The sequence below is a fragment of the Cricetulus griseus genome, chromosome 4 (genome assembly GCF_003668045.3).
Source record: "Cricetulus griseus strain 17A/GY chromosome 4, alternate assembly CriGri-PICRH-1.0, whole genome shotgun sequence".
In the NCBI taxonomy this organism is placed as follows: domain Eukaryota; kingdom Metazoa; phylum Chordata; class Mammalia; order Rodentia; family Cricetidae; genus Cricetulus; species Cricetulus griseus.
The window spans coordinates 81,674,363-81,962,720 of record NC_048597.1 but is presented as its reverse complement, the minus strand read 5'-3'; the positions used below and the strand labels follow the sequence as shown (position 1 = coordinate 81,962,720).

The 288,358-nt window shown below is 42.0% G+C and overlaps 5 protein-coding genes and 1 pseudogene across 10 annotated transcripts; 4 read left to right on the top strand and 2 right to left on the bottom strand.

The window, feature by feature from the left end:
- The first annotated feature begins 72,589 nt into the window (after window positions 1–72,589).
- On the top strand, window positions 72,590–74,965 carry LOC100751191 (ral guanine nucleotide dissociation stimulator-like). Its single transcript, XM_027413405.1, has 5 exons — window positions 72,590–72,676; window positions 72,922–73,103; window positions 73,676–73,723; window positions 74,171–74,367; window positions 74,619–74,965. Exons 1-5 carry the CDS (start codon window positions 72,590–72,592, stop codon window positions 74,963–74,965), a joined length of 861 nt encoding a protein of 286 aa, XP_027269206.1.
- A 17,594-nt stretch (window positions 74,966–92,559) lies between these two features.
- Window positions 92,560–135,368, top strand: LOC100773059 (lithocholate 6-beta-hydroxylase). The gene is made up of 13 exons (XM_027413658.2): window positions 92,560–92,630; window positions 97,389–97,482; window positions 104,164–104,216; window positions 107,081–107,180; window positions 111,589–111,702; window positions 111,951–112,039; window positions 112,275–112,423; window positions 114,255–114,382; window positions 119,020–119,086; window positions 121,584–121,744; window positions 122,931–123,157; window positions 133,008–133,170; window positions 135,273–135,368. Exons 1-13 carry the CDS (start codon window positions 92,560–92,562, stop codon window positions 135,366–135,368), a joined length of 1,512 nt encoding a protein of 503 aa, XP_027269459.1.
- Window positions 135,369–141,047: 5,679 nt separating this feature from the next.
- On the bottom strand, window positions 141,048–220,703 carry LOC100773351 (cytochrome P450 3A31). 2 transcript variants are annotated; one of them, XM_027413657.2, is made up of 17 exons: window positions 220,632–220,703; window positions 220,419–220,546; window positions 197,229–197,346; window positions 196,776–196,858; window positions 162,421–162,612; window positions 161,916–162,009; window positions 159,627–159,679; window positions 156,476–156,575; window positions 153,680–153,793; window positions 153,506–153,594; window positions 153,060–153,208; window positions 150,017–150,144; window positions 149,000–149,069; window positions 146,893–147,053; window positions 145,628–145,854; window positions 144,028–144,190; window positions 141,048–141,575 (listed from the first exon to the last, which is right to left on the bottom strand). In XM_027413657.2, the coding sequence occupies exons 5-17, from the start codon at window positions 162,489–162,491 to the stop codon at window positions 141,480–141,482; spliced, it is 1,515 nt and encodes a 504-aa protein (XP_027269458.1). In that variant the 5' UTR covers window positions 162,492–162,612; window positions 196,776–196,858; window positions 197,229–197,346; window positions 220,419–220,546; window positions 220,632–220,703; the 3' UTR covers window positions 141,048–141,479. The 2 variants fall into 2 exon arrangements, 1 of the variants encoding a protein (XP_027269458.1); XR_003485022.2 differs by lacking the exons at window positions 141,048–141,575; window positions 144,028–144,190; window positions 145,628–145,854; ... (10 more) ...; window positions 196,776–196,858; window positions 197,229–197,346 and adding an exon at window positions 214,117–214,441 and having other exon boundaries at window positions 219,980–220,546.
- LOC100773642 lies at window positions 207,816–209,300 on the bottom strand (annotated as a pseudogene).
- Window positions 220,704–223,791: 3,088 nt separating the features above from the next.
- On the top strand, window positions 223,792–229,257 carry Tmem225b (transmembrane protein 225B). Its single transcript, XM_035444151.1, is given in 5 exon segments — window positions 223,792–223,949; window positions 223,951–224,021; window positions 227,818–227,956; window positions 229,049–229,118; window positions 229,120–229,257. Coding segments are annotated over 5 exon segments (576 nt in total).
- Window positions 229,258–232,325: 3,068 nt separating this feature from the next.
- Window positions 232,326–243,049, top strand: Zscan25 (zinc finger and SCAN domain containing 25). Of its 5 annotated transcripts, XM_035443168.1 has the most exons (7): window positions 232,326–232,465; window positions 232,586–232,746; window positions 234,616–235,047; window positions 237,305–237,509; window positions 238,153–238,244; window positions 239,565–239,697; window positions 241,228–243,049. In XM_035443168.1, the coding sequence occupies exons 3-7, from the start codon at window positions 234,661–234,663 to the stop codon at window positions 242,055–242,057; spliced, it is 1,647 nt and encodes a 548-aa protein (XP_035299059.1). In that variant the 5' UTR covers window positions 232,326–232,465; window positions 232,586–232,746; window positions 234,616–234,660; the 3' UTR covers window positions 242,058–243,049. The 5 variants fall into 5 exon arrangements, with proteins under 5 accessions (XP_035299059.1, XP_027269454.1, XP_027269453.1 ...); XM_027413653.2 differs by lacking the exon at window positions 232,586–232,746 and having other exon boundaries at window positions 232,333–232,465; window positions 234,643–235,047; XM_027413652.2 differs by having other exon boundaries at window positions 232,333–232,746; window positions 234,643–235,047.
- Window positions 243,050–288,358: the final 45,309 nt, after the last annotated feature.

Sequence of the window (288,358 nt, the reverse complement as noted above, 5' to 3'; positions counted from 1 at the left end):
TTTTCTCCATTGCATTAGTTATTGGCTGTTGTGTTGCTGAATACTGCCTTTTTATTTTAGGCATTTTACTTGTACCCCTGACCTTTCCAACAAATCTCATCATGAAGTTGTGTTGGGTTTTGCCAAAGGCTTTTTCTGCATCTAATGGGATGGTCATTTTTTTCCTTTCAGTTTCTTTATATGAGGGATTACACTGAAACCTTTCTTATACTGAACCATCTCTGTAACCTAGGCACTCGTGCTATGATCTTTCCTTTAAGCAGCCCTTAAAAAGATCCCATCAGTTTGGTTATGTTGTTTTTCATTCAGTAGAGAGTTGTTTTCCATGAGTGTTTCAGCTTTCTGTTGTTTCTGATGCTGTTGATATCTAGCTCTAATCCATGGTGCTCTGATAGGATGCAGGGGGTTATTTCAATATTCATGCACCTGTTGAGATGTGTTTAGTGTTTGCAGATATGGTCAATTTTGGGTCAAGTTCAGGAGGTGCAGAGAAGTAGTAGGTATATTCTTTTGTGTTTGGGTGAAATTTTCTACAAATATCTATTCGGTGTATTTGTTTTATAATGTCTGATAGCTCCAATATTCCTCCGTTTATTTTTTGTTTGGATGGCAAGTCCGTGGGTGAGAATTGGGTATTATAGTATCCCACTAACAATTTTAAGGTTTACTATGTGATTTAAGCTTCAGTAATGTTTCTTTTGTAAATGTGGGTGTCCTTTTGTTTGGGGCATAGATTATAAGAATGGAAATATCATCTTGGTGGATTTTCCTTTCATGGGTAATATCATCCTTCCTTATGTTTTTCTGTTTGTTAGATGTCAATTTTGTTAGGTATTAAAGCTTGATTCCTAGGTCTATTTGCTTGGAATAACTTTTTCCAAATCTTTGCCTTGAGGCCATGTTGATTCTTGATATGAGGTGTTTTTCTTGAATGCATCAGAAGGTTGGAACCTATTTTCACATCTATCGTGTTAGTCTGTACCTGTTTTGGAGAATGAGTCCATTGATATATTCAGAGGTATCGACCAATGATGGTTGATTTCTATTACTTGTTGGTAGTGGTCTTGGTGTGTGTGTGTGTGTGTGTGTGTGTGTGTGTGTGTGTGTGTGTGTGTGTAAATGTATGTGTGTGTTTGCTGCACTTCTTTTGATTTTGTTGGTCATAGATTACTATTTCTCTGTGATTTCATGGGTATAGAAAACATTCTTATGTTGGAGTTTTCCTCAAAATACAGAATACTAGTATATTCTGTAGGGCCGGATATATTGATAGATATTCTTTGATTTTGAATTTATCAAGGATTGTGACTTACTCCATTTATGGTGATTGTAAGTTTTGCTGGGGGCTGTCATCTGTGCTGTCTTAGCATCTGTAACATCTCTGTTCAGGTATTCTGGGTTGTAGTCTCCATTTTGAATTCAGATGTTATTGTAAAAGGTCTGCCTTCATACATTATTTGTTCTTTTCCCCTTCAGATTTTAACATTCTTTCTTTGTAGATTTACTTGGTGTTCTTTTTCTTGTACCTTTCTATGCATCTCCTTCCTTAGATTAAAATATTGTTCTGTGATTTTGTTGAAAATGTTTTCTGAGTATAAATTGTTACGCTTCTCCTTCCTCTATAACAATTTATTATTAGATTTGCCTTAATGTTTCAGATTTCCTGCATTTTTTGTTTCAGGGGTTTTTATATTTAATGCAACTTTGAGCAGTGTATCCATTTCTTCCATTGAACCTTCAATGCCTGATATTATCTCTTCCATCTCTTTCATTCTGTTACTGAAGCTTACATCTATAGTTCCTTTCTCATTTCAGTTTTTTCTTTTCTAGAATTCTCTGTGTTTTCTTTATTGCTTCTATTTCTGTTTTCATGTCTTGAACAATTTTGTTTCCTTCCACTGTTAGTGTTTTCCTGGATTATTTTAATGGGTTTATTCACTTCCTCATACTGTGTTTTTCTGGAATTTTGTTGTTGTTGTTATGGCATGTATTCATATCCTCTCACTGTATTTTTCTCATTTTCTAAAAGGTGTTAAGTTCTTCTTTAAAGATCTCTATCATCATCATACAAGTTGCTTTAAGGTTTTTTTGTGTGTGTTTGAGAGAGAGAGAGAGAGAGAGAGAGAGAGAGAGAGAGAGAGAGAGAGAGAGAGAGAGATGTGTGTTTCTGCTATATTAGCATATTCTGGTCCTGATGTTGTATGATAGTTGGGCTCCAGTGGACACATATTTCCCTGGCACATTTGATGTGTTTTCATGCTAGCATATAGGCATGAGGGACTGGGATGATTATAGATTTAGGTGCTGATTTCTCTGGGCTTGTATTTTTTGGTTGGGTGTTTTTATGTGTTTTCTGTTTCTCTTCTGTTATTAGGAGAGTGTCATGGCTGTGTGTTGCCTAGTAGGATATTTTTTCTTACCTCGTATTGTAGCCAAAGGGTTTCAGTGTAAAAATGTGTTTCTGGGTATTGTGAGTTGACATTTAGGAATGGGGATAGGCTAGGGACCTGAGAGGTTCACAGGAGTGAGAGGAACCGAGTGTTCAACCAGGATCTGCTAATTTTGTTTCTTTTTGGTTATTATTATTATTATGCTTATTTCTATATCCTTGGAATGAGAGGGGTAGACAATGAAGAGAGGTCACCCGAGAGGGTCTGCTATAGCACTGGATTAGAGGACCTAAAGAGAAAGAAGAACTACAAACAGCCTATCTGCTTCCATGTCAGGAATGACCTGTGAATTGGCAGGGTTTCCCTGCTACCAGTGGAGGTTGGGATGAAGAAACTGGTGCAGGGAAGGGAGACAGGAGGAAAGATCTGTTGAAACCACAGTAGAGGAGGGAATACTTCACTGAAAACTGTGGCAGTCATTTTTTAACAGGGCTGGAGTGACACTGACACATTGGATCACAGGGAGATATGAAGACTGATAGTTTGCCTACCTGATTCCCTGTCAGTAGTCCATTTTACAGAAGGTTCTAGAGTCTATTTCATGGATAAGGTAGAGCCTTGTAAGCTATTGATATGGATTATTTTCAAATGAAATTTAGTGAATATTCTTGGGGTTTGATCTGTCTCCGTTTGGTAGGTTGGCAGAAGTCCTTGGTTTCTGATGTTCTGATGTCTGTTCCATCTGTTCTTCATCCTCACCATTGAAGAACACACTGAGGTCTGCTGTCTAGTATGCAGCCTGGCATGTTAGAGACTTCCATCTATAGATGTGGTTCTTATTACAGATGTTAGGAATGGAGCCAGGCATGGTGGTCTCCGAATTAATCACTTGAGAGGCAGAGACAAAGGAGTGACATGAGTTCAAGGCCAGGATAGCCTCCATAGAAAACCCTGATCTCAAACACCAAACCAGATACTAAAAGGACAAAATAGTGATTGAACAGTTATAAATGTAGAATATTGAAAATAAAATGTTAAGAAGTCTGTTATAATTTGAGTACTCAAGACTGCTAGTTGGTCTATATTATGCAATAATATTGGCATTCTTGGTTCTACCCAGAGTGTCTCATTTCATTGGTTTCCTACAGAGAATTGCATACATCTCAAAAGGTTTTTTCTGACAAACCAATATCCACATTGTTTGCATAAAAAGTGAAAAATGGATTAATATGTGTATAATTAATACAAAAGCATTTATGTCAATTTGAATAGTAAGAAAATAGATGGGTGTCAAATCTAAAATTATTTTTGCATATCCCTTTTACTTTATTTTTTTATTTTACTAACCAATCCCAGTTCCCTTTCCCTCCCATCATCCCATTCTGCCTGCCAACCACCCCCATCTCACTCTATCTACTCCTCAGTGAGGTAAGGCCTTCCATGGGGAATCATCAATATCTGTCACATCATTTGCGGCAGGAACTAGGCCATCCCCCATGTATCTAGACTGAGAGAGTCTCTCTCCATAGGGAATGGGCTCCCAAAGCCCATTCCTGCATTAGGGATAAATACTGGTTCCATTGACTCATTGACTGCCCAAGCCCCAAACTAGCACCCACATTCATGGAATTATGCAGGTTCTCCAGCTGTCAGTCCAAAGTCTGTGAGCACCTACTTGCTCAGGTCATCTCTTCTTGGGGTTTACCAAGTATGGTCTTGACCCTTTAGCTCATTACTCCTCCTGTTCTCCAACTGGATGCCAGGAGTTCAGCTCCATGCTTAGCTGTGAATCTCTGCTTCTACATCCATGAGCTTCTGGGTGAAGGCTATCATGGCCTTTAAGTTAGTCATAATCATATTGCAGGGGAAGGACATTTAAGGCTACCTCTCCACTATTGCTTAAACTCTTATTTGGTGTGAATGCAAATCGAAAAAGGACATTTTATAAATCATATTAAATAATTCTACACTGTATGGAGACTCTCTCTCTCTCTCTCTACACACACACACACATACACACACACACACACACACACACACACACACACACACACACACACACAGGTACTGTATGAAACTGAAATAAAGGCTGACAAATGTTCTGCTCTCCAGTGAGAAGCTGAGCAAGCCTGGAGTCTCTTGCGGTGCTGTCGTTCCAGATGCAGGCATCTTAGTAGGGATGGATTGAACATGAGAGATGGGGCTTGAGGACATGTGTGTGTGGAATGGGAGTTGTAGGAGAGGATTCAGCAATATACACTGGGTTGTCAGCTGATCTCAAGTCTCAAGGTATTGCTCCATGTCACCATGGTGGCTACATGTCCAACATGAAGTTGTAATGTTGTGGTTGTGACTCCTGCTGAGAAGAGAGATCTTCAAGTTTAGGAGAAGAGCAAAAGTAAATAGGCATGTATGTAATGTGTGTCATTGCACAAATATTATAATATTGCACATCGACACAGGCTAGACCTCCATTAGATAATACTCAAAATTCTAAAATTAAAACCATACCATTCTCACTAACTCCTTTTCTCAATCTTAGCATTTTCATTATTCTACATCTCTCGAATATCTTGTCTCTTTTAAATTATAATTGATACCTGTTGAAAATGCATAAATTTGTGCTGAGAATGTACTGAGTCTTCTCAGTGATGTATGCACGTGTGTGCTCTCAGTGCTGACACCTAGCTATTAGATATAACTAGTAAAGACCAATTCTCCGGCTCTCAGCAGTGCTTAGTGTCCTGTGGCTCTCTGTCTAGGTGAATTCCCATTAGTATTCCCCATCGGCACTAGAGTGTCACATGGAATTGTCCTTGTCTATATCCCATTTAGGCAGCCATATTATTGTGGATTCTTGGGTGCATCTTCCACACAATTTCATGGAGACACCCATCCTATGACAATTGAGATTAATATGGAAAATAGAGTCAGGAATTACAATGGCTTATTAAACGGTCAATGATATGTTCTGCTATGAGATAATGACTGTAGTAGCCATGGGTAATTGACCAGCATTCCTGTAACAGGCAGTATTTCCATCCTGTTGAACAAGTCTCCGTTTAAGTCCTATCATATAGACCTATATTTGTCATGTGTGAGTTCCAGTGTTGCACCCTTTCAGATGACGTACTATGTTGGTCATTTTGTATTTTATAAGAGTCACTACACAATGCTTCTCTCTCTTGACAGGTTCGATAATATCTGATAGGACTATGAAGCTAGTCAATATGGAAGAAACTTTAGTGTCATATCTCGCCCTAATTATTAGGTGTCCCATGCCCCTTTCATTGGCAGTTTCATAAAAAGGTCCTTGCATTAAATATCTGGGAAGTGACCAGGGGAAACCATATAACCTTATACTGTTTTGGGAGTCCCTTGGACTCTCATGACCAGCAATCCAAGAGTGTTTCACAGGCCAGATTTTTGTGTTGAGGATTTAGTTGGGGCTCCTTGGATTCAGGATACATTTTTACCTCCTTCTGGGACTTGGTTTGTTCTAAGATTATAAACACAGCATTTGATCCCTTACTCCTGCAATTTTGAGGGTGCCCTTTGCTACTACAGGTTCATGATTTGACTGGGCTATTCCCATATCACACTTTGCCATGAGGTTCTCTCTCTTCTCATTTAGGTTTCATGGAGGCTCCTTTGATTACAGAGTTTAGCAAGGAATACTTTTTTTTTTTTTTGCTGTGAGCCCATGATTACAATACACATATTTACTGTTAGGACTTACTTGTGCACTCAACAATGGATGATCACTGATGGTGTTTATCACCATTTTTTTTATCCCCTAATTGATCCATCAATGGTGAATGGACAAGGAATGTGGTGAATGGACAAGGAACGTGATGAAATCTTGAAGAGCAACCAATCATCCTTAGGAAAGGACACGCTTTCCCTAGAAAGTCAGCTATGTTTCTAACTCACTGGTGGTTAATCACTCTTCCCTCTGATGCTGCCAATGTGCATTGTGTTCAGAGTCTGCTAGTTTCTTACAGGACAGGAAGCAGTTGGCACAGGCCTCCTTAGAATGTCACTTGAAAGTTAATGTGAGAACCAGTGAAATATAAGACCCATGTCTTTCATACTGTCAGATAGATCCCATTTCTCAGAAGGAAAAATAACTGTGCATGGAGAAAATCTTGAATCAGACCTGGAGGGGAGGGAAGAGTCCTGTGACCATGGATGTCCAACTATAAGGAAGAGACATTGATTGACAAGACCATGAAAGACACAGGATATTTTCCACATGAATCTGAAAACTCCAAGTGTCAATGGGAATAAAGACCAAGAGAAAGGGACTCAGAGGTTTATTTGGATAGATTGAACAGGACAACAAATATGCCACCTAAACTTCCCATGATCGTCATTAAGTCTATAGATGCAACTTATCAGGTTTACTTCCTCTGATTGAATGAGCACAGCACATTTGAATGTTCTTATAACATGAATCTGCACTGTGTGTAGGCACCTTGCATGGGATAACACTGGGTGTGCATTCATACTCCTGTGGAGTCTCACAGGAATACACTCTCCAGAAATCTGGTGCCCTGTGACACACAGCACCTTTGTTCCTTCTGTGTCATACAGCTGATCATTAGCAACTCTCTAGAAATTTCTGCCAAAAGAATTGGGTACCAGCCGGGCAGTGGTGGCGCACGTCTTTAATCCCAGCACTCGGGAGGCAGAGGCAGGCGGATCTCTGTGAGTTCGAGACCAGCCTGGTCTACAAGAGCTAGTTCCAGGACAGCCTCTAAAGCCATATGGAAACCCTGTCTGGAAACAAAAAAAATTGGGTAGCAGCCCCTCTTATTTAGAAATTTTAACACAGCTGTCTCCTGGGACAATTTATTTAGTTTTCCATGGGAAACTCCAGCTTAAAACAAAATAATAAAATATGGACTGCGGTGTAGTGATCTTCAGCATGATGTCTGAGATGGCAGATATGTGTCATACATGAGGTGGCAGCCGGTGAGAAAGAGATGAGCTAACTATCTAGATGTTTGTGAGTAACCATCACAGCCTATTCTTTAAATCTCCAATCTAAGGATTGCAGATTGTTGTTAGAAAATAGGGGAAGGGCTAAAAAAGCACTTCAGGGTAAACCATGGTTGCAGTTGAACATCAAATTTATTGAAAACTATATACAAAATGCTAGGTCTTGAAATGCACAGGAAGAAAATTGTAAGCCTACACGGCTTCAGAATGCAGAGATTTATAGAAATCATGGTATAAATGCAGCTCTTTTAGTTCGGCTCAGATGAGAGGTAAGAAAGTCTCAGAAACTATGTTTAGACACTCAGCATACCAATAAAAATGCCTCCAACATTCCTGACGAGGGATTTCAGGATTTCCACATTACACATTAACTTTAAAATTGTGTCTGTACTGTGGGTCATCACCTTCTTAATCTATTTGGTTACTTGCTGTTTCTAATCAGGTCAGGTTGAGGATGAAAATCAACAGGGAGTAGGAAGGGAACCTGGGATTTCAGGCTAAGAGGGTTTGGAGAGCATTCTTGGTGTTTGTTATGCTTATGTCACTTATTAGACCACTAACATAGGACTTAGTGGTTGTTCAATGTCCTGTGAAGTCGTAGTGTTGTCTAAGTCACACATGAGATCATCTTGTCCTGGTTTCTTTGTAGACAAGATGACAGCTGGACTATAATGGTTCTAGGATGCGGCCCACACACCCCTCGTGGCAATGTCTGCCATGATTGCTTTATTGGTGTGACCCAGACATCATGAATGCTATCCTCTGTAGTCTTTGTCCTCCCTTTTGAGCTTGCATCCTGGGTTTGATTAAGAGAGGAAAATTTGACCCAGGTTTCTTGGTGGTAAATTATCCTCCAGATCACAATGGTAACAATTGCTTGGCAGGATCCCATTATGTCACTTTTGTACCTTCCTATTTTATCATTTTCCAGAATATCACTCCATGGTGTTAAATTCGATCCAGGTCACACTTGAGATTACAGTGCATTCCTTCATCTGTTGTAGTCTTGATGGAAATTGGACACCAGGGATAACTGGATGCGGCCCACACACCCTCTATCCCAAAGTGTGCCTATGTTATCTAATATCCCAGTGTGACCCAGATTTAATGAAGGCTGTGAGGTAGTCTTGACTCCCTGATTTGTGCATGTTGCCTGAGTTGGAGTGAAAGTTGTGGTAGTCTATAAATCTTGGGATTAGCATGTGGAAAATCAATGATTAAACTGTCAATGTTTTTGTTAGTCCAGTGAGTCCATTCATGTTAGAAGCTTACCTTTGGGTAGCTCAGGCTTCACATCAACTTTCCTGCATTTCCTGAAGTCCTAATAGCATGTGGTAAGACATGAAATTAGGTTGTGGTCCACACATCCCTAAGTACAAGGTCTGTCCATGTTGGCTGATGATCATGTGTGGTTCAGGCAATTCAATGTTGTGGTTTGGTCCAAGATCCCCTGTATTGTTAAAGGAGTATGGGTTGGAAGAATAGAGGGTGTGGCCCAAACACACTTGAAATTTGACTTCATGTTCTTGATGGTCAAGCATGCTCTATCATACATTGATATCCTACAAAATAAACTTATATGAAGGTAATGTCTGTTGTCAGAATAGTTCAGGGTTTTTAGGTATGTCCATTTCCTCTGGTCATTAAGGTGTAATGTATTTCCATGAATGCCCAGCTCCTTTGTGTTGTCATTTTATCCTGGGTTGAATAGAGAAAGGGTGCGGCCCACACACCCTTGACGATGAAAAAGGTCCCAGGCTACATGGGGTTCAAGGAGCTTATGGGTTTACTTTTTTGTCTGTTAATGTCCTTGCACCTGGTGTAATAGTCACGTTCATTATTAAGATCTGAATCTTGGAAGATACAATGTCCATATGTCAGTTACCAAGAGAAAGACACCCTATGGTTCAGGCTTTAAAGGCTGTGGCCTGAGGTACTTTCAAGAAATACAGATTCTAAAAGAATCAGTCTAAGTCAAGATTAGGTTATATGTCACATAGATACAGGGTGCAGCATAACACCCATTTTTTGTTTTGCACGTCCACACTGATAAGTCATTTTGGTGAATCCTGGTCATAGTATGGAGAGGGAAACATCCTTGTTCATGTGTTGTGCATGTTGACTGAATTGAATGCCATGGTGTTTGAGCATCACTTACAAGATGACCAGGTGGTCCATTTGTATCACTCACCAGTCCAGGAAGTGATGTGGATGAAATCAAGGTTATTGATGTTGAATCTCACATTTGTCCAACATACAGGATTGGTGATATTATATCAACTGAAAATTAGCCATTAGAACAGAGAACCTAATAGTATATACTATTAGTATTGTTCACTTCAGATTTGGTTGGGCCCAGGTTTGTTGGGTAATGGATTAATCCAGAATGATTTCTGTTTAGTAATTATTCTGGGAATCAGGGTTTGATTTTGTTGGGCACACTCCTGTTTTTCTTGGCCTAAGCCTCTGTCTTTTCAGGTGTTGCCTGACGTCCACATATATTGCTTTGTGTCCATACTACTTTGGGGTTATATATTAGCCCAGGCCTTCACTTCTAGTTTCTTTGTTCCCAGGCCTCTCAAGGGAGAGGGTTTGGTCCAGTAATATTCATTTTGTGGTTTTACCTGGACAATTTCTTTTGTAGGGTTGTCCCAGGCCCATCTATCACCTGTTTTTGGGTTCAGGCATCTTTAGATTCAGGGACAGGCCCAGGCCCACATCCCCTATAACGTTGGGTCTGGACTTATTCAAGTTAAAGGAATTAGACCAGGCCTACATGTCTTCTTGGTTTGGGCCTGGGAATCTCAAGGAAGAGGATTTGGTCCAGGTATATTCCTTTTGTGGTTTTCCCTGACCATTTCTTTTGTGGGGTTGTCCCAGGCCCATCTATCACCTCTTTTATGGCCCAGGCATCTTTAGTTTCAGGGACTGGCCCAGGCCCACATCTCTTATTACGTTGGGCCTGGGCTTATTTAGGGTAAGGGAAGAGCCCAGGCCCACATGTCTTCTTGGTTTGGGCCTGGGAATCTCAAGGAAGAGGGTTTGGTCCAGGTATTTTCCTTTGGTGGTTTTACCTGGACCATTTCTTCTGTGGGGTTCTCCCAGGCCCAACTATCTCCTCTTTTTGGGCCCAGGCAACTTTGGTTCAGGGACTGGCACAGACCCACATGTCTTATTACATTGGGCCTGGGCTTATTCAGGTTAAGGGATTAGCCCAGGCCCACATGTCTTCTTGGTTTGGGCCTGGGAATCTCAAGGAAGAGGGTTTGGTCCAGGTATATTCCTTTTGTGGTTTTACCTGGACCATTTCTTTTGTGGGGTTCTCCCAGGCCCATATGTCACCTCTTTTGGGCCCAGGCATATTTAAGTTCAGAAACTGGCCCAGGCCCACATCTCCTATTTCTTTGTGCCTGGGCTTCTTAGCTTTAGTTATCATCCCAGACCAAATATCTGGCTTTGTGCCAGGGCATCTCAAGGGACACGGTTTGGTCCAGGCATATTCCTTTTTTGGTTTTACCTGGGTCCCTTTCATTTGTGGGATTGCCCCAGGACCATATATCAAATCTTTTTGGACCTAGACATTTATAGTTCATGGATTGACCCAGGCCCACTTTTATTCTTGCTTTGGGCCCGGGTGTCTTCTGGGATATATGTCAGCCCAGGGCTTAATGTTATTCATTTTGGCCCCGGCTCCCTCAGATTTAGGGAATGGCCCAATCATAATACTTTTGTAGATTGACATGGGCCTCTTTCATTTGTAGCATATTCCCAGGCCCATACAACATCTTTTTGGGCCCAGGTATCTTAAAGCTCAGAGATTGGCCCAGGCCCAAATTTCATTTGATTCAGGCCTGGGCTTCTTCATGGTCTGGATTTTGTTCAGGCACACAACACTTCTTATGTTGACCTGGACCTGTTTCATATCAGGAATTTGCCCAACCCCTAACTACTCCAGTTTTAGGGTCCAGGCTACTTAGTGGTCATGGTTTGATCCATGTACATGACTCTTCTTGCATTGGCCTAGGCCTTTGAGACATTTGTCCATGTCAATATGTAACCTCTCTTTAGGCCTAGTGTTATTCAGGGTCAAGGATTTGCCCAGACCCCATCTAATTTTGATTTGGTCCTGGGCTTCTTAGGGTTAACTATTGACATGCCCAATTTTTTTTTTTTTTTTTTTTTTTTTGGTGCAGGGCTCTTTCACATCAGATTTGCCCCTGGCACACTTCCCGTGTCCGTTGAGGTTTTGCAGTACAATGGTTAGATGTCTGCCATGGTCACTTAGTTTTCTAGGTTCATGCATCTTTACTTTTGTGCTTAAAGCTCAGATACTTTCAGCAAAACTTTTAGCTCAGGCTTCTTCAGGGCCCAAGCTTGGCCTTGGCCTCTCTCACTAGGCATTTTAGTGTTCAGTCTTCAGACTGAGTATATTGGCCTATGGTTGATCCTGTACCTGTTTTTCTTCAGAAGCCAGGCAGTACAGTTATCATGTGTCCAATGCTGCATTGTCATTAGACTTTGTCTGTAAATAAAAATAGACATGTTTATATGACTCAGGACAAATACTTGGAGTTCTATTTTGTCAAGTAAAATGTAGTCAGAACATCCTCTCCCTTAGGACACAGACACACATAACCCACAGTTCATATGAAATAAACTAAACATTACACAAATAGATGAAATATGAGGAGGTATTGGGAAAGTTTTTCCTCTCGCATATCTGACTATGCTATGGTGGAGATACTGGGTGTGCTCATGTGGGAAGATAGTTGCTTCCTAATAGTGACAGTAATGAGAATCCCAATCAAGGGTCACCTGTTTTGTGGTCAGATCCCACGACTGAATATTAGAGGAAGTTAAAGCAACAGAGGTTAGTCCTTCATGAGTCTAGAGCAGTGTTTCTCAACTGGTGGGTTCCAATCCATTCTGCAAATGTCTGTATCCAAGAATTTTACTTGACAATCCATAACAGTAGCAAAATTAAAATTATGTCACCAAGGTACATGGGTGAATTTTGGACTGGTACTTAGAAGTACTTGAAGGATTCCCTGAAAATATTTCCTCTTTCAAACTTACACCTAGTCTTCGTGCCTTAGCAGGGAACACCATCTCTGTGAAGAACAAGGCCAGTTTGAATGGGTCACGATCATCCCCAGTATGAAAAGTTCAAATCTCATCCTATCATTTCTCCTGTTCTTTTTTTAATGGCAAGTTTCTCACATCATGAAATTTGCAGTGTCCCATCAGTAGGACCCTGAGGACAAAGGTGATTAATATATTTGTCCTCTAACCTGTCCCTCAACCACTGTTAATCAGCTAGAAATGAGGGTTGCCCAGAAAGCAGAATATCATGAAATTCCCCTACCTGGCCCTGTCATGATTGTCAGAAGTCACTTCCTGGAGACCAGCATAACAGCATAGTTCCATCCTGTCACAGTGTGGAAACTGGAGTGCCGAGGCAGGTGTTGGCTCTTCCTCAGCTTTGGTCACATTTTCTGACAAACACAGGTGGAGGTTAGTAGAAGAAAAGAACTGACATGCCTGGACACTTTAGAGGACAGTTGTCCCTGGCCTGTGTCTCAACAACAGAGATGTATCCTGTGAGAGTATGTAGCCTGAAGTCTCTTCACATGGCACAGTCTGGGGTTGTCCTGTGATAGCATCATCTGGTGACTAGTGGCTCTAACATCCCTATGTCCTCTTTTGACTAGAACCTTGGACACTTGTGCTGATAGTCTCCATCTTTTTCTGCTGCTACAGCAAGGTCCTCATAAAGATCACTCCAAAATGATCCAGACCCTATTAACGTGGATGTCAGTGAGGGGACCTCGGAAATCTATCAGGCCTCTTTTAGTAGATCTGTAGTTAACCCTAGCATAGAAATGGACTTTGGGAGCCCATTACACATAGAGGGAACTCCTTGAGCCAAGACACACAGTGGAGAGCCTACACCCTCTCCCAAAGGATATGACAACTGTGAAGAGCCCCCATGTTTGATCTAACTCTTCCTGGGGAACAGAAATGGTATGGGATAGTTGGAGTGTTATTTGGGTGCAGAGGAGAGGGGAGAGGGAACAGGGTATGACATGTAAAATAATCTTTGTCTAATTTAAATTAAAAAAGGAGGAAGAAATGATCTCTCCAAGACCACGTTATGCTTCATACCCATATCATGCTCACCTCACAGAAGAGAACATGGAGTTTAAATTAGGCCTTCTTCCCAAGAATCCTGTTAGTGTTTCTCCAACCACTTAGTCCAAACTTCCTTCCCCTCTGCATTTTGACCTGAATCCCAGCCAACCGTAGTAGACACTGTGTTCCCTCTATGAAGTCCGTAGCCTTTACCATGGCAATGAGCTATTATGAGGTCACAGAGCCCTGAGGACACCTCTGTCCAACTTCTCCCTAGGTACCTGAGTATGACATGAGGAACCACCATGGATCCGCACCTTGTGCTGAGGGGACTGTCCCAGCAAAGTGGGGTGTTGTACAGGTCGTAATCTCATCATATTAACAGAGCCAGAGCATTAATTCACACTATCTCTTGTAAGTTGTTATTGGAAGATTGTGACATTATTCAGTATCATCTACATGAACTAACCATATGGATATGAACCCAGAGACAGGAGCATGGATGTCAGTAACACAAATCCAAGAGAAATATGTACATAAGTACAGAATTAGAGGGGAGACTGCTGCCATGGTGTTTCCTGTGACAGTGACATTAATGCTTGTTCCTACATAATGTCAACTATCTGAGTACAAATAAAAGGACTGTCAATACCATGTAAGCTTAGATATCCATTTCTCATAGGCTTTGCTCATCATCCAGGGACAAGCTAGGATGAGGTCAAATGTGGACATGCAAACAAGAACCCTTGATTCTTACCTAGACTGGTACTGGAGACTTGAGTCTTGTTCCAGATACGTCTGTGTGGCTTCATTCCAGGGCCCCTGTCCCTGTTGAGTTTAATTGTTTCTTTCCCTGGTTTCTTCAGTGGCCAATCCCACTGCTGTGAGACTTCTAACTACTGCAGTTTCTAGTTCTTAGGATGAGGTGTCCTAAGTGAGGGACATTTCAAGCACCTCACTAGGTTTTAGTCTCTATATGTAAAGTTCTAGTGAGGAAGTTCCTCACACTGAGGGAGTAACCCATGGGATAACTATCTTGTAGTGTCCATACCAAGTAACAGACCAAACCTGCTGAGACTCGTGCTCTTGCTTTGACTCTCAGCCCTCCTTGGTGGAGTCTGAGTTGTCCTCAGGTAACACCAGTGATGTTACTAGGGCAGGGTTCTATCCTGTGAGGTCACATAGGTCTCACCTCAACTCATTCTGCGAATCCCAAAGGACATCAAGGCCTCAGTTCTCTCCTAGCTTGGCCCATCCTTGTTCTCTGCTGTAGAAGCATCCTCAGAATCACTTAGCTTTGTGGAATTCTGTAGAGGCATTTCCCATAGACTTTCCCTGGAGATCATTTACATCAATTTCCTGTCAGCCTTCCATTTTCCCATAGGTTCCATCAGCCCTGAGACAAAGAACACAATTGATACAAAAGCAGCATCCTCAGCACCTGTTTCTGAACCTCACCCTCTGCCTCATTTTCTCAGATTCTCTGCAGCCCTCATGGTTCATTGCTGTCATTCAGGCTGCATTGAGCCAGCCAGTACCCCTTGTATCTGGCTCCAAATGTAACCATGTAGGCCTTGTTGTCTAACCTGACCCTTGGACACCATGTGCCTCTTGGCTTACTAGTGTTTTAGCCTATTAGGGAAACCCAGGAAAGCCTGTGGTCCTGGGTTTTAGAATGTAAAGTACAAAAGTGCCTGGATAAGTAATGAACTATTACACACTGTGTGCATGAATCTCCACAGACATAGATGCAGGCAGAACCCAGCTTGTGAGGTGCAGAATCCTTGGGAGCCCCTGTTTTTACTTGTGCCACCTCAGCCAACCTTCCACCCAAACAACTGTGTGAGTGGATTATCATGCTGTCCAGAATCTTGTCAACCCTCTGTCCCCATGTACTGGAAGGTTATGTGGTAGTGGGCTGGTATTTTACGCCTTGCTCTGACATGGAACTCTGTCAATCCATGCTTCCCCACAGCTGGAAGTGCAGTGTCTCAGTCACTAGGTTTTCAGTGTTTCTCATGAAGGAATGGTTGTTGTAAATCGAGCAACACCATACACTGTGAATTGCTGAGCACTCCTGGTCATGGAACACCATGAGTTCTCAGAATGATGCCCGATTCCACAATTAATTATGAAAAGCTTTAAACCTTTGGCTTAATTATCCTGTCTCTGATCTTGGAGGTAGAAATTGCAGATTCTTGCATGAGGATGTCTAAGGAAGTCTTTCTGTGTTTGTTTGCATTCAGATAGCCTTCCCTGTAGTATGACTCATGAGCATGAGGATGGTGTATGTGTATTTGGAGATTGTGGGAAGTCAGCGTGCAGGGTGGAAGAACAGGCTTTTTCAGAAAATGAAGAGGCTGCCACAGTTATGTCCTGAGCCTGGGCTTTTTTGTTGTCCCCTTGGGACCAGTAGGTTGTTGCAGACTGTCCACTATGGAACACATGTTCTGTGTGGCAATATTTGTGCACAGACAGACTTGTTTGTTAATTACTCTGAATGGTATTCCTCTCTAAACAAAGCATGTTCCTCTATGATGGCTGAACGGACATAGTCTGTCCAATCCTGATTAAAACCTTAGATCTGCACTGCCATCCAGTGTTACACTGGCATGTTAATTCTATGCTGAAACTCACAGTTGCATGAGGTTCAAGTTAAATCCCCCATGAATTAGATTCTCTGTGACCTAAACATTTGTACTGCTTTTCAGCCAACATAGTCACTCTCATGATTTGTAGCTTCAAGCCTCTACAATGGGAAGTATGTGATCCTACCCTCCCACTGGATCCTGGTGGGGATTCATGTCTTCTACCGACATTCCAATGTCATAAAGGACCCAAATTAGGATTTTAGAAAGTTCATTTTATGTAAAAACCTTGTTCCACTCATACCTGCAATAAGGCTGACACAGAATCAACATGATCCTCAGAACAGTGAAATAGGGCTATCACTAGGCAGTGCAATCAGCCACAGGTTATGGCTATTAATATATAGACCCTGTTGAGTAGTTGCAGAAAGCCATTACTGTTTCTAGTTTTGTAACTGAAGGTTATGATGGCTGAGCTGTTTCCCGCTGTGTGCCATTTCCATGTCTTTACTCCTTCACAGGTACATGGACACTTGGTGGTTCCCATGTTGCTATTTGGAATGTCCCTGCCATGAGTATGTGAGCCAGTCTCTGGCATGCCGGCTGTTTCCTTTAGACCATTATCCAGTAGTGTGATTTCTAGATGTCCTGGAAAGTGTCTTTGTCTCATTAAAAACATTCATGTTGCTTTCAATAATAACAAGGTATTAATTTGTAAAGTTTTTGTCATTATTTTTTAGTGATTGTTAATTAAAAACAAACAGGTATTAACCTGCTTTCCTAGGCTCTACATCCTAGGCCACAACTGGTGCACAATACTATTGCACTACCTGAGAACTCACTGGTACTAGAACTTGAGGCAAGACACTGCCAGCTAACCATCATTAAAGCCTGTTTAGTTCTCCCCAACTCCCTCCCCAAAACCACAACTCTAGCAGACATTTGCTGTTTTACTAGAAGTCACATCGATACCAAGAAGCCCGCAGACCAAGGCAGTACTTGGAACCCCACATAACACACAGGCTGTCAGAACCACAGAGGGGACACTCTAATGGTTCTAAAGACTTTCTGGTCACCACAGCCCCAGGTCATTTAGGACAGAAAATTAGAGAGGAAACAACCCCCCCGAAATACCAAAAAATTAAAAAAATATATCCAACAAAGATAAACTCAGAAACAGATACCTAAACCTATAGTAATTCAAATGCAGACCCTAGAAGCCAGGTTGAGCGCACAGGTAATGGTAGTAAGAGGATTTTACACCTCTAGAAACCAACTTTGCTTCTAGAGCAAGCCTTAGATATTCCAACACAGTAGAAACACAAGAACATGACCTTATATCCAATCGCATGAAGTTGACAGAGGCCCTAGAGGATAAATTCCTTAATGAAATCCAGGACAATCCAAGAAACAAGTGAGGGAATGAATAAAACAGTTCAAGACCTGAATCTGGAAATAGAAGCAATAAAGAAAACTCAAACAGAGGGAATCCTGGAGATGGAAAAATCTAGGTAAGCACACTGCAACTACAGATGCAGGTATCACCAAAAGAATGAAAGAGATGGAAGACAGAGATCTCATCATAGACTATATGATAGAAGAAATTGATCTATCAGTCAATGAAAATGTTAAATCTAATAAATGTTAAATCCTGACAGAGGAACTATGGGACACTCTGAAAAGACAAAACCTAAGAATAATAGGATTAGAAAAAGGAGAGAATCTCAGTTCATGGCCCAGAGAATATTTTCAACAAAATCACAGAAAACAATTTTCCTTGCCTAAACAAGGAAAGTTCTATAACCTACAAAGGAGTACAGAACACCAAATAAATTGGAGCAGAAATGAAAGCCTCCCACACAACATGATAATCAAAACAATTAAGGTCCAATAATAGAGTATTAAAAGTTACAGGGGAAAAGGACCAAATAACAAAAAGGTAGACTTATTAGAATTAGAGACTCTAAAGGCCAGAAGGTCCTAGACAGATGTCTTGTAGACTACAATTGACCACATATGCTAGCCCAGTCTATTATACACAGCCAAATATTCAATCGCCATAGATGGAGAAAATAAGATACATCATGACAAAGTCACATTTAAACAATATCCATCTACAAATACAGCACCACAGAAGGTAGTAGAAAGAAAATTCCAACCCAAGGGGGTTAAATACACCCAAGAAAATAAAGGAAATTAATAATTTTGCACTAGGAAAACCAAAAGAAGTGAAGTGTGCTCAAGTCTGTGCATGTGCAGGCAGGTGTGTGTGCTTGTGTGTGTGTGCACAGGCGGGTGCACGCACGGGCTTGCACCCACACACAATCACACATGCAGCAACAAAAACTATGAATCAATAATCCTTAGTTGTCCATATCTCTCTATATTAATGGGCTCAATTACCCATTAAAAAGGCATAGATTAGCAGAATGACTGTCTAATCAGGATCATACCCTTTCCTCCATACATGAAACACAACTCAATATGAAAGATAAATACTGTGTCTGAATAAAGGGGTGGGAAATATTTTTCAAGCAAATAGACATGAGAAGCAAGTTGGTGTAGACATTCTAAAATCTAACAACAAAGACTTTCAAGCAATATTAATCAAAAAGATCTTGGACATTTCATAATCATCAAAAGAATAATCCACCAGAATGACATCTCAATTCTGAACATCCACACCCCAAATGCAAGGCCAACCACATTGTTTAAAGAAATATTTCTAAAACTCAAATCACATAGGAAGCACAACACAATAACAGTTGGAGATTTCAAGCCCTTACTTTCACCAAGGGTCATATTATCTAGAGAAAACTAAACACAAAATTAGGGAATTAAATAGAGAAATAATGGAACAGAAATCATGACTCAAGTGGACCAAATATATACCTACAGAACATTTCCCACAAACACAAAAGGATATACCTTCTTTTCAGCACCTCAGAGAACCTTTTCTAAACCTGGCCACACACTTACAAAGCAAGCCTAAACAAATCTAGAAAAAATGCAAGAACCCCTGTATCTTATCAGACCATAACCGATTAAAGCTGGTTTTCAGCAACAAACAGAAACAAGAGATGTCTGAAAACTCAAGGAAGATAAACAACTGTCTATTGTAAAGTAAAAGTACTTCAAATGGTGTCACTCCCCACAATTTCAAGCATGGGATTGGCATAAAAACAGGTTGATCAATGCAATTGATTTAAACACCCAGATGTAAATCCACAAACTCAAGGACACCTGATTTTTGACAAAGTAGCCACAATTATTGAGTGGAAAAAGAAAGCATCTTCAGCAAATGGTGCTGGTATAGCAAGATATCAGTCTATATCAAAACACAATTTGATCCAGATCTATTACTATGGAAGTTTGAACATACTGGCATGCATCAGCTCATAGGGAGTAGCACTATTAAAGGCATGGCCTTGTTGGAGCAGATGTGACCTTGTAGGAGAAATGGGTCACTGTGGAGTGGACTTTGAGGTCTCCTTTGCTCAAGCTATGCTCAGTGTGACACTCAGTTCACTTCCTTTTGCCTGCAGATGAAGATGTTGAAATCTCAGATCCTCCAGAATCATGTCTGGCTGCAAACCTTCATGATTCCTGCCATGATGACAATGGACTGAACCTCTGAAACCCTATGTTGCCCCCAATTAAATGCTTCCTCTTAGGAGAGTTGGTGTGATCATGACTTTACTTTCCATAATTAAAAACCATAACTAAGACAATCACCCTGCACAAACTCAAGCCCAAGTATTTCAAAGACCTGAACTTAAAACAATCCTAGAGCTCAGGAGGCTGATGGATCTGTGAGTTCCAGTCTGGCCTAATCTATGAAGTGAGTTCCAGGACAGCTAGGGCTGTTACACAGAAAAACCCTGTCTCAAAAAAACAAAAATTCCAGTGTCTGTTGCTATATCCCCCTTTTCACTTCTGATTTTGTTAATAGGCATGCTCTTTCTCTCTCTGCCTTTTGGGTAGTTTGGATAGAGGTTTGTCTATCTTAGTGATCTCAAAGAACCAACTCTTTGTTTCATTGATTCTTTGTAATGTTTTCCTAGTTCTACTTTATTGATTTCAGCCCTAAGTTTGATTATTTCCTGGTGTTTACTCCTCTGTGATGAGTTTTCTCCTTTTGTTCTAAAGTTTTCAGTTGTTCTGTCAATTCTCTAGTGTGACTATTCTCTGTTTCTTCATGTGGGCACTTAGTGCTATGAACTTTCCTCTTAACACTGCTTTCAGAACGTCCTTAAGTTTGGGTATGTTGTGTCTATATTCTCATTAAATTCTAGGAACTCTTTAATTCCTTTTTTTTATTTCTTACTCCACCCAGGAATGGTGCAATTGGGTGTTATTCAATTTCCACGAGTTTGTAGGTTTTCTGCAATTTGTGTTGCTGTTGAATTCTAACTTTAAAGCCTGGTGATCTGATAAGATACAGGGGTTTATTTCATTTTTTTGTATCCATTTGCTGCAAAATTTCAAGATTCCATTTTTTCCCAGCTGTGTAGTACTCCATTGTATAAATGTACCACATTTTCATATCCATTCTTCAGTTGAGGGGCATCTAGGATGCTTCCATGTTCTGGCTATTACACATAGTGCCGCTATGAACTTAGCTGAATGGATGTCCTTGTTGTATGTATGTGCTTCTTTTGGGTATATGCCTACAGTGGAATTGCTGAACCTTGTGGTAGACTGATCTCATTGTCATGAGAAATTGCCATACAAATATCCAAAGTGGTTGTAGGAGTTGGCACTCCCACTAGCAATGGAGGAGTGTTCCCCTATCTGCACGTCATCTCCAGCATAAAATGTCATTGGTGTTTTTGATTTTGGCCATTCTGATAGGAGTAAGATGATATCTCAGAGTTGTTTTTATTTGCATTTCCTTGATGGCTAAGGATGTTGAACACTTTCTTATGTGTCTTTCAGCCGTTTTCGATTCCTCTATTGAGAATTGTCTATTTAGTTCTGTACCCCACTTTTTAATTGGGTTGTTTGGTGTTTGGGGGACTAGCTTCTTGAGTTCTTTGTTTATAATGGAGATCGGCCTTCTGTCAGATGTGGGGTTGGTGAATATCTTTTCCCAGTCTGTGGGGGCCGTTTTGTCTTGCTGACTGTCTCCTTTGCTTTACAGAAGCTTCTCAGTTTCAGGAGGTCCCATTTATCAATTTTTGACCTCAATGTCTGTGCTACTGGTGTAATGTTCAGGAAACAGTCTCCTGTACCAATTAATTCAAGGGTATTTCCCACTTTGTCTTCTAATAGGTTCAGTGTAGCTGGATTTATGTTGAGATCTTTGATCCATTTTGACTTAAGTTTTGTGCAAGGCGATAGGCTTGGGTCTAACTGCAGTCTTCTACATGTATGCAACCAGTTATGCCAGAAGCATTTGTTGAAGATGTTCTCTTTGTTCCACCATAATAAGTTGGATTGTTTGTCAAAAATCAGGTGTTCATATGTGTGTGGGTTAATATCAGGGATTTCAATTCTATTCCATTGGTCTACCAGTCTATTTTTGTGCCAATACCAAGCTGTTTTCAGGCCTATAGCACTTTAATAGAGCCTGAAGTCAGGGATGGTGATGCCTCCAGAAGTTCCTTTATTGTATTGGGTTATTTTGGTATCCTGGGTCTTTTGTTTCTCCATATAAAGTTGAGAATTGTTCTTTCAAGGTCTGTGAAGAATGTGTTGGGATTTTGATGGGGATTGCATTGAATCTGTAGATTGCTTTTGGCAAGATTGCCATTTTTACTATGTTGATCCCACCTATCCAAGAGCATGGGAGATCCTTCCATTTTCTGGTATCTTCTTTAATTTCTTTCTTTAGAGACTCAAAATTCTTATGGTACAGATCTTTCACATTTTTGCTTAGTGTTGCCCCAAGGTATTTTATGTTGTTTGTGGCAATTGTAAAGGGTGATGTTTCTCTGATTTCTTTCTCCACCAATGTGCCATCGGTATATAGTAGGGCTATGGATTTTTTTGAGGTAATCCTGTATGCTGCCACTTTGCTGAAGTTGTGTATCAGCTGTAGGAGTTCGCTGGTTGAGTTTTTCTGGTCACTAATGTAGACTATCATATTGTCTGCCAATAGTGAGAATTTGACTTCTTTTTCCAATTTGTATTCCCTTGATCTCCTTTTGTTGTCTTATAGCTCTAGCTAGGACTTCAAGGACAGTATTGAAGAGGTATGGAGAGAGTGGACAGCCTAGTCTTGTCTAATTAGAGGAATTGGATCGAGTTTCTCTCCATTTAATTTGATGTTGGCTTGCTGTATATTGCTTTTATTATGTTGAGGAATGTTCCTGTTGTCCCTGATTTCTCCAAGACCTTTATCATGAATGGGTGTAGATTTTTGTCACAGGCTTGTGACATGTGAGATGACCATGTGTTTTTTTTTCCTCAGTCTATTTATATGGTGGATTACATTGATGGATTTTCATATGTTGAACCATCAAGTAGGGTGAAGCCTACTTGATCATGGTGGATGATCTCTCTGATAGGATCTTGTATTCGATTTGCCAGGATTTTATTGAGAATTTTTGTATCAATGTCCATGAGGGATATTGGTCTGTAGTTCTCTTTCTTAGTTGTGTCTTTGTGTGGCTTGGGTATAAAGGTTATTTTAGCCTAGTAAAAAGAGTTTGGCAATGTCCCTTCTGCTTCTATTTTGTGGAACAATTTGAGGAGTATTGGTATTAGCACTGCTTTGAATTTCTGGTAGAATTCTGCAGTGAATCCATCTGGCCCGGGTTTTTCTTTTTGTAGGGAGACTTTTGATGACTGCTTCTATTTCCTTAGAGGTTATAGGTCTGTTTAAGTTGCTTATCTGTTCTTGATTCCATTTTGGTAAGTGATAACTGTCAAGAAAATTGTCCATATCCTTTAAATTTTCAAATTTTGTGGAGTACAGGTTTTCAAAGTATGACCTGAAGATTCTCTGGATTTTCTCAGTGTCCGTTGTTATGCCCCCCCTTTTCATTTCTGATTTTGTTAATTTGCATGATCTCTCTCTGCCTTTTGTTAGTTTGGATAACAGTTTGTCTATCTTGTTGATTTTCTCAAAGAACCAACTCTTTGTTATATTGATTCTTTGAATTGTTTTCTTTGTTTCGACTTTATTGATTTCTGCTCTCAGTTTGATTATTTCCTGGCATCTTCTCCTCCAGGGTGAATTTGCTTCCATTTTTTCTAGAGGTTTCATCTGTGATCTCAATTCTCTGGTGTGGCTATTCTCTAGTTTCTTCATGTGAGCACTTAGAGCTATGAACTTTCCTCTTAGCACTGCTTTCAAAGTGTCCCATAAGTTTGGTTATGCTGTGTCTACATTTTCATTGAATTCTAGGAAGACTTTAATTTCTTTCTTTATTTCGTCCTTGATCCAGGAATGTTGCAATTGCGTGTTGTTCAATTTCCATGAGTTGGTAGGTTTTTTGCACTTTGATTTGTTTTTGATTTCTAACTTTAAAGCATGGTGGTCTGATAAGACACAGGGGATTATTCCAATTTTTTTGTACCTGTTGAGGTTTGCTATGTTGCTAAGAAGGTGGTCAGTTTTTGATAGGGTTCCATGTGATGATGAAAAGAAGATATATTCTTTTGTGTTTAGATAGAAAGTTCAGTAAATGTCTTTTAATCACAATTGGGTCATAAGTTCTGTTAGTTCCTTTTTCTCTTTGTTAAGTTTCTGTCTGGTGGTCCTGTCCTGTGGTGAGAGTGGGGTGTTGAAGTCTCCCACTATAACTGTGTGAGGGCTTATTTGTGATTTGAGTTTTAATAAAGTTTCTTTTACGAATGTTGGTGTCTTTGTATTTGGGGCATAGATGTTTAGAACTGAGACTTCTTCCTGATGGATTTTTCCTGTGATGAATATGCAATAACCTTCTTCATCTCTTTTGATTGATTTTAGTTTGAAGTCTATCTTGTTAGATACTAGGATAGCTACCCCAGCTCGTTTCTTGGGTCCATTTGATTGGAGTATCTTATCCCAACTTTTTACTCTGAGGTAATGTCTGTCTTTGAATTCGAGGTGTGTTTCTTGTATGCAGCAGAAGGATGGATTCTGTCTTCGTATCCAATCTGTTAGCCTGTGTCTTTTTATAGGTGAGTTAAGACCATTAATACTGAGGGAAATTTAGGTCCATTGAGTGTTTATTCTTGTTTGTTTTTGGTTTGTTGTTGGTACTGGTATTGTATGTGGATTTACCCTGCCTTTTATTTTGTGTTTTTTTTTTTAGTTTTAGAGTGGGATTATCTATTGCCTATGTTTATGTGAGTGTAGTTAATTTCCTTAGGTTGGAGTTTTCCTTCCAGTACTTTCTGTAGGGCTGGATTAGTGGTTACATATTGTTTAAATCTTGTTTTGTCATGGACTATCTTGTTTTCTCCATTTATAGTGATTGAAAGCTTTGCTGGGTATAGTAGTCTGGGCTGGCATCCATGTTCTCTCAGAGTTGGTAGAATATCTATCCATGTCCTTCTAGCTTTCAGAGTTTCCATGGAGAAGTCTGGTTTAATTCTGACAGAATTGCCTTTATATGTTACTTGGCCTTTTTCCCTTGCTGCTCTTAATATTTTTTCTTTATTCTTTATATGTACGTTTGGTGTTTTAATTATTATGTGACGTGGGGACTTTCTATTCTATTTGGCATTCTGTAGTCTTCTTGTACTTTCATTGGCATGTCTTTCTTTAGGTTGGGAAAGTTTTATTCTATGATTTTGTTGAGTATGTTTTCTGCAGCTTTGAGTTGTGTTTCTTCACCTTCTTCTATACCTATTATCCTTAGGTTTGGTCTTTTCACGGGGTCCCATATTTCCTGGTTATTTTGTGTTAGGGATTTGTTGGACTTCAGATTTTCTTTGCTTGACGAGTTTATTTCCTCTAGTTTGTCTTTCAGCATCTGAGATTCTGTCTTCCATCTCTTGTATTCTATTGGTTATGCTTGCATCTGTGGTTCCTGATTGTTTACTCAGCTTTTCCACTTCCAGCATTCCCTCAGTTTGTGTTTTCTTTATTGTCTCTAATTCAGTTTTCAGGTCCTGAACTGTTTCCTTCAGCTGTTCAATTGTATTTTCTTGGCTTTCTTGGCTTTCCTTGATTTCTTGAATCTTTTGGGTTGTCTTTTCTTCCATTTCTCTGAAGGATTTTCTGATGTCCTCTCTTAGGTTCTCTATCATCTGCATGAAGTTGTTTTTAAGGTTGCTCTCTTCTGCTTCTGTGTTGGGACCTTCATGTCTTGCTGGTGTAGAGTCCCTAGACTCTGGTGGTATCATATTGGTTTTCCTGTTGTTAGATGTGTTCTTATATTGTCGTCTTCCCATCTCTTGTTCCAGTGGGTAGAGTTGGTGTCACTTACTTTGCTGGTGTGTATGGGTCCAGTGTTCTCTTCAGGTGTGTGCAATTGACTTAGATACTCTGATGGGTTTCAAGTTGGGTGCAGGTAGGTCTGAGGCACTTGTTCTCTAGGTGGGTGAGAGCAGCACTGGCACAGAGATGTCAGCAGACTCTGGGTTGCTTGGTCCTTAGGGGTGGAGTGTTCTGTCGAAGATCCCTGGGCAGGGTTTGCCAGGGTGGGCAGATGGAAGTTGGGTCCAAGGCAGGGGCTGAAGCAGCTCCCATCTTCACTCTCTGCACTCTGTGGGGGCTGGAATGGCCCAGCAATCTCAGCAGTGTCAGGATCCCAGGGTCCTCAGGGACCGATCCCCATTTATTAATTGTTGATCTCAGTGTCTGTGCTGCTGGTGTAATGTTCAGGAAGCAGTCTCCTGTACCAATTAATTCAAGGGTATTTCCCACTTTGTCTTCTAATAGGCTTAGTGGGCTGGGTTTATGTTGAGGTCTTTGATCCATTTTGACTTAGGTTTTGTTCAAGGCAAAAGGCTTGGGTCTATCTGTAGTCTTCTACATGTTCACATCCAGTTATGCCAGCACCATTTGTTGAAGATGTTCTCTTTGTTCCAGCATATAAATTTGGAATGTTTCTAAAAATCAGGTGTTCATAGGTATATGGTTTAGTATCAGGGATTTCAACTCTATTCCATTGTTCTACCTGTCTATTTTTGTTCCTATACCAAACAGTTTTCAGGACTATAGCTCTCTAATACAGCTTCAAGTCAGGGATGGTGATGCCTCCAGAAGTTCCTTTATTGTACAGGGTTGTTTTGGTCTTCTGGGCCTTATGTTTCTCCATATAATGTTGAGAATTATTCTTTCAAGGTCTGTGAAGAATTGTGTTTGGATTTTGATGGGGATTGCATTGAATCTGTAGTTGCTTTTGGCAAGATTGCCATTTTTACTATGTTGATCCTACCTATCCAAAAGCATGGGAGATCTTTCCATATTCTGGTACCTTCTTTAATTTCTTTCTTTAGAGAGTCAAAATGGACATGTCTTTCACTTTTTTGGCTACTGTTACCCCAAGTATTTTATGTTGTTTGTCACGATTGTAAAGGGTGATGTTTCTCTGATTTCTTTCTCCACCAATGTGTCATCAGTATATAGTGGGCTACAAATGTTTTTTAGATAATCTTGTATCCTGCCACTTTGCTGAAGATGTATATCAGCTGTAGGAGTTCCCTGGTAGAGTTTTTGGGGTGACTTATATATACTATCATATCATCTGCAAATAGAGTTTGGCTTCTTTTTTCTGATTTGTATTACCTTGATCTCCTTTTGTTGTCTTATTGTTCTAGCTAGAACTTCAAGGACAATATAGAAGAGGTATGGAAAGAGTGGACAGCCTTGTCTTGTCCCTGATTTTAGAGGAATTTCGTTGAGTTTCTCTCCATTTAATATGATGTTGGCTGTTGGCTTGCTGTATATTGCTTTCATTATGTTGAGGTATGTTCCTATTGTCCCTGATTTCTCCAACACCTTTATCATGAAGGGGTGTTGGATTTTGTCAAAGGCTTTTTTGGCATGTAGTGAGATGATCATGTGGGTTTTTTCCCCCTCAATCTGTTTATACGGTGAATTACATTGATGGATTTTTGAATGTTGAACAATCCTTGCATGCCTGGGATGAAGCCTAATTGATCATGGTGTTTTATTTCTCTGATGTGTTCTTATATTTGATTTGGGAGTATTTTATTGAGAATTTTTGCATCAATGTTCATGCGGGATATAGGTCTTTGTGTGGCTTGGGTTAGGGTTATTGAAGCCTCATAAAAAGAGTTTGGCAATGACCCTTGTGCTTCTATTGTGTGGAATACTTTGAGGAGAATTGGTATTAGCTGTACCTTGAATTTCTGGTAGAATTCTGCATTGAAGCAATCTGGCCCTGGCCTTTTTTTAGTTGGAAGAATTCTGATGACTGCTTCAATTTCATTAGGGGTTTGAGGTCTATTCAAGTTGCTTATCTGTTCTTGATTTCATTATGAGAAGTGAAATCTGTCCAGAAAATTGTCCATTTCCTTTAGATTTTCGAATTTTGAGGAATATAGGTTTTGAAGTATAACCTGATGGTTCTCTGGATTTCCTCTGTGTCTGTTGTTATGTCCCCCTTTTCATTCCTGATTTTATTAATTTGGATGTTCACTCCCTGCTGTTTGGTAAGTTTGGAGAAAGGTTTGTCTATCTTGTTGATTTTCTCAAAGAACCCAATGTTCATTATATTGATTCTTTGTATTGTTCTTATAGTTTCCATTTTATTGATTTCAGCCCTCAATTTGATTATTTCCTGGCATTTGCTTCTCTGGGGTGTATTGGCGTCTTTGTTTTCTAAAGCTTTCAGTTGTGCTGTTAATTCTCTAGTGTGATTATTCTCCGGTTTCTTCATGTGGGCACTTAGTGCTCTGAACGTTCCTCTTAGCACTGCTTTCAAAGTATCCCATAGGTTTGGGTATGTTGTGTTCATATTCTCACTGAATTCTAGGAAATCTTTAAGTAACCTCTTTCTTCTCTTTTGGTTGATTTTAGTTTACAGTCCACTTTGTTGCATATTAAGATTGCTACAACCACTTGTTTCTTGGGTCCATTTGATTGGAAAATGTTTCCCCACACTTTAATTCTTAGGTACTGTCTGTCTTTGAAGTTGAGGTATATTTCTTGTATGCAGCAGAAGAAAGATTCTATCTTCATACCCATTCTGCTAATCTGTTCATTTATAGGTAAGTTAAGACCATTAATGTTGATGGATATTACTGACCATTGATTGTTCATTCTCGTTTGTTTTTGTTTTGGTGATGGTGGCAAGATTATGTGTGGTATTCTGTCCCTTTTTCCCTTTGGCTGTTACTAAAGTGGGATTATCTATTGCCTATGTTATTCTATGTTATTGTAGTTAACTTCCTTTGGTTGCAGATTTCCTTCCAGTACTTTCTGTAGGGCTGGATTGTTGGATATGTATGTTTGAATCTGGCTTTGTCATGGAATATCTTCTTTTCTCCATCTATATTGATTGAAAGCTTTGAAATCTTGATATAGGTATGTCATTCTCTTTAAAAAAAGGACACCAATTTGGGTGGCCAAGTATAGCATCAGAGAGAGTTTGGAGAAATGGTCAAAATACACTACAACTGTGTATGAAATACTGAAGGTTTGTTGGATTTTATCTAAGGTTTTTTCAGCATCTATTGAGATGATCATGTTTTTTTTTTTCTTTCAGTGTCTTTAATGGTGGATTACATTGACAGATTTTCATATGTTGAACCATTCCTGCATATATAAAATCAAGCCCACTTGATAAATGGATAATACTCCTTTGGAAGTGTTCATCGATTCCATTTGTGAGTATTGAGTATTTTGCATCAATGTGCCCTGGGATATTGGTCTGTAATTCTTTCTTTGTTAGGTCTTTATGTGGTTTGGGTATGAAGGTAATTTTAGCATCATAAAATGAATTGGACATTGTTACTTCTGTTCTGTATAATATTGTGGAGTATTGGAATTAATTCTTACTTGAAAGTCTTAGACTTCTCTGCTAAACCTGTCTTGCTCTGGGCTATTTTGTTTGGGAAATTTCACTGATTGCTTCCATTTCACTAGGGGTTATACATACTGCTTTTCTGACCCTGATTAGCTTTGGTAAGTGATACCCATCTAAAGCATTATCCATTTATTTGATATTTGTTGGTTTTGGGGGCTATAGGTTTTTGAAATTATGACCTAATGATTCTCTGGATTTTCTTATTGTCTGTTGTTAGGTTCTCCTTGTGATTTCTGATTTTGTTAATTTGACAGTATCCCTCTGCCTTTAAATGAATTCATATAAGGCTTTCCCTGGCTTGTTAATTTTCTCAAAGAAAAACTCTTTGTTTTTGATTCTCTGTATTATTTTGTTTCTTCTTTTTATTAATTTCATTCCACAGTTTGAGTATTTCTTACTGTCTATTAGTCTTTGGTATGATTATTCATTTTCCTTCCAGAGTTTGCAGGTGTGCTGTTAAGTTGCTACTATGAGATACCTCCAGTATTTCTCTTGTTTTATGTAGGTACTTAGTGCTATGAAGTTTCCTTTTAGCAGAAGTTTCATTGTGTCCCATAAGTTTGATTATGTTGTGTATTCATTTTCTTTCTTTCTATCTGTCTCAACCCATTTTTCCTTCTGTAGAGAGTTGTTTTCTATGAGTGTTTAAGCTTTCTGTCCTTTCTAGTGCTCTTGATATTCAACTCTAATCCTTGGTGTTGTGGTAGGATGCAGGGAGATTTTCAGTTTTCTTGTGTCTGTTCACTCTTGCTTTGTGTTTGAGTCAATTTTGGAGAAAGTTCCATGAGGTGCATAGAAGTAGGTATATTCTTTTGTGATTGGGTACCAAGATCTAAAATATCAATTATAGGTCCGTTTCCATATCATATGATAGTTCCGGTATTCCTCAGTTTAGTTTCTGTGTGATTGGCCTGTCCAGTGATGAGAATTGGGTATTACAGTACCCACTCTCAGTTTGTGGGGTTCAGTATGTGATTTAAGCTTTAGTAATGTTTCTTTTGTAAATGTGGGTGCCCTTTTGTTTGGGGCATAGATTTTTAAGAATGGAAATGTCACCTTGGTGGATTTATTCCTCTCCTGAGGACATAGTTCCTTCCGTATCTTTTTTATTAGTTTTGGGTTGAAGTCTCTGCCATTAGATACTATCATGGCTGCACCAGCTTGATATTAGGTCCATTTTCTTGGAATATCTTTTTCTCTCTCTTTACCTTGAGATGTTGCTGATTCTTGATAAGGTGTTTTTCTTGAATGCAGCAGAAGCTCAGATCATATTTTCACATCCATTCTGTTAGTCTTTGTCTTTTTATTGGGGAATTAGTTCCATTGATATTGAGAGATACCAATGATCAATGACTGTTGATTCCTATTACTTGTTGGTGGGCTTGGTGATGTTACTGCTTCCCACCTTTTGATTTTGTTACTCTGAGATTAATTCCTTGTGTTTTATTGGGTGTATTGAACCTCCTCTGTTTGTAATTTTCATAGTAGAACCTTCTGTATGACTGGAACTATACGTAGATATATTGGCTTTAACATGGAATGCTATTTTCTCCATTAATGGTGATTGAAAGTTTTGCTGGGTATAATATTCTGGGCTGTACTCTGTGATTTCTTTGAGTCTGCAGCACTCATTTTCTAGGCCCTTGTGGCTGTCAGAGACTCCATTGTTAATTCAGCTGTAATTCTATTTGGTTTGCCTTTGTATATTGTTTGTTTTTTCCCCTTTCTGCATTTAATATTGTTTGTTCTTGATGACTAGTGTTTTAATTATTATGTTGAAAGGGAATTTTCCTTTCTGATCCAATCTATTTGACCTTCTCTATGTTTCTTGTATCTTTATGGGCATCTCCTTCCTTAGATTAAGAAACCTTTTGGTAGATGGCAGAAGTCCTTGACTTCTATCATACTGATGTATATATCATTTCTTCTTGATCCTCTGTGTCATTGCAGAACATACTGAGTTCTGGTATGAAGAATGTATGTCTTATGTCTTGCATGTTAGTGTGTTTCCATCTATAGATGTGGCTCTAACTGCAGATTTTAGGAATGGAGCCAAGTATGGTGGGCCCTGAATCTCATCACTCAAGAGACAGAGACAAGAGCAGTGATTTGAGTTCAAGGCCAGGAGGGCCTATGTAACAAAAACTGATCTCAAAATCAAACTAGAGGACTTGGGCCCAACTACTGCCTGAGTACTCTGGGAACTCCTACCCTGGGGACTGCAGGCAGGTCGACTGGGCCCCTGAAGACCAAGCTACCTGGACTCTGCTAAGATGGCTGTGCTATTCCCACTCCCACTCAATGCAGAGTGCAGAGTACAGAGTGCAGAGTGGAGAGTGGATGTGAGCTGCTTTGGCCCTTGACTTGGACTCAACTTCTGCCTGCCTACTCTGGGAACTCCTTCCCTGTGGTCTGCAGGTAGGTCGACTTGGCTCCTGAGTACCAAGCAACCCAGAGTCTTCTGACATCTCTGTGCTAGTCCTGCTCTTACCCACCTGTAGAGCAAGTGCCTCAGACACACCTGCACCCACATGCACCTGCAACTCATCAGAGTATCAGAGCTAATTGCACCCACTGGAAGAGAACCTTGGACCCATACACACCAGCAATGGTAGAGACACCACCTGCACCCACTGGAAGAAGAGATGGGAAGACAACAGTACTAGAACACATCCAACAACAGGAAAACCAATATGCCACCACCAGAGTCTAGGGACTCTACACCAGAAAGACCTGAACATCCCAACACAGATGAAACAGAAGAGAGCAACCTTGAAAACAACTTCATGCAGACAATGGGGACCCTATGAGAGGAAATCAGGAAATCCTTCAGATAAATTGAAGACAAACCAAAAGATGCAAGAACTTAAGGAAGGCGAAGGAAATACAATCAAACAACTGAAGGAAACAGTTCAGGACATGAAAACTGAAATAGAGACAATAAGGAAAACACATGGTCTCCTGGAGAAACTGAAAGGGATTAGATCTCATGAACAAATTGGGAGCACAGGGGGAGGGAGGGGAGTGGGAACTAGAAGAATGAGAAGGGGAGAAGGGGAGGGTTGAGGAAAACATGATGGGGCAGGGAGGTGGAGTTGAGGGAAGAACAGAAGAGAACAAGATAAGAATTAATATAATAGAGGGAAACATTATAGGTTTAAAGAGAAATCACCCACTAGGGAAATGTCTGGAGAGCTACAAAGATGACAACATGTAACAATCTAAGCAGTGGAGGAGCGGCTACCTTAAATGTCCTCTCCTGATAATGAGATTGATGACTAATTCATATGATATCTTAAAGCCTTCATCCAACAGCTGGTGGAAGTAAAAGCAAACACCCACAGCTAAACCTTGAGCTGAACTGTAATCCAGTTCCAGAGAAGGAGGGTTGATGAGCAAATGGGTTCATACCAAGCTAGTGAAACCCACAGAAACAGATGACCAGAACAAGGGAGATGTCTTGGTCCCCAGACTGATAGCTGGGAAACCATCATGGGACCGATCCAGACCCCCTGAATGGGGGTGTCAGTGAGGAGACCTTGAAAATTTATGGGACCTCTTGTAGTGGATCAGTACTTATCCCTAGCATAGTAATGGACTTTGGGAGCCCATCCTATATGGAGGGATACTCCCTGAGCCTAGACACAAGGGGATTGTCCTAGGCCCTATCCCAAAGATTAAGACAGACTTTGAAGACCCCCCCATGGAAGGCCTCGCCCTCCCTTGGAGCAGAAAGGGTATGGGATATGTAAGGTGTTAGTTGCAGGGGCAGGGGAGGAGGGGAGGGCAAGTGACCTGGGTTGACATGTAAAATAATTTTCTTTCTAATTCAAATAAAAAATTTTAAAAATCAAACTAGATATTAGATATGACAGAATAAAAGGTTTAACAATTATAAATGTCAAATATTGATAACATCTCAAGAAGTCTGCTATAATTTAAGCACTCAAAGTCCTAATTGACACATTATGTACAATGATATAGGCATTCTTGGAGCTGGGCAGTGTGTCTCATTTCATTGGTTATCCCACACTGCATTGCATGAATCCCCAAAGCTTTCTTTCTTCCACAGACAACTTGATTTGCAAACAGTGAAAAATAGTCTAATATGTGTGTAGATAATGCAAAAGCAATTAAGTGCATTTGAGTTGTGGGAAAATGTAGTTGTCCCGATCCGCAGGACAGCAACCTAGAGCTAGAAGTCCAGGAAGGGGAATGGGGACAAGAGACGTGAGAGAATGACCACAAGACATGATTCTGATCAAGTGGCGAATTTTATTTTTTTCCAGGCTAACTTATACAGTCAGTAGTATGGGGTAAAGGAGAGGGGAAGAAGAGGCCAAGGACCAGGTGTTAGTTTAAGCAGGATGTTAGAAAACTATAGAAAGAGGATGTTGACAGGGTAAAAAGTTCATGGGTGGTGGGGAGACGGAGGGTTACCTAGGTGAAAGGTGGGATCTAGGAGTTTTGCTTAGGTAAGTGGGCTTGTGTTTGGAGCAAAGGATTGACGTCTGGGTCATGTTGTTCCTTCTGGGTGCTCATGCTTCTAGAAGCCATTTATAATCAAAAGAGAGTTCTATAATCCTGTGGCTAGCCAAGTTTGGCTTAAAGGTTCCTGCCAATCTGTATGGCTCCCAAGAAGAAAATAATTGAGGATCGAATCAAAATCTATATAGGAAATTTTATAATGCATAGTTTTTACATAACTTCTGGCTGTCTGGAGTCCAATACATGCCATACAGTATAAATCATAAACAAAAGGCAAAAAGATATTCTGCTGTTGTAGGAAGAAGTTGAGTGATCTTGTAGTCATCTCTCTGTGTTACTTTCCATCCCGATGAAGGCTTCATAGTATGGACAGATTTAACATGAGAGATGGGCTTGGGGAAATGTGTGCGTAGCATGGAGTTGTAGGAGAGGACAGAGCATTATACCTTGGGATGTCAGCTGATACAAAGTCTCAAAGTATTGCTTCATGTTTCCATGGAAACTACATGTCCAACATGATGTTGTAGTGTCTGTCATTGTGACTCCTTTTTAGAAGGGAGGTCTGTCGTGCAGTCAGAAGCATTAAACTAAAATAGGCATGTATGGAATATGTGTCATTGCATAAATATTATAATATTGCACATGAAACCCAGGCTAAGACTTCCAGTAAATAATTCCGTAACCCTATTGTTTTAAAATGAAAATAAAACTGTACCATTCAAACACCTTTTTCTCTTAGCATTTTCATTTTCCCACCCCCTCTTAAATATACAGCCTCTCAAAATTAAAAATTGACACTTACCTATTGAAAAAGAATTAGTTAATGCCTACAATGTGCTGAATCTGTGTGATGTTTGCATATACATGTTTTCAGGTCACACTCATAATTGTTCTATAACCAGGAAAGGGCCTTATCTCTAGTAAATACCAATTTTCTCTCTCTCAGCAGTGCTTATCTATTATCTAGGTATGATTCCCAAGAGGTTGCTAGATTCAGGATCATCATGCTATCCAGAATCATTTCAAGCCCTCTGTCCTTGTGTTCTTGAAGGTTATATAGTGGTAGTTTAATTTCTGCAAGCCTTGCTCTTTTCTGGGACTCTGTCAATTCTATGCTTCCCCTGTGCTGGTGTTGCTGTCTCAACCACCATGTTGCCAGTGTTTCTGATGAAGGGATGATGGATTAAAACATGAGTGATACCCCACACTGGGAATTGCTGGGTACTCATGGCCATGGGCCATGAAACTTTTCTGTAGTGACTCAGAATGCATTGTCTCAGTCAATAATAGTGAGTTAGCTGAATTAGCCCCCCTCTATCCTTGGAGAAAGAAAGTGAAACTTCTGGCATTAGTATGTTTTAAGTGAATCACACAGTGTGAGTTTGCATGCATATGGCCTCCCATGTAACATAACTCATGAACATGAGGACACCATGGGTGTTATTTTGAGATTGTGGAAGTCAGATTGCCTGAAGGAAGGACAGTTTTAGCTTGAGCATGGCCATTTGCTGTTATCTCCATGGTCTCAGAAGGTTGTTACTGACTGTCCACTATGGAACACAAGTTCTATGTGGCAATATTTATGATCAGACAGATTGTGTGTTGATTACTGTGCGTGATTGTCCTCTCTACACAAAGTATGATCCTCTGTAGGGGCTGAAAGGACAGAGTCTATCAAAACATGATTAAAATTTTGGAAGTAAAATTTTAAAAGGAGTTAAATATAAAGTCATCTGTACTGATACCAAATGGTACACTAACATGTTAATTCAATGTTGAAACTTACAGTATCATATGGCTCAAATTAATTCCCCTGTGAATTTTCTTCATGGTGAGATTAATATTTGTACTGCTTTTCAGCCAACCTAATCACTCCCAGGACCTGTAGCTTCAAGTCTGTACACTGGAAAGTGTGCAGGTCTACCTGCCCATTGTATCCAGATAGGGATTCAGATCTTCCACTACCATATTCCGTGTCATAATGTACCCAAATTATGTTTTTAGAAAATTCATTTCCTGTAAGATCCATGTTTCCCCCCATACCTACATTAAAACTGACACACATAGCAGCATGGTCATTCACTCAGTGCCGTAGGGACATCATTAGAGAGTGCAATATGAGTCTCAAGTTACTGCTATGAATGTATAGATCACGTAGAGTATTTGCAGAAAACCAGAACTGTGTCTAGTTTTGTAAATGGAGGTTATAATGACTGAGTTTTTCCCCACCATATGGCTACTCCAGGTCCTTCCTCATTCTCCAGCAGATAGACAATTGGGGATCCTGACGCGCCTATCTTGACCAGCAAGAAGGACACGATCACGACTCTTCTTCAAGCAGTTTATTCAGGAACCTTGTACATCAGCTTCTCCTTCTACTTCTACCTCAGCTTCGCTCTCTGCTTCTTCTATCTGCTAGCCCCCCTGGCAAGCCCTTAAAAGCAAGCCATTACCCAGTTAACTCATGCCACCTGACAGTCCTGGATAGAAAGCTCATTACCCAATTAGCTCATGCCACCTGGCGATCCCGGATAGGTCACAGCTGGAGGAGGCACACCAGAGCCACTAAGCGCTTCCAAATAAGGCTTGTTTACAGCTAAGCTTGGTCTCCCTGGCATCCAGCCAGGTGCCATCTTGGGGCTGTGGCTCCCCACAGGATCCCACTTCTTTGCCATTTTGAATGTCCCTGCTTTGACCATGTGCACTAGTCTCTGGCATGCTGGATGTTTCCTTTAGGCCTTTATCCAGCAGTGTTACTTCTGGATCTCATGGAAAGGGTGTCTGTCTCATTAAGAACATCCATGTTGATTTTCATAATAACAGGTTATTCATTTGTGGAATTTTGTTATTATTTATTAGTTATTGTTAATTAAAAAACAAACAAGTAGGTATTATTGCCCCTCCTGCGCAACATATTCTAGCTGACAACCCTGACATGGTACTGCTGCTCTACCTGAAACCATGCTGCTACTAGAACTCTAGGTTAGACACTGCCAACTGCCAGCTAACTATCATTAAAGCCTGTCCAGTTATTCCCAACTCTAACCCCTGGGCTCCATATCCCAATTCACAATGCCAGCAGAAGACCCATGATTTACTAGAGGTCACACTGGTACCTAGAACCCCAGAGACCAAGCCAGTACTTGGAACCCCACATTACATACAGGCTGTCAGAACCACACTGGGGACACTCTACTGGTCCTAAAGATTCTCTAGTTACCAGAGCCACATGTCATTTAGGACAGAAGACCAGAGTGGAAACAAAAACCTACAGAAAATAATCCCTCCCCCATTTCCATCCAACAAAGATAAGCTCAGAATTCCACCTCTAACCCATAGTAATTCAAACTCAGTTGGCCTACTTGGCAGTTTGAGAGCATAGTCAATAGTAGTTAAGGCAATATTACACAACTAGAGCCCAGCTTTCCTTCTAGAGTAAGCCTTGGGTATTCCAACACAGTAGAAACAAAAGAAAATGTGGTTATGCCCAATCTCATGTAGATGATAGAGGCCCTGAAAGGGTAAATGGATAAATCCCTTATATAAATCCAGGAAAAAACCAATAAACAATTGAGTTAATGAATAAAACAGTTCAGGACCTGAAACTGGAAGTAGAAGCAATAAAGAAAAATCAAACAGAGGGAATCCTGGAGATGAAAAAATCTAGGTAAGTAAACAGGAACTATAGATTCAGGAATCAGCAACAGAATACAAGAGATGGAAGAGACAATCCCGGGTGTAGAATATATGAGAGAAGAAATTGATACACCAGTCTAAGAAAATGGTCAAAGAAAATGTTATATCTATAAATTTCCTGACACTGAAAATCTAGCAAATGTGGGACACTATGAAAAGAAAAAACCCAAGAACAATAGGAATAAAAAAAGAAGAAGAATCTCAGTTCAAGACCGCCATTCCGGTCTTGCCCCTCCACACTCTGGTGGAGAGGTGAGTCCCAGGGGCTTCTCTAGTACACCTCCCCCTTTTCGATTCCCCTGGCCGCCAGACCCTGAACATAACACCAGTAGCAGAGACACTGAGATTCACATTTAAAAATGGACCTTCTGAAACTGTGAGGCTTCTGTAAGGCAAAGCATACAGTCAACAAGACAAAACAGCAGCCCACAGACTAGGAAAAGATATTCACCAACCCCTCATCTGACAGAGGGCTGATCTCCAAAATAGACAAAGAACTCAAGAAACTAGTTTCCAAAACACCAAACAATCCAATTAAAAAGTGGGGTACAGAACTGTATAGAGAATTATCAATAGAAGAATCTAAAATGGCTGATAGACAATTAAGAAAGTGTTCAACATCCTTAGCCCTCAGGGAAATGCAAACCAAATAAACTCTGAGATACCAATTTACTCCAGTCAGAATGGCAAAAATCAAAAAATGTCAATGACAGTTTATGCTGGAGAGAATGTGGAGAAAGGGGAACACTCCTCCACTGCTGGTGGGAGTACAGCCACTTTGGAAATCAGTGTAGAGATTCCTCAGGAAAATGGGAATCAGTCTACCAAAAGATCCAGTAATTCCACTCTTAGGCATATACCCAAAAGATGCACATTTATACAACAAGGACATTAGTTCAACTATATTCATAGTAGCATTGTTTGTAATAGCCAGAACATGGAAGCAGCTTAGATGCCCCTCAACTGAAGAATGGATAGAGAAAATGTGGTACATTTACACAGTGGAGTACTACTTGGCAGAAAAAAAAACAATGGAATCTTGAAATTTGCAGGCAAATGGATGGCACTAGAAGAAACCATCCTGTGTGAGGTAATCCAGTTTCAAAAGGATAAACAAGCTATGTACTCACTCATATATGGATTTTAGACATGGAGCAGGGATTGCCAGCCTACAATCCCACTGCTAGTTTGTCTGGGAAACAGGGAGGTCCCTAAGGGAAACATGCATGGTCCCCTGGAGAAGGGGAAGGGGACAGGATCTCCTGAGCTGATTTGGGAGCATGCGGGGAGGGGAGAGCAAGGTGGGAGAAAGAAAGGGCAGAAGAGGAGGGGTGAGGAAGATATGGGGGAGCAGGAAGGTTGAGTCGGGGGAAGAATACAGAAGAGCAGGATGAGAGATACCATAATAGAGGGAGCCATTATATGTTTGAGGAGAGATCTGGCACTAGTGAGATTTCCAGAGATCTACAAGAATGACACCAACTGGCCATCTAAGCAATGGTGGAGATGCTACCATAAATGCCAACCTAGTGCCTTTACCCAGTGGCTGATGGATGCATTGGCAGACACTCACAAATTGAACTGAACACCTGGAACCCAGTTGCAGAGAGGGAGGCGTGATAAGCAAAGGGGTCAAGAATGGGGTGTTGAAACCCTCAGAAACAGCTGACCTGAGCAAGGGGGAGCTCATGGACCCCAGACTGATAGCTGAGACAACAGCATGGGATGGATCCAGACCCCCTGATCGTGGGTTTCAGTGAGGAGGCCTAGGCAATGTATGGGGCTTCAGGTGGTAGATCAGTATTTAACCCTGATGTACCAATGGACTTTGGGAGTGGAGCCCATGTCACATGGAGGGAGGCTGTCTCAGCCAGGACACATGGGGGGAGGGTATAGGCCCTGCCAAGCATGATATGACAGACTTTGGTGATTCCACATCAAGGGCCTCACCCTCCCTGGGGAGCTGAGGAGGATTGGATGGAGGTTGATTGGGGACCTGAAAGAGGGGAGGCAGAGTTAGCTGGGATTGAAGTGTGAAACAAGTTTGTTTCTAATTTAAATTTAAAAAAGAAAAAAGAGAAGATTTCCAGTTCAGAGGCCCATTAAATATCTTCAACAAAATCATAGAAGAAAAATTCCTTGCCTAAAGCAGGAAAATTAAGTAAAGGCACAAGAAGTTTACAGAACATTAAATAAATTGGACCAGAAATGGAAGCCTCCCCCACTACTTGGTAATAAAACATTAAATGTGTAGAACAAGGAACAAGTATTAAAAGCTAAAAGGGAAAAAGACAAAATAACATATAAATGCAGACCTATAAGAATTACATCTGACTTCTTGCTTGAGACATTCAAAACCAGAATGGCTCAGACAGATGTCTTCCAAACTCTAAGAGACCACAGATGCTAGCCCTGAATACTATACCAGCAAAATATTCAATACTCATACACAGAGAAAATAAGATACTTCATGAGAATGTCAAATTTAAACAATATGTACAAATCTCCTTCAGAAGGTAGGAGAAGGAAAACTCCAACCCAAGGAGGTTAAATACACCCAAGAAAGAAAGAAAATTATAAATTTTGCACTCTGAAAACCAAAGGTAGGTAAGTGCACACACAAACACACAGTATCATCACAAACAGCAACAACAATAAGGAGGAATTAATAACAATTAGTTGTTCATATCTCTCACCATCAATGGACTCTTCCCCATTAAAAAGGCACAGATTAACAGAGTGATTGGGAAATCAGGATCCATCCTTTCCATCCATACAAAAAACGTATGCTAGTATCAAATGTAGACATTGTATGAGAATAAAGGGTTGGAAAATATATTCCAAGAAAATGGACACAAGAGGCAAGGTTGTGGAGACATTCTAAAATATAACAGCATAGACTTTCAAGCATAATTATTTACAAGAGATCATGGATATTTCATATTATTCAAAGGAAAAATCCCCCAAATGACATCTCAATTATGAGTATCTATGCCCCAAATGCATGGACAACCACATTGGTAAAAGAAATATTTCTAAAGCTTCAATAACACATGACGTCCTACACAGCTATAGTTGGAGACTTCAACACCTTACTTTCACCAAGGGACAGGTTATCCAAAGAGAAACTAAACAGAGAAATAATGGAACTGACAGAAATTATGACTCCAATGGACCAAACATATATTGAAAGAGCATTTCACCCAAACACAAAAGAATATACCTTCCTCTCAGCACCACATAGAGCCTTCTCTATCCTGACCCCAGACTAGGTCACAAAGCAAACCTAAAGAGATACAAAAAATGGGAAAAAACTCTATCTTTTCAGTCCATAACCGATTAAAGCTGGATTACCACAACAGAAACAACAAAAGCCTACAAACTCATGGAAACTTAACAACTATTTACTGAATGATTATTGGGCCAAGGCAGAATAAGGAAATAAAGACTTCCTAGAACTCAATGAAAATAAATGCACAACAGACCACACTTTAAGGGGAAACAATGAAAGTGGTACTAAGAAGAGATTTCATAGCACACTTCATAAAGAAATGAGAGAGACCTCATTCTCTCTTCTCAACAGCCAACCTGAAGAAAAAGCAGTAAACACATCCAATAGGAATAGACAGTTGAAAATAATCAAACTGGGCCTGAAATCCGTAAAATAGAAACAAAGACAATGATACAAAACCAGTGAAACAAAGTTTTAGTTTTTTTCATTATTTATTAGTTCTAGTTAGGGAGCAAGCTTGTTTCACATGTAAGTCCCTTCTCCCTCTCCCTCCCCTCACCCCCATCCCTCCTCCCCCACCCCCAGCCTACCCCCACTACCATCCACCCACCACTCCCCAGGCAGGGTAGGGCCCTCAACAGGGGCTCTGCAAAGTCCACCAAATCTTCCTGTGCTGGTCCTGGGCCCTTCCCCATGTGTCCAGGGCCAGAGTGTAACCCTTCACGTGGGATGGGCTTTAAAAGTCCCTTCTTGCACCAGGGAGAAATACTAATCCACCACCAGAGGCTCCCTGGAGTGCAGAGGCCTCCTTATTAACATCCATGTTCAGGGGTCTGGATTAGTCTTGTACTGGCCTCCCAGACAGCATCTGGGGTCCATGTGCTCTCCCTTGTTCAGGCCAATTGTTCCTGTGCGTTTCTCCAATCTGGTACAGACCCCTTCGCTCTTCATTCCTCCTTCTCTTCAACTAAATTCCCGATTTCAGCTCAGTGTATATCTGTGGATGTCTGTCTCTGCTTCCATCAGCTACTGGGTGAGGGCTCTAGGATGGCATAAAGAGAAGTCATCAATCTCATTTTAGGGGAAGGGTTGGTTTTTAGGTTATCCACTCCACCATTGCCTGGATTGTCAGATTGTGTCACCCTTGTAGGTCTCTGGAGATCTCCCTGGTTCCAGATCTCTTCTTGAACCTATAGTGGCTCCCTCTGATATGGTACCTCTCATTCTGCTCTCTCTCCTCTATTCTTCCCCCAACTCAATATTTCTGCCCCTCCATTTCCTCTCCTCTACTCCTCTTCTCCTGCTCTTATTGTAGTGAAAGACCCGCTCGAAATGCCCCTGAGCCCCCTGCCCTGAAGCTGCCGGAGCCTCCCAAGCCTTCACCCCGGCAGGGCTCGCGCCCCCAGCCCGCCCCGCCTGGCATCGCGCCTCGGGGCTGGGGCCGAGCAACGAGCACCAGGTGGGCAGGCCCGAGAACGAGCACCGGGTGGGCCGGCCCGAGAATGAGCACCAGGTGGGCCAGCCCGAGAACGAGCACCGGGTGGGTCGGCACGAGAACAAACACCGAGTGAGCCGGCCTGGAGCCCTGCCCCTGAGCCCCCGCCCCGCCCGAAGAGAAACACTCCGTCCCAAGGTCTCCGCCCCCAAGGTCAGCCATCAGGAAGGGGGGGGGGAATTGAGTCTGCTGTACCAGACACCAGACCTTGAGAATATGCTGATCTGGAATGGCTCTGTGTCTCATTTGAACCATCCAATGGAAATGATTCTGTATTTCGCCTCATTTGAAAGACTCTGTGTTTCACCTCATTTGAATAACTCTGTACTTTGCCTCATTTGAATAACCCTGTATAGCGCCTCATATACATTGACCAATGGGAATAGCTCTGTATAATGCCTCATTAGAATTATCCAATAGAATCCCTGCTCCTAGCTTGCGCCTTTTTCCCTATATAAGGACCCCTTTCCCTTGGCTCGGCGCGCTTAGCCACACAAAGGCTAAGTCGCCCCGGGTACCCGCGTCTCCAATAAAGCCTCTTGTTTTTTGCATCCAGTTCGTGGCCTCGCTGATTCCTGGGTGTGTGGGTCTCCCTCTACGAAAGTGCCTCTTCGGGGGGTCTTTCAGTAGCAGCTCCCTCCCCCCATCCTCATGCTCCCAATTAGTTCAGGATTTCATGCCACTTCCATTCCTGGGGACCATTTATCCCTTAGAGTCCTTCATGTTTCCTAGTTTCTTTGGTGAAGAGGATTATAGGCTGGTAATCCTTTGCTCTATGTCTAAAATTCATATATCAATGAGTACATACCATGTTTGTCTTTTTGTGACTGGGTTACCTCACTTAGGATGGTTTCTTCTAGTTCCATCCATTTGCCTGTGAATTTCAAGATTCCATTGCTTTTTATGTGCTGAGTAGTACTCCATTGTATAAATGTACCACATTTTCTCAATCCCTTCTTCAGTTGAGGGGCATCTAGGTTGCTTCCAGGTTTTGCCTATTACAAACAATGCTGCTATGGACATGGTTGAACATATGTCCTTGTTGTATGAACATGCACTATTTGGGTATATATCCAAGAGAGGAATGGCTGGATCTTGAGGTAGACTGATTCCAATCTTTCTGAGCAACCGCCATACTGATTCCAGAGTGGTCTTACAAGTTCGCACTCCCACCAGCAATGGAGGAGTGTTCCTTTTTCTTCACATCCTCTCCAGCATAGATTGTCATTGGTATTTTTTATTTTAGCCATTCTGACAGGTGTGAGGTGGTATCTCAGAGGTGTTTTGAGTTGCATTTCTCTGATGGCCAATGATTTTGAGCACTTTCTTAAGTGTCTTTCAGCCATTTCAGATTCCTCTGTTGAGAATTCTCTATTTAATTCTGCACCCCACTTTTTAATTTCATTGTTTGGTGTTTTGGTGGCTAGCTTCTTGAGCTCCTTATATGTTTTGGAAATCAGTCCTCTGTCAGATGTGGTATCGGTGAACATCTTTTCCCATTCTGTGTTTTTTTTTTTTGTCCTAATGACTGTTTCCTTTGCCTTGCAGAAGCTTCCCAGTTACAGGAGGTCCCATTTATTAATTGCAGACCTCAATGTCTGTGATACTGGGGTTATGTTCAGGAAGCAGTCTTCTGTGCCAATTTGTTCAAGGGTAATTCCCACTTTCTCTTCTAGAAGATTCAGTGTGGCTGGATTTATGCTGAGATCTTTTATCCATTTGCACTTACATTTTGTGCATGGTGACAGGTATGGATCTATCTGCAATTTTCTGTATGTCCGAATCCAATGTTGCCAGCACCATTTGTTGAAGATGCTATCTTTTTTCCAATGTATAGATTTAGCACATTTGTCAAAAAATAAGGTATTTGTAGGTGCGTGGGTCAATATCAGGGTTTTCAATTCGATTCCATTAGTCTATCTGTCTATTTTTGTGCCAATACCAAGCTGTTTTCAGAACTATGGCTTTATAGTAGAGATTGAAGTCGGGGATTGTGATGCCTCCAGAAGATCCTTTATTGTATAGAGTTAATTTGGCTGTCCTGGGTTTTTTATTTTTCCATATAAAGTTGAGTATTGTTCTCTCAATGTCTGTGAAAAACTGTGTTGGGATTTTGATGGGGATTGCATTGAATCTGTAGATTGCTTTTGGCAGGATTGCCATTTTTACAATGTTAATTCTACCTATCCAAGAGCATGGGAGATCTTTCCATTTTCGGGTGTCTTCTTGAAATTCTTTCTTTAAAGTCTCAAAGTTCTTATTGTACAGGTCTTTCACTTTTTTGATTAGTGTTACCCCAAGATATTTTATGTTGCTTGTGGATATTGTGAAAGGTGATGTTTCTCTGATTTCTTTCTCTTTGGATTTATCATCTGTATATAGTAGGGCTATTGATTTTTTTTGAGTTAATTTTGTATCCTGCTACGTTGCTGAAGCCAGAGGAGTTCCCTGGTAGAGTTTTTTGGGTCACTAATGTAGACAATCATGTCATCTGCAAATAGTGAATGTTTGACTTCATCCTTTCAATTTGTATCCCTCTGATACCCCGTTCTTGTCTTATTGCTCTAGCTAGAACTTCAAGTACATTATTGAGGAGATATGGAGAGAGTGGACAGCCTTGTCTTGTTTCTGATTTTAGAGGAAACGCTTTGAGTTTCTCTCCATTTATTTTGAGGTTGGCTATTGGTTTGGTGTATATTGCATTTATCATGTTTAGTTATGTTCCTATTATTCCTGTTCTCTCCATGATCTTTATCATGAAGGGATGTTGGATTTTGTCAAAGGCTTTTTCAGCGTCTAGTGAGATGATCATGTGGTTTTTCTTTTTCAGTTTGTTTGTATGGTGGATTACATTGATGGATTTTTGTATGTTGAACCATCCTTGCATCCCTGGGATGAAGCCTACTTGATCGTGGTGGTTGATTTTTCTGATATGTTCTTGGATTCAGTTTGCCAATATTTTATTGAGTATTTTAGCATCAATGTTCATGAGGGATATCTGTCTGTAGTTCTCTTTCTTAATTTTATCTTATCCAAGTGATTGTAGCCTCGTAGAAAGAGTTTGGCATTATCCCATCTGCTTCTATTGTGTGGAACAATTGGAGGAGTACTGGAATTAGCTCTTGTTTGAATTTCTGGTAGAATTCTGCAGTGAAGCCATCTGGCCCTGGGCTTTTTTTGGTTGGGAGGCTTTTGATGACTGCTTCTATTTCACTAGGGGTTATGGGTCGATTTAAAATGTTTATCTGATCTTGGTTTAATTTTGATAAGTGATATTTATCCCAAAAACTGTCCATTTCCATTAGATTTTTGAATTTGGTGGAGTACAGGTTTTCAAAGTATGACCTGAAGATTCTCTGGATTTCCTCAGTGTCCGTTGTTATATCCCCCTTTTCATTTCTGATTTTGTTAATTAGTGTGCTCTCTCTCTGCCTTTTGGTTAGTTTGGCTAGAGGTTTGTCTATCTTGTTGATCTTCTCAAAGAACCAATTCTTTGTTTCATTGATTCTATGTAATGTTTTCCTAGTTTCTACTTTATTGATTTCAGCTCTCAGGTTGATTGTTTCCTGGTGTCTACTCCTCCTTGGTGAGTTTGCTTCCTTTTGCTCTAATGTTTTCAGTTGTTCTGTCAATTCTCTAATGTGACTTTTCTCCAGTTTCTTCATGTGGGCACTTAGTGCTATGAACTTCCCTCTTAGCACTGCTTTCAGAGTTTGTTGAGAAAATCTGCTAGACAATCAAGATAATCAACAGAACTTGAAGAATAATACTCAATGTCATATGGAAGAACAAACACCCAGGGTGGCTAAAACATACTTATAATATATGTACTATACATTATATATATTTCTAGAGATGTCAACCCTACCCCACAATTTCAAACTCTAGTACAGAACTATAGAAATGTATGGTGGCCGGGCAGTGGTGGCACATGCCTTTAATCCCAGTACCTGGGAGGTAGAGGCAGGCAGATGTCTGTGAGTTTGAGGCCAGCCTGATCTACAAGAGCTAGTTCCAGGACAGCCTCCAGCCCCCAAACCACAGAGAAACTCTGTCTTGAAAAACAAAACAAAAACTATTGCAATAAATCTTTCCACCATAAGCTGCCTGAGCTCCACTGCCACGTGTGTGCTTTAAGCAAGCCGCCTGCCCGAGTTAGGACCAAATGAATACACAGAAACTTGTATTAGGTTCAATGCTGCTTGACCAATGACTAGGATTCCTCATCTGCTAGCTCAGTCTTAATTATCGTAAATCTATATATTTTATAGGACTTATCTTATCGGATGCCTTCTTGGCATCCCTCCTGGCTGGTGGATCACATCGTGCCACTGGAGGAGGAGCGGAGGGGAAAAGAGGGCCCTTCCTGGTTCTCCTTCGCTTAAATATGAGTCTCCTTGCTATGTCACTTCCTGCCTGGATCATCACTTCTCTATTACATTTCCCAGAATCCTCTTTGACTCCTAGTCCCCGTCTATGTGGTGTCTCATTGGCCAAATAGTATTTTATTTAACAATCAATAAGATATACATACACAGTACATTCACTATCCAAAAACAAAAACAGAACGAAAGAAAAAAGCAGAATGGTTTGGGTATAAAAGCAAGTTGATTGATGGAATTTATTTAAAGACCCAGATGTAAATCCTCAAACTTGTGGACACCTGAATTTTGACAAAGAAGTCAAAATTATACAGTGGAAAAAGAAAGCATCTTCATCAAATGGTGCTGGTCTAACTGGATTTCAACCCATATAAAAACACAATTTGTCCCCTGCCTATTAGTGCTGAAGTATGAACATAATTAGCATGGATAAGCTCATAGAGAGTAGCACTATTAGAAGGCATGGCCTTGTTGGAGCAGGTGTGACCCTGTTGGAGAAAGTGAGTCACTATGGGGGTGTACTTTGAGGTCTGCTTTGCTCAAGCTATGCTCAGGGTGACACTCAGTTCACCTCATTTTGTCTGAAGATCAAGATGTATTAATCTCAGCTCCTCCAGTACCATGTCAGCCTGTATGCATTCATGCTTCCTGCCATGATGATAAAGAACTGAACCTCTGAAGCCATATGTCATCCCCAATTAAAAGATTTTTCTTATAAGAGTTGCCATGATCTTGATTTCTCTTTCCATAAGTAGAAAACATAACTAAGGCATTCAATCACCCTATACAAACTCAAGTCCAGGTATATCAAAGAGATCAATATACAACAATCTGAGCACTAGGGGTACGAGGCACATGGATCTCTGTGAGTCCGAGGCCAGCCTGGTACAATGTGAATTTTAGGACAGCCAAGGCTGTTACACAGAGAAACCCTGTCTCAAAAAATTAAAACCAAGCAACCAAAAACAAACAAACAAAGAATAGATTCACTGATCCTGAGTGAAGAGAAATTGGGGAATACCTTCAACTCATTGACACAGGAGACAACTTCCTGAACAAAAGAGAGGTGTCTCAGACACTGAGATTATGGGACCTCAGGAAACTGAAAATCTTCTGTAAGGCAAATGAAACTGTCCCTAGGAAAACAACAGCAGCCTACAGAATTGGAAAAGATCTTCACCAACCCTACATATGACATGGGGCTGATCTCCAAAATATATAAAGAACTCAAGGAACAAGACATCAAAAAAGAAAACCAACATATAATCCAATTAAAAAGTGGGATACAGACTAAACAGAGAATTTTCAACAGGGGAATCGAAATAAATATTAAGCAACATAAGACTTCTGGAAAAAGCAATTAAAAATGATTCTTGGATTCCATCTTATCCCACTTAGAATGCATAAGATAAAAACACAAGTAACAGCTTTACTGATGAAGATATTGTCTAGGGGGACACTCTTCAATTCCTCGTGTGAGTGCAAACTTGTGCAACCATTTGAGAAATCAATATGTTGGTTTCTGAGAAAACTGATAATTGATGTCCTCAAAACCCAGCTATACCACTCCAGGTCATATATCATTTTGTCTTACTGACTGTGTCCTGTGCCTTACAGAAGCTTCTCAGTTTCATGAAGTCCCATTTATTAATTGTTGATCTCAGAGTCTGTGCTACTGGTGTAATGTTCAGGAAGTGGTCTCCTGTCCAGATTAATTCAGGGGTATTTCCCACTTTATCTTCTAGTAGGTTCAGTGTGGCTGGGTTTATGTTGCAGTCTTTGATCCATTTTGACTTAATTTTTGTGCAGGGCCTCAACTTGGATCTATCAGTAGTCTTTTACATGTTTGCATCTAGTTATGCCAGCATCATTTGTTGAAGATGTTCTCTTTGTTCCAGCATATGTATTTGGATTGTTTTCAAAAATCAGGTGTTCGTAGGTGTGTGGGTTATTTTCAGGGTTTTCAACTCTATTCCATTGGTCCACCTGTCTATTTTTGTGCCAATACCAAGCTGTTTTCAGGAGGATAGCTCAGTAATAGAGCTTGAAATCAGGGATGGTGATGCCTCCAGAAGTTCCTCTATTGTACCGGGTTGTTTTGGCTATCCTGGGCCTTTTGTTTCTATATAAAGTGGAGAATTGTTCTTTCAATGTCAGTGAAGAAATGTGTTGGGATTTTGATGGGGATTGCATTGAATCTGTAGATTGCTTTTGGCAAGATTGCCATTTTTACTATGTTGATCCTGCCTATCCAAGAGCATGGAAGATCTTTCCATTTTCGGGTATCTTCTTTAATTTATTTCTTTAGAGACTCAAAATTCTTACAGTACAGGTCTTTCACTTTTTTGGTTAGTGTTACTCCAAGGTATTTTATGTTGTTTGTGGCAATTGTAAAGGGTGATGTTTCTCTGATTTCTTTCTCCCATAAGGGATCATCTGTATATAGTAGGGCTATAGATATTTTTTAGTTAATCTTGTATCCTGCCACTTTTCTGAAGGTGTTTATCAGCTGGAGGAGTTCTCTGGTTGAATTTTTCTGGTCACTTATGTAGACTATCATATCATCTGCAAATAGTGAGAGTTTAACTTCTTCCTTTCCGATTTGTATTCCCTTGATCTCCTTTTGTTGTCTTATTGTTCTACCTAGAACTTCAAGGACAATATTGAAGAGGTATAGAGAGAGTGGACAGCCTTGTCATGTACCTGATTTTAGAGGAATTGCATTGATTTTCTTTCCATTTAATTTGATGTTGGCTGTTGGCTTGCTGTATATTGCTTTTATTATGTTGAGATATGTTCCTGTTATCCCTGATTTCTCCAGGACCTTTATCATGAAGGGTTTTTTCAAAGGATTTTGTCAAAGGCTATTTCGGCATCTAGTGAGATGATCATGTGATTTTTTTTCCTCAGTTTGTTTATATGGTGGATTACACTGATGAATTTTCGTATGTTGTACCATCCTTGCATCCCTGGGATGAAGCTTACTTGATCGGGATGGATGGTTTCTCTGTTGTGTTCTTGGATTCGATTTGCCAGGATTTTATTGAGAATTTTTGCATCCATGTTCATGAGGGATATTGGTCCGAAGTTCTCTTTCTTAGTTGTGTCGTTGTGTGGCTTGGGTATCAAGGTTATTGTGGCCTCATAAAAAGAATTTGGGAATGAGCCTTCTGCTTCTATTGTGTGGAATACTTTGAGGAGAACTGGTATTAGCTGTAATTTGAATTTCTGATAGAATTCTGCACTAAAGCAGTCTGGCCCTGGGCTTTTTTTGGTTGGGAGACTTCTAATGACTGCTTCAATTTCATTAGGGGTTTGAGGTCTATTTAAGTAGCTTATCTGTTCTTGATTTAATTTTGGAAAGTGAAATCTGTCCAGAAAATTGTCCATTTCCTTTAGATTTTCAAATTTTGAGGAATATAGGTTTTCAAAGTAACACCCGATGATTCTCTGGATTTCTTCTGTGTCTGTTGTTATGACCCCCTTTTCATTCCTGATTTTATTAATTACTTACAGAGCGACCTAGTCAGCCGGCACAGCAGCAGTCTGTATGCAAGCCCCAAAAGAGAAACGCAAAGCGCAAACGCAGTCACACTACATCACTCTGACCACGCCCTCACAAGTGTGGTCAGGCACACCTGTAGCCAGCCCCTAAGTAGGCGTGGCTACAGCTTTCCTTACAATTCCCCTTTTAGTCTAAAAGAGGATTAAAACTTAACAGTTTAAAGTATCCAAATTAACAATCATAAAGGTAAAATATAAGAAGTTACAACAATCTGCTTATGTCACATCCTAACTATCTATTTTAACTAAACCATAAAGTCATCTGAAAGAGGCTGAACACCTCCTTCCAATCCCAACCATAAACAATAGGAAGCTATCCCTAACTAGGTATATACACTATCCTAAGTGACAACAATGGGGAAAGGGGGCGTAGCATTCTCCAAGTTACTTCCTGCTGAAATGGGACGATGATAGTCATGTGGGGTCCTGTAGGAAGAAAATGTTAGTATCCAGTCCATGTTAGATGGGATTCACTTGACTGAAGATCTCGATTGAAATCCTCAACTTGATTGAAGTCAGTACCCGAACCTCTGGCCGTAGTGTCCATTGAAATGGAACAAATTGGATCCAGTGCAGTGGAGGAGGTGTGGCCCATTTTCTTTCCAGGGTGTCCAGGGATTGCTGTCAGGCAGGTCTTCATTGGCTGTGTGGGATTCAAACATAAACAGTTAGCAGAGAAATGTTTGCTTGTGTATGTACACATGCTGGGGAATGCAACCATGAGAGCATAACAATTATGAAAGGGTGTACACCTTGAGAGAAAGATCCAAGAAAAGACAAAGACAGTCCCCAAATTCTTCTTTTATTCTGTATTACATCAATTGGCTTCTTGATACAACACAGAAACACTAAAGTTTAGTTAAATAATGTGCTTGGATTTTAGAGGAGGAAAGCCAAATCCACCTCTAAACCCAGCATTGGTTTAATTGAATAGGGACTAGGAAATAAAGAGAAATAGTTCCCTGAGAGACAGCTGTAAAGTTTACCATATGGCACGTTCCTTTTGTTTGATGGTTATAGCTACCTTTTCTTCCCAAGTATCTACCCATGCAGTGTCCTTTGCCTTTTGGAGATGAGTTTTCCTGTGAAGATAAAAGCAAAACACTTCCCTTTCCTTTGGGGGGGTTTCTATTTAGTTTATAAGATATACCTTAGTAGAATACCTGTCATTTGTCCTCGTCGAGAGGTTTTTCCTTTTCCCCTCGAATCTTGATCAACTTTGATGGTATCCAAAGTTTTTCTTCTCCTGTAGAATGCAAAACCCCTACCCCAACATAACAAATGTCCTGGTTTCCATACAGAGGTTAGTACATCTTTGAAGTATACCGGCTGATTGAGTTCAGCAGTATTCTCTGTAGTCCAGTGTCTTTCTGCAGCTGTTTGTCCTTTTTCATTGGCATTAAGAAAGTTTAGTGTTAATTAAACATCATGCAACCTATGTTTCGGGGGTTTAGTCTTTCAAGCTTGTTTGTTGAGCATCTCCTTAAGTGTTCTATTAGATCGCTCAACCACTGCTTGTCCTGTAGGATTGTGTGGTATACCGGTAACATGCTTTATGTTATAATATTTGAAAAATTGTTCCAATTTTGTAGAGACATATGCTGGAGCATTGTCAGTTTTTATTTGTGCAGGTATACCCATAACTGCCATCACCTCTAGAAGGTGTGTAATAACAGAATCAGCTTTTTCAGAGTTAAGAGCAGTAGCCCATTGGAACCCTGAGAATGTGTCTATAGTATGATGCACATATTTCAGATTTCCAAACTCTGCAAAGTGAAAGACATCCATCTGTCAAACCTCATTTCTCCGAATGCCCTTAGGATTACAACCTGCTGGCAATGGAGTTTGACTGTAAAAGGAACAAGTAGGACAGTTTTTCATTATCTCCTTGGCTTGTTGCCAAGTGATGGAGAAGTTCTTTTTCAAACCTTTGCTATTTACATGATGTTTCTTATGAAATTCTGAGGCTTCTAGCACACTTCCAATTAATAAACGATCAATCTCATCATTGCCTTGTGCAAGTGGGCCAGGCAAACCTGTATGGGATCTGATATGTGTAATATATATAGGATTACTTCTGTTTCTGATAGTTTCCTGTAATTGTAAAAACAGGTAAGTTAATTCTGTATTATCAGGAACAAATTCTGCAGTCTCAATGTGTAACCCAACTCTCTCTGCATATTGGGAATCAGTAAGTATATTAAGAGGTTCTGTAAAATCCTTAAGTACCATGAGAATTGCATATAATTCTGCCTTCTGTACAGATGTATATGGACTTTGAACTACTTTACTTACCTCACCTGCTTTATAACCTGCCTTACCTGATTTGTTGGCATCAGTGTAGAAGGTAAGAACTCCAGAAATGGGAGTTTGTCTTACAATACGTGGAAGAATCCAGGCTGTCTTTTTTAAGAATTTAATTCTGTCAGTTTAGGGATAGTTGTTGCTAGTTGTTCCCAAAAAGTCAGTAAGAGCTATTTGCCAATATTCATTATCCTTCCACAAGGAGGAAATTTCCTAATTAGTTAAAGGTAATATAATTTCTGCTGGATCTTTTCCAGTTAGCTGACAAAGTCTTAATTTATCCTTTAAAACCAAATCAGAAATCTTTTCTATATATGTCTTTAACTTTTTATTCTGTTTATGTAGCAGAAATATCTATTCCAATATAGTGTCTTCCCTTTGCATCAGAATTCCAGAAGGGTATTCTCTGGATGGCAAGATAACCAGAATACAGTCTAAATCAAGGTTTATCCGATCTACATGCGCATCCAATATTCTGTTTTCTACCCATTGTAACTCTTTTTCTGCCTCAGCAGATAATATTCTAGGACTGTTTAGGTCCTTATCACCTTTAAGGGCCATTTTTAAATGCTTTAAGTCATGTCCTTCTACACCAATAATCGTCTGTAATTGAGAAATTTCCCCTAATAATTTCTGAAGAGAATTAAGAGTTTGATACCGATCTCTCCTAATTTGTACCTTTTGAGGTCTGATTCTCTGTAAGTCTATCTTGTAACCTAAATAGTTAATAGAATCTCCTCTTTGTATCTTTTCTGTGGCAATCTGTAATCCCCAACGAAGCAGAACTTCCTTCACCATTTCAAACGTACGTTCCAAAGTTTCCTTATTAGAATCTGATAAAAGAATATCATCCATGTAATGATAAACAAGAGATTGTGAAAATTTCTTACGAATTATTTCCAAAGGTTGCTGTACAAAGTGTTGACACAAAGTAGGGCTATTTAGCCTTCCTTGTGGCAAAACCCTCTACTGATATCTCCTAACTGGCTGTGAATTATTAAGAGTTGGTACAGTAAATGCAAATTTTTCTCTATCATTTTCCTGTGTCGTATTGTGAAAAAACAGTCTTTTAGATCAATGACTATGATAGGCCATCCTTTAGGTATTAAGGAAGGTAATGGCATTCCAGGTTGCAGAGAGCCCACTGGTTGAATTACCTTATTTATAGTTCTCAGGTCTGTCAGCATTCTCCACTTACCTGACTTCTTTTTTATGACAAATACAGGTGAATTCCAAGGACTGGTAGATTCCTCTATATGTCCAGTGTCTAGCTGTTCCTGTACTAACTTTTCTAAAGCCTCTAGCTTCTCAAAGGTCATAGGCCATTGTCCTACCCAAACTGGTTCATCTGTAAGCCACTTCAATGGCAGGGCCTTTGGCTCCTCTGAAGGTCCATCATTTGTATCTAGTTTCTGTACAGCATGGATATTTGGTAACCGTTTTCCATAACGTCTTACCAGATCTTTTCTACTATCTAAAGATTGTGCATAATTTGTATCTGACAATGGAGGAATATTAATCTGAGTATTCCATTGCTGTAAGAGATCACGACCCCAGCGATTTATAGCTATATCTGCCCCATAGGGTTTCAGTATCCCTCTCTGTCCTTCCGGTCCAATGCAGACCACTGAGTTAACACTCTGTCGAACTCTAGATAGAGTTCCAATTCCTAAAAATTGTACATTTGCCTCTCTAAGAGACCATTTCTGAGGCCAAGACTTTTGGGTAATAATAGTTACATCCGCCCCAGTGTCCACTAAGCCAGAAATAACTTTATTATTAATTTTCACTTTCAACTGAGGCCTTTTATCATTAATAGAAGCTTGTCAAAATATGCGTTTCTCATTCTGTCCATTTACACTTGATTCTTCAACACTATTCAAACTACCATCTAGAGCAGTATCTCTTTTAACAATAGGCAATGAACTATCTATTGTTCCTGTGAGAGATTGTCTCCCACTGCTACTGGGAATGACCTGACCTTTCTCGATGTGGGGGCCTTCTTTTTTATTTTATTTTATTAGTTCTAGTTAGGGAACAAGCTTATTTCAAGTCCCTTCTCTCTCTCCCTCCCCTCACCCCCAAACTTCCTCCCCCACCCCCAGCTACCCCCCACCCCATCCACCCACCACTCCCCAGGCAGGGTAGGGCCCTCAACGGGGCTCTGCAAAGTCCACCAAGTCTTCCTATGCTGATCCTGGGCCCTTCCCCATGTGTCCAGGGCCAGAGTGTAACCCTTCATATGGGATGGGCTCTCAAAGTCCCTTCTTGCACCAGGGAAAAATACTAATCCACCACCAGAGGCTTCCTGGAGTGCAGAGGCTTCCTTATTGACATCCATGTTCAGGGGTCTGGATCAGTCTTGTACAGGCCTCCTGGACAGCATCTGGGGTCGATGTGCTCTCCCTTGTTCAGGTCACCTGTTCCTGTGGGTTTCTCCAACCTAGTACAGTCCCCTTCGTTCTTCATTACTCCCTCTCTTCAATTAAATTCCCGATTTCGGCTCATTGTATATCTGTGGATGTCTGTCTGTGTTTCCATCAGCCACTGGATGAGGGCTCTAGGATGGCATAAAGAGAAGTCATCAATCTCATTTTAGGGGAAGGGTTGGTTTTTAGATTATCCTCTCCACCATTGCCTGGATTGTCAGATCGTGTCATCCTTGTAGGTCTCTGGAGATCTTCCTGGTTCCAGATCCCTTCTCAGGCCTATAGTGGCTCCCTCTGATATCGTATCTCTCATCTTGCTCTCTTTCCTCTATTCTTCCCCCAACTCATTGTTTCTGCCCCTCCATTTCCTCTCCTCTTCTCCTCTTCTCTTGCTCTTATTGTAATTCTACTGCCCTAGTTAAGCTTTGTAAGAAGTCCTGGAACTGTTCTGTAGGTCCCTGTTCTATTCTGGTGTAAGCTTTTAGGCGTTCTCCTGGCTCACGAACCTTATCCCAGGCCTTTAATGCTGCTTTCCTGCATAGAGACAGTACATCGTCATCATATTCAGCCTGAACCTGTGGGTCAGCATAAATACCCTGACCAAGAAGCTTATCTAGAGGGGCTTCAAAACCTTCCTTTATGTCCTGATGCTCAAGGAGCTTTGCCTCTTCCCTTACTAATGCCTTCCACTTGATTTGGCATGAATTCTCAAGTACAGCTGCTACCAATCGTTCCCAATCTGTGGGTGTCACCCTGTTAAAGGTTGCCCATGAATGTAAGAGCTGTTTTACGTATGGGCTATGGAGACCATATGAGACAACTGATTCTTTAATATTCCTAAGACCCTTCAGCTGTATAGGTTGCCATTCATAAGCCATCCGTCCATGAGGGTGTTTCTTAGAAGCTGGCTTTTCTACCATGGTAGCTGGGTACACTAATGGTGTACGAGTAACAACCTTAGAAGAATAGTCACGATACCTGGGTGGAGTTGGTGCCTGGGATTGGAGTGATTCTGCTTCTGAGGCATCCCAATGATCTTTAAGCCTAGCAATGATATCCTTTTGAAAAGTTTCAATCTCCTCAATCATAAAAGATTCCAAGCACGTTCGTGAATCTGTAAATTGCTCTAACTGCTCATCTACATGTTTTTCTAGGTCTTTAATACAATCATCCTTAGGCAGCATCTGGATGGCATGGAAACTGCCTTCTAGGTATTGGAGTCTAGATTCCAGGTCATGATTTGCTGATTTTGAGTCCTCAGCAATTGACCATATGGACCTATGTAATCTGTCAGCCCTGTACTGTAAATTATCTTCCAAACATTCAAATCTAGACTCAAATTTCTGATCTGCTACCTTGGATGCTTCAATAACTGATTGAATGGCATTGTCCAATTCTTCAACCCTATGCTGGGTATTTTGCACCGTTGCATCTAGTTGCTGGGTAACATTGCCTATCTGAGTTTCTAGCTGGCTACAGATATTCTTTAGCTGGTCATGGTCTTCTGACAGCCTAGCCTCTAAGGCCTCAGACATGGAGGATCTCTCTGTGTTTATCTTATCATAAATACACTGCATCTCATCAGACAGCTCTGTCTTTAGTGTATTGGACACAGAGCCAAGCTTATCATCCAATTTCTGTTCCACTTGCTGCACAATTGTGGTCTGACCTAATCGTAAAGCTGTTATTTCCTGTAAGTAAGTGGTGGGGTTATCCTTATCCCTATTCCTGAGTCCTCTGGCTAGTAATACTATTTGTACCAGCAAGCTAACTGCCATTATGGCATATAGGCCAGTAATTGGCACATTAACATCCTCCTCAAACAGTGAATTCATGTAATAAGCAAAAATATTACCAATTTTAGCAAATGATAAATATTCCGCCATAATTTTACCTGATTTCTACTCCAGATGCAGTAAATATATTTGACCAGCAGGTAGCACAGGCGTTCAGTTATTCCGAGGCGTTTGGCAGCAGTTGGTCAGCGGTGGAGAGAGGTCACAAAAGCGACTGCGCTTATCTTAGAGAGTATACGGTCTTGCGGCTGCAACCACTGAAACAGATGCAGGTTTACAGAAGCAGTGGCCAGGGGAAGCCTCTGCTGAAAGCCGAGGCCTACCTCCTCTCTAGGCAGCTAGAAACTGTCTCCTGGCTGGGTGGATGGTTCTGAGCAGCTCAGCAGCAGCAGGTCGGCTGCTAGCCAGGAGCACCTGTGGAGAGAGGGCGCTTTCTGGGCCTAGGCCGCAGGCCCGATGGAACCCACAGCCTGTCCCAAATGGGGTGTAGGTTTCCAATATCCCGCTTCTGACAACCAGATATAGTGGGAAATTACCAATACGGAGTCAGGTAGAAATATAAGGGTATTTAATAGGGAAAAGCCTTACTTACAGAGCGACCTAGCCAGCTGGCGTGGCCGCAGTCTGTACAGCAAGTACCAAAGAGAAACCAAAACTGAAAACGCAGTCGCACTACATCACTCTGACCATGCCCTCACAAGCCTAAGAAGCCTAACCAGCCCCTAAGAAGGTGTGGCTACAGCTTCCCCTACAGACTGCATATAGATCCATATTTATCGCCATGCACAAAACTTAAGTCAAAATGGATCAAAGACCTCAACATAAACCCAGCCACACTGAACCTATTAGAAGACAAAGTGGGAAATACCCTTGAATTAATTGGTATAGGAGACAGCTTCCTGAACATTACACCAGTAGCACAGACACTGAGATCAACAATTAATAAATGGGACCTCCTGAAACTGAGAAGCTTTTCTGTAATACAAAGGACAGTCAGTAAGACAAAAGGGCAGCCCACAGACTGAGAAAAGATAGTCACCAACCCCACATCTGACAGAGGGCTGATCTCCAAAATAGAAAAAGAACTCAAGAAGCTAGTCTCCAAAACACCAAACAATCCAATTAAAAAGTCGTGTACAGAACTAAATAGGCAATTCTCAATAGAGGAATCTAAAATGGCTGAAAGACACATAAGAAAGTGTTCAACATCCTTAGCCATCAGGGAAATGCAAATCAAAACAACTATGAGATACCATCTTACTCCTGTCAGAATGGCCAAAATAAAAAACACCAATGACAGTTTATGCTGGAGAGGATGTGGAGAAAGGGGAACACTTCTCCACTGCTGATGGGAGTGCCAACTTGTACAGCCACTTTGGAAATCAGTATGGCGACTCTTCAGGAAAATGGGAATGAGTCTACCACAAGATCCAGCAATTCTACTCTTAGGCATATATTCAAAAGAAGCACATTTATACAACAAGGACTTCTGTTCAACGATGTTCATAGCAGCACTATTTGTAATAGCCAGAAACTGGAAGCAGCCTAGATGCCCCTCAACTGAAGAATGGATAGAGAAAATGTGGTACATTTACACAATGGAGTACTACTCAGTGGAAAAAAAACAATGGAATCTTGAAATTTGCAGGAAATGGATGGAACTAGAAGAAACCATTCTGAGCGAGGTAACCCAATCACAAAAAGACAAACATGGTATGTACTCACTCATATGTGGATTTTAGACATAGAGTAAAGGATTACCAGACTTCAATCCACACTGCCAGAGAAGCTAGTAAACAAGGAGGACCCTAAGAGAGGCATACATGGTAGCCTGGAGAAGGGGAAAGGGTCAAGATATCCTGAGCAAATTGGGAGCACGGGAAGAGGGGAGAGGGAGCTAGGAGAATGAGAAAGTGAGAAGAGTAGGGATGCAGAGGATATGCGGGAGTTGGGGGTGGTTTGCTATTCCTTCTCACTGTGTTTGTTCAAGGTCTCCTTGGTGTTTACTAGTTGAGAACATGAGCTATAAAGCCCAATTGTCCTAAAGTTATGTTGAGAGGGGACATCATAAGTGAAGTGTGAATTTCCCTCAAGATTTCATGTGTGTTCATCAAGGAGTTTGTGTTCCAGAACACCTAGACTTAAACTTACCTTTGGATAAAATCCAAGTGAAGATGTACTTAATCCACCATCCTTGATACATGATTAAAATTTTAGTACATTCACTAGGCAGGCTCAGTGTCTGTGCACAGTATTATCATGTAATGTAAAGGAAATCATGAAGTCTATGACTGATATATGAAGATTCACCTTCTCTGACATTTGACTACATCAATTGTAGTCTGGCTCTGATTAGCATGAATGATGTATAATTTTATCAATTTTAACAACAATGAAAAGAAGTATGGTTACTCTAGTAGTTAAATTCATATCAAATGTTCCCCATTCAATATCCTATAAAGAACATTATATGAAGAATACAAACAAATATTTCTGTTGGTACCTATTGTAAGCTCTTCAAGACCTGTGAGTGGACAGGCCCCTCCCCTGAGGCCCTCCAACCACTGGGTACCACCCACAAAATACTCTCATTGCCTTAATTGTTTGACCCATCTCCCACCATACAGAGTAAAAAGTCTAAGCTTAAGACTTGAAATCCCACCAATCCCACCCTGGAAATCTCCACCCTGGAAAACTCTGCTCCATTTCCCGAGAAACTATATGGACACTATCTTCTGCTCAGTTCTCTGCTCCATCTCACTCAAGCAGAGGCAGGTACCTTCCTGTGTTTTCCTCTCCCAGTAAATCTCTTGTGTGAGGTTTGTTGTAGAGTGTAACTTGGTGGTATTCCTAGGCTCACAATTGCCAGTATACATTTTCCTTCAGAGCTGTAACACTTACATTGGTTCCATGACTTGGATAGGCTCTCCTGGCACCTGTGTTTTGCCCTTGGTGGCCTGAGCTGCATTAGAACCACTTCCCTCAATCTCCAGTCCACTTGCATCAGACTTACCTTCTGGCTCAGTGATTACTCTGCACCACACCCACCAGCAGCAATTAGATAAGTTTTCCCTTTGGTTAGTGTAGACATTTTTCTGAGTCTGATGAAGTGACAGCATTGTGTTGGGCATCCCTCTGGTACTTTTGGATGCAGAGATACTCCTAGCCATGGTCTTTAAGGCAATGGATGGCCCTCTTGACCTGACCGTAAGCCCCAATTAGAACTTTAATCCTGTCATTTCCTTAAGCCCAGCTGGGCTATTGCACCCCTTCTCACCCTCTTTTTCCACATTCGGTTGGACCTGCCTGTAATTCACAGGCCCCAGAGGCTTTTGTGACTTCATTCTCCAACCCTTACCTGTAGATGAAATCCACCCAACTATAGCTAGGTTTTTGCCCTCTCCTTCTGTCCCCTACAATACCCCTGATAGCAGGAACTGAGTATCTCCTCTGGCTGAACCCTGTTGAGTGTGGTGATGGCTCACTGAATGACTTGGTCCTTGTTTTATTCTCATTGAGTCCTGAGGATGCCCACTATAGGCTGCATTGACATTTCCCCCACCCCATCCATGGGAATGTGTCTTCCATATCCCTGCATGGTATCGTGACCCACCATGATGATAATGGGCATTGTATCATCATGGTGGGACATGATGGCATGCAGGGAGACATGATGCTGGAGAGGCAGCTGCAAGTATTACAGCAATGGGGCTATTGCTATTTATCTCATACTCTTTTGGTTTTGGTTTAACTCTCTAGAACTTTTGCTAAGCTATAAATCTTAACTCAAGTTTTGTAAGCATATTGGGTATGATTAAAAAAACTGTAAAATCTGAGCCCCAGAAGATTTATCAGAGGCCCACTGCCTGCTAGACCCATTTAATCCTGTCCAAAACCCTCAAACTGCACCCCTCCCCATTGGCGCCATATCCTGTTCTACAACTTTAGAAAAAGACTTCAGCTTTACCAGAGGCCAGAATTCCAAAGAGAAAAGAGAAATCGAGGAACAAAACATCCATGCAACAAAGACAAATGAGGAATCAACACCTGTATCTATAATAATCCCAAATCCAGATGCCTAAATGCCAGTGTAAGAACACAGTAACAGAAAAGGCACTATGGCATCACAAGCAGACATGAACAACCCAACACAGCTGATAAACAAAAAAAAAAAACATTTAAAATGATTTTATGGAGAGAGGTTCTTAAAGAAGATGTGAAAAGTTCCCTAAAGAAATTGAGGAAGACACAAAGAATAGGAAGAAATCAATAAATCCCTAAAAGAACGCCAAGAAAAAACAAACAGATGAAGAAAACTGTTCAAGACCTGAAAATGGAAATAAAAGCAATTAAAAAATGGGTATGAAGCAAATTGAAAACATGGGTGAGTGAAAAGGACCTACAGACACAAGCACCACAAAAGCACACAAGAAAGAGATGGAAGAAAGACTCTCAGGCATTGAAGACAAAATAGACTGATCACCATAGATGGAGAAAAAAAGGTAATTCATAACAAGGTCACACTTAAGCAATATCAGACACAGCTCTACAAAATGTACTGGGAAAAACTCCAACCCCAGGAAGTAAACTACACCCACAAAACACAGGACATAATTAATTTTACACAGCAAAACACAAAGAAGGGAAACCCACAAAACACACAGAAACACATACACACAGAAACACACACACACACACACACACACACACACACACACACACACACCTATCACTAACAACAAAATAACAGTAAGTAACAATCAATGGTCATTACTATTCCTCAATAGCAATAGACACAATTCCTCAATAAAAATCACAGCTAAGGAATGTATACAAAAACAGGATCTATCCTTCTGCTGCATATAGGAAACACACGTCAACATTGAAAAAATGTATTACTCAGAGTAATGGGTTGGAAAAAGATTTTCCAATCAAATGTCCCTAAGAAACAAGCTGGTGTAGCTATTCTAATATCTAATGAAATAACCTTGCAACCAAAATTAGTCAAAAGAGATGGAGAAGGGCATTTGTTATTCATTAAAGGAAAAATCCACCAAGATGATGTCTCAAATTCTGAACATCTGTGCCCTAAATATAAGGGCACCCACATTTGTAGAAAGAAACATTACTAAAGCGTAAATCACACATAGAAACCAACATAATAATAGTGGGAGACTCAACTTGGTAATGAAACAGACTTTGTTGACTCCCCATGGGAGGCTTTACACTTTCTGAGGAGCAAAAGGAGGGGGTGGGGTGAGGGCAGTTGGAGGAGGGGAGAGAGGGGGAACTGGGATTAGTATGCAAAAAAAAGAAAAAAATACTTTTAAAAATAGTGGGAGATTTTAATACCCCACTCTCACCAATGGATAGGTCATCCAGGCAAAAACTAAACAGAGAAATAATGGAACTAATAGATCATGACCGAAATGGACCTACCAGACATCTACAGAACATGTCATACAATTACAAAAGAATATACCTTCTCAGCACTACATGGAACATTCTTCAAAACCGACCATATACTTGGCCCCTGGCTCTGCAGCGCCTGCTGCTAGTTCTGCCCCCACTGCAGCAGAGAAGAAGGACGAGAAGAAGGAAGAGTCCGAAGAGTCAGATGATGACATGGGATTGGTATGTTTGATTAAATTCCTGCTCCCCTGCAAATAAAGCCTTTTTATGTATCTTGAAAAAAAGTTGGTTCTTTGAGAAAATCAACAAAATAGATAAACCCTTATCCAAACTAACTAAATAGTAAATGGGACCTCATGAAACTGCAGGGCAAAGGACATGTCAATGGGACAAACAGCAGCTTACAGAATGAGAAAAGATATTCACCAACTCCACATCTAATAAAGGACTAATTCCAAGATACATAAAGAACTCAAGAAACTAGATATCAAGAAAACAAATAATCCAATTAAAAATAGAGTAGAGATCTAAACAAAGAATTCTCTACAGAGGAATCTAAATGGCTGTGAAACACTTAAATATTCAGCATCTTTAGCCATCAGGGAAATGCAAATCAAAATGACTCTGAGATTGCATGTTACACTTGTCAGAATGACTAAGATCAATAGCACAAGTTAAAGCCCATGCTGGTGGGGCTATGGAACAAGGAGAACACTCCTCCATTGCTGGTGGGAGCACAAACTTGTACAGCAACCATGGAAATCAATATGGTAGTTCCTCAGAAAATTGGGAACTGATCCACCTCAAGACTCAGCTATATGACTCTTGGGCATATACCCAAAGAATTCTCAACCACACCAGAAGGGCACTTGTTCTGCTATGTTCATTATGGCTTTATTCATAGTAGCCAGAAATTGCAAACAACTAGATGTGTCTCAACTGAAGATTGGATAAAGAAAATGTGGTACATTTCCACAGTGGAGTATCACTCAGCAGTTAAAATAAAAATGACATCATGAAATTTGCAGGCCAATGGATGGAATTAGAAAAAAATCATCTTGAGATAACACAGACTCAGAAAGTTAAATATGGTAACCATACACTTTTAGATGGATATTAGCCATGGAGTAATGATAACTGAGCTACATTCTGTAGACCCAGAGAGGTTAGGTAAAGAGAAGAATCTAAAGGAGGTGTATGGCTCTCCCTGGGGGAACAGAATAGATTTTACATGCAGACAAGGGGCAGGTGGGGACAGGAACAGACCAGATTGGGAGTGGAGGTTAGCTTGGGAGGGGGAGTCTGGGTAGAGAGAGTGTAGGGAGACAATGCTGCAATTCAGAAGCATGTGGGGGATGGCATGGAAACCCAGTACAGAAGAAACATCCTGGAATTTATAAAGGTGATCCAACTGAGGACTCCTACAAATGGGGGTATGGAAGCTCAGTTCTGTGATCTCTTATAGGCAGGCAAGGCTTCCAGGGAGGGACTGGATTGTATTCAATTCAGTTGTTGGCCAAGGGGTCCCGTGGAAATCCCCAAACAACCCAGGCTGTTGCCAAGACAAAGGGTTGCTCCCCACAAAATGACAGTGGTCTCCATGTCAATTGACAATTGTCAATCCACAACTCATTGAACATAGAGAAGTCAAGCTGGTGGAACCTTCCCCCACCATGTTCTAGTCTCTTTGGTGCAGAAAGGTACTCTGTATGCTACAGAAAGAATCCACACCAACCGAGACATAAAACCTCTGACCTACAATCTGTCACCCTTACAAAATATGCTAGGGCAATGGTAGCATCAGGAGGAAGTTCCCTGTGTGCAGAGCCCCAGGCCCACACCAGAAGCAGCAAGAGCCTCAGAGCACAGCCTTGCATGGAGTGAGGGGTTTGAGCACACGTGTTTGTTTCCTAAATCTTTAAGATGTGGTTTATAAGTTTAAGTATCCTAACTAACAAGTATATGTGGAACAAGTAGTTTATAGCTGATGTAATTCTGCCAGATGTTTAAAATTTGTTGTCATGTGATAGTAAATAGGAATAATTATCTGGATCCATTAATTTATCAGAGTTGCAAAATGCTACAATGTTAGCTCTGTCCTTCTAAAAATTAATTTATTGGCTGAGATAGTTCTTGTGCTTGTTAATATTGTCCATTTAAAAGGATCTAGAGTCACCTAGGAGACCAGCCTTTAGCCCCTGTGAGACATTTATCTAGATTAGATTAATTGAGATAAGGAGATCAGAGTAAATGTGGGTGACAGCATTCCATGGGTTGGCGTCCCTGGCTGCAGAAAAACAACAAAGCCAATTGAGCACCAGCTTTCATCTGAAAGAATTCATCAAGGTCATAGTGTGGCAAGTTAAGATGACCAGTGTCTACAGGCTCCCTCCCTGTGGTGTCTAATGAGAGAGGGCAGGGTAAGGGATTTAAGCGTTGTGGCAGAGTCCAACAGGCCTCCCCTTTTCTCATGATTGTTCACAAAGGGGATGAAGGCAGGATGAGGGGAAATCTCAGAGGACTCTGGAGAGGAAGGCAAAGAAGACATGAAGATATTCCAGCATAGATTTTTATTGTTGTTGTCTCATATAGTGGTAAAAGGGCACCCCTAGAATGACCTAGGCCTTAAAAAGAAAATGCCTGTCTTTTTCCATAGTTAAACTTGACCTAAACATAAACTAGGGGGTGGAACCAGGGACCTCTAATGGAGAGTGTCAGTCACAGTGTTGTATTTTTGTAGGTGAAAAGGCATTCATTCATCGGGTTTTTCAGGATGTCTACGTCCAGATGTAGACACACACTAATTGCAGGAACAGGCTTTCAGGCAGTTTGGCCCTCACCACAAGTTTAGCCAGAGAGTATCAAGTTACACATGGGTAAAGACAGATATGTTTGTTGGCTTGATCCTCTAGGATCATGGGTTCTGAAAGCCATGTGTCATGATCTTACATCCTGTAAAAGTGTCAGAGGGTTACCATTCAAAATCAAGTTTCCTCCCTGATAATATTCTGGGGATGGGGTGGTCATAACTTCCTTTTAGTTCTCATTCTCGAAACACAGCACAGTAAGCAGCTGGATTCCTTCTCTCTCGATTCTCTGATCCTCCAGAAACAGGTCTTTTCTTCAGCTTTACAGTGGTATGAATGGCATTTGTTAGTAAGTAGTCATGGGTATTTAAGCTCAGTGAAGCTGGCTCCAGGGGTGAGATTTTCCCATAGATCCAAGCAGTTATGTCTCAAACTTCCCGTATGTATCACACTGGTCTTGCTACTTTGTAGCAGCAAGGAAGAGAAACAGCAATCAGCCCCAAGCACTGTGTGCTTGTAAATAGAGGAAAAGGAAACTATTTCCTTGTTTAACCATGATATAAAATAACTATGGCATCCTGAGCTAGAATTGACCTGCATTTCTGTTACCTGTGGGTTAGCTTTCTTGGTACAAGAACATACCATACAAGCTTCCAGAGATGGGAAGCAACCAATAGTCCTTCCCAGCTATGATATCTATGAACCATATCCGCCAGCATGGCATGACAACCAGGGTGCTGTGGTGACCCATATACCTTGGACTTAATTGGACTACTTGTACTTAAGCCCTACTCAACAAGAGGGCAACCATGCCGGGTACTGGAAACCAACCTAACTACTTAGTGCAATGGGGTCATGGTTATTGGAGGAGAATTTACAACTGCTAATTTGCTAAACAAGCATTGTCCCTAACAACAATCAATCTATAAACATTTGTCCTTATACCCACAGAGAAGTATAGTCCTCACCCCTTATCAAGGAAACTTCCCTTTGCAACCTATGGAGACAGTTACAGAAAACCACAGCCAATCAATATGCATAGTAGTAGAGCTCAGTCCCAAAGGACACATGTATAAAACACCCCCACACCTAAGGCTCAGGGGAAATTGAGGGGCAGGGGTTGAAAGTTTGTAAGAGCCTTGGCATCAGGAATTTTGCTGTGAGGTTGACTCTCCTAGTAAGGTCAGAAGCTATGCCCACAAAGTCTTACCAATATGACCAATAGAATGAACAAGGATGATACCAATAGCCATGCCAGAGTGGGCAGAGACAAGCCCATAAGGCCTTAACCCAACATAAGGAACTACAGGCAACCGAGGAAAGCTGGAAACAGGAGAGGTGGTCCTTCCCGGGGATGAGCACACCACACCATGGTCCAGTTTCAAATAGTCAGCCCTGGGTTCATCCACACAAGCAACACAGACTAAAGAGGTTATATTTAAAAATATACCTGTATATATGCATATACATATATGCATGCAATAATAGTTAATGAGCAAAGAAGCCATGAGCTTGATGGAAAGGAGAGAAGGTTATGTTGGAAGGGTTTGGAGTCAGGAAAGGAAAGTAAGAACTGTTGTGAGTATTCTTTTCCTTTCCTGCTCAGGGAGGCTAAGTCCCTTCAGACTGAAAGCCGTGTGAAAACATCTACAAGGGATAACCAGGGAACTCCAGACTAGTGTGAACAAATCACTTCTCATTTTTATTCTTAAGGCAAGCAAACCATGAGGTGACTTTTAGAGGTAACTTAAGCAAATAGACGTGCACTGAGGCAATACACCTGTGGTATGTCTTATCATCTTTGGTCATGTGAAAAGAGCCAAGAATATCCCTCCTGTGTTTTTCCTTTTCCACAGAGATGATCTACACATGCCATGACATTCCTTCATGTCCTTGCTGTTAAGTGCATTCACTTATGGTTTATACGGTTCTTTCTAGAAGACCACCTTGTAGAAAGAACTTGCTACACTCCATCAACAGTTCACAACTTTTTTTTACTTAGGCTCCTCTAATTATAATCTCTAAAACAAATTACAAAAAGAAATACTAATATCTATTAAGCTCCTTTTTTGAGATAAGGTGCCACTATGTATCTCTTGACTGTCCTGGTGCTCACCATATACAGACCAGGCTTTGCCTGTAACTCCCAGATATCGGCTTGCCTCTGACTTCCACATGCTGGGATTAAAGGTATGCACCATACCCAACTAGTAAAAAAAAAATTAAAGAATTCAATGTCCTTGGCTATCAATGAATCACAGATTAAAAATTTTTCTAGATCCCATCTCACTCCAGGCCGAATGTCTATTATCATGAATACCAGTGACAAGCAGTACTGCTATGGATGAACACAAGGGGACACCATTTTTTGTTTGTTTGTTTTTCGAGACAGGGTTTCTCTGTGTATCTTTGGAGCCTGTCCTGGAACTTGCTTTGGAGACCAGGCTGGCCTGGAACTCACAGAGATTCCCCTTCCTCTGCCTCCCTAGTGCTGGGATTGAAGGCATATGCCACCACTGTTCAGCTCAGAAAGGGACACTCTCATAAACTGTTGGTTGAGGAACTAACTAGTACACCCACTATGAAATAAATCAGTCTGGAGACTTCTCAAAAAAACTATAAATAGAAGTAAGATAATGCAACCCAGCAATACTACTCATGGGGAAATAATCAAAGGACTTTAATCCTACTGAACAGATACTTGCATATCCTTGTTGATTGCTACTTGAGTCACAATTGCTAGTGCTGTGGTAGTTTGAATGAAAATGGTCCCCATAGGTTAAGGGAGTGGCACCATTAGGGGCCATGGTCTTGTTGGAGTAGACATGGCTTTGTTGCAGGAAGTGTGTCACTGGGGGTGGGCTTTGAGGTCTTAGATGCTCAAGTCTGGCCCAGTGTCTCCATCTCTTGCTGCTATGTGCCTATCCAGATGTAGAACTCTCAGCTACCTCTGCAGCACCCTGTCTACCTGCGTGTTGTCATGTTTTCTGCCATGATGACAATGGACTAAACCTATGAACTGTAAGCCAGTCTCATTGAATGTTTTCCTTTATAAGAGTTGCCATAGTCATGGTGTCTCTTCACAGCAATACAAACTGTAACTAAGACAAGTATCAAGCTGGATTTCCATCAACTGTTGAAGAGATAAAGAAAATGTAGTATATATACACAGTGGAATGTTACTTAGATGTGCAGAAAAAGTCTTGAAGTTTGTTGATAAATGGATCAAACTGAAAAATATTATATGCTAGAATAATGTTCAGAAAGATGGTATATGCATTGTTCTCTCTCATAGGCTCCTAGCTTTGAATATTTTTCATGTGTTTAACTTGAAATATATGTAGAAGTCAAGTAATTAGAAACAGGTTTTTGGGAGCACACCTATTAAGAGAAAGGAGATAAGACTATGAGACATATTAGACATATTAACTAGTTTATTATAGGCCCAACAGAGTAGGGAGACTAAAGGAGAAAAATTAGAAATAAAGAAGAAGAGAGGCGGATGAGACATAAGACTAAGAGACATATTAGACATATTAACCAGTTTATTATAGGCCTGGTAGAGTAGGGAGACTAAGAGAGAAGAGAAACAGGGTAAATGGGTGACCACCATGGCCAGTCACCATAGAGAGAGAGAGAAGAGAAGCAGAAGCAGACAGAGAAGAGGAGAAGAGTAGAGAGTGTAGAGAGAGAGAGACGTGCAGAGAGAGAGAGTAAATGGGCAGGGATCTGTCTTTTAAAGGGGTCCTCTGCACCTGCATGCAGACTTACTTCCCATGGAACCCTGGGCTGACCAGGGTACTGCCTGTTCCACCAGGTAACAGGGGCAGGCCAGCATAATGCCTGAACCTTTCAATAAATAGATATAGACCAAGGAAATGGTTCTCAACATTCTTAATGCTGTGACCCTTAATACAATGTCATAGTGACCCCAAACATGAAATTATTTTGTTGCTACTTCATAACTGTTATTTTGTTACTTTACCAATCACAATGTCTATATCTGATATGCCACCCCTGTGAAAGGGTCATTTGATCCCAAAGGAGTCATGACCTAAAGGTTGAACACCACTGGACTAGGGGTGGAAAGGATAAACATGGAGAGGAGTGGAGGATGTAGAAGTGAGGGGTTGAGAAAATATTTAACCAAAATGAAGGGTGAATGAAAAAGCTGTATGGAGACATGTGATCTTGAATCATAAGTAAAAAGTATAATTAAGGGCATAGTAGAACACAAACTAACATTGAAGAATGGGGCAAATACTTTGACGTATAGATTTCAGTGGGAATGGTATCAGAGGGATGAAGGAAAATGGGTTAGATTCTGTGGTGGTTTCAATAATAAATGACCCCCATAGGCTCACATATTTGAACAGTTGATCCCCTTTGGGTGACACTGTTTGAGGAAATTGTAAAAGGAGGAACCTTGCTGGAAGAAGTATGTACCCAAGGATGTAGTTGGAGCACTTATGGCCTTGCTTCACTTCCAGCTCACTCTCTATTTTTGCTTTTGGAGATCAAAGTGTAAGTCAACAGACAAGTGAAGAAGCTACCCCCCTTCATCTAAGACTCTTCTCTTTATAGAAAATGACAACCATCACAGAAAACCACAGCTGGGCACAATGCAGAGATAAACCAGTGGGTCGTGAGGACCCCAGCACCAATGGACACATCTACATCACAGATCCTGTGTCTATGATCAGGTACCATTATGGAAGGGAGGGTGGGAAAGCTAGAATACCAGGAAGTTTTCGCTGAAACAGTTTCTTCTAGAAATGGCTATAGAAACAAGATTGGAACAATGGCAGTATCAATGGACATGTAATGTAAAAGGCACCACCCTAGACAAATAAGTACAGGGAACTAATGACTGTAGAGAGAAGGGAATTGGCCTCTCCTAGGGTTGAATCCCCTTATCCATTGTCTAAGGCAGAGTGGTCAGTCCTGAAACCATAAACCCACAAACAAAAATGAATTCTACAAGTTATGTGTGCACATATGTTACATATTGTCTTAGGGTTCCTATTGCTGTGATGAGACACCATGAGCACAGCAACTCTTATAAAGGAAATCACTTAAGAGGGTGGCTTTACAATTCAGAGGTTCAGTCCCTTATCATCATGTTGGGACATGTCAGCATGCAGTCAGACATGGTGTTGGAGAGGTAGCTGAGAGATGTACATCTTGTGCAGGCAACAGGAAGTAGTCTGTCTCACTGGCATGGCTTGAGCATACATGAGACCCCAAAGTCCACCTCCATAGTGACATACTTCATCCAAAAAGGCCATGCCTATCACAACAAACACACCCCCAAATAATGCCACTCCCTAGGAGCTTATGGGACCCATGAGAATTCAACCATAGACCACCACAAGGGAAGTAACATGGCACCACAGGAAAACTCCAACTGTGATTCTTGCAAAACAAAGACATGGGGTACACTAAGATAATACTGAAGTGCTGTCCTGCTTCGTGGGAAGAAAGAGTTCCGTGTGTCCTTGTTACTTGTTCTTGCCTTGGGGAGTACCAGGTCCCTGAATGAGCATGGCATACATCTGGCCTCCATGTGCAGGGGACAAGGGCCTCTTTCTGGACTTAGGGTAAGGACATTCCTGTGATTCTGAGGAATGGCCAGTGAACAAAGAAGTGACTTTTGTGGCCTTTTCTATTTGGTGTTATGGTATGCCTCTTGTCTGGATGTACATCTCTCTCCCTTGTGTGTGGAAATTTTCTTCTATGATTTTACTGAACATATTTTCATATTTTGGCAAGAAGGATTCTTCACAGTTTTCTATTACCATGATTCATAGTTGGATATTTTTCATGGTTTCCCAATGAACTTATTTAGTATGTTCCCTTCATACTAAATAAATTAATTAAATTATCACAGACCTTATATTTGGATGATGAAATTTCTCTTGTCTTGTAGCCCAGTTTTCTATACAACATCCTATTTTTGAGGCTTTCCATTGTGCTTTTAGTTATACTTATATATTTTTCATTTCTAGGATTAATTCACTAGATGCTAGGATTGTTTTATTCTTATGTCTATTAAGTTCTGCTTTCATATCTTGAATTTCTTCCTTAAAATTTTTTGTTTTCTGAATGAATTCAGAAGTTACTTGTACCCAAATAAATTCATTGAATTTATCTGAACATATTCAAAATCAATCTTTGAATACTTTGTATTGAATTGTATTTGTTATTCTTACTGCATGCCACTACTGTGGGATTGGCCATTTTGGGAGGAGACATGTTGCCCTTGGTTTTTCATGGAAATTCTGTTTTTGTAAGGATTTCTCATCCTGATTTAGTTTGTTGGTTGAGTGTTTCTTATACCTTTGTGTTCAGGGAGTGTTTGGATCGGTGCTTGATGTTCCTAGTGTGGTTGTGCTTGGCTCATCTGTGTTTTGATTGAGCTCAGGTGTGGAGACACATAGAGCTGGATTGTAAATTGGATAGGATCCTGGATGATGTAGGAGTTGTATCCCTTCTGACCTTACAAACCAGGCTTCAGGAATTGTGATGGGATATGTGGTGGGGCAGGGTTCAGAATGTCCACATTCTCTGATCTCAAGAGCCAGGTTACATGTATTCCAAAGGTTGTGTGCTTATATCTACATGTTCACATATAGTCTGACCTCATAAACAACTTTGTACACAGTGAAACCATCCATGATGTAGCCACAGTTCTGCCAGCCGCCTAAACTGCTGTTCCTGCCATCACTGTTGCTGCTGACATGTCCCAGGAGTAACTATCTCAAGTCACACGATTTCACTCTTCTGTTTGTATGCTCTCATACAAATTTTTATATAAAATATAAATTATAAATTTTTATATTTCTATAAAATCTAGGAACCAAAAACTTGCTCTTTCTCTTTTTTTTTCTGTCTTGTGACTTTTCATTGAATTTCTAAATTTCCCATTTTTCCATCAACAAGCTTGAAACTTAAATATGAATGAATTTTAACTGGTCATCGAAGGATGAAAGTAGGGAAACTTTTACCACAGTATTTTTTCTTGGCTTTTGGAGACAAAGTTTCTCTGTAGATTTGGAGGTTTTCCAAAAGTGAGTTTGTATTTTCCCTGGGGTAAGGAATTCTGGGAGAGGTGTTGACACCTACAAACCAGAAGGCAGACACTAGTGCCTGGGGATGCCGAAGAGACACACTGTTGCCTGTGGAATAAACACTAGAATGCATAGAAAAGGAGAGGAGCCCAGCCTGGTCCTTAAAGGGAAAGGCACCATTAAACATGAGCGCATACAGTTTGCTTCAGTCTCTTACCCTAACACTAACCTCATCCTAAGTATCCCTAAGGCCACCTAAGCATGTTTCTTTCTGTATTGACATGTTCCAGGGCATTTGTACGTAGGTGCTCTGTGTGCCCTTGTGAGAGTGTGGGTGTGAGGACATGGGCACCTGTCTCTATTTGTGCCTTCACCTCTGGTGACAGTGGTATGGGGTTTTCCCAGGTATAGGGTATCTGTGATCATATCCACATGATGACACACTAGGAAATCAACTGTAGAATGATCTACAAGGAGCAGGTTGGGGAAGTGGGAAGACCCTAAGACAAATTCCTTTTTTCCTGGGATGCCTATGGTATAGAGGGAATAGTTTGGAAAGCTCTTCTAGTTTCTCAAAGCTGAGGGCCTGGCTGAAGTCAGACTTCACAGGTCAGTGTGTGGCATGAACATATAGATGCCATTGTGTCCCATTGTACACATGGAAAGGCAGGGGGAGAGCAGTTGGCAGCCCTCGTCAGTCCCAGAGAGAGCATATGTGGAAGAGTCTCAGGCGGAGGGCCCCAGGAAGTGACCTCACTTCCTTAACAATAGTCCAGATGGAATGTGGAATCTTGGTTACTAGGTAACTGGAGGCTGGCAGCAGCCTCATCTGACTCACTTCTCTGGAGGTGCTTGAACATTCAAGATGTTCTGCTGTTTCCAGGCTTCTGATGATGACTCTGGCCACCAAAGAGCCAAGAGGTGTGTCCTAGGCCACCTTTGGAGACGTTGGGTGCGCCCAATAACCCAATGCCTATGGCGATTTTCCCACAGGGAAACCAAGGTAACCCAAGTCAGCCTGCAGGAAACCTTTCTGGGCCCCCTGATCCACCACAGTCTCTGATGGGGTGTGTGTTCCTGTGAGAAACCTGAGGAACATTCTTCATGTCTGCTTTTCACTTCAGTGTGTGGTAATGGGTTGGTGATGTCTCTGAATTTTTATTTTAAACCCTCCTTCCTTCCTTGGTCTTTCCTCAGAGAAAAAGGAAGCTGAGTAAGTCCCCCAGGTTCAATACTAGAAGCCCCGACTACCTGGAAAACTTTATATCTTGTATTCCAACTGCAATTAAGAACCAGGACATCCTTGAGATATATGTATTTTTGGCTGTCTACCCAAAGTTTGCCACCACCTGGGAGGTGCTGGACCTGATAATGGAAATGTGAGTGCTTATATGCAAGTTCAGGCTCTCAAGCCTCCTGCTCTGGTTTTAGGGAAGCTCTACTCTTCTCTGGGACTGTATGCTCTCCTAGGACAAGGATGATTGTACCCTGGCATCATTGGTCCTGGACCTCGCCCTTCAAAGTGGCATGGCCAGATTTGGTGTGGGGGAGACAACTCTAGATTGTGTCATTTGCCCTCCCTAAGAAGTGTCAGACACTCTCCTTTCTTATGCCTCAAGCAGAGCCCTTGCGCCATTTGTATCAAAGGTTCTAGACATTATCTAGGTTTGATGGGATGAATGGAGCCAGACACAAGTCCCTGGGGGTACCTGTACCCTGTACCAACCAAGAAACCTAGCAGGGAGGAGCTTAGGTTGCATGAAGATCCTTAAAGGGCTGTGAGTTCATTCCCAGACCCTCTTCATGGAAGTCATAATAATGCAAAGAGCCCTCAGCATCCTCATCCTCTTCCTGGCATTTAACTACACCAGATTCCAGTAGTTTCCTCTAGATCTAGTGGTGGATTGGGGACACTTGGACTTAGCAGTGACACCCTCATGGATTGCCACAGGTATGGATCTTTCCAGCCTGACTGTGTGGAGGATCAAGAAACAAAGACGTGAGTGGGCTTGGGTGAGGAGGGAGGTAAGAGCCTGTCTGCACAGTGGGATGTTTGGGGTGGGTAGTGTTCAGGACTACGCCGTTGCCAGTCACCCTGCTCTTGGGATTTCCACTAGAGGGACAGTGCCTGAGACCTCACCCGAAGGGGGAGGAAAACAGAGATTCCCCAATGGTCTCCTTGGTTCTCAGGAGCACAGGGATGGATGAAGCTAAAGGGCCATAGGGGGATCCATCCCCACCACAGCCCAGCCCAGTTTGCCCAGTCTGTTCTCCAAGGGACAGAAAGTGTCTGGGGCCCTCTCTCTATAACCCCACACTCCTGACCTCTATGCCCAGCAACAATTGGGCTGGGCAGCCTTTTCCTCATGTGAGGGACCTCTGCTGTGCTGGTGAAGCAAGGCCAGGCTTCTGACTCTACTTCTTGCCAACCTTCTCTCCCATGCAGTGCCATATTCAGCTTTCTCTCCATGTGGGTCCACACACACCCCCAGGACTTCTGTGATTATCCCGACGTGGCCACAGTGAAGCGGCTGGTGGACTACATAAGGCTCAATGTGCCTTCCTCAGATGTCACTATCCAAACTGAGGAGCTCCTATCAGTGCTGGAGGAGCAGGAATTCGAAAAGGATGAGGAGGCCTCGGGTAGGTGCCTGGGAAGCTAGGAGGTGGTTTTGGTGATGGGTTGTACCAGGGAATTCTCCAGATAGATGCCCTGGCTTGGAAGCAGAGTTGGATGTCAGTCAGGTGAGATGTCCTGTGGTGGAGACAGGGAACTGGGGATTCTCTGATATGAACAGACTTTGTGTGAGCAGCAAGGCCACCTCTGGGAAGCTCATCCTATCATAGAAACTTCTAGGGTACCTCCACTAACAGCCCATCTCTTTCTGTCCTAGATTGTGGCCTCTTCAGGGAAGGAACTCCAGAAGATCCAGTGCTGGATATCTCAGGGATGGAAGAGACTCTGTCTCTGAGAGAAGCTTCGGTGGAAGGGCCACAGGGAGATCTGAAACCCCAAGATGACACTAAACTCATAGACCTGGAAGATGGGGAACCAGATGTGGCAGAAGTTGAACCAGTGCAGCTTCTGTTTTCAGACCAGCCTCTGCCCACATCAGCTGATGCAGAGAAACCTCTAGATGTGGCTGCCTATGTTCCAGCTGTCGAGCAGATATTTGTACTTGGTGTTGTGCAGTTAGGTGACCCAGAGCCCTTTTTCCCTCTGCCTGAAGTTGACATATAGTTGGGTAGTAGAGTTACCCGCTGAGTTCCATCTCAAACCAGCTTCACTTCCCCTCTTTAGAGAGAACATACCTTTAATTTCATTTAATTCTTTTTATTGTTGTTTTCATTGTTAATATCTCCTTTAATTTTGTTTAATTCTTTTTATTGTTGTTTTCATTGTTAATATCGACTTTAATTTTAATTCTTTTTATTGTTGTTTTCATTGTTAATATCGCCTTTAATTTTAATTCTTTTTATTGTTGTTTTCATTGTTAATATCTCCTTTAATTTTGTTTAATCATTTTTATTGTTTTTATCGTTACATTATTATGAGTAAAATTATTGTTTACTCATGTTAAATTATATGGTTCAGTGACTTCATGTCTATTCCCCATGTGGTACAATCTACCTGTGCATGACAGCTCTGAGCCAAACATGGGGATCATTGATGAGGACCCTTGGAGGCCATTTATGAAGTAGGGAAACCAAGCAGCTTGTGTGGCAGGAAATGGGCAAATACCAAAAGTTGCAAGAAATATATGCCTGAGAACTGGCATTCATGTTGTCAGTGGTGTACCTAACCCTTGGGGACATAGATTTTGAGCTCAGATATAGCATGGCTCAAGCACACATGTCTACATCTCCCTAGGTTCTGCTCTGTCCAACTGGACAGCAGGGCCATGCAGAGAAGGACAAGTCAGCTTAACTGTAATGGTGTCCACCATTCTCACCAACACAGCTGTGCGCCTACTCTCACTATATCCTGCGATACTTTGTTGCACCCCAGATGGTTGTCATAAAAATTTGTCAGGCTTTACCAGAATTCTAGGGGTGGTCAACAAATGACACAGAAAGTTAGTCCATGGAAAATTTTCACATTAGTCTGTGAGGAATGGATTGGATGCAGTCTTATTGTTCACTGTCTACCAGCAATCCTCCACAAGACAAAGCCAAGGTTCACCATTAAAAACAGGTCACTGCAGTCCGCATCCTGGGCTTGAAACCACATTAGTGTGGAAATAAGCAGATGTGGCCATTCAAGCATCCATTGATTCTGTTACTGCCTTGTTCCCTGATTTCCACAGTGTACCTAATGTTTTCTCCAGAAATATTGAAGGAAATGTAAGCAATGGGTAAGACTTAGAGTGGAAATTATAAAGTAGTTAAAAAAACAAGTCAACAGAAGCTGAGGCATCAGATTTGTGGGTTAAAGGATTAGACCTTTTAAAACTGGTGGCATGGGAATCAATCTGCATATTCCATGCAATTACTATGGACAGAAGTGGGACCGCTTATGTTCATGGTCCTATATGGGTTTTTTGTACACTGAAATCAAAACAGTTCTGGATTATGGGATTTCTGTCAGTATGGTGCTCACTGAGAAGGAGCAGGGACCTGAGCTTGGATCCCCAGCATTTATATTAAAATGGTCATGTGCTTCTGAAGCCCTACATGATTGTGTTTGGTCTTTTGTTTTCAACTCGATACAAGTCAGGGTCAGTTGGGAAGAGGGAACCTAAGTTGAGAAAATGCCTCCATCAGATTGGCCTGTGGGCAAGTCTGTAGAGCATGTTCAAGATTAATCTCTATTTAAGAAGGTCAAGGCCATCTGTTTGGGTAATGCCACCCCTAGACTGGTGGTTTGGAGTGGTATAAAAGATCAGGCTAAGCAAGGCATGGAGAGCAAGCAAATAAGCAGTGTCCTTCATGGAGTCTGCTTCAGCTCCTTCCTCCAGGTCCCTGCTTCCCTTCATGATGGACAGTAGCCTGTAAGATGAGATAAAAAGTCTGTTTGCTGCAGTGGTTTTGCGTTAATATTCTAACACATCAATTGAAAAGAAAACAAAACTAAGACACCATAGGAGATAGCTGGGTCCCCAGAGCTCACTGGTCAGCAATGTTCTCAATTTGTGAGCATTGGATTTAGTGAAGGACTGGCAGAAAAAAATATGAAGAGCAAAACAACAGACAACAGAATAGGGATTAAGGAAGGCACTTGATGTCAAACTCCTGCTTCCAACCACATGAACACAAACACACAAGCACATATACTCATCCACACAACACACAGGTACACATATGCACATGTACACACATACTCATGCATACATACAGACAGACAGACACACACACATGCACACACACACTCACCCCCCACAGACACCAACCAAAACACTGCCAATTTCAAATCACACCTCAAGTAGCTATTACCAGCAAAGTGACAAATTGTAGCACTAATGATGCTGTCATTAAACAGAAAGGCAAATCAGTATAATAGACAGAGGTCATAGAAATGAAGCCACACAGACACAGCCACCTTGCTCTGCAAAAGGATTTTTTGCTTTTATTTATGTCTGTGTGGGGTATATGGCTGCACATGTGACTGCCCTTGGAGGCCATGAGAGGACTTTGGATACCCTGGAGATGGAGCTACAGGTGGTTGTGAGTTGACAGATTAGTTACTGCAGATCAAGCCTGGGTCCTCGACCAGAGCATCAAGTTCTCTTAAACCACTGAGGCATCTCTCCAGATCCCAACATACCTTTGACAAGGATGCCAGAAACATACATGGGAGAAAATTTTTTAGATAAATAGATCTGGATATTCACATGTCATGAATGAAATTCTCACATTTCCTCTGACACAAAGAACATTTTAAACTGAATCAAAGACACTAAGGTCTTTGACACCACTAGAGAAGAAGCTATGCTAAACACCTCACGATATGGGCACATTCAAGAACATTTTGGGAAGAAATCCAATAAACAGAATGTAACCCAAACAATCAAAAAATAGAACTACATGAAATGAAAACCATGCTCCATTAGCAAGGAAGCCCTCAAAGTATAAGGAGACAGACTGGCAAGGGGAGAAAATATTTTCCAACTGCATATTAGTCACACAGATTGATATCTAGGGTCTATAATGAATTTAAAAAGCTAATCATCAAAAAATCTTCCAATCAGTAAATGGATAATGAATTGAACAGAGACCTCTGTAAATTACAAAAAAAAACCCTAATACACATTTGAAAAAAGTTTCAATACCACAGACCACGGGAAATCTAAATTAAAATCGTGTGTTGATTCCATAGTCAGAACTGTCATATTAAATAACAAGATCCACCAGGGAGGATGGGGGAGAGAGCTCTGATACAGTGCCAGTTAGAATGTCAACTGGCATAGCTGCCATGGAATCAATATGGATGGCCTCTAGTGGCTTTTCTCAATGCTATGACAAAATACTTGACAAGTCAACTTGAGGGAAGATGGGCTCCGGTTTCAGGGTTTAGTCCATCCTTGTGGGGAAGGCATGGGGACAATGGGGACAGGTGTCTGAAGTGGTTGGTTATATTGTCTCTTCAGTCAGAAAGCCAATGAATCCTAATGCTTAGCCTTCACTTCACTTTTTTTTTTGAGACAGGGTTTCTCTGTGTAGCTTTGTAGACCAGGGTGGCCTCAAACCCACAGATCTGCCTGCCTCTGCCTTCTGGGTGCTGGAATTAAAGGTGTGCACTACCATCACCCAGCTTCCACTTCACTTTTTTTTTCAAGACAGGGGTTCTCTGTGGCTTTGGAGGCTGTCCTGGACCTCACTCTGTAGACCAGGCTGGTCTTGAACTCACAGAGATCGGCTGCTCATTTCACTTTTTAAGCAGCCAGTATCCCCAGTCATAAGATGGTACCACCCAGACTCAGGGTGGTCTTCCCTCCCCAGTTAAACCTCTCTGGAAGCAGCCTCACAGACACACCCAGAGCTGTGTCTCCTAGGTGATTCCAGGTACAGCCAGTCTGAAGGGGAGATCACTCATCATAGGAGGTTAACAACGACAAAACACTACAGCTGTCATATCATCCACATGAGCCACTCCTAGAGATAAACAAAATGAATCTAAGTCACATTGCTACAATAAATACTTCCATACCCATGTGTGACTGCAGTCACCATAGTACCTCTCGTTGTTACTTAAATAACTGATAAAATTATAAAGAATCATACACTTAATCAGAGCAAAATGTAATTGATGGAGTTTGGTGACAGAGAAGATAAATTTCCATATTTCAGTCACAGACATATGATTTCCTTTACATTACACTGCTAAGTATGCTATGCACAGACATTGAGCCCATTCAGTGAATGTAGGAAATTCTTAACCATTCATCAAGGACAGTGAATTAGTGTGTCGTCATCTGGGTAATTTACTCAGAAGGTAATTTGCCTTCATTCAAAGGTAAATTTGAGTCTAGATGTTCTGGAACACAAACTCCTTAGTAAAATATTTATTGAGCACCTGATCAAAAAATCACACTGTCTCCATTCATTTTTGCTCTTTATTGATTTAAAATCCAAGCAAAAGGGAAGGCTTAGTGAATATTAAGGACCCAAGTACATACTGTTTTGAAAACTTTATGCAGACAAGACAAAAGCCCCCTCAGCTCATACTTGGCTCCAGATAGTTCATTTGCCTGGAGACTCAATTATTAAGCACGGAATGAGCATATTCTTTCCATTTTTATTAGTTAGAGAAAACTTAGTCGAGAAAATATGGTTCATAAGGTTCCACAGAACCTCCTACATGCTGGGATTACAGGTGTGTGCAAACTCCTAAATGCTGGGATTGCAGGTTTGTTCTATCTTCTAAAGGCTGAGATTACAGGTGTGTGCTACCTGTTACAATAAAGCGCAAGAGGAACCTTGCGTGGGGACCTTGGCAGAGGATTCCATGGCGGGCGAGGGTGACAAACATGCCAAGCAGACAGAGCTTAGTGAGAAGTTTTATTAAACAGGAGAGGGAGGGGGAAAGAAAGAGAAAAAGAGATAGAAACAGAGACAGAGGACAGAAGAGAAAAGGGAGAGAGGAAAAGTTCTGGCTGCGCCAGGGGAACATCAGGAAAGAGAGAGGGAAAGAGAAGAGCAGAAAAGACAGGAGAGCAGAAAGAAAGTGTAAGTGGGCAGGGGTCTTTCTTTTAAAGGTGTCCTTTGCACCTGGGCTGACTAGAGTACTGCCTGAGTGCATCCTGCCAGGTGACAGGGGCAGGCCAGCATGATGCCTGAATCCTTACACTACCTCCAAAATGCTGGGATTTCAGGTGTGTGCAACCTCCTAAATGCTGGGATAGCAGGCATGTGCTACCTCCAAAATGTTGTGGCTGTGGTTGTTTGCTAACACGCCTGGTTTTCCCACAGTAATAGATTGAACTAGGGCCTGCTAACCCACGAACCCAAAATGTCCATTTACTAGCTTATCCAAAGAGTAGAAAACTATCAACTTTCCTCAGTGTGATAACTGTCAAAAAGCCTGACATTAATGTCAACAAATGGCGGGTTATTGTTGTTTGACAATTATCACACTGAAGAATGTTGATGCTTTGCTGACACCCATGGGAGGCCTGCCTGTTTCTGAACTGAGACAGAGGAGGTGTGGGTGAGAGGGGGCTATAGGGGAGGCAGGGAGAGGGAAAAAGGAGAGGGGGGAGGAGAAACTGTGGCAGGATGTAAAATGAATGAAAAAATTTGATTGATGAATTAATAATAATGATGGTACTAAAAAGCCTGACATTGGTTCCAAATTCTCTCAGATCCAACAAAATAGTGATTTCTACTCGCTGGCAGTTAAAGGAAAGTTCCAGGACATCTGAAGGAAGGAGCCATCTCTCCAGGACCCCACATACTCTTCTGTCTCTTCATGTCATGTCTTTCCTTTGGTGACAGAGAAGACTTCTTGAGCACAACAGTCATGTAATTATCAGCAGTTGAAAGACCCCCCCAGGCCCCTAAGGGGCACAGGGTCCTGAGGAGCCCCCGAGACTCAGAAACCAGACCAAGAGCTGCAAAAGCAAGAGGGTTTATTGAACAAATGCACATTCGGGTGTCAGCAATATCGGGAAAGCTGCACACCCTAGCATGGGGTGCAAGTTCCTTATATAGGAAAAAACCACAGATCAGCATACAGGCAAGGGGCACAAAGTGATTGATTACAAAGTATGATCTCATGTTAGAGTGGTCACCCAGGTGTGACCTGCTTTTCTACAAAGGAAAAACCACAGAATGTACCCTGGAAAGTCCTCGATTGTCTGTTGGCCAGCCAGGTGTGACCCAAAGAGGGTTGTCTTGACGATTGCCCCCGTCTAAACCATAGGATGTACCCGGGGTTGGGGCCAACTGCCTTGTAATGGGCCAGGGCCTGTGGGAAACTTTTTCTCTCTGTGAACTAAAATCTTTTAAAATTTTTTCTCTCAGCAAACTAAAATCTTTCACAGTGATGTAGCATGAGACAGTGGGGAAGACAGTGGAGACCAAACTGAGTGTCCTTTCTGTTCAACATAGAGAGATGTATTGATGCCACATCGACATTTATTTTATTTTTTGGTTGATGCTAACACCCCACCCATAGATAGAAAATTCAGCATTAAGTTTTCTCTAAATTAAACGCCACATGGACATTTAGAACAGCAGTTCTCAACCTTCCCAATGTTGCGAACCTTTTATACAGTTCCTTATGTTGTGGTGAACCCCAGGCATAAAATTATTTTTGTTGCTGCTTTATAACTAATTTTGCTACTGTTGTGAATTGTAATGTATATATCTGTGTTTTCCGATGGTTTTAGGTTACCCCTGTCATGGCCCACAGGTTGAGAACCACTAATATAGAACAATGGAATCAAACCCTTGTTCTGAGTTTTCGTCCCTAAAACTTAAAAAAAAATCTCCTTAGAGAATCTTGTGGATGTTTATTTATTCAAAAGATGATTCCAGAAATGTAGATCTTGGGGATAATGTCTAAAGAGTTGATCTTGCAAGGAGGAAGAGGAAATAATTGCTTTCTCAACTAGAATCAAAATATGGAATTGGTTTTTTGAAACAGAGTCAATCACTGTAGAGTTCTGTCTGTCCTGGAACTCATTATGTAGAACAGGCTGACGTTGCTCAAAGAGATATGCCTGCCTTTGCCTCCTGAGTGCTTGGATAAAGACATGCACCACTAGGCTCAGTTCAAACTATGTAATTCTTAAGCAACCTTTGAACAACCAAAAGAGTTCTAAATTGGGAGAATTCTAATGTAAGAAGTCTAGAGCCTCTAGGAAGGAATGTCTGATGGGAGGGCAGCTGGCATACAGGGTTTGCCACTGACCTTCTGGATATTGGGGATGTTGGTGCAGGGGACCAACCACAGACCAAGCAATTAGACCAGATTAATCACCAGTGCTCAGCCTATATTCTGTCATGAGGCACATGCTATATTCTATTTGCTTGAATTAATTTCTGATTGTTTTTGACTCTGCTTGGCAAAACAAAACTCATTGTGTGGACAAATATCCAAAATGTGTCAACAGCCACCATTTTGTCTTATGTACTCCAATGCCCCAATAAAACTCATGCATAGGATGTTGACTTTGAAGGAAAAGAAGCAGTTGCATGTGTGGCTCAGTGGTAGAGCACTTGCCCAGCGTTTGTGGGATCCTAGACTCTGTGCTCAACACCATGAAAAGTAACCAAGCAAATGCATACATAGAAGCAACTATTAACCAAGACCCATGGCTCAAAGAAGAGACATTAGGCAGAATCGTGTAGTTCTTGCTCCTAAGATTTCACAGATAGCCAACAGTGGGATGGAGTTGTGAAATCAACCATGATAGCTTAAACAGTTATAGAGAGAATTCAAGTAGATGAACATTCTCCAATGGCAAAATTATGTTCTGATGAGTCAGAATCATTCAACAAGAACAGGGGGAGCTCATGACATCTTGTGCAAACAGGAATTTGGTGCACACAGGTTGATGATCCAGAACTGGTGAACCCCTTCCTACTATTCTCTAAATACAAAATGTGACTGTACGTTCCTGGGATCCACACCTGACAATGAAAAGGCCATTTTCTGATGCTCACAAACAGAGCTTTGTGTCCTGAATGTCAAGGTCGAATGTGTCAGAGATCTGGACATTTTGCCTGAATCAACCTGAGCTTCAAAAATGGTGACTTCAAAAATTTTGAGTGTGGGCATATATTCTACTTCTGAAAATTGAGAACCAAGATTGTGGGGATGACTCAGTGGGTAGAAACATTCAATACACAGGTAGGAGGACCTGAGTCCAAATAGCCAGAGGTCATGAAATGAAGAAAAAACTGCATGGACAACACAGAATCCATAGTCCTAGCATTGCTACAAGGGGACAGGAGGTCCAGATAGCCTGGAGTAAGTAGAAAAACAACATAGAGACCCTGCCTCAAGGTATCTGGAAGGTAAGGACTAACATCCAAGGCCTTCTGACCTCTAGACTTGTGCCAATATGTGTGCGTACCTGCAGTTAAATACACAAGAAAGCATGCATACATGTATACAAACACGTGAACATGCAGATACATTAAAATATATACAAGAAATGAATAAATTTTGGGTACCAAGTGATATCTAAAATGGGATCTGGACCAGTGGGCAAACCAACTGTTTTGAGCTTCACCATGAGGCACTGAAGACAACAGCAGGTCCAGGGACATTATTTCTAGGCATTAGAGTGGGTAGTGCCTCACCCTGGTGCAATTGTATGTTATTGTGCTGAAAACCTGCTAGAACATACAAGGAGCAAGGGAGATACATCAGTGGGTAAGAGTGTTCACTGGGAAACCCCAGTGCCCACAAATAAACCTGACATGTCTATGTTCACCTGTAGCCTCAGTATTGAGAGCGAGAGACGAACAGAACCCTGGAGCACTCTGGCTAGTCAGGCTAGTCAAAGAAGCAAGCTTAGAGTTCAATGAGAAACACTAACATGAGGAAATAAGACAAAAACAATAACACAAGACACCATGTACACATAGGGACATGCACCTGCATACACTCATTGCAACATAGGTGCTCTCTCTCTCTCTCTCTCTCTCTCTCTCTCTCTCTCTCTCTCTCTCTCTCTCACACACACACACACACACACACACACACACACAAGCAGAATATGCATGAAATACTGACTATAAGAGTGTTAGAATCCTGGGCTTTGGGAATCTCCTTTTTTAGCAGAACAGACAAATAAATACTAAAGCATGCAATAACTACTGAGAGAAAAACTGGGGTGAATGCTACGGAGGAAATGGAGCCATCACTAAAAACCCCAGCAGTGTTTAACACAGCTGCCTTCCTTCCTTCCTCGCTCCCTCCCTTTACTCCTCCCAGATGCACTCCCTTTACCCACTCCCTCCCAACACACACACACACACACACACACACACACACACACACACACACACACACACACACACACACACACACACACACTGGTCCTGTTGCTTTAACTTTGGCACTGTGACTGTGCCTTAACCTACTGCTATTTCAGCAAGTAATCCCAGCTCTGCAGTTACCAGCCTGCTTATCTAGCAGCCTAGTGGCCTGGCAGGAATTCTGCTCCCACAGGCACAGGCCCAATTGCTGCCCTAAAGGTAGCTTTAACTAAAATCTCTATCATTCTATTTATGAGTGAGACATGAGATTCAAAGGCCAGGGTGAAAACCTGTGAGCTCAGAGAGGCTGAGTAGCAACTAGCTAGCCCTCTCTCCTTGTTGACGTCCACAGAAGCCCTGTGCTCCTGCTTTGCCAAACCACAAAAAGCTGTGCCACTCCAAACCCAACCCTACTACCTCCTGTGTCTCTCTGTCTCTCCCAAATGCCCTCTGATGCTCTATGATTCCTTTTTGTCATCTAGTTGCTAATGCAGTCTCCCAACCCAAGATTATTTAATTAATGCAAATGCAAACTTGGGGTTCACAGTATGATCAAGCATGCTCCAACAGATTCCAGTGTGTGCTGGATATAATATATATATATATATATATATATAATATATATATTCATGGGGGCCATCCACTGGACTGTGAGCCCCCTGCTGGGGGCCATAACCTTAACGAAATCCACCTCTCCTTCCTCTAGAAGCCATCAATTGTCAGTGACTCCTCAGTTAGAGGTGAGGGCTACTGTACCCCCTCCCATAAGGGGCCAACTCTATATCTCTTCAGAGATATAGAGTTTGAGTTGATTTTGATTGTTTCCCTTTATATATCTGTGTATGTGTAGTGTGGGATATAGAGTATGTGACATGTTTTCCTGGGGACAAGGGTGCTCATGTGACACAGTGCAGAGTAGAGGTCAGAAGAAAATGTCTGGCGTCAGACTTCTCCTTCCATCTTGTTTGACACAGAGTCTGTTTGCTTAGACCCATGAGCTGATCCTAACTTCAATTCTCTTGTTTCTCCTCCTGTCATCTCCCACTAGGGGTGATGTGATGACCGATGATTAGGCCACTATGTCTGACTTCCTGGGTTCTGAGGATCTGAACTCAGGTCATCAGTCTTGCTCAGCAAGCACTTTTACTCACTGGGCTCATCTCCCAAGTCCTCTTTTTTTTAAAGCATTTTGCTATGAACTGTAGACCGCCCTTGATCCCTAGATCACCCACCCCTGGTGCCTCAGCCTCCCGAGTGCTGGGATTGCAGACATGCCCGTCCACAACCAGTCTTAGTTTTGAGTTTCCATCCCTGTGGGTGTGAAGTGATAACATTTGTGGGATTTTTTTTATCATGTGTTAAGAATGCAAACATGCCAGCACAGAGGAGCATGAGCATGGGGGTTGTGAACCTCCCCAAGAGGGACTCTGAAGCCGCTAGGGGCTCCAGGAACCTCACAACCATTCCTTCTGTTCTTCAGACACATGATGAAGTGGTGTTCTTAGAATGTGGCTGATGGGCAAGCCTTGGACGCCTTAAGTTTCCTTTGTCTTGACTGTCTAATGTTCAGGTAAGTGCTGATAATTATGTTTCCCTCCAGAGGGGCCACGAGCAGACCAGAGCTGTCAGTCACCAGCTGTGAGCCTGAGACCTAGACTTGTGAATCTGACTCAATCTATTACTGAAGTAAACAGGGGTCCAGGCCAGTAGCTGACCCTTTGCAGTCTGAAAATCCTGCTCCCTATGGAAAGAGTTGAGAGTGTCACAGAGCGACAGCTAGCTGCACAGTGCACTTTCATGTGTCAACAAGAGAAGCGAGTTCATGCTTTAGTTGTAAACATGGTTAGAAGGTCATGAGTTTGCTGAGAGTGGACTCTTGACTTTTGTCACTTTCACATCAACAGGTAGAGGTTTACTTTCCTTCATGTTAATCAGAACTGGCATTGTCTGCCTGACTCTGTGGCCTAGGTTCCAGTAAGGCCATCCCGTTCCCAATCCTCTTAGTGTCATGAATCCCCTGACAGTTATAACATCTCCCACTCTCCCCTCTTTCAAATCTGGGGTTAAAAAAGCTAATTTTTTCCCAAACTTGCGTGTTTTATGGGTAGGTAGATGACAAAGCCCTAAGAGGGTCAAGAAGAGATTGGCTTCCCAGTGCGGTTAGAGGAAGGTTTATGAGCACAGTAAGATCAGACACTTGTTGGCCATTGAGGTTCTGACCCATCTCCTTGTTTCATCTCCTCTCTCAGCCTCACTCTCCAGTCAAACAGGTCTCCAAACAGTCTAACCCTCTCCCCTCTCTGGGTCTTTGCAATGCATATCTGGAATGTTCTCCTGCCTGGTCATGAGACACATGCCTAACTCTTAATGACTTACTTTAAAATACCAACTTCTGGACTGACAAGATGATTCAGACGCTTGCTGCCAAGCCTGCTGACCTGTGTTGGATTCTCAGGTCTCACATGGTGGGAGAACAGACTCCTACAAGTTCTTCTATGACTTCCACACATGCTCCACACACTAGAGACAGACAGATAGAAAGACAGACAGACAGACAGACAGACAGACAGACAGACAAACAGACACACACACACACACACACACACACACACACACACACACACACACGCACCAGTTAAATAATTTATTTACAAAAAAGGGCACCAAACTGACATGTTTGGCTACTAGATTCTATTCTTCTTTTTTTTTTTTTTTTTTTTTTTTACTTTTTAGGTTTATGTTTTTACCTGTACGAATGCTTCATTTTCATGGATATGTGCATCCTGTGTGCATGTCTGGTGGCCACAGAGCTCAGAAGAGAGCTCCTGGAGTTAAGAATGGTCATGTAGGTGGTGGAAACTGAACTTAGGGCCTCTGTAAAAGCACCAAGTGCTCTTACCTGCTGAGCCATCCCTCCAGCCCCTCATTACTTTTAAAATCAGTTTTTAAAATTTATTTTTCCTACTGGCTTATAGTTATTGTACATGACACAGGGTCACACAAACACATCTTTACATAAGTGTAAACTATAAAATTCATTGGGCATATTTTCCTGCTGTTTCTTCTCTCTTCTCTTCCATCCCTCCTCCCCATGGCCCTTAGACAGTTTCTGTTCTAATTTCATGTCGTAAATATACATAAATTTTATGTATATGACTAAATCTGGGAACCTCAAATGAATGGAAATGCAATGTTTGTGGTTACAAAATTTTGTTTGCCTTCCTGTTGACTGTCTCTTTCCACACTAGAATGTGACATGCTTAAGTACGGGTGGAGGGGGTCTCAGTCTACTGACTTCCGTATCCTCCATGATGAATCACTTCCGAATCACTGTAGGTGTTAATGAGATGTGTGTTGACTAAATCAAAGCCTGGGATAAGATAAAACATCCATGACATACTGATGATGGTTCCCAAAACTATTTGCAGAATTCATTGCTTTTGCCGAGTGATCTGCAGCTCAGCCACTTCCCCCATGGGGAATTTTACCTTTCATCCCAAATGTGTTATCTATTTATATCTCTAAGAAATGGAGAAAAAGTTTAAAATGTCTGATGTGTAATGATTTCCTTTGAATTGAGGCATTCTCTCCTAGAGGAAGGAAGGAGGCTCCTGGGATTCAGGAAGTAAACACTCTTATGCTGAAACTAAAAAGGTCTGCAAGGCTCCTCTCCAAGCAAAAGAGGCAATAAACACTTGCTGAGGAGGGAGCTCTCGGACCCGCTGCTCAGCCTAGAGGAGAGACTGGACTGTCCAATGCCTGCAAGTCATGCATTGTGCCCTAGGGATGCAGTTTGGGTGACCTGTCACCTATCCCAAGGTGGGCTTTGGATGGTGCAGCTGCCTTTGAGTACTGTCTGATCCAGTAAGTCACCCCCTCACCCGTATTCCTGTAAGAGACCCCAATAATCTCAACTGCTTCACCAAGTTGCACTGTGGAGGAATGTTTCTGCCATCTGTCCTTGATTAGCCATCTGCAGTGAGCAGAGGTCCCTGTCACCTTTCCCTTATCCAACAGCATCCAAACCAGAATCGCTGCATCCACAGGTGATACCCCTCTGTTCCGTGAAAAGTCATTCCTGTAGCCTTTTCCAGGGAGCACAGCTTCAGGAATAAGTCAGCAGAACAAATAGTCCACAGGGAGAATTCACACCATGTGAAGCAACCATCTCAAATGCTTTGCTGTTTATGTCAATGAATCATAAATAGTTCCATGAATTATTATTATTATTATTATTATTTGGAATTGTCATTTATTCAGATGATAAGAGTAAATCCTAATGACATGGAGGATTAGAATGATTTAAAGTCTCCTACTGTGCCTGTAGCTTTGAATAAGATGGCTGTGTCCTGCTTCTGCAACCCCTCTTACTTCTGGCATCTACTAAGATACACCGCTCTCTTGCTTATCTTGACAAACAGAGTTATGAAACAACTAACTCTAGTTCACTCGCCTGAACATGCGGAGGCAATTTCACTCCTAATTGCTCTGTGCCCTTAGAAATACATTGTCTCGGTTACTAATAGTGTGCCATGAGTTCAAAATGCAGGCTGAGGAGACATGGCAGGGAAGAAGGTGGAGGTGAAGGTGGTGATGGTGTTGGTGGTGGAGGTAGAGGTGGTGGTGGCAGTGACGGTGGTGGTGGTTAAGACCAGCAAGTCAGAATATGTTGCAACTTGAGCAAAATCAATAGCAACTCCTACCTGATATTTCCCTGCCATGCTAACTTACTACCATAAACTTTGTTGAATATTAAACAAAAAAATCAGCCAACCTTGTGAACTTAATATAATCACCCCACTCTAGGAGCATTGAGAAAGGGAATTCAGTTCACTCCAGGAACTTATGCCTTGGAACAGCTTTAGGACTGGCCACTGAAAATCAAGATCTCTCTAATCCTTTCCCCCAGGAAATATAAATCAAAACAGAACCTTTAAAAAGTAGTTGCTTTGTGTTAGTCAACTACTCCTGGTCATGGTCCTGCCCAAGATGTGGTCAATATACATAGGGAGATCCCATTGGGAAAATCAGGTGTTTCCTTTGCCAAGGAGTATCAATTGCAGGTAGCTTCTTCTGAAACCTCTCTAGCTTCATGTCTGCCTGTATTCCACCATAAGGATAATAAACTAAACCTCTGAAAGTGTAAGTAAACCCAAATTAAATGTTTTTCTTTATAAAAGTTGCCATGGCCATAGTTCCATTCCACATCAATGGAAACCCTAACTAAGGCAGTCTGTATTTTTATTTAAGACACACACACACACACACACACACACACACACACAGAGAGAGAGAGAGAGAGAGAGAGAGAGAGAGAGAGAGAGAACATTAAAGTAAGGATCAGGCAGGGAGGAATTGGGGAAGGGGGAAACATGACCAAATATATTGTAAGAAAAAAAACTTTAATAAAAAATTTTAAGACAAAGTAGATGTTTGAATGCCAATAAACAAAATAGAACAAAAAACTCACATACTTGTTGCTTCTTATAGTGCTGACTTGCACACATAATCTTTGTTGAACGTCAAAGTATGACCTCAGCTCATACAGAAGCCTTAGCTAGTTTAGACTTTAACCAGCCTATCTCAGGCAGGTGGAGATGTTGAAATCAACTCTCCTCAAGTACAGACTAGGAACAACTCTACTGCCATAAAAGACAGTTAATGTCGTATCCATAGATTATATCTGCCAAGGAGAGACTCTCTGAGATTGTAAGAGCTGGAGGATGGGGGTGGGGAAAATACTTTGAAATGTTATCTTTTAGATATGACAAGGTTGTTACAGTCATGGACCCACAGCAGCTGTGGCTACCCGCACCTGAGCTGTATGAAAAGAAGACCCTGATGTGTGTCACAGGCTAGTTTAGAAGAACTGAAGGGCTGCAGAGATGGCTCTGCCATTAAGACCACTGGCTGCTCTTGAAAAAGATCCCAGTTCAATTCTCAGCATGGACATGGCAGATCACAACCCTCTTTAGCCAAGTTCCCATGCTCTCACCTGTCCCCTGCTTGCACTGCACACACATGGTGCTCAGGCATGCATGCAGGCAAGCACTCATACACTGTCCTGACCTGCAGTACGTCAACCTGGGGCAAGAGAGTCAAGGATAGGGAATGGGGACCAGATACTCAGAAAGAATGACCACAAGACAGGATTCTGATCAAGTGGCAAACTTTACTTTTTTCTCAGGCTAGCTTATATAGTCAGGATATGGGGAGGGGCAGAATGGGTTGTTTGTGCACCAGGTGTTGGTATAGGCAGGATATTAGGAAGCCACAAAGAGGATGTTTGTCAGGGTAAAGAGTTCTTGAGTAAGAGGTCCAGGAAGGGGTTGCCTAGGTGACTGAGCCTGTGGGTGGAGGACTGGGTCAAGTTGTTTCTTTTCTTGAGCTGAGGTTCTAAGGAGCTGCTATGTAAAGGTTAACTATGTGGCCTGCCAAGCATGGCCTAGGAGCTCATGCCCAGCCCTGAGATTTGTCTCCCAACAATACACATAATGTTAAAATAAATATTTCTTTTTAAAAGAAGGAGTCAGTAGGAGTGGCAGGGGGATAAGTGAGAATAATGGGGAGATGATAGGGTGGGTGATGGGGGGAGTGTGATCATAAAACATTTAAAATGAATGGATAAAAATACCAAACAAACTTGAAAGGAAGGAAGAGATGGAGGAAAGGAGGGATGGATGGATGGATGGAGAGAAGGAGGGAAGGAGGGAGGAAAAGAAGAAAGGAATTCTGAACCTCCTAGAGATTCAAGGTTGAGATATTTGTTTCATCATCAACAAAGACATGTCAGTGAGGCACTGTTACAGGAAAGTATTAAGTCCATGTCATTATTGGTGACTTTTCCATAACCCTCTCTAGGTTCCATTTCATTGTACGTTACCTGAAGGAAAACTGTCAAAGGCATCTTGACTTGCCAAGGCCAACACTGGAGTTGTTCCTAAGTGTGTACTTTTGTACTGAGATGAATCACTATTGTCAGAGTTTCCAACACAGAGTAAGGGCAAACTGAAATTCATGAAGTTCATGTGGTTAGACGAGGTCTTAGTTTAATATTTAGCAAGGATTGTCCCAGGCTGATGGTTCTACAAGACAAAAATCAATCCTTTTCATCATTAGTTAAGTCTTCACTCGAATTGCAACATGTTCTAGATAGCAGAAAGCTCTTTTCTCAACATGTAAGTTCTCAGTTACTGCTTCAGAACCATGGCTTGTTGCCTTGCTTCCTGTCATGATAGTCATGGATTAACCCTCTGAAAGTGTAGTCCCTAATAAACTCTTTCTTCTGTAAGTTGTCGTGGTCATAGCATCTTTTCGCAGGAATAGGAAAGTAACTACCTTCCACTGACCTCAAAGTCCACTTCATAGCCATTTTGAATAGCATCCTAGTACTTGGGAAATAAAGGCATGAAGTTCCTAGGGCAGAAGAACTCACAATTTAATAATGGCTAGTAAGATGCTTGTGTGGGTTTTGTGTTTACAAAGCCACATTGTAACCATTTTTGGCTACACGAGGAGTACTTTTAGGAGGTGTACAAGGAAATATTTACTTTGTGTGATGCTGACTCAATCAGTAGGGTACCCAGGAGCCCATTCAAAGACAAGCATACACACTATCTACAAAATTATAACTCATCAGAATTCTGTTTTCTGCCTTCATGATTCAGTCTTGGACACATCTTTTACCTCTTCCTGCCTCTGTGTCTATAAAGTGATAATGAGAATGTCACCATAACATATCCAACAGACTTGATAAGGATCGATTAAAAGAGACACAGTGACTATCTTGCTGTAATGAGATGTCTATATCAACCCTCATACCAAAGCGTCAGGGAATACTGCAGAAAAGATGGGAAGAATGTAAGAGCTGGAGAATGGGAAGGGGTGCTGTGAAATGCCATAAAGAGGAAAAATACTGTTAGAGTACAGAGAAAAGCAATTGTGTTTTGTGCCAAGGAACAAAGCAGTGCAGAGTGGGAAGTGGTTTTCAGTTGTGGGTTTCACATCTTCTAGAGCACACAGGGGCCTTAAAGGAAGGGGGCCTTACATAGGTAAAGATCAGTAGCTATAGTTTAGTTGCATGGACTTAATTTGTTTTGGTATGAGAACAGCCATGGACACAACTGCAAATTAGAAGAAAGTAGTGCCAATCAATTTGAGTTTCTGAAAGAGCAAATATACACAGAATGTAAACTCAAAGTTCAGAGTAGGGGAATTCAATGCCACATGGAGAGGCTTGCCAGTTCTCCAAGTTCGGGCAGTGTGCAAGTGGCCCTTCTATTGGCTGCATCCTTGACACCTCCTCCTTTCCCAGTGCATAAACACAGCAGTCTGGACTCATTGGATCTCTGCTTGGCACAGTTTAGAGGGAAACTTGGAGCCACTTGCTGGAGGAAAGCGGAGATGGAGCTGTTCCTCAACCTTTCCATAGAAACCTGGGTGCTCCTGGCTACCAGCCTGGTGCTCATCTACATGTGAGTAGTTGTCCAGGCTCCTCCCCTATCTGTAACTGGAGTTGGGGTGATATGCAGACCCCCCTTTCATTTTCCTGTTGGAACATCTGAAGAGAACATGGAGGAGAAGTTGAAATAAACACTTAGGTAGTGCAGGTCCTACTGATGCTATTGCTGATCCCTTGAACTCTCACACTTATGGTTCCCTCCCACTCTTATGGCTCAGAGGGTTTGGAAGAGACTTGCCTCCATAGTAATAATGCAGTTGGCTCTCAGTATGCTCCTTGACTAATCAACAATTGTGTGGTATCATTAACAGTTGGCTGCTGTGCTGGTTAGTTTCTAACTACCAACTTGACAGACAACCTAGAATTACCTAGGAAGAGAGTTTTAATTGAGAGATTGTCTAGGGCAGGTTGATCAGTAGGCAACCCTGTGAAGGATTGTTTTGATGGCTAATTGATGCAGGAAGACCCAGGTCTTTGTGGGTGACAGCAAACCCTATGCAGCTATATAAGACAAAAGAAAACTAGATGAAAGCAAAAAAGCAAAGACTTTCCAGACACAATAGACTACAACACAGAGTTGTAAGGAAAATAAGCCCTTCCCCCCAACATTGCTTCCTATGGAGTATTTTAGCACAGTGACTGAAATAAAGCTAGCACTTTAGCAGCCATGGCCAATCCAAGCTTTTGAAAATCCGACAGCCTAGTTACTTAGTTTTTTTCTCATTTTCTTTTCCTTCTCTCTTTTGACATCATTAGTGATGTATATATGACTGGTTCCCTGTGGATATGGGTGTTTATTGCTTCCAACGCAATTTCCACGAAGTCACATGGTACCTATGTTCTAATTTGCTTTCGACTCCTGTGATAACGATCATGCATGACCAAAAGCAACTTGAGGAGGAAAGTTTATTTCACTCTACAGCTTACAGTCCATCATGAAGGGAAGCCAGGGCAGGAACTCAAGGCAGGAACCCAGAAGCAGGAACTAAAGCATAAGCCATGGAGGAACACTGCTTACTGGCTTCCTCTCCATGGCTCACTTAGCCAGCTTTCTTATAAAACACTCGCATACATGAAATAATTAATTTTAATTAAAAATAAGGGATGGATGATTTATATGCATGTCTGGAACATGTACAGTTTCATATTTTGTGTCATTTACTTCATCTGTTATCAATAGAGAGTAACTTGACATACTGAAGGTCCTTTGTCTTGTAAATCAAAGAATTTCTGGTTCAGGCCAAACCTTTATACAAAATATCCATTTCTTCTATAATTTCTAAACTTCCTGTGATCAGACTCTCCTTGTGTGACTATCTTGTGAAGCTTACAATGGTCTCCAGAATCACCTTCCCTCAGTCTTGCATCTTCTCCCACATCTGGTATGTGTGAGTCCCATTGGAGTTAGGAGGTATGTAGCATCATGAACCCTTATCAGTGATGGCAGTCTTGGCCCAGAGAGCACCTGCCTTAGTAGAACTTTGCACATGCTGAGTTGACACATACAGGCCATAAGCTTTCTCCTTTACGATTAACTGTCTTAGTCACTCTTCTACTGCTTTGAAGGGACACCATGACCATGGCAAGTCCTATATAAAAAAGTGTTTAATTGGGGCTGGTTTACAGTTTCAGAGGTTTAGTCCATTATCATCATGGCAGAAAGCATGGTGGCATACAGGCAGACGTGTTGCTGGAGAAGGAGCTGAGAGTTTTATATCTTGATCTACAGGCAGCAGGAAGAAAGAGTGATACTGGGCTTGGCTGACCATCTGAAACCTCAAAGCCCACCCCTAGTGACAATAAATACACACCTACTTCAACAAAGTCACGCCTCCTAACAATGTGACTTCCTATGCTCCTATAGAGGCTATTTTCATTCAAACCCCCACGTTCCACCTCCTTCAAAAGTTCCCATAGTCTGATATCACAAGGTCGGCACAGGATAGTGTTGATATCACAGTATCAGCACTGTCTTAAAGTCTTCTCTGAGACTCATGTAATCTCTTAACTGTAATCCCCTGTAAAAATCAAAATGAAAAACAGATCACATACTTCCAATATTTGTACAACATATAGTATACATTACCATTCCAAAATGGAAGAAAGGGAACATAATGAGGAAATACTGGACCAAAGCAAGACTGAAAACCAGCTGGGAAATCTCCAAACTCTGCATCTCCACGTCTGAGGTCAAAGCATTCTTCAGATCTCCAACTCAAAGCAGCTTTATTGACTGCAACATACTTCTTTCTCTTGGGCTGGTCCCACACACCTTTTTAGCAGCTCTCCTAGGCAGGTATCTCACAACTCTGGCATCTCCAATATTTTGGAGTCTCTAAGGCAATCCAGGCTTCACACTCACAGCTTCACAATGGTGTCAAAGTCCAGCTCTGGCAGGGTTCAGGTCCCAAAGAGGAGGTGTGGAGTCAGCAAGGAGAAGGAGGGGACTGATGTGATCTGAGAGTGAATTAGGATGGCTGCCATTTTATAGATTTTCATCCTTGAAGCCTGCATGAAATTTCCCAAAGGAAAGGCATAAGGGAACTCACATAATATACCATGACAATCATTAAAAATGAAAGTAAAATGGTGCTGTAGAATTGTGATCCTCCAAGTAGAAATGCTGAAACTTTGTCCAGCAACAATGGTAGCCATGCAGTCCATGTCACAATGGCCTCTCTAGGCCTCCATGCAGGGACACCTTTGATATACACCTGACCTCAGTGGTTTTCCTTAGCTGTGAAGGGGGATTCCATAACCCATTTCTTCTATCCTTGACTCTAAAACCAGAACCACATGGCTGAAGTTGCCAAGTTCTGTTGCTTCCTGGGGCTGGAACATGGCCCTCTTGTTCAAATACATCTTCACCAGCTTTCTGTTTTAAGCATTTTCCTTTACTGCCTAACCTTTGCTGTCCTGGAACTTGCTCTATAGACAAAGCTGGCCTCAAACTCAGAGATCTACCTGCCTCTGCCCATGAATGCTGGGAGTAAAGTTGTGTGCCACCATGCTGCCATAAGCTTTTCTTTAATTACTTTTCACAAGTTGGAAGCCTGTCTTGGTGGAGTCTCGCTCTAAGGTCACCACTCCCTTTATTCTACTTTGCTTCAGGCTTTTCTTTAATCTGTTTGCACGGTTTGGTGTCTCTTTTCTCCTCAAACTGTACATTTTGTATTTTTCCTCTCTCAGCTTGCTCTTTTTCATTATAAATCTGTGTGTGGCCTCTAATAACAAAGCAATTCAGTAAATACTAGGCTGTCTGGAAGTCTCCCCTGCCAAAGTTATTAATCCATAACTCTTCAATTTAGCCACAGGTAGATATCTTGGACAAGTGCAGAAAGTAGTCACATTCTTTGCCAAAATGTAAGAACAGCTTCTAGGCCATATATTAATATTCTTCTCCTCTGAAACATTTTGAGCCAGACCTCCACAGTTCCAATTACTCCAGTGCTACTGGCTTCCATGTTCCTAGTACGGCCCATTAAGGTCCACTTAAAACATTCAGCTGCTTTTCTAATCCAAAGTCCCAAAGTCCATATGCCTCCAAATAAAAGCATGGACAGGTCTATCACAGTGATACTCCAGTCCTTGGTATTAATTTCTGTATTAATTGGGTTTCTGTTGCTGTGAAGGGACACCATGATCATGGTAAAAACATTTAATTGGGCCTGGCTTACAGTTTCAGAAGTTTGGTCCATTACCATCATGGTGGCAAGCATGGTGGCATGCAGGCAGACATGGTGCTGGAGAAGGAGCTGAGAGTTCTACATCTTGATCTACAGGCAGCAGGAAGAAAGAATGACACTGGGCCTGACTTGAGCATCTGAAACGTCAAAGCCCACCCCCAATGACATACTTCCTCCAACAAGGCCACACCTCCTAATAGTGCCACTCCCTATGGCCTATGGGGTGCCATTTTCATTCAAACCACCACACTGACCATCATGATAAATAAGAATCTCCCTGACACAGTGACCACCAGATGAGCATCACCAGTTAGAGGTCCATATTAACCTAGGAGAGGAATGGCCTGGAAATGATGCCTTAGTCATTAAGGGAACACACTGGAAAGCAGCCTTCCATATAGCACAAGCCCACCAGATTGCAAGACAGAGAATCTTGGGAATCTCTGAAATTTCTCTGAAACCAGTGGCATCCATGATCTCAATTGTCATTATATGGACATAATAATTATATGGACAGAACTTCATGATGCTTCCAGATCTTTCTAGAAAGGAACTTTTCAGAACAGTTAGAGCCTTTAACAAGTTCATAGTTTAGAGAAAAGGAGAAACATGTCTCTGGCCAATCTTGAAGAACAATACCGTAAGGTCTCCAATGCCCTATGCCGTTAAGTGCATTCAGTTATGCAAATAAAACCCCCTTAGCTAATGAGAGTCATTGCTTCATGGAATTTTCTAAATGGACAGGAGGAAATGAAACACCCTGGGAAGCCTCAAGCCTGACTCTTTCAGGGAGTCTAAAATCCAAGTCAAGGGTTTTTCATCAATTATGGTCTCTTGGACTGGAAGCATTAAAGCCTCCATTGTCCCTATCCCATCATATAAACTAGGGTGGCCTACTTAGTGGACACTGGGAGGAGGTGAACAATTGGGATTGTAGCTGTTTGGGTTTTTACTGCTATTTGTTGCCTGGATGTTACTTCTGTGGTTTGATTTTTGCAGTTCCTGAGTCAATGACTGACCTGAGTCCATCTGTGTAAAGTCACAATCACAATCCCAGCAACTTGGATTTCTCTGTTACTTTACAGATATGGGACCTATTCTCATGGGACTTTTAAGAAACTTGGAATTCCTGGACCCAAACCCCTGCCTTTATTTGGCACCATTTTTGACTATCGTGATGTGAGTAGTATTTAAGCTCTTTTATTTATTTATTTTCCTTTTTTGCTTTTTCAAGAAAGGGTTTCTCTGTGTAGCCCTGGCTGTTCTGGAACTCTCTCTGTAGACCAGGCTGGCCTCGAACTCACAGATCCACCTGCCTCTGCCTCCTGAGTACTAGAAGAAAAGGTGTTCATCACCACTACCTGGCTTCTTTCATTTCTTATAGTTATAATTTCTTTTAAAATTAGAATTACCTATTTCCTTTTAGAACTGTAAGTATTTGTCTGCACTTATGTCTGTGAACCACATGTGAGCCTGGTGCCTGCAGAGGTCCAAAGATGGTGTCAGATCTCCTATAACTGGGGTTGCAGATGGCTATAAACTCTGTGAGGGTGTTGGGAACTGAAACTGGTCCCTCTGCTAGAGCAGCCAAACCTCTCAGCTGCAGAACTGTCTCTGGGTCATTTTTTTTTGAGACAGGATCTCACTATGTAGCCAGATGAGTTTGGAACTGTATGTAGGTCAGACTGGCTTCAAACTCTCCAAGATCCTCCTGCCTCTGCCTCCCAAATGCTGGGATTAAAGCATATACCACCACACTCAGCCCACCTATGTCTTATGCATGTTTATGGATCACTTCCATAGATGCAAATGCCAGTCCTCAGAAAGCAGTTCTGGGATGTCAGGCCACCAGAAACTGTGTGTGACCAGTGAGAAGAGTGCCCAGGCTTCCTTTAGGATTTGCTGACATCCATTTGGAGCTGTGGTTAGAAAGCCATGATCATAGACACCTAGTATTCTGGACTTCACATTCCGGCTATAAGAAGCAAGAGAAGCCTGGGGTTTTTCTCAGTGGAGCCTCGTGGAAGGCACAGGTGTCCTTAACCAGCACTCCTGGGAAAGCATGGCTGCTCACAGTAGCACCACACCAGCCTGTGTGCACTAGAATAGACCTCACGCCGGGCTCGGGAATGGCACTTGTCTTCATCCTGCTGGCCAGCACTGCAGCATCTGTGGACCAGGATGCCTGTCTGTTGACTATAGGGAATCCTCTCAGGGACTCCTAAATCCCCTGCAGTTACCTCAATGGCTCTGGGATTTGACAGAATAACGGTGTTCTGCATTGGTGGGCCAGTCTGAGCAGGGCCAGGCTGTGGCTGAGAGAAGATGGTGCTTGCCCCTCACTCGCAGACATCACAGCAGATTTTGCTTTTCTAAGCAGAGGTGAACTCACTTTATGGACACACCACAGGAAGGATAATTTAATGACAATTATCAAAAACATTGGTACCATGTGCAAGGAATTGCTGATTCTTTGTGGATAGCCTGGTCTGACCTTAGCCCAAGGTTGAAGCCTGTTCAGAAAGCAATGAGATCAGCTCCTGAGGCCATGTGGGCTGCTCTCTGCTAAGATTTCATATCTCAAAGACTCCAGTTGTTAGTCAGAATCTATATCTTTTTTATGCAAACAGCACGAGACTTTATTGCAATTGTTTAACGGGCTACCCCCATGTTAACTCGGGCCTTTCATCCATCCACCATGGCAGATGGCTAGGAAAGGTGCTGCGAAGCCACTGTAGCATAAGGGGAGTGTCTAGGGGTGTGCACAGGCTCAGGATTGGTGTGCCTCCAGGCTTGCCCTGTGTTGATTGGTCAACTGGTTGTTATGGCCCATAGGCCCTCCCAGGGTAATTGCTATGCTCTGTGCGTCATTGCTGTGCACTTGTCCGTAAAGCACACCCAGAGCCGTAAAGCATAGCACCACCAGCTAACTTCTGATTGGTTCCTTGCCACGAGGCAGGCATCTGACCTCCTAATGACCAAGGCAAGGTCAGGCAAGCATGTGCTAGGCTGTTATGGCTGCCGAAATGGGAAGCTCGTCCCATCATTTCCCCATTTTCTGTTTTAGAGATTCCAATCATGCAATTGCTGTCTCTCCAGTGTCCCCATCAGGGAGTGAGAGGTATTGGCATCCCCTATATAAGGGAGTTCCTTCTGACTTAGCATTTTAACCAGGGAAAATGGGCTATGTATTCTTTCCCATGCTACTTCCTGCTGACATTGGGACGAAGTTAAGGACCCAAGAAGGCTGAAATGCTAGTCAAAAGCAAAACAGAGAATTTAGGCAATGGGAATCCATCAGGAGCTTCTGGTTGGCAGACTCTGTTGCAGAGACAGGGGGTGTCTGCATCAGCTGGACTGGTCCACATCCACAGTAAGTCCAGGGCTGGCAGTCTACTTAGGAACAGCCTGTAGTCAGCAACTGATACTCAGATGTGTCTGCCAGAAGCAGAAACCTGTTTAAGACATGTTTAAACTAGGAACAGAAGTTAAAACTTATTTACTGAAGCCCACAGTGCAGAAAAAGCAGATATCTGGATATCTATTCAAAAGGCAGGAACATATTTATAACTTCGAGTCCTAGCAAAAACTACAGATTTGGGCTAGAAGCATGTACATTTGTCTTCTGTCCAGAAAGCCAGGTATGGATTGGACAGAGGTGCCTTTGGCCTGATGAAAAGTCCTTTAAGCTTATACTTAGATGATATCCAAAATAAACCTAAAAACCTTGAGCTTGTGACTGAACAGTAGGTAGTCACTACTTTATCAGCTAACATGCTGACTATAGTCTTGTGGATCTGACTGCCTGATGTTGCCAAGCTGACAACCACTAATACTTTCAGAGATCTGAGAAGGGTAAATTTTATGCAGTTTCTGAATCTACTAAAAAATGACAGAAGCCAGTTAGAAGCCAGTCCATATATAGTTAGCCATACCCAAGACTCTCCATTAGTGTGGGAGGCAGAAATATCAAAGAACAGCAATCTTCACCAGGCCTATAAGGTGAGAGGTTTTTTCTCTATCCACAGTCTTGGCCAGATCCTGGCAGGCAGCAGGTATCACATCTGAGCATCTCGCTCACTGGTCCAGGTGCAGGAACTGGGGTACCTCATAATCTTCTTTGGAGACTTTGGGTCACTGTTAGGATCTGTCAGTCTTTCTGATATTATAAACTTTTAAAATAACATTTTAAATGCCATATTCTGCAGGTCTCTGAAGTATTAGAGGTCTGTCTGTCTGTTTTAGTTACTTGCCTTAAGCATACATTAAGCACACAGGTGGCTAGGTAAGGCCTTATTTCTGTAATTAATTAATTTTCAGTCTGACTGTAACCGGTTTTAACTTACTAAAATATTTGAAACTTAGCACAGTTGAATTTAAAACTGCATATAGTTACCTTATATTCTTTAAATAGTAGCCACATGTACACATTTTAGCTGCTTGCTTAAGCTTAACTTCTGAAAACATAAACTGTAACATCTTATAATAGATTAGCAGCTTTTATTAAAGAAACTTACATTGTCAGACTTTGCTTAAAAATGATTCTAAATTGAAGCTCTTTAAGTACAAACAATAATAAAAACACTTTTAAAAACATTAAAAAACTGGTTTAAAAAAGAAATTTAAACTCCCTTAAAGTCTTTCTGTAATATATAGAAGCATTAACATTTTAAATCTTAATTGAAAAACTTGTTTATTAGATGGTACCTCCTAATTTCCATGTGGTCACCTTTAGTCAAGATGGCGGTTCAAGTATCTTTTTTCAACTTCAGCAAAATGGCTACCAGCCAGCCATGTGACCAGCTTGCCATGTGGCTGACTACAAAATGGTGGTGACCTGCACCATTTGTTTTAGCTGTATGCTTGTAACAGAACTTAGGTTATGCCAGGAAACAGAACATTTTAAAACAAGCATACATAAATTGCTTGAGAAATAAACAGAACTTTTAAAATAGGATTACTTAATATGGTTAAAATTTTAACTTATATTACCAATTTTTAAAATTTACTATTTGTAGACATGAGAAACCATAGCAAATAGTTTACATTTTTCTCTGACTTTTAACAACCTTTCCTCTGACCTTTCATAACTTTCCTCTGACCTTCTACAACTTGCTTTAACTCTCTATAGCTATCTATATACCTTCAGTTCATTCCTCTGATTTCCTTAGACAAATCTTTCTTTCTCTTTCCCTCTTTATTATTTTAGTCTCCTACATTTTCTCTCATTTCTCAGTCAACATAAAAACTCTTACCAAAGTCCTTCTTATGGTTTTTAATAACTTTAAGGCCATTCTGTTTTGGCTTACCTGACCTGCATTGTGTGCTCAGGGCAGAGGCCTAGGGGTGGGCTGCTGGTAAGCCCAGACACTCTGCCCGTGCGGGGGCAGGAAAGAGACCCCCGCAACTTCCCTGCCTCAACATTCTACATACCACATGTGTGGAGGACGGAGAAGGCCAGTCAAATAGTGGCCTTGCAAGCCACGTGCTCAGGGCAGGGAAACTCCTGCCGCATACCAGGACCCATGGCAGGATGGCAGTTGGGGCAGAGAGAGCCCCACTTTGCATGCCTCACAGATGGGCGGGTGAGGATGGCGAGATAGACTCACCTGCACTGGCCAGGCTCAGCTGTGAGGGCTGCAGCAGTTGTTGGAGTTCAGAACAACCACTTCACCATGTGCTCTGAGACAGGAGACTCCACCGCAGCACACTCTAACCCATGGCTCATGGCAGAGGAACTCCTGTCCCACATGCCACATGCTCAGGACAGCAAGAAAAGACCCCTGACCCACACATGCCACTTGTGTGAGCGGTAAGGACAGAGAGAGATGCTTAACAAACACATAGCACAAATGTGAAACTTGAACAGACAGCACAGTAACACAGACTAGGGTCCTATTCAGAATTTCAGATGGCTAGCCCCATGGGGAACAACTTGGTCCACAACCATGTCTCCCCCTACAGATGGGTGACCTGCCTGAGTCCCCTTATAGATGGAGCAGGCAACTTGGTCCCACCAAGTCCCCCTCCTACAGATTGCTGAAGGCTATTGCCCGAATCTTCGCCTTAAACAAGGGATTGGGGCGTCCCCTAAATTCCCTCCTAATTCTTGTAGGCCTACTTTCAGATTTCACTAGCGACCCCAACATAGGACCTTTACATTTACACAATCAACAAAAAGAGCAGACCTGAAAACACAAAACTGACACAGCACTGAAAGCAGGCAGGCAGGGTGTGAATTGCAAAAGATCAGATAATACAGATAACAAACTTGCTCAACTGGCCAGTCACACAGCCTGTTCCAACCCTCCGGGCTTTATAGAAACTGCATAGACAGAGACAGAGCCGGCAGACAGTAGACAAGACAGAATAGGGTAAGGGTACCCTGCTTACCTCCAAGATCGGCCCCACTCAGGTGAGGGGTGGTCGCAAATCCAGGACGAGCCCCCAAATGAAAGACCCCCGGAAGTTCAGGTCCCCAGGATCTCGGTCCAGGACCTCGATGACCCCAATCACCGGGCAGAGTCGAAAGCTTGATGCAAACTGCACGAGGCTTTATTGTAGTTGTTTAACAAGCTAATCCCATGTTAGCTCGGGCCTTTCATCCATCCACTATGGCAGATGGCTAGGAAAGACCCAGAATCTCTATCTTATAGCTAGAAGCTACTGCAGGCCAGAGTTCTAAATGAGACCTCTGTTGTGTCATTGTTCACATAAGAATGCCATATGTATACCCTGTGGGAAGGGAATACTCATAAGTAAAAACATGAGAGGTAAAGCCAGGCCTGTGGGCACACACCTATGACTCCAGCCTTCCCAGGTGAACTCCCTATAAGAGTTCCCCCAAGAGCTAGAACACACTTCCTATTTGTGAAACTTCTTTTATTTCCTTACAGGGTCTCATGTAGCTGAGGCTTATCCTGGAACTCCCTGTGTAGGGAAGGATGGCTTGAATTTCTGATCCTTCTGCCTCCACCTCCCAAGTGCTGGGATTATGGTCAGGAGCCACTGTACCTAGTTAGTGTCGTGCACGAGATGTAAGCCAGGGCTTTGTGAGCCTATGGTGGGCACTGTGCCCATGGAGCTACATCTCAGATGCAACTCAGCTGTAGGAAGTCTGCATTTCACACCTTTAATATTGAAAACTCAGAGCTGTTGAGCTTCCTTCATGCTGCCCTCTACTTTTCTGCTGTGATTTGCATACTGTCTTCACTCACTCTCTCACATTCTGATGTTCCCTGTTGTTTCTTTTTCACTTCTTTCTAGAGTTGTTGTTACTGTATTTATTGATTGATTGATCTATTGCTATTTATTTATTATTTATTTATTTATTTATTTATTTATAGTTGTAGGTACCAGATCTCACTACAGAGCCCATGCCAACCATCAAATTGGTGATGCTCCTGCCTCCCCCTCTGGAGCATTAGAATTTGCAGGCATGTGCCACCAAGCCTGGTTCCACTCTCTTGCTTTATGTTTAGATGTGTGTGGGTGTTTGCCTGATGCATGTCTGTGCACCATGTGTGCACCGTCTGAGGAGGCCAGAAGAGGGCCTGAGATCCCTGGAGCTGGAGTTACATACAGATGGTTGTGAGCCACCATGTGGGTACTGGGAATGAAACCTAGGTCCTCTGCAAGTGCTTTTACCCACTGAGAAAGTATAAGAACAGCCTTAAACTCTTTATTCCAGACAACTGCTGTAGTCTCCTCATTCCTTCAAATATCCTAGTAGGAATTTGCCTCTGACTGCCAGTGGCACGGGGAAGCCTGATTTTGTGAGATGAGTCATTTGTGCCCTAGTTAGGAAGGAGTCAGTATGTAACAGAACGATAATCAATTTAATTTTATTTCTCTTCCCAGGGTACATGGAAATTTGATGAAGACTGCTATAAAAAGTATGGGAAAATATGGGGGTGAGTCTTCTGAAATCTTCCATTGGCATACTTAGGATAATGCACCCCCCCATATGAGGACAATGTCAGCACGCAGTTCTTAGGGGTAAAACCTTTGGAGGTTTGTCTTGATAAAGGTGGTAAATGTCACAGGCAACCAGTTGTACAGTGGGGATTCAGTTGAGGTTGTTGCTTATTGTGGAATCCTCTGGGATGTGGTGGCCTGAAAGCCCTTAGGCCTGGCTCATTGCCTCTTGCTTCTAATACATCGAGTCTATTATTGCAGAACCCTGTAGGCACATGCTCAAAAACACGCGGCAGCATTTCCTTAGGAAGATTCACTCGTCGACATCGAAAGTCCTATGCATGCAGTCATGCCAATGTCAGTTCAAATGCAGAACTGCACTGTTGCATCCAGAAACAGTTTCACTGGAGTCAGCCACTGCTTCTGGCTCTTACAATCCTTCCACTCCATCTTTCAGGATGACCCCTGAGCCTTGGAGGAGGAGGGGATACTGCCTAGTTTTATAGCAACTTGGTAGCAGCTAAAGTCATCTGAGAGGAGGGGACCTCAATTAAGAAAATGCTTCCATAGGATCCAGCTGTGGGGAATTTTCTTAATTAGTTATTGATTTTGGAGGGCCCAGCCCATGGCCCAGGGTGGGGCCATCCCTGGGCTGGTCATCCTGGGTCCTATAAGAAAGCAGGCTGAGCAAGTCAAGAGGATCAAGCAACTCCCCCCCATGGCCTCTGCATCAGCTCCTGCCTCCAGATTCCTGCCCTGCTTGAGCTCATGTCCTGACTTCCTTCTGTGATGAACTGTGATATAGAAGTATAAACCAAATAAATCCTTTCCTCCCCAGCTTGCTTTGGCCATGGTGTAGAAACCCTGACTAAGACGATATGACAGAGATGTCCCATTTAGGAATGAGCACTCCATAATGTCTTATTTTATGCATGATGACCAGTTGGGAGTTCCTATGTTAATCACCATCTCCTACTAAAAATTCAGTTCTCAACCCGTGGCTCATGACCATCAGAAAAAAAATATATTTCTGATTGCTTAGGAACCTCCAACCATAAATTTATTTTTGTTGCTATTTTATAATTTTAATTTTGCTACTGAGTGGTGTATCAGTCCTAAGATCATTGGAAATGAGTGTTTTCCAATGATGGCAACTCACAAGTTGCTGTGCTAAAAGGAGTTTCTCTGATGAGGGTTGAGACTCATGCTAATCTATGGGAGTAATAAGTCTTTGAGAGTTGGCTTATTATTATGTTCATTTAGGGCCTATGACCTGCCTAGCAACACAAGATCAAGCCAGACAAAATCCCAGCATGGAGTGGGGAGATGGTCAGGAAATTCCCACCTCCTAGCTGAGAAGTTGGCAAATCATGGCTGATAGGATGAGCTTTCTTCAGGGATGGGGCCCCTGAAATGGCTACCCATGCTTCAGTAGATGCCCTACACACATGAACATACTGGCATCAGTAAGTAGACTCTGGGTTAAAAAAGAAGAGAACACATGACGGGACTGGAGGGGAGGACATGAAAGTGGCCTTCACCAATCACCAATGGCTGGTCATCAGGGCGGGGTTTCCTGTCCACCTCCCTTCTCCATGCTGGCACTTTTTTCTGGCTTCAGCTTACAAAGGTCTTGTGCATGCTGCAACAACCACTGGGAGTTCATATGTACAACTGCCCCATTGTGTTCAGAAGACAGTTTCTTTGTCATCTTCTGCCTCGAGCTCTTCCCCCTTCCCTTTCGTCAATGATTGTTGAGCCTTGGAAGGAGGACCTACTTCTATTATTCTGCAAAATAGACATAGTATTGAATGGACTCCAGATGACTTGTGGTCATCAGCAAAACTCCGTCCTTCAGTAGATCATGGCTAACACAGAGATCCACAGCTGGTCAACACCCAGACAAGAGACTATAGATTGCTCAGCTTTAAGTGGGGCATCTGTATCACAATTTTGCTTTTTGTCCATTATTAGTTTCAAGATAAGAACTTTTGATAGAATCTGTGGGTATTCCCTGTCCACCTAACTCTGCTGACACTGAAGAAGAAATGCAGGCAATTATTAAGAAACTGTTTACTCCTACAGGGTTAAGTCTTCAGCAGTTTTGTTGAGTGGCTGAGCCTGTGGCATAGCTCTCCCCTGTCAGAGACTTGGGGGAGGTGTCACCATTGTGAGGTGAGGTACAATCAAATGGGAGGAGGCTCTGCCTCTTCATCCCATCTCACCCTTCTTCAGAAACCACAGTTTTGGTCACAGGGTCTGCTGAGGTGACACAGCCCATAAAGACCATGTGACCCAATGCCAAGCACGTGTTGTGCTGTCCTCTGGTGGCCCCAAAGCAAATTCTCCTGCAACATTATCATGAATACTGAATGGTTTGTTTCTAAGTTTCCACTGATAACATTCTGTTTTGACTTTGGAATAATTTATTCATTTTCTTGAAATTTTCTATATCTCTGGGGGTCAAACCCAGTGCCACACACTTGATAGACAAGGGCTCTACCACTGAGCCACACCTCCAACCCAGATACTGAAATATTTAAACAGGAAAGGATGGTATTGGTAGTAACCATGCACATTTGCCTAGCCTTAACCGATGTTCCCGTGTTCATTCTTACTAAGGACGTCTTCGACGGGCTGTTTCATCCAAAGTGTCTCTTTCCTGATTCAGCCACACTTTATTTCACAAGACTCCAATGGCTTCTATGGTCAGAACTTGAGATGGGTCTCATGTTACTGTGCTTTATAGAGCTGGGGGTGTGGCTGTGCAGCCTCAGGGGTGGAGTCTGGAGTCTAGGGTGTAACTCCAGGTGTAGAATCTGGCTTCTGAGGTTCAGTCCACCCTGCTTTCCCACCTCAGGTTTTATGATGGTCGACGGCCTGTGCTGGGTATTGCGGATCCAGAGGTCATCAAAACAGTGCTGGTGAAAGAATGCTACTCCATCTTCACAAACCGTCGGGTAGGCATCTTTTTAGGAAACATAAATCTTTATTATTATCTTAGTCAATGTTTTATTGCTATGAAGAGTCACCATGACCATGACAACTCTTAAGAAAGAAAACATTTATTAGTTGAGGCTGGCTTGCACTTTCAGAGGTTTAGTCCATTATCATCATGGTGGGAAGCATGGTGGCATGCAGGCGGACATATTGCTGGAGAAGGAGCTGAGAGTTCTACATCCAGATCCACAGACATCAGGAAGAAAGAAACACTGGGCTTGGATTGGGCTTCTTAGACCCCAAGGCTCACCCCTAGTGACATCTCCTAATCCCTGTCAAGCAGCACTGTTCTCTAATGATCAAGTATTCAAAGCTATGAGCCTATTGGGCCCATTCCTATTCAAACCACCACAATTATTCACTGTTGTAGAATATTAGTTTAAGATGTGCTGCATTTGTTTATGCTGTGGAACATTTGTTTAATGATGCAGAGATGCATTGCGTTATTTTATGTTGTATTTGTTTAACTGTGAAGCTGTGTTACTTTGTCTAAAACACCTGCTTGGTCTACTAAAGAGCTTAACAGTCAATATCAAAGCAGGAGAAAGGATACGTAGGGATTCCAGGCAGAGAGGATAAATAGAAGCAGAAAAGGAGATATAGGGAGTTCAAGCAACAAGAAAGGAAGAGAGAAGGATGCCGGGGAGTCAGCTACACAGCTACAGTCAGACACAGAATAAGAAAGGAAGAAAAGATATGGAGAAATGGAGAGAGGTAAAAGCCCAGAGACAAAAGATAGATGGGATAATTTAAGAAAAACTGACAAGAAACAAGCCAAGCAAAGGCCAGTCATTCATAAAACAGAATAAGATGGGCAGTGGTAACACTCGGCTTTAATCCAAGCACTCAGGTGGCAGAGGCAGGCAGATCTCTGTGAGTTTAAGGCCAGCCTGATCTACAGAGTGAGTTCCAGAACAGCCAGGGCTACACAAAGAAACCTTGTCTTAAAGGGAAAAAAGGAAAGAATAAGACTCATTGTGATTTATTTGGGAGCTGGGTGGCAGGCCCTCTGTCAGATGTGGGGTTGGTGAATATCTTTTCCCAGTCTGTGGGCTGCCATTTTGTCTTGCTGACTGTGTCCTTTGCCTTACAGAAGCTTCTTAGTTTCAGGAGGTCCCATTTATTAATTTTGGGTCTCAGTGTCTGTGCTACTGGTGTCATGTTCAGGAAGCTATCTCCTGTACCAATTCCTTCAAGGGTATTTCCTACTTTCTCTTTTAATAAGTTCAGTGTGGCCGGATTGATGTTGAGGTCTTTCATCCATTTTGAGTTAAGTTTTGTGCATGGCGATAGACATGGATCTATCTGCAGTCTTCTACATGCCAGCATCCAGTTATGCCAGCACCATTTGTTGAAAATGCTTTCTTTATTCCATTGTATAGCTTTGGCTTCTTTATCAAAAATCAGGCATTCATAGCTCTGTGTGTGTGTGTGTGTGTTAATATCAGGGTTTTCAACTCGATTCCATTGATCTACCTGTCCATTTTTGTGCCAATACCAAGCTGATTTCAGGACTATAGCTCTATAATAGAGCTTGAAATCAGGGATGGGGATGCCTCTGGAAGTTCTTTTTATTGTACGGGATTGTTTTGGCTATCCTGGGTCTTTTGCTTTTCCATATAAAGTTGAGATTGTTCTTTCAAGGTCTGTGACAAATTGTGCTGGGATTTTGATGGGGATTTCATTGAATTTGTAGATTGCTTTTGGCAAGATTACCATTTTTACTATGTTGATTCTACCTATCCAAGAACATGGGAGATCTTTCCATTTTCTGGTATCTTCTTTAATTTCTTTCTTTAAAGACTCAAATTCTTATGATACAGGTCTTTCACTCTTTTGGTTAGTGTTACCCCAAGGTATTTTATGTTGTCTGTGGCAATTGTAAAGGGTCACGTTTCTTTCTCGTCACGTTTATCATCCATATATAGCAGGGCTACTGATTTTTTTGAGTTAATCTTGTATCCTGCCACTTTGCTGTAGGTGTTTATCAGCTGTAGGAGTTCCCTGGTAGAGTTTTTTTGGGGGGGTCACTTATGCAGACTATCATAGACTTCTTCCTTTCCAATTTGTACCCCTTGATCTCCTTTTGTTGTCTTATTGCTCTAGCTAGAACTTCAAGGACAATATTGAAGAGATATGGAAAGAGTGGACAGCCTTGTCTTGTTCCTGATTTTAGAGGAATAGCTTTGAGTTTCTCTCCATTTAGTTTGATGTTGGCTGTTGGCTTACTGTATATTTTTTTATTATGTTCAGGTATGTTCCTGTTATTCCTGATCTCTCCAGGACCTTTATCATGAAGGGATGTTGGATTTTTTTCAAAGGCTTTTTCAGCATCTAGTGAGATGATCATGTGGTTTTTCTTCTTCAGTTGGTTTATATGGTGGATTACATTGATAGATTTTCGAATGTTGAACCAACCCTGCATCCCAGGGATGAACCTACTTGATCATGGTGGATGATTTTTCTGATATGTTCTTGGATTCAGTTTGCCATTATTTTATTGAGTATTTTTGCATCTATGTTCATGAGGGATATTGGTCTGCAGTTCCTTTACTTAGTTGTGTCTTTGTGTGGCTTGGGTACCACGGTAATGGTAGCCTTGTAAAAAGAGTTTTGCAATGAACCTTCTGCTTCTATTGTGTGGAACAGTTTGAGGAGTATTGGTATTAGCTCTTGTTTGAATTTCTGGTAGATTCAGTTTGCCTGCAGACCCCGGGGTGGGATTTCCCAGCTGATAGAACTATTCTTGGCCCTTAATCTTTCTAGCCAAAAATCAGAACAAGCTTGTCTGTATTGATAATGATCTCAGTTTGTTGAAAATTTGAAGTTGACATGAGAAAATAAACATATTTCTGTGTTTAATCTTCTAATCCATGACTATTGTGTGCTCTACACTTCTTAGGTTTCTTTTGATTGCCACATCGAAATTTTGTTAGTTTCAGCTGAAATACCTGTACATATTTTGTTAAGCTTATATCTTAAGTATAAATGACTTATAACATTTCCAGAGATGGTTGTTGATTATGTAATATTCTTGAGATTTTTCTAATATAATTGATTTTAAGTAAAAACACAATTGATTTTGAATTGCTGTTGTATCATAGGACAGTTGCTAAGCTTATTCATTATTATTATAAATTCTTTCTGTGTGTCATTCAATATGTTCTACACAGTCCATTATGTTGCTTGAATATAAGAATACTTTTGCTTATTACTTTGCAATCCATATTCTTTCTTGCCTTGTTATACTAGTTGGCACTTCCAGGATGGCACTGAATGACAGTGGTGACAGCAGACTTTTTTGTGTTTTTTTTTTTGAGGCAGGGTTTCTCTGTGTAGCTCTGGCTGTCGTGGAACTGGCTCTGTAGACCAGGCTGATACCTCAGACTTTTTAAAGTTGCTACAGACCAGTGGGTAAAAATTCAGACTTTCACCAGTAAGTGTGAAGTTGGTTGAAGGATTTAGTAATCCTGTTTCATGGAGTGGAGTGGAAGAAATTTGTGCCCACCTGCTGTACTGGGCTTTTGTCATAAAAGAATATTGAAAGAATCCACACTAGCACAAAATACAGTTCTGGGAGCCAGGTGTGGCAATGTATGCCTCTAATCTCAGCACTTCAGAGGCAAAGGCAGGAGGATCTCTGTGAGTTCAAGGCCAGCCTGGTCTATAGAGCAATTCCAGGACAGCCAGGGCTACATAGTAAGACCCTGTCATAAAGCAAAGCAAACAACATAAACAAAAAAACTGTATGTATGTGTTTGTGTGTGTTCCTCTGACCCAATGTTCATAGATACACATGATTGAAGAACATTCCCAATAGAGAAACAGAATTATTTTTCTTTTTCCTTGTGTCCGTGTATAGAAATTAAGACAAAACAATTTCTATACAATTTCATTATTTATTGAAATATCAAATACACATTTTATAGCATCTATAGCTTTTTTAAAAGTCAGCTTCAAAGAATCTGATTGCCTTTTACTGCTGACAGCTATAAATGAGGGACTGACCTGATCTAATATTTAGCCAAGGGCAGTTGCTTTCTATCACTAATTCATTTTCGTTTGCACAGTTTTGAAGGACACTATGCTATAGGGTTATCCCATTTGTTCTTGTTCTTTGATTCTGCAAGGGTGACTTTCATTTAAAATGAGACAATCATAGAAAGATATGAAGCTATGCCAGATGTATAGGTGTCACCTCCATGTATAGCAATTACAGATGATTTAAATAAAAGATTGTTGAGCATTTAGCAATGTTCATACACTTAATAATCAATAATATTTGTTAAGAAAATGATGCTTGTTTAATCAACTTCCTAAAATTGTGAAAATTTAATATGATACATTTTCTTTCTGTTTGAACTCTAGTCTTTTGGGCCAGTGGGATTTATGAAAAAGGCCATCACTGTATCTGAAGATGAAGAATGGAAGAGACTGCGAACACTGCTGTCTCCAACATTCACCAGTGGAAAACTCAAGGAGGTGATGATGGAGAGGGCATTTACTTATGGGATGAATCTGGAACAGGTAGACAGTGAGCCCACAGTCCTTTTTCTAGTGTTGGTCCTCTGAGTTACAATTCATTTAATATGATCTTTTGTCTTCACGCCCAGGGGATACATTTTAAAATCTACTGTAACACCCCACCATTGCTTCCTGGATGGGGATGAGCTGTCTTTCTGGGACCTGAGTTTCCACACTTAGCTACAGATGCTGTGCTTTGTTTTTAGATGTTCCCCATCATCACACAGTATGGAGATACGTTGGTGAAAAACTTGAGACGAGAAGAAGAGAAAGGGAAGCCCATCAATACAAAAGAGTAAGTGGTGGTGGAGTTGATGGGACAGTGAGTATCTTAGTGTCCCCTCAACTCTAGGAAAAGGCCATCTGCAAACCAACCACAGGTAAAGGCTCCATGTGTGAGTGTGATAGGAGCCTTGACCCCATTGATGATCCAGCAGGTGGTTCTGACTCTAGGGCTCCCTGCCTGGGTAGCTCGGAAACATAAGCTGCCTCAGATCCAGATGCTGATTTCCATGTCTCTCTATCCTCAGCATTCTTGGAGCTTACAGCATGGATGTGATCACTGGTACATCATTTGGAGTGAATGTCGATTCCCTCAACAACCCAGAGGATCCCTTTGTGCAGAAAGCCAAGAAGATCTTAAAGTTTAAATTCTTTGATCCATTTATTCTCTCTATAGGTATGTAAATTATTTCTTCTCTTTATATTCCTCCCTCATACAACCAGTCAAAATAACACCATAGTTGAGATATCATTCACATGTAAAAAATTCAATTTCTTAAAATGTGCAATACAATTTTTGTTCACCAAAGGCACATGTACCCATCACCATTGTGAACCAGGAAATGCATTTTCCAAAAAAATCTATACCTTTTCATTCTCATTTCCCATTCTTTCATAACATAAGAAATGTCCAGATAGCTGTGTGTTCTTGTAGATCTACTTATTCTTGGAATAGCATTAAAATACAATACAAATATTTTATAGACTATTTGGAATTTGACAACTAGTTTCTTTCTCATATATTCAACAGAACCCTTTGTTGCCACTCCCATGTTCCATAAACAAATCACATTCTGAACTATCTGATGACTGAACATTTATATTCATGTTTTCCTGGTAGGCAATTGGTGTGAAATTAGCAAATTATAGAGGAATTCTATGTTTGACTTGTTGGGCAACTGAAATCTTTTTTAGAATTTTTTGTTTGTTTGTTTTGCTGCCAGTAGTTTCCAAGGGCTTCATTTTCTCCACATTCTATCTGAAACTTCATTTTTTTCTTTATGATTTTTTTAGTATTACCATCTAATATTTAGGAGTATATTTAGGAGTCAAACATTATGGGGGATTATTTACATTTTTAAAGAATTTTACACATGAGTCCCATATTTGCATTATTTCCATTCCTTCTCCCCCCATCTCATCTCATGTTTGCAACTCCTCAAATCTGTGACTCTTCTCCTTTAACTATAATGTTTACACATGTATGCACACACACACACACACACACACACACACACACACACACACACACATATATATATATAATATATAATATATATATATATTCATTCACATATATATCCTACTGAGTCCATTTAGTGTTGCTCTTATATGCATGTTTCTGGCCAACTACTTGGGATTGGATGATCTATTAGGGCCCCATCCTTGGAGAAAACTTATTTTTTCTCTCAATAGCCATTAATTTACCGTGGCTCTTCATCTAGAGGTAAGAGCTTTTGGACATCCCCGTCCACATTGGCACATCAACCACTGTTATCATTACACAGATTTTATCTGGACAACCACATTGTTGAGATTTCATGGGCCAAGTGTAAGAGCCTGCTCCAATGAGTCAGCTGGGTTACCTGAGTAAGGGTGTGGGGATTGAGAAAAGGCTCACAAAAGAAACTAAGACAAAACACAGGATGGATTTGGGAGGATTGCCCAGTCCATGCCTTTCAGCAAACTAGCCTGAGTTTAATTTAAACCCTGCTTATGTAAAGACTAGAGGCAAAGCAGAAAAAAGAGCAGCATAGTCAATTAACCAGCTCCCTGTACTGTCCTTGAGTCTAGGAGCAGCCAGCTTCACTATCCTGTGAGTCATGCAAACAGCAAACAGCTTCATTCCCTATCTCTGTGTGCCTTTTGGCTGGCATCAGAAGCTTGTTAGTTAGACAATATGCTCTTTTCCATTGACTTAATCAGAACTTTCTCATGGCTCTCAAGGGGACTGAAACAAGCAAGCTTGAACAACAATGTCTTATAAGTTAGAATAGACACCAGATGGAAACTGAGTCACTGTGGGCTCCCACAGCCAAGTTCCCCTGCCATGTCTAGAAGATGCAGTCTCGCAGCAGGCCTTCCCATCTTTCTGTTTTTACAACTTTCCTACCCCCTTGTCCATGATTTTCCCTGAGCCTTAAATATAGAGATTGCGTTCTAGCATATCAGTTGATTTGGGGCAATACATAATCACTTATTCTCTGCATTTATTTTTTTCTCTGTAGTACTGTTTCCATTCCTTACTCCAATATATGAGCTGTTAAATTTCTCCATTTTCCCAAGACAATCAACAAACTTTTTCAAAAAATTTGTAACAACGATGAAGAAAAATCGCCTTGATTCAAATCAGAAGGTAAAATATGATGCTGTTTTCATGATGATCAGGGTTTGGTCACAATGCTCAGGGTTTGCTCATGTATCAGGATGTGAGTGTGTGATTTATGCACTTTTCTCTGTGTTCTCTTAAAAGTGAATAGTGAAAACTATGCTTAGAGCATGATAATGTTTGCATTTTAGGGAGAAGAAGATAGAAGATGGGTGATTCTAGATTAGAAAGAATGAGAGAAATAGTTTCACATTTGTCAAAAGGAGTGAAGGTTATTACTCCCTGAGACAGGTACCAATCAAGAAAAACACGTTGCCACCACTCTTCATTGAAAAAGTCAAAAAATAGAATTCATACATAGAAATTATATTCACTACTATTAATCTGTCCCTAAAATTTATATCACCAAAAGAATGATTTCAGTTTTAAACCTCTTGTTTTGATATATTTTCTAATAGAATTATGGTCATAACTGGTGGAGATTGGCCCCTGTTAAATTTGAATACTTCCCAGAAGGGTTATTGCCAAATTCTTTTTACCAGGCTTCAATAACCTTGATATCCAAGCCACACAAAGACACACTAAGAAAGAGAACTACAGACCAATATCCCTCATGAACATTGATGCAAAAATTCTCAATAAAATACTGACAAATCAAATCCAAGAATATATCAGAGAAATCATCCACCATGATCAAGTAGGCCTCAACCCAAGGATGCAAGGCTGGTTAAACATTTGAAAATTCATCAATGTAATCCACCATATAAACAGACTGAGGAAAAAACCCACATGATCATCTCACTAGATGCTGAAAAAGCCTGTGGCAAAATCCAACACCCCTTCATGATAAAGGTCTTGGAGGAATCACGGATAGCAGTAACATACCTCAACATAATAAAAGCAATATACAGCAAGCCAACAGCCAACATCAAATTAAATGGAGAGAAACTCAATGCAATTCCTCTAAAATCAGGGACAAGACAAGGCTGTTCACTCTCTCCATACCTCTTCAATATTGTCCTTGAAGTTCTAGCTAGAGCAATAAGACAACAAAAGGAGATCAAGGAAATACAAATAGGAAAGGAAGAAGTCAAACTCTCACTATTAGCAGATGATATGATAGTCTACATAAGTGATGTGAAAAACTCTACCAGGGAACTCCTACAGCTGATAAACACCTTCAGCAAAGTGGCAGGATACAAGATTAACTCAAAAAATCTATAGCCTTACTATATACAAATGATACATTCATTGAGAAAGAGATCAGAGAAACATCACCCTTTACAATTGCCACAAACAGGAATAAAATACCTTGGGGTAACACTAACCAAAAAAGTGAAAGACCTGTATCATAAGAATTTTGAATCTCTAAAGAAGAAATTAAAGAAGATACCAGAAAATGGAAAGATCTCCCATGGTCTTGGATAGGTAGGATCAACATAGTAAAAATGGCAATCTTGTCAAAAGCAACTTATAGATTCAATGCAATCTCCATCAAAATCCCAACACAATTCTTCACAGACTTGAAAGAAAAATTCTCAACTTTATATGGAAAAACAAAAGACCCAGAACAAAACAACCCTGTACAATAAAGGAACTTCTGGAGGTATCACCATCCCTAGATTCAAGCTCTATTACAGAGCTATAGTCCTGAAAACAGCTTGGTATTGGCACAAAAATAGACAGGTAGACCAATGGAATAGAGTTGAAAACCCAGATATTAACCCACAAACTTACAAACACTTGATTTTTGACAAAGAAGCTAAATTTATACAATGGAATAAAGGAAGCATCTTCAATAAATGGTGCTGGCATAACTGGATGCTGGAATGTAGAAGACTGCATATAGATGCATGTTTATCACCATGCACAAAACTCAAGTCAAAATGGATCAAAGATCTCAACATAAATCCAGCCACACTGAACCTATTAGAAGACAAAGTGGGAAATACCCTTGAATTAATTGGTACAGGAGACTGCTTCCTGAATATTACACCAGTAGCACAGACACTGAGATCAACAATTGATAAAGGGGACTTCCTGAAACTGAGAAGCTTCTGTAAGGCAAAGGACACAGTCAGCAAGACAAAATGGCAGCCCACAGACTGGAAAAAAGATATTCACCAATCCCACATTTGACAGAGGGCTGATCTCCAAAATAGACAAAGAACTCAAGAAGCTAGTCTCCAAAACACCGAACAATCCAATTAAAAAATGGGGTACAGAACTAAATAGACAATTCTCAATAGAGAAATCTAAAATGGTTGAAGACACATAAGAAAGTGTTCAACATCCTTAGCCATCAGAGAAATGCAAATCAAAACAACTCTGAAATACCATCTTACTCCTGTCAGAATGGCCAAAATCAAAAACACCAACGACAGTTTATGCTGGAGAGGATGTGGAGAAAGGGGAACACTCCTCCACTCCTGATGGGAGTGCCACCTTGTACAGCCACTTTGGAAATCAGTATGGTGACTCCTCAAGAAAATGGGAATCAGTCTACCACAAGATCCAGCAATTCCACTCTTAGGCATATACCCAAAAGAAGCACATTCATACAAAAAGGACATCTGTTCAATGATGTTCATATCAGTACTATTTGTAATAGCCAGAAACTGGAAGCAGCCTACATGCCCCTCAACCTTAGAATAGATAGAGAAAATGTGGTACATTTACACAATGGAGTACTACTCAGCATAAAAAAACAATGGAATCTAGAAATTTCACAGGCAAATGGATGGAACTAGAAGAAACCATGCTGAGCAAGGTAACCAAATCATAGACAAAAAAAAAACAAACAAACATGGTATGTACTCACTCATATGTGGATTTTAAACACAGAGTAAAGGATTACCAGCCTACAATCCACACTGCCAGAGAAGCTAGTAAACAAGAAGGACCCTAAGAGAGACATACATGGTCCCCTGGAGAAGGTGCATAGGTCAAGATCTCCTGAGCAAATTGGAAGCACAGTAGGTGGGGGGAGGGTGCTTAGGAGAATGAGAAGGGGAGAAGAAGAGGTGTGAGGAAGACATGAGTGAGCAGAAAGGTTAAGTCAGGGGAAGAATAGAAGATAACAAGAAAGGGGATACCATAATATAGGGAGACATCTTAGGTTTACAGAGAAATCAGGCACTAGGGAAATGTCTGGGGATCTACAAAGATGACACCAGCTAAAAATCTAAGCAACAGAGGAGAGGCTACCTTAAATGCCCTCCCCTGATAATTAGATTGATGACTGACTTATATGTAACCCGATAGCCCTCATCCAGCACCTGGTGGAAGTAAAAGCAGACACCCACAACTACTCACTGAACTGAACTGGAATCCAGTTGCAGAGAAGGACGAGTGATGAGCACAGGGGTCCAGACCAGGCTGGTGAAACCCACAGAAGCAGCTGACCTGAACATTGGGGAACTCTTGCTTCCCAAACTGATAGCTGGGATACTAGCATGGGACTGATCCAGACCATGGGAACGTGGGTTTCAGTGAGGAAACCTGGGAAATCTATGGGACCTCCTGTAGTAGTTCAGTACTTATCCCTAGCATAGGTGTGGACTTTGGGAGAGTATTCCATATAGAGGAATACTCCCTGAGCCAAGACACACGGGAGTGGGCCTAGGCACTATCCCAAAGGATACGATAGACTCTGATGACACCCTATGGAAGGCCTCACCATCCAGGGGGAGCAGAAAGGATATGTGATAGGTAGGATTTTATTTGGGGGGGGTTGTAGGGGAGGAGGGGAGGGAGAGGGAACTGGGATTGACATGTAAAACAATCTTGTTTCTAATTCGAATAAAAAATAAATTTGAACACTTCTTGTTTGTGTGTGGATATTTTCTTGGCAGTGAGGCCACAAGCTACTTACCCAATAGGTGAATATTTTCTCTAGACAACCAGTTTGCTGCTAACCTAGATCTGCTATATGCGGCATGGAGACCACAAAAAGTCTGTCTATAAATCAGGGAGAAGGGCGCCTGTGATGACACTTAGAATTTTGTAGTGTCTGGAGTGCGGAGCATCAGGAGATGCTCACATAAAACTTGGCAGTAAGTACTAGAGATGGAATTAATCAAGAAGGCTGTTGGTTAAGCATTGAGGTAAGAGAACAGAGAGAATTGGATTTCGGGGACTTTCCTGAGCAAGCATGATGAGAGAAGGAACCAGCAGCTCTTTGGCCAGGAATCTTCTCTGAAGCCAAAGCAACTTAGATCAGGGAAACAAAGGCCAGAAGCTGCATTTCTCCCAGGGAACTGTCCTGTTCCCCAAGGCTTTCTGGCAGAGACTTCAGTTTTCGTTCATTTTTAAGTGTGGGTGTTTTGCCCATCTGTATGCCTGTGCAACCACATGTGTGCAGTGCCTGCAGAGGCCTAAAGAGGGCATCACATCCACTGGAACTGGAGTTACAAGTGGTTGTGAACCACCTTGTGGGTGCTGGGAACTGAACTCCGTTCTCTGCAAGAAAGAGCATTCAGTGTTGTTAACTACTGAGCAATTTCTCCAGCCCCATAGACACTTTTATTCATTGGTGACTCAAGCTGCACTTGAGAACTCCAGGTGGCCGTATTCTCAGAAGGGAGGTGAAGTTCTGAACCTCTGGTTCAAGTCTGATCTCTCAACTAAACGTCCATTATTGACTTTTCTCTTTCTGCTTCCAGACCCGAAAGGATTTTTTTCAGCTGATGATGAACACTCAGAACTCCAAAGGCAATGAGTCCCAGAAAGGTAACCCAGGGTGCTTTACTGTGTGTTGATCAAGAAGCTCAGAGAGAAAAGAGTGTCAGGACATGTGCAGGGGGAAGTCCAGGATGGAAGCTTCTGACAAACTTCACAAAGACACATGCATGAATGATATTTATGGTTTCCATGGGAGCTTTCTAGAAGTACCCTGGTGTAAAAGAACCAGAGCCTCTAGGGAAGCTACAGAGAAGCATTTCATGCCCTGAAGTCCTCAGTGGTGCTGGGTCATCTTTCAGAGCAGAGTCTGATTCTTAGCCCCTTCCAATCCCACTGATTCTGGATCTCTGCCTGGCAATATGACTCTGGGCCTCAATCAGGAAACACACTGTCCAGCAGTGGGGATGGTTCCTGGGAGTGAGTGATGGAATTGTGTTCAACAGCTTCATCTGAATTTACTCTGCTCTGTGTAAATAGCATCTGGGATACTAAATACCCTGGTCTTCATCATTCTTTAAATCCCCTGTTTCATATCATTTCAAGGTTCCCCAGATGTAAAAGGACCAATTTTGATGCTGTTCACCTAACATTTTTCTTGGATTTCATACCTAGTACTCGTCCATGCACAGACACAGCCATTCTGTTCCTCTGGTGGCAGGCACAGCTTCTGCTCTTCCAGCATTTTCTTTCTCTGTAGTTTATGTGTGTACTGAGATCATATGCTGTGAAGACTGAAACCCCAGGTCTTCTGTCACCTGGTCCCTATCAAAGGCACAATCCCTTCAATTGAGTCTGTGAACACAAATGTCCACACATAGTGACACTTTAGACACTGCTGGCAGAGTTAGGGAGGTTTGGAATTTATGTTTCTAATAAGTGCCTAGATGCTACTGGTCCACCAACCACATTTGACTATTAGGAGTTTCCCTGTAGCCTCATGTTGTTCTTTGAGTCCTCTCAAAGGTGTTTAATGGTTCCTATTTTTTAAGATTTATTTCTATATCATGTCTATAAAAGTAAGTGTGTGTGTGTGTGTGTGTGTGTGTGTGTGTGTGTGTGTGTGCCACTTGTGTGCTGGAACCTGTGGAGGCCAAAAGAGGACATTGGATCCCCTAGAACTGGAGTTACAGGCAATATTGAACTGCCATGTGGGGAATGGGGAGCCAACTCAGGCCCTCTGCAAGAGCATCAAGTGCTCTTAACCACTTGACCATCTCTCCAGCCCCCTCAAAGGTGTTTAGTTGGAAGCTACTTGAATTTTCATTCCATGAAGCATTGATGTGATGAACACTCAAACATTTGCCACCTATACTTTAATGAAAATCATTTAAATTTTTTCCTGGGTAGCTAAGGTATTCCATATTTTGCTTGTAGCTGTGGTTTTTGGACTAGTCATTTATATTGTCACTGTGGCAAAAATAATTGACAGAAACAATTTAAGGAAGGTTTCTTTTTTCTGACTTTGAGGGTATAGTCCATCATACTGGAGAAGTCATGGCAGCAGGAGCATGAGGCACACCGCATCCATGGTCAGGAAACATGAATGCCAGGCCTTTGCTCTCTTCTTTTTATTCAGTTCAGGAAGCTAGCACCTGGAAGAGTGCCACAATCAGGATAGATATTCCAGGACTGGAGAGGTGGCTCTGCAGTCATGAACCCTTGCTGCTCTTCCAGAGGACCTGAGTTTGTTTGCTAAGACTCATGATAGGCAGTTCATAATCACTTGTAACTCCTGCTCCAGGAGATCTGACACTGTTTGATTTCAGTGCACACACACACACACACACACACACACACACACACACACACACACACAGTGAATTTTAGAAACAAGATGGGTCTTCCCATGACAATTAACATAATCAAGATAAACCCTATGCATCTATCAGGAAGCAGGTTAGTTTTGATGACATCACAACACCGTGCCTAGGAACTTATCTCCTAGGTGACTCTGGATCCTGTCAAGTTGCAAGTCACTATCAACTACTGCGGTACTTTTGTTTTCATTCTACACTAATATAACAGAGTATGTTACAGAGAATTCTGTCTCTTGAAATTGCCCAGTTGAGATGATTTTAATTTGACCTAATATTTGGCCACAAATAATATAGATCTTAGGCCATCCTGGATTAAAATAATTTGACCTTGGGACTGGAGAGAAGGCTCAGCAGTTAAGAGCGCTGGCTGCTCTTCCAGAGGACCTGGATTTGATTCACAACACCAACACGACAGCTCACAGCCATTGTAATTCCAGTTGCAAGGGATCTGATGCCTCCCCTAGCCTCCAAGGACATCAGGAATGCATGTGGTACACAGGCATACATGCAGATAAACTACCAATACACATAAAATATACTTAAAATAAAAATTCGACCTTCTTCTGGTATATCAGACAAACACCAGAGTGGAACTCAGTCCCAGTGACTCTGGACTGCCTTTCTCTGTTCTTCCCGAGACAGCTGGGGGCACCATCTGAATTTCTTCTCATCTCAACTCTGAAGTTCTACTTCGATCCTCTTTGTCTACACTGTTCTTTTCCTTTTAGCCCTCTCCGATCTGGAAATGGCAGCACAAACCATTATTTTCATTTTCGGTGGATATGAAGCCACAAGCACCTCCATTTCCTTCATGTTGTATGAACTGGCCACCCACCCTGATGTGCAGAAGAAACTCCAGGATGAGATTGACAGAGCTCTGCCCAATAAGGTGAGTAGATGGTACCCAGAGAGGGAGGGCAGAGGTAAAGGATTAGCAAGAACAAGTCTCATCACTGGCAATGAGAACGTTGATAAGGAGCCATACAAAGGTTCTTCCATCCAGCAAGAGTCTAAGAGAAACAAAGGGAGGGACATAGGAGATGAATGTGACCTGCAGAAATATACAATCTTTAGTACAGTGCTGGCTCTGGTGTATCTGGTATCTGTTATAATAGCAACACCAAGTAAGAGACACCAGGAAACCAGTGTGACACTTGAGAATAAGCACCAGTCCCTTAGGTGTCTGCACAGATATTTCTGCTGATGTCCCCAGGATGCCATCCAGGCTATCTATGTTGCGGGTACTTTAGCAGCAGTAAGTTCTCTGAGTCATGCTGAGTGACCCTGGGACCCTCTCAATTGTTATTTCATCCAGACCTAAATTAGCTCCAAAGCTTGTGAGGGCTAGGAGATTCTCTTGAAGGTAGGGCACCAGTTTCTTTCAATCAGAACACATGCTTTAACTGTTGGAGTACCCCTGACTTACCTTCATCCCCATGCTGGGGCACAGGACAGCTGGAGCCAACTTCAGCTCAGTGTCTTTCCTATGAGTTCTCATCCATATTTCCCCCCATGCTTTTCAGGTGTCCTGCCTTTTCCTTTGTGTGTTTCAGTTCTTCCTCTCTTCCTTTCTCTAGAAAAGGTATTTTTTTCCTCCTTCAAAATCTTCTTCACCAGCTCACACAGAGGCAGCTTCTAGTCTGTCATCTTACCCAGAATCCTACAGTGTACCTTTCACTGAACTAATCACATAATCAAAGGAGATACCAAGATGTGACTTTGTCAATTTCAGCCTGGTTGGGCCAGGAGTGGGGAGTTTGTTCTTTGCAATGACTAATGGTCTATGGAGATGAGACAGTGAAATTTTGTCTGAGTGCAACTGTCATAATATATTGGTCATATGAGGAGATCTGGACAGGGGAGTGTCCCAAGTGGCTCCTATGATAAAAATTATACTTCACATCTTAATGGGCCATAATCAAAACAAAGATTATCATAGCTATAGAATGATTAAGGCTAAGGTCTACTAATTGAAGTTAGCCCTTGGACCTTCTGACATGTTTGACATGACATGACAAACTGAACTGAGGAGCAAGTCCAAACCTCATCTGGAAACATCTGTTTCCTCTTCCTAGGCACCTGTGACCTACGATGCCCTGATGGACATGGAGTACCTGGACATGATCGTAAATGAAACTCTCAGAATGTACCCGATTGCTAACAGGCTAGAAAGGGTCTCCAAGAAGTCTGTGGAAATCAATGGAGTGTTCATTCCTAAAGGGACTGTAGTTATGGTACCAATCTATCCTCTTCATCGGGACCCCGAGTACTGGACAGAGCCTGAGGTTTTCCGCCCTGAAAGGTACAGACACTCTGTAAGAAGAGAGAGACTCTGGGCTTTTGAAATCTCTTTTTTTATGCCACATATTTTTTTCAGATTTTTTTATTTGAATTAGAAACAGGATTGTTTTACATGACAATCCCAGTTCCCTTCTCCCTCCCATCCTCCCCTACGCCCCCCCCAACCCTACCTATCATATATCCTTTCAGCTACCCCTGGATGGTGAGGCCTTCCATAGGGTGTCATCAGAGTCTATCGTATCCTTTGGGATAGGGCCTAGGCCCACTCCCGTGTGTCTTGGCTCAGGGAGTATTCCTCTATATGGAATGGGCTCCCAAAGTCCACACCTATGCTAGGGATAAGTACTGAACTACTACAGGAGGTCCCATAGATTTCCCAGGTTTCCTCACTGAAACCCATGTTCCTGGGGTCTGGATCAGTCCCATGCTGGTATTCCAGCTACCAGTTTGGGAAGCAAGAGTTCCCCAATGTTCAGGTCAGCTGCTTCTGTGGGTTTCACCAGCCTGGTCTGGACCCCTGTGCTCATCACTCATCCTTCTCTGCATCTGGATTCCAGTTCAGTTCAGTAAGTAGTTGTGGGTGTCTGCTTTTACTTCCACCAGGTGCTGGATGAGGGCTATCGGGTTACATATAAGTCAGTCATCAATCTAATTATCAGGGGAGGGCATTTAAGGTAGCCTCTCCTCTGTTGCTTAGATTTTTAGCTGGTGTCATCTTTGTAGATCCCCAGACATTTCCCTAGTGCCTGATTTCTCTGTAAACCTAAAATGTCTCCCTCTATTATGGTCTCTCCATTCTTGTTATCTTCTATTCTTCCCCTGACTCAACCTTTCTGCTCCCTCATGTCCTCTGCATCCCTCTTCTCCCCTTCTCATTTCCTAGCTCCCTCCCCTCTTCCAGTGCACCCAATTTACTCAGGGGATTTTGACCCTTTCCCCTTCTCCAGGGGACCATGTATGTCTCTCTTAGGGTCCTCCTTGTTTACTAGCTTCTCTGGCAGTGTGAATTGTAGGCTGCTAATCCTTTACTCTATGCCTAAAATCTGCATATGAGTGAGTACACAGCATGTTTGTCTTTTTGTGATTGGATTACCTTGCTCAGCATGGTTTCTTCTAGTTCCATCCATTTTCCTGCAAATTTCAAGATTCCATGGGAGATCTTTCAATTTTCTGGTATCTTCTTTAATTTCTTTCTTTAGAGACTCAAAATTCTTACAGTACAGGTTTTTCACTTTTTTGGTTAGTGTTACCCCAAGGTATTTTATGTTGTTTGTGCCAATTGTAAAGGGTGATGTTTCTCTGATTTCTTTCTCCACCAATGTGTCATCGGTTTATAGTAGGGCTACAGATTTTTTTGAGTTAATCTTATATCCTACCACTTTGCTGAAGGTGTTTATCAGTTCTAGGAGTTCCCTGGTAGAGTTTTTCAGGTCACTTATGTAGATTTATGTATCATGTGCAAATAGTGAGAGTTTGACTTCTTCCTTTCTGATTTGTATTTCCTTGATCTCCTTTTGTTGTCTTATTGTTCTAGCTAGAACTTCAAAGTCTTGTCCATGATTTTTAGAGGAAATGCATTGAGTTTCTCTTCATTTACTTTGATGTTGACTGTCAGCTTGCTGTATATTGCTTTTATTAAGTTAAGGTATGTTCCTGTTATCCATGATTTCTCCAAGACCTTTATCATGAAGGGATGTTGGATTTTGTCAAAGGCTTTTTCAGCATCTAGTGAGATAATCATGGTTTTTTTCCCACAGTCTCTTTATATGGTGGGTTACATTGATGTATTTTCATTTGTTGAACCATCCTTGCATCCCTGGGATGAAGCTTACTTGATCATGGTGGATAATTTCTCTGGTGTGTTCTTGGATTCTATTTGCCAGTATTTTATTGAGAATTTTTTCATCAATGTTCATGAGGGATATTGGTTGGTCTGTAGTTCTCTTTCTTAATGGTGTTGTTGTGTGGCTTAGGTATCAAGGTTATTGTAGCCTCGGAAAAAGAGTTTGGCAATGTCCCTTCTGCTTCTACTGTGTGGAACAATTTGAAGAGTATTGGTATTAGCTCTTCTTTGAATTTCTGGTAGAATTCTGCACTGAAGCCATCTGGCCCCTTTTCATTTCTGATTTTGTTAATTTGCATGTTCTCTCGATGCCTTTTGGTTAGTTTGGATAAAGGTTTGTTTATCTTGTTGATTTTCTCCAAGAACCAACTCTTTGTCAAATTGATTCTTTGAATTGTTTTCTTTGTTTCAACTTTATTGATTTCTGCCCTCAGTTTTATTATTTCCTGGCGTCTACTCCTCCAGGGTGAATTTGCTTCCATTTGTTCTAGAGCTTTCAGCTGTGATGGCAACTCTCTGGTGTGACTATTCTCTAGTTTCTTCATGTGAGCACTTAGAGCTATGAATTTTCCTCTTAGTACTGCTTTCAAAGTGTCCCATAAGTTTGGGTATGCCATGTCTTCATTTTCATTGAATTCTAGGAAGTCTTTAATTTCTTTCTTTATTTCTTCCTTGACCCAGGAATGGTGCAATTGCGTGTTGTTAAATTTTCATGAGTTGGTAGATTTTTTGCAGTTTGTGTTGTTTCTGATTTCTAACTTTAAAGCATGGTGGTCTGATAAGACATAGGGGATTATTCCAATTTTTTTGTACCTGTTGAGGTTTGCTATGTTACCAAGTATGTGGTTGACTTTTGAGAAGGTTCCATGTGATGCTGAAAAGAAGGTATATTCTTTTGTGTTTGGATGGAAAGTTCTATAGATATCTGTTAATCCCAATTGGGTCATAACTTCTGTTAGTTCCTTTGTCTCTTCGTTAAGTGTCTGTCTGGTGGTCCTGTCCAATGGTGAGAGTGGGGTGTTGAAGTCTCCCACTATAACTGTGTGAGGTCTTATTTGTGATTTGAGTTTTAATAATGTTTCTTTTACGAATGTTGGTGCCTTTGTATTTGAGGCATAGATGTTTAGAATTGAGACTTCTTCCTGATGGATTTTTTCCTGTGATGAATATGAAATGCCCTTCTTCATCTCTTTTGATTGATTTTAGTTTGAAGTCTAACTTGATAGATACCAGGATAGCTACCCCAGCTCGTTTCTTGGGTCCATTTGATTGGACTATCTTATCCCAATCCTTTACTCTGAGGTAATGTCTGATTTTGAATTTGAGGTGTGTTTCTTGTATGCAGCAGAAGGATTGGATTATGTCTTCATATCCAATCTGTTAGCCTGTGTCTTTTTATAGGCGAGTTAAGACCATTAATATTGATGGAAATTAAGATCCATTGAGTGTTTATTCTTGTTTGTTTTTGATTTGTTGTTGGTAGTGGTATTATATGTGGATTTACCCCGCTTTATCTTTTGGGTTTTCGTAAAGTGACATTATCTATTGCCTATGTTTATGTGAGTGTAGTTAATTTCCTTAGGTTGGAGTTTTCCTTCCAGTACTTTCTATAGGGCTGGATTAGTGGTTACATATTGTTTAAAACTGGTTTTGTTGTGGAATATCTTGTTTTCTCCATTTATAGTGATTGAAAACTTTGCTGGGTATAGTAGTCTGGGCTGGCATCTGTGTTCTCTCAGAGATGGTAGAATATCTATTCAGGTCCGTCTGGCTTTCAGAGTTTCCATGGAGAAGTCCGGTATAATTCTGATAGGTTTGCCTTTATATGTTACTTGGCCTTTTTCCTTTGCTGCTCTTAATATTCTTTCTTTATTCTGTATGTTTGGTGTTTTAATTATTATGTGATGAGGGGACTTTCTTTTGTGGTCCACTCTATTTGGTGTTCTGTAGGCTTTTTGTACTCTCATTGGCATGTCTTTCTTTAGGTTGGGAAAGTTTTCTTCTATGATTTTGTTGAATAGGTTTTCTGCACCTTTGATTGGGTTTCTTTAACCTTCTTCTATACCTATTATCCTTAGGTTTGGTCTTTTCATGGTGGCCCATATTTCCTGGATATTTTGTGTTAAGGATTAGTTGGACTTCAGATTCTCTTTGCTTGATGAATTTATTTCCTCTAGTTTATCTTCATCATCTGAGATTCTGTCTTCCATCTCTTGTATTCTGTTGGTTATGCTTGCATCTGTGGTTCCTGATTGTTTACTAAGCTTTTCCACTTCCAGCATACCCTCAGTTTGTGTTTTCTTTATTGTCTCTATTTTAGTTTTCAGGTCTTGAACCGTTTCTTTCAGCTGTTTAATTGTATTTTCTTGGCTTTCCTTGATTTCTTGCATCTTTTGGTTTGTCTTTTCTTCCATTTCTCTGAAGGATTTTTTGATTTCCTCTTTTAGGTTCTCTATCATCTGCATGAAGTTGTTTTTATGGTTGCTCTCTTATGCTTCTGTTTTGGGATGTTCTTGTCTTGCTGGTATAGAGTCCTTAGACTCTGGTGGTGTCATATTGGCTTTCCTGTTGTTGGATGTGTTCTTATATTGTTGTCTTCCCATCTTCTTTCAGTGGGTACAGGTGGCGTCACTTCCTTTGGTGTGTATGGGTCTAGTGTTCTCTTCAGGTGGGTGCAATTGGCTCTGATACTCTGATGGGTCTCAAGGTGGGTACAGGCAGGTCTGAGGCACTTGCTCTCCAGGTGGGCAAAAGCCGGACTGGTACATTGATGTCAGCAGACTCTGGGTTGCTTGATCATCAGGGGTCGAGTCGTCCTGCCTGCAGACCCCTTGGCAGGAGTTCCCAGAGTGGGAAGGCAGAAGTTGGGCCCAAGTTAGGGGCCAAAGCAGCTCACCTCTGCACTCTCTGCACTCTGCACTCTGCACTCTGCACTGCCTGGGGGTGGAGTAGCCCAGTGATCTCAGCAGAGTCAGGGTCCCTGGGTCCTCAGGGACCGATTCAGTTTGCCTCGGCTTTTGAAATCTCAATTCTACCCCAGTGACACTATTTCTCCAACAAAACCACACATAATAATCCTTCTAATCCTTTCAAATAGTACCATTCCCTGGTTACTAAGTATTCAAATATAGAAGCCTATGGGGTCCATTCTTATTCAACCCACCATATTCCATTCCCTGGTCCCCACAGGCTTATAGCCATATCATAATACAAAAATGCATTCAGTTCAACTTCAAAGTCCCCACTATCTATTACAGTCTCAACATTGTTTAAAAGTACAAAGTGCAAAGTCATTTCTGAGAGTTAAGGCAATCTCTTAACTGTGGCCCTCTGTAAAATTAAAATAAAGAAAACAAATCACGTAACTACCAACATTCAATGGCACAAAATATATATTACCATTCCAAAAAAGAGGAGAGGGACCATAGTGAGTAAATACTGAACCAAAGGAAGACTAAAACCTAGCAGGACAAACTCCAAATCCTGCATCTCCAAGTCTGATGTCAAAGAGCTTTTCAGATCTCCAACTCCTTTCAGATCTATTGACTGAAACACACTTCTCTCTTCTGCTGGTTCCACACCTCATATGAAGCTCTCCTTGGCAGGTATCCCATGGCTCTGACATCTCCAACATCTTGGGGCCTCCAATGAAATCCAGGCTTCCCCTTCACAGTTTAATACAGTGGCCTCTCTGGGCCTCCATGTAGGGATACCCCTGACACATGCCTGTCCTCATCATCTTTCCTTAGTCATGGAGGGAGATTCCATAACCCATCTTCTGTATCCTTGACTCTAAAAACCAGACTGCATGGTTAAAGCTGCCAAGTTCTGTTGCTTGCTGGGACTGGAACTTGTCCCCCTCATTCTATTACATCTGCATTGCCTTTCTATTTTTCATGGTTTTCTTCACTGCCCATGCTTTCCTTTACTTCTTTGTCACAAGCTGAAAGTTTAGCTGGGTAGTAGGGTCTTGTCATGAAGTCACCACCACTCCCTTTATTCTATTTGGCATCAGGCTTTTCTTTAATCAGTTTATCTCCTTGAGCATAGAACTTGGCTGCATTGAACTTCCTCAAATTCATTTTCTCCTCAAACTGTACATTTTCTATTTTTCCTTGTTGGGCCCCCTCCTTGTCATTATGGATCTGCATAAGAGTGACCACTAATCACCACATGACACAGTCGATACCAGGCTGTGTTGGAATCTCTTCTGCCAAAACCATTAATCTAAAAACCCTTCAATTTAGCCTCAGGCAGATTTTTTGGACAAGGGCAGAAAGCAGCCAATTCTTTGACAAATATCACAAGAATGATTTCTAGGCCACTTACTAATATTTTTCCCCTCTGAAAATTCTTGAACCAGCTGTCACAGTTCACATCACCCTCAGCACTATTGTCCATGTTCCTACTAAGATGGCCCACTAAGCCTCACTTAAAGCATTCAACCACTGTTTTAGTCCAAAGTCCAAAACTCTTCCATGCTCCTCTAGCCAACAGGATGGTCAGACCTATCACAGCGATTCCCCAGTTCCTGGTGCTGACTTCTGTCTTAATCACTGTTCTATTGCTGTGAAGAGATGCCTCGAGCCAGACAACTCTTATGAAAGAAAGCATCTAATTGGAGACTTAATTACAGTTTCAGAGGTTTAGTTCATTATCATCATGGTGGGAAACATGGAGGCGTGCAGGCTGGCACCAGAGCAGTAACTGAGAAATACATCTTATCCTGATCCATAGGCAGAGAGACTCTGAGATTGGCATGAGCTTTTAAACCCTCAAAGCCCACCCCCAGTGACATACTTCCTCCAACAAGGCCACACCTCCTAAGTCTTCTAATTCTTTCAAATAGTGCCACTCACTGGTGGCTAAGCATTCAAATATATGAGCCTATAAGGGCCATTCATATTCAAAAAACCACAATCACAGGAAATCACATACATGCAATTTTTACATCTCTATATCCTTTTGGAATTGTGTGTGTGTGTGTGTGTGTGTGTGTGTGTGTGTGTGTGTGTGAGAGATGTGTGCCAGTACACTCAGAAGCCAGAAGATATCATATATCCTAGAACTTGACTTATAAGAGGTTATGAGCTGCCCATTGTGGGTTCTAGGAACTGAACTCAGGACCTTTGCAAGAACAAGTTCTCTTGAACACTGAGCAATCTCCCCAACCCCTAGAATTAGAACTTTTAAAAAATTATAAAGTGATGAATTATTGTTGAAACCATAAAAATGGACCAGTAAAAATAAATCAATGACCATTCAGAGTGTTAAAATCTTAACATTAACCTCATTGGTAAGGTGACACATGCCCTTATGGGTGCATGTAAAGACTTAGAGATGAGGGCTTGTTTTTGCTTTCAATTATGTTGTGGTATTCCTCTTACCTCCCTGAATTTATCACTAGCTTTGGAAGATTTGATTACATTTGTGTCAAGAAGGTGTGTACATACCACAGCATACATGGGGAGGTCAGAGGACAACTTATGGGAGTTGCTTCTGCTCTTCCACCATGTGGGGACTGAGGATTGAACTCAGGTCATCAGGTTTAACAGCAAGCACCTTCATCCACTGAACTATCTTTCTGGCTGCATAATCAGCGTTAGGAAACAGTTCCATTATCCATTTGGTTAACCTCCTCTGGGTTTTCTAGTGTAATTTTAATGGCACAGAGGTCTGAAAGGCAGATCAAGTGCCTTTGTAAGGACAGTGGTAACCACACAAACCCCCAGTTCTGTCTTGGGCTGCCATCTTGTGCCAGCTTCTTCACAGTTTCCATGACTCTAAAGCCCAAGTCACCTGTTTCTAGATGTCTAAGATAGTCCTCCTTAGAGATGGCTTGAGCAGTCTAATTAGAGTGAAGGTCAGGGGTCAGGCATGGTTTTCAGCTTAAAAATAGATGGTGTTGCCTACTGTGTTAAAAAGCAAAATCAATAATGAAATTTAAGGTAGTGACTGGTAAGAGAATGAGTCCGACACCCAAACTCCATTTGCCCATTCACCACACACTTCCTTAGCTGGGACCTTGTCTTGTCAGCAGTGGTGGCCCTAGTGCCGTCATCACATCTTCACACTGGACATATGGAAGAAATCTATCAGAGCTGATTGATTCCTCTGTTTTCTTGACCAGAATATCCATGGGTTTCCTCCACTCTTACGACTTCTGCTTCCTGTAGTTCACAGCCTGTCACTTTATTTTTCTTTGATTCACACAGTCACCAAACAGTTAGTGCAGACTATGTGCCAGGACCAAGTCAGGCTTTGAGAAACCTAAATGTTAAAAAAGTCAGTGGAAGATTTGACCTGTGATTCAGTATAATCTAGTTCATAAGTCTATATGACTCTTTATGTGGGGATCCATGTGTGTATATGTGCTTGTGTGGGTGCACACGTGTGAATGTCCTTGTGGGAGGACACATTTGTGTTTCTCTGTGTGTATGTGTGTCAGGGGTGTATTGTATATGTGTATAGGTGTATGTGCATGTGTGTCTCAGGCCACATGGAAATGCTTCTCCTTTTCCTGCAAATTGTCAAAACAATTTTAAAACACCGATTATTGTTGCTCTTGTCACTTCCTCAGGATCTTTTTCACCTAAATAGTCAAATAATGAAAAATTAAATCTGAACACATTATGCTCTACATGTTCAGATACTTTCTAGCTTAGTGGAGATGGTAGATGTAGAAGTCATTCGGGATACCACAGTAGGCCCCAGAAAGATATTTAGCTTTGGTTATTCTATGGAGGGAGGGGAGAAAGCAAAAGCAATTCTGAAAAAAAAAAGAGAGAGGAAGAAGAAGCCCAAGAGGAAAATACAGGTGCGGAGAGCTACAAAGAAGGAAATGAAATGAGATGAGAGGGAGGTAATGGGGGAGGGGAACTGAGCATTTTCTTTTTTTTTTTTTTTAGACATGTAGCAGTTTAATGATGAAAATAATAATTAATATATATTTTTTTACCATACAACAGAAATGCGATGTCAATGAAAAGTATACAAACATCTTTAAATGAAAACCTGCAAAAGACTATCATTACAAACCATTTCAGTGGAAGACACCAGCCTTGTCAAGTGCTGTCCTAAGTTTGCAATTTCCACACACGACCCTTTGAATGTGTGTTACAATAGAACATACTTTGAGAGAAAGCTTGAACACTTGGGGGACACAAATACAATTAGCATATAATGTAGCCAGCACCAATCTAAATACACTTTTTCACTCAACATTAAATTATCAGGTATTATCTCTGTATGTGTGAGGCAGATGCGTTTGTTTCCATAGGTACTGTTCCAACGCATTAATGAATCCCAACTCGCTCATCCATTTTCTTAATGAAAGGGTATTTGTAATAACCAAAAAACACAAAGACCTCAGCATTCCATTTGCATTGTATTGATAGTCAATGATCTTCCCCAGAGATGGGAGTGGATGTCTGTATCCTCTGAAATTCTAGATGGAAAAATCCTTGCCACTTGTATTTACTGACAATATTTTGTCCCTGTCAGTGGCTTCCCGTCTTCTGCTGTGTTTACAGCAACTTTCACAGTATTCTAAGAATTTATTGTGAAGTTTATAAATGTCTTTATTTTCAGGAAATGCTTTATTATTTATTTGGAAATGAACATTTTCATAGTGCCAGAGTTTTTTTGTCTCCTCCCAAGTATGAGGCAGGAGCCTACTTTGCCTTCAGTTTGGCCAATCCAAATATGTCTTTCAGAGCAGAACACATCACCACTATGAATGGAACATTTTGTGCTTAAGGATGTGTTTTCCCTCAAAAAGCATTTGTTTTCACTTATCTCAGCAACACAGAAAATGCCTATGCTTTGGTGTGAGTGGGAAGGACCCTTTGCTCACATTTCTTTAGTCAGACACCTGTAGCAAGACTTCAATTCCAAGTCTACAAATGTACACTGCACCCTCCTGGTTGAGAGGTGTGAGAACTCCAAACTTGGTGCTCTTGGGGTCTTTATGTCCCATAGCCTTATTTTATCCCTGCCGTGTCTCCAGGTTCAGCAAGGAGAACAAGGGCAGCATTGATCCTTATGTATACCTGCCCTTTGGCAGTGGGCCCAGGAACTGCATTGGCAGGAGATTTGCCCTCATCAGCATGAAACTGGCTGTCATCAGCATCCTCCAGAACTTCACCCTCCAGACTTGTGAGCAAACAGAGGTGAGGCAGAAACTCTCTCAATAAATAATATTTCAACTTTTATTTCTAAAAAGTTTAGAGCTTTGTATACAGAAAATAAAATGCTTGTCTTGGTTACTTTTCTGCTGCTGTCATAAAACACCATAACCAAGACAACTTATTTTTAAACAGTGTTTGGTTGGGTTTATGGTTCTCGAGGATTAAGGTCCGTGATAGCACAGTGAAGGCAAGGCAGCAAGTACAGCTGAGAGTTCACAGAGGAGGAGAGGCGGGAAACAAATGGCATTAGTCTTTTGAAACCTCAAAGCCCACCCCAAGGACACACCTCCTCCAACAAGACAACATACCTCCTAATCCTTCCCATGCAGGTTTATCAACTGGGGACCAAGTATTCAAACAAAAACCTGTGGGGCCATTCACATCCAAACCACCACACCGCTCTCTGACATTTTAATGATATATGGAACAAGGAATGCATTTATAGTCTGATATGGGCTTTAAAATCCTTCCATCCTGAGCTGTGTCTAAATAAAACACAAATAAGGAATTCATCTGGAGTCAGTGAAGATTAGTGGGACATGAGTATATGAAATCTCCTTGAAATTGAATTCAAGTTAACTGGAGATGAGAAGAAACTGTGCACACAGCATGTAATAATGGCTTTATCATGGTTTGTGACTGGTGGGTGTCAGTTGGACTTAAGAGAAGTTTCCAGGTGTCAGGGGCTCCCAATCACTGGCTGTGCTTCAGAACTTCTAAAGAGCCTTAAACACTCATAATGTCTGGTCATATCAGGTACATTGAAACAATTCATCTAGAGTGTGGCTTTTAAAGATACAGGTTAGTCTCTTGCACAACTAAATTGAGAGTCACTGATATGACACAGGATATGTGTATCACTAAGTGTGCCTTTGAGGCTTTCAAAGCCTACACTAGGCCCAGTGTTGATGCTATTTCCGCTTGTGGGTCAGGATGTAGTTCTCAACTCCTTCTCCAGCACCACACCCACCATGCCTACTGCCATGCTCCTCACAGTGATGACAATGGACCAAGCCTCTGAAACTGTAAGCCAGCCCACAATGAAATGCTTTCTTTTGGAATAGTTGTCATGGTCATGGTACTGCTACACAGCAGTGGAACAGTGACTAAGACAAGGGAAATGGTATGTAAATCACTGCCTAACAGTTGAGTGTGAAATATGCAGTACTTTCCTGTTCCATGTCTTTCTTCATGGGAGGCCAGGAGAATGTCAGTGGCCTACAACTGCATTGTGGCTGTCCTGTCAACATGTGCAGGGGTTTATTTAGATGGACAGACAAACAGAACATTTAGTCTTGGAAGCAAGCAGGACTCTGAGACACCAGTCAAGCTCCAGTTACCCACAGTTTGACACCTTCCCCTCTGACAATTTTCTTTCCCTTTCCTATATTGAGATTCAAATTGTTATGTTGGAGGCTTCCTCATCCCCTCGAGACTGAAGAGAATGAGGCAAAATTATTATGAAAACATTGAATTACTTTCAAACTACCCTGGGAAGCTAAGATAACAAGGAGATAAAAAGGGTCAATGCTTCCTGGAGACCTTGCTCACCATCGAACTGAATGGGCAAAGCTGGTGTCCAGGCACTTTGGTAACTAAGTCACTCCATACAGGTGAAATGTGTGATATGTGCTCAGGATATCCTTATGCTTCAACAAGTGTAGAATTAACTTTATATTGCTTTCAAAATTCATTTTCCATATACTTAAGATATTATCTAAAATTTTAACTTGGAGGGCTGGAGAGATGGCTCAGCCATTAAAGGCTAGGCTAACAACCAAAAATTTAACTTGACCTTTGACTTAAAATTTAAATCACTAAATAACACAAACCGACATATTTTTTCTAGCTCTGTACACACAATAGGTGCTCAACTAATACTATCCTTATAAAAAGAGAGAAGTGATTTTACCATCCAGTCTCAATGAATATGTAGATATAAAGAACTCAGGATATAGGATGCTGATATAGAGTGTGTTTGTGTGCATAAAGCATTATGGTCCTCACTGTATCTGTTCTCTTTGCTTCACTCATTGCTGATGCTTCACTCATTGCTTCTCCTTGTGATGGTTCAACTACTGCAGATCCACCCGAAGTTCAGCAGGCAACCAATTCTCCAACCAGAAAACCCCATCATCCTGAAGGTTGTATCAAGAGATAAACCCATAACTGGAGCATGAATTTCCCTCAGGAACCATACTATATTCTTGAAGGGCACTGGGTCACAGAACACCAGCAAATTTAATTTACCATAGAATGAAGCCCAGATGAAATGGGCTTACTGAACTTTCCTTGATGATTTAGTATTCAGTAATTCATTGAACATATTTAGTGTCTATAGGGAGTGTCATCTATTGTGTGATCCAAATGAAATAATTAAGTCAATGATAGATATGGAGATTCATCTTCTGATTCTCTTGGAACCCTCTACTCTGATTATAATTAGTTCCATCGGTTCTGAACTCCAACTGTAGTAACTGTTTCTCTATAGTTCTAGAAATAATTTTTATGAAAATAGGAACTACTGTGTTGACTAAATTGTTTCTTTGTAAACTTTTATGATATTGAGAATATAAATAAATATCCCCTTCAAAAATATGTGATGTCATTATACACATTAATGGGAAAAACACTGAATCAATAAAACAAGATGCTAATCCTTTCCAATCACCACGGTCACCCAATTGCGTGAGCCAATTTGGGATTGGCGCTTAACCCTCAAAGTTTGTTGATACTGATCCATTTTGAATTGACACATTGTTTGAGAAATTTATTCATGGTCTAATTCTTTCATCTTTGAAGAATTTTTAATATAACTCATGGGAAATGATAATATTCTTCTTATTAAGCTTGACCTATTATCATCTTCCTCTCCTCTCATGTATCTGAAAGCCCATGTTTTCTCAGACTTCTTTGGAATCTATGGTTGTTGGTATTGTCAACTCCAGAGAATCTAGAATCACCTGGAATGAAGATGGTCCTGCAGGCATGTCTGCAGGTGGTGGGTGTTTGAGTTGGTTAAGATGTGAAGACCCACCCACTGTGAGTAGTGCCATGTGGTATCCAGGATTATATAAGTAGAGAAAGGGAGTTGAGCATCAGCAGGGACTCATCACTCTCTGCTCCCTGATTGCGGATGCAACATGATCAATCTTCTAGCTCCTGCCGCCTGACTTCCCCTCCACAATGGACTCTTCACTAGAACTGGGAGCCAGAGTAAACTCCTTCTCCCTTAACTAGATTTTTTCAGAGTGTTTATTATAGTAACAGGAAAAGAAACCAAAACAGAATCCATCTTGAGCTCCCCCGTCCTACAACAATGAACATAAAATAGAAATGGCCCGCTGGTTAATGGATTGGGCAACAAAGGCTAAAGTGTTCTCGTCTTACCCAGTATCAGAAACTTCACTGGTTTCTTCCACTTTAGTTTACAACCTTACATTCTCTTCCTGAGTCATTTAGTTTAAAACCATTGTGTGGGGCTCATGAAGGAGGTCACTGCTGATTCCAAATGAGACCCAGCACTTTGGAGAAGACGTCTGCATGGAAGGCAGACTGGTGGGTGTGAGAGTCTGAGCTAGCAATAAAGCTCCACTGAAGTGTATCCTTAGCTTGTGCTTCGGTGAGTAGAGAGCCCACTGGTGACTTCAGCACCAGAGTAATCTGATGTTTCTTCTGGTCACTGCAAGCACCTGTTCACACATGCACAGACCCACACAGAAACACTCACACAATTGGAATAAACTAAGTTTTGAAGGGATGAGCATTTGTTTACTGGGGTATAGGGGATGCTGTAGCCACGCCTGCTTACGGACTGGGTACAGGTGTGTCTGACCATGCCTGTGAGGCATGGTCAGGGTGATGTAGGGAAAGGTTAAGAGTGAGGAACGCTTACGTGGCGGCCCTGCTTTTGCTTTCATCTTCAGCTTGCTGTAGGTACTGCTGCCCCGTTGGCTGGCTAGGTTGCTCTGTAAGTAAGGCTTTCCCTATTAAATTCCCTTGTATTTTTACCTGACTCCGTACCGGTAATTTACCACATTACTGGGAGGATTTTTAAATTGAAAATATATTTTTCCTCACATAACATATCCTGCTTATGTTTTCTTTTTCCTCTACTCCTTCCAGTCCCCACCCCCCACATAACACCTCCTATCTAGATCCACTCATTTTCTGACTCTCGTTAGAAAAAAAACAGGCTGCTAAGAGTTAGTAATAAAACATAACACAATATTAAAACAAACAGAAAAAAAGAGCCTGAGAAAAGTCATAGGAGTCAGACTCATTCCCACACTCAGGGATCCCACAAAAAGACTAAACTGGAAGCCATAATACATATAGAGAGTTCTGGTGCAGAATAGTATAGGTTTTGTGCATACTGCCTCAGTAACTGTGAGTTCACACATGGATCTATCTTGTTGATTTAGAGGCATCCTCCATATGCTCTGACTCTTACGTTCTATCTGCCTCCTCTTTCACAGGGTTCTCTGAACCCTAAAAGGAGGGATTTGACAGAGAAGTCTCATTTAGGGCTGAGTGTCCCAAGGTCTCTCACTCTGCATCATTTCTGGCTGAGTCTCTGTATTTGTTCCCATCTGCTGCAGGTGGAAGCTTTTCTGATGATGGCTGAGTGAGGCAATGATCTGCTTGCCTGGACAGAGGCAAAGGAACTTTCTAAAAAAGAATTGATCATAAAAGTAGATGAAGTGTCTAGAAAAATGAGAGTGACTAAGAAGAGGAAGAAGAAAGGAGGTTATAGCAGTCATGTGACCAAAGTACATTATTTGCTTGCATAAAATATCACTAGAAAACCCAGTGCTATTTATAATGAATAAATGCCAGTAAAAGATGTCAGGTATGGTGACCCATGCCCTCCTGGGAAGCACAGGTAAATTTGAGGCCATCCTGGTTTACAAAGTGAGTTCCAGGAAAGCCAGGGCTTATTATACAGAGAAACCCTGTCTCAGAAAAACAAAAACAACAACAAATGAATTTACTAAATTACTAACAGTATCAAGAATAATGGAAGCCCAGTCCCTCAGTCTTAGTAAAAGGAGTCAGATGCAGAACAGAAGAAAGCTGAGAAGATTCCTAAGAAGTCTTGCCAAGAAATGTGCTCCAAGTCACTGAGAGACCCCATCTCAAATGGTAAAGTGGAGGTCCAACAAGATTAGGTCAGTGGGTAAAGGTGCCAGCGCCAAAACTTACAACCCACATGGTAGAAGAAGAGAGCCAAATCCTGATAGCTGTCTTATGACTTCTACACAGGCACGTGATGCAGGCACATGTGTGCACACACACTAAAATGTAACTGAAAATATTAACAATGAAGTGGAGAGCAATTGAGGAAGACACCCTCACGTCACCTTCTGGCCTACACACATATGCACACACATGTGAGCAATAGATACATACACAAGCATACAAAACACACACAAAAAAATGACTGAATGAATGGATAGAAATAGGAAAAGTCACCAAGGGTTTTAGCTCTCACCTGTACAAATAGAGCAGATCTAATCCAAACCCACACACCAGTGACTATAAATGTCAAAAGGCTTTAGTTTCTTAGTGTCTGCTGTATATTACAAGACAACTGCGCTCACATAGTCACAAAAGCTCTGGTTATCTGCACAAGACCCACACGGAACAGTCAACATTCCAGCATGATGTGGAGAGGCTCATAAGTCCTCACTATGTAGCTGAAGAGCTCATGACAGTTGATGGCTGCTAGAGGAAGGAGAGTCAGTTTTTTCTCAGGGGTGTAGTCCCAGATAGTTGCCTCTGCTCCAGTGGATGATCCCACAGTATGCACAAATGGGCAGTACTAATTTATAAAAGAAAAGAATACATGAAGTTGGGAGGAGGCTTTGGAGTGCATCCAAAGGGGTTTGAAAAAGGAGGTAAGACACATATATGAAAAAAATATATTGTATACATGTATGAAATTCTCAAAGAATAAAATTTTTAATTATAAAGTATTTTATTTCTGGTTCTTCTCCATTCAGATTTCTATCTTCTCTCTTAATATATATGAAAACATCAGGTCTCTGGGCAGAGTTCACAGTACTGTGAAATGTTAAACACAATACTGGATGAGAAAAGTAATTAACAGTCTCATCAAGCTATGAACCATGTAAGCTACAATAATGACCTACCTGAAAGTTATGACAACTGTTGCAATAGCGCACATGTCATGGGATTTGGATTAAAATCCAAATCCACTTAAAATTGGATTTCAGGCCCATTACATGAGATGGAACCCATACTGGCAGCGAGGCCGGGAACTGGAGATGAGACAATGCATGAGTCCCAGGAGAATAAGTACTACTACTAGTCTTTGAATGATTATAGCAACAATGAGGTTCCTAATGACATACTGCTATATCCACTGAATAGTGCATCACTCAACCCTCATCAGAGAAGTTTCTTCTTATGGTAGGTGGTAATCAGCAAGAAAAACTACAACTTGTCAACATGAAGAAAACCTCAGATGAGGTTGTCTATATCATACCTGTCCCCTCAAGGCTCAGGGATCTATGTGGAAAAGAAGGAAGAGAAGGGAAGACCCAGAGGTAATGGATGACTTCAAGGAAACAGCATTTTCTAGACACAGCATGGCAGATGCATATATGAACTCACAGAGACTGTGACAGAATTCACAACATCTGCACAAGCTCAAACCATGCAAATTCTTAGTGTAGAGGAGTCCAGAGTCCTACCCCTAGCCAAGGAGGTATTGTCAAGTGATAGCTCCTGAGATAAGGAAAGCCAGGTTTCATCAATGGGGTGACACTGGGTTTGTCAGCTACAAACCAGAGCAAGCCTCACCCTCAGGAATAGACATCCAACATGAACGGGACCCCATGGTTTAGTTTGGTTTGAAAGAGTTGGAGAGAATATATAATTGTGTGGGAAGGAACATGGAGGAGGATCTGGAGGAAATAAATTAGTATAATCAAAATATGAAGCTCTCAACTGTTGTAGAAAAGAAGTAAGTATTTATAGGGAAGATGCCCAGATCTCCTTGGGAAGGGGAAATAGAAGAGAATTTATGAGTGAACTGGGGGCAGATGGGGTGAGAACATGAACGATCAGGATGAGGGAGGAGGGAGTGGGGAATTACTGAAAGAGACTATTGGAAATGGGGAGGGGATATTTCAGGGTCATGTAAAATCCTGACTCAAGGGAGTCTCCCAGGAATCTACAAGGATGACCCCAGCTAAGACTCCTAGCAATAGCAGATACATAGCCTGAATGGTGATTTCCTGTGACCACTTTGGTGCCTTGCCCAATTGTTATCAAAGACTTTATCCAGCAACTGATAGAAACAGATGCAGACCTACAGCCAAGCATTAGGTGGAGTTCAGGCAATACTGCAGAACATGGGGAGAAAGGATTTTAGGAGTCAGAAGGGCCAAGGACACCAAAAGAAACCCCACAGAATCAGCTAACATGGGCTCACAGAGGCTGAACTGACAACCAGGGAGCATGCATGAGACTGACCTAGGCACTCTGCTTGTATGTTACAATTGTGTAGCTTGGTACCCTTGAAGGGCTCTTAACAGTGGGAACAGGGTTTGTCTCTGATTCTTTTGCTTATTTTTGGAGCCCTACTCCTCATTCAGCCCAGCCTTAATACATAAGAAGGAGCTTAGTCCTACTGGAACTTGATAGCCAGGTTTTGTTGACAAATGAGAGACCTGACCTTTTGTAAAGAGAAAGAGAGGTGAAGTGGATTAGGGAGTGGGGACAGAGCAGGGCAGTCTGGGAAGGAACTGGGAGGAAAGAAGGGAGAGGAAAATGTGGCCAGGTTGTAAAATAAACATCAATTTTTTTTACAAACAGATTTACATGTTCAGTGTAATGTTTATTGTAGACTATTGCAACTAAAGCATCCTGATACCAATTTTACAATAAGAGTTGTCATAATCACAATGGTTGATATTTGCATTAAAAATTATTATTGATCAATTGCAGAGGCATGGTTACTCTCAAAAGAGCTCAAAAGAAATTGATGGAACCAACCAGATGTGGATGGAGGTGGTCCAGTGATGATCAGAGAAGATGAATTTCTCATTCTGTCACCGAATTGGTCATTTCCTTTACATTAGATGATACTCTGTATTGACACTGAGAAAGCTCAATGGATGTACTCAATCTATAACCATGAACTAAGGCCCCTCTATTAAACTCCATATTTGCCTGGGTTTTATTCATGAAGTTAATTAAAAATTGCAATGTTCTTAGACATCATCTTCTTGAGGAACACAGCTGAACTCCTTGCGGGAAAGTCATGCTCCAGTAATGATTGCAGACCGTGGCACAACCTTTAGAACAATGGGTTTTTCTGGTTGAAGCATTGCTTTTCGGCTTAATTTCATTGGCATCTGCAATAGTTTAAGAAAAGTATCTTAAAGCATTGAGTGAGCCAACAGCAACCCCAGAAAAAAAGTTTTAACAATTCAGGATGATAATGACTTGTAGAAACATAAAAATTGCATTTAGCGTCATATATTTCGACTTCCTTATTCTCCAAGCTGTGTCACCTAGATCATGGAATAATACATCCAAACCATGTTTAGGGTAAAATATTGATTGTGAATCTGCTGCATACAGGGCCTGAGATGAAGTCATGTTGGTTTATATTATTTGTGTTGTGTTGATTTAGAATAAAACAGGTAAGTTTAATATGTTTCGATCTGATTATTAGTTATTATGCCATATTTAAGACCTGAAAAGCTATTTTTGGTTTGTTGAAACTTTTAAGTTAACACGGAGAAGATACATTTCAATCTGTAGACCGAACTCAGCTCCTAGATCATATGTCACCACTTCAGTTAAGCCACTACATATGTTGCCAATAAAGTTGTACAAGTCTTTAGGAGGACAGATATTTGCCTGTTTTTCTAGCATATTCTTGGGTCTCAAGGATGAGTTGAACAAAGAATTCTGAGTCTTATAGTATTCTTAGTGATGCGTTAGCCTTATGCTATTCAGTGGTGGAGGGGGGAAAGCCTCCAACAAACTAATATTGTTCCAGGAAAAGGAACAGGAGCAAAGTTGTCATAGAGATAGAGAAGTGTCAATTCTAAGATGATTGGAGCTTTGCAGAGCACATACCCACCGACAGGTGGCTCTCAAAACTTGAGCCTTCATTTGTCTGTCTTAATCCTGTATATGCTTAGTGAGAAGGTAGTAAACTAAGTGAGGTTCTGTGTAAATAAAGCTACACAACTGCCTTAAACCACAGATCACAGAATAAACACCACCCCCTCTATCCATCCAGAAGTAAAACTAATTGGTAAAGAGAAGCCAAATCCTAATACACAAGTCCTGTAAATTTTAGCTAGCCCTTCACAAGGAAGTTGTTCAGGAAAATGTAAACTTTCTCCAAACGCCCCATCCTATCTTTTAAATTTTGAGTAGTGTACCTGTGTTTTACATTAAGCTATCCAAAACAGAAGTGTATAAAATATGCAAATGGTATCTGTTCATTGTTTAATTAGCTTAAGATTTCATTAAATAATATTATAATTGTTAACCACACTTTAAAACATTTTATAAAGGCTTTCAATGCACAAACTATCCTCAAAGAACCATTTGTACTTTGTGGAAGAAATAACATTAGGTGAAATAGAAAAGAGTGGGGATATCTTTGAATACAGAGAGAACAAACAGAACCAAACTGAAGACTTTAAGGACAAAGTGTTAGCATAGGTAATGAAAACAGCCTGCAGGAGTCAAAAGTAGAGCATAAAAGGAATGAGAAAAGAAACCCAAGAATATTCATTTGGAGAGTGAACAAGAACTTGCGGTATGAGAACAGAATAAAAAGGAGAAAAAGATACATGATTAATAGAAATATGACAACTATATGTTTTCCGGATTAAGAGCTCCAGAGATATGAAGCATAACCGTCAAGACATGCCATAAGGTTGGAATTCATCATAACACGAAACTTTTAAAAGATTTATTTATTTTCATTTTATGTATAGGAGTGTTTTATCTGCACATATGCATGTATACCGTATTGTGTAGTCTCAACAGAAGCAAGAGCAGCACATCTGAGCTCTGGAAACTGGAGTCACAAATGGTTGTGAACCACCATGCGGGTGCTAGGAACTGAATTCTGGTTCTTTAGTGCTCTTAAACACTGAGCTATCTTTTGAGTCCCAGAAATTGTGTTTTATAATAATGATTCTCTACTTGGCCTCACATGGGAAGTTAGAGCTGAGCTATTAAAGCCAGACTCCAGGTAAATTAGTTTAGGATTTCAGAAGTGATCAGACATCATGAGGTTCTGTTTTTGTTTTTCATATGGATGCCATGTAGCTCATGTTGGCTTCAAATTTACAAAGTGGTCAAGGATTACTTAAACTTCTAACCCTCTTGCTTCCACTTCCTGAGTGCAGGGATTACTGGTATGCATCACTACAACTACTTCATGTAGGTATGGGGATGAGAACTATTGTTTTGTGCATGTTAGGCAAACACTTTTCCTACTGAGACATTTCTCAGACCTCATATATGAGTTGTAAAGATTCTCAGTGATTCTAATGCACAGCAAGTGTTTGACAAGACTGTCAGAGGAGAGTTTCAAACAGAATTTATATAATACTGTCAATATTCCCTGAACTAACTATTCATAGTGGTATAGTTTTATCCTATATTGACACAGAACCAAAGTCCCCTTAGCTCATGCCTGGATACAAATAACTCATTTGGCCATAAAACAAATTATTAAGCCTTGGACAATCATATTTGTTTTTATACACAGAACTTTCAGTTGGAAATAAGGCTCTCATAGAACATATGTACAAAGATAGTTTTGTCCCTCACCTGTGTTTCCTTACAAGGCTGGAAAGAGAAATTCTGGAGGACTTTAGTGAGAGCAAGTTTCATGTTCATAAGAGCAAATCTCATTCCAATGCAATTCCTGGGTCCATTCCCAAAGGGCATGAATACATAAGGATCAATGCTGCCCTTGTTCTCCTTGCTGAACCTAGAGACACACAATAATGATAAGTCAACAAAGGATAGAAACATTAGAGCTATATACATAAACTTGCTTTCAGACATCTAACTAGTAACATGCAGGTAGTTTGGGGAAGGTTCGCTGAAATTTGACTCTGAGAATTGTACACTAAAGACCTTTCTACCCATTTCCCCTATAATATTTTCCATATGGTAGATAAGACAAATGCTGTTTGAAAGAAAATGCATCCCATGAGCCCTTTAGTGTAATAGTGGTGTCATGGGGTAGAGGAAACCAACCACCATCTGATTGAATTAGAGTTCCAATTCAGAGGAAATTAATGTCCAGTATTGTAAATCTGGTCAAAATCCAATGGCTAGAAAGGTCATAGGCTCTAGGGGAGAATGTACTAGCGTTGTTTTTCTAAGTCTGTATCTTAACAAACTGCCTTCTAAATATTTATTGATATACACAAAAGTGTTGCATTTAACTTTGGTCAGAGAAGCTTCTGATTGCAGTTGGAGACAGTTAACACAGAAACCCATAACTGGTCACTGCTGAAAATGAGTGATGGTGGAGTGCTCACTGCTTAACGGGACATCTATATCACCCCCTGAAAGGCTCAGGGAACATCTCAGAAGAGGAGGGAAATGATGTAAGATCCTGGAAATGAAAGGGGTGCTGCTAAACACTATCATCTGGGCATGACACATTCATTGTAGTCATGAACTCCCAGAAACTGCTGTTGCCTACACAAGCCTAGACACGTGTTGATATTTTCTGTCATGGATGGGGGAGGAGTTCATGAGGTACCATCTCCCTAAAGAAGTATTGACAATGAATGGTTGCTGGGGTAGTGGGAAGTTTCTCTTCAATGGTGTAGTTATTGGTGAGATTTTCATTCTCCAGTAAATAACTCTTATACACATGCTTACGCAAGCAACCCTAATTAAACTCCTGAGTCACAAGGAAACCGCAGCCATAAAAGAGGCTGAAGACTTGATGGGCATAAGTAGAATTGGACATGAGTGGGAGGGAGAAGAGTCGGGGTAATGTGAAGTGAAAATGCCCAAAACTCATTATATATGTCTGCATTTGTCAATGAATAAAAAGAAAAAGCAGCAGGATACATCTCTGAACTCTAAAGTCTATTCAGGGTATTGCTGGGTTCCTTATCTGAAAAGCACCTATCAGTTAGACTGAAGGAAAAATGGGTTCTTGCCTCACACTTAAGTTCATCATTTGCTACTTGAGGGAGAAGGAGAAAGAGACTCTATTTAAATTCTCATATTATCTTCTGTCTCTCTTCCCTTATCCTAGTTTTGCCTCACTTTCTCTGTCATTCTCCTCATAGAATACAAATGGATAAAAAAATCACATGTAGATCATCTTCCCATAAGAGATACCATAGCATATAATACCAGCATAGTACAGAGTGGGCTCCCACTCCTGTGATTCTTGTACCTTTCAGGGCGGAATTCCTCAGGCTCTGGCCAGTACTGTGGGTCATAGTGAAGAGCAAAAACTGGTACCATCACTATGGACCCTTTGGGAACAAACACACCATCCATTTGAACATCTCGTTTACAGACTCTCTCGAGTCTATTACCGATTGGATATAATCTGAGGGTTTCATTCATCACCATGTCCAGGTACTCCATCTCCATCACTTTATCATAGGTGGGACGTGTCTGAGAAGAAAGAAAAATGTTTGTGCTGGAACTTCACATTAACTTTCAATAGGTCTCAGTAGTTTCAATTGTTCTCAGTAGTATTGAGTTCTTAGTAGCTACAAAGCTGCTCTCAGCATTACAATGGTCTAAGGCACTTATGAGGCATTTTAAAGGGTTTTTAAATGGTTTTATTTTATATGTGGAGGTGTTTGGCCTTCACATGAGTATGTGCACTTCATTATGGCAGTGTCCACAGAAGTCAAAAGAGGGTCTCACATCCTTGTAGCTGGCATTACAGTCAGCTGAGAGCTGTCATTGGAATGGATCTTCCAAAAGCACAGCCCCTTACAAAGTGTTTACAATAGCAAACTATCACTTGGGGATGGGAAGGTGTCTCAATTAGTGAAGTGTTACTACGCAAGCCTGAGGACCTGAGTTCAGATACACGCCATTAATAAAGCCAGACACAGTGGTACACATCTGTCAGGGCAGGAAGACAGAGAAAGGGCACTGGCCAGATAGCATAGCCAAATTGCTAAGCTCTAGGTTCATGGAGAAAGCCTGTCTAAAAACATGGTGGAGAGTGACTTATAGTAATACCTTGTGTAGGCCGATGACCTACATACACGCATACACACACACACACACACACAACACACACACACACACACACACAGAGGCACTCACCTGCTCTGTCTCTCCCTCTCCTCTCCTCTCTCTCCTCTCCCTCTCCTCTCTCTCCCTCTCCCTCTCCTTCTCCTCTCCCCTCCCCTTCCCTCCTTTCCCCTCTCTCTCTCTCTCTCTCTCTCTCTCTTCTCTCTCTCTCTCTCTCTCACACACACACACAGAGGCACTCACATGCTCTCTGTCTCTCTCTTTTTTCACTCCCCCTCTCTCCTCTCCTCTCCCTCTCCTCTCCTCCCTCCCTCCTCTCTTCTTCTCTCTCTCTCTCTCTCTCTCTCTCTCTCTCTCTCTCACACACACACACACACACCACACTGCAGGTGATGAGAAGGTGACTGCTTCTCCCTCCTACTCCAAGCACCATCCAGTCACCTTATTGGGCAGAGCGACGTCAATCTCCTCCTGCAGTTTCTTCTGTATATCAGGGTGAGTAGCCAGTAAATACAGGGCAAAGGCAAGTGTGCTGCTGGTGGTCTCGTAGCCAGCAAAAATAAAGATAATTGACTGGGCTATGATCTCCATGTCAGACAGAGCTGAAAGTAAGAAAATATTTCAGGAAATTCAGGTCACAGTGGATCATCACAGAAGAGATGAGAAGAAAATCAAATGAGGCCCCTGTTTTCCTAGAGACAAATATGGAAGCAGTTCAGTGACCATGGGACTGTTATCACTCAGACATCCATGTGACACAGCCAGAGAAGGGGAAGACAGCTTCAGCCAGGATGCCCTATGGTTTATGCCCTGATCGCCATCATCAGTGGGGAACTTCAAGACATGTAATTTACTCTGTTTCTAAGATTCATTTTTATTTTTTATTTATGAGTATTTGTGTTCATCTGATGGGTTGCCATTTCTGTGGGGGGGTGCCCATGGAGTCCAGAAGAAGGTGTGATCCCCTCTAAATGGAGTTTTAGAAGGTTGTGAGCTTTCAGAGGTAGGTGCTTGGAACTGAACTCCAGTCCTCTGCTAGAGCTTAAGATATTTAATTTTTATTTATTTATGTGCATGTATGCACATGTGTACAAATGCCCACGGAGGGAAGAAGATGACATTGGAGTCCATAAAGCTAGAGCTACAGGCATTTTAATCTTTTTGTCACGAGTACAATGACTCTGTATTTGGAAAATTCTTTCTCCCAATTACTGTAAGTTCTTGCTACTAAATTGAAACTTGAGTATAAACCCATAATCAGTGGGTATTTTAAAATGAGTACCATTTTATCTATCAAAAAGGAAATATAAGCCCAGTAAATGGAGAGCTAGCTGGGATGCATGAAGCCCTGGGTTCAATCCCCTGGACTGTATAAACTAGGCATGGTAGCATAGAAGTTTAAAGGTCATCCTCAGGCACACCATTAGTGTAAGATCAGTTGGGCTACATGAGATCCAGTCTCAAAAGGAGGGTGTAGAACCAATTTGAAGTTAGCTGATCACATGAAAGAGTTTCAAATGGACAAACTGGAGAAATTTTGAAATACAAAATACATGATAACTTCAAAAAGAAAATTTGGGGCCCTAGAGGAATATATATATATATATATCATGCAAGAATGGAAAACTTCATTTATATTAGCTACTGATGCACACAAGTAGAAAAAAGTCTGGAATTTGGATGCCATCATTTTGCAAACATGGCAATAATAATGATTTTAAATTAAAACAACTGTAGACAGGAGACTAGAGAGATGGCTCAGTGGGTAAGAGCACTTGCTGCACAAGCATGAGGACCTGAGTTTGAATCCTCAGTCCCCGTGTAAAAAGCCAAGTGTGGTAGTATTCCCCTGTAGCCCCAACTTGGTAGATTTTTGGGACTGGCTGTCTGTCAGCCTAGCTCCAGGTTGAATAGGAGACCATGCCTTGAGGAAATGAGGCAGAGAGTGATTGAGGAAGACACTTTGTGCCTTCCTCTAGCTCCACACACACATTGGGGTATATACACGTGCACACACTCATGCACACACATGCGTATACCACCTGAATAAGATAAAAATCTATATGCAATTTTTAAGTGTCTATAACAATTAAGAGAACAAGTGTGTTTGTACAAAGAGACATTTACCAGATGCCACTTATTGAACACACAAAGAAAAGCAAATGTTTACCATAGAAAACACATGTCGACCAGGGGTTCCCACAAAGCATCAACACTGAGTTGGTGCCTGTCTCCTGCCTAGATGTTTAGACTCAGACGTCTAGTTAGAGTTCCTAATCATTGTGCTAGGAAACACAGAAACAGCACTTGTGCAAACCTAGATAACATACAGAGACCACTGAAGTCTTCCATCATCACTATCCTTCATGTTTAAACAAACTTGTACCCATGTACTTCTAGAAAATTCCATGTAGATAATAGCCATGTCCTACTTTCAGGAACACAATAGAGGTATTCTTCTGCTAGAAAACCTTCCCACAGATTTTCTGAGCGACCTGACCACTCCTCAAGAGTTTCCTTGTCCCTAGGGCAAGGAGTCCTTGGTTACCTTTGTGAGACTCTTTGTCTTTAGAATTGTCGTGAGCATTCATCATCAGCTGAAGGAAATCCACTCGGTGCTGGAAGCAGGAAGAGAAGTTGCAAAAATAGAAGGTGAATGGTGAGGTCAGAGGTGGATCAGGGGTGCAGAAGCTTAACCTCCTTTCTGAGAATGTAGCTCCCTTAAATTCACAAACATGTCTAGTATTGCTTGAGTTATCAAAGGACAGAAGCACCAGTGGCTAAACCAGGAAGCAATCCAGCTACCATATCAACAACTTTTCCAATTAATTTCAATAGACAAGTTTAAACAATAACTTTGATTTTTTGAAAAAGTTTTTGAAGGAAATTAAAATAGTATTTCCCTCCATTTTAGTCATTTTTATTCTATTCTTAAAGAATTTCATACATGTTTATAATGAGACATGGTCATATCCACCCCACCATTTTCTACTTTTGAATTCTTCTATATCCCTTGTAATGTTTCTTCCTCCAAATCTCATGACCTCTTCTTTATAAATAATCCACTAATTTCAAGTGATGCTACCCATATGTGCCTGTTTGTGGGGCCATCCACTAGTGCATGAGAAACCTACTGGTGGCCAGACCTATCCTTCTGAAGCCATGAACTACCAATAGTTTCTCAGTAAGGGGTGGGGCTTGGAGAGTCTTCTCTCACCTATGCTGGAGATTTGACAGTCTTCATCTTGTGTAGGTCTTGATCCTTGCCATTTTTGTTTCAATCCTTATGTAGGGCACCCTGCTTTTCATTCATATTGCTAAGGGTTAATTCCTGGATAACTATCAATCAAATTTTCAGAACTCAATTTTCTCTTTTCCCAGGAAATATAAATAATTCTCTCTCTCTCTCTCTCTCTCTCTCTCTCTCTCTCTCTCTCTCTCTCTCTCTCTCTCATAACCTTTTCTCTCTACCTTTAGTAATAAATGAAGGGAGCACACTGTTTTCATATTCACAGCCCAACATGTTATCAAATCCTGAACATCTCATAAGACTACTACTTTTTACCTTCTGGTTATAATCCAGGCGATGTTCCTTCATTTTGTACACAAATTTTCTGAAAAATTCTATGGAATCCTTTGGGAACAGGGAGACATTTAACCTCTCATATATTGGGGTGATGAATGGAAAGAGTACTGGAAAGGATAAATTAAAAAATAAGCTTTAGTGAAAATGCAAGTTTCTTTCAGAGAAATCATGAAACAATCTAAAGAACAAGACACCAATGTCTCATCCAGAAGCTGTTTTGTCTGTGACCTTGTTCACACTGGGTCACATCATCATAATGCTCCTTCTGCACTTCGGAGTAGACAAAGGAGCAAATCTGCCTCTTGGAATTAACTCTGCTCCTGTAGTTCTTTTGGATCCAGGAAGTATAGACAGGGGCCTTTGACATGGTTCAACAGCTAAATGCTCCTGTAGACAAGCCTAACAACCAGAGTTTAGTTTAATCCCTGCATCCCACACTGTGGAAGGAGAGAACCAACTACTGTAAGTTGTCCTCTGATGCCACACAAACACCAAAGTGAGCACACACACATACACACACACACACACACACACACACACACACACACACACACACACCACATAAATAAATAATTCTATTAGCTAATAAGTAAGTAATAAAGAAATAACAGTCAAGATGGCATTTGTTTCTCAAGTGGTGTGATGAAAAACAAAAAATAGCAACAGAAAGGATCTGAGGAAAATCAGAGGTATGTGTAAATTAATCAATACAGTCTTATTAAGCAATGGGTAAAAGAAATCCAGGAGGTAATTGGAAAATTTGTTGAGATATAGTTTCATGGTACAGTGCTTGGCTAGCATGCATGAGATCTTGGGATGTCCTCTACAAAGCAAAGGAGTAGAAAATGTCTTGAGAGAGTAAGAAATGAAGATACACCAAGATTCATGCAGAGAAAAGGCAAAGAGGCTTACAGCCTTCATTTTTAAATCTCAAATAATCAAACTTTACATTAAAATACAATTTTAAACAACTAACTCCAGAGCTGGAGAGATGACTCATTGATAAAACATTTATCATATAAGCAAAAGACATGAGTTTGGGAACCAGCACCCCTTTAAAGCCAAGTTCAAAGACAGAAGACCCAAACTCAAAAAGAAAGAAAAATCACACAATCTCCCCCACTTCCAAACTCTAGCCTATAATGAATATATGATCACACATAAGTGTAGATATGGAATGATGCTTAAAAGATGACCAGGAGAGGATGATATTAGGTGTTGAGGAAGGATGGATGTAGGCAAAAGGACACATGAGTTGTAATTAGAAAAGTAATTGACAGAGAAGTTATTAAAACCCTAAACAATGCACCACTGCTAACTGTACCCAACACATACACAAAAAAATACTACAGGGGCTGGAGAGATGGTTCAGCAGTTAGCACTGACTGCTGAACAGAGGACACAGATTTGACCAGCACCCACGTGGCTGCTCTCAACCATGTGGTACTCCATCCAGTTCCAGGGGATTCCATGCACTCTTATGTCCTCAGCAGGAACAGCATGCATGTGGTGTACATACATGCAAGTAAAACACAAACACACATAACATAAAAATAAATCTTTTTTAAAATATTAAAGCAATTCAGCCATGCAAGAGAGATGATCTAAAAGCAGATATTAACACATCAACTTTGTTTTTTAATTGCATTAGGACTAAGGAAATACTAATCAAAACCATATGTCCGGTCTGCAGGGTATCCACTAAGTGGAAATGATGAAAGTCTTAGGAGAGCTGAGTGGAGTGTGGAGGACCTGGAACTCTCCAGCATTTCCAGAAGACATAGAAAATGCTGCAGCCATTGTGGAAAATGCATGCTCCATTGTGATATATTTAAAAGGGGTTACTTTGTGACTCAGGAACAATTCTGAAACCATATCTCTAAAATATAAAAACAAATACTCAAACATAACCTTATATGCAAATGCTCATAGCAGCAAAATTCAAGGAAACATGTAATACTAACTTCAGTGTCCATCAGTGCATATGGAAAATTACTCATTCATAGACACGGGAGACAGTGACACTTGCTTCATGTAATAATATTGTGCTAAATGACAAAGGCCTGCCACAGAGATGACCAAGTCTATGATCAGACTGGTGTGAAATAGCCAGAATGTGTAGATACACAGAAAATGAATTGGTGGTTGCTTAGGTCATGTCTGCTTGAAGGATGATGGTGCAAATGTACAACATGGCTAGAAAAAAGTACTCTTCAGGTGACATTGGTAACAAGCCATGTAGACTGTCATTCAATGCAGACTCCTGAGTGATCAAAGTTCTGAGAATAAGTGACTGTTGAGACCTGAGCTCTACATGGAGCATCTAAATCAACAACCCCATCATGCAAGGCTCAAGGAATATCATGTAAGAGAATGTGGGGATAAAGTAAGAACTGGGGAGGGATGATGTGAAATGCTGATCCTGGACATGGCATGGCCTACTCATGAACTGACCAGCTGCATGAGAGCACATCAATAATACTGGTCAGCATCCTAGGAGAAAGCACTGATTGGAGTCACTGAGTGACCAAAAAATGGTAAGGGACATAAATTAGGAGGAAGAAGTGTTGGGGTATCTGACCGAAGTGAGAGTTGAGTATTACTGGTGGGTATAATCAAGATAGAATGTATATGTTTATGATATTGTCAAAGGATAAATAAAAGAATTCTAAAACAAAGCCGAGAGTGGTGGCTTACACCTTTAATCCTAGCACTCAGGAGACAGAGATAGGGGGATCACTGTGAGTATAAGGCCAGTCTGGTCTACACAGCAAATTTTAGGCCAGCTATAGCAACACATTGAGATCCTGTCTAAAAGAAAAATGAAGTCCTAAAACATAATTAAGGGGATACATATCTTTGAATGCACGAAAAATATTGGACTGTTCCTTTAAGGGGGTAAATTGCATACCTACAGAGCTATTAGTTTTGGTAAGTATGAAAGACAAAGGCAGAACTGATAAACATGGCTACAGACAGGAGCAGTGCACTGGTCTAAAGGCAGAAGAACCATCAAACATACCTACTGACAGGAATAGTGGATCAAAGAAATCAAATCTTAAGAGCTTCCTGGCCTTTTCCACAAAAGGGTCCTTTGGGTTGTTGAGGGAATCGACGCTCACACCAAATGCCGTGCTTGTGATCACATCCATGCTGTAGGCCCCAAACACTCTGGGCAGAGAGAGACATGGGGATTTATCACTTGCAGCAAGAAGCCTGGAATAATTCATATTCTTGGGCAAGACAGGCACAACCACCTCAGTACTGACCAAGCAGCTTCCCCCCCTAGCCACCCTCTCCCTTTGTGACCTTAGTATATCATGTTTCTTTTTCAACAGTATATTTTGTCTTCTAGTGTCTAAAAGGGGAAGGAGGAGCAGCTGGTCCATGTGAGACACACAGAAGGGTGACCCTTCTGCCCCAGTTGCCCTTGCTCTCCCGGAACCACAGTGGATGTACGTTACTTACTCTTTTGTGATGACAGGCTTGCCTTTCTCTGCCTCTCTTCTCAAGTATTTCACCAAAATATCTCCATACTGCTCAATGATGGGGAACATCTAAGAACAAAACACAAAGGCATGCATAGCTAGGTATGGAGACTCAAGCCACACACACATTTCAAAATGAAGTCTTTTTAATCACCTCTTTGAGTTTTCCACTGGTGAAAGTGGGAGACAGCAAGGCTCGAATTCTCTTCCACTCCTCATCCTTAGATATGGAGACTGCTTTACTCATCAATCCCACTGGGCCAAAATCCTATGGTCCAAAAAAAAAAAAAAAATATTGCTCCCTGTAAGTCCAGGACTTTCCATGGTTGCAACAGTGCTATTTGCATATTGCTGTGTAACAATTAGTTCCTGACTTTTTACTATGGATCAAGCCTCATGCTAGATACAAAAATCCTCAGAATTTCCTCACAGCTTATAAGAAATCAGGTGCTCACTGGGCTGCCTGTTGAGCTTTAAAACTTTCATATTCCAGGATTCTTAAATATAAATCTCTCTGTGGTTGGAAAATTAGTTCCAAGGGTAAGGGTTGAAAATGGAAACAAGACTTAGTAGGTTCTCCAGAGCTACGCAGATGACAAATGGCTTGAATACAGACAGAAAGTTAACTTTCCATCAGACAAGTTCTGAAGTTCTGCATTTACAACATAAGTGATGTGAAAAGGGATGTTTTGACACAGTGTGCATGTGTGTGTGCGTGTGCGTGTGCGTGTGCGTGTGCGTGCGTGCGGCGTGCGTGCGTGCGTGCGTGCGTGTGTGTGTGTGTGTGTGTGTGTGTGTGTGTGTGTGTGTGTAGTTTAGAATGCTGGTATGCATGCTCATGTCTGCTCATTTAGACACCAGAGGTTTGGCATCTTCCTCTATAACCCTACTGCTTTTTGAGGCAGGGTCTCTCACTTAATCTAGAAGGCTGTTTTGGCTAGAGAACCTAGTCAGGAAGACCCTAAGATCTACCTATTTCCAAACACAGCTCTGAAGTAGCATGTGCCTGCTGCTATGCCCAGATTTTATGCAGATTCTGGGGATCCAAACTCAGGGCCTTTACCCACTAAGTGATCTCCCCATCCCTGAAACATTTTAAGATCATATGTTTGGTTTTTTTCAATTCATTTTAGTATTGCATGTATGTTTCAATTCATTTTAGTATTGTATGTATGTATGCATGTATGTATGTATGTATGTATGTATGTATGTATGTATGTGTAGATGAAAGTATGCATATGTGTGTGCAGTGTATTCAGAGACCAGGGGAGGGAGGCAGATCTCCTAAATCAGGGGTTATAGGGGAGTGTGATCTGCTGGATGTGGATGTAGGCAACAAACCTCCCATCCTCTTTCTAAGCTTCCAGCCACTAAGCCATCTCTCTAGCCCCTGGTTTGTTTGGTTCAGGGATTGTTAGTTTGTTTAGATATCTGTAGAAATTATTTTTCCTTAATATTTCACACAGTGATAAAAGGGAAAATATAATTCTATTTCCCTGGTGGTAACTTCCTTCTGTCTTCCACACTACAATTTATACTAATGTGGAGCCTTCCAACTGCCCTTATATTAAAGCAATTGGCTTCCAATTGATGAAGGGCAGCTGCAAACTAGGCCTTCAGCCAACTTTGCCAAATGACCAAAGGCTGAATGAGGACCAGAGAGATGGCTCAGTAAGGGTGCTTGCTTCCTTGCCCAAGAATCTGAGTTCAATCTCCAGGACGTGCAAGGTAGAAGAGAGAACCAATAGGTTTTCCAGATAGAACAGTGGGATAGCCATGTTTCAAAAGAGAGAGAGGAACATTGAATTAAGTATCATACATTGATCAATAATTAACATAAATGCATAGATTTAAGAGCTAATCTAAAAGGATATAATTTGTACAGAAGCAAACCCACACAGAAGGGCCAGGTAAATAGTCATCAGACTTGACACTGACTGCACAATCCACTGAGAAGGAAAATGGATACAGAAGGAGAGAAGAAGACAGGCAGTACATGGTAGCTAATGGGCTAGCGAGAGGGATTTATATGGTCAATGAGCCACTCTGTACTCTCAGAGTTTGTCACCACCCAAATCTAGACCTGTGAGAAACTGTACCACCTTGTCTAGAAAAAGAAACAGGGACGCTGGGCGTTGGTGGCGCACGCCTTTAATCCCAGCACTTGGGAGGCAGAGGCAGGCGGATCTCTGTGAGTTCGAGGCCAGCCTGGTCTCCAGAGCAAGTGCCAGGATAGGCTCCAAAGCTACACAAAGAAACCCTGTCTCGAAAAACCAAAAAGAAAAAAGGAAAAGAAACAGGGGAACTAAATACCCAGTCTTGCTAGGCAGCACCGGCACATGCCTTTAATCCTAGCACTTGGCAAGCAGAGGCAGGTAAAGGCAGGCAGATCACTGTGTTGGGGCCATCCTGGTCTACAGAGTGAGTTTCAAAAGAATTAGGACTACACAGAGAAAACCTGTCCCTAAAAATCAAAACAAATAAAAGTTTCAATGAGTAAAATAAAAAGTTTGCATTATAAAAAAGGGGGAGGCTTAGCCGGGTGTTGGTGGCGCACACCTTTATTCCCAGCACTCAGAAGGCAGAGGCAGGCGGATCTCTGTGAGTTCGAGACCAGCCTGGTCTACAAGAGCTAGTTCCAGGACAGCCTCCAAAGCCACAGAGAAACCCTGACTCGAAAAACCAAAAAAAAAAGGGGGGGCTTGGTGGGTGGTTCAATGGTTTGGGTGCTTGCTGCTGTTCTGGAGGATTCAAGTTCAGTTCCCAGCACCCATGTCAGGTCCCTCCAACTACTTAGAACACCATCTCCAGAGGATCTCACCCCCTTTTCTGGTCTCCACAGGAACCTACACACATATGACATACACTCATATAGACACACATATATACACATAAATATAAATAACAAAAATGAATCTTCAAATATTTTTAAATAAAAATAGTTACCTACCCGCCGGTTTGTGAAGACAGAATAGCATTCCTTCACTAGTACATTCTTGATCATCTCTGTGTCTGTGACAGAAAACAGCGGTGTTTGACCATCAAACAACCTGTGTGGGGGAAACAGCTGATTAACCGGGGCCAGGTTCTGAAATGGGAGCCCAAATCCAGACTTTGATTCTCATGTTAAGTGACCCTCACTCTGATTTTATAGTACATTGTCACAGGAGGTCAGTCTAGCTTAGGGGGTAGGACAACAGATACAGTGGAGTCTTTGTACAGTGACAGATAATGTCATTCAAGACTCAGTGGGTCACTTAAAGACAAAACGGTTCCAAAAGACATTATAATTAGAAATCACAAGTGATTTTAAATCTAGATGTGAATATGTGAGAGTTGCCTATACCTTTTTCTGTGATTCTTGCACATTTAAAATATCACAAGGGGCTGGAGAGATGGTGCCATGGTTAAGAGTACAAATTGTTCCTGCAGAGGACCTGAGTTTCTGATGAGTGGTTCACAACCACCTGCAACTCCAGCTCCAGGGGGACCCAATGCCTTTGGCCTCCATGATCATCTGAACTCATGCGCAGGGACATGCATACATGCACATACGCATAATTAAAAGCAACAAAAATAGATTTTCAAAAATTAAATGTTAAAGTAAAAATTCATAATTTTTACTTTGCTTAAGATAAAACATAAAGTTAAATATTTTAAAGTAAAATAAATCCTTTAACATTTAAAATTTAAATTATAAACTCAATCTTAAAAATAAAATATTTCAGTATCTGGGCTTGGGATGTAGCTTGGCAGAAGAACGACTGCCCAGAGTACACCAGGCACTGGTTTTGATACACTGAGTTGAAAAAGAAATGAACAAACAGAATTTATATGAGGCACCCACACCAACTTCTCTGAAGTTCAGAAAGAACATGAGAGCCATGAAATGGAGAGGAGAGCGGCAAAACGCTGTCTTCCATACTCTGGAACTCCCTGCAGCTAGGATTGCTTCCACAGGGCTGTGGGTGATTTGACTGTCAATGTTCCAGCAGGATGCTCAAGATCCTGAGCCTGCCTGAGAATTTACACATGGCTAGCTCCTGGGATGGGAAAGCAAAATGGCCCAATGAACACCGGTTCAATCCCTGGTATCTACAAGGTGGGATGAGAGAACTGACTGTCACACGTTGTTGCCTGACCTTTACATGTGTGCCATGGACACATGTCCCTCTCAGATACATAAACACATATAATAAAAAATCAAAAGGAAAGTAGCTGCTGGAGGAGGGCAATCAGTCTGTGTCAGTGGTGACCCACTGGCTGGTAAGTTGCTTACACTCCTGTAAATAAGCTCTCATTTGCTAATGCTTCTGTAAGTCCAATTAAATTAATTCACACACACACACACACACACACACACACACACACACACACACACACCACAAAACTAATAAAAATGTAAGCAAAATGTTTGCATAAAAATGATATTAGGGCCAGGCATAGTGGCACATGCTTTTATTCCCAGCACTTGGAAGGCAAAAGCAGTCATATCTGTGAGTTCAAGGCAAGACTTGTCTACATATCAAGTTCTGAGACAGCCAGGGACATATAAAGAGATCCTGTCCCAAATCAATCAATCAATAAACAATAAATGCATAAATAAATAAAAGACACTAGGTCAGTGAAACATTGAAAAAAAAAACACAGTGAAGTGCCGAGAAGCAATTATATTGCAAGGAGATGTGCACATGGGGCCATTGGACAGAGTGCAAAGCCTGCTGTTGGCATTGGTGACATGTTCTTATGGGCTGTGTCAACTTGGAAGTCCTATGCTCAGACCTGTGCTTCCTAAGGATGGATGAGAAGAGATGATGAGGCAGGAAGAGCCAGAGCCTCCTCCTCCTTGTTTGTGTCTCATAGCATATGAGGACAATGACTCTAAAGTCTAACCAAATCCCAGCATCAATGATAGGGAACAATTACTACTGCTGGCTCAACCACTTTACAGAACCATTAAGGACATAGATCCAAGGAAGAACACTTTGGGTTTTAAATACATTAGATCTCCAAAGTCAGTTCAATTAGACAAGACTCAATGAAAAGCACTTCTATCAAAAGTCTTCGCAGGGGATGGTGGTCGCTCACACCTTTAATTCCAGAACTCAAGAGGCTGAGGCAGGTGGATCTCTGGGAGTGCAAGACTAGTCTGGTCTACAAAACAAGTTCCAGGAAAGCCAAGGTTATTACAGAGAGAAACCCTGTCTGGAAGTAGAGAACCAATTCCCACAAGTTTCCTGGGACCTACATATGTGTATCATAGCACATGTCCCTCTTCCAGGAAGAGAAAAACCACCCCTGGCTTGAATTAAAACATAAACAACAAAATCTCTACATTTTCAAAGAAATATTTTATACTAAGCATAAATCATTTACCAAGTCCTTAGCTATGACCTCCCATGCTTTCAAAGGACATGTTAAAGTCAACATTGGGGGGGGGGGAGTATGAGCTGAAGGGCTTCTAAAGGGAAATGAGTGAATGTGGCAAGGAGATGGTATCACACATGTGTGTAACCCAGGCTGGCCTTGAACTCATGACCCTCCTGCCTCTGAATCATTCAGTAAATCCTACCAGCATGTGCTACAACAACTATCAGTATCAAGCATTTGTTAGAACAGATTAGAGGGATATGAAACAGTGCATTTCGTGTAATGAAAAGGAAGTTTCAGAAGAGAAAAAAATTAAGATGAGACCACTGGATAAAATGCAAGGCCCTGCTAGGCATGGTGGCCCATGTCTTCAGTCCCAGTACTCAGAGGCAGAGGCAAGAAGATTTCTGTGACTTTGAGGCCAGTTTGGTCTACAAAGTGACTTCCAGGACAGCCAGGACTATTACACAGAGAAACCCTATCTCAAAAACATAGTAAAATAAAAAATACTACTTGGCCCAGAGTCCATGGAACATCAAAGCCTGTTCAAAAGCCTCAGTATGCAATGTTCCCCAGATAATTAGACCTGTGAACCATGGCACTCATGACACCTGCCATGACCTTTACAACAGAGAGGTGTATTACTACAATGCTGGGCAGGCATTGTTTTTGCACAAGTGGATCTCATCCTCCTAAAAAGTCAACTCCATGGAACTCTCCAGAATACTCACCCCCATATTTTTCCATACTTTTTACGGCACTCAATATCAAATTTCCATACACCCTAGAAAGAAAAATAGCACGAAATCCATTATTGTCCTATATGTACCAACCCTTCAGTAATAAGGGAACAGAACCCTCAAATCCCATGAATTGAGGGTTACTGTTTCTGACAGAGAAAAGTTCCACAGTAACATTTAGTGGCACCAGCATGAAGGCTCAGTGGGAAAAGGCAGAGTGATAGAGGAGGACATGTGACACCTTCCTGTGGCCTTTGCATGCACAGTCATAGACTCACACACATGTGCAGAGCACCAGATACACACCCCACACACATAATGATGATGATGATGATGATGATGATGATGATGATGATGATGATAAATTGTTTTAGAGAATGTGTGAGGGAAGCATAGAAACTTTAGGAAGAAAACCTGAGTGACAACAGCCCACGCTTTGCCACTCTCCCTCTGGATGTGAGCTTGGGAATGTCTGCCATGGACTGACCTTGGCCAAGGGTCAAAGCAGGTTTGTCACAAATGATCCACCTAGACTTAAATGTGGCATATTACATACTCATTCCTGAACTTTCTAATAATTTTTGTTAAATCGTCCTTTCCCTAATAAGTTTGCCTTTGTCAAATCTTGAACAGGAACTACAAAATGCATTGTGAAGTCAAGTGTCTGAGGTGACTGACAGTTGTCATCCTGTCTCAGGTATTCACACTCGCTGCTCAGACTCATGCCCAGGATGATGCCTTTAAATGAAGAGAATCAGCTGTAGGTACATTTCAACAGTAGAGCACTTGCCTGGCATGTAGAAGACCCTGGATTACATTCTTAGCCCCACAAAAACAAAACAGAAGTGAAAATCTGTCATTAGGGCTTGAGATGTGATTCTGAAGATAAGAATACTGGCTGATCTTGCTGACGGTCCAAGTTCTGTCCCCAGCATCCACATCCAACATCTCACAACCATGTGTAACTCTGCCTTCAGGAAATCCAATGCCATCTTCTGGCCTTTGTAGGAACTACACTCATAGCAGTGTGCACAAACCCACACATATATGAATAAAATCTTTTTAAAAGAATCAATCATTAACCAAGCTCTCCATTCCAAAAGGAAGAGTAAAGCAAGATACTCTAGTTCTCAAGAATCCAGACATGCCATGAATAGTCAATGATGGGGATACAGCCAAGGAAATAACTTCAGGGGTTTAATGATCATTTAGAGAACCTAAGTAAATAAAATGTCCCCAAATGTGTAGGTAAGCCTGTGATAAGCTGATGCTTCAGAAATATTCAGCAAAAGAGAAAATTTTGCTCATGAGCCTTGATACAAGGAGGAGAATTTTAATCTAGTGCATAGAGAATGATGTTCTAGAAACCACGTCAAGAGTTTCTTCAAATAAGTACAGCAGTACCATGTCAGAGTCTGCACTAGGTAAGAAACAAAATTCTTTTTTGCTCATAAATTTTGAGCAACACATCCTCAGTATCAAGGTAAAAATGGGTTGGAGACATGGACATTTCATCTAAGGTAAACTTGAGGCTGAATAAACTGATATCAGGACCAGTGAGATGGCTCCAAATGAGATGGCACTTCCCACAAAGCCTGATAACCTGAGATTCATCCCTAGGACTCATATGGTGGAAAGAGAAAACTGACTCCCACAAGTTGTCCTTTGACCTGTATGTGTATGTTGTGACACACACACACACAGTCACCCCAAAATAAATAAATATGGGGTAAAGTTGAAGATGGAAGCTGTGAAGATGGTTCTTTGGGAAAAGCACACCCTACAAACCAGAGTTTGAATCTCCAGTATCTGTGTAAATTCCAGATAGGGGTAAAGCCCTACATAGTCCCCACTTGGAGGAGGCAGAGGCAAGGGATCCTTGGAGCAAGGTGGCCAGCTAGACAAGTCAAGTTGGAGAGCTGGGTTCAAGTGAGAGACTCTGCCTCAAAGTATAAAGTGAAGAGCAATCAAGAAGACACCCAGTATCCACCTCTGGCCTCCCCAAGCACACACATATCCATATGCATATGCGTCTGTGCACATATGGTGACTCACACAATGCAAATACATGCATACATACAATAAACACACACACATGCACATTTGATAGTTTTAAGTGGGCTTAAGATCCCCAAGGAATGACTGGACATTCTCTAGTATCATGAGAACACACTATATGAAGGCCTGAAGTCTCAGAGCTTCCTCCCAGGGAACACTTAATAGTACTAAACCATTATTGGCCATCAGGGAAGCACTATGGTTAGTTCAATTAACACTCACCTTGTAGTAACTCAGTAGAGTTCCTAAAAACGGCAGAGGTTTGGGCCCAGGAATTCCCTGTTTCTTAAAAATGTCATGTTTATGGGTCCCAAGTCTGTAAAGTAAAACAGAAGGCCTTGTTATCACATATACAGAAGACAGGAGACAAACATGATCAAAACTAAAAAATGAAGTAAACCAACATTTAATAACAACATGTAATTTTAAAATGTTTCTAAAAGAGTTCATTTAAACTTCTGCTATCACTTCCAAAGTTTTATTCTAGTGCCTGTGGATGGCATCAGATCCTCTGGAACTGTAGATACAGATGGTTGGGAGCCACATGCGGATGGTGGGATTCCAACTTGGGTCCTGTCGAAGAGCAGTCAGTGCTCTTAACCACTGAGACACCTCTCCAGCCCCTGCTTCTGATATTGCTTTTGACCTTGCAGACAATTCCAGAATATAGGTCTGAGTATAACCCAATCCAATGGCACAGTGGGGAGGGACTTTGGTGGTTCCTCACCTGTATAGGAGCACCAGACTGATGGCCAGGAGGACCCAGGTTTCCAGTGAGAGAACTGAAGTCAGGTCCATCGCCGCTTCTCTGTCAGGAATGTACCCCTGTGTGTTCTCCTCCAGCTGTGTGTGGCACCCTTTGCAGGGCTTTCCTTCTTGTCAACAGTGCTGAAGTGTGCCCAGCCTGCACATTTATAATCTGGGAAGATGGGCGGGTTCAGGGCTCCATCCATCTGGACTTTGATATTCTCTAGACTTTGGCAGATCATAAAGTTCATGCACAGCCTAATTTGACCTCCTGTGAGTTAATATTCTGTGCAGAATCAATAAAAATTGTGCCCATTTCAGAAAACCAAAGGTTCTTCCTTTTTTATCAAAACTTCAAATAAATTCATTGACATGTAATGCCCTCTCACCAAACTTGGCTCCATTCAAAAGCACATGAAATTAGGCCCAAATTAGGCCATCTGAATGCAGATATTTACAGAATGCCATTGTCCATTGCAGAAATATATTTTGTCATTTTTGACAATTCAGCTCAGCAAAACAATAGCAGTCTGTTAGATTTTGTCCTCACCTGTGTCCATAACAAATAAAGTCACTTCTCCTATGATATGACTACCACACATTCATCATCTCCCTATAGTCTGCCACTGAGGGTCTCCTGTATGTTCCCCTTATTAGACTCAGAATCTATTATGGGCAGTAGTCACCACTATGTTTGAGTTGGCTGAGTCTGTTGGGTCTAGGAGGTTGCAATAGATGAGTTGCTCTGCACAGTTCAATGAGGCCATGTTTTATAGAGGGCAGAACTGATACTCAAGGCTGCAAGTAGCCCTGACAACTCTGGGTCACAACAAAAGACTGTATAGAAAGCTAATATGAACTGTGGAGGGGCAAATAATCTGGTCAATTGTTTGTAAATGTTGGGGAAGTTTTTCTGGAGTGATGAAAATGTTCTAAAATAATCACTGACTCCATAGGTTCTGTAGAACCACATTTAAAACAATTGAAAATCACACTGTAAATGGGTAAATCAGGCAGTGTGTGAATTATGCATACCAATAGCTGTTGCATTGTTTAAAGTCTTTATTTTTATCTGAGACCACTGATGTTTATTTGATTGTACATTTGAGAGAAAAGAATCTAGGAGGAGTGATAAGAATCTGACCGTAGAGTGACAATTTACCAGTCACAAAACCCACGCTCCATCCTCAGCACCATGTAATTGGTAGTGCACCTCTGTAATCCCAGAGCTCAGGGAGCAGAGTCAGGGGGATCCGATGTTCAGAGAGAAAGTTCAAAGCTACAGAGAGTTTGAGCCCAGCCTAGGGAATATGAAACGCCAACACTGAGAAAGAGAAATAACAACAAACCAAATTCCTCTACTCCTTCCATTCACCAAAATTCAACACTTGCCACTCCATGACAATAGTCGTCATGAAAAAGAGACAAACCTTACCACTTACTGCTGAACTATGGGCACCCTAACATGTTCTCGGAGAGAAGAAGACATTGTATTCAGCTGTGTGCCCAGTGATGACTGGTGAGCCCACAATCGATAATGAAGAGTTCTAAACCCACAGTCACACAGATGGCACTGGTAAAAGCTGCAGGACACGAAACAAATCCCAAATATGGGAAAGAGATTTGCAGGGAAGATGTGAGGCTGACAAGGATGGGAGAGAAATAGGAGAGTGTTACGATAAATCTTTCTGCCAAAAGCCACTAAGCTCCACTGCCACATGAGCGCTTTACGCCAGCCTCCCGCCCGAGTTAGGCCCAAATGAATACACAGAAACTTGTATTAGGTTCAAAGTTGCTTGGCCAATGACTAGGATTCCTCATCTGTTAGCTCAGTCTTAATTATCATAAATCTATACATTTTATAAGACTTATCTTATCAGATGCCTTATTGGTGTCCCTCCTTGCCGGTGGATCACATTGTGCCACTAGAGCAGGAGTGGAGGGGAAAAAGGGCCCCTTCCTGTTTCTCCTTTGCTTAAATATGAGTCTCCTTGCTATGTCACTTCCTGCCTTGATCACCACTTCTCTACTACATTTCCCAGAATCCTCTTTGACTCCTAGTCCCATCTAACTTGCTGTCTCATTGGCCAAACAGTATTTTATTTAACAATCAATAAGATAAACATAAACAGTACATTCCCCATCAGGAGAGAATGGGGAAAATTAGCCAGAATGCATCACATACGTGTATACATTTGTCACACAACAAAATGTGTTATTTAAAATAAGTACAGTATGGTACTCTGGGTTGGGGTGTGGCCCAGTTGAGAGATACTTGCCTAGTACACACCGAGCCTGGGCTGGATCATCAACACCACATGACAGGGCCTGGTGGTGTTTCTAATCCATGCACTCCAGAGGTAGACACTGGAAGACCAGAGGTTCAAGGCCATTCTTGAATACATAGCAGTTTGAGGCTAACTTGGGCTACAGTGTGAAACCCTGTATTTAAAAAAAAAAGTACATGGCTCTTCAATAAGAAAATCAGTAGATGAGGGACTCCAGGTGTTTGGGAACATTCCTTTAGTATACAGTATTGCATCTGCAAGTTTTCTTTATATACAATTCCATTCTATGGAAGTAAACAGCACAAATACTGCCTGGGATGGAGCTCATTGGTAGAGCACATGAACAGCATACATGGTGTCCTAGATACCATCCCTTTCAGCAGGGGGAAATCCAAAATCCACCTTGCTGAGCCTGCACTGTAATACTTTGGGTGGGTGAGATGGCTCAGCTGGTAAAGGGGCTTGCTCTCAAAATCTGATGGCCTGAGTCTGACCCCATGGAATCACATGGTAGGGGAGAATCAACTCTTACAGGATGTCTTCTGGCCAACACATGCATGCCATACACAGACACAGACACAGACACACACACACACACACACACACACACACACACACACACACACACACATACTACATTTAATAGAAAAATTTAAATAGTAGTAAGTTCATGTATTCTGTTATTTCCCCTATTAAGGGGAATGTGTACATGTCCTACACATTGACCAGGTGATGGTTGTTGGCATGGATTGCAAGCACTCTGGCCATGCCCTGTTATGAGCTGAGCAGGTAGGTGACCATGAAACTTCCTGATGGATCTGTTGTTTTCATGTATTCAAAGGAAAAGAGACCGAATGGAAGGAAAGTATGAGTGACCAGCAGTCAGACCAAGAAATCAGACCATCTCAGCCAATGTGTGTCTCTAGAGGAAGATCAGAAAGAATTTTCACAGGACACTGGCTTCTAAAAAGAACCAGGAACATCGGGTTCAGACGAACATGTTAAGCTGTAGGAAGAGTAATCCCCAGAGGGTCGAGAAGGCATCAGGATCCTAGATGTCTCAAGTATGGCAGAATAGGACATATTAGGAGTAATTGTAGGCAAAGCAATTCCAACAATGTCTCATATACAAGGCCTCCACCTTCTGGATTATGTAGGAGATATGGTAAGGGCAGACACTGAACCAATGAATGTAGATCGACCACAGACATACAAGGAAACCCGTTACAATCGGGAAACTCCTTGAGAGGACTCTCAAAGGCCCCCACATTGAGAAAGGTCCTGTCATTCCCAGTCACTGTGAAGGAAAATCTCTCACAGGATGAATAGATAGTACATTGCCTATTGTAAAGAATGGTACCACTCTAGATGGTAGTTTGGCTAGTGATGAGGAATCAAACATGACTGGAGAAGACAAAAAAAAAAAAAACGCATATTTTGCAAACTTCTATAAAGGATCAGAGGCCTCAGTTGAAAGTAAGAAAAATAATAAAGTTATTACTAGTTTGGTGGACACTGGGGTGGACGTGACTATTATAACTCAAAAGTCCTGGCCCCAGAGATGGCCTTTAAAAGAGGCGAAGGAAGCCAAGGGTTTGCTCGCCGGATCCAAGATCGGCAGCAGGACCTGACACACCCAGACACTGCTGAGGCCCCAGTGGAAGTTCTGCCTCCATCCACGACAAGAGAACAGACATCAGAGTATTGGAACTGTTTGCATCTACCAGAACAGAACCTTGGTCCCATACCCACCAGAAGAAAAAGAAACTCCTGCTACACCCACCAGAAGAAAGGATGAGAAGAGGTCAAGGTAAAAACACATTCAACAACAGAAAATCCAATATGACAGCACCAGAGACTAGGTACCATACACCAGCAAGACCTGAATATCACAGTGCAAATGAAGCAGAAGAGAATGACCTTAAAAACATATTCATGAAAATGATAGAGGACCTCAAAGAGGACATGAGAAAATCCCTTAAAGAAATGGAAGAAAAAACAAACCAAAAAATACAAGATATCAACAAATCTCTCAAGGAAAAAGTTCAAGAGCTGAAAACTGAAATAGAGACAATAAAGAAAGCACAATCTGAGGGAATACTGGAAATATAAAAGCTGGGTAAACTTTCAGGAACAACAGACTTAAGCATAACCAACAGAATACAAGAAATGGAAGAGAGAATCTCAGGAGTTGAAGACACACTAGCAGAAATAGAATCATCAACCAAAGAAAATCTTAAGTCCAACAAATCCCTAACACAAAATATTCAGGAAATATGGGGTACCGTGAAAAAGCCAAACCTAAGAATAATAGGTATAGAAGAAGGTGAAGAAATACAACCCAAAGACACAGAAAACACATTCAACAAAATCACAGAAGAAAACTTTCCCAACCTAAAGTAAGACTTGCCAATAAAAACACAAGAAGGCTACAGAACACCAAATAGGCTGAACCAAAATAAAAGGTCTCCTCGCCACATAATAATCAAAACACCAAACATACAGAACAAATAGAAAATATTAAGAGCAGAAAAGGAAAAAGGTCAAGTAACTTATAAAGGCAAACCAATCAGAATTACACCTGACTTTTCCATGGAAACTCTGAAAGCCAGCAGGTCCTGGATAGATATTCTACCTACACTAAGAGACCATGGATGCCAGCCCAGACTACTATACCCAGCAAAGCTTTCAATCAATATAGATGGAGAAAACAAGATATTCCATGACAAAACCAGATTCAAACAATACATATCACCTACAGAAAGTTCTGGAAGGAAATCTGCAACCCAAGGAAGTTAACTACAAACAGAAAAATAGGCAATAGATAATCCCACTTTACCAATAGCCAAAAGGGAAAAGGGATAGAATCCCACACATAATTTTGCCACCATCACCAAATCCAAAAAAAAAAAAAACAAGAATGAACAATCAATGGTCATTAATATCCATCAACATTAATGGTCTTAACTCGCCTATAAAAAGACACAGATTAGCAGAATGGAAAAGAAGACAGAATCCATCCTTCTGCTGCATACAAGAAACACACCGAAACTTCAAAGACAGACAGTATCTAAGAATTAAAGGTTGGGGAAAGACTTTCCCAATCAAATTGACCCAAGAAACAAAGCGAGGTAGCAATCCTAATATCCAACAAACTGGATTTTAAACTAAAATCAATCAAAAGAGATGAAGAAGGTAGCTTCCTACTCATTACAGGAGAAATCCATCAGGATGAAGTCTCAATTCTGAACATTTATTCCCCAAATACAAAGGCATCCACGTTTGTAAAAGAAACATTGCTAAACCTAAAATCACACATAAAACGGCACACACTTATAGTGGGAGACTTCAACACCCCACTCTCACCACTGGACAGGACCACCAGACAGAAACATAACAAAGAAACAAAGGAACAAACAGAAGTTATGGCCCAATTGGATTTAACAGATATCTATAGAACATTCTATCCAAATACAAAAGAATTTACCTTCTTCTCAGTGCCAAATGGAACCTTCTGTAAAATCAACCACATACTCAGCAACATAGCAAACCTCAACAGGTACAAAAAAATTGAAATAACCCCATGTATCTTATCAGACCACCATGCTTTAAAGTTAGAATTCAACAACAACATGAATTACAGAAAACCTACAAACTCATGGAAGTTAAGTATCAACCAATTGCACAATTCATGGGTAGAGGAAGAAATAAAAAAGAAATTAAAGATTTCCTAGAATTCAATGAGAATGCAGACACAACAAACCCAAACCTATGGAACACTTTGAAAGCAGTACTAAGAGGAAAGTTTATAGCTCTAAGTGTCCACATGAAGAAACAGGAAAATAACCACACTACAGAATTAACAGCACAACTGAAAGCTTTAGAAAACAAAGAAGCCAATACACACCAGAGGAGCAGATGCCAGGAAATAATCAAATTGAGGGCTGAAATCAATAAAATGGAAACTAGGAGAACAATACAAAGAATCGATATAACGAAGAGTTCGTTGTTCTAGAAAATTAACAAGATAGACAAACCTTTATCCAAACTTACCAAACAGCAGAGAGTGAACTTGCAAATTAAGGAATGAAAAGGGGGACATAATAATAGACACAGAGGAAACCCAGAGAATCATCAAGTCATACTTTGCAAACCTATATTCCTCAAAATTATAAAATCTAAAGGATATGGACAGTTTTCTGGACAGATTTCACTTACCAAAAATAATCAAGAACAGATAAGCAACTTAAATAGACTTATAACCCCTAATGAAATTGAAGCAGTCATCAGAAGTCTCCCAACCAAAAAAACCTCAGGGACAGATGGCTTCACTGCAGAACTCTACCAGAAATTCATGGTACAGCTAATACCAATTCTCCTCAAAGTATTCCACACAATAGAAGCAGAAGGGTCATTGTCAAACTCTTTTTATGAGGCCTCAATAACCTTGATACCCAAGCCACACAAAGACACACAAAGAAAGAGAACTACAGACCAATATACCTCATGAACATTGATACAGAAATTCTCAATAAAATACTGGCAAATCGAATCCAAGAACACATCAGAGAAATCATCTACCATGATCAAGTAGGCTTCATCCCAGGGATGCAAGGATGTTTCAACATACGAAAATCCATCAAAGTACTCCACCATATAAACAGACTGAGGAAAAAAACCACATGATCATCTCACTAGATGCCGAAAAAGCCTTTGACAAAATCCAACACCCCTTCATGATAAAGGTCTTGGAGAAATCAGGGATAACAGGAACATACCTCAACATAATAAAAGCAATATACAGCAAGCCGGCAGCCAACATCAAATTAAATGGAGAGAAACTCAATGCAATTCCTCTAAAATCAGGGACAAAATAAGGCTGTCCACTCTCTCCATACATCTTCAATACTGCCCTTGAAGTTCTAGCTAGAGCAATAACACAACAAAAGATCAAAGGAATACAAATCAGAAAGGAAGAAGTCAAACTCTACTATTCACAGACGATATGATAGTCTACATAAGTGACCCCAAAAACTCTACCAGGGAACTCCTACAGCTGATAAACACCTTCAGCAAAGTGGGAGGATACAAGATTAATTCAAAAAATCTGTAGCCCTACTATATACCGATGACACATTGGTAGAGAAAGAAATCAGAGAAACATCACTCTTTACAATTGCCACAAACAACATAAAATACTTTGGGGTAACACTAACCAAAAAAGTGAAAGACCTGTACCTTAAGAATTTTGATTAAAGAAAGAAATTGAAGAAGATACCAGAAAACAGAAAGATCTCCCATGCTCTTGGAGAGGTAGGATCAACATAGTAAAAATGGCAATCTTGCCAAAAGCAATATACAGATTCAATGCAATCCCCATCAAAATCCCATCTCAATTCTTCACAGACCTTGAAAGAACAATTCTCAACATTATATGGAGAAACAAAAGACCCAGGATAGCCAAAACAACCCTATGCAATAAAGGAACTTCTGGAGGCATTACCATCCCTGAATTCAAGATCTATTACAGAGCTATAGTCCTGAAAACAGCTTGGTATTGGCACAAAAATAGACAGGTAGACCAATGGAATAGAGTTGAAAACACTGATATTAACCCACACACCTACAAATACCTGATTTTTGACAAACAATCCAAATTTATACGATGGAACAAAGAGAACATCTTCAACAAATGGTGCTGTCATAACTGGATGTGGACACATAGAAGACTACAGAGAGAACCAAGCCTATCGCCATGCACAACACTTAAGTCAAAATGGATCAAAGACCTCAACATCAACCCAGCCACACTAACCCTATTAGAAGACAATGTGGGAAATACCGTTGAATGAATTGGTACAGGAGACTGCTTCCTGAACATTACACCAGTAGCACAGACACTGAGAACAGCAATTGATAAATGGGACCTCCTGAAACTGAGAAGCTTCTGTAAGGCAAAGGACACAGTCAACAAGACAAAACAGCAGCCCACAGAATGGGAAAAGATATTCACCAACCCCACATCTGACAGAGGGCTGATCTCCAAAATAACAAAGAAATCAAGAAGCTAGTCTCCAAAACATAAAACAACCCAATTAAAAAGTGGGGTACAGAACTAAATAGACAATTCTCAATAGAGGAATCTAAAATGGCTGAAACACATAAGAAAGTGTTCAACATCCTTAGCCATCAGGGAATTGCAAATCAAAACAACTCTGAGATACCATCTTACTCCTGTCAGAATGGCCAAAATCAAAAACAACAATGACAGCTTATGCTGGAGAGGATGTGGAGAAAGGGGAACATTTCTCCACTGCTGGTGGGAGTGCCAAGTTGTACAACCACTTTGGAAATCAGTATGGTGACTCCTCAAGAAAATGGGAATCAATGTACCACAAAATGCACCAATTCCACTCTTAGGCATATACCCAAAAGAAGCACATTCATGCAACAAAGATATCTGTTCAACGATGTTCGTAGCAGCACTATTTGTAATAGCCAGAAATTGGAAGCAGCCTAGATGCATTCACCCAAAAAATAGACAGAAAAAAATGTGGTACATTTGCACAATGGAGTACTATTCAGCAGAAAAAAAACAATGGAATCTTGAAATTTGCAGAAAAATTGATGGAACAAGAAGAAACCATTCTGAGCGAGGTAACCCAATCACAAAAAGACAAACATGATATGTACTCCCTCATATGTGGATTTTAGACATAGAGTAAAGGATTACCAGCCTACAATCCACACTGTCAGGGAAGCTAGTAAACAAGGAGGACCCTAAGAGAGACATACATGGTCCCTTAGAGAAGGGAAAGGGTCAAGATCCCCTGAGCAAATGAGAGCATGGCAAGAGGGAGGAGGGAGCTATGAGAATGAGAAGGGAAGAAGAGGAAGAATGCAGAGGTCATGAGGGAGCAGAAAGTTTGAGTCAGGGGAAGAATAGAAGAAAGGGTATGTGATACGTAGGGTTTTAGTTGTAGGGTGTGGTAGAGGAGGACCCAAGTGAGATGGGATCTGGGGTTGTCAACAATCTTGTTTCTAATTCAAATTAAAAAATGATTTAAAAAAGAGGCAAATGTTCAATTTTTAGGGATTTGAACTCTATCTAGAGTACACCACAGTGTTAGGTGAGTTGTCTGCATTGGACCGGAAGGGCAGAGAGGAGGTTTAAAGACATTGCAATTAATCTCTGGAGTCGTGATCTTTTACAGCAATAAAATACCCAGATTAGCATTCCTCCAGTATCAGATGCAAATCATATACAACCTCTACATGTTAGACAAAATATAGCAAGGCACTATGGAAAACAGATACCAACCACAGGCTGTACATAAACAAAGTACAAATGATAAACCTACAGAGGAACCAAAAGCTCTACCCTTAAAATGGCTTACATATGAACCTGTCTGCATAGGAAAATGACCTATGACCTCTGAGAAGCTAGAGCTTTAGAGAAGTTAATGCAGGAACAGCTAGAGGATAGGCTTATAGAAGAATCTACCAGCCCTTACAATTCTGTTGTATTTGTTATAAAAAAAAGAAAAAGGAAAGAAAAGGAAAGAAAAGAAAAGAAAAGAAAAGAAAAGAAAAGAAAAGAAAAGAAAAGAAAAGAAAAGAAGTCTGGTAGATGGAGGATGCTGACAAACCTGAGAGCCAGCAATAAAGTAATACAGCCTATGGGCTCTCTGCAGCCTGGAATGCTTTTGCCTTCCGTGATTCCTAAATGGTAGCCTATTATAGTTATTGATCTAAAAGACTGTTTATTCACTATCCTGTTACAAGAAAAGGATAGGGAAAAATTTGCATTCACAGTACCAACCCTTAATAATTCACAGCCAGTTAAGAGATTTCAGTGGAAGGTTTTGTCACAGGAAATGTTAAATAGTCCTAGCTTGTGTCAGCACTTCATACAAAAACCTCTGGAGACACTCATAAGAAATTTCCACAATCCATACTTTGTCATTATATGGAAGACATTTTGTTGTCAGATTCAAAGAAAGAAAAATTAGAATGGCTGTTTGAAATAGTGAAGGAAGTTCTACCTCATTGGGGATTACAGATTGTCCAAGAAAAGGTACAAAAATGATATTCTATTAATTATTTAGGTTATAAAATAGACTTACAAAAAATCTCCCACGTCCTCCAGCCAAACCAGGATCCAAAAGATCCTGAGTATAGGATGGACCACGAAGAAAGAAGAAGGACTTCAGAGATGTCACCCACCATCCTGGCTTTGAGGTCTACAAATTACATTGTTTTCTCAACTGGAAGTTTGGAGTGTGGAGGACCACACAGCCACAGGTGCCTGTGCACATGTGCACCCTATACCAACCAAGCTGCCATCAGACAATGAATACCGTTCTAAGCACTTTGCCTACGCTGGCTGCTATCATCCAGTCCTCAACCCTGTGAGGATAGCTCTATCTCCAGGGAAAAAAACTATGCCCCAATGATAACTCATTCATCCAACTTATGTAATAAGTCCCTAACACAACCAAGATCCAAGAGATATTATAGCTCTAACACTCAAGGTCTCCATATTTTTTAAATTTTCATTTGTAATTAAAATAAAATTACATCATTCCCCTTCTCCTCCCTCCAATTCTACTCATGCCCCCACTCCATCACATCATAGCCACTTTTCAATTATTATTGTTACATATATATAAGAGCAAATACATGAAAACAACCAAATGAGTCAATTTATTGTTGCTTGTATGAATATGTTTTCAAGGCTGACCACAAGCAATTACTGGACTTGTCCCCTAGTGAAGGCTTATTCTCCCGCTCTCCTTGGTCATTATTTGCCTATAGTTCATCTGGAGATGTGGTCTTGTGAGATTTTCCTGTCCGGCTTATCATATCTATTGGTAAAGTCTTTGTTCAGATCTTGTTTAGGTGACCATAAGTTGTTCCATGAGTGTGACTTCCTTTCATTTCTAGGAGACAGGATCTCACAGGAGACTTCCTAGTCCTCTGACACTTACTATGTTACTATCCCCTCTTCCTCAGTGTTCCATGAGACTTAGGTGTGGGGGTTGTATTGTAGATGTCAAGGTCTTCATCTTCAAAGGCTCAGCCTTGTCCAATGCTGTCTAGGATTAGTGAGGGAAATGTCGCCCCATCATCTCAGGCCTTCCCAGAGGATAATACCCAGAGTTCTGTCCTCTAAGCAGAGACCAGTCAAGGAGTTCCAGCAAGCCAACACTGAGGGCTAGGGGAAAGGAAGACAGGAATTCCATGCTGCCCTTCAGGCCCTGAAATTAAGCCCAACTATTGATATTTCTATTTAAATTAGAAAAAAGCTTGTTTTACATGTCAATCCCAGTTCAGTCTCCCTCCCTCCTCCCCTGCATCCCACCAATCCCCATCCCATCCCCTCTCTGCTCCTAATGGAGGGTGAGACACTTCATGGAGAATCTTCAAAGTCTGCCATATCTTTTGGAGCAGGATTAGGCTTTCCCCTTCCCTTGTGTATCTATGCTGACAGAGTATCATTCTATGTGGAATGGGCTCCCAAATCCAATAGTATACTAGGGATAAATATTGATCCACTAGTAGAGGCCCCATACTTTGCCCAGTCCTTCTGAATGACACCAACATTCAGATACCTTGGTTCTGTCCTTTGCTGGTTTCAGAGCTGTCAGTTTTGGGTACTAGGGCTCCCCCTTGTTCAAGTCAGGTGTTTCTGTGGGTTTCTTCAGCCTGGTCTTGACCCCTTTGCTCATCACTCCTCCCTCTCTCATACTGGATTCCAGGAGTTTACCAGCTATTGATCTTATACTAAAGAAAACCACAAATGATTTGCACATGAATGGTAAATTTCCAATCCTTCCCAGTGACTCTTGAAACTAATATACACACAGCAAGTCACAGCTTGTGAGTTCCTTTACACTCTCCTGGTGGTCCTCATGATGAGTTACTGAGACAAGTAGACTATTCTAGTCCCCCTGTTGGGACTGAAGGCATGGCTCAGTGATTAAGAGCACTGGCTGTTCTTGAAGATGGACCAGGGTTCAATTCCCAGTACCCAAGTGGTGGCACACAGTGGTCTGTTACTCCATTTCAAAGGTTTTTGTCACTTTCTTGACTCCACAGGCATAAAGCATTGTGTAGTTCACAAATACACAAGCAGGTAAAAAAAAACCCATACACATAAATTTTCTTAAATATCTAATCCCCTTTGCTCAGGGGTCCAGAGCAGGCTGGTGAAACCCACAGAAACAGCTGACCTGAACAACAGGGAGCTCTTGGTCCTAAGACTGATAGCTGGGAAACCAGCAAGGGACTGATCTAGACCCCAGGAAAGTGGATTTCAGTGAGGAGACCTCGGAAATCCATGGGGCATCCTGTAGTAGATCAGTACTTATTCCTAGCATAGGTGTGGACTTTGGAAGCCCATTCCACATAGAGGGATACTCCCTGAGCCAAGACACACAGGAGTGGGCCTAGGCCCTGTCCCAAAGGATATGACAGACTCTGAAGACCCCCTATGGAAGGCATCACACTCCCTGGGGAGCAGAAGGTGTATGTGATACACAGGGTTTTAGTTGGGGGAGTAGTAGGGAAGGTGGGGAGAGAGAGGGAACTGGGATTGACATGTAAAACAATCTTATTTCTAATTCAAATAAAAAAACTGAAAAACAAATCTAATCCCCATGTTACAGAAATGGAACCCTACAGCTTGGGAATTTACCCAAGGTGATTGTTACTGAATCTGTGTTTTAGGATAAAAGCCAAGAGATTCCACAGTGCCACATCAACTCAGAGACTTCATCAAGAGGGCACCATGCCCAGAACATTCTCTAGCTTGCTGTAAATCAAACACACAAAAGAGGAAAACAAAGTGTATGTACCTTTTGTATGTATGCACATGCATAACAAATGTATGTTCCTTTCATGTAAGAGCACACACACACACACACACACACACACACACACACACACACACACACACACACTCAAAATGAGTATAAAAAATGAAAAAGGCCTTTCTTCACAGCAGTTCTATAAATAAATTAATAGTGAACAATCATTTGTGTACAAAAATTAAGCTGTTACACTTCATCAATCTAACAAAAATTTAAAGAAGACATTCTTTTTTACTTTATAAAAGAATTTTATAAGCGAGTAGTATATTTAAAACATTTCCACCCTGCTATCTCTACCCTCCAACTCCTGCCATTGGCACACCCCCTCTTAGCTTCATGACTTTTAGTGGTGCTTGTGTGTACATCATTTTAGGGATGACCAATTCCAGGTATGTGAACTCACAGCCCACAAGGCACATGCAGCCTGTGGTAATACTCAGAATTCAGCACAACACAAAACCATGAAGTTACTTAAAATATTATAAATTTAGGGGCTTGAGGGAAAATCCAATTTCTCAGTTTTTAACTCAATTTGTGGTCCTAGAACATCAACTTTGTATATGACAATTTTGTCTTACAATTCCAAAAAGTTGGACAAGCTCACCATTGGCTCATCCATTTTTTCCAGATATCTCCCACAATGAATTATTTCAAAAATGACACACCATTTTAAAATAAAGGCTCTCAATTGAGTTTTTGTTGTCAAAACTTGTCTACATTTCACAAGTCCAACTTGTGATCACAGAGTAATCAGGAGACAAAGTCTGAAAATCATGCAAGAAAATAAATATTTGTTCTATCTCCCTATTCCACTTGAACTCAACTAAATCAGGGCAGCAGGGAACAGGGGAATTGAGTGCATCCAAAAGCTCATTTACCCAGGAAGAATTGAGTTTATGAGTGAGACCTCTAGACCAGGAATTGAGACAAGGTCTCTCTTGAAAATCAGCAAACAGAAATAAAAAGCCACAGAAAGTCAGCCAATATCAATCACTTCTCATAGCGTCATTGAATTACATTTACTTGTTTTTTGGCAGGTCATGCCATGGTGTGTGTGTGTGGTGGTCAGAAGACAATGCTAAAGAGATAGTTCTTGACCTTCACCATGTGATCACCAGAGCCAGATAAAACCTTGAGTTTGACATCAGTTGTCTTTACCACTAAGCCACATTACCACTCAAACCATTTTTATATGTCAAAATTATGCTATAATATAGCAGTCCCATGTAGCTTTAAGTGTCCATTTGTCACAGCCCAGAGTCACCTGAGGAAGGAATCTCAGTAAAGGGATTGCTTAGATCACAGAGGCCTCTGGGCTCATCTTGGGAGAATTGTCCTGATTATTAATTTATGTAGAAATGTTCAACCAGTTTTGGGAAGCATCTTTCCCTAGGTTGATGGTCCTGGGCTGTATAAGAAAGCTAACTAAGCATGCTTTCTTCTGGCTGTAAAAGTTAATACATTTACAGTATGGTACAACCACCATGTCTGTCTTCTTGATGAACAGAAGATATACTAGAGATAGACAGAGATGATGGTGATTCATCTTGATTGCCAATCTAATGGGCATGGAAACAAACCTCAGCATACCTGTGAGGGAGTTTCTAGATTCTGCTAAGTGAGGTAGGAAGCCCCATCTCAACCATAGATGACATCATCCCATGGACAGGGGTCCTGATCTCTCTCTCTCTCTCTCTCTCTCTCTCTATATATATATATATATATATATATTATATATATATATATGTGAAGAGCTGCCTCATGCTCCTGACACTGTCTTCTCCACCACAATGAACTGTAATTTTGAAGTGTGAGCTAGAATGAACCCTTTTTCTTAAGTTGCTCTTCGCAGGTATTGTATCATAGTCACAAGAACACAAAGGAAGTGGGGTTGGAATTCTGGTGTAGGTGGCTCCTGGACTTCCTGTGGGCTCTGAAGACAGCTGTTATATGCTCTATGGACAGCTGGTGTTTTGAAATCCTGGAATGTGATTGACAGGAAGACCCTTGTGTGATACAAACTTCCTCATGCTTAGGGATCTAATTAGGACATGGATGCTATAATGTTTACAACTTTCCCTTCTAAAGGTGTCAAACCCAGGCCTATGGCTTGTCAAGGGCTTGGGAGCTAGATCCACGAACCTGGCCATACCACTTTTTACTAGGAAGAAGTGAACCTGCATGACACTTAACCCTAGTGGGATGAGTTCAACTAGTAATTCAGAGAGAACAAAGTTATACAGTAACATCAGATTGCCTAATAGATTTTCTTCATCAGAAAAAGAAATAGCGAATGTGAACAGATGGCTCAGCAGTTGAGAGCACTAACCCTTCTTGGAGAGGACCTGATGTAGTTCCCAGAACCCACAGTGTTTGCTCACAACCCTATGTAACTCCTGTTCCAGGGGACCCAATTCCCCTTCTGACATCTTCTAGTACTGGGCACATACATGATGCACTTACATACAGGCAAGTGAAATGATCATCCACGTTTTGTTTTCTTTTCTTTTGTTTATTTGAGACAGGGTTTCTCTCTGTAGCTCTGGCTGTCCTGGAATTCAATCAGTCGGCCAGGCTGACCTTGAACTCAGAGATCCATCTACCTCTGCCTTCAGTGTGCTTTATTTTTTAATAGAAAAGGAGTAGGTGAGGAAAAGGAGGGGAAATAAGACAACAAAAGTTCAAGGGGATGCCAATTGGAAAAAGGAAGCAAAGTATCACTATTTGCAGATGTTATGATAATATACATAAGTGACCCAAAAATTTCACCAGGATACTCCTACAGCTGATAAACACCTTCAGCTATGTGGCTGGATATGAAATCAACTCAAAAAATCAGTACCCTCCTATTTATAAATGATAAATGGGAAACAAAACCATTCACAATAGTCACAAGTAATGTAAAATATCTAGGGTAACTCTAACTAAGCAAGTGAAAAAAAAAAAAACTGTATGACAAGAATTGTAAGTCTTTGAAGGAAAAAATGGATAAGATATCAGAAGATGGAAAAATATCCCATGCTCATGGATCAGTAGGATTAACATAGTAAAATTGGACATCTTACCAAAAGCAATCTATACATTCAATGCAACCCCCATAAAAATTGCAACACAATTCCTTACAGACCTCGAGAAACAATACTCAATTTCATATGACAAAACAAAACAAAAAAACAGGATAGCTAAAATAATCCTGTAAAATAAAGGAACTTCTGGAGGTATCACCATCCCTAATTTCAAACTCTACTACAGAGCTATAGTAATAAAAAAAACAGTATAGTATTGGCATAAAAACAAACATGTGGGTTAATAGAAATGAAGAACCTGACATAATTCCACACACTCATAAACACCTATTTTTAACAAAGAATCAAAAAATTTACAATGGGAAAAAAGAAGGCATCTTCAACAAAAGGTGCTGACATAACTGGATGTCAGCATGTAGAAGAATGCAAATAGATCCATATGTATCACCCTGATACATAAAACTCAAGTCCAAGTGGATCAAAGACCTCAATATAAATCCAGTTACACTGAACCTGATAGAAGAGAAATTGGGAGGTTTTCTTGAACACATCAGCACAAGTGACAACTTCCTGCACATAACACCAGTCGCACTGACACTGAGATCAACAATGAATAAATGGGACCTTCTGAAACTGAAAAGCTTCTTTAAAGCAAAGGACAATCAATAAGACAAAATTGCAGCCTATGGAATGGGAAAGGATCTTCATCAACCCCCATCTGAAGGAGGTCTGATCCCCAAAATATATAAAGAACTCAAAAAACTAGACATCAAAAAACCAAACAATCCAATTTTTAAAATGGGGTATAGATATAAACAGAGAATTTGAGACCTCAACAAAAGATCTCAAATGGTCAAAAGACACTTAAAGAATTGTTCAATATACTTAGGCATTAGGTGAATGAAAATCAAAATGACTCTGAGATTCTATCTTACACCTGTCAGAATGGCTAAGATCAAAAACACAAGTGGGGAGGATGTGGAGTCAGGGGACTACTCCTCCATTGCTGGTGGGAGTGCAAATTTGTAAAGCCACTTTGGAAATCAATATGTCTGTTTCTCAGAAATTGGGAGTCAATCTCCCTCAAGGCCCAGCTATACAACTCTTGGGCATATATCCCAAAGGATGCTCAATCACACCACAAGGACACTTGCCCAACTATGTTCAGAGCAACATTATTAGTAATAGTCAAAATCTGGAAGCAACCTCGATGTCCCCCAACCAAAGAGTGGATAATTAAAATGTGGTATATTTACACAGTGGCGTATTACTCACCTGTTAAAGCTATGACATCAGCTGAGTAGTACTCCATTGTACATGATATGTACTCACTCATATGTGGATTTTAGACATAGAGTAAGGAATTACCATCCTACAATCCACACTGCCAGAGATACTAGTAAATAAAGAAGACCCTAAAAGAGGCAAACTTTGTCCCCTGGAGAAGGGAAAGGGTCAAGATCCCCTGAGCAAATGAGAGCATGGGAAGAGGGAGGAGGGAGCTACGAGAATGAGAAGGGAAGAAGAGGAAGGATGCAGAGGTCATGAGGGAGCAGAAAGTTTGAGTCAGGTGTAGATTAGAAGAAAAGATATATGATAGGTAGGGCTTTAGTTGTGGGGGTGGTAGAGGAGGACCCAAGTGAGAAGGGAACTGGGATTGTCATGTAAAACAAACTTGTTTCTAATTCAAATAAAAAATGATTAAAAAAATAGGCCAATGTTCTATTTTTAGGGCTTTGAACTCTATCTAGAGTACACCACAGTGTTAGGTGAGTTGTCTGCATTGGACCGGAAGGGCATAGAGGAAGTTTAAAGCCATATGTAGCAGACATTGCAATTACTCTCTGGAGTCGTGATCTTTTACAGCAATAAAATACCCAGATTAGCATTCCTCCAGTATCAGATGCAAATCATATACAACCTCTACATGTTAGACAAAATATAGTTAGTCACTATGGAAAACAGATACCAACCACAGGCTGTACATAAACAAAGTACAAATGATAAACCTACAGAGGAACCAAAAGCTCTACCCTTAAAATGGCTTACATATGAACCTGTCTGCATAGGAAAATGACCTATGACCTCTGAGAAGCTAGAGCTTTAGAGAAGTTAATGCAGGAACAGCTAGAGGATGGGCTTATAGAAGAATCTACCAGCCCTTAGAATTCTGCTGTATTTGTTATAAAAAAAAAGAAAAAGAAAAGAAAAGAAAAGAGAAGAAAAGAAAAGAAAAGAAGTCTGGTAGATAGAGGCTGCTGACAAACCTGAGAGCCATCAATAAAGTAATACAGCCTATGGGCTCTCTGCAGCCTGGAATGCTTTTGCCTTCCGTGATTCCTAAATGATAGCCTATTATAGTTGTTGATCTAAAAGACTGTTTATTCACTATCCTGTTACAAGAAAAGGATAGGGAAAAATTTGCATTCACAGTACCAACCCTTAATAATTCACAGCCAGTTAAGAGATTTCAGTGGAAGGTTTTGCCACAGGGAATGTTAAATAGTCCTAGCTTGTGCCAGCACTTCATACAAAAACCTCTGGAGACACTCATAAAAAATTTCCACAATCCATACTTTATCATTATATGGAAGACACTTTGTTGTCAGATTCAAAGAAGGAAACATTAGAATGGTTGTTTGAAACAGTGAAGGAAGTTCTGCCTCATTGGGGATTACAGATTGCCCCAGAAAAGATACAAAAAGGAGATTCTATTAATTGTTTATGTTATAAAATGGACTTACAAAAAATCAGGCCGCAAAAAGTACAAATTAGAAGAGGTCGTTATCAAATTCTTAATGGGCTGCAGGAATTGCTAGGGGAAATTTCTTAACTATAGACAATAATTGGAGTAGAAGGACATGACTTAAAGCATTTAAAAATGGTCCTTGAAGGGAACAAGGACTTAAACAGTCCACTAATATTATCCACAGAAGCAGAAAAAGAATTACAATGAGTGGAAAACAAAATACTGGATGCACAGGTGACCATGTGGACCCTAATTTAGACTGTATTCTGGTTATTTTACCATCCAGAGAATACCCTTCAGGGATTCTGATGCAGAGGGAAGATATTATATTAGAATGGATATTTCTGCCACACAAACAGAATAAAAAGCTAAAGACATACATAGAAAAGATTTCTGATTTGATTCTAAAAGGCAAATTAAGACTTCATCAACTGACTGGATAAGACCCAGCAGAAATTATAGTACCTTAAACTAATGAGAAAATTTCTTCCTTACAAAAGTACAATGAATACTGGCAGATAGCTCTTACTGACTTTTTGGGAACAATTAGCAACAAACTGAGAGAATTAAATTACTCCAAAACTGACAGAATTAAGCTCATAAAAATGAGATAATCTGGATCCTTCCTCGTATTGTAAGAAAAACACCTATTTCTGGAGTCTGTACATTCTACACTAATGTGAACAAATCAGGTAAGGCAGGATATAAATCAGGAGAGATAAGTAAATTAGTTCAAAGTCCATATAACTCTGTACAAAAGGCAGAATTATATGCAATTCTTATGGTACTTATGGATTTTACAGCCTCTCAATATAGTTACTGATTCTCAATATGCAGAGATTGTCGTTTTACACATTGAGACTACTGAATTCATTCCTGACAATACAGAATTAACTTCACTGCCTATAAAATTACAAGAAACAATCAGGAACCGGAACAATCCTATATGTATAACACATATCAGATCCCATACGGGTCTGCCAGGCCCACTAGCACAAGGCAATGATGAGATTGATCGTTTATTAATAGGAAGTGTCCAAGAAGCCTCAGAATTTCATAAGAAACAGCATGTAAATAGCAAAAGTTTAAAAATGATTTTTCCATCACTTGGCAACAAGCCAAGGAGATAGTGAGAAACTGCCCTACCTGTTCCTTCTATAATCAAGTTCCATTGCCAGCAGGCTATAATCCTAAGGGCATTCGGAGAAATGAGGTTTGGCAGATGGATGTCTTTCACTTTCCAGAATTTGGAAATTTAAAATATGTGCACCATACTATAGACACATTTTCAGGGTTTCAATGGGCTACTGCTCTTAGCTCTGAAAAGGGCCAATTCTGTTATAACACACATGTTAAAGGTGATGGCCATTATAGGTATACCTGCACAAGTAAAAACTGACAATGCTCCAGTATATGTCTCCACAAAATTGGAACAGTTTTTCAAATATTATAACATAAAGCATGTAACCCATATACCACACAATCCCACAGGACAAGCAGTGGTAGAGAGATCTAACCAAACACTGAAAGAAATGCTCCATAAACAGGCAGGGAAAGCAAAAAATCCCCAAACATAGGTTACATAATGTTTTATTAACACTAAACTTTCTTAATGCTAATGAGAAAAGACAAACAGCTTCAGAAAGACACTGGACTACAGAAAAAACTTCTGAACTAAACCGGCCAGTATACTTCAAAGATATACTGACCTCTGTATGGAAACCAGGACATGTGTTATGTTAGGGAAGGGGTTTCACCTTTGTTTCCACAGGAGAAGAAAAGCTTTGGATAACATCATAGTTGATCAAGATCCAGGCAGAAAAAGAAAAACCTCTCAATGAGGAGGAATGACAGGTCATCCACCAAGTTCCCCACAGCCAATGAAGAACTTCTTAACAGAAATCCTTGAACTCTCTGGAAAGAAAATGGGCCACACCTCATCGAGTCTACTGGATGCAACTTGAGTCATTTGAACTAACACTCCGGCCAGAACTTCAGGTAATGACTTCAATCAACACATGAACTTCAATCAAGATAAGGACTTCAACCAAGATCTTCAATTAAGCATCTCCCACCAAACAAGGACTGGATATAATCCACTCAAGACTTTCACCACTCTAACATTTTCTTCTTACAGGACCCCCACAAGGCTATCATCATCCCATTTCAGCAGGAAGTAACTTGGAGAATACTATGCCCTCTTACCCCACTGTTGTCACTAAGGATATTGTACACCTAGTTAGGGCTAGCTTCCTATTATTTAGGGTTAGGTTCGGAAGGAAGTGTTCAGGCTTGGACATCTCTTTCAGATGACTTCAGAGTTTAGTAGGAATAGATATAGTTAGGATGTGATATAAGTAGATTATTATATCTTCTTGTAATACACCTTTATGATTATTTTTTGGTTTTTAGAGACAGGGTTTCTCTGTGTAGCTTTGGAGCCTATCCTGGCACTCGCTCTGGAGACCAGGCTGGCCTCAAACTCACAGAGATCCGCCTGTCTCTGCCTCCCCAAAGCTGGGATTAAAGTGTGCACCACCAACACCCGGCCACCTTTATGATTATTAATTACAGATAATTTACACTGTTATGTTTAAATCCTCTTTAGACTAAAAGGGGAATTGTAGGGAGAAATCTGGTTTAGAGGTACTGCTGACCATACCTGCTTGGGGCTGGACACAGGTGTCGCTGACCACACCTGTTTGGGCATGATCAGAGTGACTTAACAAGGGTTTAAGAAGTTGGCAGGCATGCATGAAGGCCCTCTTTTCTCTCTTCCACTCAGCTCTGCTGGGTCACTCCTGCTCTGGTGTCAACCTGCTCACTGGCTCCATTGCGTGAGTACTTTCTTAATAAACTATCTATTATTAATCTATTTCTGACTCCACATTGCATTCAATGTTACTCTCTTGTGGGAAAAAATGAAGATATGACATGAGGAATGGAAAGTGTGAGGTCTCTGGTATTCCTAGACTTGTCTCTTCATCCATGTAAATGAGAAATTGTAGAGAATTCATCTGAGAAGTCCAAAGCTTGCTTAGCCCAATCATACCATCTTTTCAATTCTTCTTGCCTCTCTCAAACTGTCCCCACATTGGGGAGTTTATGACTCCTACTTCTCTCTCATTACTCTGGTCCTATTTATCACTTAGGATCTCCCACATACTCCAGCCAAACCAGGATTCAAAAGATCCTGAGTATAGGATGGACCACGAAGAAAGAAGAAGGACTTCAGAGATGTCACCCACCATCCTGGCTTTGAGGTCTACAAATTACATTGTTTTCTCAACTGGAAGTTTGGAGTGTGGAGGACCACACAGCCACAGGTGCCTGTGCACATGTGCACCCTATACCAACCAAGCTGCCATCAGACAATGAATACCGTTCTAAGCACTCTGCCTACTCTGGCTGCTATCATCCAGTCCTCAACCCTGTGAGGATAGCTCCAGGGAAAAAATTATGTCCCAAATGATAATTCATTCATCCAAGTTATGTAATAAGTCCATAACACAACCAAGATCCAAGAGATATTATAGCTCTAACACTCAAGGACTCCATATTTTTTAATTTTCATTTGTAATTAAAATAAAATTACATCATCCCCCTTCTCTTCCCTCCAAATCCTCTCATATCCCCACTCCATCACAACACTTTTCAGTTATTATTGGTATACACATGTAAGCACAAATATATGAAAACAACCCAATGAGTCAATTTGTTGTTGCTTGTATGAATATGTTTTCAGGGCTGACCACAAGCAATTACTGGACTTGTCCCCTAGTGAAGGCTTATTCTCCCTCTTTCAGGGGTCATTATTTCCCTAGTTCTTCATCTGGGAATGTGGTCTTGTGAGATTTTCCTGTCCGGCTTATCATGTCTATTGGTAAAGTCTTTGTTCAGATCTTGTTTAGGTGACCATAAGTTGTTGTTCCATGAGTGTGACTTCCTGTCATTTCTAGGAGACAGAATCTCACAGGAGACTTCCTAGTCCTCTGGCACTTACAATGTTACTGTCCCCTCTTCCTCAGTGTTCCATGAGACTTAGGTGTGGGGGTTGTATTGTAGATGTCAAGGTCTTCATCTTCACAGGCTCAGCCTTGCCCAGTGCTGTCTAGGATTAGTGAGGGAAATGTCACCCCATCATCTCAGGCCTTCCCAGAGGATAATACTTGGAGTTCTGTTCTCTAAGCAGAGACCAGTCAAGGAGTTCCAGCAAGCCAACACTGAGGGCTAGGGGAAAGGAAGACAGGAATTGCATGCTGCCCTTCAGGCCCTGAAAGTGAGCCCAACTATTGATATTTTTATTTAAGTTAGAAACAAGCTTGTTTTACATGTCAATCCCAGTTCAGTCTCCCTCCCCTCCTCCCCTGCATCCCACCAATCCCCTGTCCCATCCCCTTTCTGCTCCCCAGGAAGGGTGAGACCCCCGCCATGGGGAATCTTCAAAGTCTGCCATATCTTTTGGAACAGGGCTTAGGCCTCCCCTTCCCTCGTATGTCTATGCTGACAGAGTATCATTCTATGTGGAATGGGCTCCCAAATCCAATAGTATACTAGGGATAAATATTGATCCACTAGTAGAGGCCCCATAGTTTGCCCAGTCCTTCTGAAAGACACCAATATTTAGATGCCTGGTTCTGTCCTTTGCTGGTTTCAGAGCTGTCAGTTTTGGATCCTAGAGCTCCCCCTTGTTCAAGTCAGGTGTTTGTGTGGGTTTCTTCAGCCTGGTCTTGACCCCTTTGCTCATCACTCCTCCCTCTCTCATACTGGATTCCAGGAGTTTACCAGCTATTGATCTTATACTAAAGAAAACCACAGCATTCTGCCGACCGACCCAGGCATTCCGCCAACCAACCCAGGAACTAGGAACTAGGTGAGTGAGTCTCTGCCCTTACCTAACTCCTGCCCAAAACATCACTCACCCCGACCACCCCCCCACCTCCGCCTGCGCCTACCGGCTTGGAGTAGACATGCCCAGGCAGGGAGGAGCTCCCTGCTCCCTGAATCTGCTAGCACCCCACTCTTCCATTCCGCCCACCGACCCAGGAACAGGTGAGTGAGTCTCTGCCCTTACCCAACTCCCGCCCAAAACATCACTCACCCCGACCACCCCCACCACCTGCGCCTGCCGGATTGTTGTAGACACACCCAGGCAGGGAGGACCTCCCTGCTCCCTGAATATGGTAGCGCCCCACTCTTGCATCCCTTTCCGACCGACCCAGGAACAAGGTGAGTGAGCCTCTGCCCTTACCCAACTCCCACCCAAAACATCACTCACCCCGACCACCCCGGGCCTGCTCCCACCTGCTTGGGGTAGACATGCACAGACAAGGAGGAGCTCCCTGAATCTGGAAACACCCCACTCTTCCATCTCTTTCCGCCAACAACGAATGAGGAGACTACCAGGAGAGGCAAGACCATCCAGAGTTGTGGACATTGAATTCCTGGCCCCCCACGCACCACTAGGTCACAAGAGGAGATAGAGAGACCCCACCTGCACCCACTAAAAGAAGATATGGGAAGAAGACAGGATAAGATTTCACTCAACAACAGAAAGACCAATATGACACCACCAGAATCTAGGGACTCCACTCCATCAAGATCTGAAAAGCCCAACACAGAGCATGAAGATGAGATGGACCTGAAAAATTATCTCAGCAAGATGATAGAGACCTTTAAAGAGGAAACAAGAAAATCCCTTAAAGAAATAGAAAAAAAAGCAAACAAAAAATTAAATGAAATGGAGGAAAAGACAAACCAAAAAATTCAAGAAATAAACAAATCTCCTAAAGAATCTAAAGAAAGCCAAGAAAAAAATCCAAACAAGTGAAGGAAGTTCTTGAAACAGTTCAAAGCATGAAAGCTGAAATAGACACAATAAAGAAAACACAGAATGAGGCCATGCTGTGTCCCTCGCAATCGTCTCGCCAGCAAGAACGACACAGGACACTCGGATCCTTCTGCAGTAAAGCTTTAATGCATCTTGAGAGACAGATGATCAGCTTCCGATTAGGGAGACCCTGAGCCAAGAATCCCGTCCCCTTATAAAGGCTCATAAGCTCCGAGCAGTGCGTGTACAGCTGGGATAGGTGGAGGACTCATCACCCTATATGATGCCACGGAAGAGGCGAGACTAGGCAAGTGGAAAAACACTTGGCACATGCGCACCAACGTTGTTTACTTGATCCGGCAGCGGATGTCAGTGCCATCTTGTAATGGCGAATGTGAGTGCGGCTCCTCACAATGCTGGAAATGGAAAGGCTGGATAAACGATCAGGAACTAAAGATGTGAGTATAACCAATAGAATTCAAGAGATGGAAGAGAGAATCTCAGCTATTGAAGACTCGCTAGAGGATATACATTCATCAACCAAAGAAAACCTCAAGTCCAACAAATCCCTAACACAAAATATCCAGGAAATATGGGACACCGTAAAAAGACCAAACCTAAGAATAATAGGTGTAGAAGAAGGTGAAGAAACACTGCTCAAAGGTACAGAAAACATATTCAACAAAATCATAGAAGAAAACTTCCCCAACCTACAGAAGGATATGCCTATGAAAGTACAAGAAGCTTACAGGACACCAAACAGACTGGACCACAAAAAGAAGTCCCCCGACACATAATAATCAAAACACCAAATCTACAGAATAAAGAGAAAATATTAAGAGCAGCAAAGGAAAAAGGCCAAGTAACATATAAAGGCAAACCAATCAGAATCACACCCGACTTCTCAATGGAAACTCTGAAAGCCAGAAGGTCTTGGATAGATACCCTACAAGCACTAAGGGAGCATGGATGTCAAGCCAGACTACTGTACCTAGCAAAACTTTATGGAGAAAAAAATATTCCATGACAAAAACAGATTTAAACAATACATATCCACAAATCCAGCACTACAGAAGGTTCTGGAAGGAAAACTCCAACCCAACGAACATAACTACACTCACAAAAACATTGGCAATAGATAATCTAATTTTACCAAACACAAAAAGAAACAGGAGGGCGAAATCCACACGCAATGACACCGCCAACAATAAATCCAAAACAAAGAAGAACCAATGAACAATGGGCATTATTATCCCTAAATGTCAATGGTCTTAACTTACCCATAAAAAGATATAGGCTAACAGAATGGATACGAAGACAGAATCCATCCTTCTGCTGTTTAAAAGAAACACACTTCAACTTCAAAGACAGGCGATACCTCAAAGTAAAAGGATGGGAAAAAATTTTCCAATCAAATGGGATAAAGAAACAAGCCGGTGTAGCAATCCTAATATCTAACAAATTAGACTTTAAACTAAAAGCAATCAAAAGAGATGAAGAAGGGCATTTCATACTCATCACAGGAAAAGTCCATCAAGATGAAGTCTCAATCCTGAACATCTATGCCCCTAATACGAAAGCACCCACATTTGTAAAAGAAACATTACTAAAGCTCACACCACACATAAAACCACACACACTTATAGTAGGAGACTTCAACATCCCCCTTACACCACTAGACAGGACCACCAGACAGAAACTTAACAAAGAAACAAAGGCTCTGACAGAAGTTATGACCTAACTGGGTTTAACAGATATCTATAGAACATTCCATCCAAACTCAAAAGAATATACCTTCTTCTCGGCGCCACATGGAACCTTCTCAAAAATTGACCACATAGTTGGCAGCAAAGCAAACCTCCACAGTTACAAAAGAATTGAAATAACCCCCTGTATCTTGTCAGACCACCAAGCATTAAAGCTAGAATTCAACAGCAATACGAATGGCAGAAAACCTACATACTGGTGGAAAATGAATAACACCCAATTGCACCATTCCTGGGTTGAGGAAGAAATAAAAAGAAATTAAAGACTTCCTAGAATTTAATGAGAATGTAGACACAACATACCCAAACTTATGGGACACTCTGAAAGCAGTGCTAAGAGGGAAGTTCATAGCACTAAGTGCCCACATGAAGAAACTGGAGGAAAGTCACATTAGAGAATGACAGAACAACTGAAAGCTTTAGAGCAAAAAGAAGCAAACACACCAAGGAGGAGTAGACACCAGGAAATAATCAACCTGAGAGCCGAAATCAACAAAGTAGAAACTAGGAAAACAGTACAAAGAATCAATGAAACAAAGAGTTGGTTCTTTGAGAAGATCAACAAGATAGACAAACCTCTAGCCAAACTAACCAAAAGGCAGAGAGAGAGCATGCTAATTAACAAAATCAGAAACAAAAAGGGGGATATAACAACGGACACTGAGGAAATCCAGAGAATCTTCAGGTCATACTTTGAAAACCTGTACTCCACAAAATTGGAAATTCTAAAGGAAATGGACAGCTTTCTGGATAAATATCACTTACCAAAATTAAATCAAGATCAGATAAACAGTTTAAATCGATCCATAACCCCTAATGAAATAGAAGCAGTCATCAAAAGCCTCCCAACCAAAAAAAGCCCAGGGCCAGATGGCTTCACTGCAGAATTCCACCAGAAATTCAAACAAGAGCTAATTCCAGTACTCCTCAAACTGTTCCACACAATAGAAGCAGATGGAATATTGCCAAACTCTTTCTACAAGGCTACAATCACTTTGATACCCAAGCCACACAAAGATATGACTAAGAAAGAGAACTACAGACCGATATCCCTCATGAACATTGATGCTAAAATACTCAATAAAATATTGGTGAACCGAATCCAAGAACATATCAGAAAAATCATCCACCATGATCAAGTAGGCTTCATCCCAGGGATGCAAGGATGGTTCAACATACGAAAATCCATCAATGTAATCCACCATATAAACAAACTGAAAAAGAAAAAGCACATGATCATCTCAACTGAAGAATGGATAGAGAAAATGTGGTACATTTATACAATGGAGTACTACTCAGCAGAAAAAAGCAATGGAATCTTGAAATTCGCAAGCAAATGGATGGAACTAGAAGAAACCATCCTGAGTGAGGTAACCCAGTCACAAAAAGACAAACATGGTATGTACTCACTCATATATGAATTTTAGACATAGAACAAAGGATTACCAGCCTATAATCCTCTTCACCAAAGAAACGAAGAAACATGAAGGACTCTACGGGATAAATGGTCCCCAGGAATGGAAGTGGCATGAACTCCTGAACTAATTGAGAGCATGAGGGTAGGGGGGAAGGAGCTACTACAATAAGAGCAAGAGAAGAGGAGTAGAGGAGAGGAAATGGAGGAGCAGAAATATTGGGTTGGGGAAAGAATAGAGGAAAGAGAGCAGGCTGAGAGATACCATATCAGAGGGAGCCACTATAGGTCCGAGAAGAGATCTGGAACCAGGGATATCCCCAGAGACCTACAAGGATGGCATGATCTTACAATCCAGGCAATGGTGGAGTGGATGACCTAAAAGCCCTTCCCCTGAAATGAGATTGATGACTTTTCTTTATACCATCCTGGAGCCCTCACCCAATGGCTGATGGAGGCAGAGACAGACATCCACAGATATACATTGAGCGGAAATCGGGAATTTAGTTGAAGAGAGGGAGGAATGAAGAGTGAATGGGTCTGTGCCAGGCTGGAGAAACCCACAGGAACAGTTGACCTGAACAAGGGAGAGCACATCGACCCCAGATGCTGTCTGGGAGGCCAGTATGGGACTGATCCAGACCCCTGAACATGGATGTCAGTGGGGAGGCCTCTGCACTCCAGGGAGCCTCCGGTGGTGGATTGGTATTTTTCCCTGGTGCAAGAAGGGACTTTGAGAGCCCATCCCACTCGAGGGGTTGCACTCTGGCCCTGGACACATCAGAGGAGGGGCCCAGGACCTGCACGGGAGGATTTGGTGGACTTTGCGGAGCCCCCGTTGAGGGCCCTGCCCTGCCTGGGTAGTGGTGGGTGGATGGAGTGGGGGTGGACTGGGGGTGGGGGAGGAGGGATAAGGGATGGGGAAGGAAAGGGAGAGGGGACTTGCATGTGGGGTAGGCTTGTTCCCTGACTAGAACTGATGAATAGATTTTTAAAAATTTATTTATTTTCAATTTTAAAAAACCACAAATGATTTGCACATGAATGGTTAATTTCCAATCCTTCCCAGACACTCTTGTCACTAACATACACACAAGTCACAGCTTGTAAGTTCCTTTACACTCTCCTGGGTCCTCATGATGAGTTACTGAGACAAGTAGACTATTCTAGTCCCCCTGTAGGACTGAAGGCATGGCTCAGTGATTAAGAGCACTGGCTGCTCTTGAAGATGGACCTGGGTTCAATTCCCAGTACCCAAGTGGTGGCGCACAGTGGTCTCTTACTCCATTTCAATGGTTTTTGTCACTTTCTCGCCTCCACAGGCATAAAGCATTGTGTAGTTCACAAATACACAAGCAGGTAAAAAAAAAAACCCATACACATAAATTTTCTTAAATATCTAATCCCCTTTGCTCAGGGGTCCAGAGCAGGCTGGTGAAACCCACAGAAACAGCTGACCTGAACAACGGGGAGCTCTTGGTCCTAAGACTGATAGCTGGGAAACCAGCAAGGGATTGATCTAGACCCCAGGAAAGTGGATTTCAGTGAGGAGACCTTGGAAATCCATGGGGCATCCTGTAATAGATCAGTACTTATTCCCAGCATAGGTGTGGACTTTGGGAGCCCATTCCACATAGAGGGATACTCCCTGAGCCAAGACACACAGGAGTGGGCCTAGGCCCTGTCCCAAAGGATATGACAGACTCTGAAGACCCCCTATGGAAGGCATCACACTCCCTGGGGGAGCAGAAGGTGTATGTGATACACAGGGTTTTAGTTGGGGGAGTAGTAGGGAAGGTGGGGAGAGAGAGGGAACTGGGATTGACATGTAAAACAATCTTGTTTCTAATTCAAATAAAAACTGAAAAACAAATCTAATCCCCATGTTACAGAAATAGAAACGTACAGCTCGGGAATTTACCCAAGGTGATTGTTACTGAATCTGTGTTTTAGGATAAAAGCCAAGAAATTCCACAATGCCACATCAACTCAGAGACTTCATCAGGAGGGCACCATGCTCAGAACATTCTCTAGCTTGCTGTAAATCAAACACACAAAAGAGGAAAACAAAGTGTATGTACCTTTTTTATGTATGCACATACATAACAAATGTATGTTCCTTTCATGTAGGAGCACACACACACACACACACACACACACTCAAAATGAGTATAAAAAATGAAAAAGGCCTTTCTTCACAGAAGTTCTATAAATATATAATAGTGAACAATCATTTGTGTACAAAAACTAAGCTGTTACATTTCATCAATCTAACAAAAATTTTAAAAAAACATTCTTTTTTGCTTTTTAAAAACATTTTATATGCGAGTAGTTTCTTTAAAACATTTCCATCCTGCTATCTCTACCCTTCAACTCCTGCCATTGCCACACACCCTCTCAGCTTCATGACTTCATCCTGCTAAGTTCTTTTAGTGTTGTTTGTGTGTACATCACTTTAGGGTTGACCACTGCAGGTAGGTGAACTCACAGCAAACAAGGCACATGCAGCCTGGGGTAAAACTCTGAATTCAGCACAACATAACACCATGAACTTACTTAAAATATTATAAATTTATGGGCTTAGGGGAAATCCAATTTCTCAGTTTTTAACTCAATGTGTGGTCCTAGAACATCAACTTTGTATATGACAATTTTGTCTTACAATTCCAAAAAGTTGGACAAGCTCACCATTGGCTCATCCATTTTTTCCAGACATCTCCCACAATGAATTATTTCAAAAATGACACACCATTTTAAAATAAAAGCTCTCAATTGAGTTTTTGTTGTCAAAACTTGTCTTCATTTCACAAGTCCAACTTGTGATCACAAAGTAATCAGGAGGCAAAGTCTGAAAATCACGCAAGAAAATAAATATTTTTTTCTATCTCCCTATTCCACTTGAACTCAACTAAATCAGGGCAGCAGGGAACAGGGGAATTGAGTGCATCCAAAAGCTCATTTACCCAGGAAGAATTGAGTTTATGAGTGAGACCTCTAGACCAGAATTGAGACAAGGGCTCTCTTGAAAATTAGCAAACAGAAATAAAAAGCCACAGAAAGTCAGGCAACATCAATCACTTCTCATAGCTTCTTTTAATTACATTTCCTTGCGATTTGGAGGGTCATGCCATGGTGTGTGTGTGCTGTGGTCAGAAGACAAGGCTGAGGAGTTAGTTCTTGACCTTCACCATGTGATCCCCAGGGATAGATAAAACCTTGGGTTTGTCATCAGTTGTCTTTACCACTAAGCCACATTACCACTCAAACCATTTTTATATGTCAAAATTATGCTATAATATAGCAGTCCCATGTAGCTTTAAGTGTCCATTTGTCAAAGCCCAGAGTCACCTGAGGAAGGAATCTCAGTAAAGGGATTGCTTAGATCACATAGGCCTCTGGGTTCATCTTGGGAGAATTGTCCTGATTATTAATTTATGTAGAAATGTTCAACCAGTTTTGGGAAGCATCTTTCCCTAGGTTGATGGTCCTGGGATGGATAAGAAAGCTAACTAAGCATGCTTTCTTCTGGCTGCAAAAGTTAATACATTTACAGTATGGTACAACCACCATGTCTGTCTACTTGATGAACAGAAGATATGCCAGAGATAGACAGAGATGATGGTGATTCATCTTGATGGCCAATCTAATGGGCATGGAAGCAAACCTCAGCATGCCTGTGAGGGAGTTTCTAGATTCTGCTAAGTGAGGTAGGAAGCCCCATCTCAACCATAGATGACATCATCCCATGGACTGGGGTCCTGAACTCTCTCTCTCTCTCTCTCTCTCTCTCTCTCTCTCTCTCTCTCTCTCTCTCTCTCTCTCTCTCTCTCTCTCTCTGCACTGTGAAGAGCTGCCTCATGCTCCTGACACTGTCTTCTCCACCACAATGAACTGTAATTTTGAAGTGTGAGCTAGAATGAACCCTTCTTTCTTAAGTTGCTCTTCGCAGGTATTGTATCATAGTCACAAGAACACAAAGGAAGTGGGGTTGGAATTCTGGTGTAGGTGGCTCCTGGACTTCCTGTGGGCTCTGAAGACAGCTGTTATATGCTCTATGGACAGCTGGTGTTTTGAAATCCTGGAATGTGATTGACAGGAAGACCCTTGTGTGATGCAAACTTCCTCATGCTTAGGGATCTAATTAGGACATGGATGCTATAATGTTTACAACTTTCCCTTCTAAAGGTGTTAAACCCTGGCCTATGGCTTGTCAAGGGCTTGGGAGCTAGATCCACGAACCTGGCCATACCACTTTTTACTAGGAAGAAGTGAACCTGCATGACACTTAACCCTAGTGGGATGAGTTCAACTAGTAATTCAGAGAGAACAAAGTTATACAGTAACATCAGATTATCTAATAGATTTTCTTCATCAGAAAAAGAAATAACAAATATGAAGAGATGGCTCAGCAGTTAAGAGCACTAACCCTTCTTGGAGAGGACCTGAAGTAGTTCCCAGAACCCACAGTGTTTGCTCACAACCCTATGTAACTCCTGTTCCAGGGGACCCAATTCCTCTTCTGATATCTTCTAGTACTGGGCACATACATGATGCACTTACATACAGGCAAGTGAAATGGTCATCCACGTTTTGTTTTCTTTTCTTTTGTTTATTTGAGACAGGGTTTCTCTCTGTAGCTCTGGCTGTCCTGGAATTCAATCAGTCGGCCAGGCTGACCTTGAACTCAGAGATCCATCTACCTCTGCCTTCAGTGTGCTTTATTTTTCAATAGAAAAGGAGTAGGTGAGGAAAAGGAGGGGAAATAAGACAACAAAAGTTCAAGGGGATGCCAATTGGAAAACAGGAAGCAAAGTATCACTATTTGCAGATGTTATGATAATATACATAAGTGACCCAAAAATTCCACCAGGATACTCCTACAGCTGATAAACACCTTCAGCTATGTGGCTGGATATGAAATCAACTCAGAAAAATCAGTACCTTCCTATTTATAATAATAAATGGGAAACAAAACCATTCACAATAGTCACAAGTAATGTAAAATATCTAGGGTAACTCTAACTAAGCAAGTGAAAAAACTGTATGACAAGAATTTTAAGTCTTTGAAGGAAAAAAACTGGATAAGATATCAGAAGATGGAAAAATATCCCATGCTCATGGATCAGTAGGATTAACATAGTAAAATTGGACATCTTACCAAAAGCAATCTACACATTCAATGCAACCCCCATAAAAATTGCAACGCGATTCCTTACAGACCTCGAAAAAACAATACTCAATTTCATATGACAAAAACAAAACAAAAAAACAGGATAGCTAAAATAATCCTGTAAAATAAAGGAACTTCTGGAGGTATCACCATCCCTAATTTCAAACTCTACTACAGAGCTATAGTAATAAAAAAAACAGTATAGTATTGGCATAAAAACAAACATGTGGGTTAATAGAAATGAAGAACCTGACATAATTCCACACACTCATAAACACCTATTTTTAACAAAGAATCAAAAAATTTACAATGGGAAAAAAGAAGGCATCTTCAACAAAAGGTGCCGACATAACTGGATGTCAGCATGTAGAAGAATGCAAATAGATCCATATGTATCACCCTGATACATAAAACTCAAGTCCAAGTGGATCAAAGACCTCAATATAAATCCAGTTACACTGAACCTGATAGAAGAGAAATTGGGGGTTGCCTTGAACACATCAGCACAAGTGACAACTTCCTGCACATACGCACTGACACTGAGATCAACAATGAATAAATGGGACCTTCTGAAACTGAAAAGCTTCTTTAAAGCAAAGGACAATCAATAAGACAAAATTGCAGCCTATGGAATGGGAAAGGATCTTCATCAACCCCACATCTGAAGGAGGTCTGATCCCCAAAATATATAAAGAACTCAAAAAACTAGACATCAAAAAACCAAACAATCCAATTTTTAAAATGGGGTATAGATATAAACAGAGAATTTGAGACCTCAACAAAAGATCTCAAATGGTCAAAAGACACTTAAAGAATTGTTCAATATACTTAGGCATTAGGTGAATGAAAATCAAAATGACTCTGAGATTCTATCTTACACCTGTCAGAATGGCTAAGATCAAAAACACAAGTGGAGAGGATGTGGAGTCAGGGGACTACTCCTCCATTGCTGGTGGGAGTGCAAACTTGTAAAGCCACTTTGGAAATCATTATGTCTGTTTCTCAGAAATTGGGAGTCAATCTCCCTCAAGGCCCAGCTATACAACTCTTGGGCATATATCCCAAAGGATGCTCAATCACACCACAAGGACACTTGCCCAACTATGTTCAGAGCAGCATTATTAGTAATAGTCAAAATCTGGAAACAATCTAGATGTCCCCCAACCAAAGAGTGGATAATTAAAATGTGGTATATTTACTCAGTGGAGTATTACTCACCTGCTAACAATATGACATCAGAAAATTTGAAGGCAAATAGATAGAACTGGAAAAAAAATCATCCCAAGTAAGGTAACCAAGACCTAGAATGACAAAAATGGTATGTACTCACTTATAAGTGGATACTAGCTGTAAAGTAAAGGATAACCATAAAACAATCCACACACCTAGAAAGGGATTGCCCAAAGGGGAACTAATGGATTTCCCTGGAAAGGAGAACTAGAAGAGATCTCATGGGTAAATGGGGTGTGGTGGGAATGGAAAAATGAGGGATTGGATTGTGGGTAAGTTAGAAAGGGAGAGTAATGAAAAAGATGTCTTGGTGCAGGTGGGGTGGGAAATCCACATGTCATGTAGAAACCTGGTGCAAATGAGACCCCTATGAATCTACAAGGATGAACCCAGCTAAGCAAGGATGACCCTAGTAATGGTGGATAGGTAGCCTGAACTGACCATCTCCTGTAATCAGATTGGTGACTACCACAATCGTCATCAGAGAGCCTTCCTCCAGTAACTGATGGAATCAGATGCAGAGATTCACAGCGAAGTACTGGACCAAGTCCTGGGAATCCTGTCAAAGAGAGGGAGGAGGGATTGTACAAACCAGCGAGGTCAAGACTATCACTAGAAAACCCACAGAAACAACCAAGCTGGCCTCATAGGAGCTCACAGATACTGGACTAACAGCTAAGGAGCCTGCATGGGACTGATCTAAGCCCTCTACATATGTGTTACAGTTGTGTAGCTTGTTCTACTTGTGAGACTCCTAGCAGTGGGAGCCAGGCCTGTCCCTGATGCTTTGGCAGGCTTTTGGGAACCTATCCCTCATACAAAGTTGCCTAACAAAGCCTTAATGCAAGGGGAAGAACTTAATCCTACTTCAACTTGATACTCCATGCTTTGTTGACACCCATGGGAGGCCTGTCTCTTTCTGAACAGAAACAGAGGGGGACGAGATTGGGCAAAGGTGACACAGGGGATGTGGGGGGTGAGATGGGAGGAGAGGAGGGAGCGATACCTGCAGTCGGGATGTAAAATAAATGAATAAATTTAATTTTAAATATTAAAATACTATAAATACATAAAAAGAATTTCACATGGATATAGATAGGTGATAGATAGATAAAAATAAATGAATGAATGGATGGATAGATAAATTGACAGATAGACAGACAGACAGACAGACAGACAGACAGACAGACAGACAGATGTAGTACCCTAGGGATCAACTCTTAAGAAAGGGAAGAAAGCCCAGGTTTGTTTGCACATGTCTGTATTCTCAGCATTCAGGAGGCAGGGGTACACAGATCTCTGTGAATTCAGGGCCAACCTGCTCTACACAGTAAGTTCCAGGCCAGCCAAGACTACAGAATGATACCGTGTCTCAAAGAAAGAGTAAGGAGGGAGGTAGATGTGTTGATGTTTAGAATCCATTCTCTGAGCTCAGACAGCATACAGGTCCTCATTCTGGGAAAGTCTGCAAAACATACTTCCTCACCTTCATGTCTCTTAGTACCAGGTACTCTTATTGTGAAGTGAGGGGCATGGCTTTCATGTGCACTTACAGTCTTTAGAGCATTTTCTAGGAAAAAATAAATTATATATATATATATATATATATATTACATTGAAATTTTAAATGCTGTGATTTGTTTGTGCTTTGTCCTCTGAGAGTAGGTTATTGGAAGCCTTGTCCCAAATCTGATGACATTAAGAGACCTTGAATGAGGTAGAGCCTAAAGTCAAGTCACCCTAGGAAGACCCAGAGCTCTGGCCTCCTGTCTTACCCAAGGGACACCTTGAGATTGAGATTTCTGCTTCCCAGCTATTCAATCCTCAGTTACAACCATGGTTCATATTGGCTTAAGCATAGTTGATGTGAGGCATCTACACGGTGTTTGATCCTCAGACTCACAGGATGAAGAGCAGTGGAGTTGTAGGGCCTCCACCAACATTTCCAAGGGAAGCCTGGGAGGTCAGACAGATGTTTGCTGCAGAATTGGAGCCCTAAAGAGCCTGCTAGAGGTATACAAATGAAGCTGAAAGTGGTGCCCATGAGGAGGCAGAGCAACCTGTAGTGAGGTATACCCATCTAGGACAGCTGCAGTCAGTGCAGGAAGCCAACTCAAGTAGGCAACTGTAGAGCCTCTGACAAGCAATGGCACTGAGGTAGAGCTGTCCATGGCCTTGTGACCCTGTGCAATTTGATGTTTGCCTGGGTAGGTTTTCCCAGCCCTCTCAGTGTACCTTAAAGTATACAACTTGTTTTTCAGTTTTCAGACTGACTGCCAAGCTGTTTGCTCTGAGCCTCAGAGGAGACTTTGAACTTAGACTTCTGAGTGATGTTTTAATTAGACAAGACGTGGCACTGTTGTCATGAAATGAATGCATTCATGTTCTGATATCACCATGACTATGAAGGCCATGGGCAGAATGCCACAGTTGGACTATGATTTGTTCCTTCAAGAGCCTATGTGTGGGAAACCTGGCTCCTAATAGCCCAATGTTAAGAAGCAGTAGGACCATTAAGGGAAAGAACCTATTGACTCTAAGTTGGGCATCTGCATCAACCTCTAAGACTCGAGGAACATCAAAAAGGAGGAGAATAAAGATGTAAAAGCCAGAGAATGGAGGGGAACACTAAGGAACCCTGTATTCCTGACATGACATAGCTATTGCATCCATGAACTCACAGCAATTGTGGATACCTGAAGAAAGCCTTACTGGGCCCATCCACATTCCACCATGGGGAGTATGTCTCAGGAAGTCCCACAATTCCCTGAGGTTAAAGGTGGCTGAAGGTGGAAGAGATATTTCTCAGTGCTGTAGTAATGAGCCTGTTGCCCATGCTCCAGTAAATATCATTCCACCCAGACTCTGGCAAGAAACTCTAACTAAACTCAGTGAGTCACACACACAAAACAGCCATGGAAGTGGGAACTGGCCACAGAGGAAGAAGAGGATTAGCAGGAGAGGTGAAAGAGATTAATTAGACGGAGAAATGACCAAAATTCATTATATGCATGTATGAAATATCTAAGAATAACTTATAGTTGGATAATTTTTTAAAATATTTTATTTGCTTTAATATTCACATGTGCATATGTTTTTCGCTTTTTTGGTTTTTGCAAATTTTATACAAGACCGCTGTATTCACATCATTTCCACCCCATCTTTTAACCTCCAACTCTTTCTTTTCCTTGGTCAAACACCAAATCTATATTTTCATCCACACATAATAACATAACTTTAAGCTGAAATATATCATAAATAAAGCATGTCTATAGTCTGATAACTTCCATATCAACAATTAAAATAAATCAAACTGGAATGAAATAAATACATTAACAAAAATCCACCAAATGGTACCTCTACCACATGCACTGTTGCCTCAAAGGGAAGATACACAAAGTTAGTAGTATCCCAAGAGTTAATACTGATGACAAGAACACACTGTGCAGTACGAAGAGCTGTTTAAAAACAAATAAAAAAAACTGGAACTTTTATGCATGCAGAAAATGTAACTAGAGAAATCTGAAAGCCCCCCCCCAAATTTTGGCACTACACAGACATTGTTCTCTAATGGATTTGGGGATTTTTTAATACAGGCTTAATTTCCCCTCTATTTTATATAATCTCCCCCCTCAAGATTTACATCTATCATCTCTGAGAGCCTCCTGTCTGTACACTCAGTGGATTTAGGCAAAGATCAAGTCAATCATCTTACAAATGTGGTTGTCTTCAAAAATAGGCTATAAAAATTACAGAACCTAAGAAAACAGTCTAGATTCTGTACATATGGCTCAACCTGTGGACAGAATCAGGGCCTCATGTATACATTCCTGATATAAACACCCTTTCTGCAAGAGCAGACACATCTTGACCTAGCTCTCCCTTCAACACAGAAGGTAGGATCTTCTTCGAGACCTTACACAGGTCTCCCAAGGACCCCCATGTCACACAATCAAAGTACCTCCAACTCTTTCTATGTCCTCCCCAACTCCCTCTCGAGTTCATGACCTGTTCCTCTATAATCATCATACACACACACACACACACACACACACACACACACACACACACACACACACACACCTCCTATTGAGTAGTGAGTCCATTTAGAATTGCTGGTTTGTTATATATTTAGGACTCTCCACTTTGGATTGGATGAGGAAACAGAGAGCTCAACCTTGGAGAAGACTATTTCTCCCCCTGTGAGCAGCCATTGATTGCCTGCAGCTCTTCATCTAGGAGTGAGGCCTTGTTCAATTCCCCCACAATGGCTGTTAGCTGGCCTTGTCATTATTGGGGTCTTGTTCTGACAGCCTCATGGTTGGGTTTTCACGGGTGCAGCATCCCTGTCATGTCTAGAAGACACTATGTAGCATCAGTTGTCCTGGTCCTCTGGCTCTTACAGTCTTTCTGCCTCTTTTTCTGTGATGCTTCCGAAGTCTTAGGTATAGAGGTCACATTATAAATGTGATATAAATATACAATATAAAACCAGCTAGGGTTGTGTGTCCTATGGTCACTTACTCTTCATTTTGACATTTTGGATCTCTGTAACAGCATCCATCTGCTGCAGAAAAAGCTGCTTTGATGGGGGCAAGAGCTACACTGAGCGGTGGGTGTAAGCACTCTTTACCCACGAGCCTTCTCTCCAGCCCAAATTCATATCATTTAATGTAATGTGCCACGCCAGCTTTACAGCATCAACAGCATTGTGAAGTGGAAGGGTTGGGAGGACAAAAACTTCCATTTCCCTGGGCGGCTTGCTGAACTTCCTGCTATGGTTAAGCCGTGAGGCAACCATAGCTCTGAGACTCTGGCTTATCAGCTCAATGTTGCAAACACATGATTAAGACAGGGGTGTGGAGGTGCATGTGGATCAGCATAGGTCAGAAAAACAGTATGGTGACTCATGGGCCATATGAACAAAACAAGGAAGGGAGGCAGAATCTTTAAATTTTTGTTTAATGTGTGTGAGTGTTTGTGTAGCATTGGCTGTCCTGGAACTCACTCTGTAAACCAGGCTGACCTTGAACTCAGAGATCCACCTGCCTCTTTCTCCCAAGTGCTGGGATTGAAGACGTGTGCCACCACCACCCAGCCAATTTAGCAGGTTATAAATGGAAAAGAAGACGTGAAGTTGGGAGGGGGATTTTGGAGGGCATGCAAAGGAATTCAAGGGGAGAGTAGGAAATGTGTATGAATAAAATATATTGTGTATATGAATAAAATGCTCAAACAAGAAAGTTCTTAACTATATTTGACAAGTATTTAACAAAATATTTTGTTTCAGTTCCTCTTGATTCAGATTTCTATCTTCCCTCTTAATATATGTAAAAACATCAGGTCACCGAGTAGTGTTCACAGTACTGGAAGATGTTATACACAATACTGGATGAGAAATGCATTTTTTGTCCCTATCAAAGTTGTATACTCTTACTTATAAAGACTAATAGTCACCTGTGGTTACTGAGGCAGAGGCTTGGTTCATCCCTATGTAGCAAATCTGTAAAAATCACATGTATGCATTTGGGTTAGGAACCTGCTTTTGTACTTCTACCTGAATAAAGGTGTGTTCAACGTTCTTAGACTCTTGTTTTTGAACTGAGTCCAGGGCCCCAACAGGAAGATCTGGGTATGTTAGAATTCCTCACCTTCCTGCCTGAAGCAAGCTTCTCTGAGTCTCACAAGAGTGAGTCTGTCTCTACTGATGCCCAGCTTGTTTCTCACAGACCTCTGCAGCCAGTTAGGATTGAGAAGTTTTATTTATTTTTTATGAGTGTTTTGCCTGCATAGATGTGTGCATTACATGTGTGCATGGGATCCATAGAGGTCAGAAGAGGACATCAGATCCCCTGAAACTGGTGTTATAGATATTTTTGGGCCACCATGTGGGTGCTGACCATCAACATCCTGTAGGATCAAAATCCAAGTTCCTGCTTGAGAGGCAAATGTTCTTCTTAACCACAAAGCCAGCTCTCTAGCTCCCAGATTGAGTGTTGGTTCAGTTGGGATGCTTCAGGACATAAAATAAAAGCAAACAATTTGTGATTTCAGTAGAGCCCTTAGAATGTTTTGGTAGGTAAAGCAAATTTTTAAAAATTCTAAAATAGTTATTGAAGCAACTTGTCTGCTCAAGTAGATATTTAGTTGGAATAACAACAGTATGAGTTTCTATTAAGTCTTTGGTCTTAGGAGACAAGAAATCTGTTAGCTGGACACTTAATTCATTTGTTTTCATTTACTGCATTCATACACTTTTATGTACACATTCAAACTGGATTTTCACACAGTTCTGCAAAAGAACAGGGCTGTTACAGATTCATTGAGGTGCAAAGAGGCTGAAGAACTTAGGGTCTCACAGCAAGTAAATGTCTCAGGGTGTGATACAGCTGACTCCTAAGCCATGGGGTTGTCTTTGAAGCTCTTTCTATGGTGTCCCTAGTGATTCAGTATTGTTAGCTATAGCTGATCCAAAGGCTTCCAGAGCTGATCTCAGAAGACAGTATCTTGAGTAATTGTTTTAAAGAAAGTAGTTGGTAGTCTTAGGATAATTTTGACACAATGGATTATCAGGTTCTCCCCCCACCCTTTGCAATCTCCTGCTCAAACATCCCTGTTCCATCATCAGTGTTTCTTGTTCAAGTCAGGTGTTTCTGTGGGTTTCTTCAGCCTGGTTTTGACCCCTTTGCTCACCACTCCTCCCTCTCTGAAACTGGATTCCAGTTCAGTTCAGTGTTTAGCTGTGGGTTTCTGCTTCTACTTTCATCAGCTGATGGGATGAAGGCTCTAGGATGGTATATAAAGTAGTCATCAATCTCATTATCGGGGAAGAGCATTTAAGGTAGCTTCTCCACTACTGCTTAGATTGTTAGTTGGTGTCATCCTTGTAGATCTCTGGACCTTTCCCTAGTGCCTGATTTCTCTTTAAACCTATAATGGCTTCCTCTATTATGGTATCTCTTATCTTGCTCTCCTCTATTCTTTCCCGGACTCAACCTACCTGCTCCCTCCTGTCCGCCTCTCCCCTCCTCTCCTTCTCTTTCCCCTAGTTCCACCGCCCCTCCCCGATGCTCCCAATTTGCTCAGATTTTGTCCCTTTCCCCTTATCCAGGGGAAACATGTATGTCTCTCTTAGGGTCCTCCTTGTTTACTAGCTTCTCTGGCAGTATGGATTGTAGGCTGGTAATCCATTGCTCTATGTCTAAAATTCATCTATGAGTGAGTATATACCATGTTTGTCTTTTTTTGACTGGGGTTCCTCGCTCAGAATGGTTTCTTCTACTTCCATACATTTGCCTACGAATTTCAAGATTCCATTGTTTTTTTCCACTGAGTAGTACTCCATTTTGTAAGTGTACCACATTTTCTCTATCCATTCTTCAGTTGAGGGACATCTAGGTTGCTTCCAGGTTCTGGCTATTACAAATAATGCTGCTATGAACATCGGTGAACAGATGTCCTTGTTGTATGAATGTGCTTCTTTTAGGTATATGCCTAAGAGTGGAATTGCTGGATCTTGTGGTAGACTGATTCCCGTTTTCCTGAGGAATCGCCATACTGATTCCCAAAGTGGCTGTATGAGTTGGCACTCCCACCAGTACTGGAGGAGTGTTTCCCTTTCTCCACAACCTCTCCAGCATAAACTGTCATTGGTGTTTTTGATTTTAGCCATTCTGACAGGAGTAACATGGTATCCCAGAATTGTTTTGATTTGTATTTCCCTGATGGCTAAGAATGTTGAGCACTTGGTGTCTATCAGCCATTTAAAACTCCTCTATTGAGAATTCTCTTTTAGTTCTGTACCCCACTTTTTAATTGGATTATTTGGTGTTTTGGAGACTAGCTTCTTGAGTTCTTTATAAATTTTGGAGATCAGCCTTCTTGTCAGATGTAGGGTTGCTGAATATCTTTTCCCTTTCTGTGGGCTGCTGTTTTGTCTTGTTGATTGTGTCCTTTGCCTTACACAAGCTTCTCAGTTTCAGGAGGTCCCATTTATTAATTGTTGCTCTCGGTGTCTATGCTACTGGTGTTATGTTCAGGAAGCAGTCTCCTCTACCAATTCATTCATGGGTATTTCCCACTTTCCCTTCTAAGAGATTCAGTGTGGCTGGATTTATGTTGAGGTCTTTGATACATTTGGACTTAAGTTTTGTGCATGTCGATAGACATGGATATATCTGCAGTCTTCTACATGCCAGCTTCCAGTTATGCCAGCACCATTTGTTGAAGATGTTTTCTTTGTTCCATTGTATAACTTTCACTTCTTTGTCAAAAAATCAGGTGTTTGTAGGTGTGCGGGTTAATTTCAGTGTTTTCAATTTGATTCCATTGGTCTACCTGTCTATTTTTGTGCCAATACCAAGTTGTTTTCAAGACTATAGCTCTATAATAGAGCTTGGAGTCAGGGATGGTGATGCCTCCAGAAGTCCCTTTATTGTTCAGGGTTGTTTTAGCTATCCTGGGTCTTTAGTTTTTCTACATAAGGTTGAGTATTGTTCTTTCAAGGTCTATGAAGAATTGTATTTTGATGGGGGTTGCATTGAATCTGTAGATTGCTTTTGGCAAGATTACCATTTTTACTATGTTGATCCTACCTTTCCAAGAGCATGGGAGATCTTTCAATTTCCTGGTATCTTCTTTAAAGACTCAAAGTTCTTGCTATACAGGTCTTTCACTTGTTTGGTTAGTGTTACACCAAGATATTTTATGTTGCTTGTGGGTATTGTAAAGGGTGATGTTTCTCTGATTTCTTTCTCAGCCTATTTATCATCTGTATATAGTAGGGCTTCTGATTTTTTTTTGAGTTAATCTTGTATCCTGCCACTTTGCTGAAGGTTCCTGTGTAGAGTTTTTCGGGTCACTTATGTAAACTATCATATCATCTGCAAACAGTGAAAGTTTGACTTCTTCCTTTCCAATTTGTATCTCCTTGATCTCCTTTGGTTGTCTTATTGTTCTAGCTAGAACTTCAAGGACAATATTGAAAAGATATGGAAAGAGTGGACAGCCTTGTTTTGTTACTGATTTTAGAGGAGTCGCATTGATTTTCTCTCCATTTACTTTGATGTTGACTGTTGGCTTTGTGTATATTGCCTTTATCATGTTCAGGTATGTTCCTGTTATTCCTGACCTCTCTAAGACCTTTATTATGAAAAGGTATTGGATTTTATTGAAGGCCTTTTCAGTATTTAGTCAGATGATCATGTGGTTTTTCTTTTTCAGTTTGTTTATATGGTGGATTACATTGATGGATTTTTGTATGTTGAACCATCCCTGCATCTCTAGGATGAAGCCTACTTGATCATGGTGGATGATTTTCTGATGTGTTCTTGGATTCGATTTGCCAGTATTTATTGAGTATTTCTGCATCAATGTTCCTGAGGGAGATTGGTCTGTAGTTCTCTTTCTTAGTTGTGTCTTTTTATGGTTTGGGTACCAGGGTAATTGTAGCCTCATTGGAAGAATTTGGCAATGACCCATTCTGCTTCTGTTATCTGGAACAATTTGAGGAATATTGGAATTAGCTCTTCTTTGAATTTCTGGGAGAATCCTGCATGAAAACATCTGGCCCTGAGCTTTTTTTGGTTGGGAGATTTTTGATGAGTGCTCCTATTTTAGTAGGGATTATAGGTCTATTTAAATTGCTTATCTGTTCTTGATTTAATTTTGATAAGTGATGTTTATCCATAAAATTGTTCATTTCCTTTCAACTTTCCAATTTTGTGGAGTACAGATTTTCAACGTATGACCTGATGATTATCTGGATTTCCTTAGTGTCCCTTTTTTATTTTGGATTTTGTTAATTTGCATATTCTCTCTCTGCCTTTTGGCTAGTTTGGATAAAGGTTTGTCTATCTTGTTCATTTTCACAAAGAACCAACTCTTTGTTTCATTGATTCTTTGTGTTGTTTTCTTTGTTTCTACTTTATTGATTTCAGCCTTCAATTTGATTATTTCCTGGCATCTACTCTTCCTGGGTGAGTTTACTTCTTTTTGTTCTAGAGCTTTCAGGGATGCTGTTAATTCTCTAATGTGACTATTCTTCAGTTTTTTGTTGTTGTTGTTGTTGTTGTTGTTGTTGTTGTTGTTGTTTTAATGTGGGCACTTAATGCTATATGAGCTTTCCTCTTAGCACTACTTTCAAAGTATTCCATAAGTTTGGGTATGTTGTGTCTTCATTTTCATTGAATTCTAGGAGGCCTTTTTTTTGCAGATATTTTTTATTTGAGTTAGAAACAAGATTGTTTTACATGACAATCCCAGTTCCCTCTCCCTCCCCTCCTCCCCTACCACCAACCCCCAACTAAAACCCTACCCATCACAAATCCTTTCTGCTCCCCCTGGAGGTTGAGGCCTTCCATAGGGTGTCATCAGAGTCTATTGAATGAATTCTAGGTTTTTAATTTCTTTCTTTATTTCTTCCTTAACCCAGGAGTGATGCAATTGAGCATTGTTCAATTTCCATGAGTTTGTGGGGTTTCTGAAATTTGTGTTGTTTTTGAATTCTAATTTTAAGACATGGTGATCCAATATGATACAGGGGATTATTCCAATTTCTTTGTATCTGTTGAGGTTTGCTTTATTGCCCAGTATGTGGTCGATTTTAGAGAAGGTTCCATGTGGTGCTGAGATGAAGGTATATTCTTTTGTGTTTAGATGGAATTTTCTATAGATGTCTGTTAATCCCAATTTGGTCATAACTTCTGTTAGTTCCTTGGTTTCTTTGTCAAGCTTCTGTCTGGTGGTCCTGTCTAGTGGTGAGAGTGGGATGTTGAAGTCTCCCACTATAACTGTGTGAAGTCTTATGTGTGGTTTGTGTTTTAATAATGTTTCTTTTCTGAACGTGCATGCCTTTGTATTTGGGGCATAGATGTTCAGAATTGAGACTTCATCTTGTTGGATTTTTCCTGTGATGAATATGAAATGACCTTCTTCATCACTTTTGATTGATTTTAGTTTGAAGTCTAATTTGTTAGATACTAGGATAGCTACACCAGCTTGTTTTTTTTTTTTGCAAGTTTGAAATGTCTTTATTATTATTTCACTCCTTGATGTGAACTATCAGTTGGCATCACATTATACATTATCAATTTCAGAAACATCCTGAGCCTCACACACCTATTAGTAACTCAGAGCCAACTAGTCACAAACAGAGGAGGTAACACAATGGCTTTGTTAATAATGTTCTCATGTGACAAGCAGAGGCAGTCAATATTAGACCTGGTAGAGCACTCTAACTCTAGGTGACTCTGAGGGGAGATGTAGCAACAAGAAAGCAGCACCAACTGAGCATGCTCCTATTCAGGCAGAGACAGAAAGGGAGTGGATGCACTGTAGAAGCTGGTCGTTTATGTAGCTTTGGCAAAAATCACCAGTAAACTTATTTGCGTACTTTCTTGGGTTTGGACTTTCATAGGCATATTCTCAGTACATCTGGCTCTAATGAATCCAGTTTGACACTTGCACAGCTATCTCGAAGGATTTGACAGGTCTTTCACCATGAAGCACTCGGCACCATTCACACAGAAAGTTTTCTCCTTCTCTGCACACTTTACAAGATGGCTGGTCCCGGTGGTGGATGTAGGTGTGGAGAGGAAGTATTTTTGCCTTCTGTTGATACTGATATCCTAATGGGAGACTCTGAGGACACATGCTCTTTCAGTTGAGGCTGGCATGCCAGTAGTGACCTCATTTGAGTCAACAATAGTGATGTTGGCAGAGGCGCTGTCATTTCCTTATTTTTCTGATCACTCTGCACATACACTCTCCAAAATCAACCAGTGAGGCTTTGTTAATTCGAAGTTCTGACTTCTCTGGCTTTTTCTGGGTCTTGATGTTTTGTGGTTTAGGTTTTTGTTGTTGTTCAGCTCACTCCGGTTTTTAAACCATTTGAATCCGAGTTCAGGGTTTTCGGAACTGGTCTCACACCAAAGCACTAGCTTGGAGCCTGCAGCTCCTCCTGGCTTTTCATCTCTTTCAATCGGGAAAGCAAGGCTAGACTCGGGTTGCCCTCCCGAGGACCGGCTTCACGCGGGATTCCCAGCCCTTCTTCTTGCCCTTCCCCTTGCCTCTGCCTTCTTTGCCCTCAGACATCGCGCCAAAGATGAGTGCTCTACACTGAGAGTGACTGTAAGTTTGGTCCAAGGGTTTGGAGAAAGGTTGGTCCCCAGTGGGCATTGTCTGTCGCCTGCGGGCAGCGGGGTGGGCTCGGTCACCTGGAGCGTCTGCTCCTTCTGAGGTGAGTCTGGGCTGCTCTAGTTAGTGTCCGGGTCCCTGACAAACATCCCCCACCCCACCGCCATTTCCACCTGCGGTTTGGCCTCGCTCCAGTGGCCTCTGTCTGGGGCCCTTACAGGCTGAAGAAGGAAAGGTGGTCACAGTCTGGTCTGCACTTGCATCGCCTGGCTGCCAGAGCGTTTGCTGCTCCGCTCCTCACCAGCTTGTTTCTTAGATCCATTTGATTGAAAAAATCTTATCCCAACCCTTTACTCTGAGGTAATGTCTTTCTTTGAAGTTGAGGTGTGTTTCTTGTATGCAGAAGAAGAATGGATTCTGTCCTGGTATCCATTCCGTTAGCCTGTGTCTTTTTATAGGTGAGTTAAGACCATTAATATTGAGAGAAATTAAGGATTATTGAGTGCTAATTCTTGTTTGTTTTTTATTTGTTGTTGGCGGTGGTATTGTGTGAGGATTTGCCCAGCTTTATCGTTTTGCTTTTGGTAAAGTGGGATTATCTATTGCCTATGTTTTTGTGAGTGTAGTTAACTTCCTTAGGTTGAAGTTTTCCTTCCAGTACTTTCTTCTAGGGCTGGATTAGTGGATATGTATTGTTTAAATCTGGTTTTGTCATGGAATATCTTGTTTTCTCCATCTATAGTGACTGAAAACTTTGCTGGGTATAATAGTCTGGGCTATATATGGCTTAATTTGGGGGACAAGTTTCAAAATTTAAAGTACTATGTAAAAAAAATGTAAAAAAATAGTCTGGGCTGGCATCTATGATCTCTTAGTATTTGTAGAATATCTATCCAGGACCTTCTGGCTTTCAGAGTTTCCATGGAGAAGTCAGGTGTAATTCTGATAAGTTTGCCTTTATTTTTTTAAGATTTTATTTATTATGTATACAACATTCTGCTTCCATGTATATCTACACATCAGAAGAGGGCACCAGATCTCATAGGGGATGGTTGTGAGCCATCATGTGGTTGCTGGGAATTGAACTCAGGACCTCTGGAAGAGCAGTCGGTGCTCTTAACCTCTGAGCCATCTCTCCAGCCCAGGTTTGCCTTTATAAGTTACTTAGCCTTTTCCTTTGCTGCTCTTAATATTCTTTCTTTATTCCATATGTTTGGTGTTTTAATTATTATGTGACGAGGGAACTTTTTATGGTCCACTCTATTTGGTGTTCTGTAGGCTTCTTGTACTTTCATTGGCATGTCTTTCTTTAGGTTGGGAAAATTTTCTTCTATGATTTTGTTGAATATGTTTTCTGCACCTTTGCAGTGGGTTTCTTCACCTTTCTATACCTATTATTCTTAGGTTTGGCCTTTGCACGGTGTCCCATATTTCCTGGATATTTTGTGTTAGGGATTTGTTGAACTTAAGATTTTCTTTGGTTGATGAATCTATTTCTCCTAGTGTATCTTCAATGCCTGAGATTCTCTCTTCCATCTCTTGTATTCTGTTGGTTATGCTTGCATCTGTAGTTGCTGATCATTTACCCATCTTTTCTAATTCCAGCATCCCCTCAGACTCTGTGTGTGTGTGTGTGTGTGTGTGTGTGTGTGTGTGTGTGTGTGTGTTTCTATTTCAGCTTTCAAACCTTGCACTGTTTGAATTGTTTTCTTGCAATTTTTGGTTTGTCTTTTCTTCCATTTCTTTAAAGGATTTTCTCATTTCCTCTTTTAGGGTCTCTATCATCTTCATGAAGTTGTTTTTAACGTCACTGTCTTCTGCTTCATCTGTGTTGGGATGTTCTTGCTGGTGTAGACTCTGGTGGTGTCATATTGGTTTTTCTGTTGTTGAATGTGTTCTTATATTGTCGTCTTCCCATCCCTTCTTCCAGTGGGCGCAGTTGGGGTCTCTTCTTCTCCTGGTGGGTATGGGTCCAAGGTTTTCTTCTGGTGGGTGCAAGCAGGATACTCTGATGAGTCTCACAGTGGGTGCAGGCAGGTCTGAGGCACTCCCTCTCCCAGTGGGTGGGAGCAGTGATCTCAGCAGTTGCTTGGTCTGACAGGGGTGAGTCGACCTGCCTGCAGTCCCTAGGCCAGAAGTTCCTAGAGTGGGCAGGCAGAAGTCGGCCCAAGACAGGGGCCCAAGCTCACCTCTGCCCTGAGTGGGGTTGGGGGTAGCCCAGAGATCTCAGCAGACTCATGGTTGCTTGATCTGCCAGGGGCAAGTCAACCTGCCTCAAAAGGCAGAATTCTTTGTGTCTGTGATATGAGTATTTTTTGCATGATGTCTGTGCATCATGTGCATGTAATTCTTGTGGGGGCCAAAAAAGGGTGCTGAAGCCTTTGGAACTGGAATTAGAGTCAATTGTGAGCTGCTATGTGGGTTCTGGGAATTGAACTTCCTCTGTGAAAACAGCAAGCTCTCTTAGCTGCTAAGCCATCTCTCCAGTCCTTGTTCCAACTTTTAAAGTTTATTTTAAAATGTATTTTTATTTGAGAATGTCATACATGTATACAATGTTTTGACAACATGACCATTTTCTAAAGCAGCAATAAGTTCTTGGACCTATGACCTCCCCTGCTGTGACCAGATTTGCAGTAGTAAGCATGAGTTTATGTGAAGGAGCCTCAAATCCAACCAGAAAATGGCAGGAGTGTGGCATTTGAAGGTGCTGAATAAGGGTATTCTATAGAGTGAAAAAGTTCTTTGTGGTAGAATATTGTTTTAAGGTGTGTGACTTTTGTTTATGTTGCATTTGTTTAACTCTGTGAAGCTGTGTTACTGTACCTGTCTAAAACACCTGATGGTCTAATAAGGAGCTGAATGACCAGTGGCAAGGCAGGCACAAGGAAAGGCAAAGCTGGCAGGCAGAGAGTATAAACAGAAGGAGGAGCAATGAGAGAACAAAGGGAAGAGGATGTCAGGGGCAGGCACCCAGCCACCCAGTCAGCCACAGAGTAAGACGGAAAGTACGATATACAGAAGTAAGACAGATAAAGGCCCTGAGGGAAAGGGTAGATGGTGTAATTTAAAGTTTAAAACAACTGGCTAGCAACAACTTTCATAAGTAATAATAAGGTTCTATGTGGGATTTATTTGGAAGTTGGGTGGTGGTCCCCTCAAATAGCCAAAAGAGTAAAAAGCATTTCACACAAAAATCCTTACTTTAGGAAATGGATGTGTACAACTGAACACCCTGAGTCTCCATAGGGTATTGAATCCAGGCTTCATTAGGCAAATGCTATACCACTAAGCCAAGTTTTCACCTCCACATAGGTTTATGGAAGTTAAAAATGAGGCCCTAGATAGTCATTGCAGCAAAGTGTAATGACATTCCCACACTAAAAATGTAGCTCCATCCATCCATCTTATCTAGCTGCTAGGTATGTAATATTAGTGCTAGCCAGTGTGGGCAGTTAACCTAATCAAGTGAATTAATCCATGGAATAAAGAGAACTGTAGGTTAATAATGCAGTGCTTTGGAGTAGACAGACTTGGGCTTTGCTCAACTCTATTAAAAAGTGTCACTCTTGAGAGTTTATATAACGTGCTATGCAGTAAAAGCATAGTGGAAGATAAATGTAAAGGGCATCAGCCACATAGTAAGAGCTCAAGAGGTTAATGGGGCCAGTGAGATGGATCCGCTGGTAAGGATGCTTGCTGCCAAGTCCAGTGACCTCAGTTCCATCCCCAGACTCCACACGGTGGTGGTGATGCACACCTTTAATCCCAGCACTCGGGAGGCAGAGGCAGGTGGATCTCTGTGTTTGAGGCTGACCCGATCCACAGAGTGAGTTCCAGGACAGCCAAGGCTACACAGAGAATCCCTGTCTTGATAAACAAAAAACAAAAACCTAACAAAACAAAACAAAAACTCCACATTCCTGCTGTACACAGGCACACCCAAGTACAATTTTTTAAGTGATTTTTTTAAATGGAGCTTGGGAGATGGCTCAGTGTATGAAGAGCACTTGCTCCTCTTCCAGAGGATCCAGGTTTATAAAAAGGAGTTCTTAATTGGTCTCAATAATAAAAACCCAGAGTCAGATATAGAGGAAAATGCTGAGAGATCAGAGAGAAGAAGGAGCAAGCCAAAGCCAAAATTACCTCCTTTGCATGTCAGCAGACAAGAAAGTGTGTTCCTGTTTCTTCCCTCTTTTCTCTCAGCCATTTCACTTCCTGTCTGTCTGTACAGACATCCAGACCCCATGATTAGTTAGTGGCAAACTCCATCCTCTGATATTCAGACAGGTTTTATTTGTACAAGCAAGATATCACCACATATCCCTTTTTTGTCTAAAAATAAAAAAGGCTATACTAATATAAGAAAAACTATATATAGTATGCACAGTTCTGGGTCCTCCAGCACGTAGAGCTGGGGAAAGGCCAGTCCAACCAGTCTCTTCAAGGGGCTGAGCGGGGTGGTGAGTGTCCACAACTCAGAAACCCCCCAGGTATGGGGAGAAACACACACTGAGTCGGGAGACTTGTCAAAGCAGGATCTCACTTTATTCCAACAGGCAGGAACTTATATAGGGTTGAGATAGGGAATGGGAATCTTAGGATGGGGTAAGGAGACGTGAGGAGTAAGGGCCAATAATATTCCACCAAGCTGGCAGGTAGCTAGGCAGCGGGCAGTCTTACATCAGGCCTTGCTGAGTCAACCCCATGTGGAGGTTACTACAGGCCAGAGACAGGTCGCCAAACGCTAGCCAGGCTCAGGAGGTTATACTGGGCCTCACATCTGAGCCTTTTAAGGCCCAACAGTACAGGAAATAAGTACATTAACAATGTCTAGTCCATTAGCATTTGACAAATTCAGAGAAAATACTACATTATCTATTCTTTCTGAATGAGTGCAAATCTTGTACCTAATTTACTTTCTATTCTAATTTGCATTATCAAATTATCTTTTAATGTCTTTCAAACCTATTATACTTAATACATCGCTAGTGAATTTCTTTAATGAACCTGGTAAACAAGGAAAACTGTAACTATTTTATCTAGTCTTCAACTCCCTCAGAGACCCAAGAAGAAAAATAATATTAATTGAGTAAACAGGAAGTATGAGCAAGAGACTTTCAAAAATGTGAGAAATGACAGAAACAATTGGCTACTTGGACAGTCACCCAAGGTTGCTCTGTAATGTTGGGGCATCCATCTTTGGCCTATAGGCCTAGCATATCTAACAGACATTTCTGTGAACCAAAGTAGTCTGTGAGGCTGAATAACCTCAGATAGCCACCTTGAAATTGTTCCAAGCAGTGTCTGTGAGGCTGGATAATCTCAGCAAGTCATCTCGAATTGTGAGCATTTTGTAGTCCAAAGCTGATCTTTAGTTGGTGTTGTTCAGCATAATGGTGTTGTGATAATCCTGGTGAAATTGTCATTTTATGGCCCCATCCTCCTTTTGGAGACTTCAAAGGTCAATGTTAGGCATGGTCATGGTATCATTGTAGAAAACTGATAGAGACTCAAACCTGAAATCACGTTCATGAAAGTAAATGAAACCTTTTTCTAGAATTGGTTAGTACTCTATATAACCATTAATATCATGACAAAGTTATGATATTAGTACCAATACAATAGTACTAAATATTGTTTTTCTTCTGTCCCATATCAGGTAGCTCTTCTGACATGAGACACAGATTTTGAACTTTACTTTAACAAGCATGCTTGGGTTTACAGGAGAGAGCCACACTCCAACTCCAAAGGTAGTTTTAATCTTTATTTGGAATGGGAAGACAAAAAAAAGAACATTTGCATTATATGTCTGTATAGAAATAAGAAACAAGCAGGACTGTGGTGGCACACGCCTTTAGTCCCAGCACTTGGGAGGCAGAGACTGGTGGATCTCTGTGAGTTCAAGACCGGCCTGGTCTACAAGAGCTAGTTCCAGAACAGCCTCCAAAGCCACAGAGAAACCCTGTCTTGAAAAACCAGGAAAAAAAGGAATAAGAAACAAACATTTGGGAAGATTTATGAAATCTTATCCTCTTGTAAATGTGATATACCAATAGGCCAATTCACTGTTTCCTTGGGACAATTCTTCTAGATGATTTGTCCTTTTTCTTCAGATGTCTCATTTGTCTAATGGTCTCCAGATTCCTTAGCTGGATACCTTTAATCATCTGACAAGATAAAAAATAAAACCCTTCCCCAAGGCTAAATTTTGGGGAGGTTCTCCTTTGGAAAGTTATATCTAATCAAATGAAAAATATTATTAGTTTTATAGGTTGGTTCAGATTAAATGGCCATGCTGCTTGATGAACTGTCATCTCTTCTAATTAAGAGGCATCTTATTCAAGTAGGATCTTTGTCAATTTTGATGGTATTCATAGTTTTTCTGTGGAAACAAAAGCAAAACCTCTTCTCCAACATAACACAAGTCCTGGTTTCCATTTGGAGGTCAACACATCTTTGAAGTATACTGGTTGGTGTTGATTTCATAATTATTTCTATTATCCAATGTCTCTCTGCAGCTGTTGTTCCTTTCTCATTAGCATTCAGAAAATCCAAAGTTAATAAAGCACCATGCAATCTATTTTTGGAGTTCTTTATCATCCATTTCTGTTTATATAGCATATCCTTTAGAGTTCTACTTGATCTTTTTATGACTGCCTGCTCTGTAGGACTGTGTGGTAAACTTGTAATATGATTTATATTATAATAAGCAAAAAACTGCTTCATTTTCTTAGAAACATGTGCTGCACCATTGTCTGTCTTTATTTGTCCAGGTATACCTATGATGGACATAACTTCTATCAAATGTGTAATTACCAAATCAAACTTTTCTGAACTCAAAACAGTTGCCCACTAAAACCTAAATATGTATCAGTGGTGCAGTGTACATATTTTGCTTTTCCAAATTCTACAAACTGGACCACATCTATCTACCAGATTTCCTTCTTTGAGTACCCTTTGGGTTACTTCCTGAAGGTAGTAGTAGAGTTTGATTGTTTGAAGAACAAGTAGGACATTTCCTTATAATACCCTTGGCTTGTTGCCAAGTGATGGAAAAGTCTTTTTTCAAACCTTTGCTATTGGCATGGTGTTTTTAATGAAATTCTGAGGCTTTTAGCACCATTTCCTATCAATAGTTGAACAATTTCATCAATTCCTTGTGCTGGAAGGCCTGGAAGACCCATGTGGGATCAGATGTATGTTATATATAAGGGATGTCTTATAATTGAATAAATAATAAAACTAATTCTGTATCATCTAGTATAAATTCAGCAGTTTCAATATGTAAAACAACTCTTTCTGCATCTTGTGAATCAGTAACTATATTGAGAAGTTGTTTATGATCCATCAACACAATGAAAATAACATGTAATTCTGACTCTTGGACAGAAGTATAAAGACTTAGATCCACTTTACTTAAATTACTTAGAATGTAGGGGCTCCAGGTATTAGTGCTTCCTATGCAATTCGAGAAAGGATCCAGTTAGTTCTCTTTTAAGTTGGATTCTCTTGCTTTTGGGATATTTGTCATTAATCTCTCCCAAAAGATTACTGCAAGCTCTTTGCCAGGGTTCACGTTCTACCTATAATTTGTCAATTTCATCATTGCTAAAAGGTGCTACGATTTCTGTTGGCTCTATTCTTGCTAATTGATGAGGTCTCAATTTCCCTTTTAGAATCAACTCAGAAATCTTTGCCACATAAGTTTTTAAGTTTTTACTTGGTCTATGTGGTAAAAAATCCATTCTAAGATAATACCTTCCCTGTACATTAAAATTCCTGTAGGGAATGCTTAGAGGGCAATATGACTAGAATGCAGTTAACCTTCGGAGCTGCATGATCCACATTTGCAGTCTATAATTCGTCTTCCACCAATGCCAATTCTTTCTCGGCTTCAGCTGTTAATTCCCTGGACTATTTAAGTCCTTGTCACCATCTAAGGTTTTCTTTAAATGAATAAGTTGGTCAGGTTTTATCCCAATAATTTGCTATAGATGGAAAATGTCTCCTAGCAATCTCTGAAAGTCATTAAGAGTCTGCAATCAATCTCTCCTAATTTGCACCTTTTGGGGTCTAATTTTTGCAAACCTATTTTATACCCTAAATAACTAATAGGATCTCCTCTTTGTATTTTTCAGGAGCAATTTGAAATCCCCAACAGGGCAAAAATTGTATTTAATTCTTCACACATTCTTTCTAAACTATCTATATTTGAAACTGATAATATGTCATCCATGTAATGGTAAATTAAGACTGAGGAAATTGCTCCCATATTATTTCCAATGACTGCCATATAAAATATTGGCACAGGATGGAGCCATTTAACATTCCCTGTGGGATAATCTTCCATTGATATCACTTAGCAGAATTATTATTGTATGTAGGCACCATGAAGGTAAAATTTTCCATATCTTCTTGTAAAAGTATAGTGAAGAAAAAGTCTTTGAAGTCAATAACTATAATAAGCCATTCTTTAGGTAATAGGCAATGGCATTCCAGGCTGTAGAGAGCCCATTGGCTGAATTACTTTGTTAATGGTTCTCAGGTCTGTAAGCATTCTCCATTTTCCAGATTTCATCTTAATAACAAATACAAGAGAATTCCAAGGGCTGGTAGCTTCTTCAATATGCCCAGCATTTAGCTGTTCCTGAACAAGCCGTTGGAGATCCTCTAGCCTCTCTGAAGTCATAGGCTATTGACCCACCCAGACAGGTTTGTCAGTTAACTATTTTAAGAGTAGGGCTTTTGGTCCCTCTATGAGTTTGGCACTTGATTTATTATGTTTTTGTAAAGCCTAAATGATCTGTGTCTATTTTATATAGTGCTTTATAACATTTTTCCATAAACATGAGTTGGTTTATGGTTCACTTTGATACTTCAGGAATGTTAATCTGGGTATGCCATTGAAACAGATCACAACCCCATAGATTTACTGCTATATTAGCCACATATGGCCTCAGCCTTCCACTCTGTCCTTCTGATTCTATACATTCAACCCATCTCATGCTTTGTTTTACCTGAGATAGGATTTCAATATCTAAAAATTGAACATCTACCGACTGAAGAGGCCAACTTAGACACAAGATTCTGGAGTAATAATGGTGATGTCTGCACCTGTGTCCAGTTAGTTTTGGTCTTTGGTCATTTATAGAAATCTTCCAAAATATACATTTTCTGTTTCCTCCTTGAATTTTTTATTTTTCCTTTAAAACTATTCTGTCATCCAGAGCAGTATGATTTTTTTAACAATAGGCACTGGATTTCCTACTTTTTCTGGGAAGGATTGTCCTCCACAGTGACCGGGAATGACTAGATCACGTTTGACATGGGGGCCTTCCAGAGCCTCCCCCCCCCTCCAAGGAGTTTCCTGATGGGAAAGGGTTGCCTTATTTGTCTCTTGTAGATATGCATTCGTTGGTCCAATGTTGGCTTTTGCCAAATCTTCTACATAATCCAGAAGGCTAGGGCCTTCTATCTGGGTTATTCCCAGAAGAAGCATTATTTCTAGGAATGTCTTGTCTACCATTTATCTCAAAAGTACCATTCTACCACAATTAAAACATTTGGTATTTTGATGTCTCCTCATACCTTTGAAGATCACTTTTCCTATCCAAGCCTCAGTATTATAGTCAAAAGTTTCAACATTGGCTATGTGTAGAATCCATTCATCCATTGGTGCTGATCTGATCTTTAAGGGCTCAGGCACATTTTTGCATTCTAAATTAGCATATTCAAAATCCATAGATTGAATTAGTACTCATCTAGCTTCTGGATCTCATACCCCTGTTTGTACAGCTTTAGTCAATCTTTGAAAAAAGTCACTAAAGGGTGCTTATGGGCTTTGAGTAACCTTAGTATAAGACTTGATTCTTTTCCCTGGTTCTTAAATCTTAGCATTCAAGGCTGCTGTACAGCATAGGGACAAGATTGTATGTAGCTTAAGAATCTGCATCAGCATAATAGCACTCACAAAGAATTTGATCTTGGGAAGCCTCATAACTTTTGATTCTGCCTTGATGTTCAAGGGCTTTGGCCTCTTCCCTCCAATATGACTTCTACTGCAGCTGTGGACCAAGTTCTGAAACTGCAAAGTAACTGAAGCCAGTCATTTGGAGCTATTCTATTTCTTGTAGTCCATGCCTTTACTAACTGCCTCACATATGGTGAATGCATGACATAAGAAACTACTTCTTCCTTAATATATTTTGAATCTTTCATACATATAGGACCCCACTTGCATTCTGTATATCCTTCTGGGTATTCAATATTTGCTGGCTTTTGAGAAATAGTAACAAAATAGATCATAGCAGGTGACAATGATGATATGACCTTTGATAAATCATCTCTGATTCTGAAAGGTTCTGGCGATGTTAAATATTTTTTATTCTCTTTTATTGGTACTTTAACTCCTGGGTGTACAGTTTTAAGAAGGTCTTCTATGGCCTGTAATCTAGTCACCATTGTTTTTTTAAGCATTTGAACTTCCTGTATAGCAAAAATTTCCAATGATTTCATTAAATCAGTCAGTTTCTTGTTCTCATCATTTACATATGAGTCCCAGAGATTTGATATTCTTATCCTTAGAGATTATTTGGATGGCATGCAGATTGCTTTCCAAAAACCATGTTCTATCTGCAAGCTTGTCATTACCCTTAGACATGGAATTAATTTTTTTCTATTAGGAGTTTATTATCATGCTTTATTTTGTGAATTCTGTTTGTCAAATTATGGTTGTCATTTTAAAATGTATGATCCATTTTGCTAAGCTCTCATTCCAGTCTGTAAATTCTGTATCATTTCTATAAATTCCTTATTCTTAGCTTTATTATCAAACCATCTCTTTAAGGAAATTAATGGATTACCAAGCTAATATCAATTATGACCAAGAATGTATACATCCCAGGTAGGTAGGTCGTATATCTCTTTTAAAATTCCATCCATAGTAGAATCGAAAAGGGGTGGTGTTATTATCCACCATTGATGTGGCAGTAGTTAACAAATTTATTAATTAGTTTATTTACCAGCTTAAAATGCAAAACTATCCAGTAATTTACCTCAAATCCTTAGAAGATCGTCTGTGCCTCTTATGGCCTTATCTTAAATTGCAATGATGATGTTTGGCCAGCAGGTGTCATAGGTGTGCTGCCAAAGGAAGTCCAATGACACTGAAGCTCCTCTGGTCTGACTTGTCCGAATGTTGTCCAACTTTTGCATTCTAAGCAAACATCCACACAAAACCAAACCTAATAGATTTGTGTTACAGATAAAGGGAAAAAAGTGCAACCTGCTTGCACTGATCGGCCAATCGCCGATCAGAATGCGTGGGCTGGATCGGGTATGCTAGCTCCAGGAAATACTGAGGTCTGGGGCGTGTTCCTTTAGTAGAAATAAAGACTGGGTCAAAGCACCAAACACAAAGAAAAAGGTTCTAGGCATAGTGTAAGCCACTGACACCGAGTGGAGTGCAGGAGCAGGGAGTCAGGAGCAGCTTACTTGAATGAGCAAGTCCACGAGAGCTGGTGGCTTTCTCAGGGGTCCATGTGGGGCAATTTGCCCCTGTCCTGATGTTAATGTTCTGGCCTTGTTGAGCACCAAAATGTAAACAGGAGTTCCAAATTGGTCTAAATAATAAAAACCCAGAGTCAGATATAGAGGGAAATGCTGGGAGATCAGAGAGAAGAAGGAGCAAGCCAAAGCCAAAATTACCTCCTTTGCCCTGTTTCTTCCCTCTTATGTTTTCTCTTCTCCCAGCCATCTCACTTCCTGTTTCCACCCAGCCATCTCACTTCCTGTCTGTCTATACAGAACTCCAAACCTCTATGGTTAGCTAGTGGCAAGTTCCATCCTCTGATCTTCAGGCAGGCTTTATTTGTATCAGCAAGATATCACCACACAGGTTTAGTTTCTAAAACTCACACAGTGGCTCACACCTCTAACTCCAGTTCCTGGAGATCTGACACCCTCTTCTGACCTCATGGGCAATGCATACATGTGATGCACAAGTCATACATGCAGGCAAAACACCATACACATAAAAAATATTTCTTAATCTTTTCTGTTGTTTTTTCTAGACAGGGTATCACAATGCAGCCCTGGCTGTCCTGGAACTCACTATATAGACCAGGCTGGCCTCACACTCACAAAGATCCACCTGGCTCTGCTTCCTGAGTGCTGGGATAACAGGTGTGCCACCTCATAAACTAGGACCTGAATTTAAATCCCACCACTCATGTAGTTGACAACTCCAGGCTAACTCCAGCTCTGAGGGATTTAACATCTGTGGGCACATTCATGAAAGTACACACACACACACACACACACACACACACACACACACACACACACACGAATATATTTTAAAATCTCCAAAAATTGGGCCACTGGAATGGTTCAGTGTCTAGATGATTGCTGCAAAAGTGTGATGACCTAAGTTCTAACCCCAGAACCCACAGAAAAGTGGAAGGAAGAACAATCTCCACAAAGGTGTCTTCTGGCCTCAACATGTGTATTGTGGTATGTTTGCTCTCCATCACACACATAAGTAAAATATAAAATGATGGGCCCTCAAGTTAATATAAACACAGGTAGGAAACCAATTCACAGAGTTTAAAAAGCAAGTGAATAAAAATGTAGCTGTGCAAACTTGAATTGTCTAGGGATTGGAGACCCTAAATTTGTAGACCTGACTGAAGAATAGTAGGAACTGTCTCCTATGGGAGTCACCAAACGGGCATCTGTCTCAGTGCTGTGTAACCCCTTCAGAATGTGAGTCAATGATTAATCTGAGACAAAACTCCATTTTATTTATTTATTTATTTATTTATTTATTTATTTATTTTTGGTTTTTTTAAGACAGTGTAGCTTTGGAGCCTATCCTGGCACTTTTTCTGGAGACCAGGCTGGACTCGAACTCACAGAGAACTGCCTGCCTCTGCCTCCCAAGAGGAAACTCCATTTTTTAAATAGACTATTCTGGTGAAAGCTCCACCTCAAATCCCCTCTCCCATATCTCTCTCCAAGCCATGCACATGTCAGAAAGCCAGCCAAATGATGACTCTTCCTCCAGAGATGATCAAGACCCCTCCCACAGGGCATTTAAACTGCCACTCAGAAAAAAGACACATGTTTTTTCAGTCTCTCTTTCCCATTTCCTCTCTTGGGGCGTCGGGAGCTGGAAAATCATCCAGGAGCATTTTACCCATTAAACCTGGGCCTCTTTTAATTCAATTGGATTTGGTCTGGTTTCGATTGCTGGGTTAGTGGAGAGGCTTACGGGGTGCAGAAACTTTTCATGGACCAAAACAAAGCAAAACTAATGAGCACTGGAATTTAATTTGCTGACTTTTTCCTTGACTCTTACTGTGAAAAGGAGAAGCCCTTTACAAATTGTAAATTGACAACCTGAGTTGTCTTCTGCGAAGGCAGACCCACGAGAAAATCTGAGCCTGAGGCCAGCCTGGTGTCCATGATGAGAGAGATTCTGTGTCACATGACGATGATAATCAACATAAGGAAGACACCTGCATAGGTGCAGGCACTCCCTCCCACAGGGGCACACGTGGCATGTATACACCACACACAAACACCCAGATGAATAACAAACGAACACTGCTTATTCTCCCCTGAGTCTATGGTTTGAAATGTTGGCTTCTCAGGTGATCATAGCTCCTTGGTCACTGGAATGCAGCTCACATGCCACCAAGGTCATAGCTACTCTCCTTGGCCAGAGTGGAATGAATTTGTGACCCTAGCTGGGCCAATCATCATGATCCCCTTAGGAGTTTCTGAAGGATGTGGGGGTGAGGAAGAAATTCCTTTCCTTGGAGTGGCTTACTGTCAGGGCATGTGTCTGGAGGCTGATGACATTCAGGGAATGGATGCCCAAAAGTGGGTAGGTAAACCTCCTGGGCTCTGTGGGGAGAGCTATGCATAGGCCTCTGTGGCCTGGCTCCCCTCAGCCACATCAGTGGAGACCTCTACTGCCTGACCACTCCCAAACTGAGTCTGATGCACTTCTGAGTCCTGCCCTATGCTCCAGCACACACATCATCCCATCCATTATGGTCCATTCACATACCTCTTCTTATTGTGCTTTGGATATGAACTGACTTGTGGGGAGCCACCACAGTCAGCAGGGATGAATAATCTTTGATGTGTGTTTTGGGGGTCCTCTTGCTTCTTAAAGGTTCAGCAGTATCACCCCTGCGTTCTTTCTACCCATACAAGTTGCCAGGCCTGGTGGCAAAACTTTAATCACAAGTTTTGCCTAATTTTTTTTTTATGACAGCAGTCTCTCTATATATCCCTGGCTATCCTGGAACTTATTCCATAGATCAGTCTAGTCTTGAACTCGGAGAGATCTGCCTGCCTCGGCCTTCTGAGTGGGATTTACAGGTGTGGGCTACTGCGCCTGCCCTCCAAGTCTAAAAATTTCCCACGAGATTTAATACAATCATATTCACACAGCAATAAGTTAAGAAGGGAGCTGGTGATATAACTCAGTCCACACAGTCTTGTCTAGCATGTACAGGGCCTGGGTTCAATTCTCAGCACCATATACCTGGCAGAGTGTGGTGCATACCTGACATCCCAGCACTGAGGAAGTACAGGCAGGAAGACCAGAAGTTCAAGGTCATCCTCAGCTACATAATGAGTTTTATGGCCTCTAGAATATATGAGACCCTATCTCAAAGGAAAAAGCAACTCATGAATAATTTCAGTGGCCGACGTTGTGAATTTACTTTATTTTTCATAACCTTCCATGTTGGGAACAAAACAAGGGCAAAGGATTCTTGGGGGAGTGACAGGGTCAGAACACTGTTCCCAGGGCCACACTTTGGGACCAGCTGCTGGAGCCTCTGGGGTCATGTGTGCCAGGCTCCAAAGAGCTCTGCTCTATGGCAGGCAAGGGTCCTCGTCTGCATCCCTGGCCTTCCACCCTCCCTTTGCAGTTCATATAAATCTGGGTCATATCTTCCTGCTCTCTGTAGTCATCTTGGCTTTCTTCAGTACCTTCTCGTGGTGTCTTTGCATCTGAGCTCTTCCCAAAGACCATAAAGCACAAAGTGATATCAGCCATCATCAGTTTCCTCACAGGTGTGTGGAACAGCCAAGCAGTCCTCATTCTCAGCTAGGCCCTGGGAGGGGTTTGGAGGGCAGTTGGCGGTGTTAGCAGAAGCATTAGGAAGGTTGCCCGATTTGCTTTCTCTATGAAGTAACCTTTCCTCTACATACCATCTCTGAATTTATCTATTTTTTCCTTTGAGACAGGCTCTCACTATGTAATTATAGCTGATCTGGAGCTTGCTATATAGACCAGGCTGTCACTAATCTTCCAGAGGTCTGCTTGCCTCTGCCTCCTGAGTGCTGAGATTAAAGGAGTGTGCCACCATTCTTGGTGCTTAGTTTTATTGCATTTTTATTTATTAGTGTGGGTCTGTGCACTTTCATATGTAGGTGAGCATACAAATGCCACAGCACTAGAGAGGTCAGAGGCCAACTTTTGGGAGTTGTTTTTTTTTTTCCTTTCACCATATTGGTTCTGGGAACTCAGGCCATCAGGCTTGGCATCAATGTGCTTATGGCATTGGGCTATCTGCCAGGCCCCAGGATTTCTGAACTTATTTTACCTTATCTTTGGGCTTCTCTAGAGAACATTTCAGCTCCAGCCTTGTTGGCTTGGGATGATATATCCCAGGATCACCTGTCTGCCCCAGTGACATACTTGAAAAAAAACCATGTTTTTATAAAGAGTGAATGAGAGGTTACTCCTATCCTTTGAGGCCTTTTTACATTTTAAAATACTGAGCAAGGCCTTGCCCTGGGATGCTCCTGTGCCAACAGAGGAGGCAGAACTGTAGGGGAAGCTGTAGCCAGCCACTGGGGTGGCTACAGCTTCCCCTACAGTTCTGCTACTTTGTGTCAATACTTTGTACAGCAACCTTTGGAAATAATTCCTAAGAAATTTTCACAATCTCTTGTTTATCATTACATGGATGACATTCTTTTTATCAGATTCTAATAAGGAAACTTTGGAACATATGTTTGAAATGGTGAAGGAAGTTCTGCCTCGTTGGGTTACAGATTGCCCCAGAAAAGATACAAGGAGGAGATTCTATTAACTATTTAGGTTACAAGATAGACTTACAAAGAATCAGACCTCAAAAGGTACAAATTAGGAGAGATCGTTATCAAACTCTTAATTCTCTTCAGAAATTATTAGGGAAAATTTCTCAATTACAGACGTTTATTGGTATAGAAGGACATGACTCAAAGCATTTTAAAATGGCACTTAAAGGTGATAAGGACCTAAATAGTCCTAGGATATTATCTACTGAGGCAGAAAAAGAGTTGCAATGGGTAGAAAACAGAATATTGGATGCACATGTAGATCGGATAAACCTTGATTTAGACTGTATTCTGGTTATCTTGCCATCCAGAGAATACCCTTCTGGAATTGTGATGCAAAGGGAAGACACTATATTGGAATGGATATTTCTGCCACATAAACAGAATAAGAAGTTAAAGACATATATAGAAAAGATTTCTGATTTGATTTTAAAGGGTAAATTAAGACTTCGCCAGCTGACTGGAAAAGATCCAGCAGAAATTATAGTACCTTTAACTAATGACAAATTTCCTCCTTGTGGAAGAATAATGAATATTGGCAAATAACTCTTACTGACTTTTTGGGAACAATTAACAAGTATCCCAAAACTGACAGAATTAAATTCATAAAAAAAGACAGTCTGGATTCTTCCACGTATTGTAAGATAAACTCCCATTTCTGGAGTTCTTACCTTCTACACTGATGCCAACAAATCAGGTAAGGCAGGTTATAAAGCAGGTGAGGTAAGTAAAGTAGTTCAAAGTCCATATACATCTGTACAGAAGGCAGAATTATATGCAATTCTCATATAATAATGGTACTTATGGATTTTACAGAACCTCTTAACATAGTTACTGATTCCCAATATGCAGAGAGAGTTGTGTTACACATTGAGACTGCAGAATTCATTCCTGATAATACGGAATTAACTTCTCTGTTTTTACAATTACAGGAAACTATCAAAAACAGAAGTAATCCTATATACATTACACATATCAGATCCCATACGGGTCTGCCAGGGCCACTAGCACAAGGCAATGATGAGATTGATCGTTTATTAATTTCAAGTGTGCTAGAAGCCTCAGAATTTCATAAGAAACATCATGTAAATAGCAAAGGTTTGAAAAAGGACTTCTCCATCACTTGGCAACAAGCCAAGGAGATAGTGAAAAACTGTCCTACTTGTTCCTTTTATAATCAAACTCCATTGCCAGCAGGTTGTAATCCTAAAAGCATTCAGAGAAATGAGGTTTGGCAGCTGGATGTCTTTCACTTTGCAGAGTTTGGAAATTTGAAATATGTGCATCATACAGTAGACACATTCTCAGGGTTCCATTGGGCTACTGCTCTTAACTCTGAAAAAGCTGATTCTGTTATTACACACCTTCTAGAGGTGATGGCAGTTATGGGTATACCTGCACAAATAAAAACTGACAATGCTCCAGCATATGTCTCTACAAAATTGGAACAATTTTTCAAATATTATAACATAAAGCATGTTACTGGTATACCACACAATCCTACAGGACAAGCAGTGGTTGAGAGATCTAATAGAACACTTAAGGAGATGCTCAACAAACAAGCTTGGAAGACTAAACCCCCCAAACATAGGTTGCATAATGCTTTATTAACACTAAACTTTCTTAATGCCAATGAAAAAGGACAAACAGCTGCAGAAAGACACTGGACTATGGAAAAAACTGCTGAACTCAATCAGCTGGTATACTTCAAATGCACTGGATCCAACTTGCTCCATTTCAACTGACACTCCGGCCAAAGCTTCGGGTACTGACTTCAATCAAGTTGAGGATTTCAAGCGAGATCTTCTATCAAGAGAATCCCATCTAACATGGACTGGATAAAATCCATTCAAGACTTTTACTACACTAATATTTTCTTCCTACAGGACCCCACATGACTATCATTGTCCCATTTCAGCAGGAAGTAACTTGGAAGATGCTACACCCCCTTTCCCCATTGTTGTCACTTAGGATAGTGTATATACCTAGTTAGGGATAGCTTCCTATTGTTTATGGTTGGGATTGGAAGGAGGTGTTCAGGCTTGGACACCTCTTTCAGATGACTTTAGGGTTTAGTTAAAATAGATAGTTAGGATGTGACATAAGCAGATTGTTGTATCTTCTTATATTTTACCTTTATGGTTGTTAATTTTGGATACTTTACACTGTTAAGTTTTAATCCTCTTTTAGACTAAAAGGGGAATTGTAGGGGAAGCTGTAGCCACGCCTACTTAGGGGCTGGCTACAGGTGTGCCTGACCACAATTTCGAGGGTGTGGTCAGGGTGACGTAGTGTGACTGCATTTGCTTTCGGCTTCACTTTGGTACTTGCTGGACAGACTGCTGCCACGCCGGCTGGCTAGGTTGCTCTATAAGTAAGGCTTTTAAATACCCTATTAAATACCCTTATATTTCTACCTGACTCCGTATTGGTAATTTCCCACTATACAGAACCCATACAGTAGGAAAATCAGGTTGATTTTTCTCTCAAGTTCACACACAGAGGGCACACCCTGAAGTGGTACCCACACAGAGGACCCATCATGATGTTGGGACCCACATAGAGAATACTTCCACAGCAATTTCTGATGAGTCCCTGGGAGGTGAGGCACACAGCTTTTGGGTGAGTTGGAGAGAAAGAGAGAGGCATGTGGTAGGGTTATTGTTCTGGATGGGCAAGGGATAAAGAAGGAGTTAAGGAGTCACATGGGCTAAGGTAAGCCAGAAGCTGGGAGGAGAGCGGGCGCTTCCCTAGGTCCTCACAGGGATCTGTACCTTCATGAACTTGTTACTTCATTCCCCTGAAATCCAGAGTCTGAGGATAAAGTCCAGCCCCATGCAATTCTCTATGCAGTGGCCTCACTATATATGGTGCTTTGGTGTTCTGTTCCTAGTGACTGGTAAGTATCCTGGACTGTAGTCCATCTCTTTTGAATTTTTGCTGGTGTGTGTGTGTGTGTGTGTGTGTGTGTGTGTGTGTGTGTACTGTGTGCATTTACAGGTATGTGTGTGTGGAGGCCAAAGGTTGATGACAAATGTCTTCCTTGATTTCTTCCCACCTTAAATATTAAGGTAGGGTCTGTCATTTGAAGCCAGAGCTTGCTGCTTTGATGAGTCTAACTAGCCAGCTTGCTTTCAGAGATCCTGTCTCTGTCTCCTGTTTGCTGGGACTGTGGGTGTCCTGTTTGCCTCCTGTTTGCCTGTCTCACATGGGTGCTGGAGATCCAAACTGGAGATCCAATCCTCAGGCTTTGGTAACAAGTGCTTGGCATGTTGAATCATTCCTGGCCACGAAGTTTTGGTGTTTACAGTGGTCTTCTATAATACTGGAAAAGAAGTTATCATTTACCTCAACTTTAAAGATTTTTGTTATGGGATTTGAGAGATGATTCAGTGGTTAAGAGCACTAGCTGCTCTTCCAGAGTACCCAAGTTCAATTCCCAGCTCCCCACTTGGCAGCTCACAGCCATCTGCCACTCTAATTCCAGAGAATCAAGCATGAGTACCAGGCATGAAAATGAACACATTTTTAAAAAATATTTTGTATATATGTATGAGTCTCAATCAGTCTCTCTCTCTCTCTCTCTCTCTCTCTCTCTCTCTCTCTCTCTCTCTCTCCCTTCTCCCTCTCTTTTCTTCTCCCCCTCATTCCCTTTGTCAATGTACACATACATACATAGATTCTTGAAGAGTCCAGAGGATGGCACCAGATTCCCTGGGTCTGGAGTTAAAGGTGGTTGGAAGACATCATACATAGGTGATTGGAACTAAATCCATGTCCTCTGAAAGAATAGCAAGCATTCTTAACATTTGAGCCATCTCTCCAGCCTCTTACCTTAGCTTTAATATATTCTCTGCTGTAGGGGACAGCATGGAGGGTGGTTCCAAAGATTCAAGGGCTTGCACAAGAAGGAGAAGTTCCTTCTCAGGGAGGCACAGAAACCAGCACTTTCTTCCTATCTCATCTGACCCAAGATTTTGCTGTAACCTGAGTAGCATCTGCCTCTTTGAAGACACAGTCTGCTTTCATTTCCATTTCTTGACCACTCCCAAGAGTACTGAGGAGGTGCAGAGGCGTCCTCTACCTAGAGAAGCTGGACAGTCTTGGCAGAGAACTGAGCTTGGTGCAAGAGACAGTACTCAAGGAAGAAACAGTCATCCACATAGGAGACCTGAGCTCTGTCCCAGTCTATGTGAGTGCCTAAGCATACCCCACCTTAACAGTCTTTGCTGCCTTGGAGGGGCTTCAGAAAGTTGAGCTAACCCTCTACTCCTGCATTCTGGCAGTGGTTGTGCCTTAATTGCACCTGGAATAAGATCAGAGCCCTTTGAACTACTGGCTGCTCAAGGTCTTTCTTTTTATCTTTTGTTCTTTTATTATCTTTGCAGGTGTTTCAAACAAAAAACAAAAAAAGGAGAGCTACTCTATTGAACTGTTCTTCAAAATCCAAACCCGGGGGCCAGCAGGAGAGACTGTATTACATAATCAAAGGAATCAGAATTTTCAAAAAGAATGGAATCACAATAGTTGTTTGAATTAGTGTCATTAAAGAGTTATGTTCCAAGCTGGGTGGTGGTGGCACATTCCTTTGATTCCAGCACTTGGAAGGCAGAGGCAGGCAGACCTCTGAGTTCAAAGCCAGCCTTGTCTACAAATCCAGTACCAGGAGAGCCAGAGCCATGCAGAAAAACCCTGTCTCACAAAAAACAAACCAAACCAACAAACAAAACAAAACCCCAAAATTAACATTCCTGGGTGAAAGGGTGACTTGGTACCAGAAACATTTCTTATGGGTTTGGGGGAAGGGTTGAGTATGGCTACAGGGGAACCTTCTCCAAGACTGAGCTTTGATTCAGCTGTGACACTGGAAGCCTGTGCCCTGCAGTCAGTCTCTCTCTCTCTCTGTCTCTGTCTCTCTCTCTCTCTCTCTCTCTCTCTCTCTCTCTCTCTCTCTCTCTACTTATCTCTCCTCCTCTCCTCATTCTATGTAACCCAAACTGGCCTTAAACCCACTTTGTAGCCCAGGCTGGATCTGATTTCACTATATAGCTCAGGGCAGCCTGAGCTTATTGAGATTACAAGCGCACACCAACATGCTCAGGCTTCTCTCCTCCATTGATGAGTTTGGGGCACATAAAGTACATCAGCAATCTTCTAACATACCATCTCCTTCACATATTGATGCCTTTCTAAGCACTGGTCTCTTTTCATTTTATTATTTATATCTTCTTTACTTATTTACTTAATTTTTTGAGACAAGGTCTCACTATGTAGTTCTGGCTGGCCTGAAACGATGTAGACCAGGTTGGCCTTGAACTGAGATCACAGAGATCTGCCTGCCTCTGCCTCCTGATCGCAAATATTAAAGATGTGTACCACCACATCTGGTTCCAATACCCTTCTCTGTCTTTTCCTGAAAGGGAAAATCCCTTGTGTCTAATCCCAACTGAAGTGTCACTTGCTCTAAAACAGCCCTCTTATCACAAAATGTATCTCTGTTTTCCCAGAGTATACATGTCTTTTAAAGTAATTCTGTTATATTAATTCTTTTAAAACATTAAGTCACGTGGTGGTGGTGCATGCCTTAAATCCCAGCACTTGGGAGGTAGAGGCTGGTGGATCTCTATGGGTCTGAGGCCAGCCTGGTCCACAGAGTTCCAGGACAGCCAGGGCTGTTACACAGAGAAACCCTGTCTCAAAAAAAAAAAATGAAACATACAGTCATTAGCCAGACAAGGTAGTATTTAATCCCAACACAGAGAAACAGAGGCAGGCAGGTCTCTGTGAGTTTGAGGCCAGTCTGTTCTACATAGCAAGTTCCTGAACAGCCAGGGCTACAAAGAGAGACCTTGTCAAGCAAGGACAGCTTTGAGGGGATTGTATTTATTTTAGTTCACAATTCCAGGTTGCAGTATTCATTATAGGAAAGTCGAGGCAGCAGGAACTTGAAGTAGCTGCTCACATTACATGCACAGACAAGAGCAGGGAGAAATGAGTTAATGTATGCATGCTCACCACTCAGCTCCCTTTCTCATTCTTTCACAGTCCAAAACCCCAACCCAGGGAATGGTGCCACCCACAGTAGGCTGAGTCTTCCCGCAGGTCATTCCCACAGGCCAACGGGAGGAATTGTCTGACCCCTCACTGAGACTCTTCCTAGTGTAAGACCCCCAGAAGCTCAGGCCTCCAGAATCTTTTCCCAGGACTGCGGCCACCCCACTCACCATGAGGAGGCAGAAACTCGATGCAAACAGCAAGAGGCTTTAATGAAAGGTGGACGTTTGTACAAATGGACTCTCTCAGCATGCAGGCTAGAGAGCAGCCCCGTCCCCCAGGCACAGGCGTTTTTTAAAGGCAAAAACCACAAGCTTAGGGAGGGGCGTGACCAGAGTCATGGGTTCCTAGGAGGCCCTTTGTCTTGAGGAAAGGGCTGGGAATCAGATGGCCTCCTGACCCACCAGTTATAAAACCTGCAGACCTCAGGATATGCTTATCTTGCTTGACAAATGGTAGCTATCTCTTTGTTTCATAGGGACCCTTAATTGTTAATTATTGACACATTGGCCAGTGGGGCAATCTGTTTCCTCTATGAGCCCCTGGGGTGAGTGGCCATCTGGGAATTCTTGGTACCCAGTTATCTTATGGCCTTGTAAGCTGGTAAATAACAGGCCCTAAGTCATAGTAGTGGCCTTAGTTTCTGGGTTAGGCTGCCCTACATTCAGTTTGGAGAGTTTCCTTATCTGGGCTATATTTCTTTGCTAATTTTTAAGTCTTTCACTAGGTAATCCTAGATTGTCAGAGTTACAGTTAGAAATAACCATCACATTTCCTTAAGGAACATATTGTCAAATTGCCTTCTAAATATTTATGTTCGGGGCCACTGAGGTGACTCAGTGGGTCAAGGTGCTTGCCCCCAAGCCCGATAGTCTGAGTTCTATCCCTGGGACCTGCATGGTGGAAGGTGAGAACTGACTCCTCAGGCTGTCCCGACACACACTAAATAAATGCATATAGAATATTAAGATATTCATGTTTATATCCATAGACTAACGCATCTCTTAGCCTAATGCAGAGAAGCTCCTTTTTTGTAGAAATTGATTTTAAAAAAAAAAATGTTTGGAGGCGCATATAGAGGCAGGAGGGGAGGGGAGCCGGCACTGACCATGAGCCACCATAGAGATACAACTCCTTCAGAGACCTCCAGACGTCCTAGAGAGGAACCGGACACGGGCCCTTTCTATAGGGCACCTGCCTGACAGCATCCGCCACCCACTTCCGGTCCGCGCAGGCTGGGGCAGGTGCTGGGCGCGCAGTCCGTCAAGGCCGCGGGCGGGTCGGGACGGAGCAGGCTGCAGCTTGGCGGGGCAGCTGCGGCACGGAGGTCGCCTCTCCACGCACAGCCGTGGTCTCAGGTAAGATCCACGCGGGTCGCGGCCGGGCCAGGCTGGGGAGTGGCGGCTAACGCCGGGTGTCGACGACCCGCGGGAAGACCTTGACCCTGCGACTCTGAGGAGCGACACGCAGCGTTTTAGACGCAGATGCAGGACGGTCACTGGAAGAATAGCCACGCGGCACCTTCCGTCTGCAAGAGGCTTGAGAGGAGAGATCCACGAGGGCCTCTCGCCCCCAGGGCACCGGCGGAACGAGCTAGGCAATAGCTAGGACGTTCGAGAAGGCTCGATGCGGCAGAGAGGCGAGTGCTGGAGTCGGTTTAAGGGGAGGGTAGAGAAAAGCACAAGCATCCCATAGAATCTGTAGCAGAAGGTCGTGGCCTCTCGCCCGCCAGTTGCGCCAATAATCTGAGCGCCTTAGCGCTTTGGGCTTGGGGCCTGTTTCTCCAACCTGCCCGCCCGGAAGTAAACAAGATTCATTTTACGAGCTGCTTTGCAGCCTCTTTTTCCTCAGATGGAATGTACCCTTCCCACTCCTCTCTCCCTCCGCTTCTCCTCTCCCTTTCTTCCAGCCTAAGCCAGGCTCCGGGATTACAGGCAACTCCTGCCATGGCTGTTAATCTTTCTTTTTTCGAGACAGGGTCTCACTGTGTAGCTCTGACTGTCCTGGAACTCACGCTGGCTTCTTCATCCCGATGCTGAGATTAAAGATGTGTGCCGCTACACCTACTCGTTCTTTCTTTTTTTAAATATATTTTTATTTTATGTGTATGGGTGGGTTTTTCCCCCTGCATATTTGTCTGTTTACTGCATGCATGCCTGGTGTCCACAGTGTCCAGAAGACACAATAGACCTTCTAGAACCGAAGTTACAGACAGTTGTGAGCCACAGACAGTCTGTGTGCTAGGAACTGAACTTGGGTCCTCTGCAAGAGCAGTGGGCGCTCTTAATCATCTTGCTTCCTTTTAAGCCTTCCGTATTTTGGGAGGGAGACAGCTATATATGCTGCTTGCATATCCTGTCTGTGTCTCAGCTTTTATTTATTCTCTTGACATTTTTGTACATGCATATAACGTATCTTGACTATATATACCCTGTCTCCCTCCCCTGCTCCTCCCAGGGCCACCCAAACATCCCACTCCCATTTTCAGTCCCCTTTTTTGTTGGGATGCTGACTGATTTCGCTGGCTTAGTCCTGTGCAGGTCTTACACAGGTGACCATGGCTGCAGCAAGTTCACGATGGGAGTGGTCTTGTCATGTCCAGAAGACAGTATTTCACATTGCTCTTTCCCATCCGTCTTCTGGCTCTTATGTTCTTTCTGTTCCCTCTTCCACTGTGTTCCCTGAGCCCGGGCTGTGTAGGGGTATTGACACACATGTCCCATTTAGGGATGAACACTCAACAGTCACTTCTTCTCAGCCCTTTGACCATTTATAAGTCTCTGCATTAACTGTAAGCAGATAGAGGTTTCCCTGACCACTAATCTATGGGTATAAACATAAATATTTAGCAGGTGGTTTGATACCATGTCTATTTTAGCAAAACCACATTAGTAGGTGCTTCGTTGGGTCCAATACGCTCCTTGGCTATGGGTTTTGGCCAGGTTTACAGTACCAGGCATGAATTTCTTCCTGTGGAGCAAGCCACAGATCCAGTCAGAAAGCAGTTGGTTACCTTGATGTCACTATTACACCATTGGACATACCTTGTCTGGCAGGTTATTTGTTATTGTAGCATGTAAGCTTCACTGCTAGGTAATGCCAGCAGTGCCTTTTCTCCTGAAGTGGGCTGTATACCACCTTCCAGCACTATGAAAACTAGCTAATAGGAAATTCCAGCTTGACTTCTGAGTCCTACAACCAAAGTCTATTGTGTCTTCAGGAGCAGGGCCTTATGATCTAGTTACATGGGCAGTCAAGAGCAGTGGCAATGGCCTATGCAGCATTGTCTCTAGACTGAGTACACCATCACAGTCAACCCACAAGTGAATCTGTTGGTTTTGACCACAAAATTTGTCTTAGTTTTCTTTGCTTCGTTGTCTCTACCCTGACTAACCTAAGACCAGGCCAGTTGATAAGATTTTGAGGGTGTATGTCAGCTTCCTGAGAATAGTCATGGGTGTAGACACATAGCTGGTGGGCTGACCTCCTGGGTGTCCTCTGTTCTCAGAAGGGCCCTCTCTGTTGTCACCCTCAGTCTTTCTGGAGCTTGAAGATGCTGAAAGAGCGTCTGGAAATGGCAGAAGATCTTCAGCAGCATATGGGTGCTCCAGTGGTGAAGCTGGAGAAGGAGCTGCCATGGGGCCGGGCAGGGGAGGACTCAAGTCCTGAGGCATTCCGGCTGAGGTTTCGGCAGTTCCGCTACCAAGAGGCCGCTGGTCCCCAGGAAGCCCTCAGGGAGCTCCAAGAGCTCTGTCGACGGTGGCTGAGGCCTGAGCTGCACACCAAGGAGCAGATCCTGGAGCTGCTGGTGCTGGAGCAGTTCCTCACTATCCTGCCCCGAGAGTTCTACACCTGGATCCGAGAACACAGCCCAGACAGCGGCAAGGCTCTGGCAGCCATGGTGGAGGACCTGATGGAGAGCACACCGGAGGCCAAGGCGGTGGGTGAGAAGAGGGTGTCCAGGCCTTGCGCGGTTGGTGTGGGAATCAAAGAGAGATTATGGAAGTGGTGGAAGTGGATCAGACATAGATAGAACCTGCTCCATCATCCCCCCAGCCCCTAAAGAGCTTTCTGGAAATGGCTGCAGTTTTAGCAAGAAGTGTCAGGTTGAGGAGATGACTCCATGGGTTAAGCACTTGCCATGCAAGCACCAGGACCTGAGTTCGGATCTCCAAGACCTATGTGAAAGCCACATGAGGTAGTGTGCATGTGTAATCCCAGTGGTGAGATGCAAGGTAGAGAGAGGAGAAGCCCCAGCAGTTTGCAGTTCAAGTAGCCAGGCATCCTCAACAGGAGTCAGCAAGAGACCCTGACATAAGGTAGAATGTGAGAACCAACACTGGAAGTTGTCCTCTGGTCTCCGCACATGCCTGTACTCATATATATGATCACACATGCACATCATATACACAGAATGGTTTTTTTGTTTTTTTTGTTTGTTTGTTTTTGAGAGCCATCTCTAGGGAACCTCCTGGTGAGCCTCAAATCCAATGAGAGCAGTTTTGATTGTTCCGGGTCCACTGTGAGCCCTGCATGCCCTTGGGGAAGAGGCTAGGCTAATGGCAGTGCTTCTGCCAGTGGCACCTGGGATTTAGCCACAACCCCACTCTGTCACCCTGGGATTCCTTATTCACCTTTAGGAACCTCTGCTCAGGCAAAACCAGACTTGTGGCTTCACGTTGTTACAGAAAAGCAGTTTTAGGAAGAGCAGAGTGGGGTGTATTAAAAAGCATTTTTTTAGGGGTTGGGGAGGTAGTTCAGTGGATGAAGCATTTGCTACGAAAGGACAAGAGCTGGAGTTTGGTTTCACAGCTCCCCAGTAAATGCTGGGTGGGCATGATGGTCCCCCTGTAGTCCACTCAGGAGATGGAGTTGGCATCCACTGAGTGAGCTGGCTAGACAGACAGTGAAATCAGCAAGCAAGAAATCAGGTGACAGACTTTTCCTAAGTACATTTAAGTCGCAGAGTGATAAAGGAAGACACCGAGGTCACCCATTGTCCTCTACATAGGCATGCACACGCACCCTCACGCATGCACAGATGGCACACATACCCGTGTCAAAAAAAAAAAAAAAGACACTGTAAATATCTTTTAAATTTTGATTTTATGTGTGTGGGTGTTTTGCCTGCAAGAATGTCTGTGCAGCATGTGCAATGCGGTGCCTCTAGGGTCCAGATCTCCTGGAACTGGAGTTAGAGCTAGTGATGAGCTGCCATGTGGATGCTTCAGATTGAACCCAGGTACTCTGGAAGAGCAGTCAGTGCTCTTAACCATTGAGCCATCTCTTCAGCCCTTAAATAAATACTTTAAGGCTGGGAGTTAATAGAGAGAGAGGTGCTCACATTTTGGCTCACTGTTTGTTTGGAAATTATGGTGGCAAGAGAGTGAGACAATTGGCTACACTACATCTACCTTCAGGAAGCAGTGATAAATGCTGGTGCTCCCCTCACTTTCTCCCTTTTGTTTGAAAGATTCAAACATTTACTTCTTATTGTGTGTCTCTGTGTTAAAATATGCACATATATCCGGGTAGCTACAGAGACTGGAAAAGGACATTGGATTCCTTGGAGCTAGAGCTACAAGTGGTTATGAGCTGCCTGGTGGGGGCACTAGGAACCAAACTTGGGTCCTCTGCCAAAGTAGTATGTGTTCTTGGCTGCCAAGCTCTCTCTCCAGCCCTCACTCTCTTTTGATTGATTGTAGGACCTCACCTCATGGGATAGTGCCGTCTGCATTTGGGGTGTGACTTCCCACCTCAGCTAACCAAATCTAGACACATATCCTCACAGATGTACCTAGAGGTTCGTCTCATGGGTAACACTGATTAAAAACTAGGTTAAAAACTAGGAGAAAGAAGAAAAGGGAATAGGCAGGGCCTCGTATCTGTCACTGCAAAGTTCCACTTTCTGTACTCATTCTGTTTCTCATTTGCTAGTTCACTTTGGGAGAGTTTAGCATTCTTCATGTGGAAGAAGTCAGCAGCTTCTCTTTCCTCTTCCTTCTACCCTGTCTCCCTTTCACCTCCCCCCCCCCATCCCTTCCCTCCTCTCCTTTCCCTCTCTTCTTTCTGTTCTTTTGTTCTTTTTTAAACAGGGTTTACTATATAGCCCTGATTGGCCTGCAAGTCACTAATTAGACTGTCTTTAACAGCCTCCTGGCAGGTCTCATTCTAATTGGTATGGGGATTCTTCTTAGGTTCCATGCCATGTCCAGGGAGAGCCGCTGGTCACCACAGCCCTTGGCGGAGGATCTTGGCAATCAGGCATCCATTTGGGACCAGTAGAAGTCAAACCTGAGTGGGGGATACTTCAGGGGGAAGGAGTTCAAAGCCTAGGCCCAGGCACTGCAGAACAGCTGAGCCAGGGCCCTGGAGACGGGACACAGGCCTTCCAGGAGCAAGGTAAGATGAGGATGGAAGGTGTCTTTCAGAAACTCAGCACTGAGCTAAGTAGTTACCGGTAAGGTATAATTCTGAATTTTTCGGGCTACCTCCTCTACCCCAGTAGGAAGCAGATGAAATGTTTTTTACACCTTGACTGGTTTTACAGGGCAGATCTAGAATCATGTTCTCTTAACATTTCTTCTCCTGTCCCCTCATAACCCTTCTAGAACCAGTAGGAACTATGCTGGTGATGTGGGAGACTTAGTTAATAAGTGGGGAGACAAGTCACACACCATGTGGGACACGTGAGACTTCGTTATTCCTGGGCCTCAGAAAGCTATCCTCTTGAGTATCTCAGGAGTGTGACTAACTCTGAGAGGACAGGGCTAGGACAGTCTTCTCAGCCAGAACAGGGTAGAGGACACCCAGACTCCTGGCTGTGGGTCATTGTCCTGGAACTCACTTTGTAGACCAGGCTGGCCTTGAACTCAGAGATTCACCTGCCTCTGCCTCCGGAGTGCTGGGATTAAAGGTGTGTACCACCACTGCCTGTCTCTGAAGTAATTCTTTGTGGTCTGTGGTTCTGAGATCATGTGTGTTGCAGTGGGGTGCTTTTGAATTGTCAGACAACAGCCCTGTTGCTTCTCTGTGTTCTGCTCAGCGCTGCCCATTCTTCATGCGGGTCCAGGTCTTCCCTCTGTGAGCACCAGAGACCAAGAGATTGCTGCTGGGTTCCTTGCAGCAACATCCCAGGTGAGCTAACATATCTGTTTGGGAGATTTTGCTGGTTTGTTTATTTTTTGAGATGGGGTCTTATGTAGCCCAGGCTAACCTCAAACTCAGAATGTAGCTGATAGGGCCAGAGAGATGGCTCAGCAGTTGAAAATGTTTCCTGTGTCCACAGAACACAATGTAGGCTTCCGGCATTCATGTCAGGTGGATCACAGCTTCCTGTAGTTCCAGCTTGGAGGAGCTGAGGCTCTTTTCTGGCCTCCCTGAGGGATGTACATGTCTGCCTCTCTCTCACACACACACACAAAGTAAATCATAAAAAAAAGTAGCTGAGGATATCTTTAATGTGTTCCCATATCCTGAGTGCTGTGCTGGGATTATGGGCGTGCAGCAGACACATGGTTTTGTGATTCTAAGGATGGAGCCCAGGGCTTTAGACGTGCTAGGCAAGCACTCTACCAGCCCATCCTTATCCCTAAGCACCATACTCCATTGTGCTTATTTAACATGGCTTTATTCCTTTTTTAAATTAAAATGTATTATTTATCCTCATTGTATGCATGTATATAAGGTGGATATGTGGGTGTCCGTGCCATTGCATGTGTGGAGGTCAGAGGACAATGATGTGGTGGTTTCTCTGCTTCCACCTCCTTGTGGGTTGTCAGGACAGTTCTTTCGAAAAGCCTTATGGTGGGGCTTAGGGGTGAGGCAGGTGGCACGGGCTTCCAGGTTCAAGCTTGAGGAGGGAGTACAGGTGACATCTGGATGCTGAGGTGGTGGGGACAAACAGAGCCACCATGCAGGATCAGAGCATGTTGGTCACCCTGCATTAAAGCTGTTGGGAGACGGTAGTTCTCCCAGCTCCTCCAGGGTCCAGTTCCTTCTGTCTTTGCTGTGCTTGAGCCTGTTTTTGAAGCTTCCCCAGCTTTTTAAAAAATGTATTTAGTGCATTTGTGGTGGGGATGCACCACAGTGTTCATGTAGAGCAGAGGACAGCTTGCTACAGTCAGTTCTCTTCCCACCAGTGCAGTTCTAGGAACTGAACTGAGGTCATCTTGCTTGGCAGCAAGCACCTTAACCCACTGAGCTAATTTACCAGCTCTGGGGTTCTTCCTTTTTTTTCTCTTCATTTATTTTTACTTTTTAGGTGTATAAATGTTTTGCCTACGTGTATGTGTGTGTATCACGCATGTGCCTGGTACACTCAGAGGCTAGGAGATGGCATCCAGTCCCCAGGAACTGTAGTTACAGGCAGTTAGTAACTGTCATGTGGGTACTGGGAACTGAACCCCAGTCTTCTGCAGAAGCAGCTTTCTTTACAGCAGTGTCCTGTTGTTTCAGGGACTGGGGCCATTTAAAGACATGGCTCTGGCTTTTCCTGAGGAGGAATGGAGGCACGTGGCCCCAGCTCAGATTGACTGCTTCGGGGAATATGTGGAATCACAGGACTGTGGGGTCCTTCCAGGTAAGGAAGGTGAGAAGGGAGTTTTGGAAGCTGCAGTTTAAAGAGTCTTGTCCTAGCCGTGGTGCTGCTGACAGGATAGTGTGGTAGTGTGGTTGAGTCTTGCAGAAGTGTGCCCATGACTGACGGGCATCGAGGACTGGAGAGAAAGGAAAGGAGCAGAAGAGGAGCATTTGACCTGGTTCACCCAGCAGATGGCTACCGACCAGCCACTGAGGCAGGCCTGTGTGACAGCCGTGTGTGTGTGTGTGTGTGTGTGTGTGTGTGTGTGTGTGTGTGTGTGTGTGTGTGTGTGTGTGTGTGTGTGTGTGTACGTGCACTTGTGTATATGAATGCATATATCTGTGCTCATGCCCAGAAGAAAGAAGAGGGTATCATGTTTCTCCCTTTGTCACTCTGTCTTATTCCTTTGAGGCAGACTGGAGAGTGATTTTTCAGATAGTCCTAGTGATCTTCTGATCTCTGCCACCCACAATGGTGGTGTTACAGACATGAGACCACACACTGGCCTTGTTCTATGCATACTGGGATCTGAACTCAGGGCCTCTGTTTGCACAAGTGCTCTTAACCACTGAGCCATATCTGTAGCCCCACTGACTTAGATTTTGAAGGAAGTAAAAGTCTGAATTAAGAACATTAAGTGGGAAGGTATTAAAATCTGTCATGCAGGGGGGTGGTAAGGAGTAAAGAAAGAAAGGTCGGAGTCCAGGGTTCATGGGCATGAAAGGTATTGAGGTTGTTGACCAAAGGAAAAGGAAAGGAGCTATTAATGGGACATACTAGGAAGCTGAGTATGATTGTGTAGGCCTGTGATTCCCCCCTTCGTGGCATGAATTCAAGGCCAGCCTGGGTTACAGAGTGAGACCCTATCTCAGAAAGCCAGACCATCACCACCACCAAGATAAAGGGATACGTTTGGAGAAGACATGGTGCAAGAAGTTTCTTGGGTGTCACTGTTAGAATGTGAGGAAGGCAGAAAAGGATGTGAGATGAGTCTCCTTTCAGACATGCCTTTCCAGGGGGCCACAGCATCACAGTGAGAGAGCAGGCCGCAGGTCTGAGGAGGGGCAGCATTATAAAAAGCCATAGGTAACATGATGGAGCCTGAAAGCATAAGCAGCCCTGGGGGCCTGGAGAGGAGAGATAGCAGCCTGTAGATCTCTCAGTTCTTTTCAGAGCCCCACAAAGAAGTAAGTTCCTTTTTTGTAGATTTGGGGGATGGTGGTGGGAAGCCCACACCTTGTCTCCTAGCCTGACCTAGCCCACCTAGCTTGTGGCACACAGGAAACCCTAGATAAGAGTGTAAAGTTACAACAGGAGTTTGTGTCTGTCTGCCTGTGTATGGAAGGGGCTGGTCTTGCTCACATCTCAAGTGGTAGAGAGGGTAGGGCTACAAGGTCATGGCAGCTCTCTGGAGCTAGCAAAGAAACAGGGACAAGAGACAGAGAGACGGGTTGGCACCTGGTTTCTGGGCATGAAGGAGAGCAGCAGTTGGAGGGTCTATGCTGGCACATCACCGTATTCACCTCCTTTGCCACACAGGTGCTGGGAACAAGGAGAAGGAAGCCAAACCCCAACAGGAAGACCTGAAAAGAGCATTTGTTGGGTTGACTTCTGATGGGTTTGGAGAAGCAGCCATCCAGGTTCCCGGGCCAGGGGCTGCATGTGAGCAGGAACCTGGAGGATCTGGGACCAGTTTACCTGGGCTCCCTGCTCCCCAGCATGGGGTCCCCCTGCCAGATACCCTGAACACCCACAATTCTTTCTGGAAGCCTTTCCAGTGCCCTGAATGTGGAAAAGGCTTTAGTCGCAGCTCCAACCTTGTCAGGCACCAGCGAACCCATGAAGAGGAGAAGTCCTTTGGCTGCGTGGAGTGTGGGAAAGGTTTCACTCTGAGGGAGTACCTCACCAAGCATCAGAGGACCCATCTGGGCAAGAGGCCCTATGTGTGTGGTGAGTGCTGGAAGACCTTCAGCCAAAGGCATCACCTGGAGGTGCACCAGCGTAGCCACACTGGGGAGAAACCCTACAAGTGTGCAGACTGCTGGAAGGGCTTCAGCCGGAGGCAGCACCTGCTGGTGCACCGTAGGACACACACTGGGGAGAAGCCCTATACCTGCGAGTGCGGCAAGAGCTTCAGCAGGAATGCCAACCTGGCAGTGCACCGGCGTGCTCACACTGGGGAGAAGCCCTATGGCTGCCAGGTGTGCGGCAAGCGCTTCAGCAAGGGGGAGCGGCTGGTGCGGCACCAGAGGATCCACACCGGCGAGAAGCCCTACCACTGCCCTGCCTGCGGCCGCAGCTTCAACCAGAGGTCCATCCTCAACCGGCACCAGAAGACCCAGCATCGCCAGGAGCCCCCGGTGCAGTGAGCTTACCGTGGGGACAGCTCTGTCTCGGGGATGACTCGTGTTATACCAAGTGGCCTGGGCAGTGCCCAGTGAGGGACAGCAGAATGTGTTCAAGCAGGAGGAGGGCAGAGCCTGGTGTATGGAGAGCTCCCAGAGAGCCCAGTTTCTTTCCTTCACCTGTTGTAGGGAAACACAATCCTGAGCTTCGGTGTTTGGGGTTTTGGTTTTTTCCTCCCAACAGTGGGGTTTGGAACCCACCTCCTGTCAAGTTTGGAGGTAAGGGTAGAATTTTGTTGTGTATTGTCAGCTTGAAGCTCATTTTTCTTTTCTTTTTGAGATAAAGTCTCATATTATCTAAGTTGGTCTCAGATTAGCTATGTAGCTGAAGATGATCTTGAACTTCTCATCCTCCCGCCTCCATCTTCCCAGTGCTGGGACTACAGGAATGTGCCACCATGCCTGCTTTACCTGTTTTGGAGATGAGACCCAGGCTTTGTGCATGTCAGGTGGGCTACTCTGCTGACTGAGGTATGTGACCAGCCTTGAAGTTCAATTTTTGGAGAGCTCTCTCTTGCCTGCAGATGGTTAGCACAGGCCTGCCCTCCCTCCGTCTGTTTTCATTTGCAAATATTTATTAAGCACCCATGGTGCTCCTGGCTCTGAGAAATGCCATGGTGATTGGGACCAGTGAGATCTTGGAGCTTGTGAGCAAAGCTGACGCAGTAGTTTGTAAGTAGCCCAAAGCACGTGTGTTGCAAGTGCCACATCCTGTGCTAGCCTGTCCCTGTGTGGGACCTCACACACTCTCCACCTCAGGTGGGGACTTCTCTCATGCAGCCTTGTTTATTTTGCTCTCTTGGCAGCCTTATTGTTGTGGACTAGAACATCCTACCCTCATCTGTAAAGTGTCCCCATCCCATTACTCCTGCACACTGTAACCACAGCTACTAGGAAATTAATATTTTGCTACTGATCATTGAATAAACATGGAAATATTTTAAAACAATTAGTAACTTCCCTGTAAACACCTGATGAATTGATCTGAAAGACAAACTAGTATTGGACAGTATTTGATGGCATTTTGGTATATATAAGACCTCTGAGAGTGAGAGTGATGGGTGTGTGTGTGTGTGGTGCTGGGGATTGAACGTATGACCTGAAACATGCTAAGCAAGCATCTTGTCAGTGAGCTATATCCCCGGCTCTACCTCTCCTTGTTTAGAAATTAATTTTGAGGCCGGGCATTGGTGGTACACACCTTTAATCCCAGCACTCCAGAAGCAGAGGCAGACGGATCTCTGTGAGTTCAAGGCCAGCCTGGTCTACAGAGCTAGTTCCAGGACATGCTCCAAAACAATACAGAGAAACCCTGTCTCATAAAACAAAAAACAAAAAATTAATTTTGAGGCAAGGTTTGATAAATTGCTCCGGCTGGCTTTGGAATTGTTTTGTAGCCCATGCAAGCCCTGAGCCCTTGCACTGTATCCTCTGGAGTAGCTGGGACTCCCCATCTCCAGCAGGCTGGCTATTCTCTTTGTTCTCTTCTCATTCATCTTCTAAGTGTTTATTGAGGTCCTACAGTGCGGGTAGGAGCATTTCTGTAAGCTTAGGATGCATCAGTGAATCAAACTGGCCATCACTGAGCTTGGGCTAGAAAGAGATGTCCCCACAGTTAGAGAGTTGCTACTCTTGCAGAAGACCCAGGTTTGCTTCTGGCACCTTACACCAGGCTGTAACTGCAGCTCCAGGGGATCCAACACACTCTCATAGGCTAGCCCCTTCAGGCATCTTCACTGCTATACACAGACCTCCCATGAATATGAACATTATTAAAAGTAAATCTTTACAGGCTGGAGAGATTGTTCAGCTACTAAGAGGGCATGCTGCTCTTGCAGAAGACCTGAGTTGATTCCCATCACCCACATTGAATGGCTCAATACTTCTGTAACTCCAGCTCAGACAACCTCTTCTGGTCTCTGCACACAAGTACATACCCACGTAAAGACATATATACATGTAAATAACATTTTTAAGAAATCTTTGAGCTTGTAGGACTCACATCTTAGTGGATGAACTTGATCTTCAGAGTCCATGGATAGCCCATGAATCCTCTGGGTCTAATGAATTTTTGTTGGTTGTGTTTTTAAGATATGGTCTCACTAAGTAGACCAGGCTGGTCTCCAACTCAGAAATCTGACTGCCTTTGCTTCCCAAATGCTGGGGTTCAGGGTGGGGCTTAAGCCCCATCAGCTTCTTGCTCTGCGTTACATTTTCTACCTACCTTATGAATAGTCCCTCTCCTCCACCGTTTGGACTCTTGTCATCGGAGACATTTAGGGACATGAATACCAACTCTTCTATTTTCATTTCTGTTACTGTGATCAAATGACCAAAAACCATAAGGGAAAGGGGATTTATTTTGGGTTGCAGCTCCAGTTTATAGTCAGTTATTGTGGGGAAGTTGCAGTAGGAACTTGAAGCTCTTGGTCACATCACACAGTCATGATGAGAGAGGGCTGGAGAGGTGACTGTGGTAGACAACTGCTCTCAGAGGAGCAGAATTTGAGTCCCAGCTCCCATATTGAGTGACTCAAAGTCACCTCTAACTCCAGCTCCAGGGGATCCAGTGGTCTTTGTTGATCTTTTCGTACCTGACTACACACATAGAGAATTTTTTTTTTTTTTTTTTTACAAATCTTAAAAATAAAGAGCAAATAAATTTGAGGCCAGCCTGGTCTACAGAGTGAGTTCCAGAGTATCCAGTCTTGAAATCCTGTCTTGAGAAACAAAAAAAGAGAAATACACGCATGCTTGTGCCTACTGTATTCAGCCTCTTCTCATTCAACACAGGCCCAGATTCCCTGATCAGGGAACACTGTGGGCCACCGTGGCCTGCATTGTCCCATGTCAATTAAGACAGTTCCTCACAGATATTACCACAAGCCAATCTGATCTAAACTGTGGCTAATTGAAACTTCCCAGGAGACTAGACTGTCAGGTTGACAGAACTAGCACAGCAAGGGTGAGGTGAACCCCATTTTTCATGTGTGTGCCGGCTCAGCAAAGTTAGGCTGTCTGTACATTAAAAACAATTTCCTTGTGGATTCCTGGGAATTTCCCTAGCACCGGGCTTCTTCCTAACCCCATAATGGTTCCCTCTATCAAGATACCTCTTTCATTACTCTCCCTCTTCATCCCTCCCCCCAACTCAACTGTCCCATTCCCTCATGTTTTTCTCCCCTCCCTTTCTCCCCACATTCTTGATTTACTCAGAAGATCTGGTCTATCTAATTATGAGACTAACAGATTAGACTCTACTCAGGCTTGGTAGCAAGTACCTTTATCTAAAAGCCATTTCATCAGCACCATCAAACTTAGAATGTTTTAATTAATTTTATGCATATGAGTGTTTTGTCTGCATATGTGTCTGCATACGATGTGTGTACCTGGTAACCTCAGATCCCCGAGGGCTAGGGTTACAGATGGTTGTGAGCCACCATGTAGATGCTTGCTTGGAATTAAACCTGGGTCCTCTGGAAGAGTAGACCACTGAGCAACCTCTCCAGCTCCCTCCCATTATTACTATGTTTATGCGTGCTTTGAATATATGTGTGTGCACCGAATGCATGTCTTGTTGCCCATGGAGGCCAGAAGAATGCACCAGATCCCTTGGGTTCAGTGGTGCAGACTGTATGGATGCTGGGAATTGAACCCAGGTCCTCTACAAGAACATCAGTTAGCCACTGAGCAACTTCTTCAGCTCCCTTTATTGAATTTTTATTCAGCAAACCCCATCCCTATTTATTAGCTGTGTCCACAAGTCCATGTTAAGCAAGTGCAAGCTTTATCTGAGATGCCCACAGTAAGCAAAGCTGGAGTCTGTGTACAGAGTCAGTTCTTTCTGTTCCTGATCTCAGACAGGTTAGGCAATGCTGGTGGCCTCCTGCCACCCAAGCCCAGTGATGGTGGGGGCTGAACTGGACATCTGGGTGACCTTCTGTGTATTTCAAAGCCAGGCAGGGACCAGGGCTTTATATACTAAACATAACAGTTGTGTATTTCTCTGACTGAATCATAATAACAATCAAAAATAATGTGTGGACACCAGAGGACAACCTTGCCTGTTGTTCCTCTGGTGGCCATCCAACTTTTTTTAAAAAAATAAAAAATACATTTTCTTACTCTGTGTGTGTGTGTGTGTGTGTGTGTGTGTGTGTGTGTGTGTGTGTGTCTGTCCGAGGACAGCTTGAAGAAGTTGGTTCTTCCACTGTGTGAGCACTGGAGATGGAATTCAGGTTTCAAGGCTTGGAGGCAAGCACCTTTACTGCTCAAGCAGCTTGATTTCCCCATCTTGTTGAACAAAAATTTGTCTTTAAATTTATCTTCATGGGTGTGTATATGTTTTGCCTGCCTTTATATCTACGTGTATTCCTGGCACCTCTGAAGGTCAGAAGAAGATGTTGACTCCCCTGGAACTGAGGTCATGAATAATAATGAGCTACCATGTAGGTTTGAAATTGAACCTGGGTTGTCTTCTAGAACAATAAGTGTTTTTAACCACTGAGCAATCCAGCCCTCCATTTTAGGATTGTGAGACAAGGCCTTTCACCAGTCGGGAACTCACCAAATAGGCTAAGCTGGCTTGCCAGCAAGCCCCAGGAGTCTTCCTGTTTCCACCTCACCACAGCACTGTGGTTACAAATGTGTGTGTAGTTATGTTCAGCTCTTTACCTGCATGCTGGGGTTTTTAATTCAGTTCCTGATGCTTACACAGCCAGTCGTCTTACCTGCTGAGCCATCTCTCCAGCCCCTAGATTCAGTTCTTACAAGAAATGCAGGATGAGGGGCTGGAGAGATGGTTCAGCAGTTCATAGTTCTTGCTGCTTTTCCAGAGAATGAAGTTCGGTTCCCAGCACCCACTGTAACTCCAGATCTAGAGGCTCTGATGCCTCCATGGGTACCCACACATATGTGTGCCACTCACACACAATTAAAAATAAATCTTTTAAAAGAAAACTGTGGGCTGAGTGTTTGACTTCTTACCCTTACTGACCTTTTTCACAGTAATCAACTACCTATATTACTTCCTGTGTTGGCAGTCAGTTTTTGTTTAGTACTTGGCATGGAATCCATACCTTGCTTATACTTGGTGTTGCTACATTTGTAGTGCTAGGCCATAATTTATTTAAAGAATTACAGCGCATTTGTGGATTTAAACATTTAATATTAAACAGTCCACAGGGTTATAGAATTTGATGCTCAGTATATTTCATCTTTGGCTATGGAAACCTCTTTAATTTGGCTTTATAAAAAAAATTGTGTGTTCACATGTGCATGTGTGTGTAGGCCTGATATTGCCTCTCTTGGTTCCTTTCCACCTTTATCGTACTGAGGCAGGGTCCTTTGCTGAACCCAGAGTTTACAAATTTGGCTAGCCTCAGCTATACAGTTTTCCCAAGGGTCCTCCACCTCTGCCTCCTGGCCAACCAGAACTGGGCTTTTTTTTTTTTTTTTCATTAAAGTTCCCCAGATAATTTTTTTTTTTTTTTTTTTTTTTTTTTTGAGGCAAGGCTTCTTTGTGTAGCTCTGGCTGTCCTGGAACTTTCTCTGTTCCAGGCTAACTCCAAACTCAATAGATTGCTTGCTTCTGTCTCCTAAGTACTGGGATTAAAGGTGACTGTCCCCATGCCTGGCTCCCTGGATAACTTAATGTGTGCAAATTTATTATTTTTCCAGAAGCTTTCACAGAACGTCTTCTTTGGTAAATACATTTTTGGGGTAAAGTAATTCCTTGAGATCACCTAGAATTGTGTCTAGTCCTACACTCTTGGGGAGACCCCACTTCATGTCCTTAACTTTCCTCAAATAGTCTATCTGCTGAATTTTGTAAGTTTTATGTGGTTAGTTGATGACTTTGTTTACTAAGTATTATGATGTCAGAGCAATGCTGGGAAAACATCAGGTATGACATCCTTGGCATGAAAGCAACTGCCAAGTAGGCTCCTGTTTGGAGAATAGAACCTGTCAATGAGATGTCAACATTTCCTGATAGGTATGAGGACTGTTCCTAACAGTGTATTCCTAAAATCTGACAAAATGCTGTTATTTGCCTGAAGTTGTCTGAATGTAGTCTGAACTACCTAAAGTTTATGGGGTCATTTGTGGTCTTAGGTTAAATATTTACCAAGCCAGATTGTGAGGAAACAGCACGTGTCTCATCATTGTTTTGTTGTTGTCTTTTCCTTGTGAATCAGTCACCAGCCCTGCCTTCAGTTTATTCTGTATCAGCAATATTGGAAGTTTTCTGTTTGACTCACAGAATGCTAATCTGCAAGCCTAGAGTATGTACTTCTGAGTGCCAGGTCAGATCACCAAGAATGCAAATGCCTTTCCACACTCAAGTGAACAGGAGACAAGGCCTGGGGAGATGGAGCAGCCTGTAAGAGCACTCGCTTCTCTTCCAGATGCTCTCTGTGAGGAACAGCATCACACACACACACACACTCACACACACACACACACACACACACACACACACACACACACACACACAGATACACATAAATAAAAATTTAAAGTCTTAAAAATAAAAGAATGAGTGGTGGGTCTGGAGTGGGGCCAAGGGATCTGAACTGCTATTACCATTTCTTCCCAACAACCCTGTTCCCCTCTGCATTTTGAGACTATTCACTGAATGAATGTATAGTCTCACTTTACAGGTCTGTATTGGATGAAACTAATGGTGGCCCATGCCTTAACTATGTGGCATCACCTTCTTCGAACACCAATTTTGCCTGATTAGCTTTAATTGTCACCTTGAGACATACTCGAGTCATCTGGAGGGAAGCTTCAATTGAGGCATTGCCTGGATCAGACTGACCTCTGGGGAGTCTGTGGGATGTTGTCTTGCTTACTAATTGATGCAGGGGCACCCAGCTTACTTTGGATGCCACTATTCCTATCCAGGTGGTCTTGGGCTGTATAAGAGAGCTAGATAAGTATGAGCCTACAAGCAAGCAAGCCACAGAACAAGCCAGCAAGCAGTGTTCCTCCATGGTTCCTGCCCTGACTTCCCTCAGTGATGGACTGTGACCTGGAAGTCAGATAAAGCTTTCCCTCTCTAAGCTGCTTCTGGGTAGAATGTTTTATCACAGCAACAGTGAAACAAGACTAGCATCACACCTTTGCAAAGAGCTGATGAGGAAGGTCAAGTTGTACTCGAGCTGGTGTTGGAAGTTCCTGCAAGCTAGTTTCTGTTCCTTTTGACTCCCATTTGCTGTAGCTAAACAAGGCTCTCTCTTCCAACCTGGCAGCTCCATCTGCCATTGTCCTGGAGGAGTTTACTTCCAAGAATGTCCTGGAGTCCACAGAGGGTACTTTAAGCCTATGGGAGCCACTTGCAGAAAGATCCGAGGCAGGAGATGGAGAAACATGGGCAACTGGCAGGGAGTATAGTCCCTCTGAAAATGCCCACACTGACATCCACTTAGATTCGCACTTCTACAAATGTCTCAGTAGGTATAATGCATGAGGGAGGAAAAAAAGAGTTATATTGGGGGCTGGGGATATGGTTCAGATGTGGAGTTTAGCAGGCATTAGAAGGCCATTCCATCTTCAGCACTGCTCTAACTGGACTGTGGTGCTGCACAGCTGGAATCCCAGTACCCAGGAGGGAGAGACAGGAGGACCCATCCAAGGTTCAAGGTTATCCTCTACTACATGTGATTTTTAAAGCCAGCATAGGTAGGAAATCCTACAAAAAAGTCAACTTTCAGCTTCTTTGTGTTCTCTCTCTCTCTCTCTCTCTCTCTCTCTCTCTCTCTCTCTCTCTCTCTCTCTCTTGTGTGTGTGTGTGTGTGTGTGTGTGTGTGTGTGTGTGTTGACACATGAATGTGTGAATGCAGGTATTTACTGAGGCTGGAAGATTATGTCAGATCCCCTGGATCTGGGGTTACAGACAGTTGTGAGTGGCACAACATGGATGCTGGGGACTAGATTCAGGTCCTCTGGAAGAGCAGCAAATGCTCTTAGCTGCAGAGCCATCTCTCCAGCCGCAATTTTCAATTTCTTATTTATGAAATTCATTCTCTTATGAGGTTTGTGAATATATACTCCGGTCAAAACAGGCCATGGAAGGAAATGTGTCACACATCCTTTGGAGATGACACTAACATTGACAGAAGAATCTTCCATCTGAACTTTGGTGTCCTGGATTTGTATTGGGTGTGCATTATGTATGTAATGTAAGTGTGACATCTTAGTTACTTCTCTGTTGCTGTGATCAAACACCTTGACAAAGGCAACTTGAGAAGGACTTATGGTTCCAGAGATGGAGGAGTCCATCACCATCATCGAAGTGAGCATGGCAGGAGGCAGGCAGGTGTGGTCCTAGAGCAGTAGCTGGGAACTCATCTCCATCCATGGAACAGGAAGCAGAGAGAGAGAGCTTGGGATGACATACACCTTTTGAAACCTCAAAGCTTGTCCCCAGTGGCATATTTCCCCCAGCAAGGCCACACCTCCTAATCATCTCCAAACAGCCACCAACAGAGTACCAAATATTCAAGTGCCTCAGACATGTGGAGGGCATCCATTCAAACCACCTGGCTGACTTTGGTAATTCATTTGCTATGGATGTGAAGGTTTTGGACACCCCAGGCTGTGTTGACACCTACTATTCACTCCCATCTCTGTGCTGATACTCAATGCTCAGCACCATCAGGAACTGTAGTTGCTTTTTTTTTTTTTTAACACTTTGCTGTCCTGGTGGGGGAGGGAGCGCCACCTAGCTCCGAAACAATCACACATGGAGACTTATTTCTAGACAACTTTCCTTAAATTATCCCATCTACCTTTGGCCTCTGGGCTTTTCCTTTTTCCATTTCTGTATATCTTTTCTTTCCTTCTTATTCCATGTCTGGCCCCTTGCTCCTCTCCTCCTTCTCTCTTTTTTTCTCTATTTTTTTCTCTTTGCCCACCAACCCTGCCTATATCTCTCACCTGCCCAGTTATTGGCCATTCAGCTCTTTATTAGAAAACCAGTTAGTTTAGGCAGGGAGGGTAACACAGCTTCACAGAGTTAAACAAATGAAACATAAAAGAATGCAACTCATCTTTGCATCATTAAACAAATATACCACAGCATAAACAAATGTAACACACCCTCAACTAATATTCCACAACAAAGGACTCTTAAGACCAACAAAGTGGCATGTGTGCAATATGTATTGCCTACAATAGGCAAAGATAGCCTGCAGCTCACTATGTAGCACAGGCTGAAGTGAACTCACAATATGCCTGTCTCACCTTCCTGAATGTTGGGGATTTGCAGACATGTACCACTATGCCTGGACGATTCTTCTCTTGAGTATGTGTGTCTGTGTATTTGTTATGTAAATGTGCAGGTCTGCAGATGCTATGGTGTGCATGAAGAGGACACACAGCAGCCTCTAGTGTTGGTCTGCACCTTCCACCTACCTTGTTGTGAGAAGCAATATTCTTTAATTCTCCTGGTTTTAATCTAGAAAAACAGACTCCCCAGATGCTGCTCCCTACACTGTAGGCGATTCGTTGGAACACAGCCCATAGAAACAAGGGCCTACAAAATCAAAAACACCAATGACAGTTTATGCTGGAGAGGATGTGGAGAAAGGGGAACACTTCTCCACTGCTGGTGGGAGTGCCAACTTGTACAGCCACTTTGGAAATCAGTATGGCGACTCCTCAAGAAAATGGGAATCAGTCTACCACAAGATCCAGCAATTCCACTCCTAGGCATATACCCAAAAGAAGCACATTCATACAACAAGGACATCTGTTCAACGATGTTCATAGCAGCACTATTTGTAATAGCCAGAAACTGGAAGCTGCCCAGATGCCCCTCAACTGAAGAATGGATAGAGAAAATGTGGTACATTTACACAATGGGGTACTACTCAGTGGGGAAAAAAACCAATGGAATCTTGAAATTTGCAGGCAAATGCATGGAACTAGAAGAGACCATTCTGAGTGCGGTAACCCAGTCACAAAAAGACAAACATGGTATGTGAAAGACCCCCGAAGAGGTGCTTTCGTAGAAGGAGACCCGCACCCAGGAATCAGCGAGACCACGGACTTGGATGCAAAACTGCAAGAGGCTTTTTAGAGACGCGGGTACCCGGGGCGACTTAGCTTCTGTGTGGCTAAGCGCGCCGAGCCAAGGGAAAGGGGTCCTTATATAGGAAAAAGGCGCAAGCTAGAAGCAGGGATTCTATTGGATAATTTTAATGAGGCATTGTACAGAGCTATTCCCATTGGTCAATGTAAATGAGGCGCTACTCAGGGTTATTCAAATGAGGCGAAGTATAGAGTCATTCAAATGAGGTGAAACACAGAGTCTTTCAAATGAGGCGAAATACAGAATCATTTCTATTGGATGGTTTAAATGAGACACAGAGCCATTCCAGATCAGCATATTCTCAAGGTCTGGTGTCTGGTACAACAGATTCAATTCCCTCCGCGTCCGGATAGCTGACCTTGGGACGGAGGGTGGGGGTGTGGGGGCGGGGCCCCGGGCCGGCCTAACTGGTGCTCTCGCCCTCGGGCCAACGCACCTGGTGCTCGCCCTCGGGCCAACCCACCTGGTGCTCGTTGCTCGGCCCCAGCCCCGAGGCGCGGTGCCAGGCGGGGCGGGCCGGGGGCGCGAGCCCTGCCGGGGTGAAGGCTTGGGAGGCCCCGGCAGCTCCGCGGCCCCCGTGTCCTTGGCCTTGGAGGCGGCTCCCCGCTCGCAGCTCCTGGACAAGCAGCACCGCTGCTCTCCCAGCTCAAGTTCCCCTTCCAGGCGCCGCCCGCGCTGCATTCTCCAGCCCCTGGCCGAACCCTGGCCCTGCCCTGCTCAGTCCCCGCCGTGCTGCCCTCGGTCAACTGCTCCTCCCGCCTGCTCCAGAGAGAACACCCAGCACCGGCACAGGCGGGGAAGACAGAGGGGCAGGGGGCATGCAGAAGCATTCTGAGCGGGTCTTTCAGTATGTACTTACTCATATGTGGAGTTTAGATATAAAGGATTACCAGCCTACAATCCACACTGCCAGAGAAACTAGTAAACAAGGAAGACCCTAAAAGAGACAAACATTGTCCCCTGGAGAAGGGGAAAGGGTCACCATCCCCTGAGGAAATTGAGAACATGGGAAGAGGGGGGAGGGAGCTACGAGAATGAGAAGGGAAGAAGAGGAAGGAAACAGAGGTCATGAGGGAGCAGAAACGTTGAGTCAGGGGAAGAATAGAAGAAAGGATAAGTGATAGGTAGGGTTTTAGTTGGGGTGGGGGTGGTAGGGAGGAAGGGAGGGAGAAGGGAACTGGGATTGGTATGTAAAACAATCTTGTTTGTAATTCAAATTTAAAAATCTGAAAAGAAAAAACTTAAAAAAAAAAAAGAAACAAAGGCCTGGTGGCTTTGCAGAAGATGCAGTAACAAGTCTAGGCATCTTGGGGACAAGAGTGCTCACAGCCCAGGATGCCCACTCAAGCTTTATGAGAGCACTATTTTATAGGATTCAGAAATGTGAAGTCTCCAGTCAGAGTTACTGCCGGCTCCCACTTGTAGGCCTTACAAACAGGTCCTAATGAGTAATTAGTACACTCCAACCAAGAGGAGCGAACAGGCAAGGTGGATACTCCAAACCAACCTCAGCCCCACCCCAGCCCCAGAATCAGCACTGCGCATGCTCCTCAGCCAAGCTCCAGACTAGGGCAGAGCCCAGTGAGTCCAGGGTCGCCAAGGGGATTCTTTCTTACCCACCACTGCATACACCAGGCTAACTAATCCACAAGCTTCCAGAGATCCTCCTGTCTCTGCCTTCTGTCTCCCCATAGGAGCACTGGGATCGCAGACTTCCACTACCATGCCAGTCTTTACATGAGCCCTGGGGATTCACACTCAGGTTTTCATGAATGTACAGCAAGCATTTTCCCACGAAGCTGTCTCCCCAGGCCATGATTCATTTTTTTCTGACTGGATGTTATGGTTTGCATCTGAGACATCACCCTCAGGCTCATGTGTTTAAAAACTTCTCCAGCTGGTCGTGCTGTCTTGGGAGGTCGCAGAATCTTTGTCATGTAGAGCCTAGCCAATAGAAGTAGAGCACTAAACTGGCCTTGAATGCTGTAGCCAGTTCATCTTCTAGTCTAGCCCTCTGCTTCCTGACTCCCTCCATGATATGACCAGCCACTGGCTCCTTTCACTATGGACTAAGTTGTTCTGGTGGCCATGCTTTCCCACCATTATAAATGGGTGCCTTCTGGAATTGTGAGCCAAACACACCTGTCTTCCTTTAGGTAGCTTTCTATTAGGTTTTCCGTCACAGAGCTGAGAAAAGTATCTAAACTAATAAAATGTTAATTAAGGGGCTGGAGAAGATGATTCAGAGTTTAAGAGCACTGGTAGCTCTTGAAAAGGATTCAGGTTCCATTCCCAACACCCACAAGTGGTTCACAAGTATGTATAACTCCACTTCTAGGGAATCGAATGCCCTCTTCTGACCTTTGCGGGTACCAGACATGCACATGGTACACAGACATACATGTGTCAGGTCCCCAAAACAGGCCCCAAAGTGGCAGTTCTTGTGGCAATGACTCAAAAACATATGCATGTGTGAATAGTAAACAAATAAAATATTTTAAAATATTTATTAAAATTGTTCATACTGTTTTCTTTGATTATGTCAGACATGCATGTAATGAATTTTGGTCATTTCTCCCTCCAATTAACCTCTCTCACCCTCTCCTGCTAAGCCTCTTCTTCCTCTCTAGACAGTTCCCACTTTCATGGCTCTTTTGTGTGTGTGATACACTGAGTTTAGTGAGAGTTTCTTGCTGGAGTGTGGGTGGAATGCTATTTACTAGAGCATGTGCAATTGACTTATTACTACACCACTGAGAAATTACTCCTCCTCTCTCAGCCATCTTTAACCTCAGGGAATTGTGGGACTTCCTGAGACACACCCTCCATGATGGAATGTGGATGGGGCCAGTAAGGCTTTCTTCAGATATCCACAATTGCTGTGAGTTCATGGATGCAATAGCTATGTCATGTCAGGAATACAGGGTTCCTTAGTGTTCCTCTCCATTCTCTGGCTTTTACATCTTTCTTCCCCTCTTCTTTGATGTTCCTTGAGTCTTAGAGGTTGATGCAGATGCCCAACTTAGAGTCAATAGGTTCTGTCCCTTACTGGTCCTACTGCTACTTAACATTTCGATACTGGGAGCCGGTTTCCCACACATAGGCTCTTCGAGGAGCAAACCACAGTCCAACTGTGGCATTCTGCCCATGGCCTTCATAGTCATGGTGATATCAGAACATGAATGCATTCATTTCATGACAACAGTGCCAAGTCTTGTCTTATTAAAACATCACTCAGAAGTATAAGTTCAAAGTCTCCTCTGAGGCTCAAAGCAAACAGCCTGTCAGTCTGAAAACTGAAAAACAAGTTCTTGTGTACTTTAAGGTACACTGAGAGGGCCAGAAAAACCTACCCAGGCAAACATTAAATTGCACAGGATCACAGGGCCATGGACAGCTCTACCTCAGTGCCATTGCTTGTCAGAGGCTCTACAGTTGCCTACTTGATTGAGTTGGCTTCCTGCACTGACTGCAGCTGTCCTAGATGGGTATACCTCACTACAGGTTGCTCTGTCTCCTCTTGGGCACCACTTTCAGCTTCATTTGTATACCTCTAGCAGGCTCTTTAGGGCTCCAATTCTGCAGCAAACATCTGTCTGACCTCCCAGGCTTCCCTTGGAAATGTTGGTGGAGGCCCTACAACTCCACTGCTCTTCATCCTGTGAGTCTGAGGATCAAACACCGTGTAGATGCCTCACATCAACTATGCTTAAGCCAATATGAACCATGGTTGTAACTGAGGATTGAATAGCTGGGAAGCAGAAATCTCGATCTCAAGGTGTCCCTTGGGTAAGACAGGAGGCCAGAGCTCAGGGATGTCCAGACATGGCCTGTCCTGAGGCTCTACCTCTTTCAGGGTCTCACTATCTCTTAATAGCATCAGATTTGGGACCAAACTTCCAATAACCTACTTTCATGGGTCAAAGTACAACCAAATCACAGCATTTAAAATTTCAATGTATAATACATATAATTTCATTTTCCTAACAAACACTCAAAAAGCTGTAAGTGCACATGAAAAGCAAAGATTCTCACTTTACGATAAGAGTACCCGGGACTCAGGTGTGAAAGTGAGGCAGTATGTTTTACAAACTCTCAGAATGCTAGGTATGCTGATTGAGTACAGAGAATGATTTCTAAACCTCAACACATCCCTCCATCTGTCCATCCATCCATTCCTCCCTCCACTCTTTCTCTCTCTTTATATTTATTTTGAGACAGAATCTCATTGTGTAGCCCTGGCTGGCCTAGACAGTGCTATGTAGACCAGGTTGGCCTTGAAGTCTCACAGATCAGCTCTGCCTCTGCCTCCTGAATGCTGGGATTACAGACATGTGCCACCATACCTGGGCTATCTTTCCTTTCTTACAGAGTGGTCAGGAGTTTACAATATTTTATATTTATTTATTTATATAATCTGTCTCTTTCCTTATGTGGTATTTATTTATTTATTTATTTATTTATTTATTTATTTTATGTGCATTGGTATGTGTCAGATCCCCTGAAACTGGAGTTACAGACCATTGTGAGCTGTCATGTGGGTGCTGGGAGTTGAACCCAGGTCCTCTGGAAGAACAGTCAGTGCTCTAACTACTGAGCCATCACTACAGTCTTAGACAGGCACAATGTTATGAGCCATCTCAATCTTAGCATTTCCCTATGTATATGTTTGTCTTTTTCTCAGTAAAGGCTGGATGTTGGTTGATCTCGATGTTTTACTCTCTGTTTATTTAAGTTTTCAGGTGTGTGACCCTTTAGGTGGGCAGTCAAGATGAATCACCATTGTCTCTATCACTGGCAGGTCTTCATGATGCTCCATTTAGTAGACAGATATGGTGATTGTACCATACTGTAAATGTATTAATGTTTGCATCCAGCCAGGAAGAAGAGAGGCAAGCACAGAGGAGCTGCTGCTGCTGCTCAGTTCCTTTTTCTTTTTATTCAATCCAGAACAGCAACCTATGGGATGATACTGCCCATACTTTGAGTGGGTCTTCCACCTCAATAACCCAAGCTAGAACTGGGATTGGTGGCACATGCCTTTAACCCAAGCATTTGGGAGGCAGAGACAGAAAGCCTTGTCTACAGAGTGAGTTCCTGGACAGCCAGGGCTACAAAGATTCTGTGTCTCAAAAACAAAACCAAACCCAAACCAAAAAGCCATGTAGAAACTTTCTCTCAGAGATGCCTATGGGTTTGTTTCCATGGTGATCTAAGCTTCATGAAGCTGTCAATCAAGATGAACCATCACCCTCCTCCTCCCTCTGCACCTCTTCTTTACCTGCCCATTTCACTGTGAGTGTACTTTGAAATGGTTGGTTTTATCCTATGTGAATTTTTACCTCTGTACATTGGAAAAATCATCTCAGACATCTATGCTAACAAATACCAGGGATGGCACTGGAGCTGGATGGCTCTTATCTGTAACCTCTGTGCCTTGAAGGCAGGAGAATCAGGAGATCAAGCTCACACTAGCTACATAGCAAATTTGAGGGCAGGGTGGTCTACATGAGACCTTGTCTTCAAAAGCAAAAACAAACAGACAAAACTTGGTACTCTGGTACCCATAGAATCCACTGATGTGTTGAGGCCCCTACCCAGCCTTAGGCCTCCTGCGGACCATCCAGGATCAGATTTTTATCATCAGTAGTGAAAACCCATAGAGTGGAGCTGGGAAAGAGATCATTTGGTAAAATGCATGAGTTAGATAACCCAAATCTACCAGGAAAAAAATGGGCATGTTGACTGACTTAGTCGGGGTTTCTATTGCTGTAATGAAACACCATGACCAAAAAGGAAGTTCAAAGGAAAGAGTTTATCTGGCTTACACTTCTGTATTGTAGTCTATAACTGAAGGAAACCAGAGCAGGAACTCAAGCAGGACAGAAACCTGGAGGCAGGAGCTGATACAGGGATGCTGCCTACTGGCTCGCTCCCGATGGCTATCTTACCCTGCTTTCTTAAAGAACCCAGGATCACCAGCCCAGGGATGGCACAACCCACACTCCTTCCCCATCAATAACTAGTTATGAAAACACCTTACAGGCTTGCCTACAATCCAATCTTATGGAGGTATTTTCTCAGTTGAGGTTTCCTCCTTCAGATGACTTTAGCTTGTGTCAAGTTGACATAAAACTTGCCAGCACAGTGACATTTACTTGTAATCCCAGAACCAGGAGACAGAGACAGGTAGATCTCTGGGACTAACTGGCTACCGAGTCCCACCTACTCGATGAATTATAGGTCAGTGAGAGGCCATCTTTAAAAACTGTCTGATGTTGTCCTCTGAACTCCATCCACACACACTCATGTGCACATACACCTGGATATGTTTGTTACATGTGTGCACTCACACACATAAACTCACACAGACACTCTCTTTCTACACAAAAACCTGCCTTGTTGTAAGTACATTATTTTCTTATAATCCATAACTAAAATTAAAATTCAGACACTGTAGCTTGCAAACATGAAGTGACACACACACTGAATAATTAAAATTTCTGTGGTTTGTATCTTCCAAAGTCACATGTTAGAAAGCTGAACTTTCCCAGCAATGGGATGGAACCTTTGAGAGGGAATGGGCCGTCTGGGATCTGTTCTCTGGAATGAGATCTTGAAGGGAATTGAAGGGACAAAGTGGGAGATGGATATGATTAAGATGTACTATATGAAGGTTTCAAAGGATAAATATTATTTAAAAAGCAAGAAACTCCAAGAAAATACTTGACAAAGTACATGGTGTTAGAACCTTGGCAAATGAAAAACCAAACAACTCCCCACCCACCCATCCACCCATGAGGTGAATTAGAGTCAGTGGATAAAACACTTGTGTGCAAACCTGAGGTTCAAAATTCAGATCCCCAGAACTCCCCTGTAGTTGTCCCGACCCTCGGGACAGCAACCTAAAGCAAGAAGTCCAGGGAGGGGAATGGGGACAAGAGACGCAAGAGAATGACCACAAGACAGGATTCTGATCAAGTGGCCAATTTTATTTTTTCCAGACTAGTTTATATAGTCAGTAGTATGGGTAAAGGGGAGGGGGAGAAGAGGCCAAGAGCCAGGTGTTAGTTTAAGCAGGATGTCAGAAAACTATAGAAAGAGGATATTGGCAGGGTGAAAAGTTCATGGATGGTGGGGAGAGGGAGAGTTACCTAGGTGAGTGGTGGGACGCAGAAAGGTTGCTCAGGTAAATGGTGGGGTGAGGGAGGTTTGCTTAGGTAAGTGGGCTTGTGGTTGGAACAAAGGATTGACGTCTGGGTCACGTTGTTCCTTCTGAGTGTTCATGCTTCTAGAAGCCATTTATAATCAAAAGACAGTTCTATAACTATGTGGCTTGCCAAGTTTGGCTTAAAGGTTCATGCCAAGCTGTATATCTCCCAACACTCCCCTAAAAAGTGTGCAGCCATGACAGCCATTTGGTAGAGCCAGACAGTGATCCCTGGACCAAGCTTGGCCAGCAAGACTAGTGATCTCTGGGTCCATCCAGAGACCCCAGACAAAGTGGGGAGCTATGGAGAAAGGCACCTGACCGCATCTTTTGACCTTCACAGGCATGTACCCACACATATGGGACCCTATGTGAGTCTGCACCCCAACATCTACATATGCAAAAGCAAGACACCCCAACAATGAAACATAAAAATCAACAGAAAGTTTCCCCCAAAGAAACCAAGAACAAAAACAAAATGGAATGGTACCAGCTTCTGCACACATGGTGACATTTCCCTTCATGCCTGATGCTGAAACTGTCTCATAATGTTGGGGAGTTGCTTGTTTTCGCTATAATGTTTTTCTTGCCTTCGTTTCTTCCTCAATCACAAGAGGAGCAGACACCGTTTTCTCCCATGAGCCACAACATGTATGCCATTGTGTCATTATGCACAGATGTTTCCTTTCTTCTCCTTTCTCAAACCCTCTTCTCCAATGGAGTTTTCACTGTTTTCCCAATGGGTGGCAACTCAGATATCCTTGCCATTTCCCGCAGGTGTTCCTTTCCTTCTCCCTTTGCACTCTGTCTCCTCCATTTGTGTTCTACTGAGTGCCTGCCCCTATCTCATTATCACATCTTGGTGACAGTCACTAATCCTGTCTGCTGTTTATAAATAAGTCTTCAGTCTCAAATAACTTTTGACATCACCACAAAATGAACCAAGACAACAGTTGTTGTTGAACTTGTCTGTTCTCACAGCCTTGGAAGGCCTTCTCTGCTTATCTTCTGGCCTACTGTTCCACAGTAAAGCATGTGGGGGACATGTTGGTGACCCATGACACTCTAAGGCCACTTCAGATACTCTTGTCTGTGCCTTCTCTAAGCTTCTGGTTCCTCTGAAGACATCTTGCAGTGGGTCACACATCCAGTGTCTCCCACCATGCCTCCTTTTGAGACAGGGTCTCTCTATGCAGTCCTGGCTATCCTGGAACTCGCTCTGTAGATCAGGCTGTCCTCAAATACCCAGAGATCTGCCTGCCTCTGCCTCCCGAGTGCTGTGATTAAAGCGTGCACCACCACTGTCTGACCCAGGGTCTTTCTTTGAGCTGGTCTTGTTTACAATGTGTCATCTGTTTATCTATCACAGATGCACCCAAGTTCAGGGCAAGTGAAGACTCAGTTTGGACAAACAGAAGAGTCTCTTGATTCTAGAGAGAGCAACAAGATAAGACTAGAGTACCAGGGCCCAATCTAGGTTAGAAAGAACCCCTGGAAAAATTCCTGTGCATAGCAGGCACAATAGCCACTTGTTTCCTTAGGCACCCTTTACAACTGAGGTGACTGTAGTCTAAAATGCCAGCACATGAGAAGCTGAGGCAAAAGGACCACAAGTTTGAGAGCAGCCTAGACTACATAATGAGTATTATGCTATGCTGGGTTATCATTCTGGCTTCCTTTCTATTACTGTGATAAGACTATCTGAAAAAAAAGCAACTTTGGGAAGAAACAGCTTATATTTCTTCTCATAGGTTACAGCCCATCACTGAAGGAAGTCAGGACGGAGCTCAAGCAGGAACTTCAAGCAGAAATCATGGAGGAATGCTGTTTGCTGGAGAGCTCAGACTCATGCCTCATTAGCTTTCTTATACAGCCCAGGACCATCTGCCTAGGGAATGATGCTTCCCAAAACTGTCTGAACTCTCCTGCATTAATTAATAATCAAGACAATCCCCCCAAGACATACCCAGAGGCCTATGTGATCTAGACAATCTCTTTACTGAGATTCCCTCCTCCTCAGGTGACCTTAGGCTGTGCCAAATGGGCACTTAAGGCTACTGAAGTAGTTTGTGAATGGCCCCCAAAATCTCAAAAGGAATGGCGCTATTAGGAAGTGTGGTCTTGTTGGAGTAGGTGTGGTCTTGTTAGAGGAAGTCTGTCACTGTGGAGGCAGGATTGGAGGTCTCAGATATCCTCAAGCCACAACCAGTGATACAGACCATTTCCTGTTGCCTGTGGGTCAAGATGTAGGAATCTCAGGACCATCTCCATCCAGCACCATGTCTGCCTGCACACCACCATAATGCATCGTGATGAAAATAGACTAAACCTCAGAAAATGTAAGCCACCCCAATAACATGATTTTCCTAAGAGTTGCCATGGTCTTGGTATCTCTTCACAGTGATAGAAACCCTAAGACAGCTACCTAGGACAGCTCTGTTATAGCATAATTTTGTCATATTAAAAAAGGGCGGGGTGATGATGTGGCTCAGTAGACGATTGCTGCCAAAGTTAACGACTTGATCTGTCCCTGGGGATTACACAGTGAAGGTCAAGAACTAACGCCTCAACATTGTCTTCTGACGTCCACGGGCATCATGGAATGACCCTCCAATGAACAAGTAAATGCAGTTTAGAGAAAATATAGGTAGTGGAATTGATTGGTGTTCGATGACTTTCTATAGCTGATTATTTCTGTTTGCTAATTATCAAGAGAATGCTTGTCTCAGTTAATGATCTATAACTCTAACTCATTTCCCCTACCCCATGCTACCTTGACATTAGTTGGATTGAAGCAGAATAGGGAGATAGAATAAATATTTATTTTTTTCTTTTTGTGAATTTTTAAAATTTTAATTAGAAAGATTATTACTACATGTCAAAGATTATTATTACATGTCAATCCCAGGTCCCTCTCCTTCCCCTCCTCCCCTGCCCCCCCCAACTAACACCCTACCTATCCCATAACCTTTCTGCTCCCCAGGGAGGGTGAGGCCATCCATAGGGGGTCTTCAAAGTCTGTCATATCCTTTGGGATAGGGCCTAAGCCAACCCCCTTTTGTCTAGGCTCAGTGAGTATCCCTCCATGTGGGATGGGCTCCCAGAGTCCATTCCTATGCTAGGGATAAGTACTGATCCATGACAAGGCCCTATATATTTCCTAGGTCTCCTCACTGACACCCACATTCAGTCTGGATCAGTCCCATGATGGTTTCCCAGCTATCAGTCTGGGGACCAAGAACTTTCCCTTGTTCAGGTCAGCTGTTTCTGTGGGTTTCACCAGCCTGGTATGGACCCCTTTGTCCAACAGTCCTCCTTCTCTGCAACTGGATTTCAGTTCAGTTCAAGGTTTAGCTGTGGGTGTCTGCTTCTACTTCCACCAGCTGCTGGATGAAGGCTATAGGATGGCATATGAATTAGTCATCAATCTCATTATCAGGGGAGGGCATTTAAGGTAGCCTCTCCTCTGTTGCTTAGATTGTTAGTTGGTGTCATCTTTGTAGCTCTCCAGACATTTCCCTAGTGTCTGATTTCTCTTTAAACCTATAATGTCTCCCTCTATTATAGTATCTCTTATCTTGCTCTCTTCTGTTCTTCCCCCAACTCAACCTTCTGCCCCATCATGTCCTCCTCACTCCTCCTCTTCTCCCCTTCTCATTCTCCTAGCTCCCCCCTCTTCCATGCTCCCAATTTGCTCAGGAGATCTTGTCCCTTTCCCCTTCTCCAGGGGACCATGTATGCCTCTCTTAGGGTCCTCCTTGTTTACTAGCTTCTCTGGCAGTGTAGATTGTAGGCTGGTAATCCTTTACTCTATGTCTAAAATCCACATATGAGTGAGTACATACCATGTTTGTCTTTTTGTGATTGGGTTACCTCGCTCAGATGGTTTCTTCTAGTTCCATCCATTTGCCTGCGAATTTCAAGATTCCATTGGTTTTTTTTTTTTCTGCTGAGTAGTACTCCATTGTGTAAATGTACCACATTTTCTCTATCCATTCTTCAGTTGAGGAGCATCTACATTGCTTTCATAGTGCTGCTATGAACATCATTGAAAAGATGTCCTTGTTGTATGAATGTGCATCTTTGGGTTATATTCATGAGACTGGAATTGCTGGATCTTGTGGTAAACTGATTCCCATTTTCCTGAGGAATTGCCATAAAATTTCCAAAGTATGAGTTGGCACTCCTACCAGCAGTGGAGGAGGGTTCCCTTTCTCCACATCCTCTCCAGCATAAACTGTCATTGGTGTTTTTGATTTTAGCCATTCTGACAGGAGTAAGATGGTATCTCAGAGTTGTTTTGATTTGCATTTCCCTGATGGCTAAGGATGTTGAACACTTTCTTATGTGTCTTTCAGCCATTTTAGATTCCTCTATTGAGAATTGTCTATTTAGTTCTGTGCCCCACTTTTTTATTGGATTATTTGGTGTTTTGGAGACTAGCTTCTTGAGTTCTTTGTAAATTTTGGAGATCAGCCCTCTGTATGTTGTGGGGTTGGTGAATATCTTTTCCCATTCTGTGGGCTGCTGTTTTGTCTTGTTGACTGTGTCCTTTGCCTTACAGAAGCTTCTCAATTTCAGGAGGTCCCATTTATAAATTGTGAATCTCAGTGTCTGTGCTACTGGTGTAATGTTCAGGAAGTGGTCTCCTGTAACAATTCATTCAAGGGTATTTCCTACTTTCTCTTCTAATAAGTTCAGTGTGGCTGGATTTATGTTGAGATCTTTGGTCGACTTGTACTTAAGTTTTGTGCATGGTGATAGACATGGATCTATCTGCAGTCTTCTGCATGCCAGCATCCAGTTCTGCCAGCACCATTTGTTGATGATGCTTTCTTTATTCCATTGTATAGCTTTAGGTTCTTTGTCAAAAATCAGATGTTTATAGGTGTGCGGGTTAATATCAGGGTTTTCAACTCTATTCCATTGGTCTACCTGTCTATTTTTGTGCCAATACCAAGCTGTTTTCAGGACTTTGTATCCATTATGTTAACCTGTGTCTTTTCATAGGTGAGTTAAGACCATTGACATTGAGGGATTTTATTGAGTATTGATTGTTGATTCTTGTTTGTTTTGTATTCATTTTTGGTGATGGTATTGTGTGTGAGTTTTTCCCCTATTTATGGCTTTTGGTAAAGTGCAATTATCTATTGCCCATGTTCATGTGAATGTAGTTAACTTCTTTGGGTTGGAGTTTTTCTTCCAGAAGTTTCTGTATGGCTGGATTTGTAGATATGTATTGTGTAAATCTGTTTTTTTCCTGGAATATCTTGTTTTCTCCGTCTATATTGATTGGGAGGTTTGCTGGGTATAGTAGTCTGGGCTGGAATCTGTAGTCTCTTAGTGTTTGTAGAACAACTATCCAGGATCTTCTGGCTTTCAGAGTCTCCATGGAGAAGTCAGGAGTAGTTCTGATAGTTCTGCCTTTATATGTTACTTGGCCGTTTCCTTCACGGCTCTTAATATTCTTTCTTTATCCTGTGGCGAGGGGACTTTTTTTTATCAAATCTATTTGGTGTTCGGTAAGCTCCCTGTACTTGCAGAGGTGTTTCCTTCTTCAGGTTGGGAAAATTTTCTTCTGTGATTTTGTTGAATATGTTTTCTGCACTTTTGAGCTGGGCTTTTCACCTTCTTCTATACATTATTATCCTTAGGTTTGGTCTTTTCATGGCGTCCCATATTTCCTGGATATTTTGTGTTAAGGATTTGTTGCAGTTAATATGTTCTTTGGTTAATAAATCTATTTCCTCTAGTTTACCTTCAGCATCTGAATTTCTGTCTTCTATCTCTTGTATTCTGTTGGTTATGTTTGCATCTGTGATTCCTGATTGTTTACTCAGCTTTTCTATTTCCAGCTGAAGGTAAACTAGACCTTGTGTGGAGACCTCATAAAGGTAGGGGGAGTGGTTTGCTCTTGTCTTTACAGGAAGAAAGAAAACACCCAGCTTCAAGATGCCTAAAGAAGAAAGGATAGCTATCCAGAAAGAACCATCAAAGAATTTGACTTATGGGACCAATAGCTATTCTTAGTGGGATTTTTATACATTAAAATCTTTGCTTCCTAGTACTCTGGTAGTCCCAATTCATGTAAATGCAATGCTGGCTTTGGAGTTGTATTTGGCTTTCCTTCTCTAAATCCAAGTGTGTTGTTAAAATAAAATTCAGAGTTTCTGTCTCATATCAAAAAAGCCAAGCCAATTGGTGTAAGACAGGAGAAAACAAAATCTAGGGAATATTATTTATCAAAACTCTGTTATCTCTCTAAAATCCTAATTTCTCTCATACTTATTATCATCCTTATTGTTACCTTTCCCAGTATGCATACCTATAAAAATTAAATGTTCTGTGTTGATATCAATGTTTACGTTTTCCACAATGAACAGGAACATTTCCTAACAGCAATCACTGAAATGTCCAGGAAGAAGATGGAGCCCAACTTTATCGATTACACTTGATTCAACAAGATATTATTGAACTAGTAAACACCACTCTAAAGCTGGTTTAGGACTAATACTGCTCTACACCTTCTCATCACCCACAGTAGCGTGTGTGTGTGTGTGTGTGTGTGTGTGTGTGTGTGTGTGTGTGTGTGAGACCTACACTGGGTATTATTCTAAATCACTCTCCACTCTTTTTTGAGATAGGCTTTCTCACTGAAACTGTAGCCTATAAGTTTGGCCAGGCAGTCTGGCCAATGGTCACCAGGCATGCCCTGTCTGCCCCCCATCCTCCTCACTGCTGGAACTTTAGATGTGTTGTCCTCTCAGATTTTTCTCCACCTCCCTGCCTGCACCACGTTATATTCTCTCCTGCTGTTTCAAAACAAAACTAAACAAAATAAACCATGGAGTCCAGTTCATGTTGGATAACAATTCCTAAGGCGAAGGCCTGACCTGGGGTGTAGTTGACAAAACCATTGATGAAACTGGGCTTTCCTTATCTCAGGAGCTATCACTTGACAATACCTCCTCGGCTAGGGATAGGACTCTGGGCTCCTCTACACTAAGGTTTTGCATAGTTTGAGCTTGTGCAGATATTGTGGATTCTGTCACAGTCTCTGTAAGTTCATATATGCATCTGCCATGCTGTGTCTGGAAAATGCAGTTTCTCTGAAGTCATCCATTTCCTCTGGCTCTTACATTCTCTAAAGGTATGATGTAGACCACCTCGTCTGAGGTTGTCTTCATGTTGACAGCTTGTAGTTCTTCTTGCTGATTACCACCTACTACAAGAAGAAGCTTCTCTGATGAGGGGGGAGTGATGTACTATTCAGTGAATATAGCAGTATGTCATTAGGAACCTCATTGTTGCTGTAATCATTTAATAGATTAGTGTTAGTAGGTATTCTCCTGGGGCTCATGACTTCTCTAGTCTCAGGTTCCCGGCCTCATTGACAGTGTCAGGAATGGGTTCCATCCCATGGAGTGGGCCTGAAATTCAATTTTAAGCGGGGTTGTTTCCTCCCATAACTTTCGTGCCACAATTGCACCGGTTGTCATATCTTTCAGGTAGGTCATTATTATAGCTGACATGGTTCCCAGCCAGCTGTGTGAGAGTGCTAATTACTATTCTCATCCAGTATTGTGTATAACATCTTCCAGTACTGTGAACACTACCCAGTGACCTGATGATTTTACATGTGGGTGGTGTTGGGCAGTGGAGTGAGTCCCAGGGGAACAGAATCCAGTGGATTGAGTTGGTTGTGGTACAGGCAAGCACGTCTCTCATCTGCTTGCTGTCTGATGGGGACTCTACCAGAGCACTGGGATTCCACCAGTTTAGGGTCAGGGCTCAGTTTCCTTGCTGATGTTAAGATGGGAGGGGGAAGGGCAAACAATATGCCTTGGACATCTGCATATGGAGATTGGGGTGGCTCAACTGAGAGGCCAGTCACTCGTCAGTTCTTCTGTTTCCTATGGGCTGTACCTGTGCCTATGGAGTCTGCTGGAATTTTGGAGAAGGGCTGGCCATGAGAGTGTGATGGGCTGGGTGGGACTGGATGGTAAAGTAAACTGCCATGTAGGTGCTGTAAATTAAACCCAGATCCTCTGGAAGACCTTCTGGTACTCTTAACCACTAAGCCAAGTCTACAGTACTAAGTGGGTACAATCATAACAGTCTGCTCAGTCATAGTATTTCCCTCTGTCTATGTGTCCCTTTCTCAACAAAGGCTGGATATGGATTCATCTCTATGTTTAACTCTCTGTTTGTTAAAGTTTTTCAAATGTTTGACCCTACAGACAAGGTTTGTTGTTAGTAACTTTCTTCTCTAAACAGTTTGTGCATAAATAATGCTATTTCAATAATTTAAATCCCAATGTTTTATTCTTCTCCCATTCATTACATCCAGCCTGCACATATCCCTCCCTGCACTCTTGCTGGTCCCTCTTCCCAACATAACATATATGGAGAGACCTAGCTCAGACACATACACAGTCCATGTTTGACTCTTCACTTTCTGTGAGCCCTATGACCTCCCATTTAGTTGACCCTCTAGGCTGTGTTCTTTTGGTGTCCTTGACCCTCTGGTTCCTATAGACCTTCCTCCCCTCTTCTGTGGGGCATCAGCCAGGTTAGCAACTCCTAAAGCTTTGGGCTTCCAAGGCTTGGCCCTCCTGCCAGGATCTGGGCACTCTGGAGGCCTCAGCTCACCTTTGCCTTCTAGAACTGGGCTGGCCAGCGACAGGTCATATGTGGCTGCAGCTGATCAAAAATGCAAAGGCTACAATTGCAGCAACTCACAGCTCTTGGCACCTGGAGATCGTGCTGACCTAGTGCATATGCTGAACTGCATTTTCACTTCCCCATGCCCTGGAGCAGCTCTGAGACAGCTGTAGCAGTGACTTCTGTGAGGGAGAAGGATCCTTACAAATATTTCAAATTCTACAATTCCTGTATTTGTTTTCTTTGACTCCAGCTTTCCTGGCTATTAAAATATACCCAAGTAAATATACAATCATCTGACAAATAATTTTCTTTTTTATATCTCCAATTATATGCATTTTTATTCTGAAAATTAACTCATTCATTTCTTTCATCTAGCTAATATTTCACTGTTTCACATCTACAGTTATATGCATTTTTACTCTGGAGGCTAACTCGACATATTTCATATCTTTATCATCTGACCAACATTTTGAAAGACTTAAAAATTAGCAAAGAAATATAGCCCAGAAACTGATTAAGGCTACTACATGACTTAGTGCCTGGAATTTACCAGCCACCAGCAATTACTCCCTTACAAGGCCATAAGATAACTGGGTACCAAGAATTCCCAGATGGCCACCCTCCCTGAGGGGCTCATGAAGGAAACAGATTGTCCCACTGGCCAATGTGTCAATCATTAACAATGAAGGGTCCCTGTGAAACAAAGAGATAGCTGCCATTAATTAGTTAGCACATCCTGAGATCTGCAGGTTTTACAACTGGTGGGGTCAGGAGGCTATCTGATTCCAGGCCTCCCCTCAAGACAAAGGGCTTCTTAGGAACCCATGACTCTGGTCATGTATTCAATGGACAGAGAGTCAAGGCCCCTCCCTAAGCTTATGGTTTTTGCCTTTAAAAACGACTGTGCCTGGGGGACGGGGCTGCTCTCTAGCCTGCATGCTGAGAGAGCCCGTTTGTACAAACGTCTACCTTTCATTAAAGCCTCTTGCTGTTTGCATCAAGTTTCTGCCTCCTCTCTGGTGGTTGGGGTGGCCGAAGTCCTGGGAAAAGATTCTGGAGGCCTGAGCTTCTCGGGGTCTTACATTTGGGGGCTCCTCCAGGATTTGTGACCACCCCTTACCTGAGTTGAGTCGATCTTGGAGGTAAAGTAGAGCGTGCAACCTATATGTTTGATAATGTGTCATGTTATGTCTCTTGCTGTTTTGTTGGTTTGGCGCCATGACTTGGATTTGATCTGTGCCTGCGCAGGCCTTGTATTTGGTAATTTGGTCCACGGGGGAGACAGACATGTCCTGAGACCCTGGGTCATGCCCTGGATGAAAGTACAAAGGTTGTTTGATTTGGACCATAGGGAAAGCAGATGTGCCTCAGAGGCAGACGAGCCCTGAGAACCCCTTGGTCCCACCCTGGACAAAAGTCCAAGGGTTGTTTGTAATTTTGGTTTGGTGCCATGTCTGTAATTTGGTCCGCCATGCGGTTTGTCCTGTCTGTTGTATCTGTCCTGTTGTTCTTGTCATTTGTGTCAATCTCTGTTCTCCCCATGGGGCTAGCCATCTGACCCTAGTCTGTGTCACTGTGCTGTCTGTCCAAGTTTCACATTTGTGCTGTGTTTGTTCTTCTTTGTCTCAGTGCTGTGTTTGTAGTTTGTTTTTTGTCTGTTTGTCTTGTCTTGACGGACAATGACTCGGGACGGAATCTAACAGGACAGACCCCTTTCCTTTGAAAAACAGACTTTCCTGCCGCAGTGGCTCCAGGCGGCCTAGACACACTTTGCCTGAGAGCAGCCTGCACTGCCAGCCTCCAGGTGGCCTAGGAGCGGTCACCATGGCTTCTCAAGAGAGGCAAAAAAAAAAGCCTGCTAAAGGCAGGCATTCAGAGTGGGCCGGTGGGGGGGGGGGGCTTGATGCAGGAGCTGCCTGGAGTGGGACTCGCCTCGCCTCACCCCTCCCTCCCTGCAGGAGGACAATGGCCTGCTGGCATGCGGCATGCTCAGGTTGCAGGCATCCTTCACAGAGGCGTCTGTCTATGGCAGGTGCACGGGTAACAAGCCTCTGGAGAAAGATGCCTGTGGGGCATGCACCAGGCTGACCAAATGGCGAGTGCCTCCAAGTCTAAGTGCGCCCAGCTGACCATCTGTTCCTGGGAAGCTGAGGCCCCAGTAGGTCTAGCAGCAGGCAGCGCCCAAGTGAGCTCAGGGGGTCTGTGGCTGCTGAAGGGAGGGGCGCCATCAATGTTGCTGATCCACCCAGGGAATGTGCCCCAGTGTTGCCCCTGCACTATTGCCCAGTGGAGTGCAGAGAGCAGGACTGCCACAGGGGTTGCACTTCTCAGCTGGTGGGGCCTAAAGGGCACATGTGAACCTTTAGAAACCTTGCTGCTCTTAGGAAAGCCATAGTCCCCCAAAGTTGACACTCACTGGCTCACTTGTCCATCAAGGCTCCCTCCCATGCTATCAGATGGGATTCCTGCACCCTGACTTGAAAGTTGCCCACTTCTAGCCAAACAGGCTAGGCTTTATGGTATAAAGTTACAGCCTGTGGATGCTAGGGTCCTGTTATGACACTGTAGCCAGACTTCCCTCCACCAGGGCTGCTCTGGTCATTCAGATTCAAGGGTTGGTTACAAATTATTATTGTTTAGGATAATAAAAAGATAAGGCATTCACTTCAGCCAGGCACCCCTGAGTGAGAGTCACTGATAAGAGGGGGAAAAGAAAGAGACAAAGAGAAAAAGAGAGGTTTGTCTAAGATAGGGATGTCTGAGGGAATCAGAGAAAAAGAGTAAGGTAATAAAAATTTAAAGAGGATCAAAAAAAGCCATAAAAGTATCAGAAAAGAATGTAAACTGATTTGGTGGATGTTGCAGAGCCCCTTACCCTGCCTGGGGAGTGGTGGGTGGATGGGGTGGGGGGTAGGCTGGGGTGGGGAGGAGGGAAGGGTGAGGGGAGGGAGAAGGAGAAGGGACTTACATGTGAAATAAGCTTGTTCCCTAACTAGAACTAATAAATAAATAAATAAAAGAATGTAAACTGTTTGCTATGGGCTCTCATATCTACAAATACTAAATTTATAATGGTAATATAGGTTAAAAACTTTTTAAACCATACCAGGTTAATTCTGTTTAAAGTTTTGTTTATGTCCTAAAAGAAAATTATATATACTTGTTAAAAGGTTCTATCTATGTTTTCTTGTATAAAAGTAAATTTGGTTACAAGCATAAAGCTAAAACAAAAATGGTTTAAATATTTTTGCTGTCTAATGCTAACAGAAGCCAATCATTTATGGACATAGCTCAGAATTTATCTCTGAGCCCTAGTCATTAAATTTGGGTTAACAGGAATTCAGGTGTCTTTCTAGTAAAGATGGTATTAAAACTGTTTTATGGTTAAATCTGTCAAAAATTAAAACTAGTTAAAAAGTTAAAACTAGTAACACTGGGAATTGACAACATAAATTTAATAATCACCCAGGTGATAATGGTTTTATCAAGGGTGCTTTATTTTTGATATTATTACAAAAAGACATTAAAAGATTTTTAATTGTTCAAATTTATAAGGTTATAAGATATTTATGCTTATGTTATATTGTTAATGTTTGTGCTTAAATCAAAGAGCTAAAATTTAAGATCACAGCCATAAGTTCCATATTCTAACAAAAAAATTGAGCTGTTTATTAAGACATTGTTTAGTAAGATAATGACCTAAGTTTAACAAAGGGCTTAAAATAACTTCTAAGCCCATGGGTCTCAATTCTTTGGAGGTTTAAAAACAAAACTCCTTTATATAGGTAGCCTAGAACCACCTGTATGTCAGATGTTTACACTGATAACAACAGAAAAATTTTGTAATAGAGATTAAAGCATTACATTTTTAAAGATAAACCTGACAATATAAAGTCTTAGTTTTATAAAAGCTACTAACATGTTGTTACTAGCCCTCCTTATAAATAAACAAGCTTGTTGATTATGGTCAAGCTAAGTACTAATGATTAATAACAGGGATAAACCTGACTCAGTCCCCTGTACATGTTTTCAAAGGTTAAGCTTAATACAAGTAACTGAAAACAGAGTTGTCAGATTTACCTAGGCAGACTTCTAATACTACAGAGATCTGCAAAATATGGCATTTAAAGTGCTAACTAAAAGGCTTATAATATCAGACAGAGAATTCCAGATCCTGACAGTGACTCAGGGTCGCTGAAGAAGATTATGGGACTTCATGGATTTGACAACACTGATCAGTGAGCGTGATGCTCAGATGCTACACCTGCTGCCAGGCAGGACCGGGCTCAGACTGTGGACAGGCTACAGGACACTGGAGAATTGATTGCACCACTTTTGCCTAGACAAAATAAGGTCAGTCTTTTCCATGTCCCTCTTCCACAGAGAGAAAAAAATGTCTCACTTTATGGACCTGGCGAAGATTTACTTCTGCCCCCAACACAATTGAGACTTGGGTATGGCTAACTTTATATGGACTGGACCCTGTCATTTTTTAGTAGATTCAAAAGTTACACAGAATTTATCCTCTCAGATCTCTGATAGTATTAATGATTAGACTAGCTATAACTTTGTCAGCTTGGCAACATCAGTCAGCCTTGACATAGCTCCTAAATAAGGATCTGAGAAAATAAAGACATATAAGTCTTAATGCTATAAAAATAGTTTAAAAATATAAAAATACAGAGCTTAATATTTAATAAAATTTTGATAAGCTGATAGAGCGGTGGCTACCAACTGTTCAGTCACAAGCTCAAGGTTTTAAGATTTATTTTGGTTGCCATCTAAATATAAACGTAAAGGGCTTTTCATCAGGCCTAAGGCACCCCTGTTCAATCTCTACCTAGATCTCCCAGAACAGAAGAAAATGTACAAGCTTCTAACCCAAATCTGTAGTTTTTTTCTAGAACTCAAAGGTATAAGTATATTCCTGCTGTTTTACAGACACCCAATATCTGCTTTTTCTGCAATGTGGATTTCAATACAGATTGGTAATGGTAAAATGTCTAGAACTTTTATGTCCTATTATAATAAAGTTCATATAAGCTTCAAAGGATCAAAAGTCATAAAGCTTGTATCCACTTCTCACAGATAAAAAGGACTCCAGATAAGTACACCTTTTGATATCCCATCTATTTGTTCCTGAGGATGGGATTTTTTTTCCTTGTCTTGAAACTCCTGTCCTTCTTGATCACTAAAAATATGGGCCTAAGAGTTCCAATAAGATATATAAGTTTTAACTTCTGTTCCCAGCTTAAACATGTCTCAACAGATTTCCACTCCTGGCAGATGAATATCAGTTGCTGACTACAGCCTACTCCTAGACTTGCTGTGGATGTGAACCAGTCCAGCTGATGTGGACACCCCCTAAATCTGCAACAGAGTCTGCCAACCAGAAGCTCCTGATGGATTCCCCATTGCCTAAATCCCCCTATTTTTTGCTTTTGACTAGCATTTCAGCCTTCTTGGGTCCCTAACTTCCCAAAGTCAGCAGGAAGTAGCATGGGAAAGGACACGTCGTCCATTTTCCCTGGTTAAAATGCTAAGTCAAAAGGAACTCCCTTACATGGGGAAATGCCAATATCGCTCACTCCCTGATGGGGGCACTGGAAAGACAGAAACTACCATAGTTTCCACTCGAATAGGGACCCTGTTCATACTCCTCCTGCTCCTGACATTAGGCCCCTGTCTCCTCAACAGGCTCTTACAGTTCATATGTGAGAAACTATCCATCACTCAGGCCCTCGTCCTTACTCAACAGTATCAAGCCATACTGAACATTGAGGTCCCCTGAGGTTTTAAGATTAAAACCTTGCAAAAGAAAAAGGATGGAATGAAAGACTTAAAAATTAGCAAAGAAATATAGCCCAGAAACTGATTAAGGCTACTACATGACTTAGTGCCTGGAATTTACCAGCCACCAGCAATTACTCCCTTACAAGGCCATAAGATAACTGGGTACCAAGAATTCCCAGATGGCCACCCTCCCCGAGGAGCTCATGAAGGAAACAGACTGCCCCACTGGCCAATGTGTCAATCATTAACAATGAAGGGTCCCTGTGAAACAAAGAGATAGCTGCCATTAATTAGTTAGCACATCCTGAGATCTGCAGGTTTTACAACTGGTGGGGTCAGGAGGCTATCTGATTCCAGGCCTCCCCTCAAGACAAAGGGCTTCCTAGGAACCCATGACTCTGGTCATGTATTCAATGAACAGAGAGTGGAGGCCCCTCCCTAAGCTTATGGTTTTTGCCTTTAAAAACAACTGAGCCTGGGGGACGGGGCTGCTCTCTAGCCTGCATGCTGAGAGAGCCCGTTTGTACAAACGTCTACCTTTCATTAAAGCCTCTTGCTGTTTGCATCAAATTTCTGCCTCCTCTCTGGTGGTTGGGGTGGCCGCAGTCCTGGGAAAAGATTCTGGAGGCCTGAGCTTCTCGGGGTCTTACAATTTTCTGTTCCATTTTTATTATACACATTTATACACATTTTTATTCTTAAGGTTAACTAACCATATTTTATTTCTTTCTCATCTGACTAATATTCTCCTGTTTCATATCTACAATTATATAGATTTTTATTCCTGAATTTCACTCATTACACTTCATTTCTTCTATCTGAGCCCTGTATTTACATTGGTACACCTTCAATATCTATTCCTCTGAGATTTCCATCACTTCTGTCCCATGTTTTCAGCCCCACATTGGGTACCATAAGTCACAGACTGGTGTTTTGGGGGCTTAGTTGGGACCAGCTGAGCAGCCCCAGGTCCATTCCTGAGAGGGGGATTGTGGATGAGGGAAAGGCTAGCTAAAAGGGTTAAGAATCAGAGACCTAGGATAGCTGACAGGAGGGCAGATTCAGTCCATACTAAATGCACCTTCATTTATACTTTCACAGTCTTAAGCAACCAACCAAAAATGGGGACAATGACAGAAGGCTTCTATTATCATGTGTAAAGGGTGAAGGGACCAGCTCCCCTTTTGGCAGCCGAACACGTGCTTGCCATAAACTTGCCCTGGTCACTTAGAGGTCAGATGCTGCCTTGTGACAAGGAACCCATCAGAAGTTAGTCACTAGAAAGTCAGATGCCTGCCTCGTGACAAGGAACCAATCAGAAGTTAGCTGGTGGCTCTATGCTTTATGACCCTGGGTGTGCTTTACGGACAAGCACACAGCAATGACACAGAGAGCATAGCAACCACCCTGGGAGGGCCTATGGGCCATAACAACCAGTTGACCAATCAACACAGGGCAAACCCTCCAAGCCTGGAGGCACACCAATCCTGAACCTGTGCATACCCCTAGACACTCCCCTTATGCTGCCCTATAAAGATCTGTGGGAAGCGGCTTCAAACTGTCTTTGCTAGCCATCCGACATGGCGGGTGGATCAAAGACCCGAGCTAACATGGGGTTAGCTCATTAAACTGCAATAAAGCCTTATGCAATTTGCATCAAGCTTTCGCCTCCATTCTGTGATTGGGGTGGCCTCGATACTGGGCTAAGATTCTGGAAACCTGGGCTTTCCCAGGGTCTTACAAGGGCAAATAGTAATTACCCCCTTAATTTATTTTTTTATTAGTTCAAATTAGGAACAAGCTTGTTTCACACATCAATCCCTTCTCCCTCTCCCTCCCCTCACCCCCATCCCTCCTCCCCCACCTCTGACCTACCCCCCACCCCATCCACCCTCCACTCCCCAGGCAGGGTAGGGCCCTCAACCAGGGTGCCCCAAATCCACCACATCATCCTGGGCTGGGCCTAGGCCCTTCCCCATGTGTCCAGGCCAAGTGTATATCCCTTCACATGGGATGGGCTCTCAAAATCCCTTCTTACATCAGGGAAAAATACTAATCCACTACCAGGGGTCCCCTAGAGTACAGAGGCCTCCTCATTGACATCCATGTTCAGGGGTCTGGATCAGTCCTGTACTGGCCTCGCAGACAGCAGTCTGGGGTCCATATGCTCACCCTTGTTCGGGCCAGCTGTTTCTGTGTACTCCCCTTAATCTTACAGACTAACCTGCACATACTACTTGGTCTTTAGCACTTTATAACCACAAGTATCACCTAGCTTTCAGAGTGAGAGTAAATTCACCTGGGGTCAAGTATATTGTTATTTAGATGGCAGCCATTCACTACCAAGCCAGGGCTTCCAGTAGCCTTTAAGCTAATCTCTAAACCCACAGTTACATAGATGTCACTAGTTAAAGTCTGCAGGACACAAAACAAATCACAGATATGGGAAAGAAATTCACAGGGAAGAAGTGAGGCTGACATGGGTGGGAGAGGAATAAGAGAAAATGGGGGAAATTAACCAGAATGCATTATATACATGTTTAAAGTTTTAGACAACAAAATTTACTAATTAAAAATAAGTTCACTATGGTACTCTGTGTTGGGGTACTCTGTGTTGGGGTACTCTGTGGCTCTTTTGAGAGGGTACTTTCCTAGTATGCACAAAATCTAGGCTGTGTCATCAACCCCACATAACAGGGTCTGGTGGTGGTTGTACTCCCTTCACTCCAGAGGTAGACACTGGAAGACCAGAGGTTCAAGACCATTCTTGGATACATAGCAAGTTTGAGGCTAAATTGGGCTACATGTATTTTTAAAAAAAATACATGGGCTTTCTGCTGACCGACCCAGGAACTAGAGCCCTCATCCAGTGGCTGATGGAAGCAGAGACAGATATCCACAGATATACACTGAGCTGAAATCAGGAATTTAGTTGAAGAGAGGGAGGAATGAAGAGCGAAGGGGTCTGTACCAGGTTGGAGAAACCCACAGGAACAGTTGGCCTGAACAAGGGAGAGCACATGACCCCAGATGCTGTCAGGGAGGCCAGTACAAGACTGATCCAGACCCCTGAACATGGATGTCAATAAGGAGGCCTCTGCACTCCAGGGAGCCTCTGGTGGTGGATTAGTATTTTTCCCTGGTGCAAGAAGGGACTTTGAGAGCCCATCCCATGTGAAGGGTTACACTCTGGCCCTGGACACATGGGGAAGGGCCCAGGACCAGCACAGGAAGATTTGGTGGACTTTGCAGAGCCCCCGTTGAGGTTGAGGGCCCTACCCTGCCTGGGGAGTGGTGGGTGGATGGAGTGGGAGGTGGGGAGGAGGGATGGGGGTGAGGGGAGGGAGAGGGAGAAGGGACTTACATGTGAAACAAGCTTGTTCCCTAACTAGAACTAATAAATAATAATAAAAAAAAATACATGGCTCTTCAATAAGGAAATCAGTAGATGAGAGACTCCAGGTGTTTGGGAACATTCCTTTATTATACAGTATTGCATCTGCAAGTTTTCTTTATATACAATTCCATTCTATGGAAGTAAACAGCACAAATACTGCCTGGCATGGAGCTCAGTGGTAGAGCACAAGAACAGCAGGCATGGTGTCCTAGATTTCATCCCTTACAGCAGGGGGAAATCCAAAATCCAACAAGTTGAGCCTACACTGTAATACTTTGGTGGATGAGATGGCTCAGAGAATGTGTGAGTGACTTTTTCCCTAACCTCCCAGATTAAAAAAAAAAAAGTCTAGTATGTGCCCTTTGAGCCCTGTGCCATTGGAGACTGGTCCCCCATGCAGCAATAATATTAGGTGTATACCCAGTCTTTTGTTGTGACCCATAGCATTAGGGGACACTTGCAGGATTGAGTCTCATTTCTTCCCTCTGGAAAATATGAGCTAATGAACTGGGCCAAGCAATTCATTCATTAGTACATACTAGACACAGCCACCTCTCCCAGCTCAACCTGACTGGTCTGAATGACCACTGTATTACACAGTGGTGACAAATGTGTAAAATAGCCTCATAATCTAGAAAGAAGGATATAGAGCAGACCCTCAGTTTAGGGCTAGAGTGAAGGAGATAATGCATGTGTGGGAATCATACCTTGGGAAAAGTAACTTATTTGTTAGAGGCATGGGTGAGGAGAGATTCAAAGAGACTCTTTTTTGCTGAGATAAGTTGCAAAACAACAATTAAGTGGGGTGATAAATTTTTTATGATTTATTAAAGCTTGCCTGAGGATTCAGAAAGCAAAGCCAGCCTCAAGCTATAGACATCAGGCACTGGTGATACATACACACCTTTATTCCCAGCAGCCAGAAGCTAGGAGGTGGTGTGACACACATTTAATCCTAGGACTCAGGATTAAGGGGTAGAGGGATCCCTGTGAGTCCGAAGCCACCCAGATCCACACAAGATTGATCCACTCCTAAAGAGAAACTTCTCACTCAAAGGTGATCTCAGTACCTGAGATCATACCCCCATTTAATTCCAGAACTAGAGGGATATAAAAGACAGGAACAGCTTCTTAAGTAGTCAGTATCAAGCATTCATTCTCCAGCCATGCTGAGGAAAGGCTTCAGTCTGCAGTTTGGTGGACCAAGGATCACATTTCAGTCTGAGTTAGAGCAAAGAGCTAGTGACCAGGAGTTTTGCTTTTCTGATCTTCAGCTTGAAGAATGAACCCTAATATCAGTCTCTGGGTCTTTTACTAATTAAGCAACAATTAAGTGTCTTTCAGGGAGGGACAAACAAATTCTCTAAAGATCTGCATAGACATGGCACAATTTTAGCTTTATTTCATATATTTTTTAATGAAACCAGGCTTGGTGGTTTCATGTCAATGAATTTTCTTGAAGTTTTCATTTAAACAAAAGCAATGAACTTTGGCCTTTCTGAAATGACATTATTTATTGATTCCACACACAATATTAACTCACAAGATTTCAACATAGGGAGTATATAAACTTTATGATCTCTCAAGGCTAAGAGAATACCAAAGTCTAGGTGATGTAGAGGTGAGCCCTCTACTTCAGGAGCCCTGAACCCACCCATCTTCCCAGATTATAAATGTGCAGGCTGGTCACACTTCAGCACCGTTGACAAGAAGGAAAGCTCTGCAAAGGGTGCCACACACAGCTGGAGGGAGAACACACAGGGGTACATTCCTGACAGAGAAGCATCGATGGACCTGACTTCAGTTCTCTCACTGGAAACCTGGGTCCTCCTGGCCATCAGTCTGGTGCTCCTATACCGGTGAGGAACCATCAGTTCCCTCCCACTGTGTCATTGGATTGGGTTATACTCACACCTATATTCTGGTATTGTCTGCAAGGCCAAAAGCAATATCAGAAGCAGGGGCTGGAGAGGTGTCTCGGTGGTTAAGAGCACTGACTGCTCTTCGACAGGACCCAAGTTAGAATCCCACCATCCGCATGTGGCTCACAACCATCTGTATCTACAGTTCCAGAGGTTCCGATGCCTTCCACAGGCACTAGAATAAAAGTTTAAATGTGATACCAGAAGTTCAAATTAACTCTTGTATATGTTTTTAAATTACATGTTTTTAATTATTGGAGCTAGCGGCAGCATGTGATGTTGTGTTTGTGTGGGTATGGGTGTGGGGGGGTGTGGGTCACATGACAACTTAGGAATTTAGTTCTCTCCTATTGTGTGGGTCCTGGGGAAATACTCAGATGATCAAAATTGTCAGAGTGCCTTTATCTGTGGAGTCATCTTGAAGATCCTAAATGAAATGACAACTGAATTACTTTTGCATTTTTCTTTGTAGAATGAGGGATCAAGCAAGGAGCCTGTGTGTGCTAGTCAAGCACTCTGCTACTGAGCTATAGCCCCACTTATACTAACTGTTTTGGTTTGGGGTTTTTTTTTCCAGTTATATTAACTTTTAATGTTCATATTGATGTTTTGCACATCTGCTGGTTACACCCTCTTTATCTCTCTCTGTCAACTCCCTCTTCTTCATCTCTCTCTGTCAACTCCCTCTGGCTGAGGTAGGATTTCAACTGATAAGATTTACTCAACGTGTGACCTGATTGACTTTCAGGTTACCCCTAGATTCACCAAAACGCAGTAGAAATAGATATGAACTATGGAAGACCATGGACACTGGACCCCTCACCCATTTCCTAAGCTCTCTGGGAACTAGAGGGACAGCCAAGTTGTTGGTTTGTTTCATTTTTCTGGCTTTGGTCATGCTTATCTCCCATCTTCTGTATGTGTGGTCACAAGGATTTCTGTTTCACTTTATAGATTTGGGACCCATAAACATGATGTTTTTAAGAAACAGGGAATTCCTGGGCCCAAACCTCTGCCGCTTTTAGGAATTCTACTGAATTACTACAAGGTGGGTATTGATTGAGCTAACCTTAGGCCTTCCCCATGGCCAATAATGGTTTATTTTTATTAAATTATCCCTGGGAGGAAACTCTGAGACTTCAAGCCATCACATAGTGTGTTTTCATGACATTAGAGAAAGTCCAGTGGTTCTTTGTGACTCTATTGTCAACTTGAAATTGTGAAATTGTTCATGTGTGTGTGTGTGTTTATAGTATGTATGCATGTATTTGCATGTGTATGAGTGCCCATATGTGTGCTGATGCATATGCATGGATATGTGTGTGCATAGAGAGGCCAGAAGTGGATATCGGGTGTCTTCTTCATTGCTCTTCACTTTATACTTTGAGGCATGGTCTCTCACTTGAACCCAGCTCTCTAACTTGACTTGTTTATCTGTCCAGCTTGCTCCAAGTATACCTTTTCTCTGTCTTCACGCAAGTGGGGACTGAAAAGGGCTTACCTCAGCCTGGCATTTACACAGATGCAAGAGGATACAAACTCTGGCTTTTAGGGTGTGCTTTTCCCATAAACCATCTCCACAGCGCCCTATGACAACTCCCCCATGTTTATTAATTTTGGGGTGACTGTGTGCCTGTGCCACAGAATACATATGTACATCAAAGGACAATTTGTGAGAGTCATTTTTCTCTTTCCATCATATAAGTCCTAAGAAAGAATCTCGGGTTATCAGGCTTGGTGGCAAGTGCCATCTCATTTGGAGCCATCTCACTGACCCTGACGTCAGTTTATTCAGCCTCAAGTTTGCCTTAGGTGAAATGCATAGACCTCCAACCCATTTAGTCTTGATACTGAGGACATGGTGCTCAAACTTCATGAGGAAAAAGAATTTTGTTTCTTACCCAGTGCAGATTCTGACATAGTACTGCTATACTTATTTGAAGAAAGTCTTGAAGAGTTTTCCAGCTTCTGAGATATCAACCTGTATGCACCAGATTAAAATTCTTCTCTTTTTAACAGGGTCCTTAAACAACAATTTTCTTTTTTATCAATATTTCTGAAGCATCAGATTATCACAGACTTACATACTCACATTTGGGTGACTTGTCATATACTTGGTTCTTTACATGATGATTGAACCTTGAAGTTATTTCTATAGACCTAGTCTCCACATTTACTATTCATGGCATGTTTGGGCTCTTGAGAACTAGAGTATTTTGCTTTCATCTCTTCCTGTAGTAACTGAGGCCCAGGTAAATGATTGATTCTTTTTGAAAGAAAATTTTATGTGTGTACATGTGTATCTGTGTAAGGGTTTACTCATGTTAAGTACAGTAACTACAAAAGTCAGTAGGGACGCAGGATTCACTTGAGCCAGAAGTACAGATAGTTGTGAGATGCGGGTGATGGAGACAGAACTTGGACCATCAGCAAGTTCAGCCAGTGTTCTTAACTGCTGAGCCAATCTCCAGCCCTTCTGTTTCACTTCTGTTTTGTTTTGTGGGGCTCAGAATGAAACCCACGCATTCTACAGGCTAGACAAATCCTCTAGTGCTGAAATGTGCCTACAGATTCTTTTCTTCCTTTAAGGCAGCATCCTAGCCATGAGTCTGAGCAATAAGTGTAAATACCTGAGACAGAATGACAGCTGTCAGTCACCTCAGACACTTGACTACACAATGCGTTTTGTATTTTCTTTTCAAGATATGATAAAGGCAAAATCGCTTTTCAAGATATGATAAAGGCAAAATCGCTAGGGAAAGGATGATTTAACAAAATTATTAGAAACTTCAGGAATGAACATGCAAATGCCACATTTAAGTCTAGGTGGATCATTTGCAACAAACCTGCTTTGACCCTTGGCCAAAGGGTGAATCAACAGTAGAAATTCCCAAGCTCACATCCCCAGGGCGCGTGGCAAATCTTGTGCTTCTTTCACTCAGGTTTTCTTCCTAAAGTTTGTATGCTTCCCTCACACATTCTTTACAACAATTTAATGTAATCATCATCACTGTGTATGTGGTGTGTGTATCTGGTGCGGTGCACATGTGTGTGTGTCTATGACTGAATGCAGAGTACACAGGAAGGTATCGAGTGTCCTCCTCTATCACTCTGCCTTTTCCCACTGAGCCATCATGCTGGTGCCACCAAACGTTACTGAAGGACTTTTCTCTGTCAGAAACATTAAGCCTCAATTGTGGGACTTTAGGATTTGGTTCCCTGGCTACAGAAGCGCTGGTCCATACAGGACAATAATGGATTCATGCTATTTCTCTTTCTAGGGTATATGGAAATTTGATGTTGAGTGCCATGAAAAGTATGGAAAAATATGGGGGTGAGTATTCTGGAGAGTTCCATGGAGTTGACTGTTTTTGGGGGGATGTGATCCACCTGTGCAAGGACAATGCCTGCACAACATTGTAGTAATGTACCTCTATGTAGTAAACGTGATGCCAGGTGTCATGAGTGCCATAGATCTCAGGTCTAATTATCTGGGGAACATTGCATACTTTTATGTTGTATGAACTCTGGGCCTCATGTTTTCATTGTTTTGATTCTGTTTATTTCATTGCTTCTTTGTTTTTAAGACAGGGCTTCTCTGTGTATGTAACAGTTCTGGCTGTCCTGTAATTCACTCTGCAGACAAGGCTAGCCTCAAACTCATAGAGATCTGCCTGGCTATACCTCCTGATTAATGTAATTAAAGGCATTCACCACCACTACCCCACCAAGACATTTGATAGAAGTGTATTTCATTGTGTCCTGTCTAATTAAACTGACTTTGGAGATCCGATGTATTAAAAAAACCAGTGTTCTTCCCTGGATCTATATTCTTAATGGTTCTGTAAAGTGGTTGAGCCAGCAGTAGCAACTGTTCCCTATCGTTGATGCTATATGCTTAGTTAGAGTTTTGGAGTAGTTGTCATCATTATACTATGAGACACAAACAAGACATAGGTGGTCTGGCTTTTCCTGCCTCTTCATCTCTTCTCATCCACCCTTAGGAACCACAGGCCTGAACACAGGCTTCTTTTGAGTTGGCATAGCCCATTCAATGACAACTGCAGGCTTTGCTGTCTATCCAATGGCCCCATGTGAACTTTTCCTTACAGAATATTGCTTGTCAGCACTTCATAGAGTTTTTTCAACGTGTCACTGGCCTAGTATCTTATTTACTTATTGTTATTTTCATTCATTTATTTGGGACAGGATCTCTTTATGTGTCTCTGGCTGTCCCAGAACTCAACATGTAGACCAGCCTGAAGCATTAATCTACTTAATCTTTATCAATAAGGAATTGGGAGTCAAATGCTAGGGGAAGAACCTGAAACATCAAAGAAATGCTAGGGGAAGAGCCTGAAACATCAAAGAACCAGGTGCAGCAACCAGTTGCTTCATGCCTCTCTCATTCATCCATCCTAGAGGGCTAAGATCCTGACTCAGCCCACCTTGTCACTTCATATCTCTCTGCACAGTCCTCCAGACATCTATGTTTAACTAGTGGCTAGCTCTACCCTCTGACTCCAAGTAAGCTTTATTTGACAGAGGACAAACAAAATATCAAACATTTCCCCCTTTTTCCTAAATAACAATCAAGGGTTTTAACTAACATAGAAAAACTACATACAATAACTACAATAACTATATACAAATAGATATAAGTAAGAATTACATTAATAAAGTCCAGTCTACTTGCATTTGACAAATTCAGAGATAATACTCCATTTTCTATCTTATCATGGTAAATTCAAAGTGTTGTACATTTTCTTTTTTCCATTTTTTTATTTAATTTTTACATAATTACAATTTCACGTGTCACTCCCTTCTCCCTCTCCCCCTCCCCCCAATCCGCTCCCCAAAGAGGGTAGGGCCCTCCATGGGTATTAAGAAATAAAAGGAGCTTGGAACAAAGATATCCTTTATTAGAAAAACACCAGCCAAACACAAGCCAGAGCATGCCAACGAGCAGCAAGGCAGGGAGGCCAGAGAGAAGGGGTCCCTTGTGCTTTGCAACCCTTAAGAGCCCATCCCCCATCATCCTGACCTCACCTTGACCACTCCTTGAGAGGCATGGTCAGGCACACCTGTAGCCAGCCTCCAACAGGCATGGCTTACTGTCCCCTACTATTCCCCTTTTAGTCTAAAAGAGGATTAAAACTTAACAATATAAAGTATCCAAAATTAACAATCATAAAGGTGAACTACAAGAAGTCTGCTATTGCACATCCTAACCATGTCTATTTCAGCTAAACCCTAAAGTCATCTGACAGAGGTATCCAACCCTGAACACTTCCTTCCAATCCCAACCATAAACAATAGGAAAGTTATTCCTAACTAGGCTTACACTACCCTAATAGACAATAATGGGGGATGGGGGCATAGCATCCCAAGTTACTTCCAAGTTACTTCCTGCTGAAATGGGACGATGGTAGCCTTGTGGGGTCCTGTGGGAAGAAAATGTTAGTATAGTGAAAGTATAAGCTTCCAGTCATTCCCCTGACTCACAAACCTTATCCCATGCATTTAGTGCTGCTTTCCTGCATAGGTACAGCATATAGTTGTCATATTCAGCCTGAACCTGTGGGTCAGCATAAATACCCTCTTCCAAGATCTTTTCTAGAGGTGCATCATGACTGTCTTTAGTTGCTTGACATTCAAGAAGCTTTCCTTCCTCTCTGATCAATGCCATCCATTCAATTTGACAAGAATTCTCAAGTACAGCTGACACCAGTCCTACCCAATCTGCGGGCGTCACCCTGTTAAAGGTGGCCCATAAATGTAATAGCTGTTTTATGTATGGGCTATGAAGACCATATGAGACAACTGATTCCTTAATATGCTTAAGATCCTTCAGCTGTATAGGTTGCCATACATAAGCCACCTGTCTCTGGGGGTGGTTTTTAGTAGGTGGCTTCTCTACCATTGTTACTAGCTAGACCAATGGTGTACTCGTAATGACTTTAGAATGATCAACATACCTGGGTGGAGTAGGTGCCTCAGATTGGAGTAATTCTGTCTCTGCATCATCCCAATGATCCTTGGGTCTAGTAATGACATCGTCATGAAAAGTTTCAATTTCCTTAATCATAAAAGATTCTAGGCATGACAGCAAATCCGTAAATTGCTGTAACTGCTCTTCCACATGGTTTTCTAGGTGTTTCATACGTTCGTCTGTAGCTAGCATCTGGGTGGCATGGAGACTGCCGTCCAGGAATTGAAATTTAGAACCAAGGTCGTGATTTGTCTCATCAATCGACCTGATTGTCAGCTCTGGCCTGCAATTTATCTTGCAAACATTGGAACCTAGATTCAACTCTATTATCTACCCTCTCGTATTTTTCAGCCATTGATTTAATGGCATTATCCAATTGTTTAAACCTATCCTGGGTATCTTGTATCTTGGTATCCAGACTACAGGACAGAGAGGCTATCTGAGTTTCCAGTTGGCTACATATTTTCTTTAGTTCATCACGGTCCTCTGACCACTCTGTCTGTATTGTATAAGACAGAGAGCAGAGCCTATCATCTAGCTTCTGTTCTACATGCAGCATAAACGTATCATGGGTCAGTCTGGTCTCCAAAACCTCATTATGTAAAGTTTGTATGTCCTGTAGGCAGGTGGTGAAATTAACTTTATCCCTGTTCCTGAGACCTTTGGCTAGTGATAATGGGTGTATTAGCACGCTAACAGATAGCAAAGCATATAGGCCAATATTTGGCAGATCCACCTCTTCCTCGAACATTAAATTTACATAAGAAGTGAAAATGTTGCCAATTGAGGCGAATGATAAATATTCGGCCATATTTACCAGTAGTTTCTACTCCAGATGCGGTGACCAGCAGGTAGCATAGGTGGCACAGATTTTCAGTAGTGGTTGCTTTGAGTAGGATCTGAAATTTCTTAAAAGCCTACAGAGCGTGTTAAGAACAGATTGAGGGTGTGTTTACTAAGTATGGGAAAACTTTCGAACCGTACCTGGTGGAGACCAATCTTGGAGGATGCAGCTGGACACGGGCTCTCGGCTGAGCTTGCACAGCGGGCAGCGCAGCTTCAGGACCAGGAGCTATGCGGGCGGGAACATGGCAGTGAGCGTTTTTCTGTGGAGAAAGACTGTGGGTGGGCGGGAGGACCAGCCACAGGGCTCTCGATTCCGGGCTGCAGGCTTACACACACAGCTAGATTTGAGTGAGAGCCTGCAGCTGAAAGTGGTGGGCGGTGGACACGCAGTTTTTATTGCTGCCTGGGGCAATAAAACCCGCAGGGAGGCCTGTGGAAGATTTAAACTCTCCCGGTAGGGTGGATGGCTGGCAGGAACTGAGTGTGGGGCTGCGGAGAGGTGGTAACTCACTAATTTATCTGGGAGGTCACGTGGGGCAGGTCAGGGGCACAAGGCTGTGGGTTTTTGCGCACTGGTGGGTCCGAACAACGCACAAACCTAAAGCACAGCAGACTCTAAAGCCCTCTCAAGTCACACGGCTTCTGGGCTGTGGGGCCTTTCCTGGCCTTTTGGCTCCTCAAGCAGAGGCCCTCCCAGAACGGGGCTTGCATGGAGCACGAGTGGGTTGTGGATTTCAGGGCGCCAGATAAAAAGAAATGAAAGGAGCTTGGGATAAAGATATCCTTTATTAGAAAAACACCAAACACAAGCCAGAGCCTGCCACAAGCAGCAAGGCAGGAAGGCCAGAGAGAAGGGGTCCAATGTGCTTTGCAGCCCCTTAAGGGACCATCCGGTGTCATCCTGACCTCACCTTGACCAGGCCTTGACAGGCGTGATCAGGCACACCTGTAGCCAGCCTATAACAGGCATGGCTTACTGTCCCCTACACACGGGGGCCTCCCCAAATTCCACAACATTATCCTGGGCCGGGCCTAGGCCCTCCCCATGTGTCCAGGCCAAGAGAGCATCCCTTCAAGTGGGACGGGCTCTCAAAGTCCCTTCTTACACCAGGGAAAAATACTGATCCACTACCAGAAGCCTAATAGGGTGCCAAGGCCTCCTCATTGACATTCGCTTTCAGGGGTCTAGATCAGTCCAGTGATGGCCTCCCAGAAAACAGTATGAGGTCCATGTCCTCCCCCTTGTTCAGGTCAGCAGTTTCCGTGGGATTCACCAGCCTGATCCTGACCCACTTGATCTTCATTTTTCCCTCTCTGCAACTAGGTTCCAGAGTTCAGTTCAGTGTATAGCTGTGGGTGTCTGCCTCTGCTTCCATCAGCCACTGGATGAGGGCTCTAGGATGGCATATAAAGTAGTCATCAGTATCATTATAGGGGAAGGGCATTTAGGGTAGCCTCTCCGCCATTGCATAGATTGTCAGTTGGTGTCATCCTTGTAGATCTCTGGAAATCTCCCTAGTTCCAGATCTCTCCTCAGACCTATAATGGCTCCCTCTGTTATGATATCTCTCATCCTGCTCTCCTCTATTCTTCCCCCAACTCAACCTTTCTGCTCCTCCATTTCCTCCTCTCCCCTTCTCTTCTCCTCCTCACATTCTGCCAGCTCCCTATCCCCTACCCTCACGCTCGGAATTAGTTTAGGAGATCCTGGCCCTGCCCATTCTCCATGGACAATGCATTTTTCTCTTAAAGTTCCACTTGTTTCCTAGTTCCTTTGTTGAAGGGAATTGTAGGCTGGTAATCCTTTACTCTGTGTCTAAAATCCACATATGAGTGAGTAAATACCATGTTTGTCTTTTTGTGACTAGGTTACCTCACTCAGGATGGTTTCTTCCAGTTCCATCAATTTGCCTGTGAATTTCAAGATTCCATTGCTTTTTCCTGCTGAGTAGTACTCCATTGTATAAATGTACCACATTTTCTCTATCCATTCTTCAGTTGAGGGGCATCTAGGTTGCTTCCAGGTTCTGGCTATTACAAACAATGCTGCTATGAACATGGTTGTGAAGGACTTTAGAATTAACAAAGAAATAACTAAGAAGAAAAACAATCCTCTCACCCTAAGAACAGGGAGACCTGACTTAAAACCTAACCAAGGTCACAATGACCCAAGCCCCTGGAATTTCTTAGCTGGCAGATATAACTCCCTTACAAGGCCACAAGACAACCTAACTGAATACCAAGAATTCCTAGAGGGCCACCCTGCCCTAGGGTCATGAAGATAGAAACAGACTATCCCACTGAGCCAGGAGACCATCCGGCCCCAAAGATAAGAGATC

Bases quoted from the DNA above. Each gene is read 5' to 3' on its own strand.
- LOC100751191 (XM_027413405.1), top strand. From the start codon at position 72,590: ATGTTCTGCTGTTTCCAGGCTTCTGATGATGACTCTGGCCACCAAAGA. The intron at 73,104-73,675 runs GTGAGTGCTTAT...GGATTGCCACAG, and splicing joins CTGGACCTGATAATGGAAAT to GTATGGATCTTTCCAGCCTG. The intron at 73,724-74,170 runs GTGAGTGGGCTT...TCTCCCATGCAG, and splicing joins GAGGATCAAGAAACAAAGAC to TGCCATATTCAGCTTTCTCT.
- LOC100773059 (XM_027413658.2), top strand. From the start codon at position 92,560: ATGGAGCTGTTCCTCAACCTTTCCATAGAAACCTGGGTGCTCCTGGCT. The intron at 104,217-107,080 runs GTGAGTCTTCTG...TTCCCACCTCAG, and splicing joins AAGTATGGGAAAATATGGGG to GTTTTATGATGGTCGACGGC. The intron at 111,703-111,950 runs GTGATGATGGAG...CTTTGTTTTTAG, and splicing joins CCAGTGGAAAACTCAAGGAG to ATGTTCCCCATCATCACACA.
- LOC100773351 (XM_027413657.2), bottom strand. From the start codon at position 162,491: ATGGACCTGACTTCAGTTCTCTCACTGGAAACCTGGGTCCTCCTGGCC. The intron at 162,010-162,420 runs GTGAGGAACCAC...TTTACTTTACAG, and splicing joins AGTCTGGTGCTCCTATACAG to ACTTGGGACCCATAAACATG. The intron at 141,576-144,027 runs GTGAGGGACAAA...AAACTATTGCAG, and splicing joins AGCCTTGTAAGGAAACACAG to ATGCCAATGAAATTAAGCCG.
- Zscan25 (XM_035443168.1), top strand. From the start codon at position 234,661: ATGCTGAAAGAGCGTCTGGAAATGGCAGAAGATCTTCAGCAGCATATG. The intron at 235,048-237,304 runs GTGGGTGAGAAG...GATTCTTCTTAG, and splicing joins GCACACCGGAGGCCAAGGCG to GTTCCATGCCATGTCCAGGG. The intron at 237,510-238,152 runs GTAAGATGAGGA...TGTTCTGCTCAG, and splicing joins ACAGGCCTTCCAGGAGCAAG to CGCTGCCCATTCTTCATGCG.